This window comes from Neoarius graeffei, chromosome 3, assembly GCF_027579695.1.
Source record: "Neoarius graeffei isolate fNeoGra1 chromosome 3, fNeoGra1.pri, whole genome shotgun sequence".
NCBI lineage: Eukaryota > Metazoa > Chordata > Actinopteri > Siluriformes > Ariidae > Neoarius > Neoarius graeffei.
This window is the reverse complement of record NC_083571.1, coordinates 4,988,056-5,276,413: the sequence shown is the minus strand read 5'-3', so window position 1 is coordinate 5,276,413 and position 288,358 is coordinate 4,988,056. Positions and strand designations below refer to the sequence as shown.

Here is a 288,358-nt window from a genome sequence, read left to right as displayed (position 1 = left end):
AATTATCAACATTGTCTCAACAAGTATTGCTGACACTGACCTCAAAATTTTCAACGGCGACAATTCTCTGGTGCGTGCCAACTAGCATGATCATAGTTTTACCCAAATTGAGTATCAGGAAGTTGGCGTAAAGCCAGCCTGTAACATTATTTATTTAAATCAGCAGTAAGATGAGACTGGGTTTCAAGTGAATACGCTTAACGAGGTGTGTACACTTTTTATATCCACTGTAGGTCACTGTGAAAGAAACTTTACCAGTGTTTAAAGTGTCTTCTCGGAAATGTTCTACGTATCTGCCACGGGCGATTGCTCTAAGACAACGAGGGAGGCTCAGCCTCCTCTAGAAATGACGAACATCGTGTAGGATGAATTGCGCTAGGCTTATGTTATAGCCGACCTTATAACATTGCTATTTCAGATCCAGAATCATAGAAATATATGTGCTCAACCCATTACAGTGCGAAATCATTCCGTTATAACTTTCCCCAGTTCGCCTAATGTGTGCGTGAGTTTTTCCCCCTCGTGACGGCGCGATGCAGCCCAGCCACAGTGGACTTCAATGGCATTTGGGAGCTCTGCGCTTTTCAATCTCAAAATGCAAGACGATTATTGGACAAATACTGTGAAAACGCCCGCCCACGGACTCCCAGCCTCACAGTGGGAGGGACATGGCAAAGCTTTCCGCGAGGAGACTGGTGATTGGTGAAAGCAGCCGGATATTTTCTCTGATTGACAGCTCGTTTCAAATATAGACAGGCAGCGGTGAATTTCAGTTCAGTCCCATGCGGATCCGCAAGTGCTGTGGTGTATTGTAAGAGATCAGCTTACATTTCGATTTCATTCATCACATACAGTTTCTACCAGCTTTTTTAGTTTGTATATATTTTCATTGTAAATAAAGTGTAAATATAGTGTTGTCAAGTTTGCTATCTTAGTTCCAGAAATTTCGTTTATTTGAGTGACTGAACTTGAACTTGAGGGGGCTAGTCAGCTAGCAAGAAAGCTGCGCACGGATGCCAAGCATTGCTGATTTAATTTTGGCGAAGCCATTTGCCAGTCTTCCTTTCGAGGAAAAAATTAAAATTAAAGAGCAGGGTAGAGCAACGCCTCAAACTGACTTGGTGAAAAAGGTAGGGAATAATACTCGTTCCTTTCAGCTCTCCTGGTACGAGAAAGTGAATTGGCTAACAGCAAGTGACCCACATCAACAACAGTAAATAGGCTACTTTAGTAATATGTCATGGATGGACCAAAAATATAGAATCTATTTAAAATGTTTATGCTGAGTATATTATATTGGAATATATATTTCTCTGGATATGAATTAAACACAGCTACAATTTGGAAAACATTTTTAAACAAAAACACAGCCGAGAACATTTCACACTACAGACCTGGATTAAAAGTGAAGGGTTATCAAAATTGTCAATAAAACATTTCTCAGTCAAAATAAGTAAAATATAGGGAAAGTGTCACTGAATGAAATGTGTGGCCCCCAGCTCTATGTTTGGCTCCCCAAGGTCAGTGCTTGTGCCTATTCCAGAACACTCTGCTGTTACTGCTGAGGTTCCTGACAAAGAGCTGCTTTCAGTAATGATCAATTTTTAAACAACATGCCACAATTTTAAAATATAAAATGTTAAAATATACCCCTCCCCCCCAACACCACCATCATGTATATTGGACAGTAGGCTAACGGGCCAAAAGAACCTGTTATTTCACAGTTTGTGACGCTGCCAACAATCAGCCAGATCAGAGGCAAGAGTATGGGCAAAATTGATGTGTTTTTTCTTTTAAAATCTGGAAATATCGTAACCGACCAGCCTCCCCGTTTGAAAGACTACCAGCCGCCACTGGTATCCGCGGGTCACAAATTGTTGAATTCAGCCTGCACATGGGTCTTTATGAGAGACATGAGAAACAATGTCTGTTAGAGACACTGACATCTCTCTCTCTCTCAACGCTGAGTGATACAGATACTCTGAGTTTGAATTGCTCACAGAAACGTTCAAGGAGAAAATTTCCCACTTTCTCTCTCAGCCAGCCTGCTGCTTTTACTTTCCGTCTTGCATTATGTACTTGAGGTGCAGGGGAGATGGAGACGGTGGGAATCTATTTCACCCAGACAGCGGGTGGAGAGGACACGAGGACAGATGATAACATCTTGAGTCTGAAATGATTTATATCCTGAGAACGGAGTCTTATCGAGTCTTATTTTACACCGACTGACGGAGTGCGAGTGTATCCTCGGCTGTGACGACGTTCTGACGTCCGGCCACTTTAATAGGAACCTGGTGTTGATTCTAAGATCCCTGTTCTTGGCTGTAGGACTGGAACCCAATGTGTTCTTCTGTTTTCTGTTGCATACCGAGGTGCTTTTCTGCTCACCACGGTTGTAAAGAGTGATTAGATGAGTTGTTATATCCTTCCTGCCCATTTTCTGATCTCTGATCTCTCTTATCAACAAGGTTTCTTTCCACGTCCCTCACTCACGCGATGTTTTTGGTTTTTGCGCCATTTTTTTTTTCTGTGTAAACTCTTGAGACCGTTGTGTGTGAAAACTCCAGGAGGAGATCAGCAGTTTCTGAAACACTCAAACCAAAAATACTCATCTGGCTCAAACTAACAGCCATGCCACAGTGAAAGAAAGAAAGTCACACTTCACTGTGAGATCACGATTTTTCCCATCCTGATGTCTGAACATTATGAACATTAATTAGCTGAAGCTCTTGATTTGTATCTGCGTGATTTTATTAGAGTTGGAGATCTTCTCCATTCATGAATCACTCTCTTTTTCAGCTTGTCATGTTTTCCTCTATCCTGAAGATGCCAGGACTTCTGACCCTGAAGACTCCTTCAAAAAACATGAAATAAACAGAAAACTTCCAAGCATCCGAGCGTCCGCTGTACATGTCCCTGTGAACGATCTGTTACTATAGAAACCATAACGTATTAGAACAAGTGCCTTAATATACAGCACATAAACCTAGTAAATGAATCGACACCACCTGTGATAGCTGAGTTAGCATTAGCGCAAAACAATACGTTTAATTCAAATGCTTGAATATAAAACGTTATGAAAGCTTCAGCAATGCAGTGATGAAGGAAAAGCACTTCAGCGTTGACCTCCTTCACTGAGACATTGAGTTTTGCTCCTTTTCCATCCCACAGGATCCTGAAACCCAGATTTTCCTCTTTCCGTGTCCATCCAAGCGTGTTTATTTCCAAAGAACCCCTGTGGACTTCGACTTGATCGCCGCTTTATTCTAATGCTAAAGACATTATCTGGATAAATGGACTGGAACAGGATTCATCAACCCTGAACATCATGTGACTGAGAAGGATAAAAAAAATCTGTTTTCTGGTTCAAGAAACGTTCAATGTTTCAGAGAATGATATTATTTATATAACGTTTCTAAATGCACCTCCAGTGTTTTGGTTGGATGAACATAATGTTGGAGGAAAAGAACATGACCATGATGTGAATTTTCTTGTTTGGGAAGGAAGGAAACTCTGTCAGCGATGTTCTAATAAGATTGTAGAACAAAACATCTGGAGAATGTTGTAGGAATGTTGTATTTGGAACACAGCAACCTCCTCCTCCTCCTTTGTCTTTTTCTTCATCTTTGTCTTCTCCTTTATCTTCTTTTGTCTTCTCCATCTTCTTCATCATCTTCTTCAGCTTCTCTTTTCTTCTTCTCCTTCTTCTTCATCTTCTTCTCCTCCTCCTTTGTCTTTTTCTTCATCTTTGTCTTCTCCTTTGTCTTCTCCATCTTCTTCAGCTTCTTTTTCTTCTTCTTCTCCTTCATCTTCTTCTTCTCCTCCTCCTTCTCCTCCTTGTTTGTCTTTTACTTCTTTCATCTCCATCATCATCATCATCTTCTCCTTCTCCTTCTTTGTCTTCTTCTTCTTCTTCTTCTCCTCCTTTGTCTTCATCATCATCATCATCATCATCATCTTCTTCTTCTTCTCCTCCTCCTTCGTCTTCTTCTTCTGCTCCTCCTTTGTCTTCTTCTCTTTCTTCTTCATTTTCTTCTTCTTTGTTTTCTTCTTCTCCATCATCATCATCATCATCATCATCATCATCATCTTCTCCTACTTCTCCTTCATCATCATCATCATCATCATCATCTCCTCCATCATCATCTTCTCCTCCTTCTCCATCATCATCTTCTCCTCCTTCTCCTTCATCATCATCATCTTCTTCTTCTTCTCCTCCTCTTTCTTCATCACCATCATCATCTTTTTCTTCTTCTCCTCCTCCTTTTCCTTCATCATCATCATCATCATCATCATCATCATCTTTTTCTTCTCCTCCTCCTTCATCTTCTTCTTCTGCTCCTCCTTTGTCTTCTTCTTCTCTTTCTTCTTTGTCTTCTTCTTCTTTGTCTTCTTCTTCTCCATCATCATCATCATCTTCTTCTTCTTCTCCTACTTCTCCTTCATCATCATCATCATCATTATCATCATCATCTCCTTCTTTATCATCATCATCTTCTCCTCCTTCTTCATCATCATCTTTTTCTTCTTCTTCTCCTCCTCCTTTTCCTTCATCATCATCTTCTTCTTCTCCTCCTCCTCCTTCATCTTCTTCTTCTGCTCCTCCTTTGTCTTCTTCTTCTCTTTCTTCTTCGTCTTCTTCTTCTCTTTCTTCTTTGTCTTCTTCTTCTCCATTATCATCATCATCATCATCATCATCATCATCTTCTCCTACTTCTCCATCATCATCATCATCATCATCATCATCATCATCATCTTCTTCTCCTTCTCCTTCATCATCATCATCATCATCTTCTTCTACTTCTTCTCCTCCTTCATCATCATCATCATCATCTTCTTCTTCTTCTTCTCCTCTTTCCTCTTCTTCTTCTTTTGCTGTTCTTGTTAGGGTTCACCACATCAAATAATATCCCTCCATCTCCTCCTGTCCTCTGTATCTTCTTCCATCCCACCAACCGTCATCATGTCCTCCTTCACCACATCCATAAATCTCATCTTTGCTCTTCTTCTTCCCCTTCTACCTGGTAACTCCATCTCCAGCATTCTTTTCCCAATATACCCTGGATCTCTCCTCTGTACCTGTCCAAACCATCTCCATTTCGCCTTTTCCACTTTGTCTCCAAGCCGTCCTACCATACATGTCTGTCTGTCCCTCTAATATACCTACTCATTTCTCATCCTGTCCAACTTTGTCAGTCCTAATGAGAATCTCAACATCTCCAGCTCTGCTCCTCCAGTTCAGCCTCCTGGAACACAGCAACCTAACTTTCTTAAAACAGCCTTTTGTTTGGATAATTCAGGGTTCTTAGAGATTAAAAATCCACAAAAAAGTGTGTAGTTAATGGAAGAACAAATGTATGAACTAATTATTAAAAAATGATCAAGTATTGATAGAAAAATTAAAGTAAATCAGATGAGTATATCTCCTGTAGAAGTAGATGAATGAACCAATGATTTTTTTTTTTGCTACAAGGCTGAGCTACAAGCCCCACCCACACCCTAATTAATACCCAACTTTACAGCCAAGCAATCAAAAGGTGTAGCGCTAATTAAACAAAACATAACTGGTTGTTATTTCATGCGAGAAATAGTAAGCCATGGTAGCTCTGTAATTATGGGCCGATTTAATTAAAAGGAAGTTTTCACTCAGTCGCACAAAGTGGGGTCGTAAACACAGCTGCCGGCTTTATGAGCACAACACAGAGCCTCTGTGCTCCACAGATCGTTTTCACCACCTCTTTGTTTTATTTAATCAAACAGGCGCCGTTCCAAACACTTATCTGAACAGGTTTTATGACTCTGATTTACACACACACACACACACACACACACACACACACACACACACACACACACACACATTTCTGTCGGATTAATGATGTGGTCAAGACTCAAGCACCCTCCATACTCACGTTAGCATTAAGGCGTGAAGAAAAGGTTCAGGTTAAGGACCGATTTATCTATTTCCTACCAAAATATTTGATGTATGCCTTATCTCCAGAGCTCTTGAATTCTGCGTTCTGATGTTTAGTCATTGAATTCCAGGTGGATTAAATTTTCTAGAACAGCATGTTTTTGTTTCTATAGAAACAACTCGTTCACAGGAACTTGTTCTAAGTCTGCGTTATGAGAAGCTTTAAAGCGTGTTGAGCAGTGGATGGAGGGAAGTCAGCTGGTATGAAATCAGAGGAAGACAAAAGGTCTACTCTTTGGAAGGAGACAGAAGTTAGAAGACACTGCAGCTTTCATTCTCCAACTCAAAGGAAAGAGTCACAAAATGTAAATATCTGGGCGTTATGCTCGATGAAAATCTTACGTGGAAGGAACATTCTGACTTCGTCTATGATAAAGTGGGTCTTCGTTCATGTCTCACTTTCAAAGCTGGAAAATGTGTTTACCATCGTATAATCGAACCTAACCCTATGCTGACAATGCATGGGGTCGTTTATCGGTTAAAAGTTGCACTGTACAGAGGCTACAAAACCGATAATGCAGCTCACGTTATCACCAGATGAGACTCCTCGAAAGATGCTATAGAAGTTTTAAACTGGATTGATTTAGAGATAAACAGGAAAATTCATAAGCATTTGTTTGCTAGTATTTAAATGCCTTCATCATTTCGTTCCTAAATATTTGAACTTTTAGATATTTAGGTTCATCCATCCATTATCTCTAGCTGCTTATCCTGTGCAGGGTGGCGGGCAAGCTGGATCCTATCCCAGCTGACTACGGGTGAAAGGCGGGGTACACCCTGGACAAGTCGCCAGGTCATCACAGGGCTGACACATAGACACAAACAACCATTCACACACCTTCACATTCACACCTACGCTCAATTTAGAGTCACCAGTTAACCTAACCTGCATGTCTTTGGACTGTGGGGGAAACCGGAGCACCCGGAGGAAACCCACGTGGACACGGGGAGAACATGCAAACTCCACACAGAAAGACCCCTGTTGGCCATGAGGTTTGTACCAGGAACCTTCTTGCTATGAGGTGACAGTGCTAACCACAACACCACCGCGCCACCCAACCAACCAATCAATCAACCAGCACCAATAAGAGAAGTGAAACTGAAAAGATAATTCAAACTTAAGATAAATCATAGGATTTTGTGTTACTGTGTTGAACTTGCTTCTCTTCTTCTTCTTCTTCTTGACCCTTCGTGACTAAGTGTCACATCATGCCTTTATAAGCCTTGACCGTTCCTTTCCATCATTGGGGATCATTTTGTTGTTGGTTGTCCTTCGTGTCTGAAGAAGACTTGTTGTGTTGTGTGATTCATTTGTGGCTTCTCATGTGGCTCTGCAGTCCAAATCTGGAAGCACAGTCTTGAACACATGGATCACTGGAATTTAGATGTTGTGACAGCTGTTGAATGTGCTCTGTGGCATCTCTCTTGTGCCTCAATGAGTCTCTGCCACCGTTTGTCCTCAAAATTTGTAATGCATGGGTCAGTGTGCACCAGTGACTTCTGTCACCGGCTGCGGCCTCCAGTTCTCTGGTCTCGATGTCGCACCACTGGAGATTCCCCTTCAAGGTGTCCTTGTATCACTTACGTGGACAACCTTGCTTCCTTCTGCCACCCACTAGCTCACCATACAGTAACTGGCTGAATGCGATGGTCTTCCATCCTGATGACGTGTCCCACCCAACAGAGTTGAAATTTGACCCGAGTGGCTTCAATGCTAGTGCAGTCTGCCCTTTCCAGGACTTGCAGGTTGGTGACTGCTTCTTCAAATGTCATGGAACATCCTTAAGGCCCCAGTCACACCGCCCGAACTTTGCTGGAGCGTTCCTGGAGCGGTGAAAAAAATTCATCACCGCTCGTAACCGTTCACCACCGTTTAACAAAAGTTGGCCCCCATTAAAGCAACGCCGTATACGCTCGGCCACCGCTGATGTTTCTCAAGGGGCCCTCCTACCGCTCCGAAAGTTTTGAGCTGCACAAAATATTGCAAGCGGTGAGGAGGGGGCAATTTTCCGCCCCGGCAAAGTTCACCCCCGCTCCACCAACGTCCAGTCAAAGTTTGGCACCACTAGACGCAAGTTTGTGGACGCTTGGGTCCGCTAGGCCAAAGCAGAAATCTTGAACGCTGGACCACCGCTGCTTCACCAGCATTGCCCGCGCGGCGATTAAACGTTGCACAAACTTCGGTGGAGCGGTTGTAAGCATTTTACGAGTGGACACGGGGTTGCTGGAACGGTGTCGGGCGTTGAAGCAGCTATCCATGGCGGCGATGAACTTTGGTTTGGCATTGGTATAGAGGTGTCGGAGCGGGACCAGAATTTGGCTATAAATACGGGGAGAAATGGACCAGGAGCTCATTTGGAATCGAGCTGCTGTTGAGTTCAGACCTCATCTATATCGAATTTGCTCAAAGATACAGTAAAACTGTATCACCATGGATGCTGAGAGACTTGCTATGATTGGTGCACTAGTCCAGCAGCAGAATCAGAACCTCCTCAGATTGCAACAAGCTGTTGACAGAAGGAGAAGAGAGAGAAGAAGGAGAGACAGAGTTGTGTGGGTCAGACAGTGGATACTGAGAAGGCCTGAACATGGACTGTATGACAAGCTGATGGTGGAGCTTCTATCAAAAATCTATCAGAACTTGTATCAAAATGATCCGTTCAGCTCTGTAGTCACAAGCGGTATGCCGCTAAACCAACTTTATACCCCCGCCGAGCCAAAGCCCGCATGCGCAGAACGCCACTATACCAACGCTCGCGTCACCGCTAAACCAACGCTCGCTACCGCTAAACCAATGCTAAAGCAACGCCGGCTTCAGCGGTGCACCGCTAAGCCAACACCCGTGTTTTCGATTTTTTTCCCATTTTGTGCGCGGTGACGAGCGTTGTCGAAATTCGGCCCCCCCTCCCTACCGTTCAAGGAACGCTCCAGCAAAGTTCGGGCGGTGTGACCGGGGCCTAACATCCTTCTAGGTCTCTGATAGCACTGTCTCTCCATCTCATTCTTTGTCAGTCAGGCCTTCATGTTCCTAATGGGTTCCAAAAGATGAGTCTACAGGTAATTCAAGAAGGTACCATCCTTACTACGTGGCAGAGGTGAGCACTCTAAGATTACAAGGGAAGACCAGCTTCCTGTTAAATACGTATTTACATGACTTAACTCTTTTATTCCAAATTGATATTTTGTGCTAGAAAGTGCTCAGCTTTACAGCTCATTCATTCAGCAGTTATTTCTCGCTGGTCATCATAATCTGATCACATGATTTTTTTCCCCCATAGAAGCCTGTGGAAGCACGACCCATTGATGCTCAGTGTCCCTGTAGTTGAATGCCACTACCGGATATGCTTTGATCTTAGTGCAGCAAAGATAGACATTTATTGGACAATATGTTTTTAAAACATATGTAATTTCCGGATGCCCAGCTTCACTGGGGGGGTCTATGGAGAGTCATGACAGTAAGGCAGGACCTGACACTGGGCTTCTGTGTGATAATTGGAGAAACTCTCAAATCTCTTTTGAATGTCATGTGACTCACAGCATTTTAGAACTATATGTCGCGTTGATCAAAGGGATTCAAGCTCAGTCCGTGAGATGTGTTGGCAAGTGAAGTGAAGTCATGAGACTAGCTGCTACTAATGTACACTTCCTATTTCCATTTGTATATACCATAAATAAAATTGTAGAGTTTGTTACTTCCTTTTCATTTCGGTTCAGTAAAGGCTGTTTATTTTAAACCAGGCAACAGAGGGGAAATCCAGCCAGCTAGATTGTTAGCTGTTAGCTGTACAAAATGGCAAACATTGCTAATGTTGTTGCCCTGATTTTGATGCTCTTCCTTACAAGGAGAGGTGTAACAAAGTGAGAGAACAGTCACCTTATCCTGCCTTGAACCCAGGTCTACAGGGTGGCAAAACCTGCACCCTGACCATAACAACAAAGAGCCAGGCTCATTGGCATGATGGTCAGAGCACATACTCAACTGTAGTGATGGGCACTCCACCACACTGCCCTCCCCTTTGCAAGGTGCACCCATGCGCTTCATGCACCCAGGCATCCCTCAGCCATACTTCTCAGGGACTATCTCTGGGGTCCCTTGCATAGGGGCCACCTATCCTGGGGGCCCCTCATATACAGGGCACACCTCCGATGGCCTCCTGGCAAGCCTTCCCACTTCTGACACCATCTGTAGCAAAGTGAGAGAACAGTCACCTTATCCTGCCTTGAACCCAGGTCTACAGGGTGCCAAAACTTGCACCCTGACCACAAAACCAAAGAGCCAGGCTCGTTGACATGGCAGTCAGAGCACATACTCAACTGTAGTAATGGGCACTCTGTCACAAGGCTCAGAATTAAGCAACAGCGCCAAGATGCCCAAGATGGATTTAATTCAAAAGTCAGGGAGACACAATTGCTCATTTCAGCTGTCTTGGTATGGCAAAGTAAACTGGTTAACTGGGAGGGCTTTGACCAAGAGAATGCCTTGTTGGCCTTGTTTCTTAATGAGACCATCCCAGGGATGGATTATTTGGTCAAAACTGGGTTTTGGAGATACAAAAGGCATGAGGAAAGCAAAGAACACTTACTGTAAGGTCATGTGCATGCTAAAGTTTACTTGACAGAATTGGAGTAGAACATGGCAGAATTCACATATAAATAATAACAAATAATTGAAAATTTTAATTATGTAGACCAAAAATTGAGCTTCCCTGATTTCAAAGACCACCAGTCACCACTGCTTCATGGCCAAACCATATTAGTTGTTTCTTCCGCAGTATGTTTGGTTAGTGTGTTGGTATAATTCCTGATTTGAGATATTTAACTGATATTGAGGATTCCGCTAAGACAACGGTTATAAAAGGATGAAAGATGTTCTTCTTCCCTGATGGTTGTGTTCCAGGTTTCTGCACCGTATAGAAGAGTGGTGGTAACTGGTGCCTGGAAAAATGTCAACTTTGTGGTTAATCTCATCGACTTGTGCTTCATTATTGGTAATATTTTGGTGAATAAAACCAACAACTACTAGCTGTCTTTCCATTTCTATTATCCATCTCTTGAGCGAGTTCTCCATTTGCTGTGACAGTACAGCCAAGATAAGTAAACTCATTGACAATTTCTGGTCTCTCAGTGCATCTCAGTGTGATGGTAAGCATTATTGGTTCTCTGCTGATGGACATCACCTTACTGTCCTTTGCATTTACAATCAGACCCACTGTGCTTGCTTTTTTCTTCTAATTGTGATGTTGATAACCATTTCATCTTCCTCAAGGAGGGCAATATCATCAGCATAGTCAAGATCGGAGAGTCTGATTTCTCTGAATTTGTTTATTGTTTATTGATGTTAACACCTTCCTCACATTCTGATTTATCTTAATTGGTGTTGTAATTGGTTGATTGGTTCATGGTTATCTTGTCATGTGATGCACAACTCATCATTCCTCGTTAAACTAATAATGAACTAAGGCAGGGCTTTTCAAAGTGTGGGGCACGCCTCCCATGGGGGGCGCCAGAGTTCTTCGGGGGGGGTGCAATGTGAGGAAACATAAGCCAGAATAAGTTAATATTGCGGACATTTAGCGAACTTCAGCTAGCCTTTACCAGAGACAAAATGGATCGATTTTTAGTACCTAAAGCTACAGTGAGTGAGGAGACAGAGTCTGGGCCGACCCTCCAGGATTTTGCGATGTTGCAATTCAACCAATCCCCACGAATTCAGGGCGGTGTTGCAATTATATCCAATCACCGCAACCTTCCCGCAAATTTGACCAATCGTTGGCGTCGTCTTGAGGTGACGTCGACAAACTACCTTCCGCCTTACTTCCGTGTATACGTTCAAGAGAAGCAGCATGCGCGCAGTGTTGCCAGAGTGGGTGGTTTCAAGTGCATTTTGGAGGGTTTTGAACATATTTTGGACTGGAAAACGTCAGCAGTATCTGGCAACACTGCATGTGCGAGTCAGTATTTATATAGGCTTAAATTCTGTTACTGAAAGTGTGTTATGTTTACAGTGAAGGACTGTGTGAACTTTACATTATTTTTTTACTTAATACAAGAAATTAATGGATGCCAACATTTTTGCTAAAATGGTATTTTATTTTCCATTGTTTAGGCAGCTTCAGCATCATACTGTGAGATTCTGTTCAAATTGTTTTTTTTTTCTTCTATGAAGCCTGAGCCATTTATTTTATTAGTTTATAATTATTGTTTAATTTAGTCTTCAGGAGAGACTGCCTGCACACAGTACTAGTATTAAGAGTTTTTTTCTTACATGAAAGCTGAGGCATTTATATTATATTTGAAGGTAACTTCATGTTGTGCTGTGAGGTTCTATGCACTTTAACTTTTGAACCAACAGGTGCATTTGGATAAGTAAAGCCTATTTTTCTGCATTTTTGTAGTCCTGGTAATCTTTTATATTGGTATAGTTGTTTATAAGACCATTTCTCAGTGTCTTTGTTTTTTTAATCAATAGTTTTTCAGTAATAACTTAATATTTAACATATCACTCAATTTTAATCACAAAAAGAGAAAATCGCAACAATTTCTCGCAACTTTCACTTCCTCCCGCAATGTAATCGGAACAAAAACCTAAAAAACACTGCAACTTTCATCGCAATTTTTTGGAAACCCCCACAACATCAGACATTTTAGCCCGCAACAATCACAAAAAAGGCCCGCGGAATCCTGGGGGGACTGAAAAAAGAAGGAAGTATGACCACGATTATTTAAAGTTTGGATTTTCATGGACTGGATCTGAAGATGCTCCACTGCCACAGTGTGTTGTCTGCCAAGAGGTGCTAGCTAACGATGCTATGAGATGTTTAAAATGTGTAAAAAAAAAAAAAAAGATGTTTTAAAAAGCACAGATGTTTAAAATGTGTAAAAGAAAAAAAAATGTGTACAACAACCTTTTTTTTTAAATACGAATGGAACATTAAGTATAGCAACAACAAAAATTGTGAGGGGGGGCGCTGTTGTTTATTTGCTCTCTGAGGGGGGGCTGACTCTCCCACACTTTGAAAACCCCTGGTATAAGATACGCTGAAGCAAAACATGTCAAGTTGTTTTGTGTGTGTGGGTTTTTTTTTTTTAATTTCTCTTCATTTTACTGCCATCACAATCAAATGGAAGCATGAACTGTAACTATAAATGGATAAAACAACAAAAACAACAACAAGAACAATATGTTGTTCCCTAATAAATAAACATTTGCTTGCTGTAGAATGAGATGAACAAAAAAAAAACACTTCAAGATTGGAAACTAATCAACTTCCATCACTCCTCGAACTGCACAACATGAGGTGTTTTATTCCTCACATCTTCATATGAGTGGTTTTATCCAAAGCGAGACAGAATGTACGAGTAGAAGAGAGAGGCGTGAAAGATTCAGACAGTGAAAATCTGACTTCACACCAGCTGACTAGAAAAAGAAGTGCAACACCAAGTCGTGAATAAAGTACATCAAGTCACAAAGTCGCTCAAACTCTGACTGATGCAATAGTACAAGTCTGATGTGCAAACGCCTCGGGCACGTACATCTCCAAAAACATTCATATTCAAGGAAATATTACAGTGAGAGCCATGATCCTGCTGAACTTCATTGGCTTTTATTGCCAAAAGTAATTTGGTTGAACAGTGGAGGAACTCATCACTTTTAGTATGGAACACATGTAATTCATTCAGAAATATTGTTCCTGTTCTTTTCTCTTTTAAAACTCTCTTTTCTTCTCTTCTCTTCTCTTAATGTTTTGCACAATGAGTGCTTATAAAAAAGAGAAAAAAACCACTCAAATAAGTGAAGATACTCCTCAAGTTTCCAAACAAAAATAAAATGAAAAGTTGCTCAGAGAACACAAAAACTGTTGGCATTAATGATGTCATGTTTCCTTTGGTATTTTTTCATGTTTTATTCATAAGTTATTTACTAATGAAACTATTTTCTCATCCATCATCATTTGGAAAAAATAATGAGTTTCCTAAACAAGGGAACAGAAGAAGAACCAGATGGCATTTGATCTGTGGATGAATTGATTAAAAATATATATTTATATATGGCCCATTCTATAATTGTGGGTACATTTCAAATGTTGAAAGAAAACAACCCCCCCCAAAAAATAGTCATCATCAACTCTGTTAACCTTAAAATGGGAAATCCATTAGTACAACTGATGAGAACAGAGTTGACATTTCCTACCATTTTGTGTCTTAACTCCACATGCGAACCTCAAACTAGCGACCAAACGGCATGTATAAAAACAGAATCTTATGGATTTTAATCGTATTATTGTTTAAAAAAAACAAGAAGACAGAGTCATCTATATCCCCCGCCCTGTATACCAAGTATATACCAAGTTTCAAGATATGATTTGTCACAATTTTCAAGCTGTGCTGCAGGAAACCAACCCGACCTCTTTACACTGACCTCAGCAGCCCATGGCATAAACCCAATGGACCTTTGGTCCAGCTGAGCTAAAAATTTTAATTTCTCACATTTCTTAGTGGGCGGCACGGTGGTGTAGTGGTTAGCACTGTCGCCTCACAGCAAGAAGGTCCGGGTTTGAGCCCCGTGGCCGGCGAGGGCCTTTCTGTGTGGAGTTTGCATGTTCTCCCCATGTCTGCGTGGGTTTCCTCTGGGTGCTCCGGTTTCCCCCACAGTCCAAAGACATGCAGGTTAGGTTAACTGGTGACTCTAAAGTGAATGTGAGTGTGAATGGTTGTCTGTGTCTATGTGTCAGCCCTGTGATGACCTGGCGACTTGTCCAGGGTGTACCCCGCCTTTCGCCCGTAGTCAGCTGGGATAGGCTCCAGCTTGCCTGCGACCCTGTAGAACAGGATAAAGCGGCTAGAGATAATGAGATGAGAGATTAGAGACATTTCTTAGTATCCAAAGGCACATATCTTCTTTCTTCTTCTTCTTTTGGCTGCTCCCGATTAGGGGTCGCCACAGCGGATCTTTCGTCTCCATTGCTCCCTGTCTTCCGCATCCTCCTCTACCACACCTGCCACTTTCATGTCCTCTCTCACCACATCCATGTATCTCCTCTTTGGCCTGCCTCATTTTCATTTGCCTGGCAGCTCCGTCCTCAACATTCTCCTTCCAACATGCTCTGCATCTCTTCTCAGGATGTGCCCATACCATCTCAGTCTCATCTCTCTTAGCTTCATTCCCAAGCTCTCCACATGTGCTGTCCCTCTGATGTGCTCGTTCTTTATCCTGTCCAACCTCGTCACTCCCATTGCAAACCTTAACATCCTCAACTCCGCCACCTCCAACTTTGCCTCCTGTCTCTTCGTTAAGGGTACGGTCTCCAATCCATACATCACAGCTGGTCTCACTACTGTCTTATACATCTTACCTTTCACTTTTGCTGGGACTTTCCTATCACAAATGACTCCCGAAATCCTTCTCCACCTGCTCCACCCTGCCTGCACTCTCTTTCTCACCTCACTATTGCAGCCCCCATCTTCCTGCACAGTTGACCCCAGGTACTTGAATTCACCAACTTTCTTTACGTCTACTCCTTGCATCTTCACTACACTCTCATCCCCATTCTCATTGATGCACATGTATTCTGTTTTGCTCCTGCTCACCTTCATTCCTCTTCGTTCCAATGCATCCCTCCATCTCTCCAAACCCAACTCAACCTTCCTTCTACTTTCACCACATATCACAATACCATCCGCAAACATCATGTTCCATGGTGACTCTTGCCTAACTTCGTCTGTCAAGCTCATCTCATCTCATTATCTCTAGCCACTTTATCCTGTTCTACAGGGTCGCAGGCAAGCTGGAGCCTATCCCAGCTGACTATGGGCAAAAGGCGGGGTACGCCCTGGACAAGTCGCCAGGTCATCACAGGGCTGACACATACAGTGGTGCTTGAAAGTTTGTGAACCCTTTAGAATTTTCTATATTTCTGCATAAATATGACCTAAAACATCATCAGATTTTCACACAAGTCCTAAAAGTAGATAAAGAGAACCCAGTTAAACAAATGAGACAAAAATATTATACTTGGTCATTTATTTATTGAGGAAAATGATCCAATATTACATATCTATGAGTGGCAAAAGTATGTGAACCTTTGCTTTCAGTATCTGGTGTGACCCCCTTGTGCAGCAATAACTGCAACTAAATGTTTCCAGTAACTGTTGATCAGTCCTGCACACCGGCTTGGAGGAATTTTAGCCCGTTCCTCCATACAGAACAGCTTCAACTCTGGGATGTTGGTGGGTTTCGTCACATGAACTGCTCGCTTCAGGTCCTTCCACAACATTTCCATTAGATTAAGGTCAGGACTTTGACTTGGCCATTCCAAAACATTAACTTTATTCTTCTTTAACCATTCTTTGGTAGAACGACTTGTGTGCTTAGGGTCGTTGTCTTGCTGCTTGACCCACCTTTTCTTGAGATTCAGTTCATGGACAGATGTCCTGACATTTTCCTTTAGAATTCACTGGTATAATTCAGAATTCATTGTTCCATCAATGATGGCAAGCCGTCCTGGCCCAGATGTAGCAAAACAGGCCCAAACCATGATACTACCACCACCATGTTTCACAGATGGGATAAGGTTCTTATGCTGGAATGCAGTGTTTTCCTTTCTCCAAACATAACGCTTCTCATTTAAACCAAAAAGTTCTATTTTGGTCCCATCTGTCCACAAAACATTTTTTCCAATAGCCTTCTGGCTTTTCCACATGATCTTTAGCAAACTGCAGACGAGCAGCAATGTTCTTTTTGGAGAACAGTGGCTTTCTCCTTGCAACCCTGCCATGCACACCATTGTTGTTCAGTGTTCTCCTGATGATGAACTCATGAACATTAACATTAGCCAATGTGAGAGAGGCCTTCAGTTGCTTAGAAGTTACCCTGGGGTCCTTTGTGACCTCACCAACTATTACACTCCTTGCTCTTGGAGTGATCTTTGTTGGTCGACCACTCCTGGGGAGGGTAACAATGGTCTTGAATTTCCTCCATTTGTACACAATCTGTCTGACTGTGGATTGGTGGAGTCCAAACTCTTTAGAGATGGTTTTGTAACCTTTTCCAGCCTGATGAGCATCAACAACACTTTTTCTGAGGTCCTCAGAAATCTCCTTTGTTCATGCCATGATACACTTCCACAAACATGTGTTGTGTAGATCAGACTTTGATAGATCCCTGTTCTTTAAATAAAACAGGGTGCCCACTCACACCTGATTGTCATCCCATTGACTGAAAACACCTGACTCTAATTTCACCTTCAAATTAACTGCTAATCCTAGAGGTTCACATACTTTTGCCACTCACAGATATGTAATATTGGATCAATTTCCTCAATAAATAAATGACCAAGTATAATATTTTTGTCTCATTTGTTTAACTGGGTTCTCTTTATCTCCTTTTAGGACTTGTGTGAAAATCTGATGATGTTTTAGGTCATATTTATGCAGAAATATAGAAAATTCTAAAGGGTTCACAAACTTTCAAGCACCACTGTAGACACAGACAACCATTCACACTCACATTCACACCTATGGTCAATTTAGAGCCACCAGTTAACCTAACCTGCATGTCTTTGGACTGTTGGGGAAACCGGAGCACCCGGAGGAAACCCACACGGACAAGGGGAGAACATGCAAACTCCGCACAGAAAGGCCCTCGCCGGTCACGGAGCTCGAACCCGGACCTTCTTGCTGTGAGGCGACAGCACTAACCACTACACCACCGTGCCGCCCATCCGTCAAGCTATCCATCACTATGGCAAACAAGAAAGGACTCAAAGCAGATCATTGATGAAGTCCCATCTTCACCTTGAACCATTCAGTTGTTCCAACTGCACACCTCACTGCTGTTTCACTGTTCTCATGCATGTCTTGCACCACTCTAATATACTTCTCATTCACTCCACACTTTCTCATACAATACCATAACTCATCTCTCAGCACTCTATCGTATGTCTTCTCCAGGTCTACAAACACACAATGTAGCTTTCTCTGGCCTTCCCTGTACTTCTCCATTAACATTCTTAAAGCAAAAATTGCATCTGACGTGCTCTTCCTTGGCATAAGAGAGTACTGCCAGTGGCGGTTCTAGACCAAAATTACTAGGGGGGCCGAGGTGGGGCCAGTGTTTTTTCAGGGGGGCACATATGAGCAAAACATGGCAATATTTAAGCGTTCAAAATGTTTTGTTTAGTTTATTTAAAACCAAAACAAAATACATTGAGCATAAATACAATGAGAAACATTCTGTCTCAATAGCCTAAACATAAATTGTGCTCAGTAAATCTTAAAACCATGTTTCTCTTTTTTGTAAAATAAGATTTCTATTTTTGCATACAATGAACCTTTTCTTCAGATGTGGCTGCACTGGAGTGTTGTCCAAGCACTTGCTGATATCTGGAGAAAGATGAATACAGTACATATGAGAGTGTGACTGAGAACAACATTTATTTATCATTATTCATTTATTAATTTATTATTATATCTATTATTTGTATTTTATATTTATTAATTATTATTCAGACTTCACACTTTCAGGGTAGGCTATATGAATTGTAGGTCGACACTGCTCACACACACACACACACACACACACACACACACACACACACACACACACACACATTTGTTCAACATCACAAACCTGATGGTGCTGTACTTGATATGCATGGTGAATCTGGTTGTCCCAATGACTCGTTGGGTTGTCCCTCATTCTGTCCCTCAATCTGATCCTGAATGTCTTCATCCTCACTCTCAGATTGCCTTTCAGATGCCTCACTTTCCACCTCTCCAACCACCACCTCTGGCTCTCTCTCCACCTCTGGCTCTCTCTCCTCTTTCATAATCTTCATCTTCCTTACTCTCTCTATGTTGCTTTTTGCCAACAGGGGCAAAAAAGGACATAATGTCCTTCTTGCTCCTTTCCATGATGATAGCCTACACTCTAAAAAATAATGGGGCCAGTACCGGTTCTTCAGGGCGATGCCATAGAAGAACCTTTTTCAGGGCTTCAAAGAACCGTTCATGCAACAGTTCTTTAAAGAACCATTTAAACCATTTGTTTGAGCAGTGAAGACAGATTTGTGTAAACATAGCCTATGTGCATTGACCAGCAAATGGTAAGAGAATGCCAGGCTCTGAAGAACCATTTCCAATGTGAAGAACCTTTCGCATAATGTAATGGTTCATCACAGAGTTTTGACTCTCCATGGAACCATCCAGAGATTTGAAGAACCACTGATGCACCTTTATTTTTTAGAGTGTACAGTAGGTCTATACTAAAAAGTAAACGGAGAGGAATGTAGCCTCTACATATCACAAGGCCATTCAAGTTTTACAAGCAGGTTAAACACTATCGGTTGTTTTACCCATTTCCCAAAAATATTAAGTTAGGCTACTTATTGCTGTGCAACGCACTTTTAAGAAAGCGCAATAAAACGGATTTATTATTGTAGTGAACAACAACAGTAAAACACGGATATGTGCAAACACTGACGTTACGAAATTGAATAATTTTCCTTACCTTCGCCTCTTTGCAGTAGGTAGCCTAGTCCTTGCAGGGCTGCAGCTGTTCTCTCACGTCCGAAGTTTACAATTTGCGCTGCTGCTGGTCTTTCTGCTGCAGGTAACAGTGTGCGTGTAGCGCTTTAAGGAGTCCATGTAGAACACTCCGTCATGTCAGTTCCGATCTTCGAGCCAGCACACGTCAAAATTAATAAATCTTGTTACCTGTTCAGCACAGGGGCCACAACAGGGGCCAGGAGCAATTTTACAGGGGCACTGGCCCCCCCTGGCCCCCGTTTAAAATCGCCTATGCGTACTGCTGTTCACAGATTGCTACCTCTCTTCTCAATCTCACCTCCAATACCCTTTCCCATAGTTTCATGGTGTGGCTCATCAATTTTATTCCTCTGTAATTACTGCAGCTCTGTACATCTCCCTTATTCTTGTATATTGGGTCTAGCACACTCTTTCTCCATTCATTTGGCATTTTCTCATTCTCTAGGATCTTATTAAACAATCTCGTTAGGAACTCCACAGCCGTCTCACCCAAACATCTCCAAGCCTCAATCAGGATACCATCTGGTCCGACTGCTTTCCCAGTCTTCATTCTTTTCATGGCTGCCCTCACCTCATCCTTACTAACCAACTCTGCTTCCTGATTTGCCGTCTCCAATGAATCTGACCTTTTCTCTCTTGGATTCTCCTCATTTAATAAATCCTCAAAGTACTCTTTCCACCTTCTTAATACACTCTCTTTGTTTGTCAACACATTTCCATTTACATCTTTCATCACTCTTACCTGCTGTACATCCCTCGCTTCCCTGTTTCTCTGCCTAGCTAGTCTGTACAGGTCTTTCTCTCCTTCTTTGGTCTCCAGTCTTTCATACAACTCCTGGTATGCATCTGCTTTCGCCTTCGCTACCGCTCTTTTTGCCTTCTGTCTCGTCTCTTTGTATAACCGCCTGCTTTCCTCGTCTCTCTGATCGTCCCAATTCTTCTTTGCTAGCCTCTTCTCTTTTATAATTTCCTGCACTTCTTTGTTCCACCACCATGTCTCCTTGTCTTCCTTCCTCCTTCCCGATGACCACCCTAGCACCTTCCTTGCTGCCTCTCTTACTAGTATAGCAGTAGTATTCCAATCTTCCGGAAGACTTCCATGACCACTCAATGCTCGTCTCATTTCTTCCCTAAACTCCTTCTGATGTTCAACCTCTTTTAGTTTCCACCACTTAATCTTTGGCTCCACTATTTCACGCCTCCTCTTTTTCGCTTTCAAGTTCATCCTGCACACGACCACTTGATGTTGTCTAGCTACACTCTCCCCTGCCATCACTTTACAGTCTCCAATCTCCTTCAGGTTACCCCTTCTGCAGAGTATGTAGTCCACCTGTGTAGCTCTTCCTCTACTCTTAAACGTCACCCTGTGCTGCTCTTTCTTCTCAAAGTATGTATTGACTATTGCCAAATTCATCCTCTTTGAAAAATCAACCACCATTTGCCCTTCCACATTTCTCTCTCTTACACCATATCAGCCCATCATGTCCTCATCTCCTCTGTTTCCCTCGCCAGCATGTCCATTGAAATCTGCTCCCATCAGCACGCGCTCCTCCCTCGGTATACTTTCTACCACTTCATCCATCTTTTCCCAGAAAGACTCTTTCTCTTCATTCTCACATCCAACCTGTGGGGCGTACGCGCACACCACATTGATTACCACTCCTTGAATCTCCAACTTCATGCCTATCACTCTATCTGACCCCTCTTCACATCAATCACACTGTTGACCAACTCTCCCCTCAAAACAATACCAACACCATTTCTCTTTCCATCCACTCCATAACAAAACAACTTGCATCCACCTCCAATGTTCTTGGCCTTGCTTCCTTTCCACCTCGTCTCCTGCACACACAAAATGTCCAACTTCCTTCTTTCCATCAGACCTGCTCACTCTTTCGCTCTGCCAGTCAATGTTCCCACATTCAGTGTTCCTACCCTCAATTCTAAGCTCCTTCCCTTCCATCTTTCACGCTCTCTCCTAACACGCCTCCCCCCTCTCTTTCTCCTTCTCCATTTTGGTGCAACAGTAGCACACTTTCTATCGGCACCCTGTTGACCAACAGTACCAGAGGCAGTCGTTGTAAACCCGGGCCCAGACCGATCCGGTATGGTATTTCTCTTTTCATTCTGCATGTTAGATTTGGCACAGTTTTATGCCGGATGCCCTTCCTGACGCAACCCTCTCCAATTTATCCAGGCTTGGGACCGGCACCAAGAGTACGCTTATGCACCCCCAGTGGCTGGATTAAAAGGCACATATACATTACTTAATCAACACATATACCAACTTTCAAGACCATACCACTCATAGTTTTCAAGTTCTGCTCCAGAAACAAAACCTACCCCTAAGATTAACCTGAGAGACTAAGTCTGAAACTGTTTCCATGGGAACATTAAAAAATTTAATTTCTCAAATTTCTTAGTATGAAAAGGCACATCTACGGTACATCACCTTGTTAACATGTATCCTGTCCTGTCCTTCCCCACACCAAGTGGCACATCAGGGGCAGCACCAATCTCCATTTCACAGCCCTCGGCTATTACATAGCTAGGGTTACAGAGGGGGGCTAGTCCTCTGGTAACCACGAGAGTTTGACTCCCCACTCACATCTGTATTGCAGCATGCCTTGCCAGATGGTAGTAGGTACTATTTTTATGATGGTCTTTGGTGTGACCCAACCGTGAATAGAACTCATAATCTCCCAATCGAGAGGCAGACACGCTAACCACTAGGCCACTAGCCGGTTGTTAACATGTATACCAAGTTTCAAATCTGTATCATGAATAGTTTTGGATATATGCTCCGGAAATGAACATTGTTCTGAGAAACTAAGTCAAAATCTATTTTTTATGTAAAAATTTGAAAAATACTTTTTTTCTTTCAAAAATCCAAAATAGCAAAAGGCACCAGTTCACATGTTGCTTGATATGTAGACAAAGTTTCATGAAGATATCTTCAGCAGTTTTAAAGATATGGCCCGGAAATGAAAACGTGACCAGATGGACAGCTGGACGGATGGATGGAACCCATTTCTATATCCCCCGCCCAACTTCATTTGGGCGGGGGATAATGAGTGAGAAATTCACTCCAATATCTCAGAAACAGAGTTGACGGATATTTGATCGACTTTTGGAGTAAAATCCTTAACATTTTGTTCAAATTAATGAACAGAACACACCTCACTGCCTTTCTGAAGTTTCCCACCAGAGGAAATGACATCGCTTGGTGCAGGTGTCATGCGTATTATTAAAAGTCTTTGTGGATTTCATGCGACTTTATAACAGAGTTAACAGAGTTGACAAGAACAATGAGACGGACTGAAATTTCACATAATACAGAAAATAGGCTTTCTGTGCAATTAATTTTTTATGACAGTTAATAGAATAAGCCGCAAAAAAACCCCAAAACTGTTAGACTGAATCACTTCCTGTTTATTTGAGTTGAATGGATGAATCAGGAGTCGAAGATGGGCAATAATGTGGGGGGAGGGGTGGGAGTCATTTAGTTAATGCTTTATGGATAAATTGGGTCCAAAATGTACATCAAGCATCGCTATTGGTGAAAGTTTGTCATAATTTGTTCAAAACTGATCCAATAAAGATTTCTTTTGTGGAAAATAACAAAAGGCTTATCTCAGAGGTACGAAATGTACCCCGAATTCTAGAATGACCCATGTATGTACAGTGCATACGCAGTTGAAAACACCATTGCACACAATCTGAGCCAAAATAACGATCATTAAAAAGCAGAATGAAGCAAAGACGACTCCAGAGATTTCAGTCGGAGATTTACATCACGTCGAGTCCAATTTCCAGAATTCCACAACATCGCCGCGTACTTCCATATTGAATTCCGTTTCCCAAACTTTGAATGAACTACAAACTCCACCTCATGACTGGTCACATGATCACAGTCGCTGGATTACTAACCCAACACACCTGTTCATTAATCTCCCTTTAAAGAAGTACTGCACACTTAAATGTTATTTTTTTTAGCTGTCAGTGAAAAATGATATAACTGTGCTGTGATTAAACACATTAATGCTGGTGTTAATGTTAACAAAACTATAAAATTTGTATAAAAATTGCTATTTTGTGGATTGAAAAATGTCTCAAAACGCCATCTACTGGTTAAAATCATCCTGAACCTTTCAAGGCCGATGCTGACGGCGAGTCGACCGTTTGGAGCTTCTATATGACTTGAAAAAAAAATAGAATGTCAACCTTTCTAATTAGAAGTGGGTGGGGCACCTCTCCCAGCCCCGCCCTTGAGTAGGACTCTGTGAAATTGCGCTCATATTCAAATATTCAAATATATGCTAATCGAGATTCATCATTCAGAGGAATTGACAGTATTTCCCCACCCCACACCATCCTCAGCCCCTCCCCTTTCAGGTCAATAATGTCCTCATACATACATACAGATCCAGAATAATCGTAGGACATTTGCCCTGGCCAGGAGGTTACAGTTTTGCCCTCGAAGGAATTTTGAGCTTGATAACGACTTCAAACCTATACACATCAATAGATCAAAACTGTAGTTGGATAGTTTCCTCTGGAGAAGGTTACAATTTGACCGTAGACGGGTCTTCAAGTGAGATAACGACCTCAAATCTCCCCCCAAATAAACCTTCAAATTCAAAAGTAATGGACTCTTCCAGGAGGTTAATATGTGCCTCCAGTTGAAGCATTCATCACGATAATGACCTCAAATGTGCATCCAAATAAAAATATACTGTAATATTTTACATTGAACTCAGTTTCAGTCTGAATTGAAGAAGACAACCACGTACGCAAACCCGAGGGTATGAAGCAGCTTCAAATACTGTACGCATGGAGGAGAACCTTGCAAGATCCTCTCCACCCTTATTAAACAGCACTGTTATTCCCTAATGAAGGGTGCCAAAAATTTCCTCTCCAATTGTCCCAGAGATGAATGTTTAATAGAGTTAGGTGATGAGGTTTAATTAGAGCATGAATTTGGAGTTTAATACCTTAATAGCAGTGAGAATGGAGCAGATTTGCTTCTGGTTAGCTGAAATGGGCCAATTTGCTCTCAAATGAGTCAGTAAAAACATTTTATCTGAGGTCTGAGGGACTGAAGCACAAAATATATCAGTGATTTAATTTTCTTGTCAGCTGTAGATAAAGACAAAGTCTTTAAAGACGTGATGTAAGATAAGTTCACAAATTATTAATTTCTTATCGGTTTGCAGGTTGTTCCTCTTTTACAATAAGTCAAGTTAACTTTATTGTCAAATATGCTATACATGCTCGACATACAGCACAGATGAAATTTCAGTCCTCTCTGACCCACGGTGCAAACAGGCAATGCAATAAATAAAAATAGAATAACTGAAATAAACAATATAAAAACAGTATAAACACTCTAGATAAGAAATAGACATAGAGTAAACACTCACAGGTGTGTATTTTATATATATATATATATATATATATATATATATAGAGAGAGAGAGAGAGGGCGGCACGGTGGTGTAGTGGTTAGCGCTGTCGCCTCACAACAAGAAGGTCCTGGGTTCGAGCCCCGGGGCCGGTGAGGGCCTTTCTGTGTGGAGTTTGCATGTTCTCCCCGTGTCTGCGTGGGTTTCCTCCGGGTGCTTCGGTTTCCCCCACAGTCCAAAGACATGCAGGTTAGGTTAACTGATGACTCTAAATTGAGTGTAGGTGTGAATGTGAGTGTGAATGGTTGTCTGTGTCTATGTGTCAGCCCTGTGATGACCTGGCGACTTGTCCAGGGTGTACCCCGCCTTTCACCCGTAGTCAGCTGGGATAGGCTCCAGCTTGCCTGCGACCCTGTAGAAGGATAAAGCGGCTAGAGATAATGAGATGAGATATATAAATATATATATATATATATATATACACTAGCGCATCTCAAAAAATTAGAATACCATACCAAACTTTCATATATTCTATATTCATTACATGTAAAGTGAAATATTTAAAGCCTTTTTTGTTTTAATTTTGATGACTATGGCATATACCTCATGAAAATCAGAAATCCAGTATCTCAAATTATTAGAATATTCCCTAAGATCAATCAAAAAAAGGATTTACAATACAGAAATGTCCAACTTCTGAAAAGTATATTCATTTATACACTCAATACTTGGTTGGGGATCCTTTAACATGAATTACTGTATCAATGCGGTGTGGCATGGAGGTGATCAGTCTGTGGCACTGCTGAGATGTTATTGAAGCCCAGGTTGCTTTGATAGTGGCCTTCAGCGTATCTGTATTTTTGGGTCGGGTGTTTCTCATCTTCCTCTTGACAATACCCCATAGATTCTCTATGGGGTTCAGGTCAGGCAAGTTGGCTGGCCAATCAAATACAGTAATATCATGGTCAGCAAACCATTTGGTAGTAGTTTTGGCACTGTGGGTAGGTGCCAAGTCCTGCTGGAAAAGGAAATCAGCATCTCCAAAAAGCTCATCAGCAGATGGAAGCATGAAGTGCTCTAAAATCTCCTGGTAGATGGCTGTGTTGACTTTGGACTTGATAAAATACAGTGGACCAACACCAGCAGATGACATGGCACCCCAAATCATCACAGACTGTGGAAACTTCACACTGGGCTTCAAACACCTTGGATTCTGTGCCTCTCCACTCTTCCTCCAGACTCTAGAACCGTGATTTCCAAATTAAATGCAAAATGTACTTTCATCTGAAAAGAGGACTTTGGACCACTGAGCAACAGTCCATTTCTTTCTCTCCTTAGCCCTTCTTAGCACTTCTGACATTGTCTCTGGCTCAGGAGTAGCTTGATATTAGGAATGCGAAAGTTGTATCCCCTTTCTTGAAGATGTCTGTTCGTGATGGGTCTTGATACACTGACACCAGCCTCAGTCCACTCCTTGTGAAGCTCTCCCAAGTTCTTGAATCAACTTTTCTTGACAATCCTCTCAAGACTACAGCCATCCCTGTTGCTTGTGCACCTTTTCCAGCCACCCTTTTCAGCACTGACCTTTTGTGGCTTACCCTCCTTGTGGAGGGCATCAGTGATCATCTTCTGGACAACAGTCAAGTCAGCAGTCTTCCCCATGATTGTGGTTGTGTGTACTGAACTAGACCAAGAGATACACTGTGTTCATACTGTTTTACTCAAACTCGAAATGAAATATTCTAATATTTTGAGATTTTTTTTATGCTTTTGTACTGTATGCCATCCTGATTAAAATTAAGATAGAAAAATGCTTGAAAGATTTTAGTTTATGTGTAATGAGTCTATAATATATAACATTTTCACTTTCTTAAATAACTGATGGAAAATATTGAACTTTTTCACAATATTCTAATTTTTTGAGATGCACTAGTATATATATATATATATATATATATATATATTTTTTTTTTTTTTTTTTTATTTTACATTACACACACACACACACACACACACACACACACACAGTGAGGCAAAAAAGTATTTAGTCAGTCACCAATTGTGCAAGTTCTCCCACTTAAAAAGATGAGAGAGGCCTGTAATTTCCATCATAGGTATACTTCAACTTTGAGAGACAAAATGGGGAGAAAGAATCCAGGAAATCACACTGTAGGATTTTTAAAGAATTTATTTGCAAATTATGGTGGAAAATAAGTATTTGGTCAATAACAAAAGTTCATCTCAATACTTTGTTATATACCCTTTGTTGGCAATGACAGAGGTCAAACGTTTTCTGTAAGTCTTCACAAGGTTTTCACACACTGTTGCTGGTATTTTGGCCCATTCCTCCATGCAGATCTCCTCTAGAGCAGTGATGTTTTGGGGCTGTCGCTGGGCAACACAGACTTTCAACTCCCTCCAAAGATTTTCTATGGGGTTGAGATCTGGAGACTGGCTAGGCCACTCCAGGACCTTGAAATGCTTCTTATGAAGCCACTCCTTCGTTGCCCGGGCGGTGTGTTTGGGATCATTGTCATGCTGAAAGACCCAGCCACGTTTCATCTTCAATGCCCTTGCTGATGGAAGGAGGTTTTCACTCAAAATCTCACGATACATGGCCCCATTCATTCTTTCCTTTACACGGATCAGTCGTCCTGGTCCCTTTGCAGAAAAACAGCCCCAAAGCATGATGTTTCCACCCCCATGCTTCACAGTAGGTATGGTGTTCTTTGGATGCAACTCAGCATTCTTTCTCCTCCAAACACAACAAGTTAAGTTTTTACCAAAAAAGTTCTATTTTGGTTTCATCTGACATTCTCCCAATCCTCTTCTGGATCATCCAGATGCTCTCTAGCAAACTTCAGACGGGCCTGGACACGTCTGGCACTGCAGGATTTGAGTCCCTGGCAGCGTAGTGTGTTACTGATGGTAGCCTTTGCTACTTTGGTCCCAGCTCTCTGCAGGTCATTCACTAGGTCCCCCCGTGTGGCTCTGGGATTTTTGCTCACCGTTCTTGTGATCATTTTGACCCCACGGGGTGAGCTCTTGCGTGGAGCCCCAGATCGAGGGAGATTATCAGTGGTCTTGTATATCTTCCATTTTCTAATAATTGCTCCCACAGTTGATTTCTTCACACCAAGCTGCTTACTTATTGCAGATTCAGTCTTCCCAGCCTGGTGCAGGTCTACAATTTTTCTTCTGGTGTCCTTTGACAGCTCTTTGGTCTTGGCCATAGTGGAATTTGGAGTGTGACTCTTTGAGGTTGTGGACAGGTGCCTTTTATACTGATAATGAGTTCAAACAGGTGCCATTAATACAGGTAACGAGTGGAGGACAGAGGAGCCAGAAGAAGTTACAGGTCTGTGAGAGCCAGAAATCTTGCTTGTTTGTAGGTGACCAAATACTTATTTTACTGAGGAATTTACCAATTAATTCATTAAAAATCCTACAATGTGATTTCCTGGATTCTTTCCCCCCATTCTGTCTCTCATAGTTGAAGTGTACCTATGATGAAAATTACAGGCCTCTCTCATCTTTTTAAGTGGGAGAACTTGCACAATTGGTGGCTGACTAAATACTTTTTTGCCCCACTGTGCATATATATATATATATATATATATATATATATATATATACACACACACACACATCTCATCTCATCTCATCTCATTATCTGTAGCCGCTTTATCCTGTTCTACAGGGTCGCAGGCAAGCTGGAGCCTATCCCAGCTGACTACGGGTGAGAGGCGGGGTACACCCTGGACAAGTCGCCAGGTCATCACAGGGCTGACACAGAGACACAGACAACCATTCACACCTACGGTCAATTTAGAGTCACCAGTTAACCTAACCTGCATGTCTTTGGACTGTGGGGGAAACCGGAGCACCCGGAGGAAACCCACGCAGACACGGGGAGAACATGCAAACTCCGCACAGAAAGGCCCTCGCCGGCCACGGGGCTCGAACCCAGACCTTCTTGCTGTGAGGCGACAGCGCTAACCACTACACCTCCGTGCCGCCTTTTACACACACATACAGTACATACACACACAGTATATATATATATATATATATATATATATATATATATATATATATATATTAGGGTGCATCAGTTGCCCCCTAAAAATGAAAAGTTCCTCCGATCATGATGCATTTTTGTTTTTATGTTCCTTTTGGTAAGAAAATACACTGGGTGAAATATTTTGACAAAATTCAAAAGTTTAATGGTGGCACCAGGAGCTCAAAGTTATGGAAAAAGCTGCTATTTTATGACTTTTATGACAAAATTTCGATCACTTTTCATGAAACATTATGGCACCTTATAGAGTATACCAAATATCTTAGATACTGTAGACAGTATGTCTAGAATGTCTAAAAATATTTGGAGGTTTATTTTAGGGTGTCACTAGCATTATCTATCAATGTTATAACCCTGGTTTTAAGCTTGCCGCATATGCATATGCTAGCCCCTATTAAAGTTATAATGATGCTGGATTACCTGTTTTCAAGACAACTGAAGATACAAGTGAAATGTTAAGAAGCAAATTCTCAATGTCTATTTCCTATGTGGCCATCTCAGATTTGGAATCATTACTCTGTCTTTTGCTACAACTTGCACAATGTTCTGGAATCTTTCTTCTATTGTGGCAGAACCAACTTTCTCATGGGTTAGTTTAACCCCATGCTCTGCCACATCATTTGTCACAATGAAGTTTGTGAGTGTTGCCTTTGTCCTCTGGTAAGATGCCAAGCCATCCCATTGTGACACTGGTGTTGAGAGCAGATGATCATCAAATATATCAAAAGCTGCAAAGAACAGCCATGAGTCTTCACCTATGAAGTTTTCCAGTTTGAGATCCACATTTTTAGTTCATATTCTAAATATATTATCAAGCACAGTTTGAGTTTTAGCTGTTCGTTGAATCATTGTTCAACTACTTTTAAATAATACAAATGTATTATGAATCACATTAATGCTTCTCAATCCCTTGCAAAGGTTCTTAACATGATCTCTGGGTCACGAGAAATCAATAAATGGAGTCCAATGTTGTGATTCAAACCTTACGCGAAAACATAAAATAAGCGTTTTTTGGCAAAAAATGAACCTCATGGTGCCACCATTAGACTTTTGAATATGGTCAAAAAATTTTACAGGATGTCTTTATTGGTGAAAAGAAACACCCAAACAAAAACGCATCAGATTTTATGAAAGTGAGGGCAACCCTAATATATATATCAGCTGGATAGTACAGTGGTAATGCTCACTGACTACGACGCTCACTGACTGGAGATCGGGGTTCGAATCCCGGTCAGGGCAAAACATCATCCAGTAAGGGTCCTTAGGCAAAACCCCTCATGATATATCAGCCTACCTCAGGAATGAGTGAAAACATAACCGATAGAGTCATACCGGCTCAGACGTCGCCCGGGTCAACAAGGTCTGCGTCAGTTGCTAGGGAACCAGGGCAAACTGATGAGAAATGGGCTACTGGAACAAGACATCGATGGACGAGGACAGAAAATACGGATTTGCTGGAATGCTACTATACATGCAGAGAATGTGGGACCATTGGATACTTCGAAACCCACAATCAAGGCTAACAAAGAAACAGCTATTAGCCCAGTGTTCCAACATCCATAATCGAAATCTGCTATCACAACTAGAGATTAATGAAATACAACAACGATGCTACGGCAAGGGGGAGCCAGGAAGACAGGTCAGCGGGGAGATGTCATCATCCCCACAACCAGAGATTGGGTACCAAGCCCCAACAGCTAACAGCCTCAACACAAGAGCTGCTGACCTGAGAAGGAAGATTGTGACCCAACTGGAAACCTGGAGCCCCCGACGAATACCGAAGCTGAGTTGCCAAGTACCTTCAGAAGATCTACTAGTAGATGTGAATGCTGCTCTGAAGACAATCTCCACAAGAACCATCACTGAGACCAACAAGCTGATACACAGTACAGCAACAGTAATCATGGAGATGCTTGGACACAAGGTGGGCTCGGGACATAACAAACAGTATCCACCATGGAAGAGACGATTAGAGGCCAAGATAAAGGCAGCAAGGAGAGAAGTTAGCCAGCTAGCTGAACTACAGAAAGGGAACATGGTGAATAAAGGGGCGCCCAGGAAGTACAACTCACTCTCCATACCAGAGGCACTCGAAACTGCCAAACAGCGACTAACAGCTCTGGCCACCCGGTTGAGGAGATACACTAAGGAAGGAGAGGCCAGGAGAATAAACAAGCTGTTCTCCACTGAACCAGCCAAGGTGTACTCTCAATGGCAGGGGAACAACAACAGGTCAGACCCACCAAGAGCTGAGGTGGAAAAATACTGGAAAGACATATGGGAAAGAAAGGCATCACACAACACCGATGCCCAATGGTTAGTGGACCTAAGAGCTGACCACAGCAACCTCCCAGAACAAGAACCAGTAACCATCTCAATGGCAGACGTCCAAGAAAGAGTGTCAAAGATGAAGAGCTGGACAACACCAGGCCCCGATATGATCCATACGTACTGGCTGAAGAAGCTAACTGCACTCCATGAACACCTAGCAGCACAGATGAACCAGCTGCTGAGGGATGGAACCCACCCAGAATGGCTAACCCAAGGCAGGACAGTCCTAATCATGAAGGACCCCCAGAAGGGACCCATCCCATCCAACTACCAGCCAATTACCTGTCTCTGCACAACATGGAAGGCCCTGTCAGGCATCATTGCGGCAAAAATGAGTAAGCATGTGGCTCAATACATGAGCGAGGCACAGAAAGGAATTGGCAGTAACACCAGAGGAGCCAAGCACCAGCTACTGGCCGATAGAACAGTCGCCCGAGACTGTAAGAAGAGACAGACCAACCTGTGCACTGCCTGGATTGACTACAAGAAATGCCTACACACATGGATACTGGAATGTCTGGAACTGTATAAGATCAACAGGAACCTAAGGACCTTCATCCAGAACTCAATGGAAATGTGGAAGACAACCCTAGAGGCCAACTCAAAACCCATTGCCCAAGTCAACATCAAGTGCGGCATATACCAAGGAGATGCGCTATCACCACTGCTGTTCTGCATAGGCCTGAACCCCCTCAGTCAGATCATCACGAAGAGCGGCTACGGGTACCGATTCCGTAGTGGGGCAACAATCAGCCACCTGCTCTACATGGATGACATCAAGCTGTATGCCAGGAATGAGTGAGAAATAGACTCGCTGATCCACACCACCCGGATCTACAGCGATGACATAGGGATGTCATTCGGATTGGACAAGTGTGGCCGGATGGTCTCAAAGAGAGGCAAGATGATCCGGACTGAAGGGATTGACCTACCAGAGGGCAACATAGGTGATATCCAAGACAGCTACAAGTACCTTGGCATCCCACAGGCTAATGGAAACCATGAAGAGGCCACAAGGAAGTCAACCACAGCCAAATACCTCCAGAGAGTAAGGCAGGTCCTGAAAAGTCAGCTGAATGGTAAAAACAAGGTCCGAGCCATCAACATGTACGCACTACCAGTCATCAGATACCCCGCTGGTATCATAAACTGGCCAAAGGAGGAGATAGAAGCCACAGATATCAAGACTAGAAAGCTCCTCACCATGCATGGAGGGTTCCACCCCAAGTCCAGCACCCTGAGACTATACACTAAGCGGAAAGAGGGAGGCCGAGGGCTAGTGAGCGTCAAGACCACGGTCCAGGATGAAACATCGAAAATCCGAGAATACATCAGAAAGATGGCCCCAAAGGATGAACTGCTAAGTGAATGTCTCAGGCAGCAGAACCCTGATGAGAGTGCAGAGGAGGAGGAGGAGGAACAGACAACCTGGAGAGACAAACCCCTACATGGCATGTACCACCGTCAGATAGAGGAAGTGGCTGATATCAAGAAATCCTACCAGTGGCTGGATAATGCAGGACTGACAGACAGCACAGAGGCACTAATCATGGCAGCACAAGAACAGGCCATAAGCACAAGAGCCATAGAGGCCAGGATCTACCAGAGTAGATCAGACCCAAGATGCAGACTGTGCAAAGAAGCCCCTGAAACAGTCCAGCACATAGTAGCAGGGTGTAAGATGCTAGCTGGATCAGCGTACATGGAGAGGCACAACCAAGTGGCTGGGATAGTATACAGGAACATCTGCAACCAGTATGGAATAGAAATACCCAAGTCCCAATGGGCCATACCACAGAAGGTGGCTGAGAACAACAGGGCCAAGATTCTGTGGGACTTCAGCTTCCAGACTGACAAACAGATCCTGGCTAACCAACCGGACATAGTGGTGGTGGACAAAGAGCAGAAGAGGGTGGTGGTGATAGATGTGGCGATCCCAGCTGACGCCAACATCAGGAAGAAGGAACATGAGAAACTTGAGAAGTATCAAGGGTTGAAAGAGCAGCTGGAACGGATGTGGAAGGTCAAGGGTTACGTGGTCCCCGTGGTAGTGGGGGCACTTGGGGCAGTAACCCCCAAACTGGGAGAGTAGCTCCAGCAAATCCCAGGAACAACATCTGAAGCCTCAGTCCAGAAGAGCGCAGTCCTAGGAACATCGAAGATACTGCGCAGAACCCTCAAACTCCCAGGCCTCTGGTAGAGGACCCGAGCTTGAGGATGACATGGATACCACCCCCCCGCCGGGGGTGAGAAGGAGATTTTTTTTATATATATATATATATAAATTGGAGCAAAGGGACATAAAATAAACAGTCAAGGGCATGAGGTATAGCAGGCAGTATAAACAATAAACTAATAGCTGTTAAGGTGAGGTAGTGCGGAATAGTGCAAATGAGCGAGGAAAAGTGAGATGTGCGGTCCCTGAGTTCGGTGTGTTAATGAATGTTGAGAGTGTGTGTGTGTGTGTGTGTGTGTGTGTGTGTGTGTTGGGGGGGACTGTGAGGGTGACATGATGTCAGATGCTGAAGGGGGGGCAGGGGGGTGTGCGGGCAGAATCTATGGCAGGGGGGCAGAGGGGGGAGGAGGGGCAGAACAGGGAGGGAGTTGAGCCTCCTGACCACCTGGTGAAAGAAACTGACCTTGAGCCTGCTGGTTTTGGCCCGGAGACTCCGCAGTCTCCTCCCCGACGGCAGCAGGCTGAAGAGGCTGTGAGATGGGTGGGTGGGGTCACCTGCAATCCTGATGGCTTTGTGGGTGAGGCGGGAGTTATAGATATCCATAAGAGAAGGGAGAGAGACACCAATGATCCTCTCAGCTGCTCTCACGATGGGCTGCAGAGTCTTGCAGCAGGACACGGTGCAGGCGCCGTACCACACGGTGATGCAGCTGGTCAGGATGTTCTCGATGGTGCCTCTGTAGAAAGTGTGCATGATGGGGGCCGGGGCTCTTGCTCTCCTCAGTTTGCGGAGGAAGTACACACGCTGTTGGGCTTTTTTGGCCAGTGATGCGGTGTTGTTGCTCCAGGACAGGTCTTCAGAGATGTGCACACCCAGAAACTTGGTGCTGCTCACCCTCTCCACTGCAGCACCGTCGATAGTTAGTGGAGCATGCTGGGTGTGCGCTCTCCTGAAGTCCACAATAATCTCCTTCGTCTTCTCCATGTTCAGGTGGAGATTGTTGTCCTTGCACCACATGACCAGGTGGCTCACCTCACTCCTGTAGATTGAGTCATCGCCATTGTTGATGAGACCCACCACAGTCGTGTCGTCCGCAAACTTAATGAAGAGGTTGGAGCTGGAAGTTGGTGTGCAGTCGTGGGTCAGCAGAGTGAAGAGTACTCATATGGTCAGGATTTGGGAGGCACTGGTACTGATATATTGATACTGGAATCAGATGGCAGGTGATGCTATGTTACGCCACACCTGACAAATGTTATTCCTTTAATTAACTGTGAGATTAAACAAAATACAGTGTCTTGCAAAAGTATTCATCCCCCCTGGTGTTTGTCCTGTTTTGGATTTTTGGACGGTTACCACCATTTGATTTTTTACACAACGTGCCTACCACTTTGAAGGTGAAAATTGTTGTTTTATTGTGACACAAACAATAATTAAGATGAAAAAACAGAAATCCAGAGTGTGCATAAGTATTCACCCCCTTTCGTATGAAACCCATAAATAAGAGCTGGTCCAACCAATTCACTTCATAAGTCACATAGTTAGTTGACTAAGATCCACTTGTGTGCAATCAAAGTGTCCCATGATCTGTCACATGATTCTGTTCAACCTTCAACCTGTTCTGGAAGGACCCGGACTCTGCAACACGATTAAGAAAGCAACATGAAAACCAAGGAGCCTCCAAACAGGTCAGAGACAAAGTTGTGGAGAAGTATAGATCAGGGTTGGGTTATAAAAAATATCCCAAACTTTGAATATCCCACAGAGCTCCATTAAATCCATTATAGCAAAATGGAAAGAATATGGCACCACTACAAACCTGACAAGAGAAGGCCCTGCCCACCAAAACTCACAGACCGGGCAAGGAGGGCATTAATCAGAGATACAACAAAGACACCAAAGATAACACTGAAGGAGCTGCAAAGATCCACAGTGAAGATGGGAGTATCTGTCCATAGGACCACTTTAAGCTGTACACTCCACAGAGTGGGCGGGGCTTTATGGAAGAGTGGCCAGAAAAAAGCCATTGCTTAAGAAAACACATTTGGAGTTTGCCCAACAGCATGTGGCAGACTCCCCAAACACATGGAAGAAGATTCTCTGGTCAAATGAGACTAAAATTGATCTTTTTGGCCATCATGGGAAACGCCATGTGTGGCACAAACCCAACACCCTGAGAACACCATTCCTACAGTGAAGCATGGTGGTGGCAGCATCATGCTGTGGGGATGTTTTTCATCTGCAGAGACAGGAAAGCGGGTCAGGACTGAAGGAAAGATGGATGGCACTAAATACAGGGCAATTCTGGAAGAAAACCTGTTTGAGTCGACCAGAGGCTTGAGACTGGGACGAAGGTTCACGTTCCAGCAAGACAACGACCCTAAACATACTGCTAAAGCTACACTGGAGTGGTTTAAAGGGAAACATTTAAATGTCTTGGAATGGCCGAGTCAAAGCCCAGACCTCAATCCAATTGAGAATCTGTGGCATAACTTGAAGATTGCTGTACACCAACACAACCCATCTAACTTGAAGGAGTTGGAGCAGTTTTGCCTTGAGGAACGGGCAAAAATCCCAGTGGCTAGATGTGCTAAGCTAATCGAGACACACCCCAAGAGACTTGCAGCTGTAACTACAGCAATTTTTTTTTAAATAAAATAGACTGAGGGCACTGGCAACCTGAAATAACCTGAGATTGCTGAAAAAAGAAAAGTGTTTGCTATCGAAGGTCCAACATTTATCCACTTTCGACATCAAACACAAAAACGACACATAATATACCGGGGAAAAAAAGAAGAATCTGTGCAATGCAATGGTGATATCTCATCTCATCTCATTATCTCTAGCCGCTTTATCCTTCTACAGGGTCGCAGGCAAGCTGGAGCCTATCCCAGCTGACTACGGGTGAAAGGCGGGGTACACCCTGGACAAGTCGCCAGGTCATCACAGGGCTGACACATAGACACAGACAACCATTCACACTCACATTCACACCTACGCTCAATTTAGAGTCACCAGTTAACCTAACCTGCATGTCTTTGGACTGTGGGGGAAACTGGAGCACCCAGAGGAAACCCACGTGGACAACATGCAAACTCCACACAGAAAGGCTCTCACTGGCCATGGGGCTTGAACCCAGGACCTTCTTGCTGTGAAGCGATAGCGCTAACCACTACACCACCGTGCCGCCCCACAATGGTGTTATCTGAATGTGTATTCATATAAAGAATTAACGCATAGATGTTAAGAAGGTTTTGTTTCAGTTTTTGTTTAAACCAAGAAAATGATTGTCACTTGATCTCAACATCGATACCATTCCAGACTATGGGGCCTCGGAAACGAATAGTGTAAAAATTAAATATTCCCTGATGTCCGTGATTGATAAAACTCCCTTCAAGTCAGTTTTGCATTTCACTGTTAACGGGTACCACAAACATGCACTCCGAGGTGCTCTGAAAAACATATTATTGATGCATCGCTAATCAGGATAATACATTCTCTTCATTTCTGTTTCTGTCTACTGATGTATTGCTTGTGAACACACAAACACAAACCCGCACACCCCTATTAGGCTTAGAAGAAGAAAAAAAACAAAAAAACAACACGCTACATAAAAGTCCGGTCTTTTCAAGAACCCACAACGGTTGCCATGACACAACACTGATGGGATTAATGTGTAAGGCGTGACAGGCGGCACAAAGACACTCCCCCCACCACCACCACTATACACATTACACACACACAAGGCAATGCCAAGCAATTAACCCCATCACTGTCAGACCCTCCACTTCACCATGAGCACAGAAACAACACGGCCTGTCACCTCCATGTGCCAATCATGCCATAATCTTCACCACCCTCACATACAGTCCCAGGAAATCTAAGCCTCCTTTCACAAATAAATGACTTGCCATTGTCCGCTGTCCCACTTCCTGTTCTTAATCAAGAGAACAACACAGTCGATCCCAACTGCACAATAGATGTTGCTGAAGCCATTTTATCTTCCATCTTTTTGCTGCTTAAATGATCCCTGAATGCCTTTTTAAACCGTGAAAATTACTTTAATCGAATAAAAAAAGATTGAAAATACTTTTGATGTTCGACATGTCAAGCTTGGTCAAGTGAAATCATCTTGGCATGGGATAAACGGATCAGTACCGCAAGGCACCAAACTGGGACCAATCTTCTTCTTGATCATGATTAATGATCTTGGATCCCATCTCCCAGTGTACAAGTATGTCGATGACTGCACTGTTTACGAAGTCGTCTCAACGTCGTCTAATTCCTCACTCCAGGCCGCTGTTGATAACATCGCTAAATGGACTGATCACAACAACATGCGTTTGAATGTCAAGAAAACCAAGGAACTTCGAATATCTTTCATTAAGTCTCCTTTGGCACTGGAGAGCCTTTCCTTGGCTGAAACTGAGATTGTTGATCACTTCAAGCTTCTTGGTGTAACTATCTCTTCCAACCTTACCTGGAATTCCCATATCAATGACATATGCACTAAAGCCAGCAAACGGTTGTATCCTTTGCGTATCCTAAAACGCTCTGGCACCCCACCAAAAGATCTGGTAACCATCTACTGTGCATTCATTCATCCTGTTCTTGAGTACGCCTGCCAGGTTTGGCACTTTGCTCTGCCACAGTTCCTTGCTGAAGAACTAGAATCCATTCAACGTCGAGCACTAAAGATCGCTCTACCAAGCTTATCTTACAATGATGCTCTCTACCGTACTAAGTTATCCACCCTCAGCCAACGAAGACTGGCTCAATGCCAGAGACTCTATAAAGAAGTCACTCTTCAAGAATCTAACAAACTGAGGGATCTGTTATCGGATACAAAAAAAACATTCATACCATCTCCGGAATCCACGCAACTATCAGACGTTCAAGTGCAGGACTAAGCGATTTCAAAGTAGCTTTGTACCTAGCTGTGTAAAGATATGGGATAATGATTTATAGGACTTGATTTTTTTATTATTATATTTTTGTAGAGTAACAATGATTTTTAATTGTACATTTGTAAATATCTATTTTTCAAACTTATGGTTTGCAATTGATATTAATAAATTATTATTATTATTATTATTATTATTATTATTATTATTATTATTATTCATAACAGAAATGCTTTGAAAATGGCTATATGGGTCATAAAATGCTCAACATTGTGCTGTTCTGGGAAAATCAATGATGGCGTGATTATCGTCCCAAAGTCAATAATCCGCATCCGGAAGTGTTTTATTCCTCAGATACCACAGCAATTTCACAACAATCACATTATTCTCAGGAATTCACTTGATTAAAAAAAAAAAAAAAAAAAAAAACTTCTTATCCAGTTAAAGTCGCATTTAACATTTAACGTTTGGACACTAAATCCACAGCTTGTCATATTCCTGATATGCGCAAGCCCCTCCGTCCTGATGATTTTACCTCTGTTCCGACTGTTACGGAATTAATCAACACCTCCTGACCAATCAGAATCCAGGATTCTAGTGCAGTCGCGTAACACTTTATATACCACCACAACAAATCTCTTGCTGACGTCATACCAGAGTGGAACCGTCAGGACCTTCTAGGCGTTCAGAGAAGACCCTAACATATCAACATTTCAAATGTGATATTTAATTTCTTTCATTCTTTCATAATTTCATGATAATTATTATCTTCTAATTCTAATTCAGCCTCATTTTTTTTTAATCAAATGTGCTTCAGAAATGAAAGGACAGAAATTACTGTCCTGAAAACATTAAAATCGAGTTATCCAATGAGATTTGTTTGTTTGCTGTGTCTAGGCTGAGAAGAGTTTAGAGCCGCTCACTCATTGGTTCAGACTTCATTGCGGGAACAGAAGGCCATGGCAGTGTATGTTTATGTAGGAAGTGACAGATGACTGATTAACAAATCAGATTTTGATTTATAGTATAGGACCGAAAATTGATCGCCCTAGACCTTCTCAAAGGCCAACACAAGCTTAACACAGCAGTGAAGGCACCTTCCAGCCAGTTTAGCGTTCATCAGTAGTGTTAGCAAATGCTAATAAAGCAGTCAAGCCAGTGTTATCGAGAGCTACAGGCTAACGACCGAGAAACTAAGATTTCTGTCTCCAGACTCTTCTTCTACACACATGTAGCAATGTCATCATTTTATATATATATATATATATATTTTTGTGAACTTCTCCAAATCCCTCTGTTGTAAAATATGTTAATTTGTTGGGTTCTGCTGCTGCTGCTGCTGATGATGATAATGATGCCCTTTATTGTCACTAGTCACATGTACCAGCAAAATTAGCCGTCAACCTGTCCGTACATATACAACATACAATTGGCATAGGGTAGACAGGACAGGAAGACAGGGATGAAGATAAAAAGGAAACACAACATGAGGAGAGATAAGGAAAAATACCCCCCCATCCCAGATAGCAAAAGGGCGTTGATTCGACGGGGAATCATCGGCATGTTCTTCGACCATACGCCGTCGAATCATCGTGGATCACCGGCGTTGATTCAACACCGCTTTGCTCATACGAGTTTGCGTTGAAACGACGTTGAAAAGTGGATGGTGGCCGACAGAGAATAGACCCCCTTTCACCCTTTATTCAACTACGGATTTTGGTCGATTTATAGTTTAATTTTGAGCGATGACTCATCCAACTTTACTTCCTGTTTTATGTACAACAGGAAGGCTACAAATTAAGCAAAACAGGCTAAATTAAACTAGCTAACAATAAAGCATCGGGGCTCTTGCCTAGGATGAACACACACATGCATACTTCAACCATGAAAGTGAAACTTAATTTATATCAATGTGTGTAGGCTCCGTCCTGTTTTATGTACAACAGGATATAAAAATGCATGCAACAATGCACCTCTCCTAATGTTTGTCAAGCTATCTAATGAGGCATAACTTTTAACATTTATAAGGAACAGAACACACTTGAACAAGTTCTTAGAAACATTTTATGATTTATTTATAATTTATAATTGTGGCCTATTCCTCCTGCGGCGCAGACACCTGTACATGGAAACAGAAAAACATAACCAAAATTAATTTGATGCAGCATTGATAAAGAAAGTCAGCAGTAGGCTATGGGTTGATGGGTTTGACCCATATGATAAGACTCGGGGCAAGGGAGAATGGATTTTTTTATTTCATAATTTATTTTTAATTTACTACTTATCTGTTTTTATTTAGATATATTTGAATTATTTGGACATGGGGAAAAAACTATATTTAAAATCCAAAGAGGGATGGAGGGAGGAAAATTAAAACAAAAGAAAGAAATGAAATATAGAGTAGAGTATATTTGATAAAATTAAGGATGTTTTTATTCAGTAAACATTTAAAAAAATGTCGAACGAACCCTCCGATCCCCCCTGGCTACAGGCCAGAATTTATATTCTGAACAATTAGTTGCTCATCCTACCAATGTTGAAAACTGGCCGGCAAAAGTGACGATGGTTCAACATCGTATATTCGACCTTCTCTGACGGTCGACAGATCAACGTTTACCCACGGTGATTCAACAGTGATAAATCGACCTTCTCCGACGGCGGAGAAATCGACGTTTCACGGCGCCGTTTCAGCATTGATTTTCTGACTTACGACGGAAACCGACCATTCTGACCAAGAATCGACACCGTTTCAACGTCCCTCTGCTATCTGGGTATGCTCCTGTCAGGAGTACAGTGTGGGAACATTTAAAAAAACATTTGCACATAAGCACACAACAACACAAGTACACTTTAAACACGGGACTTGAGGGGGGGAATCAGGGGTAAGGGGGGGAGGGGGGGTGGTAATCCAGCGCAAGCAAGCAGCCATCCGCTCCTGCAGCCATGAAGGTGCTGGTCACGCACCCGCTTGTCACACTGGGGGTAAAAATAGCGACCGCGGAAAGTTAGAGAAGGAATGCGAGAGTGTCTCCCAGCAGTGACCTTCAGGGGGAAATGTTTTCTCAGCAACGGCCTGAACCAAGGCCGGCGCTGTCTCAGGGAGTCGAATGTCGTGGCTCCTCAGCCAAGCACACGCACCAAATGTCTGAACCTGCAGTTCCTCTCGTATTAATTCCATGCTTTTTTAGTTTAGAAAGTAATGCAGGGAGAGTCTCTTCAAAAAGTACAGCAGACGAGAGAAGACACAGAAGCACAAGCAGGGAAAAAAAGGAGGGAGAGGGAAAGCAGAAAATGTTACCGCCTTCCGTGGAAGCACGGAGAGAAAAAAAAATGTTCATGGTTCCATTATTGTTTTTGATGGGGTGTTAATTATTGTAACACACCTGTGGACATTATAGTGCTTGGGATGTCTGGAAAGGCATAAGCAAGCTTTGTGAGTCCTGCATGGACAATATTATTTGATGTGATATGTTTAATTTTTGATGTAAAAATGTTTTGACACACATCCGCTGTTTGTATCGGCTCAAACATATAAATTACCGTCGTCAAATTCCATGTGAAAAGTCGAGTGTTTATCTGAGTAGCCGTTTGGCTCAGTGCTAACTGGTGTATTATGTTCAATAGGGATGCTAGAATTTTTTGCCCGTCTCCGTGTGTTGATCACCCTGTCGTGCATTGTTTTCCAGAATAAATGCTGACAGATGAACTCTTCGCCTCCTTGGCATCATCTATTAACCACACAGAGACTTTTAGTTATTATTAGAGTAACTAACTGGTTACTGGTTATAGTCAGTTACACACACTCGCCCCAGTGTTTTTCACTCAGAATTAATTATTCATTTCTCTGTGTAATTTACTTCATTACTTTTAAAATCAACATCGACAGCTACGCACAACAGAGCGACCTGGCACCCTACCGCTAATCCCTTGCAAAATCTTTTCCCCTGTTGCTTTTTTGGTGTCTGGTTAAGTTTTGGCTGAGCTCAAGTCCCAGCTCTAATAGTAACAGGTCGTCGCTGCTTCATGTCACGCTATGTAACATTTGTTTATTTCAAGAGAAAGAAAAAAGTTGTGGTGAAGAAACGAGTGTTTATCATGTAGCTGCTGTAACTTAAACGAGAACTTGGTTCCGTGGATGTTTTACAACGTTAAATGCAACTCTAAATGGATGGAAAAATATATATCACACACACCCAATGTCTCATCTCATCTCATTATCTGTAGCCGCTTTATCCTGTTCTACAGGGTCGCAGGCAAGCTGGAGCCTATCCCAGCTGACTACGGGCGAAAGGCGGGGTACACCCTGGACAAGTCGCCAGGTCATCACAGGGCTGACACATAGACACAGACAACCATTCACACTCACATTCACACCTACGCTCAATTTAGAGTCACCAGTTAACCTAACCTGCATGTCTTTGGACTGTGGGGGAAACCGGAGCACCCGGCGGAAACCCACGAGGACATGGGGAGAACATGCAAACTCCGCACAGAAAGGCCCTCACCGGCCATGGGGCTCAAACCCGGACCTTCTTGCTGTGAGGCGACAGCACTAACCACTACACCACCGTGCCGCCCACACACCCAATAAGCCATTCTTTAATTAATGAATAAAAGAAATAAAACACTTTGGGATAGGAACAGTACCTCAGCACGTTGTTGATTATTTTCCAGTAACAGCACAACGCTGAGTCTTGCTGGACCTCTATCTCAGCTGGTTCTTTACAGAAACTCATTCGGGTCGATACAAGTGGACGGTTTGGCTGCAATCAACAGCTTTCAGAGATGAGAGCAAAAATAACTGAACCAAACGCTCTGAAATGAGCTGGAATTTATTTCTGGATTAACTATGACACCATCCTGGCACTCAGGATTCAGAACACTCGGGTCGGTTCTATAGAATTCTGTCATGAATATCGAGTGGTGCTGGAATAACCGGCACCGTAAACAAACACTGAGTGGCAGAGGAAAGAAAGTGAGCTGTTCCACAAAATTAAAGGAACCAATTGCTCATTCTTCTTCTTCTTTTATTTTCTTTTTACCTGTCTGCATTTACCGGTACTTCCGCAGAAATTCATTTCACATAAATGGACCCACCGATTTCACACTTCTCCTGCGTTTACTGTCAGAGCTACACATTGTGTCAGAGGTCAGAGACGACATGCTACCGAGCGCGAATCCATTTCCTCCATGCTGGCACACATTCAGCGTAAGAGAGGACTCAATTACGACTTCAAGCCTGAAGGGACGACTGCTTTCTTCTGAATGTTCCTCCCTTCTTCCCTCTCCATGCATGAACGAAACTGTGGGGAAAAGGAAGCTGATGAAATCTATATGTCACCATTTTTATTTGGATAAACAACTTTTTTTAATAATAATTAAAATATAAATAAATAAGAAATTTAAAAATGCTCTCAAAGGCTACATTCACTGGGGTGTCATAATGTCCTCATGTTAAAATATTCATTATTAGGGACATACAGTGGTGCTTGAAAGTTTGTGAACCCTTTAGAATTTTCTATATTTCTGCATAAATATGACCTAAAACATCATCAGATTTTCACACAAGTCCTAAAAGTAGATAAAGAGAACCCAGTTAAACAAATGAGACAAAAATATTATACTTGGTCATTTATTTATTGAGGAAAATGATCCAATATTACATATCTGTGAGTGGCAAAAGTATGTGAACCTTTGCTTTCAGTATCTGGTGTGACCCCCTTGTGCAGCAATAACTGCAACTAAACGTTTGCGGTAACTGTTGATCAGTCCTGCACACCGGCTTGGAGGAATTTGAGCCCATTCCTCCATACAGAACAGCTTCAACTCTGGGATGTTGGTGGGTTTCCTCACATGAACTACTTGCTTCAGGTCCTTCCACAACATTTCCATTGGATTAAGGTCAGGACTTTGACTTGGCCATTCCAAAACATTAACTTTATTCTTCTTTAACCATTCTTTGGTAGAATGACTTGTGTGCTTAGGGTCCTTGTCTTGCTGCATGACCCACCTTCTCTTGAGATTCAGTTCATGGACAGATGTCCTGACATTTTCCTTTAGAATTCACTGGTATAATTCAGAATTCATTGTTCCATCAATGATGGCAAGCCGTCCTGGCCCAGATGCAGCAAAACAGGCCCAAACCATGATACTACCACCACCATGTTTCACAGATGGGATAAGGTTCTTATGCTGGAATGCAGTGTTTTCTTTTCTCCAAACATAATGCTTCTCATTTCAACCAAAAAGTTCTATTTTGGTCTCATCCGTCCACAAAACATTTTTCCAATAGCCTTCTGGCTTGTTCATGTGATCTTTAGCAAACTTCAGACGAGCAGCAATGTTCTTTTTGGAGAGCAGTGGCTTTCTCCTTGCAACCCTGCCATGCACACCATTGTTGTTCAGTGTTCTCCTGATGGTGGACTCATGAACATTAATATTAGCCAATGTGAGAGAGGCCTTCAGTTGCTTAGAAGTTATCCTGGGGCCCTTTGTGACCTCGCTGACTATTACACGCCTTGCTCTTGGAGTGATCTTTGTTGGTTGACCACTCCTGGGGAGGGTAACAATGGTCTTGAATTTCCTCCATTTGTACACAATCTGTCTGACTGTGGATTGGTGGAGTCCAAACTCTTTAGAGATGGTTTTGTAACCTTTTCCAGCCTGATGAGCATCAACAACGCTTTTTCTGAGGTCCTCAGAAATCTCCTTTGTTCGTGCCATGATACACTTCCACAAACATGTGTTGTGAAGATCAGACTTTGATAGATCCCTGTTCTTTAAATAAAACAGGGTGCCCACTCACACCTGATTGTTATCCCACTGATTGAAAACACCTGACTCGAATTTCACCTTCAAATTAACACTCTCAGGTCGCCGACCCCCACAGGGGACTTTTAGGACTGTTAGTAAACACACATCTAAAGCTCCATGAGTTTTTGTGCTAGAAACATTCAAGTAACACTACTATAAACCTTGAATATTCTAGTTTTCAAATATCTATCTATCTATCTATCTATCTATCTATCTATATATATATATATATATATATACATATACAACCCGATTCCAAAAAAGTTGGGACAAAGTACAAATTGTAAATAAAAACGGAATGCAATCATTTACAAATCTCAAAAACTGATATTGTATTCACAATAGAACATAGACAACATATCAAATGTTGAAAGTGAGACATTTTGAAATTTCATGCCAAATATTGGCTCATGGGCGGCACGGTGGTGTAGTGGTTAGCGCTGTCGCCTCACAGCAAGAAGGTCTGGGTTCGAGCCCCGTGGCCGGCAAGGGCCTTTCTGTGCGGAGTTTGCATGTTCTCCCCGTGTCCGCGTGGGTTTCCTCCGGGTGCTCCGGTTTCCCCCACAGTCCAAAGACATGCAGGTTAGGTTAACTGGTGACTCTAAATTGAGCGTAGGTGTGAATGTGAGTGTGAATGGTTGTCTGTGTCTATGTGTCAGCCCTGTGATGACCTGGCGACTTGTCCAGGGTGTACCCCGCCTTTCGCCCGTAGTCAGCTGGGATAGGCTCCAGCTTGCCTGCGACCCTGTAGAACAGGATAAAGCGGCTACAGATAATGAGATGAGATAATGAGAGATATTGGCTCATTTGAAATTTCATGACAGCAACACATCTCAAAAAAGTTGGGACAGGGGCAATAAGAGGCTGGAAAAGTTAAAGGTACAAAAAAGGAACAGCTGGAGGACCAAATTGCAACTCATTAGGTCAATTGGCAATAGGTCATTAACATGACTGCGTATAAAAAGAGCATCTTGGAGTGGCAGCGGCTCTCAGAAGTAAAGATGGGAAGAGGATCACCAATCCCCCTAATTCTGCACCGACAAATAGTGGAGCAATATCAGAAAGGAGTTCGACAGTGTAAAATTGCAAAGAATTTGAACATATCATCATCTACAGTGCATAATATCATCAAAAGATTCAGAGAATCTGGAAGAATCTCTGTGCGTAAGGGTCAAGGCTGGAAAACCGTACTGGGTGCCCGTGATCTTCGGGCCCTTAGACGACACTGCATCACATACAGGCATGCTTCTGTATTGGAAATCACAAAATGGGCTCAGGAATATTTCCAGAGAACATTATCTGTGAATACAATTCACCGTGCCATCCGCCGCTGCCAGCTAAAACTCTATAGTTCAAAGAAGAAGCCGTATCTAAACATGATCCAGAAGCGCAGACGTCTTCTCTGGGCCAAGGCTCATTTAAAATGGACTGTGGCAAAGTGGAAAACTGTTCTGTGGTCAGACAAATCAAAATTTGAAGTTCTTTATGGAAATCAGGGACTCCGTGTCATTCGGACTAAAGAGGAGAAGGATGACTCAAGTTGTTATCGGCACTCAGTTCAGAAGCCTGCATCTCTGATGGTATGGGGTTGCATTAGTGCGTGTGGCATGGGCAGCTTACACATCTGGAAAGACACCATCAATGCTGAAAGGTATATCCAGGTTCTAGAGCAACATATGCTCCCATCCAGATGACGTCTCTTTCAGGGAAGACCTTGCATTTTCCAACATGACAATGCCAAACCACATACTGCATCAATTACAGCATCATGGCTGCGTAGAAGAAGGGTCCGGGTACTGAACTGGCCAGCCTGCAGTCCAGATCTTTCACCCATAGAAAACATTTGGCGCATCATAAAACGGAAGATACGACAAAAAAGACCTAAGACAGTTGAGCAACTAGAATCCTACATTAGACAAGAATGGGTTAACATTCCTATCCCTAAACTTGAGCAACTTGTCTCCTCAGTCCCCAGACGTTTACAGACTGTTGTAAAGAGAAAAGAGGATTTTCTCAGTTTAAACATTTGATATGTCATCTATGTTCTATTCTGAATAAAATATGGAATTTTGAAACTTCCACATCATTGCATTCCGTTTTTATTTACAATTTGTACTTTGTCCCAACTTTTTTGGAATCGGGGTTGTGTGTATCTTTAAAACAAACTTTATCTTTCGCACTTTGTAAAGAGAATAAAAACAAATCTTATGAATTTCAGTACATCAGCCAGCTGCAGCCTCTTAATGACACACCCATCAGCTATTCACATGTTAAGCACATGGAACATCAGTGTCGTCATTCGCTCATTGTGTAGCAAGAGAAGGTGAGAACACGCCCCATTTCACCGGTATAAACAAGTGCACATGTTCACTTGTTTCCATACCAACTGAGAAACTTTGAGGCCCCAAAGGCTCCTCTGAAGAAAGTTGGCAAGGCTCACAAGCCAGTTTGTGGGATTGAGCTGAACACAAATGGGAATAGGGCCAGCGATGTTCGCAGACCCCATGTGTACTGAAGATTGCAGGCAAGGAAAACAAAAACCCTGTGGAAGTGCAAAACATGTGATGTTTTCTTTTGCCTTCAACCTGACAGGAACTGTTATGATGCTTGGCATCCAGATGAGGACTGACAGCAGAGATCCACAATCCAGGGCTGATCATTAGCTACTGAACATTTTATTGAGTATCTTACAGTTGAAGAGGGCATATTTATTATAAGATTTAGAAGCCAGAATATTTAATCTGTGACTGTGATAGCTTTGGCTTTTAGGGCTTATTTTCTTTGCAGTAACTTTCCAAGCAGAGAGGTGTGGGGGCAGGGAGGTACAGGGGCCAGGGCCAGGGTCTTTGTCTTTGACAAATGGACTATTGACAGTGACGGGGGGATTACAGGTGAATTACACCGACTTCATCAATATTCATTTGAAAGGCCAACTGACTTTGGAGAAAACAAAGGTAGTCTGAAGTTTCTACAATTAGTACTGAAACTACAGAACATTTCTGAATGCTGTTCTTACTTTTATGTCGCCAACACCTATGTTTGCAAGGTTCAGACTTCAAAAGTCTTGTGCAGATATATTTATAGTGTGTTTTTTTTACAAGGTTTGAAGACTCTGAAAATAGTTTTTTGTAAGGTTGTGTTTGCACTTAATTTAAATAAAAACAAATTTCATTACATTCACTTTACTCTCATATTATTATTGCTGAGGGCGTCCCTGTGTGTCACTTTTGCATGGATGTTTTTAGTTAGATGAAATACTTAAAAATGTCAAGGTTTATCAGACTGCCACAGAGCGTCTGACAGGCCCAGGACCTCAGAGTGTTAACTGCTAATCCTAGAGGTTCACATACTTTTGCCACTCACAGATCTGTAATATTGGATCATTTTCCTGAATAAATAAATGACCAAGTATAATATTCTTGTCTCATGTGTTTAACTGGGTTCTCTTTATCTACTTTTAGGACTTGTGTGAAAATCTGATGATGTTTTAGGTCATATTTATGCAGAAATATAGAAAATTCTAAAGGGTTCACAAACTTTCAAGCACCGTTGTATAACATCTAATACGCTTTATTCTATCCACATTCACTGGATATGAGCAATCACATGCTCTGATTGGTTACTCTACTACTAGGATATCAGCTCATATACTTACCGTGAGGAGAGAAAAACAAAATGGCGGAGCGTGTTGCTGAACCAATCGAGGATGAAATAGAAACTTGACTTGAAAACAAAACCCCACAAAAAACCCAAAAACTAAAAACAAAAAAATATGGAATGAAAGTATTTGATGGTAAGAACGTATCTTTTTAAAATTATTATTATTATTATTATTATTATTATTATTATTATTATGGCATTTTTCACAAATTGCTCCTGTCATTTCTTCAAGCATTAAAATTTGAATTTTTTAGATTGGTTCAAAAAGCGCAAAGAAGTTTAAAAATTACAGAACTGAAATATCCAAGGAAGAATTTTAAAAAAAAAAATTCGAATGCTATTCTATTCCCTGGCAAGACAGCAAGCCGGCAATTTCTACAAAAAAACCACAACACTAAAGTAAATTCGTGCAGACGTCGATAGGTTTTTAAGAAGTCCATTTAAGCGGAAATTATTTTTCTTGGATGTTTTGTGTCAAGTTTTTATTTATCGAATTTGCTAAAAATAAAAATAAAAATGCCCTGTTTCTCAAAACCCAGTGAATATGGATAGAATAAAACAGCTATTCCACTCAATCTCGTCATACATGGTTTAAAGCTGCTATCAGCTCATGTACAACTCGATTTCGTGGAATAACCATCAAATATGCATTATACACTCACCGGCCACTTTAATAGGAACTTCTTGCTGTTGATTCTAAAATCCCTGTTCTCGGCTGCAGGAGTGGAACCCAATGTGTTTTGTGTTTGTTTTTCTGCTGAGATGCTTTTCTGCTCACAATGGTTGTAAAGAGTGATTATATGAGTTACTATATCGTTCCTGCCAAAAAAAAATCTCAAACCACCTCAAATCTGTCCATTTTCTGATCTCTGTCCTCTCTTATCGACAAGGCGTTTGTTTTTTCCACCCACAGAACTGTCGCTCACTCATTCACTCGATGCTTTTTGTTTTTCACACCATTCTGTGCAAGGAGTGTGTGTGAAAACCCCAGGAGGAGATCAACAGTTTCTGAAATACTCAAACCAAAACTATTCATCTGGCTCAAACGGACACCCATGCCACACACAGTGAAAAACGTCACACTTTGCTGTGAGATCACAATTTTTCCTATTCTGATGTTTGAACATTGTGAACATGACCTGAAGCTCTTGATTTGTATCATGCATCGTGCTGCTGTCAAGGGATTGGCTGATTAGAGAACGGCATAAAAGAGCAGGTGGATGTATGCATGTTTCTAATAAAGTGGCCAGTGAGTGTATAAGTGACATAAAATGATAAACACGCACAAACGTTTACAAAGTCTCATTCCATCATTCGTCATCAGTCAAAACCGCATTTGTCAATTTGCATGTCAAATATGTCAAAACACTCGGACGTGAGCTGCAGTCAGTTGTCTTAAGGTTATAACCTCATTCAGGCGATTATAAGAGTGTTATGTTGATATAATGTTAGATTATAAATCTGACTCAGGTCTTGCGTCAGAATCATCTCAAAACTGATCGTCGACAACCGACTGAATAAACGTTTCTGGAGATTGTGATCAGTCATCACACAAGGCCTATGTACCATAGGTGTCATGACGTGACTTAACCAAGTTATGAACACTGTCATAAGATCAGCTTATGACACTTGACTCAGGTCTTAGGCCAAGTTTACATTAGACCGTATCTGTCTCGTTTTCTTCGCGGATGCACTGTCTGTTTACATTAAACCGCCTGGAAACGCCGGGAAACGGGAATCCGCCAGGGTCCACATATTCAATCCAGATCGTGTCGGCTCCGGTGCTGTGTAAACATTGAGAATATGCGGATACGCTGTGCTGAGCTCTAGCTGGCGTCGTCATTGGACAACGTCACTGTGACAGCCACCTTCCTGATTCGCTGGCTTTGGTCGTGACGCGACTGCTGAAAAACGGCGCGGACTTCCGCCTTGTATCACCTTTCATTAAAGAGTATAAAAGTATGAAAATACTGCAAATACTGATGCAAATACTGCCCATTGTGTAGTTATGATTGTCTTTAGGCTTGCCATCCTTCCACTTGCAAGTGGTAAGTGATATGCGCTGGGATCACACACACAGCGGCTCAGTCCCGAATCACTGCTTGTGCACTTCACTCGCGCGCTCTGTGAGCTGCGCAGGGCCGGAGTGCGCACCCTCCAGAGGGCACTTGCTGTTCAGGGCGGAGTGATTTGGAGCGCAGGATGCCTGCGGAGCCGAGCGTATCCGTGTATTGGTGTTGCTGTGTGCACGCGAATCGTGTATTGGTGTTGCTGTGTGCACACTAATCGTTTTAAAAATGGCAATCTGATGATCCGCTGATACGGTTGTAGTGCATATCGAGTGTGGGTGGAGCACAGAGGACGGCAGGACAACGTTTGGAGGCAGACAAGGCGATTTATTTTTACAACTTTTCAGTGTAAGTACTCTCATTCATTCACACACACACACGCACACACACACACACACACACACACACACACACACACTCGTCTGATCCCGGGTTGCGCTCCCTCTCCTCTCTCTCTGCCTCCTTAAATAGGGAGCGGTTACTGGGAAAACACACAAACACAGGTTAATTACAGTCAGGTGAAGCGATTCTGCCACTCATCTTCCCTGGCTCCACCCTCCTGTCACAGACCGGCGCTTGACCACGCCCCTGCTGCCACATACCCCCACCGCCCGACTCAGGCCGGGCGCCCGTCCGGCCCGCAGCCGACTCCCCCCCCCCCTTGACGGGAGAGGAAGTCCGCCACGACCATCTGCGCCCCCGGCCTGTGGACCACCTTGAAGTTGAAGGGTTGGAGTGCCAGATACCAACAGGTGATCCGGCAGTTGGCATCCTTCATGCGGTGGAGCCACTGGAGGGGCGCGTGGTCCGAACAGAGGGTGAAAGAGCGCCCCAGCAGGTAGTAACGGAGGGTGAGGACCGCCCACTTGATCGCCAGGCACTCCTTCTCAATTGTGCTGTATTGCCCCTCACGCACTGACAGCTTCTGGCTGATGTATAAGACTGGGCGGTCCTCCCCCTCCACCTGCTGGGACAAAACGGCCCCCAGCCCTCTGTCCGACGCATCGGTCTGCAACAAAAAAGGGAGAGAGAAGTCAGGGGAGTGTAAAAGTGGCCCCCCACACAGCGCAGCCTTTACCTCAGAGAAAGCCCGCTGGCACTGCTCCGTCCACTGGACCGGATCTGGCGCCCCCTTTTAAGTGAGGTCAGTCAGCGGGCTGGTGACGTCGGAATAATTAGGTATAAACCTACGATAGTAGCCAGCCAGCCAGCCCCAGGAACTGTCTCACCCCCTTTTTGGTCTTGGGCCTCGGGCAGGCCGCAATCGCTGCTGTCTTATTAATTTGGGGATGCACCTGCCCGTTGCCCAAGTGGAAGCCCAGATACCGTACTTCCACCCTCCCAATTGCACACTTCTTCGGGTTGGCAGTGAGTCCCGCCCGCCTCAGCGACCTAAGGACGGCCCTCAGGTGTTGTAGGTGCCGCTGCCAATCATTACTATAAATGATGATATCGTCTAGGTAAGCGGCCGCATAGGTGGCGTGGGGCCGGAGGACCCGGTCCATCAGCCGCTGAAACGTAGTGGGCGCCCCAAACAGCCCAAATGGAAGTGTGATGAACTGGTGTAAGCCAAACGGTGTGAAAAAGGCCGTTTTTTCCCGGGATAATGGAGTCAAGGGGACCTGCCAATATCCCTTCGTCAAATCCAGTGTCGAGTAAAAGCGAGCCGTGCCTCGTCGATCGAGCAGCTCATCAATACGAGGCATTGGGTACGTGTCGAATTTAGACATCGCGTTGACTTTTCTATAGTCCACACAGAACCGGACCGAGCCGTCGGCCTTGGGAACCAAGACCACCGGGCTGCTCCAGTCACTGTGGGACTCCTCGACGATGCCCATTTCGAGCATGGCCTGAAGTTCTTCCCGAACCACCTTTTTTTTGTGTTCGGGTTGTCTATAAGGGCGGCTACGCACTACCACCCCCGGGGGCGTCTCTATGTGGTGTTCTATGAGGTTAGTGCGACTGGGCAGGGGCGAGAACACATCTGAAAACTCGGCCTGCAACTGGGCGACCTCCGTGAGTTGGGTCAGGGAGAGGTGGTCTCCACAGGGGACCGGAGAGGTACGTGATGCCAATGACCCTTTTTGGACCTCCGGCCCCAGCTCCGCCTTCTCCGGAACTACCGACACCAACGCCACGGGGACCTCCTCATTCCAGAGTTTCAGCAGATTGAGGTGGTAGATCTGTAGTGCCCCCTCCCTGTCCATTCGCCTAACCTCATAGTCGACGTCCCCGACTCGCCGTGTGACCGCAAAGGGTCCTTGCCACCTGGCAATTAATTTGGAGCTCAACGTGGGCAACAGGACGAGTACCTTATCTCCCGGAGTTAACTCTCTAAGGCGCGTGCCCTTGTTGTACAGGCGGGCTTGCCATTCCTGGGCCTGCCGCAAATTCTCCTGAGTTAGGTGGGTGAGCATGTGGAGTTTTGCGTGCAGATCCATAACGTACTGAATTTCGTTTTTGCTCGGTGAAGGTCCCTCCTCCCAATTTTCCCACAGTACATCTAAGATGCCGCGCGGCTTACGCCCATATAATAATTCAAACGGGGAGAACCCCGTGGAGGCTTGGGGGACCTCTCGCACTGCAAGCAACAAGGGTTCGAGCCACTTATCCCAGTTATGTGCGTCCTCACTTACGAATTTTTTGATAATATTCTTGAGGGTGCGATTGAACCGTTCAACTAAACCGTCCGTCTGTGGGTGATAAACGCTGGTGCGGATCGGCTTAATACCCAGTAGCCCATACAGTTCGCTCAGTGTTCGTGACATAAACGAGGTGCCTTGGTCAGTCAGAATCTCTTTCGGGATTCCAACCCGGGAGATGACGTGGAAGAGGGCCTCCGCAATACTGCGTGCTGAGATATTGCGAAGAGGCACCGCTTCTGGGTATCGCGTTGCATAGTCCACCAGAACCAATATAAAGTGGTACCCTCGTGTTGACCGATCTAATGGCCCGACCTAGATCCATCCCAATTCTTTCAAACGGGGTCTCGATTAATGGTAGGGGGTGCAAGGGCGCTTTTGGAATGGCCACTGGATTTACTAACTGGCATTCGTGGCATGCCGTACACCACTTACGGATGTCACCGCGAATCCCCGGCCAATAGAATCGGGCCATTATCTGGGCGAGTGTCTTATCCTGCCCGAGGTGTCCAGCCATGGGATTAAAGTGAGCCGCCTGAAATACCAATTCCCGGCGGCTCTTTGGAATTAACAATTGGGTGACTCGATCTTTCGTCTGAGTGTCCTGTGTCACTCGGTATAACCTATCCTTCAAAATGGAAAAATAGGGGAAGGACGGGGTGGCGCCCGGCTCGAGCGTCTGACCATCGATTACTCTCACTTGGTCAAACGCGTGTCGCAGAGTCTCGTCTCGCGATTGTTCCAGTGGGAAATCCGCGAGGGATTCCCCAATAGAAAGAGGAGGGGCTGGTGGCTCCTCACTCTGTCGCGGAGATGACGTAGACGGCTCTGCGACCTTAGCTCCAGCCAAAGCGACACCAGGACCTTCCCCTGTTAACCGGCAGGACCCACTCTTTACTAGGCGTGCCATTAAACCCCGAAATCCCGGCCAATCAGTCCCCAAGATCAAAGAGTGGGTAAGGCGAGGATTAACCGCCGCCTTCACTATCGATTTTTCCCCTCTGAAATGTATGTGGACTGACACCAACGGGTAGCTGTGAATATCCCTGTGCACACACAACACCTTCACCCCTTGTGCTCCCCCCAATGCCTCGTCTTGCACCAGGCTTTGGCGGATCGAGGTCTGATTGCAACCTGAATCCACCAACGCCTGATATGTAGCCCCTTGTACACTTACCGGTATGCGATACACTCCGGCCCGATCGAGGGCAGCCTCTGGCGCGTCGGGGATCCGCACCACCGCCCCCACTTCCATCGCTGCACACTGTTGCTGCAGGTGGCCCGGTTCCCCGCAGCACCAGCAAACCGGCCCGGGCCTTCCCTCTGCAGCTGTGTTCTGGGGCTCACTCACCTGAGGGGGGGGAGAGACAGACACAGAAGGGAGAAACGGGAGGGCACCACTGGTGCGGCGGGCCGGCTGGGGTGGAGCCGGCCCCCGCCTCCGCGGTGGGGGAATGGGGCGAGGACGGGACATGGGAGGAGGGAGGGAGAAAGAGAGAGAGAAGAGGAGAAAGAAGATGATGTCGTCCGCTGTCCTGCCGCCGGAACAGCCGCCAGATGATCCTCCACCAGTCCTACGGCCTGATCCAGCGACGCCGGGCGGTGGCACTGGACCCACTCCGCGGTTCCAGCTGGTAAGCGGGCGATAAACTGTTCCAGCGCCACCTGGTCGATGATTCCTTCGGCGTCGCGATCTTCGGCCCTCAGCCACCGCCAGCAGGCGTCCCGGAGCTGCTGGCCGAACACAAACGGGCTGCCGACTTCCTCCATCCGCAGCGCGCGGAAGCGCTGGCGCTGCTGCTCCGGCGTGCGCCCCACGCGCTGGAGGACAGCCCTGCGAAGGTCGGCGTAGGCCAGCCTGCGGTCGGCGGGGAGCTGTAGTGCGGCCAGCTGCGCCTCTCCCGTCAGGAGTGGGAGGAGGCGCGCCGCGCGCTGCTCCATCGGCCACCCCGAGGCGTCGGCGACCTGCTCAAACAATGTGATGAAAGCCTCGGGGTCGTCCTGCGGGCCCATCTTGGTCAAGGTGAGGGGAGATGGGCCCGCGGCCGGGGCGCTGGTGGACCCCGCCGACGCGAGGAGACGCCGGAACGCCTCTCGATCTTCTTGCTGGGCCAGCACCAGGGCTTCAAAGCGGCGCTCCTGCTCCTTTCGGAGCGTGACAAGTGCCTGGTGCTGGCTCTGCTGAGCCGTGGCGAGGGCATGGACCAAGTCCACGAACGGGGAAGATTCCATGGGGCTGCTGTGTTGGTGCTCCACCTTAATCCTGGGTTTCGGCACCACTGTGGCGCGTATCGAGTGTGGGTGGAGCACAGAGGATGGCAGGACAACGTTTGGAGGCAGACAAGGCAATTTATTTTTACAACTTTTCAGTGTAAGTACTCTCATTCATTCACACACACACACACACACACACACTCGTCTGATCCCGGGTTGCACTCCCTCTCCTCTCTCTCTGCCTCCTTAAATAGGGAGCGGTTACTGGGAAAACACACAAACACAGGTTAATTACAGTCAGGTGAAGCGATTCTGCCACTCACCTTCCCTGGCTCCACCCTCCTGTCACAGACCGGTGCTTGACCACGCCCCCGCTGCCACAACGGTCTAATGTAAACATGGGCTTAGATCAAACTTCAGATCAGTAAAAAAAAAGGTTTTGATTTTTTTATTATTATTATTTATTTGTCTAGTTGTTAAGGGCTTATATAGGTGTCATGAAGCCTTATGAACACTATTATAACTTAACCCTATGCCACTTGACTCAGGTCTTGGGTCAAAATTGATTCCTAAATTGACAGCTGATGACTGAACAAGCATTTATAAATGTTTCTGTAGTTATATAACTCTTATGAAGAGCTAATGTAGTGGGTTTGCATCCTTATGAATCCTGAGTGAAGTAACACCAATATTTTAACTCTTTGAATTCAGCCTTATTATGAGATTAATAACGAGATTGATTTAGTCAACCTTTTTTTTTTCTTCGACATTAAATGAGCCACATAATCAGTAATTGCGCTCCGTTTTTGGGTGTAGGTGTGGGCAGCTGATGTTTGAGGCCAGTTGGTGTTCTAAACTCATCCGTAGGTGATCACAGGAACATGATACACACAACACACAGGTGCATGAATAAGACTCGGGTTCCCTCCTGAATGATCTGGGTTCATTCGGTGAACACAAATCAGACATAAATGAATGGCTGTCTTCTGACTCGCATCTAATTAAAATAGCTCTTTCTATTTAACAAGGCCATCTGCTGAGGAGAAGGAGACCAGGTGGACAAGCATGCTAGCAGATACGCTCATAAACTGAGGTTCCCCTGTAGGTCTATAAACCTCTCCGGGTTCCTATTTGTGCTTAATGATATTTTTACAGCCACAGAGCTCGAGAGTATAATTAAATAACTTAATTCAACGACTGTTTTTTATTGACTCACAAGCCGCTGAGTCCACAGCATAATTTAATTCTCGCCTCGTGTCAGTGCTGGCCGTTTGTGTGGTTGCATCACCTCACCAGTCCTCTGTGTCTGGTATCTCATTAACAACTCTACAGAGGGTGATCGGGCTGATTTTATGCTGTTGTTCGTTTACCCAATCTTATCCCCAGGTAGTGCAAATCATCAGTGAGTGATGGGTCTTAAAGTACACATCTGTTAGAGAGCTGGCAAGCTTTCATTCTCTTTAAAAAAAAATGTTTCTTTTTCTTCAGCAAAAATACCAACTGTCATGTCCAAGACACAGCTAAGACCAGGACTCACCTAGCTCATTAAGACCGAGTCTTAAGGTGGTCAAGGCCAAGTCAAGATCGAGTCACGACCAACTCTTAAGGGGGTTGAGGCCAAGTTAAGATCGAGTCAAGACTGAGTCTTTAGAAAGTCAAAGCCAAGTCAAGATCAAGTCAAAACAGAGTCTTAATAGGGTTAAGGTCAAGTCAAAATAGAGTCAAGACTGACTCTTAAGATGGTAGAGGCCAAGTTAAGATCGAGTGAAGACAGAGTCTTAACAGGGTCAAGGCCAAGTCAAGACAGAGTCAAGACTGATTCTTAAGAAGGTAGAGGCCACATTAAGATAGAGTTAAGACTGATTCTTAAGGAGATCGAGACCATGTTAAGATAGGGTCAAGACCAAACCTCAAGGGGGTTGAGACTAAGTCAAGATTGAGTCAAGACCGAGTCTTAAGGAGGTCAAGGCTAAAGCAAGATTGAGTCAAGACCAAGTCTTAAGGAGGTCAAGGCTAAAGCAAGATTGAGTCAAGACCGAGTCTTAATGGGGTTAAGGTCAAGTCAAAATAGAGTCAAGACTGATTCTTAAGGACGTTGAGGCCAAGTTAAGATCAAGTGAAGACAAAGTCTTAACAAGGTCAAGGCCAAGTCAAGATTGACTCAAGACTGACTCTTAAGGAGGTCGAGGCCAAATTAAGATAGGGTCAAGACCAAACCTCAAGGGGGTCGAGGCTAAGGCAAGATTGAGTCAAGACCGAGTCTTAAGGAGGTCAAGGCCAAGGTAAGATTGAGTCAAGACCAAATGTTAATGGGATCAAGATCAAGTCAAGACCGAGTGTTAAGAGGGTCGAGGCCAAGTCAAAATTGAGTTCAAATGAAAGCAAGACAGAGTCAGGATTGAGACTGAAAACCATCAACTCATATTTCTCAGATCCTTTTCTGCAACTAGCTGGCTTCATTTTTGGATTTCACCAATAATTAGGCTATTTTCTAGGAGAAATTCCATCTTAAACTTTGTGCATGCAAAACTTTTTATTTTTTCGAGTCCGGTTTGAAAATGAGACCAGTGTCTAAGACTGAGACCAGTCCAAAAACAAATGACAATAAGTTGGAAAAGTCCAAGTCAATACAGAAAACAGCTTGAGACTGGATTCAAGGTCTGCAGTCCGATGTTTCACTTTACAGAACTTAATTTTGGTCATTTTCTTCATCTTCCTTAACACACACAATCCCCTGAAGCATCTTGATGACCTTCAGATGAAATGTACACTGGAATGTACATGGTTTTAAATCTAGACATTCCTCAAGGTTCGGTACTATATATGGTTGAGTTTTTAAGAAAAAAACATACACATCACAGTGAGTTGATCCTAAACAAATATGCAGATACCCTGGATGGGATGCTCTGCTTCAACTAGGAAGCCGGTAAATCCACATTCTTGGACGTGGAAGGTAGATATTGGGTGTCAATCAGAAATCTTACAAATGCTAATGCTGTGTCATCTGTATATTTGATGATGATGATGATGATGATGCCCTTTATTGTCACTAGTCACATGTACCAGCGAAATTAGCCATCAACCTGTCCATATATATACAACATACAATTGACATAGGGTAGACAGGACAGGAAGGCAGGGATGAAGATAAAAAGGAAACACAACATGAGGAGAGATAAGGAAAAAAAGAACACCCCCCCCCCCCCCCACACACACACACTATGCTCCTGTCAGGAGTACAGTGTGGGAACATTTAAAAAACCTTTGCACATAAGCACACAACAACACAAGTACACTTTAAACACGGGACTTGAGGGGGGGAATCAGGGGTAGGGGGTAAGGGGGGGGGGGAGGTAATCCAGCGCAAGCAAGCAGCCGTCCGCTCCTGCAGCCATGAAGGTGCTGGTCACGCACCCGCTTGTCACACTGGGGGTAAAAATGGCGACCGCAGAAAGTTAGAGGAGGAATGCGAGAGTGTCTCCCAGCAGTGACCTTCAAGGGGAAATGTTTCCTCAGCAACGGCCTAAACCAAGGTCGGTGCTGTCTCAGGGAGCTGAATGTTGATAAGATATGAATTGTTTGGTCTTTCCAGACGCAGTCTTTGCACGTCCACACCGCTTATCCATATCTGTCCATTCCGTCCATTCTATTCAAATTCAAATTGATCTCCAAAAAACATATTCCTTGCAAAGCTGAAAGCTGCTCCGAGATAACAACCATTTTGTGGTTAAAGTTCTGAATGTCCACAGTCCGAGTGCCAACACCTTTGCCCACCACTCCAATCATATCGGGCAGCTTTGTGGGGCTTTGAACAGCTGTCACCATTGTCTGATTTCCTCGATATACCAGGGCAATGCCTAATCCAATCAGCAAAAGTCCTGTAATCATGGTTCCGAATAGGTAGATATCTTCAATGTCCTCCACAGAAAGAATCGCCAGGCACATGACCTGCCACCGCTCCCACGCGTCCATTGTGTAACCAGCTGCAAACGTTCCGGCAGGACAGATGGGTTCCCCAGAACCCAGGCTTCTCGTCGAGAAAACTGTGTCAATTTCGTTAGGAGACCAGTTTATCAATTTCATGCTTTTTTTTAGTTTAGAAAGTAATGCAGGGAGAGTCTCTTCAAAAAGTACAGCAGACGAGACAAGACACAGAAGCACAAGCAGGGAAAAAGAAGGAGTGAGAGGGAGAGCAGAAAATGCGACCACCTTCCGTGGAAGCACGGAGATTAGCGTGAAGTCATTGCTGTGTCTGTGTTTAATGGGGAAAATGGATTACAAAGTTTCATCCTGAAATGTATTCATGTTTTTTTTTTATTCTTCTTGAACATATGCATCCTCCTAAAGCATCTGGATGACTTACAGTATAAATGATTCATACACTGAGTTTATGTATAAAAAATAGTTTAACACTGGGTGTCCTTCAGTGATCTGCGATATGTCTGGTCAAGTTTTTAATAATAATAATTTTTAAAAAATCCAAATAGCAACGATTTGACTCGAATCAAATATGCAGATGACACAGCATTTTCTGTGCATCATTATGTAGGATGTCTGAAAGACATTCAATCTCTGGTCTCTCGTTTCACCTTTTCATCTGTAGTGTGGTTAGAGTGCAGTGAGAAAGCTGTGAAGCTGAGCCAGAGGACAGAGCTACTGTATAGTGCTTCAGAAACGCAATATGTTCTGGAGATTTGGACTAATAGGTGTGAAAGTGCACCAAAGCTTCTTCTTTTATGAAAAAGGCAAAGTCAGAAACAATGTAAAGCTCTCTCAGCTTATAGGTTTTGTCATAAGCTTTACGTAAATCCTTTAACATTTCTTTATTAAAGCTTTACACCATGTTTCGTTGCCCTTCAAATAAAGTGCTACTCCATTTTTAATCCCTTTATGCATTCAGCTAGTCTCCTGACCTGCTCGACTGCTCAGTACACTGGATTATGCTAAAACAACCACCGTGACATGGACAACAAAAATCTTATAATGGCTTATTATTATTCATTATGGTAGTGCAGAGGTGAGAGCAGGCAGGCTGAAATAACACTCGATATGCAAATTAACAGCGTTCGATATGCAAATCAGGTCTGTCTTTCTCTAAGCAGTGTGTCGCGTAATGGAGACACTTCTCACTGTAAGTGTGCAGGTTTAGCCGTGGCTGGATTCTGGAAAACGTCCAGAAATTTTGGTTTTGTTTTCATTCTGTACATGAACTACAGTTGTGGTCAGAAGTTTACATACAGTGACATGAATGTCATCTTGGATATGAATGTCATGGCAATATTTGAGCTTTCAATAATATCTCTGAACTGTTCTTGTTCTGTGGGAGAATGATTGTGCAGCATACATCTTTAAAAAAATCGAATTTGGTGCACAATTTTCCTTGGGTTTTCTGAAATCAACATAGGGTCTAAAGTATACATACAGGATCAAAAATGTACATACAGCACACCTAATATTTGGGTAAAATGTCTCTTCGCAAGATTCACCTTGACCAAACATTTTTTATTCACCATGAACAAGCTTCTGGCAGAATTCTGGTTGGATATTTCATGACTCTTCATGGTAGAATTAGTAGAGTTCAATTATTATTATTATTATTTTATTTTTCTTGGCATGGACTCGACTTATAAGCACGGTCCATATATTTTCAACAGGGTTGAAGTCAGGACTTGTTTTAAGCTTAATGTTAGCCTGCTTTATCCTCCACAACCAGCTCTGATGCGTGTTTGGGTTCATTGCCCTGTTGTAAATCCCAAATCCCAAGTCGTGTTGAAGTTTCTGATGGTTTATGCTGAAGAATTCTGAGGTCGTCCTCCTTCTTCATTATTCCATCCACTTTGTACAATGAACCAGTTCCACTGGCAGCAAAACAGCCCCAGAGCATGATGATCCTACCACCACCACCAGCTGGTACAGTGTCCCTCTGTACATGGTGGTCATTGTGGCCAAACAACTCAATCTTTGTCTCATCTGACCATACAGCTTTCCTCCAGAAGGGTTTTTCTTTGTCCGTGTGGTCAGCTTCAAACTTTAGTTAAGCTTGAAGTTGTTAATTTTGGAGCAGGGGGTTATTTCTTGGATAGCAGCCTCTTAGTCCATGGTGATATAAAACTCACTGAATTGTAGACAGTGAACCATCAGCTTCCAGTCCATGGCAGGGCTGTGCCATGGTGGTTCCTGGGTTGTTCCTGACCATCTGAACCAATTTCCTTTCAGCTGAGGGTGACAGTTTGGGTTTTCTTGAAGCAAAGTGGCCTGGCAAAGTGACTACACCTCACAATAACTTACATTCGATTGTTTGAACTGATCTTGGGATCTGCAGTTGTTTAGAAATTACTCTAAGAGACATTCCGGAGTTGTGCATATTTGCGATCCTCTTTCTCAGATCTGCACTGAGCTCCTTGGACTTTCCCATTTTACTGTGTGTTGGTCAATCCAGTGAGTGCTGTAAACAACCCTTTTTATGAAGGTACAGAGAAGCTACCAGCTCTAATCAATCATGATCACTAACAGGAAGTTAAGAGACCTCGGCCTTGGCAAGATAAGAGACATTTTGGAAGTTTCAGCACCGCTGAATTAATAATCTAAGTGAGCATATGTAAATTTTTTTGACCCTGCATATATAATTTTGACCCTGTGTTGACTTCAGAAAACCCAAAGAAAATGAAAAATTCTGCACCAAATTCATGGGCTTTTTCTATTAAAGAAATATGCTGTACAATCATTTCGCCACAGAAAACGAACAGTTCCAAGAAATAATTGAAAGCCCACATATTGCCATGACATTCATATCCAAGATGACATTCATGTCACTGTATGTAAACTTCTGACCATAACTGTAATTTATTCATAAACCATGTACAGGAGTATTTATTTAAACAAGAGATGTGGTAGTCACAAATATCCAGTTCGGTCACATCCGAGAAGAGCGAGATGTGTAACTGCACACACATATCGAGACTCACAGATGTGACCCTTGATTGATTGGCTACAAATTACATAATTATTGATAAATTTCTGAATCAGTCTATATTTATTATTCTGTCATGTTTACTGTCAAGCAAATCACTTATTTATTTCAGTTATACACACATGAATAAGATAACCATTCCATTAGCATAAAAGTAATGGCACCCTATAAAATAACTTAATGTGTGTCTACGGTGGCTGATGAGCTGCAGTGGCTGAGCTGCATTACTGGAAGTGTTCATGTTTGCTGCACTGAGGTGGCGCTATTTCACCATTTATTGTCATTTTGTTATTTTTAGCTCTTTTGTAGGCATGGCTAAATATAAATCCGCTGTACCATGAACATGCTTAATAATTTACAGTTGATTAGAGTTTACTGACACATGAGTTTGAAGAATATCAGAAATGTTTGTTAGTCTGGCTGGAACTTTTACAACCCCAATTCCAAAAAAAGTTGGGATGCTGTGTAAACTGCAAATAAAAACAGAATGTGAAGATTTGCAAATCATGGAAGCCCTATATTTCATTGTACTATTTTCAAAGACAACATATCAAATGCTGAAATTGAGCAATTTTATTTTCATCTCATCTCATTATCTCTAGCCGCTTTATCCTGTTCTACAGGGTCGCAGGCAAGCTGGAGCCTATCCCAGCTGAGTACGGGCGAAAGGCGGGGTACACCCTGGACAAGTCGCCAGGTCATCACAGGGCTGACACATAGACACAGACAACCATTCACACTCACATTCACACCTACGCTCAATTTAGAGTCACCAGTTAACCTAACCTGCATGTCTTTGGACTGTGGGGGAAACCGGAGCACCCGGAGGAAACCCACGCGGACACGGGGAGAACATGCAAACTCCGCACAGAAAGGCCCTCGCCGGCCACGGGGCTCGAACCCAGACCTTCTTGCTGTGAGGCAACAGCGCTAACCACTACACCACCGTGCCGCCCGATGTCAGCATCGCATTTAAAAAAAGTTGGGACAGGGGCGTGTTTACCACTGTGCTTCATCACCTCTACTTTTAACAACACTCTGTAAACATTTGGGAACTGAGGAGACCAATTTCTGTAGTTTTCATAATGCGCCAAATGTTTTAAATGGGAGACAGGTCTGAACTGCAGCAGGCCAGTTTAGCACCCGGACTCTTTTATTCTACAGTCATGCAGTTTTAATATGTGCAGAAAGCGGTTTGGCGTTGTCTTGCTGAAAGAAGGAAGGCCTTCCCTGAAAAAGATTTTGTCTGGATGTCAGCATATTGCTCTGAAATGTGTTTATATCATTCATGCCATCCCAGATGTACAAGCTACCCATGTCATGTGCACTAATGCCCCCTCATACCATCACAGATGCTGAATGCTTTTGAGCTGTGCACTGATAACAAGCCGGATAGTCCCTCTCTTCCTTAGCCTGGAGGACGTGGCGTCCATGATTTCTAAAAAGAATTTCTACTTTTGATTCATCAGACCTCGGGACAGTTTTCCACTTCACCTCAGTCCATCGTAAAAGAGCTCGGGCCCAGAGAAGGTGGCGGTGTTTCTGGATATTGTTTATATATCTAATTTTAAGTCGCATTTGTGGATGCAGTAATGAAGTGTTTTCAGAGACGATGGTTTTCTGAAGTGTTCCTGAGCCCATACAGTGATTTCCACTACAGACACGTGTCTGCTTTTAATGCAGTGTCTCCTGAGGGCCTGAAGATCACAGGCATTCAGCCTTGTCTCTTGCATACAGAGATTTCTCCAGATTCTCTGAATCTTTTAATGATATTATGGACCATAGATGACGTGATCCACAAATTCTTTGCAGTTTTACACTGAGAATGTTTCGTTATTTTTAAATTGTTGCACTGTTTGCCCACGCAGTCTTTCACAGAGCGGTGAACCCCGCCCCATCTTTACTTCTGAGAGACTCCGCCTCTCTGGGATGCTCTTTTTATACCCAATCATCTTACTGACCTGTTGCCAATTAACCTAATGAGGGTTGTTGTTTTGTTTTAGCATCATGCAACTTGTTCAGTTTTTTGTTGCCCCGTCCCAACTTTTCTGAAACGTTTTGCTGACATCAAATTCAAAATAAGCATATATTTCTCAGTTTCAACATTTGATATGTTGTCTCTGTACTATTTTCAATGAAATGTAGGGCTTCCAAGACTTGCAAATCTTCACATTATGTTTTTATTTACAGTTTACACAGCGTCCCAACTTTTTTGGAATTGGGGATGTACTTCAGCTGAATAATTCTACATTTTTTAGACTACATTATAACCTTGACTTATGGTATCTGTCTTCCTATAGCCAAGTGTGATTTTTGTTGAAGTCGTTGGATAGTTGCATGTCACAGAATAATGGATTCAGTGTGTCGTCAGATGGCGGTTGTCAAAATGTCCGCTACGCTCCTGCTGAATCACATCGTCAAAACAGAAGGTGATGAGACGTAGCCTGATGTACTGTACATGATGATGTTCTTTATAATTTGTCAGTAACGTTGCTTTTGCATCAGTAGATTAGGTTGTGAATGTAAAGGTAGACGTGGCATCTTTCAGTACTGACTGTTATCTTGTGGGATTTAAAATTCTAGAACTTTACCAGAACCCTGCGAAAACCCATAGGGTTAAGAGCTACAATATATAAACTGTACAAAATACCAAAAACAAAAAGATAATCTCATCTCATCTCATTATCTGTAGCCGCTTTATCCTGTTCTACAGGGTCGCAGGCAAGCTGGAGTCTATCCCAGCTGACTACGGGCGAAAGGCGGGGTACACCCTGGACAAGTCGCCAGGTCATCACAGGGCTGACACATAGACACAGACAACCATTCACACTCACATTCACACCTACGCTCAATTTAGAGTCACCAGTTAACCTAACCTGCATGTCTTTGGACTGTGGGGGAAACCGGAGCACCCGGAGGAAACCCACGCAGACACGGGGAGAACATGCAAACTCCGCACAGAAAGGCCATCGCCGGCCACGGGGCTCGAACCCGGACCTTCTTGCTGTGAGGTGACAGCGCTAACCACTACACCACCGTGCCGCCCAACAAAAAGATAATCTTTAAAATAATTCTTAAAATATCAGTATCATTTTAATATACTTATTTTTTTCCCTATAATCCAAAAAAGTACTCAAAAATTAAACATCAGATGAGAAAATGACTCGAGCTACAAAGTCGAAAAATTGTTTTTATTCATAATCATATACTGATGCATACGGAAGGATCTGTACATGTTCTTACAAAGTGTTAAAAAACTGTACAATATAAACCTGAAACATGGTAAAATAAAAAAAATATATATCATAAAACTCATAAATTAATGTAAATAATTAGCCAAAAAAAATCAAGCATTAAATAAAGATAATTTACGCACAGAGGTTTAAAAGCCTGAGGTTTTTTTTTTTTTAATAAGGATTGGTTTGAATTTATTTAAACATTTTTAATGTGGTTTTTTTTTCATGTGTGTGTGCACTTAATAAATTTAATACATTTGGCAACACATTCCACATGAGATTTTTTATTTTTGTTATTGGACTACATATCGTAAAATATGATCAGAAATCTCAAGGCTGAAGAGGAAATCAGAGTCCGAGTCGATCTGAGCTTTTATTATTAAATGATTATTTTTGCCTCATTAAGCAACGTCTGAGCACTTTGAGTCTTTCGAGACAGGTTCTGCTCCAGCAGCAAGACAAACAAATTAATCAGTCTTTCATAAATTGAGGAATTTGTTAATTAAAATATGTCAAGTATCACAAACCAGGCTGCTCTCACGCTTGGTATTCATTAAATCATGGACATGTTTTTCATTATTGGCAATTTTTACCTGACGACTTTTTTTTTTTTGAAGAATTAAAATGTTTTTTTTCGACTTCTCTTATATGTCTTGTAGATATGATGCAACTTTTCAAAATGGTTTGGGCGTAAATACTGTCTGGGTTTAGTGCTTTAGTGTTAATTTAGTGTATTAAATAATAATAATAATAATAATAATAATAATAATAATAATAAACACCCTTTGGCAGGGTTATAAATAAAATAAAATAAAGAAAATAAATAAGCAATCCAGAACGTTTCATAAAGATGGACGGCTCCACAGGAGATTCTGGGATTGGCAATAAATTACCTTATTGCTTTTTTTCCCTTTTTTTTTTTCAATTTCATTATGTATTTGATTTGCTTTTACACACAACATTACAATGCAAAATAACTTATTTTCCAAAGGAAATCTAACAGCTTTGCTTCGGGACAGTCGTGATCTCAGCACTAGCACCAATCAGAAATTTGATTTGATTTTTTTTTTTCCAAAATCAAGGCACTTCCTGGTATTGTAAATAAATATCTCAGTAAATATCCATCCACTGATGTTTTATCTCCTCGTCACACCTCCAGCTCCTGCCCCGGGGACGTCGGTGCCAGAATGTCGAAGCAGGTCTCCATCATGACGCGAGACTTGCACAGGTTGACGCAGTACTCCAGCTCTCCCGTGGTCTGAACCAGAGCCTCCAGGTAGTCCTGCGACTCCGGGTCCAGATCTGGATCCACGTCGACTGAGGAGACAAAAGGAGGACAAAAATGGTGAAGCCAAAAAAGGATTTCAAGCAAGCCCAGTTGCCTTCTTTAGCACCTACAGATTGTGATGACCTGGATGACTGAGAACCTTCACAGACGTGATCTTGTCATGTACCGTCTTTAATTTACTCTGTCCAAAATAGTAGCTAAACTAAAGCAGAAACCGGTTTTATTGTCTTATCCTACTGTGCCTGACATAAAGTATCTTTCAGACCAAAGAGTTCTAGGGACTTATTGAGAGGAACTACCTCCTGGGGATCTCCCCAGACAACTACAGACCTTCAAGGGCTTCATCACACACTTGCATCACTCATGGTTCCTCTTGTGCTGGGAGAGAACCTACCCTGAACTAGGAGCTAAAAAAAAAAAGTCCCTCAAAACAGCGTTCCAAGAACTACAATCGTCCGCAGTTCCTGTAGTGCGGACACACAAAAAAGAGGAACTTCTTCCAACAGTTCTAAGAAAAGTCCGAAAGTGCCTACTGTATAAAAGCATATAAAAATAATTTCTGTAGCTCATAACGATTAGACTGTAATCATACAGAGTTCAAAAGGACAAAAAATATGATAAAGGAATAAAACAGCATGTGACATGCTGTTAGCGTAAAATAAGAAATGAATGTCGCATCGTTCTGTTTAATAAATAACGAATACACACATTGGCCACTTCATTAGGAACCCCCATCCATCCAATACCAATCCTCTGATTGATCTCACAGTGAAGTGTGACTTTCGTTCACATGGGTGTTGGTTTGAGCCAGATGAGTATTTTTGCATTGGGTATTTCAGAAACTGCTGCTGATCTCCTCCTGGGGTTTTCACACACAACAGTCTTTGCACAGAGTGGTGCGAAAAGCAAAAAACACTGAGTGAGTGAGTGAGTGAGTGAGCGGTGGAGCGACAGTTCTGTGGGTGGAAAAAACAAACACCTTGTTGATGAGAGGTCAGAGATCAGAAAATGGACAGATTCGAGTTGGTTCAAGCTTTTTTTTTTTGCCAGGAAGGATATAGTAGCTCATATAATCAGGGTGCGATTTGTCAAAAAACCAGAAGGGGGGATGTTTTTATTTTTTTAATCATGAAACGTCACAAAATTGGGGCGGCACGGTGGTGTAGTGGTTAGCGCTGTCGCCTCACAGCAAGAAGGTCCTGGGTTCGAGCCCCGGGGCCGGCGAGGGCCTTTCTGTGTGGAGTTTGCATGTTCTCCCCGTGTCCGCGTGGGTTTCCTCCGGGTGCTCCGGTTTCCCCCACAGTCCAAAGACATGCAGGTTAGGTTAACTGGTGACTCTAAATTGAGCGTAGGTGTGAATGTGAGTGTGAATGGTTGTCTGTGTCTATGTGTCAGCCCTGTGATGACCTGGCGACTTGTCCAGGGTGAACCCCGCCTTTCGCCCGTAGTCAGCTGGGATAGGCTCCAGCTTGCCTGCGACCCTGTAGAACAGGATAAAGCGGCTAGAGATAATGAGATGAGATGAGATGAGATGAGATATCAAATGAATAACACTAAATGAAAACGAACACTAAACCAGAGATAGTAAATTCATCTTCCTATCTCTCTGACTAAATACACGAACACTAACACACAACAAAGTTCGCATTGCTTGTCGCGTTGCTGTGATGTTTCTCTCCCTCCGGATTAAATGGACAGTGACTCGAAAATCACTGAAATACATGAATACTAAATGAACAGTTTGCTCTGATGGCGCAGTTCATGTGGCCTTTTCTGCTTCCCCGTCGGCGCGCTATCCGCCGCGTTTCGCCCTTCTTTAATCCACATTTCTGCGAATTTCTCAGCAGGGAAGGAACGCACGTCTGGCCCATTGACAGCGAGGAAAAGAAGGCTGTCAGTGTGGATCCATTCATTCTGTTGCGCTCATCAGTAAGGATGTGATTCATGGCGCTAAATCCATGTTCACACTCTGATTACCTACAATATATCTATTTGCTGGGGATGTTCGTAGGGTTCCCAACTTTCTCATATCCAAATGAGGGACACTTTGTTCTGGGTGCGGACAAGTACCGGTACAGGCCCTGTACACGCACCCCAGCGCCCCAAAATAGTTACAGTACCGAATCGCCTTTAGGTGAGGGTTTCAAATGTAGGCCACTACAAATTCATTTCTAAAATAGAGCTTTTAAAAATTAATAGACCAATTAATGGATATTTTTTAAGTAACTTAATGCAAAATAACAAACAATTTTAATATTATTGTCTCATTTTTCTCTTTTAAACTTTGGCCAAATAATTCATCAGGCCATATTTCTGAAGGCAATGTCATAAACTGAAAAAGTATTTGCTGTAGCTGTAAAACCCTGATATTTGCTTAATTGTCCATTTGAAAACCCTAAGAACCTTCTGCAATGCTTCATAGCAGAAGACGAGAGAAAGACCTCACAAAGGCAGGACTGAGGCAGAAAAGCTCCCCTATAGGCTGAGGTCTATCCTGTTTCGGAAGGTTTTTTTTTTAAGCTATCTGCTATCCTTATCGAACAGTTAGGCTGTATCCACTGGCTGCACCATCTGCTCTAGTTTAATTTGATGCCTATTTTGTCAGTATAGCTTAAAAATTCAGGATATGGCAACAGTGAATGGTTTTAAATCGCAGATGACCGCGACTCGCGGTAATAGCGCTTCTCACGGCAATTACGCGATTTACACCACAGCATTGGAGTGAGAGACAGGATCTGTCCCTGACGGGACAAATTAAAATTACCCAAAAAACAGGATGTCCCGCCCAATACGGGACGGTTGGCAACCCTAGACGTTCGTGAACATCAAAGCTGCCACTTCGGGTCATTTTGAAAGTGAGTGCAATGTAGACCATAGAAAACTGTGTCACAACATGCCTGTCATGTCAACTTTGTTTTTTGGTTTGTTTGTTTTATTGACGGGGTTGTCCCCGAGGATTTTTTTTCAGCAGAGATAAAAACCAGAGGGGGGGATGATCCCCACCATCCCCCCCAGCAAATCGCACCCAGCATATAATCACTCTTTACAACCGTGGTGAGCAGAAAAGCATCTCATCAGAAAAGCAACAGCAGAACAGATTGGGTTCTGCTCCTGCAGCCAAGAACAGGGATCTTAGAACCAACAACAAGTTCCTATTAAAGTGGCCGGTGAGTGTAGTGTGGATGATGTGGAGCAGGGATACACCAGGATCAGCATTAATCCGGTGGCGCTGTGGAAGATCCTCTGGATGAGGATGGCTTTCCAGGAGAACATCGAGCTGATTCGAGCAACAGGTTCACACTTTTACACAAAAATCCTTTTCGAGTGATAAAACACACATCGGAGTCCGAGTTATACAAATTAGTGTTTGAGTTCAGTTGAATTTATACAGCGATAAATTCATGCTTTTGCGTTTAAAGTTGATTTGGGGCGGGGCTTAGATTGAGCTTAATTTGCAGATGAGGTCGTTAACCTCTCAGCTTATTATCCAGTTATTAATTTCAGGGTCAGGATACTGAGTGATTATAGAAAAGTGATTCAGAATTCCCTGTTCCATTATCCGTAATTGCTTATCCTGTGCAGGGTCGCGGGCGAGTTGGATCCTATCCCAGCTGACTACAGTGCCTTGCAAAAGTATTCATACCCCTTGAACTTTTTCACATTTTTCCACCTTACAACCACGCACTTAAAAGTTTTTTATTGAGATTTTATGTGATAGACCAACACAGAGTAGCACATAGTTGTGAAGTGAAACGAAAATGATAAATGGTCTTCAAAATTTTAAACAAATAAAAATCTGAAAAATGTGGTGTGCATTAGTATTCAGCCCCCTGTCCTCTGATACCTCTAAATACAATCCAGTGCAATCAATTGCCTTCAGAAGTCATCTAATTAGTTAATAGAGTCCTACTGTGTGTAATTTACTCTCAGCATGAATACACTTGTTCTGTGAAGGCCTCAGTGGTTTGTTAGAGAACACTGAAGAACAAACAGCATCATGAAGACCAAAGAACTCACCAGACAGGTCAGGGATAAAGTTCTGGAGAAGTTTAAAGCAGGGTTAGGTTATAAAAAAATATCCCAAGCTCTGAACATCTCAAGAAGCACTGTTCAATCCATCATTCAAAAATGGAAAAAGTATGGCACAACTGCAAACCTACCAAGACATGGCCGTCCACCTAAACGGACAGAGCGAGCAAGGAGAGCACTGGTCAGAGAAGCAGCCAAGAGGCCCATGATCACTCTGGAGGAGCTGCAGAAATCCACAGCTCAGGTGGGAGAATCTGTGCACAGGACAACTACAAGTCGTACACTCCACAAATCTGGCCTTTTTGGAAGAGTGGCAAGAAGAAAGCCATTGCTGAAAGACAGGCATAAGAAGCCATGTAGGGGACACAGCAAACATGTGGAAGAAGGTGCTTTGGTCAGATGAGACCAAAGTTGAACTATTTGGCCTAAATGCAAAGCGCTATGTGTGGCGGAAAACTAACACTGCTCATCACCCTGCACACACCATCCCCACTGTGAAACATGGTGGTGGCAGCATCATGCTATGGGGATGCTTTTCTTCAGCAGGGACAAGGAAGCTGGTCAGAGTTGATGGGAAGATGGATGGAGCTAAATACAGGGCAATCCTGGAAGAAAACCTGTTGGAGGCTGCAAAAGACTTGAGACTGGGAAGGAGATTCACCTTCCAGCAAGACAATGACCCTAAACATACAGCCAGAGCTACAATGGAATGGTTTAGATCAAAGAATATTCATGTGTTAGAATGGCCCAGTCAAAGTCCAGACCGAAATCCCATTGAGCATCTGTGGCAAGACTTGAAAATTGCTGTTCACAGACGCTCTCCATCCGATCTGGCTGAGCATGAGCTATTTTGCAAAGAAGAATGGGCAAAAATTTCAGTGTCTAGATGTGCAAAGCTGGTAGAGACATACCACAAAAGAATTGCAGCTGTAATTGCAGCAAAAGGTGGCTCTACAAAGTATTGACGCAGGGGGGCTGAATACTAATGCACACCACATTTTTCAGATTTTTATTTGTTTAAAATTTTGAAGACCATTTACCATTTTCATTTCACTTCACAATTATGTGCTACTCTGTGTTGGTCTATCACATAAAATCTCAATCAAAAACTTTTAAGTTTGTGGTTGGGGCGGCATGGTGGTGTAGTGGTTAGCGCTGTCGCCTCACAGCAAGAAGGTCCGGGTTCGAGCCCCGGGGCCGGCGAGGGCCTTTCTGTGTGGAGTTTGCATGTTCTCCCCGTGTCCGCGTGGGTTTCCTCCGGGTGCTCCGGTTTCCCCCACAGTCCAAAGACATGCAGGTTAGGTTAACTGGTGACTCTAAATTGAGCGTAGGTGTGAATGTGAGTGTGAATGGTTGTCTGTGTCTATGTGTCAGCCCTGTGATGACCTGGCGACTTGTCCAGGGTGTACCCCGCCTTTTGCCCGTAGTCAGCTGGGATAGGCTCCAGCTTGCCTGCGACCCTGTAGAACAGGATAAAGTGGCTAGAGATAATGAGATGAGATGAGATGAGATGAGATGAAGTTTGTGGTTGTAAGGTGGAAAAATGTGAAAAACTTCAAGGGGTATGAATACTTTTGCAAGGCACTGTACGAGCAAAAGGCGGGGTTCACCCTGGACAAGTCGCCAGGTCATCACAGGGCTGACACACAGAGACAAACAACCATTCACACTCACATTCACACCTACGCTCAATTTAGAGTCACCAGTTAACCTAACCTGCATGTCTTTGGACTGTGGGGGAAACTGGAGCACCCGGAGGAAACCCACACGGACACGGGGAGAACATGCAAACTCCACTGGGCTTGACCCCAGAATCTTCTTGCTGTGAGTACTACACCACCGTGCCACCCAGAATCCCCTGATGGATCCTTTCCAATTTAAAGGGTTAAATTGTGATTGGATTAAGACCCATCGAGCCACTCTGGCAAATCTGATCTCCATATCCAACGTCTTTATTCACTTTGTCTTGACATTGGATTTTTATCCAACAAGGAAAGCTTGGAAAAAATTCCAATTGAACGAAAAGCGTCTTCTATTTGAGAAAAGATAACTTGTAAGATGAAATATTCAAGATGTGCTTGTCGATATCTGCATCACTGGACAGAAGTCTCGTTATCTTATGTGTGTGCTTTGTCATCACATCTGCATACACCTCCTTACAAAGATCAACCATCACTTTCATAATGCGATGGGTGCGGATCTCATCAAAGATTTGGTTTATCGCTGTTCTCAAAGATGGCGTGCGATTAATTTTGGCCTTGGTTTGCTCTTCTATGACGTTTTCATTGAACGGTTTGGAGGAATTTGCCCATTTAGTCACCTTTTCTTGGTCGACTCTGGCGAATGTCCAGTAGGTGTAAGGTTGAAATTTTGACAGAGGCCAAGGAATTCAATCCCTCCGTCATATTTAACCAGTTTTTTTACTATGATCTTCAAATGTCATAAAGAAATGTAGTTCTCTGTCACGTTTTAGTATCTTAACTAAGAAACTTTTGTTACACTTTTAATAATAAAAGCTTGGATAGCATAAACTTTCTGAGAATTCTGTCCAGTGATATACATAGATATCGACAAGTGCATCTTGAATAGTTTACGTTACAGGTTATCTTTTTTGCAGAAAGTTGATGATATCGCTAGCTTTTATTATTAAATTCTATTTGAGAGCGAATCGAAATATTGAGATAAAATGAAGCCAAGTAAGTTGTGTTTGCACTACAAAACAGTGTTGTAGTCGAGTCACTAAACCTCGAGTCTGAGTCCAGTTTCGAGTCCCCAGTGTTCAAGTCCGAGTCGTTAGAAAAATTTCGACTCGAGTCCGAGAATAAGACTCCAACTGCACCATGTGACGGTGTCTGTTTCAGCGCCATTAACATTAGTTTATGCCGTATGAACAGGTGAATGTGCTTCTCTTTATCAGGGAGTGTGAAGTATTCTGTCGGAGATGGTTGGGAGACGGATGTAAGTGCGGAAGGTGTGTTTATTAATACAAGTGAAGACAGCAGGTCGAGCGAGGCACAAACAGGCTATCGTAGACTCGGCAGAATCAAAGACAAGAAACAGGAAATCAGGGATCAGGAAACCAAACAAGGAAATAAGGCTCGGTAAAGTATCAGCAACACAACTCAATACTTCGCAAAGTAAGCGTGTTTTCACATCAGTGTGCTGATTGCGCCTTAATCCTGTGCAGGTGTGAGTTGTTCACATAGCGCACCCAAGAGTCTATCTGATGCATGCGCCAAGGCACGCAGGTGTGACACTTCTCATCTCATCTCATCTCATCTCATCTCATCTCATCTCATCTCATCTCATCTCATTATCTGTAGCTGCTTTATCCTGTTCTACAGGGTCGCAGGCAAGCTGGAGCCTATCCCAGCTGACTACGGGCGAAAGGCGGGGTACACCCTGGACAAGTCGCCAGGTCATCACAGGGCTGACACATAGACACAGACAACCATTCACACTCACATTCACACCTACGCTCAATTTAGAGTCACCAGTTAACCTAACCTGCATGTCTTTGGACTGTGGGGGAAACCGGAGCACCCGGAGGAAACCCACGCGGACACGGGGAGAACATGCAAACTCCACACAGAAAGGCCCTCGCCGGCCCCGGGGCTCGAACCTGGACCTTCTTGCTGTGAGGCGACAGCGCTAACCACTACACCACCGTGCCGCCGTGTGTGACACTTTTGCATGAAAATTAATGTCGATAAAAATATAAATATCTTATGCCAAATTATTATGGCATGTTACAAAAAACAAAGAAAAAATCCGAATCTCCAATTTATGAGTCCGAATGCAGTTAATGAATGCACGAGTCCGAGTCCAAGTCCTAGTCATCAGTGCTCAACTCCAAGTCAAGTCACGAGTCCTTAAAATTCGGGCACGAGTCCTGGACTCGAGTACTACAAGCCTGCAAACCCATGCTGACACAAGCACGCGATATTGCGATAGACGCGCGTTCATTTCTCCTGAGACCCGGTTTCACCAACTGACAACTTCTCACTTCTATGCAAATTAGGGAAGATTAACTCAGGCGTCATAAAGAGACCAATCCAAATGATCAGCTCGGATGATTCCTCGGACCAATCCGATGATGTATGGGGTGCGACGTTTCTTCAGTTCCCCGCTCACAACTTTATTGCGTACAGATTAGCGATTAGCTCCCGTTTCCGGTTTACCATGCACATGGAAGAAAATCTTCGAACCGTGCTTTCACAGAGACATTACAAAGGAAAATAAAGCTGAGAAGGAAGTAGCAGAGATGGCTGGTGTTTCTAATGAGTGTACGTAGCAGGGACAGTTAGCTCGCTTTGCTAATTTCATCTGAGAAGAAAATGAAACGCTTGTATGAATCGGAGCATGTCACATGTAAATCAAACGACAGTGTATTTATATACACTACCGTTCAAAAGTTTGGGGTCACTTTGAAATGTCCTTATTTTTGAAAGAAAAGCACTGTTCTTTTCAATGAAGATCACTTTAAACTAATCAGAAATCCACTCTATACATTGCTAATGTGGTAAATGACTATTCTAGCTGCAAATGTGTGGTTTTTGGTGCAATATCTCCATAGGTGTATAGAGGCCCATTTCCAGCAACTCTCACTCCAGTGTTCTAATGGTACAATGTGTTTGCTCATTGCCTCAGAAGGCTAATGGATGATTAGAAAACCCTTGTACAATCATGTTAGCACAGCTGAAAACAGTTGAGCTCTTTAGAGAAGCTATAAAACTGACCTTCCTTTGAGCAGATTGAGTTTCTGGAGCATCACATTTGTGGGGTCGATTAAATGCTCAAAATGGCCAGAAAAATGTCTCGACTATATTTTCTATTCATTTTACAACTTATGGTGGGAAATAAAAGTGTGACTTTTCATGGAAAACACAAAATTGTCTGGGTGACCCCAAACTTTTGAACGGTAGTGTATATATATATATATATATATATATATATATATATATATATATATATATTAGTGCTGTCAAAAATGTCACGTTATTAACGCGTTAACTTGACTCAATTTTAACGGCGATAATTTTTTTATCGCGAGATTAACGCTCTGTGACATGATGTAGGTTTTTCATAAGCTTTTGAAACTGCCAGGAACTTGGAACAGAGACTTTGCTTAAAAAAACGATAGCAGCTAGACTGTAATGCCGCGCCCCGCACAGCCAGAGTCCTCTGCCCTCCTCCCCAAAGAACCAGCGTGGGCAGGGCGCGCTAGTAGAGATGGGATTTATGGCTCTTTGATGGGATCAACATCTTTGTGATCCGTTCTTTGAAAAGAGCCGTTCAAAAGACTGGCTCATTTGGCTCTTTTTAAATATTTATTCAGTTTTAAGAAGACAGCGTCTAAAGAAGCCAGATCCCTCTGAACTGTAAACTCAATGCTATCCCAGAAATCCTTCCTGTAATATGCAAATTTGGCCGCCTCTGATTGGATAGCACGACGCATCAAAAGGCAGAAAAAGTGTAAAAGTACAAAATGTGTTAAGTGAGCTGAAACAGTAAAGATCAGATTCAATGCAATATTTATCAACGAACAACTTAAAGTTAATATAATAGTGTACTTTATATTATAATCAAGCATGTCAAGCCTACCGTCACTGTGTAACCTGACTCTCTGATTAGAGTTGTAGACTAACTCAAGCAGTAGATCACTTCACTCATGGTTCTTTTGCTAGCCCCGGTGCTCGGCTTAGGTTTCACTTTGCAGTGGCTGTGTCAAGACGTGTTATGCTTTGCAATAAAAAAAAACATTGGTACAAAGCAAGCCCATTCACTTTTTTATGCTGATAAGAGAATTACAATGGTTTTTCATGTGACAAAAATGTGTGATTAAATTGCGATTAATCGCGAGTTAACTATGACAGTCGCGACATTAATCGCGATTAAATATTTTAATCGCTTAACAGCACTAATATATATATATATATATATATATATATAGATATATATATATATATAAAATCACACACATCGCTACTACAGTTTGGCATCTGAATTTAAAAAATACTGGATAGGCCACGCCCACAAATGACAACAGCCTGCTAGTGTGAGCACAGCATAATGTTATTTGCATATATTCATTAATTAGTTAATGGGCTATTTTAAAATATCAAAAAGTAATGTTGTTACTGAAATCTGAAATTGCATGAGCGAGTATAAGAATGAAATTAAGAGAGAGAGAGAGAGAGAGTGAGTGTGTGTTCAGTGTGTCCTGGAATCAATAAGCCGTTATTTTCCCTCCTGCAATCAGACCAGAAGGTGTTTTGGCTCTGAAGCTGTGATGGTGTCATGCTTTATAAATCATGGCCTTCTTCAGCAAAGAAACGTGTGTGTGTGTGTGTGTGTGTGTAAGCCTTTCCCATCACCTCCTCACATTTAACTCTGCATCAGGAACTGAGCATTTATCTAAAGCTCATCACTTTTCCGATAAGGGAAAAAAAAAAAAATCCTTTCACGTCGGAATTCCTACTTGGAAACTTTCAGCACGTGATGTGGCTGCTCACGATCGACACTACACTAAATACTGTAAAACAGTAATGTAAGGGTGTGTAAATTTTTGTACCATTTTTTTTTCTTTATAAATCTACTAAAGGAAAGGCACTCACACTCTCCCGTCCACTTGTCGGGGTCGAGCATTAGCCGAGTCTTGGCGTCCTCCAGTTCCCTCCTCAGCCTCTCGTGCTTGGCCCTGAGCTCCCGGATCTGCTGCTGCCTCTTCTCCAGCATCCTGAGGCGAGCGCTGAAGTACTGCAGACCCTGTGACGAGACAGCGAGCGACCGAGCCACGTTTATCCGACTGCAGAAACCGACAATCCCTCTTACATCACAACACAGTTTACAGATTAGGACTCAGGGGTCAGGGGCGAGGGGTAATCTGTGTGCTGCTGCTCTGTGGGCTGGATTAATTACAGACAAGCTAAAAATAAAAGCACACAATCACGCGGTCTAAATCTCCTAGGACGAAAAAAAAAAAAGTTTGCTTGTCCAGCCTGGAGGAGCTTTAAAAAGGAATGAATGAACAGTATAGCTTTAAAATAAAAAATACCCAGGATTAATTTATTATCCAAGTCAGTTTTATTATCGATCTTTGTTGCAGTGGAGGAAATCACAAGCACTTAATTAAAGTTATTAAATTTAGGCGTCCAAGCACCAAAATCAACTCAGACCTCATGTGTTCTACTGGAATTCTAAATTTATTTCCAGTTTAAAAATTCACCATCATCACAATGTTGCGTCTTAGCATCACGTGCAATTAATGTTTATATTCTCAACGTCATGAGCAACATTTCGGTATACACGTGCAATGTTCAACAGTTATTCCACAAAATCGAGTCGTACAGTGCCTTGCAAAAGTATTCATACCCCTTGAACTTTTTCACATTTTTCCAATTTACAACCACGATCTTAAAAGTTTTTGATTGAGATTTTATGTGATAGACCAACACAGAGTAGCACATAATTGTGAAGTGAAATGAAAATGATAAATGGTCTTCAAAATTTTAAACAAATAAAAATCTGAAAAATGTGATGTGCATTAGTATTTAGCCCCCCTGTGTCAATACTTTGTAGAGCCACCTTTTGCTGCAATTACAGCTGCAAGTCTTTTGTGGTATGTCTCTACCAGCTTTGCACATCTAGACACTGAAATTTTTGCCCATTCTTCTTTGCAAAATAGCTCAAGCTCAGCCAGATCGGATGGAGAGCGTCTGTGAACAGCAATTTTCAAGTCTTGCCACAGATGCTCAATGGGATTTAGGTCTGGACTTTGACTGGGCCATTCTAACACATGAATATTCTTTGATCTAAACCATTCCATTGTAGCTCTGGCTGTATGTTTAGGGTCATTGTCTTGCTGGAAGGTGAATCTCCTTCCCAGTCTCAAGTCTTTTGCAGCCTCCAACAGGTTTTCTTCCAGGATTGCCCTGTATTTAGCTCCATCCATCTTCCCATCAACTCTGACCAGCTTCCCTGTCCCTGCTGAAGAAAAACATCCCCATAGCATGATGCTGCCACCACCATGTTTCACAGTGGGGATGGTGTGTGCAGGGTGATGAGCAGTGTTAGTTTTCCACCACACATAGCGCTTTGCATTTAGGCCAAAAAGTTCAACTTTGGTCTCATCTGACCAAAGCACCTTCTTCCACATGTTTGCTGTGTCCCCTACATGGCTTCTTATGCCTGTCTTTCAACAATGGCTTTCTTCTTGCCACTCTTCCAAAAAGGTCAGATTTGTGGAGTGTACGACTTATAGTTGTCCTGTGCACAGATTCTCCCACCTGAGCTGTGGATTTCTGCAGCTCCTCCAGAGTGATCATGGGCCTCTTGGCTGCTTCTCTGACCAGTGCTCTCCTTGCTCGCTCGGTCAGTTTAGGTGGACGGCCATGTCTTGGTAGGTTTGCAGTTGTGCCATTACTTTTTCCATTTTTGAATGATGGATTGAACAGTGCTTCTTGAGATGTTCAGAGCTTGGGATATTTTTTTATAACCTAACCCTGCTTTAAACTTCTCCAGAACTTTATCCCTGACCTGTCTGGTGAGTTCTTTGGTCTTCATGATGCTGTTTGTTCTTCAGTGTTCTCTAACAAACCACTGAGGCCTTCACAGAACAAGTGTATTCATGCTGAGAGTAAATTACACACAGTAGGACTCTATTAACTAATTAGATGACTTCTGAAGGCAGTTGATTGCACTGGATTGTATTTAGAGGTATCAAAGGACAGGGGGCTGAATACTAATGCACACCACATTTTTCAGATTTTTATTTGTTTAAAATTTTGAAGACCATTTGTCATTTTCGTTTCACTTCACAGTTATGTGCTACTCTGTGTTGGTCTATCACATAAAATCTCAATAAAAAACGTTTAAGTTCGTGGTTGTAAGGTGGAAAAATGTGAAAAAGTTCAAGGGGTATGAATACTTTTGCAAGGCACTGTATATGAGCTGATGGCGGCTACAATCCGTGTACAACAAGACTGAGTGGAATAACTGTTTTATTCTATCCACATTCACTGGATTTTGAGATTTTGATTTTTATTCTTTGCAAATTCGATCAATAAAAACTTTACGCAAAACGTCTGACAAAATCATTTCTGCTTAGAATGTAAACAAACCGGCGAAATGACAGGAGCAATTTGTGACAAATATGATAATAATAATAATAATAATAATAATAATAATAATTCTTGAAAAAAAAAAAGATACGTTCTTACCAGGAAATACTTTTATTCCATATTTTGTTGCATTTTTTAAAATATTATTTAGGGTTTTGTTTTTGAGTAGAGATTTTATTTCGTCCTCGGTTGGTTCAGCAACACGCTCCGCCATTTTGTTTTTCTCTACTCATGGAACGTATATCAGCTGATATCCTAGTAGTAGAGTAGCCAATCAGAGCGTGCGATTGCTCATATTCAGTGCATGTAGATGGAATAATAACTGTTATTATTTTGCAATATAACTTTCACGTGCAATATCACAATCCTTTCCTCCCCTTCTATTTTTCTTTCTTTTTAACTAGTTTATTAACATTTTCCCCAATGTATCTTACTTTTACTGTTATCCTACTGTTTCTTATCTCATAAGGTACGACATAAAGTTTAAGATCTAATGAATAAGCCACTCCATGTGAGTGAAGCTGTGAGAATGTTTCCACCCTGAAGTTGATTATTTTCCTAGAACATCATGTCCTGAAGTGTTTTTATTCCCCTTACACTGCAGCAACTCACCAATAACTGTCATACTTTTTTATCCATTTAGAGTTACATCTGAATGCTGTAGAGTGTCCTGTTTTCACGTAGCAGGTATGTGCTGGATAAGCCGTCACTCCTTCACTTTCTTTTTTTTTCCCTCTCTCTCATGGTTAATAAGCTAGCTAGCTAGCTAGCTAGCTAGATAATGCAGCTTGAAACTGCAAAGAAGCGTAAACTCGTGTCCTGAAGATGTCGGAAAGTCAGAAAGCTACAGCTTTTCCTCTGACACTGGAGACTCCTTCCATGAATGCTAAATAAATAAACATTAAACATCTCCTTACAGAAAACTTTACCATGTCAATGACTTTTTAAAATATGTTTATTATTAGTGTAGTGTCCACTGTACGAATCCCAGTGAATGACTTGTTACTATAGAAGCAATCGGAGGAAGCCATGGCCTAATGGTTAGAGAAGCAGCTAGCTTTGGGACCAAAAGGTTGCTGGTTTGATTCCCTGGACCAGCAGGAATGGCTGAAGTGCCCTTGAACAAGGCATCTGACCCCCAACTGATGCCCGGGTGCTGCATCACCCCAGATGGCTTAAATGCAGAAAAATAATTTCACTCTGCTCGAATGTACATGTCACGAATAAAGGCTTAGAATGATGTGCTACTGTCAGGGCTGCTGTTATAGAAAACTAATCAACAGCTGACCAATCAGAATCCAGAATCGTCTCCGACAGAGCTGGGGTATAAAATGTTTTATTTTTTATGATTGTGAAACGTCTCCAGGAGACGGAGAGGATGGTGGATGTTTGCTTACGCTAATGCAAATATAATTGAGGCACACAAATGAAAAATCTCTCTCTTTCTAGCTCCTCCCTCTCAGCCGCAGAGACGAACGCTGTACTTCCAACCCTGATTGGTTGAACTCTTTCAAGATGAACGGAAGCTTATTTGAAAATAAATCATTCCACCTTCCGCTGGCGATGCGGGTCAGACTAGCCGGAAGGGTTAATGATCCGTGGACATGCAGCACAGCGCTGGCTGGAAAGAGCCATTAAACACACCTCATTCATCTCAAGCTAACGGTATACATCATACGCAGATGAGACGTCGCTAGTTGTTCCTGAGATCACCTTTACAAATGCCATAGTCACAGTGATCTTGGAAAGCGAAGTACTGAAGGACCGCTAATAAAATAAAAAAGGTACTTATGATTTTTAATTAACATCATACTCAATTAGGAATGATGAGCTCGCCTGTTTCCCTTCCAGTCATCACCCTGGGATGGTGCCGGAAAGCTTTTATTCTAGCAAAAAAAACGCATGCCATGTTTCATGCCAACCTCAATCCACTCTCTTGTTTTGCTTCTCTAAATCAACTTCCTTTCCTTTTTCCAGATGTGTTTACTGATCTTAAAAAAAAAAAACAACCACAACTGAAAAAATTGTTTACTTATCATCTATCTTATCTTACTCACTAAACCAAGCAGGCAGTGATACACTAAAATAAAAAAGAACAGTTTTTTTTTCTTTGCTCTGACCGTAGTGCAGCTGCAGCATCATTAACACTGATATATACAGTATTAATAAAGAAGGAGTCTCCAGTGTTAGTGCTTTATACAGTCAGAGGTCAAGGTGTCACTTTATTTGTAAGTAAGTTTTCTGACATCTTCAGGACAGAGGAGTGTACACAGAGGAGTTTACCTTTCTGAAAATTTTTCTGATATTTTTTCTCAATTTTCTGATTTTTTTCCTTTCTTTCTGAAGTTGTCCTGATTTTTCTTTCAGATTTTTTCTGAAATTTTGTTTCTGAATTTCTGAACTTTCTGAATGTTTTTTTTCTTTCTGAATGTTCTGAATTTTTCTTTCTGAATTTCTGAATAATTTTTCTTTGATTTTATTTCTTTATTTCATTTTTTTTTCTTTCTGAAATGTTTTCTGAACTTTTTCTTTCTGATTTTTTTCTGTTTTTTCTGAATTTTCTTCTTTCTGATTTTTCCCTTTCTTTCTGAATTTTTTCCATTTCTGATTTTTTTTCTGAATTTTTCTTTCTGAACTTTTTCTTTATTTCTGAATTTTTTTCTGAACTTTTCCTTTCAGATTTTTTTCTAATTTTTCAGAATTTTTCTTCCTGATTTTTTCCTTTCTTTCTGAATTTTTCCTTTCTAATTTTTTTCCCGAATGTTTTTTCTTTCAGATTTTTTTCTGAATTTTTCTCTGATTGTTTTTCTTTATTTCTGATTTTTTTTCTTTCCGAATTTTCTGAAATTTTTTCTTTCTGATTTTTTCCCTTTCTTTCTGAATTTTTCCTGATTTTTTTTCTTTCGGAATTTTTTCAGAATTTTTCTTTCTGAATTCCTGAACTTTCTGAATTTTCCTTTCTGAAAAAAAATTCCGTGAGTAAAACGTTTTACCCTTCCACACGATAACACAAATGGTGAAACCCATGCTCTCAAATCACCACACAATTCTTAGTGACCATGCTCACAGCAAACATTTAAAATCAAGCATGCAGATCGAGTTCTCTCACCTCAGTCACCATTCCTTCCTTGCATCTCTGCAGTCGCTCCACGTCGTCTATCTCGTATACTTTAATTTCAAAGGCATCCTTCAGGGATCCCCCCAGTGGAGGCAGGTCCACCCACTGGCCTGTAGCTCCAGCCTTCCTGCCAGGGGAGGAATTATCCGGCAGGGGAGCAGGGATCAGCCGCCGCCGCTGCAGGCCTGGAGAGGTCAGACAGGGTAATGCTCTACATCTAGGCCGTAGGTGCACACCAGGAATATCCAAGGAGTTTACAGGCATGCGTTTTAAATATGTACGTGGCCTGAATGCTGTTACAGTATTTAAAAGTAGACACAACATCGAAATAGTCCAGCGTGGGGGCTCATATATACTGATATTCAGTATTTGCTTTAAGGGCAAGATGGCATGATTGTCTCTTTGTGCAAGCTATTTAAAGATACACCCTTTAATTCAACAAAGATTTCTTCCAAGAATACAAAGAATGAAAAGTCCATGTGTAAACCACGGTGTGGTCTTGAGTCTTGCAAAGAAATATTTTTGACTTTCAGACATGCATACAGTAAGTAGTAGAATGTGAGTACTTCTGGTGAACATAGTGCCATAGTGTTATATGCATGCAATATAACATTACATTTCAAATGAGCAACTCTAGACAGAAATGCATGAGCTTGAAGAAGTGATGGTATATCAGCATTAGTCAGTGAAACATTAGCTGAAGAAATCTAGTTATGAGAAATGGGTACGTCCTTGGAAAAAAAATGTCAGGCTCCTACTCTCAAGCCTTCTTTTAAAGAACAAGTACATTTTTTGAACAATGACTGGCAATTCTTGGTATCTACGACAGATATCATTTCTTAGGAAAGTTCAGAGAAAAAGGCATTTATTCCTGGGTGACTTGGAAGCGAAACCTACCATTGGCTCTCTTTTTGGGAGACTTTGACACCTTGGTTCGGCTGGAGGTAGACACTCCGCTCTCGCTCATGGAGTCGTGGGTGGAAGATGCACTACCTGTGGTTTCACTGTCCCTGATCATGCTTTCATAGCCACTGCTACCTCCACTGTGGTAGAAGAGAGCAGTGCGGCCCATGGCTGGGGGTAGCTCCCCACTAAGAACGCTGCTGTTGTCACTACCATGGCCACTGCTGTAGCGCTGAGGTCGTCGAGGAGCAGTGATCTTGCTGTACGGTGATGGCAATGAACAAGGCAATAAAAGGCTGCCTTTTGAAGTTGGTCCAAAATCACCAAAAGCGCTTGCCTGGTCATCGGCTCCCTTGATGTGTTTCTTGGGGCTGCTTGATGCTAGCTCACTGACCCGGCTATTAGCAGCTCGAATGGCTTGCTTTGTGCCCATGAGGGTGCCTTTACCTGCTTTTGCACCCATAACTGACCGAGTTGATGTTTTTCCACTTGGAGGTAGATTGGTAGTCCGTACACTTGAGGTGGAAAATGATTTTGTGGCACTCAAAGGTTTGGAACCATTGTTAGACAAGGACTTTATTTTGTTTCCATTGCCAACCATGGTTCTAGGACTTATATTAGCTTTGATCTGCCCAAATTTGCTGAGTGCAAGGGTACTTGTTGATGGAGGAGAAAGGGGTGCGGAAGTGGAGCTGGTAACCCCAAGTCTTGGCACCATCCTATTAGATTTGCTATTATTACCCAGGTTAACACTACTGCTTTCTCTCATCATTCCTTGTTTAGATCCAATTGATGTCAAACTGTCACACCTTTCAAGGGAGAAAAGGCTCCCAGAGTATCTTCCATTGTCTCCTTTTGCACCTCGCATCTGAAGACTGGATCCTGTTTTTAAGCTGAATGATTTAAAGCTAAAAGATTCCCCTCTAAGCCGAACATCAAAATCCTCCTCAGAGACTGTTGCTTTGGATGATGAGGATCTGGCTGCATCATTGCTCAATGACCTTAAGGCACTGGGAGACACCAAAGCACGTGTCTTCTGGTCCAGGCTAGATTTTCTGATGGGTGGGGCAGGAGGTGACATGCTGCCAGACTTTGGGAGAAAGCTGCTTTTCTGCCCATTTGACCGCTTCCCTAAGGATGAGTATTTCAAAGTGGTACTTGTTTGCATGGCATCATGACCCCACTTGGAATCTGAGGTACTTTGAGGCACAGTGATCATGCCAAGTGTTGTGGCACCTCGTCTAAGCTGAGGCATTCTGCTCAGGCTCTCTCCTTTTTTAACACTGGATTTTTCACAACCATCCACCACTCTTTGGGAGGACAAAGATGGGGGCATTTTTGGAGACCGTGGTGCACTGCTGCTGCTCCCGCCTGTGGCCTTCCTGGATGGTATTCCACTCATGCCAGTTTTGGGTGGCTTGCCTGCAGAGATTAATTCTGTACTTCTTAAATCTACCTGGCTACTAATGGGCATCCAGTGTTCGTCTGTCCTGCTTCCTTGCCTCTGCAACTCTCGGTTGAAGCTGCTATTTGGCTCAACAGATGAGGTAGGTTTGTTTTTTCTCAGGAGAGTAGACTGGTTCATACTAGGTGTCTGTACTGACTGCGAGGAACCAGTGGTACTCGATTTAACTGACTTTTGACCTCTGAAAGACGCTTTATTTGTATCAAAAGGCGGTGGGCACTTGGGGATAGGAATTTTTTCAGAGGTCTCTGATTGGTAGTCTAGTTCTGAAAAACATACTGCACTGTCACTGAAGGAGCTGTTTGTGCCTTGCTGGGAGGAAGACTCCATACATAAAGCACCAGGTATATTTGTTGTCAAAATATTATCACGTATGGTAACCCCTTTTGATGAAATACCTCTCGGCAAGTATGTGGAATCAGTATTCACCGTTTTTCTTAAATACGATCCTTTGGAAGATAGCATTGTGCTGTGGTCAGAGGACATTTCTTCTTTTGACCTTGCATGGCTTTCCTGTTCATTGTCGACTTGTGATACATATGCGTCAAACTCATCATTGATGCTGCTGATTATACTGACTGGACGTGATGCAAAGGATGTAGCCTGCAGGGAGCAGTCACTGTTAAAGCTGATTATGCTGGAGGGTCGGCCATTGTCTGGAATTAGTCCAGTGGGTAGCTCTTCGACCACAGTAAATACTATTTCATCTTCCCCATTTAGCTCAACAGGTTGCTGTAGAGTGACAGTCGTCCTTAAAACATCTCTCTCAAGACATCTGCTCTGAAAAGCTGCTCGGAGGTGGCTCACTTCCATTGGACTCCTACTTAGATGATAAGGTACTCCTTGCCTGAGGGCTGGCTGGCTCATACCCACTGGAGGTGTCCTTGTGGCTAAAATACTATCACTGACCAAATTTGAGGTCTTTTGTAATGAGGGTGAAGGTCCTTTGTCAAGGAAGACCTTCTCTCGTACAACTGGCTCAGGGTCTTGACCAGATAGAGGTCCTTCTGAGGGCACTTTGGAGTGTTCCATGTATGAAGGCTTTTGGAGGGAGGATTTAATTATCTTGGTACATGCAAGAACCCCGTCTGTAGTTTTCCCAGCTCCATCTTGTGTCTTAGAGACTGTCTGCGGTCCTTTTCCTTCACTGATAAAAGCAGCTGTGCTCTCACTTCCATCAATGCACTCAAGCCGTTCTTGTAACTCTGCAAATGTGTTGCACTTTAGATGATCCCCATCTGATTTGGGAGCCTCTTTTGCACGCTTTTTGTTCAGTGAAGGGATGATCGGAACGAAGGCTGGAGGGCCCTCATTGTCGCTAAGTTCACGGTCAGAAATATGGGCTCCTCCAGGACCTACATAGATAACTGTATCACATGAGTGCTCACTGCTGGAGGAGTAGTCTGGATCACTGGACAGAAGGGCAGGATGGTCTGGGTCTAGAGCCACCGTCCTGGGGTGAAATGGTCTTAAATGAGATGGTCGTCGGGTTTGTCCTTCTTCACAAGAGCTCTCTCCTCCCGAGGAACTGGAGGCATACTGTAAATATACAAAAAAGATCAACAGTGATCGGACAAAACTCTTTCATAATAAACTAACATTTTTCCGATGATACTTGTCAATAAGGGTAAACGTGCACACCGCATTCAAATCAAGTATTAGTGTCAAGACAATATATTGAGTTGATGAGCTCTACCAAATACTAATAAAAGCCATCAATATGCTTCTGTAAACTGAACACCTGAATTATTTTCTTTCTGGACTAAAACCCTGACGACCACTGAAGCTCTCAGAGAAATCGATCAGTCCATCTTTACTTGACTGCTTTTATAGATTCATCCATGTGGTGGTCTACACAATTTCCCTGCTTGCTCCATTAACCGACAACATATAGTGCAAAAGTAAATACACCTGCATATGCACAGAACAGTGAAACAGACAAAATAATGAATAAGAGCTATCACGAATAAGAGACGAATAAGAGATCATGCCTTAGATTTCTTCTTCCTCATGCGATGAATTCGAGAGGCTAGCTGTACAGTGGAGAGTGACTCGGTAAAACTGGCTGGTGAATCCGAGATGTGGGTGATCATGGTGGTTCTGCAGTTGATGTTGCCCAATGATTCCCTCAGTAGCATGGTGAGCTTGCTGTCCCTGAATAATTAATCAAAAATCCCTTCATTAGACAAAAAGGAACCCAGAAATCCATGCTCTTTTCCCCTTTAAGATCATAGAAAGCTGATCTTATTGCAGTGCATATGCTGGTTAGAGATGTGAACCTGAGTATTCAGAATTTAATATTTATGCTTTCAACTCATCCCGCTACTTCTACTGGTGGTTACACTTGGATTATTTTTTTAAGCGAGGCATAAAAATGTTCCTCGAGATGCTCTTAAGCTATCTCCTGGAGTCAATTTATGACAATAACATTTGTGTCTCACTTAGAAATCTTCCCTTTTCCAAACCAGGCTAATTGGTTTGATGACCCGAGGATGAACATGCAAATCAGTCTGTCTCTGGTTCTCCAGACTTGGAGATATCCTGTACCTTATCACCTTACCTCATTAAAATTGTCATACCTGATAAGCTTGGCACAGAATTGGATATTCGACATGTTTCACATGGACATACCTATAAGGAACATGCTTGGCACCATTGGCTAAAGCCAGGATGACGTTCCCCAGAGCGGCCAGAGACAGACACTGGCCTCCACCTCCATCCCTTGTTCGAGTGACGTCAGATTCACAACTGCCAAGGTCCAGGAGATGTAGACGACTCCGACCCCCAGACACTACACCAGAAAGAGGATACATTTTATGCAGCAGTGGACCAGGACATATCAACGTACGATCTTTATTTAAGCTATATCGATGCTATCTTCATTTCAAACACAAGTAGAGGTTGGATTTCAACCAACAGACAGGATAAGACTCGTCGACAGTATACAGTATAACTCTGAAGTAAAAGAACATCTGTATATAACCAATTCATGTAGGATAATGTAAAGCTATGTCCTGTAGATCCATCCACACACCCAAGAGATTGGTTCTTTTAATACACTGATAAAGAGAAACAAAATTCAGTACAGGTACTTACAGTTTAAACCATTTGGCAAAGGAATTAATGATGAAATCTGTGATCATAATCATAGTTAATTTCCAAACCTGTACTGTACTGCAGTCTCATGGAGTCAAGCTCTAACACGCACACACAAAGTAGTGACACATTTCAAACTGCTGTTCATTTAAATATGGTGCGTTTACTGTAAATGTAGGTCACTAACCTAAAGAGGTCCAGTATCATTATGGCAGATGGATGAGCCACTTGTTTCAGAAAGAGAAGGAGACCATTAACTTTGCGTCAGCAGGAATTAAATCTCCAAGCGAGAATGCAAACTAGTTTCTCACTCGTGCCAAGCTCCATAAACATTCCGCAGGAGGAGACTGCAGCTCATTATGGATTGAAATGTATTCTGGCAGTGGCAGAAGTACGTGGTGTGTCATCAAGGCAAGAGTGAAATATGAATGATCAGTTAAATGGTAATTTGGTATCTCGGCCGTGTCTGGACATAAAAGATGAGCTCGCGTTATTAAGGGTGCTGTCATTTAGTCATTAAGAGCAGAAGGAAATTGGGCAAATTATATGCAAATAGAAGAAAAATGCTCTTCATCAATTGAATACAACATTGAAATCAGGGCTTGATGTTCTCCCTGTTCTGATCTTTAAACCTAGATGTGCCACGCTTTATTAGGTTTGTGTAAAAGTGCTGTATTTTAATATCAGAACACTGCTACAGACTGCGAGCTGGCCTAGTGGTTAGCGTGTCTGCCTCTCAACCGGGAGACCGTGAGTTCTACTCGCGGTCAGGTCATACCAAAGACCACTGTAAAAATGGTACTCAATGCCATCTGGCAAGGCACGCTGCAATACAGATGTGAGTGGGGAAGTCAAACTCTTGCAGTTACCAGAGGACTAGCCCCCCACTGTAACCCAAGCTATATAATAGGTGAGAGGCTGAGGACTACTGACACAGAGATCGGTGCTGCAAGGCGTTGGGTAGTACTGAGACAGGAAACTGTCTGGGAAGACCAGATCCTGGTATGAGAGGGACTTTGACTTGACACTGCTTTAGAGAAACGGAAATCATTGATGTCCAGTGCACCTTCAGGGCCTGGTTAGTCCTGGGACGGGAGACTGCCTGGGAAGACCAGATCCTGGTGCAAGAGGGACTTTGACTTGACACTGCTATAGAAAAACAGAAATCGGCGATGTCCAGTGCACCTTCAGGGCCTGGTTAGTCCTGGGACGGGAGATTGCCTGGGAAGACCAGATCCTGGCACAAGAGGGACTTTGACTTGACACTGCTATAGAAAAACAGAAATCGGCGATGTCCAGTGCACCTTCAGGGCCTGGTTAGTCCTGAGACGGGAGACTGCCTGAGAAAACCAGGTCCTGGCACGAGAGGGACTTTGACTTGACACTGCTATAGAGAAACGGAAATTGGCGACGTCCAGTGAGCCTTAAGGGCCTGGTTAGTCCTGGGATGGGAGACTGCCTGGGAAGACCAGATCCTAGTGTGAGAGGGATTTTGACTTGACACTGCTATAGAAAAACAGAACTCGGCGATGTCCAGGGCCTGGTTAGTCCTGGGACGGGAGACTGCCTGAGAAAACCAGGTCCTGGCGTGAGAGGGACTTTGACTTGACACTGCTATAGAGAAATGGAAATTGGCGACGTCCAGTGAGCCTTAAGGGCCTGGTTAGTCCTGGGATGGGAGACTGCCTGGGAAGACCAGATCCTAGTGCGAGAGGGATTTTGACTTTTTTTGACAGTGCTATATGCTACCATATCATGATGAAGCCATGGCCAAAGGATTAGAGAAGCAGGTTTGGGACAAAAAGGTAGTTGGTTCGATTCTCTAAACCAGCAGGAATGGCTGAAGTGCCCTTGAGCAAGGCACCTAACCCCCAACTGCTCCCCTGGCTGATCTGGGTATGTTGCACATCGGTCTAGATAAAAGCTTCTGCTAAATGCCTGTAATGTAATGTAACATCACTGAAAAAAATATGCAAAACAGCTAAAGTCAGTTCTCAAATCTCAGCCAAAAAGCAGCAATTTTTTGGCTCAAAGAGGTACTTCTGAGAGTTTTTACACCCCACTGATAGATTTGGCAACTCTCTTTGTGCCAAAATCTGCTCCGAAGCTCTTGTGGTCACTGGCGAAATATCCGCAAGGTATTAAAACGCCTGGTGTGAACATCTCTCATGGGATAAATGACACAAATAGAGTATAAGGCCGTACTTCCTCCTTTGGTGCTCTTCTCCATGCGGTACTGGGTGACGTGCAGGGTGAAGAGCATGTGAGAGTTGCACTGCTGCTCTTCAGCATTTTCAGGTCTGTTGGTGCTGCGTGCTGTTAAAGCCAAGTCCAGATAGTAGGCAGCCCGCTCTGCAGTACACGCCCTGAGCTCACTCTGATTCTGGAGCTGGACACAGAGAAGGGGGAAAAAAACAAACAAGATCTGTGAGTATAATGAGGAAAACAAGGAAAGGAGACGGTAAAGTCTGTGGTGAAGCTGGATGTTCAGTATGGAGAGATAGGCTTCTGTTCAACAGCTTGGCAAAGGAAATTTACATAAAAATAACAGACAGTTGAAAAGACAAAGCTGCTAAAAAAAAACAAAAAACAAAAAAACCCACAAGCATGCATATTTTTATGTTAAATTTGTTGAATAAACATTGAATTCTGTATATTATGTCCAGTAGAATATTAGTCCTGAATCATTTAACTAAAAAAAAAAAGCGCTGCATAAACATTTCTTATATAAAATTTGGAATAAGAAATGAACATGATCATCTACCCGATAATAAAATGACAGAATAAAAACTTAAATCTAAAATTATAAAGAAATTTTAAAAAATAATATTTGCTTAGACATGTTTAGATGGGGGCGGCACAGTGGTGTAGCGGTTAGCCCTGTCGCCTCACAGCAAGAAGGTCTGGGTTCGAGCCCCGTGGCCGGCGAGGGCCTTTCTGTGCGGAGTTTGCATGTTCTCCCCGTGTCCGCATGGGTTTCCTCCGGGTGCTCCGGTTTCCCCCACAGTCCAAAGACATGCAGGTTAGGTTAACTGGTGACTCTAAATTGACCGTAGGTGTGAATGTGAGCGTGAATGGTTGTTTGTCTCTATTACCCCTTTTCCACCAAATCAGTTCCAGGGCTGGTTCGGTGCTGGTGCTGGTTCACAACTCATTCAACTTGCGAGCCAGCTGAGAACCAGTTTGCTTTTCCATAGCTTGTGGTGCTAAGCGGAGCCACATCATTACGTCAGTTACGTCGCTGCGTTTGCATAAACCTTGGCGTGAACATCGAAGCAACAACAACATGGAGAAGAAGAAGAAGCAGCAACAACAACAATAATGGATGACTTCGCGTTTGTACAGCTGCTGCTTCTCGTCACTTAAAAATGGCGACCTTTCACGGTCTTGCTATTGTTGTTGGTCTTAACAACTCCGCCCCCCCGCTGACGTAAGCGGTTCTTTTCCTCTGGCCCAGCAGAGAGTTGGTGCTAGCCTGGAACCGGTTTTTCTGGCCCCAGAGCCAGTTCTTTGTCAGTGGAAACAGAAAACCCGGTTCCAAACTAAGCACTGGCCCCGAACCAGCCCTGGAACTGCTTTGGTGGAAAAGGGGCATATATGTCAGCCCTGTGATGACCTGGCAACTTGTCCAGGGTGAACCCTGCCTCTCACCCATGGTCAGCTGGGATAGGCTCTAGCTTGCCTGCAACCCTGTAGGACAGGATAAGCAGCTACAGATAATGGATGGATGGATGGATGGATGGATGGATGGATGGATGTTTAGATGGAGGAGAAAAATGATCCATGGGATCATTATTATCCCCACTTTGATCACTTGTATCCTGGGGTGCTACTGTCTGAAATTCAGATGTCGTGCTAAGTCTGATTTAGACATCATACTTCTCCTGATCTGTTGGGCGTCTACTCCCAACTGATTCTCAAACCCCTTCCACATCACTCTTGACATCAATCTGATGTCAAACAAAGTTTGTTTAAGCAGTTCACTCTTATCCATTCTACAAACGTGTCAAATACATTTAAGTTGTTGTTCGTGCCAGACGTCCTTAACAGGAGGGGTCTTTGTTATCTCACGTAGTCGAGCATTACTTATTTTAAAGCTCCAGTCTAGCTCTTCTTCAGCTTTGGCTTGTGTCCTTTTTTCAGGGACAATCTTACGGACGTATCCTCCTTTCACCATCTTGTGAAGAAATCCATGCCATACCACCTCAATCTTCTTCCTTACCTCACCTGGGATGGAGTCCACCAGGGGGCGAGGTATTGTTTTCTTTGGGGCTTCTTTGTTTGTTTGTTTGTTTGTTTTTGTTAGCAACATTACGGGAAAACAGCTGGACCAATCTTCATGAAGTTTTCAGGATAGATGGTCTCAAATAGAACCGCCAACATTTTGAGGGTCATCCGGTCAAGGTCAAAGTCATCAAAAAATATCAATTTTTTTTTTTTGCAATATCTTCCTTCATATTTATCATATTTACTTCAAACCAATTCCAAAATGTTCATCTTCCAATTCTGCTTCCATTGGGGGTCAAATGTCAGGGGGGTCAAGGTCATTGCTAAACTGTACATATTTTCCATTATAACGCAAAAGCGGTTAGCGATAGAGAGATGTTTATCGTTATCAACATATAGGAAGTCATATATGGGCTTTCATTTGACACCATGACCTTTGACCTTGTTTGTTTGTTTGTCTGTCTGTCTGTTAACCATCTAGTGTCTAGACGGTTGCACTGGTTGACTTCAAATTTTCAGGGTAGGTGGGCAATGGTCTGTAGATTACCTGATTAAATTTTGGGGGTAATCGGGTCAAGGTGAAGGTCAAGGTCACCGGAAAGGTCAACCTTTCGGTCAAAATAACACATTTTCCATTATAATTCAAAAACAGTTGCAGATAGACAAATGTTTACTATTATGAGCATATAGGAACTCCCATATGGCCTTTAATTTGGCACCATGATCTTTGACCTTGAGTGACTTTGAAAGGTCAAACTGAGGGTCATGGATTTTCATACGGCTATAACCTGACAGCTGATGATTGAGAAATATTACCGTTATCACCATATAGGTATAAAATAAGTGCTGCCGGGTGAGGTTTGTTTTGCCTGGCAACACTTGCGTCATTTGCAGACAGCTGCCATGTCTGTATTCTGTACAGTAAACAGGAGCATATACATGCTGTGAGAAACTTCACTCGTTTGTAAATGAACGTGATGATCCGTAAGCACGTGTTTTAATTTGTTCTGTTTTTGAAATGCTGCACCAAGCCCAGCACCAATGGACTGCAAATGTCGTTGGAGTTCACAACAGTGTACCCAAGATATTTAAAACTGCAGACATTCTTGATCTCGTTGCCGGCAAGACATACCAGGCTCTTGCGAGTCTTTATTTCCTCATCAACATGGAAAGCCATTGTCTCGGTTTTAGAATAGAACATTTGTAGTCCAAAACGGCTGTAGCTTTCATCATAGGTTTGAAGGATTTTTTGCAGTTTTTCAGTGGATTCAGCAAAGATGGCCTGGTCATCAGCATATAGTAGTTCTGTTATTCGATTGTTTCCTGCTGCTGGTGCTTTTCTGTGAAGTTCTCTTGTATCCCTTTTCCACCAGATCAGTTCCAGGGCTGGTTCGGGGCCAGAGCTGGTGCTGGTTCACAACTTGTTCAACTTGCGAGCCAGCTGAGAACCAGTTTGCTTTTCCATAGCTCGCGGTGCTAAGGGAAGCCACGTCATTACGTCGTTGTATACATCAGTTACGTCGCTACGTTTGCATAAACTTTGGCGTGAATATCGAAGCAAAAACAACACGGAAGAAGCAGCGGCAGCAGCAACAACAATAATAATAATGGATGACTTTGCGTTTGTACAGCTGCTGCCTCTCGTCGCTTAAAAATGGCGATCTTTCGTGGTCTTGTTATTGTTGTTGGTCTTAACAACTCCGCCCCCCCGCTGACGTAAGCGGTTCTTTCCTCTGGCCCAGCAGAGAGTTGGTGCTAGCCTGGAACCGGTTTTTCTGGCCCCAGAGCCAGTTCTTTGTCAGTGGAAACAGAAAACCCGGTTCCAAACTAAGCACTGGCCCCGAACCAGCCCTGGAACTGATTTGGTGGAAAAGGGGCATTGGTGATACTTCGTTTGGAATCCAATACACAATCTTAAAGTCTGTCTCTGGGTATATCTTTGATATTTCATGACGTGCAACTCGAACAACAAAATCCATATAAATATAAAATATAAACAGAGATTCCAAAGCACCTTGTCGACAGCCTACCAGAGTATCAAAGAAATTAGTACCAGTATACAGTGGATATAAAAAGTTTACACACCCCATTAAAATGATCTTTTTTTTTCTGATGTAAAAAAATGACACCATGATAAATAATTTCAAAACTTTTCCCACCTTTAATGTGACCTATAACCTGTACAGTTCAACTGAAAAACAAACAAATCTGTTAGGCGCGGAACACATCAAAAATAAAATGCGTACAATAAGCTGGTTGCATAAGTGTGCGCACTCTTAAACTAATACTTCGTTGAAGCACCTTTTGATTTAATTACAGCATTCAGTCTTTTTGGGGTCGGAGTCTATCAGCCTGCCACAGCTAGACTTGGCAATATTTGCCCACTCTTCCTTGCAGAAGTGCTCCAAATCTGACAGATTGCGAGGGTGTCTCTTGTGCACAGCCCTCTTCAGGTCACCCCACAGATTTTCAACTGGGTTTAGGTCTGGGCTCTGGCTGGGCTGTTCCAAAACTTTTTGGGGGTCACCGTCGTGCTGAAAGATTAAATTCCTCTTCATCTTCATCTTTCTAGCAGACACCTGAAGGTTTTGGTCCAAAATTGACTGGTATTTAGAACTCTTCGTAATTCCCTCCACCTTGACTAAAGCCCCTGTTCCAGCTGAAGATAAACAACCCCAAAACATGATGCTGCCGCCACCATGCTTCACCGTGGGTATGGGGTTCTTTTGGTGATGCACAGTGTTGTTTTTGCACCAAACATACCTTTTGGAATTGTGGCCAAAAAGTTCAACCTTGGTTTCATCAGACCATAACACATTTTCCCACATGCTTTTGGGAGAGTTGATGTATTTTTTTTTTTTGCAAAATTTATCCAGGCCTGGATGTTTGTCTTTGACCCTACCTCATAGTCCAGACATATGGAGAATACGGGAGATTGTTGTCACATGTAGTACACAACCAGTACTTGCCAGAAATTCCTGCAGCTCCTTCAGTGTTGCTGTAGGACTCTCGGCAGCCTCCCTGACCAGTCTTCGTCTTCTCTTTTCATCAATTTTGGAGGGACGTCCAGTTCTCGGTAATGTCACTGTTGTCCCATATTTTCTCCACTTCTTGATGACGGTCTTCACTGTGCTCCATGGTATATCTAATGGCGCTGAGATGTTTTTGTAACCTTCTCCTGACTGATACCTTTCAACAATGAGATCCCTCTGATGCTTTGTAAGCTCTCTGTGAACGCTGGCTTTTGCTGGAGGAGCAACTGAGGAAATGTCTGAACTTTATTTGGGGTTAATCAGAGTCAGTTTAACTGATGGCAGGTGTGAACCCAAAAAGACTGAATGCTGTAATTAAATCAAAAGGGGCTTCAACAAAGTATTAGTTTAAGGGTGTGTACACTTATGCAACCAGCTTATTGTACGTCTTTTTTTTAATTATGTTTTTCCCCCTAACAGATTTGTTTGTTTTTCAGTTGAATTGTACAGGTTATAGGTCACATTAAAGGTGGGAAAAGTTTTGAAATTATTTATTGTGGTCTCTTTTTTTTTTTTTTTTACATCAGAAAAACCGATCATTTTAACAGAGTATGTTCACTTTTTATATCCATTGTATAAAGCTCATACAGTTGAAACTATATGAAGGCATTTCAGTCGGATTTCAAGGCACTTCACAAGAGCGTCTCGTGGTATCCAATCATATGCAGCTTTTAGGTCGACAAAGGCTATAAACAGCGGAGTTCTTGTTTTCTTTGATGTTTCAATGACTTGATGTAGGATGTATATGGCATCACAAGTTGATCTACTGGATCGAAATCCAAATTGTGAAAAGACTTATCAGGACTTATCGATGCTTAGTAACTTGAGCATAAAGCAAGTTACGTGTCACACCATTTACACGCTTAAATAAATAAATAAATAAATAATGCTTACAACGACCACATCAATCAATTAATCAATGTGCTCATTGTAAACTTTTTCAGTCAAGCATTATTTATTCTATTTTTACATAAATTTAATTTCTTTAATTCAAATTCTGTCAGCTCTCTCAGACAATAATGTTTTTAATCAAACGGACAAAGAGCCATATTTACAACCCCGATTCCAAAAAAGTTGGGACAAAGTACAAATTGTAAATAAAAACAGAATGCAATAATTTACAAATCTCAAAAACTGATATTGTATTCACAATAGAACATAGACAACATATCAAATGTCGAAAGTGAGACATTTTGAAATTTCATGCCAATTATTGGCTCATTTGAAATTTCATGACAGCAACACATCTCAAAAAAGTTGGGACAGGGGCAATAAGAGGCTGGAAAAGTTAAAGGTACAAAAAAGGAACAGCTGGAGGACCAAATTGCAACTCATTAGGTCAATCGGCAATAGGTCATTAACATGACTGGGTATAAAAAGAGCATCTTGGAGTGGCAGCGGCTCTCAGAAGTAAAGATGGGAAGAGGATCACCAATCCCCCTAATTCTGCGCCGACAAATAGTGGAGCAATATCAGAAAGGAGTTCGACAGTGTAAAATTGCAAAGAGTTTGAACATATCATCATCTACAGTGCATAATATCATCAAAAGATTCAGAGAATCTGGAAGAATCTCTGTGCGTAAGGGTCAAGGCCGGAAAACCATACTGGGTGCCCGTGATCTTCGGGCCCTTAGACGGCACTGCATCACATACAGGCATGCTTCTGTATTGGAAATCACAAAATGGGCTCAGGAATATTTCCAGAGAACATTATCTGTGAACACAATTCACCGTGCCATCCGCCGTTGCCAGCTAAAACTCTATAGTTCAAAGAAGAAGCCGTATCTAAACATGATCCAGAAGCGCAGACGTCTTCTCTGGGCCAAGGCTCATTTAAAATGGACTGTGGCAAAGTGGAAAACTGTTCTGTGGTCAGACGAATCAAAATGTGAAGTTCTTTATGGAAATCAGGGACGCCGTGTCATTCGGACTAAAGAGGAGAAGGACGACCCAAGTTGTTATCAGCGCTCAGTTCAGAAGCCTGCATCTCTGATGGTATGGGGTTGCATTAGTGCGTGTGGCATGGGCAGCTTACACATCTGGAAAGACACCATCAATGCTGAAAGGTATATCCAGGTTCTAGAGTACTGGTGCCATGGTGGCGGCCCGCGGGCCGGATCCGGCCCGAATGAACATCTAATCCGGCCCCCTTGCTGATGGCCCTCTAATCGTTCGGCCGGCAGAGAGCCATCAATGTCTGCCGCACCCCATCAAACAATTATTACAGAACAATTACCTGTCTTTCACTGCCGATCGCATTGACGTCAGAGGCGGAGATTTGCCTGATGGCCCTGCCATTTGCATCGGTCCAATTCGCGCCACAGACTGTTTAAAAGCAGCGGCCGAACAGTGAAAGTCAGATCACAACATCGGACGGGGACTCCATACTTCTCCAGCGCAAGATTAATTATTGAATCCATCTCTGCTTTCTCGCTTGCTCTCTCTCTCATTTCTCTGTTCTCAACTCTATCTCCTTGTTGCCTTCTCTTCGTCTCTGTTGCAGCGCGTGCACTGACCAAGGGACGAGCCGCTCGCTCACTATCAGTCAGTCAGGATGTTATCAAAAAAGCGGAAGATTGACGCTGAATGCCGTATCTTTCAGGAGAGATGGAAAGAAAAGTATTTCTTTTGGGAAGTGGCGGGCAAACCAGTATGTTTAATTTGTTCGCAACAAGTGGTTGTGCCAAAGGAGTACAACATCAGACGACATTATGAGACCCACCAGGAGAAGTACAACGAATACACAGGGGAACGTCGGATACAAAAGCTAAACGAGCTCGCCTCATCCCTCCAAAAACAACAAGCAGCTTTCTCAAGATGCCGAGATACACATGAAGGTTCATTTTAATTGTATATCTTATTCAAGTCTAATTTTTATGTTAACTGCAGCTGTTTTTGAATGGGAATTCTATATAACTTTTCATTTTATTTCTTGTTTAGGGGCAGTGAAGGCGAGCTATGCCATCGCATGGGAGATAGCAAAAGCATCCAAGCCTTTCTCTGAGGGGGAATTCGTGAGGAACTGCATGATCAAGGCAGCGGAGCTAGTGTGTCCAGAAAAGCGACAAGCTCTAGCGAACATCAGCTTATCCCGACCTACAGTGACCGAGAGAGTGGAGGAGCTCTCCAGCGACTTGAACAGCCAACTGAAAGAGAAGATTAAGTCTTTCATCGCGTTCTCCATTGCTCTCGATGAGAGCACTGATGTGACTGATACAGCCCAGTTGGCGATATTTAGTCGCAGAGTGGATGCTTCCTTACATGTCACCGAGGAGTTTGTTTCCATCGTGCCTTTGACAGACACCACTACAGCTAACAACGTGTTTGTTAGCCTTGTCGGGGCCCTTGACAATCTGGAGGTGGACTGGAGTCGTGCTGTCAGTGTGGCTACGGATGGTGCACCTTCCATGGTAGGGAGAAAGGCCGGAGTGGTTGTTAAGTTGAGAGAAAAGGTACGAGAGGCCAACCCAGACCAGGTATTCTGGAATTTTCACTGTATATTACACCAAGAGGCTTTGTGCTGCAAGAGTCTGAAAATGGAGCATGTTATGAGTGTTGTTATTGCCACTGTCAATTTTATCAGAGCGAGAGGGCTCAACCACCGGCAATTCGATGCATTTTTATCTGAAAATGACATCCACCAGGGCCTTCCCTATCACACCGATGTGCGTTGGTTGAGCCGAGGCGCAGTGCTCAAATGGTTCTACAAATTGCGCAAAGAGATAGCCGAGTTCATGCAGGCTAAAGGGAAGCCTGTGGAGGAATTGGACGACATCGAATGGACCAGGGACCTTGCCTTTTTAGTGGACATTACCGAACACCTGAACTTATTGAATGTTAATATGCAAGGTCGCAACAAACTCGTTACCGAGTATTACGACGGTGTCCGTGCGTTTCAACGTAAACTTGCGTTATGGAAGGCACAGCTCTGTCAGCGCAATGCAGCCCACTTCCCCTGTTTGAAATCTCTGTCTGTCAGTCATCAGAGCATGGACAAGTATGCAAACTTGCTTTCCGGTCTCATGCACGAGTTTGCCAATCGATTCACGGTTTTCACTGAACTGGAAAAGGACTTTGCGTTTTTTGGCTCTCCATTCACCACGGATGCTTCCGAGGTCCCCGAGGCGATGCAAATGGAACTGATAGACTTGCAATGCTGCACGCGGTTGAAGGACATGTACAAATCTGTTGGTATTGAATCATTCTACCAATCGTTGCCACCTGAGTACCCGACTATCACTGCATTTGCAGGTAAAATACTCTGTATGTTTGGGACAACATATTTATGTGAGCAGGCATTTTCAGTTATGAATATTAATAAATCGAAAATGCGCAATCGTATGACACATGGACATCTCAATGATGTCATGAAAATAGCCACGGCCCAGAGCCTGTCCCCCAATGTGGACAAGCTGGTGAAAAATAAAAGGCTTCTGGCTTCGACATGTAAAATGTAGCTGGCTTGTCTGCCCATGTAACATAGTGCTGTGAAGTAAAGATTGGGAGGGTATGTTTGTGGGAGTGGGAGTTTGTGGGAGTTGTTTAAGTTAATGTACCATCTGTTATTTATGTCTTTTTATTATTAAGTTCTAGTGAATATTTAGTCACTTGGCCTGTTGGTGGAGTACTTAACCTTGGCACATCTCTTGACTTCTTTAGGGCTACTTAGGGCCATCTTTTTTAATTGGCCTAATTAGGCCTGTGTATTGACATGGTTTTATGTGCAAGTTGTCAATAAATCTGATCAAAGAAATTTACAGTTTAGTTGTGTTTTTATGTGTTCTTGTCCATTTTGTTGTTTTTTTATTATTTAAAAAAACAAACATTTATAAATAATATTTATATTCATAAATGATATCAAATAGTATGTCTATTTGTTTAGTGTTTGGTCTTGTCACGCCGGTAATGTGGCCCCCTGAGGTCCCACTTGAAAACAATCTGGCCCCCTGACCAATTTCACCCTGGCACCCCTGTCTAGAGCAACATATGCTCCCATCCAGACGACGTCTCTTTCAGGGAAGACCTTGCATTTTCCAACATGACAATGCCAAACCACATACTGCATCAATTACAGCATCATGGCTGCGTAGAAGAAGGGTCCGGGTACTGAACTGGCCAGCCTGCAGTCCAGATCTTTCACCCATAGAAAACATTTGGCACATCATAAAACGGAAGATACGACAAAAAAGACCTAAGACAGTTGAGCAACTAGAATCCTACATTAGACAAGAATGGGTTAACATTCCTATCCCTAAACTTGAGCAACTTGTCTCCTCAGTCCCCAGACGTTTACAGACTGTTGTAAAGAGAAAAGGGGATGTCTCACAGTGGGAAACATGGCCTTGTCCCAACTTTTTTGAGATGTGTTGTTGTCATGAAATTTAAAATCACCTAATTTTTCTCTTTAAATGATACATTTTCTCAGTTTAAACATTTGATATGTCATCTATGTTCTATTCTGAATAAAATATGGAATTTTGAAACTTCCATATCACTGCATTCTGTTTTTATTTACAATTTGTACTTTGTCCCAACCTTTTTGGAATCGGGGTTGTACACCACAGGCAGGTAAACGGACAAAACACACCAGACAAACCCCGCCCATGTACCTGTGATCCGGAGATGGGGTCCTCTTTCAGGTAGACCCCTGCACCCTGGACTTCCTGAAGAGTTCCTGGAGAGAAGTCGGCCAGAAGGTCCGTCAACACTTCATCCCTCCCGCTGATCTCCACAGCCGAGACGCGAACAGAGAACCGAGCCCCAGCCTTCTCTTTCCTCTCCTCGATGAGCTTGAAGAGCCAGGAGATGGCACACGGGGCGACGCCCAGGTTCTGAGTGGAAAAGTCTTTCCCGATCATGGTGTAGCTTTTCCCTGTAAAGAGCAGGTGATAAAAACAAATCGATACAGGTTCGGAAAGCACGCTGAGGCCTGGGAGGCATTTGAAAACATCGGTAAAGCTGTACATGCCATTGAATAAATAATAAAATAAAATAAAATACAAAAATACATTTGTGTCATGTTGTATCTTATTAGAAGGCAACACAAAGTAAAAGTAAGCGTGTAAGATATGATAATTTATCCGTAATAAAACTGGAGCTGCAGTGTGGATATAATCGGATTTGTGGTCATTAATTAGATAAAATATCATGCTGTGACAGGAAGAGGATCAGCGTGGGGGATTGTTGGAACACAACAGGAGGCACTCACTTTCACACGGTGTGGGGGGAAAACAGCCTGGAGAGAGTTCTAAACCTGAGGGACAAAAGCCTGTGACCAGCAGGATTAATTAAGCCTATAATGAATACGACTTCTGAACAATGTGGTGCCTTTATGTATGATTATATACAGTCGTTTAGATCTCTCAGCTTCCACATCAAGAAAATGTGTCCTGCTAGAGCGGAATAACGGTGTTCTTTAGACACTCACACACCGGCCACTTTAATAGGAACTTGTCTTGGCTGCAGGAGTGGAACCCAATGTGTTCTTCTATTTTCTGTTGCATGCTGAGATGCTTTTCTGCTCACCGCGGTTGTAAAGACTGATTATATGAGTTACTATATCCTTTCTGACCAAAAAAAAAAAGCTCAAACTGCTCAATCTGGCCATTTTCTGATCTCTGACCCCCTCTTATCAACAAGGCAGTTGTTTTTTTCACCCACAGAACTGTCGCTCACTCACTCGCTCACTCACTCACTCACTCACTCACTCACTCAATCGATGATTGTTTTTTGTTTTTCGCACCATTCTGTGTAGAGACTGTTGTGTGAAAACAGCAGTTTCTGAAATACTCAAACCAAAAATACTCATCTGGCTCAAACCAACACCCATACCACACACTGTGAAAGAAAGTCACACGTCACTGTGAGATCACAATTTTTCCCGTTCTGATGTTTGAACATTGTGAACATTAATTAGCTGAAGCTCTTGATTTGTATCTGCGTGATTTTACGCATCAAGGGATTGTTTTTTTGGATCATTTTCACAGGATACAGAAACGACTCTGATAGATTTATTCCCCGGCTGCTGTAGCATAGCTGCCCACTGCTCTGGGTGTGTGTGTGTGTGCGTGTGTGTGTGTGTGTGTGTGTGTGTGTGTGTGTGTGTGTGTGTGTGTGTGCTCAGCACTCACTTGTGTGCATGTGTGTATTCACTGCTTCAGATGGATTAAATGCAGAAGACAAATTTCACTGGGCACAAATGTGTAATCCAAAGAGATGAAAGAGAGAGAGAGAGAGAGATGACGGAGAGAGAGAAAGACATGGGAGAGAGAGAGAGAGAGAGAGAGACATGAGAGAGAGACATGAGAGAGAAGAGAGACTCAAGAGAGACAGTGACACAGAGAGACGAGAGAGAGAGAGAGAGAGAGAGAGAGACAAGAGAGACACACAAGAGAGAGAGATGAAAGAGAAGAAAGAGACACAAGAGAGATACACAAGAGATAGAGACATGAGAGAGAAGAGAGATGAGAGAAAAGAAAGATAGACATGAGAGAGAGAAAGATGAGGGAGAGAGAGACAGAGAGAAGAAAGAGAGACATGAGAGAGAGATACACACAAGAGAGAGATGAGAGAGAGAGACACAGAGAGACATGAAAGTAAAAGAGAGAGACAAGAGAGACACACACACAAGAGATAGAGAGAAGGATGAGAGAGAAGAGAGACATGAGACAGAGACACAAGAGAGAGAGAGACACCCAAGAGAGACACATGAGAGAGAGATGAAAGAGAATAAAGAGATACACAAGAGAGAGAGAGATGAGAGAGAAGAGAGAGACACATGAGAGAGAGACACACACACAACAGAGACAAGATACACATGAGAGACACAAAAGAAAGAGAGAGACACAAACGAGAGAGAAAGAAGAGAGACACAAGAGAGACAGAGACATGAGAGAGACATACACACACAACAGAGACAAGAGACACACAAGAAAGACACAAATAAAGAGAGATGAGAGAGAAGAGAGAGAGACGAGAGAAAAGAAAGATAGACATGAGAGAGAGAAAGATGAGGGAGAGAGAGACAGAGAGAAGAAAGAGACATGAGAGAGAGATAGACACACGAGAGAGAGAGATGAGAGAGACAGAGACACAGAGAGAGAGAGACAAGAGAGAGAGAGACACACACACACAAGAGAGACACACACAAAAGAGATAGAGAGAAGGATGAGAGAGAAGAGAGAGAGACATGAGACAGAGACACGAGAGAGAGCGAGAGACACCCAAGAGAGACACATGAGAGAGAGAGAGAGAGATGAAAGAGAAGAGAGGCACGAGAGAGATACACAAGAGAAAGAGACATGAGAGAGAAGAGAGAGAGAGACACACACACACAACAGAGACAAGAGACACACGAGAGACACAAAAGAAGGAGAGAGGCACAAACGAGAGAGAGAGAGAGAGAGAAGAGAGACACAAGAGAGACATACACACACAACAGAGACAAGAGACACACAAGAAAGACACAAATAGAGAGAGAGAGAGAGAGTCTGTACTTGAGTGTACGTGTGATAAATAAAAGCTTCTTCTTCTTCTTCTATTTAGACCTGGCTGGATTTAAACGTTAAAAGGGAAGTGTATTTGTTGTGCAGGTAGTTAAAGGTGCGTAATGTGAGCGATCAAGTGAAAGAAAATGATTTTTCAGCTCATTGTATCAATAACAACAACAAAAAGAATAAGAGACCAGCGCTGACCCAGGTTGGCGTGTCCGAAAGAGAAGATGCACCCGTCTGCCCCGTTGACAACAGACTGAATGACCTCCGCCACCGTCCCTGAACACACCTCCGCCTGTGAATATTCAACAAATGTGCAGATAAGTTTATGACATCATCTGGTGACATCCAGCAACGTTTTGAGTGTACATGATCTACTTTCTCCAAAAGACAGGGCAGCATGACATGAGAAGGACACAGCACCAACCAAAGAGCTTGTTCATTACATCGGTACCTCATTCGAAGGATTATCTAAAAGGAAAGGACGGACAGATGAATGATAAATGACAGAATATTCAATGAAAGATATTTCACGTGTTGCGTCACATGTCACTGAAGCTCTGGGTTTTTACTAATGATCTCACTGCAGCACATTGCGCCACATGACGCTCAAGTTTGCCTTCAAGGTGAAACATAAAGAGACGGGAAATAGGAGCGTTTTTATTATTATTAAATTACAGATACGCGCACTTCCTACGATGCTGGCTCCATCAAAGCCTTCTCTCTTCTGAACTGGCGCTGGTTATCAGAACTGATGGTATCGAGACAGGAAGCAGTGCAGTATCTACTGCTTCACACAGAAACGACTGACTTCTCCTCAGCAGAGCTATTAATCATTATGGAACCTTTTCCTTGAAGGTGATGTTCATAAAGCTGCATGACACCTCTATAAACCCTCTAACATCTGACATAGAGCTAAACATTTTCAAGTCTTATTCCAATAAGAGTCAGCTATAATAAAGACTCAAGAGTCTACTGACCAATGCCTGTTGACGTAAGTTTATTCAATATTGGGTTACGGTAAACTGAATAATACCATGGACTTGTCAAGGGTGGTGTTCATAAAGCTACATAACCCCTGCATACTGTGACAACTGAAATAAACCTACACAAACCTTTTGAAGGCTTATTCCGACAGGAGTCAGTCCTCGTAAAGACAAACACTGCAACCTCACTATAACAAACTCTTTTACTTTGAACTTTCGCATATAACTCACTAAGTTTGTGTCCCCTGCCTTTAATGACAATGAGTCAGAGTCTTCAAAAAAAAATCACTGTGTGACATCCATCCACACGGCATCACTAGGACTAATTACTGTACTGTACCATGCACCTGTTCCAGATTAGAGTGCAATCACAGTGTGTTCTTATAAACATTCTCTAAACACACAGACTTGGCAAAGTATACACGCTGTACTGAGTGTCTAACATTACCAAGCCTTTGTATCTGTGTATTGCCTTTCTGGTTTTGACTTTGTTTTGTGTATTTGGACTCTGCCTTTCATCTTTGCCTCCACCATTCTGTTTGTGCCTCGCATGACCATTGCCCATTTCACGACCCTGCCTTTCTTTGTCTTACGTTTTTGTCCTGTTTGCCTGACTGTTTGTAAATAAACACTCTTCCTGCAATTACATCCGTCATTCACCTGCTAACACGACCAGGGCCGTTGACAGCTTTGGCTGGGCCCGGGACAAAATAATCTGAGTGCCCCCCCCCCAAATAATCTGAGTGCCCCCCCCCACACACACACATACGCGCGCACGCACATCGCCACACAGCAACCACCCACACCCAACCCCTCTTTTCACAGTCTCCATTCACTCCAACCCTTAAATAACAGCTATTCCAAGCCCATTATAACAGTCAACCATTTTATTTCAACATTTCAACATATTTACAGTTTGAACATTTCCTTAGTCTGCATCTATTCAGGTGCGAAATGCAATGCGCCGGACTTTTGCTGTGGCAAAGTCGTCAATAAGGTCATTGAAGTCCAGCTTCTTTGCAAGTTCGCGCTCTATAGAGAGCATAGCCAGCCCATTGAGCCTCTCCTGTGACATGTTTGAGCGCAGGTAGTTGATAAACCAAAATGATTGTTTACGGGATGGAAATGGGCCTCAATGAGAACGGAGTTATGGCTTTCCCAAAATCTGAACATAGAAGCATCACCACTAGTGATGTGTACAGTGAGTTTTTCAGTGTATTTTTTTGTCTTGTTTTTCATAAACGTCCTTTCCGTACTCGATTTAGAATGTTACAAAAAAAACTGACACCCTCCCAACCACGTAACATTAGCCTATCTGACCTGGGGGCTGACATGTTTATTACGGATAAACCAAAAGGATTACAACGTTCCCTGGATATAGAACTGGACCGAGAAGATTTCAAAATCTTAACGTGTAAGCAACAACAATAAAACAGAGGTTGTTTTATTCATTTAGGGCTTATTAGGCTACTTTCATTAATTGCGCTTTTCATACAGGCCTATCATTTTTCACTTGAGCAAGGGAATTGTTTGAAGAGTATCCAGTCTAAGCGAAAGTTTAATGTTTTGCAACAGATTAACCTCAAAACACCCCATTTATAGCCCATTCGTTACATTAAACTCTATCTAGCTGGCAATTTCACATGCCGTCGTATCTACACGGGATGATTTCCAACAAAATAAGGTTTAATTAACAAGAGGCAGCGTTCCACGGGCTTTCAGCTAACCGGAGTCCAGCTCAGCGCAGCTCAGCAAGCGTGCCTAAAACATTTGGATATGATTGCGGGCCAATGTGCTATTCTTTGCTTCATTGAGATATATGCAACACAGTGTTATTAAACCGATATGTTTATGAAATAATTCAATGCCCTGTGCATTTCAGTGTTCACTCAGTGTACCCTGCTATCCCCTACTTTATAATTATGAATGGCGCGTCGCGCGTGCTGGGGTTACATTACGGGGCTGGAAAAAAGTTATCTGTGTCTTACCTGGCTCAGCTGCCCCACTGCCTTCACCACCTGCTGCATCATCTGAATCTTTTCTAAAATATCTATGCAGTGAGCCCCTGAGGCTCTTGGCTTCTTCATCTCTTTTTCTCTTTTCTTTTCTTTGCTCCTGACTTGTGCATGTTGGCAAACGGGCTCACACGCTTATTGTCGAAGCGTTATGATGGAATAGTGCCGTGTTATTTGGCGCCGTAATCAAAGACCAAACCATTTCTGCATTAGGGGTGGTAGGTGGGTTCTTGAATCTATTTTCGAAGACAATAAAGGCAAAAGAACCAGAAATCATTCATTGAATGCAAATATAGCACATTTTTCTCCCCCAAATCAACACATTTTGAAATGAAACAGAATGATTAATGGCATCTTTATGAGGGACCAGTTCTGGGCCCCCCCATGCCTGGGCCTGGGACAAAATACCCGGTTGTCCCCCCTGTCGACGGCCCTGTACACGACACACTGAGCCATGCGTTCCTCTTCCCCCAGAGACAAACAATAAGTAATCAGGTCTTTAGTCGAGTTATGTGTTAATACGTGTTAACGCCATAAAACAAAAGCTTAACGAACATTCCTCAGGTGTCAATCACTAACAATTATCAAGAAAGGATCGATAAAATGATGAAATGACTGCTGATTCTGCTAAACTTGACACCTCATTAAAGCGCACCGGCGATGTTTGTTTTTATACCCCCTGCCCTGCCTCACCCAGCCCCACAGCATGACATAAATGACATCATAAATGATTCGTAATACAAGAATGAACTGAAGGGTGAAGATTTAGAAAACAGCGAGCCAGTGTTTGGACATTGACAACGAATGATACACCAGTCACCTCTGTCATTTCCATAATAGATGAAGAAATCACTGCCTCCATTCATGATCCTTTAACTCAGTCAGCGAACTGCGATAGTGGCTTGGAAGGAGAAATTCATGATAAGGAGAATGTGCTGAAAATTGTGCATATAACGCACGGCACGGTGGTGGAGTGGTTAGCACGGTCGCCGCACAGCAAGAAGGTTCTGGGTTCGAGCCCAGCGGCTGGCGAGGGCCTTTCTGTGCAGAGTTTGCATGTTCTCCCCGTGTCTGCGTGGGTTTCCTCTGGGTGCTCCGGTTTCCCCCACAATCCAAAGACATGCAGTTAGGTTGATGTGGGGCGGCCTTGGGCTGAGGTGCCCTTGAGCGAGGTCCCGAACCCCTGACTGCTCCCCGGGCGCTCTGGTGTGGCTGCCCACTGCTCTGGGTGTGTGTGTGTGTTTTCACTGCTTCAGATGGGTTAAATGCAGAGGATGAATTTCACTGTGCTTGAAGTGTGCATGTGATGAATAAAGGTTTCTTCTTGTATAAGTTTTTGGTGCAACAAGTGGGTTCGCTTCAGTATTACAAACTTTTTGGTATAACAAACTATTTGGATGTCACCCAAGGACTTCGATATAGTGGGGTCAAGAATGTTAAAACACTTTCCAGACTGACATCTTGGTGTTCATAAGCATGCATGACCCCTGCATAAGCACTTTATGACAAGTGACATAAACCTATATAAACATATTAAAGGTCAATTCCAACAGGAGCTCCGTCTGCTCTGACAAGACTAAGTCAAGTGACAGATTTTTCTCGACATAAGGTTGTTATAACACTTTCCAGACAGACACTATGAGGTTCGTAAGCCTACATGACACCTGTATAAGTTGTGGGTGGTAAAAGAGAGCAACTGGACTTGCTTGAAGATTCTTGAAGACGTTTCACCTCTCATCCGAAAGGCTTCTTCAGTTCTGTCTGACTAATAGGGAGTATCAGGTATTTATCCTCTCATGGATGAAAAGCAATCCTAAGGTGTGGTTGAGTCATCCTGTTGGTGTGGGTCACTGGTGGCTGGGTGTGAACGGCCTAGAGAGTCGTTGGGGTGATCAATGGGTTGTTGGTTCTCTCTGTCCTCCTGTGAGTCACTGAAAACAGCTGGGTTTTGGTGTGCATTCAGTTGTCTGGGAAGTGTGCCAAGGACTGCATTGTAGGTGACTGATAAATGGTGTCTTAGACCCCCACCTCTGTTCAGTGATGGCTGTTCCAGGTTGACAAAAATTTCTTCTTTAACTCCTCGCTCATACCAACGATCCTCTCTGGCTAAAATGCGTACGTTGCAATCCTGAAATGAGTGTCCTTTGTTGTTAAGATGAAGATAGACAGCAGAGTCCTGGCCAAGAACTAACAACCCATTGATCACCCCAACGACTCTCTAGGCCGTTCACACCCAGCCCCCAGTGACCCACACCAACAGGAGGACTCAACGACACCTTAGGATTGCTTTTCACCCATGAGAGGATAAATACCTGATACTCCCTATAGAGATCTTGCAGTCACGTGACCGGAAAGTACACAGACGCCATCTTGTCGGGCAACAACACCGCTGAATACTGCTGCACTCGTGTACAGAATGGATCACTTTCAACCGACGGACTACACGGCTCATTTTTCTAATGAACAGATAACTAGATATATGTCTAAAATAAACGACCTACAGATTTGTGACCTTTATGGCTTACCGGATGGAGTTTTCACGACCGTGTCAGTGGATCTTGAACTGCCGGAGGTGGAATACCCAGACGTGTATAATTACCTAATCAACTTTCCTTCGCTGTTCAGTGGTGAAGCACTGCGTGCTTATAAATCTCTGGAGAGTTATCTCTACAGAAATTCAGGATTTGTCAGCCCCCCTAAGATGTGGCATCTTGTAAAGAAGAAAAAAAACTATCGTCATTGGCCTGGTAAGTCACTTAACTGATGCTATATCAGTAGTATCTAGCATAGCACTGACCAGCCGATTATGGTTGAATATTTTATATTATCAGTTAGATCAAGTATCAGTAGTCTATCACTATTACTGTATATATGGTAAACCTGCTTAATGAAATAAAAACGTATTTGTCCAGTTTAATTTCCTTAGTTTTTACCTTAAGTACCACACCGCTAAAGACCCAATCCCCCCCCCCCCCCCCCCCCCCCCCCCCCCCCCCCCCGGCAACCCTCTTTTCTCAGGCTCCCACTTCCCGGAATTTTTTTAAGTCATAAACTTATGCTGCAAATAACCACATGGATATACTGAAATAAATACATGACGAACCTGAGATGAAATGGTCACTGCACAGGCGCCAGTGATTGCTCCTTCCAGTCGGTACCCATGCCTTGTTGTTTGGATCAGCCCGGCCGATAGCAGCAATCAATTTTGCGCGCCTGTCAGGGTCCCGTGGCAGCCTATGAAACTTTCTTCCTGTTTTCTGACCTCTCCTGTTGTGGCATTTATATGCCATGCAAGTATCCAGCATTGTGGCATGGTAATTTTTGAATATTTCGGCAAAAAAAAAAAGAAAGTCAGCATCGGAAAGGCGGCGGAAATATGGCGCTTGACCGCCAAGATGGCGTTTGTCTACAATCTGGAGCGGATGTGACGTCACATGCAAGTGCTCCATTAGTCAGACAGAACTGAAGAAGCCTTTTGGATGAGAGGTGAAACGTCTTCAAGAATCTTCAAGCAAGTCCAGTTGCTCTCTTTTACCACCCACAGTTTAATATGACCTGGATGACTGAGGCTACATCCACACGACAACGGCAACGAGATGTTATTAAAAAAAATATCGCGTCCACATGGGCAACGGATCAGTAAAATATCAGGTCCATATGGCAACGCAACGCTTGCTGAAAACGATGCAATACACATGCCACACCTCTAGGTGCACTGTAAGACGGTCCCTTCGGAGACACCAGAACAACAGAAGAAGTAAGGACGCATGCGCATAAACTATTATGCGCGAGACTTCATATTAGCCACAGTCAGAAAAATCTGTTCGTAAAATTACGTTATAATGACCAAATACAATGAAAAGTATTTTTCCAGTCTCACCTGTGAAAGGTAATCTCATGTGATCTCGTTTGGACGGGAAACCTGTTGGTACAGTTAAACGCAGCACATGAATGAGGCATCTTTATTCTCCGCTTTGACCCATCCAATATGGCGGCGAAGATGACGTATGATTCTATGCAGAAGGCGGCGTCTTTAATGGTCCGGAATAAATTGAATGCTACACGATGATGGATTAATTTGCTCCTCTACGCCCTTTTTGAGGAATGTATTGTAAGACTTAAACCAACATCTGAAGAGGTGAGATCGCTCCTTTTTTTCCCTATTTTTGCTGGCGGGATTGACTCTGCCCTAAGGGCTATTCTCTCTCTCTCTCTCTCTCTCACTTTGCACCATTACACGATAAATATTCACAGTGAAAATATTTTGTAAGCGCGTTTCATGAACCAAGTTATAGGATTTGTTGACAACTCGCATCGAGTTCGCTACACTTCTACCCGGCGTGAAGCACATGTGGTTGTGACATCATCGTAAACAAATCCGTTCTACTCATCCAGACGACTTCGCAATGGCGCCGTTGCCAGATCTTTCCACTCTGGAACCCGTTCTCAAAAGATTTCATTTTGGGGCACCCAAAACGCTGGTGCCGTGTGGACGCCAGGCCGAAACGATAAGCAATTTTATCGGATTCACCTGAATCCGTTGCCGTGTGGACAGGGCCTGAGAATCTTCACGGACATGACACCTGCATAAGCACTTTGTGACAACTGATATAAACTGACAAACATTTTCAAGGCTTATTCCGACAGGAGTCATAAAGCTATCATAAAGATAATGATACTTAACATGAATTATGAGTTTTCCTCACATTAGGTTGTTATAACACTTTCCACGCTGACTACATAAACAATAGTGTTCATAAGGCTACATGACACCTACAGTACGTAAACAGGTTCTACCAACTGACATGAATGTACTGTACATAGACTTTTTTTTTTACAAAAAGCCTTATTCCAGCAAGACTCAACTACCATGAAACTGAGTTAAGTGACGAATTATTGTTGACATATGGCCGTTATAACACTTTCCAGGCTTTAGAAGATCATAACAGCTGACTTTATAATAGGTTCATTGTTACCAGTGTTACATTACAGTGATGTCAGTTATCAAAAAAATGTTCTAGAAAGTAAACTGTCCATGATGTAATATCATTACCATGTTATAGAATCATCATTGGTGTTCATGAGAATGTTATAAGCATAAATATAAACCTCATGATAACTACATGCCAAAGCATATATACAGTACATAACTCAATACATTACAGTGTCATGGCACTTATAAAGGTATTCATAAAATCTTATAAGCAGAAACATTAAACACACTTTACTTAATGTCCAGAGAAAATATACACTTAAGTCAAGTGACTTGACATAAGGTTGTTATGACACTCTCTGGGTTGATTTACCTTAAAGGATCATGACAAGTCACTTTGACAGACCAAAAATTAAACCGAGTGACAGCGTCTTTATAAAATGATTATAAAGTAGCGTGTCCACTATACACATAACTGTTATTACAGTGTGTCATGTCATTAGCATGAGCATTTATAGAAGCCTTATAAGCAGATATGGGCCAGGGAAAACCAATATCACTTTGGCATTTTGGTGTAATAATTAAATTTGCAATTATTAAAACCTTGAGTCAACAAAACATTTATGTCACTTGATTCACATTTTAAGTCAATAACACTATCCTTAAGTCATGTTGCTGAAAGTTGACATAGAATGACATAATAAACACTTATTATGAAAATAAAAAAGAATACCGCTGAGAAGAACATAAACGTACTTGTGAGGCATCCTGGGTGAAGACTGCGTCAAAGTTGAAGGTCTTTGGGGCCATGGTGGAGGAAAAGCGTCTCTGACCTGCAGCGCTAGTAGGAGGTTCGCAGAAGGTCAGCTGCTTCTTATGAGCGTCCACCTTCAGGAAGGACATGGACTCAGAAGTGTCCTGCTCTCCTTTAGCAGGACAGATACGCACCATCACTTTAACCTGCGAAGTACACAAATGAAGGGGAAAAATTCTATAAGAATATGCAACAGAGATTAAATAAATAGACCTTAATACTGTATCAACTGTGAGTTGGTCTAGTGGTTAGCGCGTCCGCCTCTCGACCGGGAGATCATGAGTTCTAGTTGCAGTCGAGTCATACCAAAGACCATCGTAAAAATGGTACCATTTGGCAGGATGGCACGGTGGTGTAGTGGTTAGCACTGCTACCTCACAGCAAGAAGGTTCTGGGTTCGAGCCCAGTGGTTGACAGGGGCCTTTCTGTGTGGAGTTTGCATGTTCTCCCCGTGTCTACATGGGTTTGCTCCGGTTTTCCCCACAGTCCAAAGACATGCGTTTAGGTTAAGGTGTGAATGGTTCCATAGGTCTGAATGGTTGTTTCCAAGACCAGAAATGGGATAGTTGCAGCAGGAAGGGCATCTGGCATAAAACAATGCCCCAATTAATATGACATGTGGATCAATAGGGTCTACATGGACCCCGACCTGGCAACAGTGCTGGACAAGGGAGATGATGATGACTGCCATCTGGCAAGGAACGGCACAATACAGATGCCAGTAGGAAGTCAAACTCTTGCGGTTACCAGAGGACTCCCTCGAGCATTGAGTACAGAACTAGTTTGTTTGTTTTGTCGGTCCATATCTCCATCATGTCATGGCATGACAATCCTGTTTAATTCCAAATCATTTAAAAGATCCATTATTGTTAGGTTCATACAATCCCCTTTCATCTTCAGTATGGTAATTAAGGTGATGTTTATTTCCACCTCTTTGGGCTGGTAAAATTCTGCCAGTCTGTGTTTACCATTTGGAGTTTATAGATTTTACACCAGGGACGGCTTCAGAGCATAGAGCTATAAAGATTTCCACTGGCTTCACTCGATGATAAAGATGTAAGAATGAATTTATCAGGAAGTAAACATCTCAGCTGGCCGAGTGGAGCACTCTCACATACTGTGGTGTTTGTCCTGCTTTGTCGCATTCCAAGGTGGAACTCAACTGCATTTCCGCAGAGAAAATGCAAAGTGTGCTTGCTGAGCTGTAGCAGAACAGCTATCATACTAGCATGCTAAAAGCTAGCATGCCAACATGCTAATGCCAACATGCTAACAACTAGCATGCTAACAGTTAACATACTAACATGCTAAAAGCTAGCACGTTAACATGTTAATGCTAACATGCTAATAGATTACATGTTAACAGCTAGCATTCTAACATGCTAATGATTAACATGCTATTTGTTAAAATTCTAACACTTTAAGGCTAATATGCTGACAGCTATCATGCTAACAGCTAACAGGCTAACATGCTAATGGCTAGTATGTTAACTTTTAGCATGCTAACAGCTTACATGCTAACAGTTAGCATGCTAACATGCTCAGGCGAACTCGCTAACAGCAAACATGCGAACTCTGCATGCTACCATGCTAATCCTAACATGTTAACAGCTCTCATGATAACATGCTAATGGTGAACATGCTAACAACTCGCGAGCTAACAGCAGGCATGATATAATAATGGGTAACATGCTAACAGCTAGCACGGTAACACGTGAATGCTTATATGCTAATTGCTATCGTGTGTGCGTGTAAGTATTGCTAATAAAGTGGCCATTGAGTTGAAGTTGATTTCTTGTCAAAGTCTCAGATGAGCAGATCCTTGCCAAATGCATCATCACCTATGGGGGAAGGGAGGAACGACTCAGTCAAGCTTCCATTGATTAGTGGCAAAATGGAGAAAAAATGGACGGATGAAAGGCGAGAGAAAGACGAGTGCGGGTCAGAACCGATATCATGCGTGTGATGGTGATTTGGCCTGAGGTGGCGTATGAAGTTTGGTGGATGTGTGGTGGAGTGTTACTGAGCAAAACTCCATTCATTTGAATGGGCCCAAAAATCAATGGAAGCCTATGGAGGCAAAAAGAGATGCGTGAAAACCAAGGAAAAGACGAGTGCAGGTCTCAAATGAGGGGATGGATCTGTGCGGGGACTTGGCCTGAGGCATCAAGTGAAGTTTCTTGAAGTTTGTTCACTTGGTTAAAAAAATTGATGGAGAGTGAAAGTTTTTCTCCTGAAACACCACTCATTTTCAATGGGGCCAAAAATCAATGCAAGCCTATGGAGGAAAAAGGGATGAGCAAAAAAAAAGGAGTGCAGGTCAGAACCGATTGCATGTATGTGTTGGGGGAGTTGGCCTGAAGTATCACATGAGGTTTGGTGCATCTGCGATGGAGCGTGTCCGAGTAGGACGATTCGATTCATGATCCCCATTCATTCTCTATGGGAAAAAAACAGAAGAAAAACTACAAGAACAAGAGAACGGGAGCGTTGATCCAAAAGCTGTATACAAGCACACTACATCACTTCGGGCCAGACGTCTCCGAGTTGGAACGGTGTCTCTATCTCGAATGCCCTAGGAGGAGTAGTGGATCCAAAAAACATGTCGGAATAAGGCAGAATAAGTAAACTTAAGAAGAAAAATTGTGTGTTTGCCTTCGGCAAGCACACTAATTAAAATGGATTTTGGGGGGGTTAGCACCATTTGATTTTTTACACAACATGCCTTTCACTTTAAAGGTGAAAATTGTTGTTTTATTGTGACACAAACAATAATTAAGATGAAAAAACTGAAATCTGGAGTGTGTTTAAGTATTCACCCCCTTTCGTATGAAACCCCTAAATAAGAGCTGGTCCAACCAATTCACTTCTTAAGTCACATAATTAGTTGATTAAGATCCACCTGTGTGCAAAGTGTCACATGATCTGTCACATGATGTCTGTATAAATCAGCCTGTTCTGGAAGGACCCTGACTCTGCAACACGACTAAGCAAGCAACATGAAAACCAAGGAGCCTCCAAACAGGTCAGAGACAAAGTTGTGGAGAAGTATAGATCAGGGTTGGGTTATAAAAAATATCCCAAACTTTGAATATCCCACAGAGCTCCATTAAATCCATTATAGCAAAATGGAAAGCATATGGCACCACTACAAACCTGACAAGAGAAGGCCCCGCCCACCAAAACTCACAGACCAGGCAAGGAGGGCATTAATCAGAGATACAAAAAAGACACCAAAGAGAACACTGAAGGAGCTGCAAAGATCCACAGCGGAGATGGGAGTATCTGTCCATAGGACCACTTTAAACCATACACACCACAGAGTGGGTGGGGCTTTATGGAAGAGTGGCCAGAAAAAGTCATTGCTTAAGAAAACACATTTGGAGTTTGCCCAGCAGCATGTGGCAGACTCCTCAAACACATGGAAGAAGATTCTCTGGTCAAATGAGACAAAAATTGATCTTTTCAGCCATCATGGGAAACGCCATGTGTGACGCAAACCCAACACCCTGAGAACACCATTCCTACAGTGAAGCATGGTGGTGGCAGCATCATGCTGTGGGGATGTTTTTCATCTGCAGGGACAGGAAAGCTGGTTAGGACTGAAGGAAAGATGGATGGCACTAAATACAGGACAATGCTGGAGGAAAACCTGTTTGAGTCGGCCAGAGGTTTCAGACTAGGACAAAGGTTCACGTTCCAGCAGGACAATGACCCTAAACATACTGCTAAAGCTACACTGGAGTGGTTTAAAGGGAAACATTTAAATGTCTTGGAATGGCCGAGTCAAAGCCCAGACCTCAATCCAATTGAGAATCTGTGGTATAACTTGAAGATTGCTGTACACCAACGCAACCCATCTAACTTGAAGGAGCTAGAGCAGTTTTGCCTTGAGGAATGGGCAAAAATCCCAGTGGCTAGATGTGCTAAGCTAATAGAGACACACCCCAAGAGACTTGCAGCTGTAATTGCAGGAAAAGGTGGCTCTATAACGTATTGACTTTGGGGAGTGAATACCTACGGTATGTACACTCCAGATTTCTGTTTGTTTGTTTTTTCATCTTAATTATTGCTTGTGTCACAATAAAACAACAGTTTTCACCTTTAAAGTTGTAGGCATGTTGTGTAAATCAAATGGTGCTAACTCTCCAAAAATCCATTTTGATTCCAGCTTGTAATGCGACAAAACAGAACAAACACCAAGGGGGACGAATACTTTTGCAAGACACTGTACATGAGTGAGTCAAATTTATCTTTACTTGCATTCACTTTGTTATCTTCCCTGAAATTAATTCACCATTAGTTGAGTATCTTGGCTGTCCATCAAACAAGAAGACAGACAGTGAACAACAAATCATGATGTGTGAAATATTAATCTGAGATTCTGGCTGATGGCCCACACTTCATCCTTCTTCCAACATAAACACAATCAGAGGACAGGCAGGAACTCCTCCATGCCAATTTCTCTGGCTGGCTGCCACATCACACACTAAGAGGGAAAGGTGATCTCTGTAAGCCTACGAGAATACAATAACATTAACTCTTAACATTCAGCTGCAGCTTCTCCGAGTGTTATTACAGTGTGCATGGCTGTCCTGATAAATACAGATGAGGAAGTAGCTACAAACAAGTACAACATCAACAATGGAATCCCAGAAATGTAGTAAATATGAGGTGGTTGCTGAAATCTCTGGGAGGACCAAAAATCACTTTTTTTTTAAAGCTTTATTTATCATCTGAATGTTTGTAATCATATACCAGGCTTACATTAACCTGTAAAATGTGAAAATGAATTGATGTAGCAGTGAATGGCTAAATAATTACCGTCCAATGGTCACTGGATGGATGGATGGATGGATGGATGCCCATAAAAAAACCCCTCAAAATCCATTACACCATCCCACTCATCCCAAAGGTTCTTCTGCACTAAGCACAGTACCAAGCTAACCAGGTGCTTGCAGTTTCTAGGTGTTCCATACCGAACTAGTTCCAGCCATCAGAACAGTTTATCTCCATGACTGGAATCATTTTGGAAAAGTGGCAGAACTAAAACTTCAATTTCCAGCTTGAGAACTCATCAACTTAGCAGCTGATGTATTTGATGGACAACCCAGGGTACAAATTAATATCATTCTCATCTCATCTCATTATCTCTAGCCGCTTTATCCTTCTACAGGGTCGCAGGCAAGCTGGAGCCTATCCCAGCTGACTACGGGCGAAAGGCGGGGTACACCCTGGACAAGTCGCCAGGTCATCACAGGGCCGACACATAGACACAGACAACCATTCACACTCACATTCACACCTACGCTCAATTTAGAGTCACCAGTTAACCTAACCTGCATGTCTTTGGACTGTGGGGGAAACCGGAGCACCCGGAGGAAACCCACGCGGACACGGGGAGAACATGCAAACTCCACACAGAAAGGCCCTCGCCGGCCATGGGGCTCGAACCCAGGACCTTCTTGCTGTGAGGCGACAGCGCTAACCACTACACCACCGTGCCGCCTCAAATTAATATCAATATATGTAAAACTCTTTTCTTGTTTCCACCATTTACAGAATAATTACACTGCCAATGTTCTAATATCTTCTCACATCCATTTTGTTTACCAACCACAGAGCCACAGCTCTGAATATTTCAGCGTGGTCTGCGTTTTATTTTCCTCGGGTGGTATTGCAATATAATAACTCAGTGGACCTCATTAGGAGTTACTTCACTCTGCCTTGATGCAAAGCTCATTAGGAATTTGCAGCTACTGGCTGTTAATGCCAGCTGTCCATTTGTAAGACAATGCACAAACCACGTTTCTTCACATAAGTCTATGGAACAGGTAGGTTTCACAAGGTCATCTAACAGCAATCCATTTCCTACATCTATAAATATGTGCTAAACTACCAAACACCCACTCATCTGCATTTTAGCTGGGGCATGACAACCTCAACTCTGACCTCAAATCACAACTCTGAGAAATCTATTACTCATGTGTTTCAATGGATGATAATGAAGCCAGTGTAAAAGGGAATGGAAGTATGCCTCAATGTAAAGAAGAAGCCTTTATTTGTCACACCTACACTCAAGCTTGAACACATGCATGCACACACAAGTGAGAAATGAGCACACATACGGTACATACCCAGAGCGGTGGGCAGCTATGCTACAGCGCCTGAGGAGCAGTTGGGGGTTAGGTGCCTTGCTCAGGGGCACTTCAGCCGAACCTCAGGCCATGGCTGCCCCATGTTAACCTAACCACATGTCTTTGAGCTGTGGGGGAAACTGGAGCACCCAGAGGAAACCCATGCAGACACGGGGAGGACACAACTCCACACGAAAAGGCCCCCATTGGCCACTGGGCTCAACCTCAGAACCTTCTTGCTATGAGGCGACAGTGCTACCCACTACACCACCGTGGCGCCCAATATTTGTCCATCAACCCGAGGAAAAAGTCTAGTAAGCTTAGCTGCAAAGCTTTTTCCTAAATGCTGCTGAATTACCCTGAAATTTGCCCACACAAACTTCATGAAGAGATGAAGCTAAAGTTATTATATCTACACAGAAAAAAGTAAAGAAAATCCAGGTACAGCTATTAGTTAGCTCACTAGCCATCCTCATCATTAATGAAGCAGCTTAATTAAAGTGATGAGATCTTTAAATAGAGTAAGGGAGTAAATCACTTTTATTTATAACAGTGTCTGTCGACCAAAGTTCTGTACTAAGTGTTGTATATAGCCAAATATTAAGATGATCCCCAAGAAGAACAACACCCAGTGCAAGTATGCTTGTAGGGGAACACATACACATGTACAGGGGGGACAACATCAACTGGTACAGGAGGACCACATCCACTGGTATTGGAGGGGGACAATATTTACTGGTATGGGGGGGAGCATTCACTGGTATGGGGGAATGCATCCACTGATATTGGGGGGGATGGGGGACATATCCACTGGTATTGGGGGACAACATCCACTGGCAAAGGGGGAACACATCCACTGTTTTTTGGGGGGAACATCATCTACTGGTACAGGGGGAACACATCCACTAGTATTGAGGGGGACAGCATCAACTGGTACAGGGAGAACACATTCACTAGTATTGGGGGGACAGCATCTACTGGTACAGGGGGGAACACATCCACTAGTATTGGGGGGAGGCAGCATCTACTGGTACAGGGGGAACACATCCATTAGTATTGGGGGGACAGCATACTGGTACAGGGGGAACACATCCACTGGTTTTGGGGGAACAACATCCACTGGTACAGGGCGAACACATCCAGTGGCTTTGGGGGGACAACATCAACTGGGACGGGGGAACACATCCACTGTTACTGAGGGGACAACATCCACTGGTACAGGGGCAACACATATACTGATACAAGGGGAACATAACCACTGGTACTTGGGGGCAGCATCCACTAGTACGGGGGAACACATCTATTGGTATTAGGGGGACAGCGTTCAATAATACAGGAAGAACACATTCACTTGCACTGGGGACACTTCAACCACTGGTATGGGGAAACACACCCATTGGAAAAGAGAAAACACATCTACTGATATTGGGAGGGACAACATTCACTGGTATAGGCATAGCACATCCATTGGAACAGAGAGAACACAACCACTGGTACAGAGGGAAAATATCTATTGGAACAGAGAGAACACATCCAATGGTATTGGGGCTAAAATCAGAATCATCTGATTTAGGGGGAACATACCCGCTGGTACACTGTATGTGTTTAATAAAAGGCTTCCTTTGCATTGGGTGGTGGCACCCCTCGTATCAAGGGGCTGGCCTTTTTTATTGGGGGATTTCCCATGGTACTGGGGAAATGGCTTCAGGGGAAAAGCAGCCACTGATATAGAGGGAACACTTCCCCTGGTATCAGGGGATGGCTTTCTCTTGTATTGGGAGATGACACTTCCTAGTGTCAAGGGGTAGCTTTCTCTTTTTATCAAGGAGATGGCACCCCTAGTCTCGCAAATGGGTTTCCCTTGTATCATGACAGAAGGGATAGAATCATTGTATATCATCATACCGCATCCTCTAATTATAGAGGACACAACCACACTGATGACCGGCTAGTGGCCTAGTGGTAGCGTGTCCGCCTCTCGATCGGGAGATCGGGAGTTCTATTCACGGTCGGGTCATACCAAAGACCATCATAAAAATGGTACCTACTACCATCTGGCAAGGCATGCTGCAATACAGATGCGAGTGGGGAGTTAAACTCTCGTGGTTACCAGAGGGCTAGCCCCCCACTGTAACCCTAGCTATGTAATAGGCGAGAGGCTGCGGAAACGGAGATTAGCGCTGCCCGATGCACCACATGGCGCAGGAAGGACTTTAACTTTACTAACTTAACAACCACACTGATATTCTGAAAATGCTACTGATATTCTGGAAATTCAAATTTGCTCGATATACTGTATACTTACATAGCTGGTGCCACTGCCTAGTGTGCTCTTGCCTCACCTTTTCTACCTAATGCTTTAATGCCAGCCAGAGGTGCCATTTAGGTTCATGTATGGACTTGTCTTTGAAGGTGAGCTGAGGACACATGTTTCACCTAATAGTGGGATTTAGGGGGTCCCTAAGGGTCTCCTTAGTTTAGTCTGAGATGGTGATGTCATTGTCCTTGGTGGAAGAATTGTGGGAAACCAGCTCCCTGGAGAGCTCCCTGCACAGTGAACCTGCACCATGTTTTGGTGTGTATAAGTTAACTGATCTACTGCTCTACATTTTCCAGAAACACAGACCTCTCAAACTGTGTTATGACACAAATCATGCTGTTTATTTGGTGTAAACCTGAAGAGGGTCTGAGGGACTGGTTTTGACTTGGTAATTCGATAAAAAAATGGCTTCATGAAGTAAAGCTTTTAAATAAACCAGGATGATGTAAGGGGTTTGGAGCTTTTAAACAGGACATGAATCATGTGACATGTAACATCATTCAGGATTCATGTTGCTGCTGTAAATGTAGATTAGCAGATGTCTTGTTCACACATCCTGATGCTAGCTGTGAGATGTGTATCAAGATGCCTGGCAGGGGTCTATTAGAATAATGTCTAATCATTTTAAACTAATATGTGGCAGAAAAAAAAAAATCACCAACGTCACCTCATTCTCAGATTCAGCACTAAGTTCTGGCAAACAATGGACTGAAAAACAGCCAAGGCTGGGAGCACATTTCCAATGAAAGTCATTAGATTTCTCTCTCTCACTTCTGGAATTAATAAGAGAAAACATATTCTGTCTTGTCATGTGATCAAGAAGCTGCAAAGCATAAACTCCTCTGTCCTGACGATGTCAAAAAACTTTACCTCAACAAAGCGTTGACGCTGGAGGCTCTTCCCATAAACATCTCCTCATGGAAAGGGTATTAACCTGAAAACCTTATAATTGTTGATAAGTTTGAATATTTTTTAATTTAGTTATAATTAGACTGACACTATGGGAGGGGTAATATTAAAAAAATAGATTAAAATTGTACGTTTATGAGAAAAATTAAGATATTCTCTGAGATTATAAAGTCATACATTTGTGAGAAAAAATTCAGAAACATTTTCTGAGATTAACCCTTTGGTGCCAGACCCTTTAAATATCGTTCCTCCAGAAATGATGACATAACGGTTGCTATGGCAAAATAAAAATACCTTGAAAACAAACAAAGTCTGACAATACTTACAGTGTATTGCAAAAGTATTCATCCCCCTTGGTGTTTGTCCTGTTTTGGAATTTTTGGAGGGTTAACACCATTTGACTTTTTACACAACATGCCTACCACTTTAAAGGTGAAAAATTGTTGTTTTATTGTGACACAAACAATAATTAAGATGAAAAAAAAACCAGACATCTGGAGTGTGCATAAGTATTCACCCCCTTTCATACAAAACCCCTAAATAAGAGCTGGTCCAACCAATTCACTTCAGAAGTCACATAGTTAGTTGATTAAGATCCACCTGTGTGCAATCAAAGTGTCACATGATCTGTCACATGATGTCTGTATAAATCAGCCTGTTCTGGAAGGACCCTGACTCTGCAACACTACTAAGCAAGCAACATGAAAACCAAGGAGCCTCCAAACAGGTCCGAGACAAAGTTGTGGAGAAGTATAGATCAGGGTTGGGTTATAAAAAATATCCCAAACTTTGAATATCCCACAGAGCTCCATTAAATCCATTATAGCAAAATGGAAAGAATATGGCACCACTACAAACCTGACAAGAGAAGGCCCCACCCACCAAAACTCACAGACCGGGCCGGGCAAAGAGGGCATTAATCAGAGATGCAACAAAGACACCAAAGAGAACACTGAAGGAGCTGCAAAGATCCACAGTGGAGATGGGATTATCTGTCCATAGGACCACTTTAAGCCGTACACTCCACAGAGTGGGCGGGGCTTTATGGAAGAGTGGCCAGAAAAAAGTCATTGCTTAAGAAAACATGTTTGGAGTTTGCCCAACAGCATGTTGCAGACTCCCCAAACACATGGAAGAAGATTCTCTGGTCAAATGAGACTAAAATTGATTTTTTTGGCCATCATGAGAAACACCATGTGTGGCACAAACCCAACACCCTGAGAACACCATTCCTACAGTGAAGCATGGTGGTGGCAGCATCATGCTGTGGGGATGTTTTTCATCTGCAGGGACAGGAAAGCTGGTCAGGACTGAAGGAAAGATGGATGGCACTAAATGCAGGGCAATTCTGGAGGAAAACCTGTTTGAGTCGGCCAGAGGTTTGAGACTGGGACAAAGGTTCACTTTCCAGCAGGACAATGACCCTAAACATACTGCTAAAGCTACACTGGAGTGGTTTAAAGGGAAACATTTAAATCTCTTGGATTGGCCTAATCAAAGCCCAGACCTCAATCCAATTGGAAATCTGTGGCATAAATTTGAAGATTGCTGTCTATCAACGCAACCCATCCAACTTGAATAAGTTAGAGCAGTTTTGCCTTGAGGAATGGGCAAAAATCCCAGTGGCTAGATGTGCTAAGCTAATAGAGACATACCCCAAGAAGTGGTAGGCATGTTGTGTAAATCAAATGGTGCTAATGCTCCAAAAAAAATCAATTTTAATTCCAGCTTGTAATACAACAAAACAGGACAAACACTAAGTGGGATGAATACTTTTGCAAGACACAAGATGGACCATAGTCAATCAGATTCTGGTCAGAATGAATCCTTTCTTTTGATTGGTTGCCTTTTACCACCTTGTATTTGTAAGTAATGCAACAACCTCAGTCAGATTCCAAATGGTGTCTTTGAGTAAGCGACCACATACCGTACATGATTTAGAGCAGAACAAGTGGTGGAAATTCTTATGAATGATGGTATTGGTGATGAAAGTAGCATAGATCGTGAAATTGGTGCTCTTTCAAGCGGAGAAGAGTTCGATTTGGACCAAGGTATTTTTAATAAATAAATATCAATATTACCAAACATAGTGCAGTTGTTTAGCTTATACTGTATATTAAGCTTTAAAATGGTATTTAGCATGATGAGTATCCTGAAGTCCAACCTCAAGCTATTTTTGTTTGAACAGGCATTTTTTCTTAGTGCTTTATTCATTTATCAAGCGATCAAAGAGGAAAAGCTGCATTTCCTATAAACTCTCGGCTCATCCGTGGCGTCTGTGGTGTGATGATGTTGATCCAACCCTGAAAAGTGAAGCGAATATGGTTCCTTGATCTAAAAAAAATGCACATTTTTGACTTTTTCAAAAATCTTGGAATTTCTGAATTTTGTTCTCAGAATATTATCCTCTCCTTCAGCATCTTTTTTTTAAATCTACAATGGCCTTAATATGCCTTTGTAAATTCAAAAATGTAACAGTGCTTCAATTTGTTGAATTATTTAAAAAAAAGACAAAAATTAGCATTTTCGATGATCGAGTCTCGTATATTCTTCAGACCATGGTCAAGGATATGATCGACCATGATTAAAAAAGGACCATCATGATTTGACGTATGTTAAAATTTGCGAAACTGTGTTGAAGAGCTCATCTGCATATACCGAGGGCTTCTGTGATGTCGAGACTACAAACAGCAGTAACATAATAATAATAATAATAATAATAATAATAATTTACACGTAATTTCGGGTCATTTCCAGTTCTATAAATACCACGAGCACCGTAATGAACTCGACTGGTTCGACTGCTGAGATGAGCCCGATAATGGATCAGTAATTCACACAAACTGGAGTTTAAATGATTCTAATCTGATTAGTGATGTAATGAATAAGCTGATTAAATTAATTACAATTCAGGTTAAGATGTGGAGTTTATAATTTCCTTATTATCGCCCAAGACTCTTTAATCAAAATGTCCTTCGCCATGGGGATGTGTTACAGAGACACACTGAGGCTTATTCAGAGTGTTCATCTCCTCGTGTCTTATTATGAGTAAGGGGATTTTAACAAGAATGCAATTTTTTTATGAAAGTATACGTTTATTTATTTACTTATTTATTTATTTATTTATGTGTGTATGTTATGATATCACGACTCTAATGCACTCCATTATGTCCATGTTAAACTTTTCATGGCCTCTCCAGAATAAAAACATGCTCTTTTTACCCACCTGCCCCCTGAAGTGACCTCTGACCTGCCCAGTTTTTCCCACTCCCACTGGCTGCCGAACCCTCACATTCTGGAATGCTATCTGGAATTCCCAAATAGCTACTTGGAATTCCATCACCCTGGGAATTGGGACAAGTGCTCTCTCCCGAGCCGTCTCACACACAGCCGTCTTTGATGGTGACTTGGCCTCTGTCCAAGACGACATTCTTACAGATCAATCTTCGACTAGAATGTTTTTTTTTTATCCATTACAAGACAAAGTGGTGCATTGTTATTGTCCAAAACTAATGTTGACGTAAGCAGCATTACATCATCACTATGTGCGAAATATCACAGCAGCCTCAGATGTGTCATTGTACCTACCTTACCCATCCCAGGGCATTCTTTGACCTTTGACCCTGCTCTGAGCAGGCATGGTGGGACAGGTGGGGGTGAAAGCTGCAGGGCGGCGCTGAAGCCATCTGTGTAGAAGAACGGTTCATCGCGGTCAGGCGGGGACGGCGGAGGAGGAGGCTGAGGCTTCTTCCGTTTGGAGAGGTTCAGCTTCTGAGCAGCCCTGAGGACAATAAAAACACGGAGGTCAGAAAGAGGTCACCACTGTGGAATTGGAACGGAGCAAACAATCAGCTGCGCTCTTTAGTTCTCTCAGGATTTTTCTTTAATACTGAATGTTCTGCTTTTAGAGTTTTTACATGTAACTCTAGACTCGTTTTGTTTTTGTTTACAGGAACCCTATGTACACACATCTTATACTTCCATGTAATTAAATACACGTATCTGTCGGTCTGTCTGTCTAATCTGTGTCTCTAACTGTGTATCTCTCCATCTATCAATGCATCTGTCTGTGTTTATCTGTCCATCCATCCTTCAGTCTGAGTCTGTGTCCATCCATCCATTCATCCATTTGTCCAACATCCATCCATCCATCCATCCATCCATCCATCCATCCATCCATCCAACAAGCTATCATCCATTGATCCACTCATCCAACCAGCCATCCATCCATCCATCCATCCATCCATCCATCCAGCCAGCCAGCCAGCCATTGATCCATTAATCTAACCATACATCCATTTGTCCAACCATACATCCACCCATCTACCCATCCATCCATTGATCCATCCATCCAGCCATCCATCCAACCCTCCATGCATCCATCCATCAGTCCATCCAACCAGCTATTCATCCATTCATCCAACCCTCTATCAATCCAACCATCCATCCATTCACCCATCCAACCAGCTACCCATTCATCCCTCCAGCCAGCCATTCATCCAACCCTCCATGCATCCATCCATGCATCCAACCAGCTACTCATCCATTCATCTAACCCTCCCTCCATCCATCCATTCATCCAACCCTCTATCAATCCAACCATCCATCTATTCACCCATCCAACCAGCCAGCCACCATTGAGCCATTCATCCAACCAGCCATCCACCCATCCAATCATCCATCCATCCAACCAACTAATCATTCATCCATTCATCCAACCCTCCATCCATCCAACCCTTTATCAATCCAACCATAAATCCATCTATCCATCCATCCATCCATCCATCCATCTCTTTATCAACCCATCCATCCATCCATCCATCCATCCATTCATCCAACCCTCCAGTCAACCATTCTTCCATTTGTCTCTGTGTCTCTCTGCAATTGGAGATTTATGTGTAACTCTCATCTCATCTCATTATCTCTAGCCGCTTTATCCTGTTCTACAGGGTCGCAGGCAAGCTGGAGCCTATCCCAGCTGACTACGGGCGAAAGGCGGGGTTCACCCTGGACAAGTCGCCAGGTCATCACAGGGCTGACACATAGACACAGACAACCATTCACACTCACATTCACACCTACGCTCAATTTAGAGTCACCAGTTAACCTAACCTGCATGTCTTTGGACTGTGGGGGAAACCGGAGCACCCGGAGGAAACCCACGCGGACACGGGGAGAACATGCAAACTCCGCACAGAAAGGCCCTCGCCGGCCACGGGGCTCAAACCCAGGACCTTCTTGCTGTGAGGCGACAGCGCTAACCACTACACCACCGTGCCACCCCTATGTGTAACTCTGTGTTCATTATATCTATGACACATACAGTGATGATCAGTGTGTCGCTCTGTCACAACACTAAAAGACAAACTAAAGAACAATGTTCTCTTGCATCACAAAACACACAGTGACTCGTTTACACATGTTCAGGAACTGCTTTGATTTCTGAACTTTTATTCTACTGTGACGTCCCGCAGTCATGTTACTCGCGAGCAGCACAGTGACAGCACTCCAACACAACACCAGAAATATCACCATGTTCATGTATCGGGGTTTAATATTATTACTTTCTTACTTATTATATTAATCATCTGTCCATTTCCAACTGTATCATGGGCTCCATCTGGACAGTTAAATATCGGTGTCTGATCAGGGCTTCTGATTGGTCAGAAGGAGTTGATTTATTTTCTATAATGGCAGCTCTGACAATAGTGCAGCTGGACATCACAGTGGAGGCACCACGAATAATAAAATCGATTAAAAACAAAACCGGTGAAATGATCTACAATAGATGGTGAAGCTTATTTAACATTTAGAGAAGGAGTCTCCAGTGTCAGAGTTTTGTAAGAGTCAGAGGTAAAGCTGATTAAAAACTTTGGTGTGCGTCTTCCTTTTCCTCTTTTCTTCCTGCCTTTCTGTCTTTTCTTTTCCTTTCTCATGGTCGCTCACTTGTCTTCATTTTTCACTCCATCTTCTACAGTGCAGCATTTTCACGAATGCAGAAGCCTTGTGTAATTACAGCCTCCATGAAGGACGCAGAGCGAGACAGTCAGGGGATTCGTCTGTGTGTGTGTGTGTGTGTGTATGATGATGACCCAAGAGCAGATCATATAGGGTTTTAGAAAAAATAAAAATAATAATAAAAACACACAGTGAGAATCATGGTATTATACATTTGCATTAAAAATTTACAGACGCATTGGATGGAGGGTAAACACGCCCTGGCAGTCATGTGCCAGTTTGCATTCTCCATAGCAGGAATATTGAATTTCCATCAGTGGCGTAAAGGAGCGTGGGGAGGCCGAGGAGGAGGAGGAGGAGGAGAGAGACCAATCAGATGAGAACAAGGGTAGAGAAAAAAGACAAAGAGAAAGGAGGAGGCTTTTTTTTTTTTTTTTGGCACGTAGAACCAGGTCTGGGGAAAAGCCTTGTTCTCATTCTCACCTCTCATGCATGCACATGCTTCTCTGAGCCTGGAAAAAAAGGCTGTAATTTTATGACGGATTGAGATATCTTTCAGGAGCGTATCATGTTCACCCACCACACGCTTGACTAAGCTCCGACATGCTAGACTGAACTTTGACAAGATGCAGCCACCTGTTAAATCTCTTCTCCATCTAAGAACGCACACTCGACAAGTCCTGAACTGGACACGCTGAACTTCAGCAAAGAAGAAAAAAAAAAAATACAGATCGATTGATTAATAAACTTAGAGATGCTCCAGAGTTAATCCTGAACACTTTCCTCAGTGTAGAGCTTCACATGACAGAGGTTAACTTCAGCACACCACATTATGCCTTTTTTTTTTGTACAGAAGCTCAATTTGAGGTGAAAACCACAGATCTGGCAACCATAACACACACCTTTATACATTCCACAAACATTTCCGTTTCTCTCACTGCTCCAGTTTTCTCCAGGAGCTGAAAAGCATATTCATCTCATATCCAGGTCTTGTGAATTAACTCCGAATGCTACGTGCATATTTCCATCGGGGAAAGTTTCTCGTATGTAGTCGGATTCCGCAGCTCCGTAACTCAATTGTTCTCGAGTCCTCATCCAAATTATCTGAATCAACTACACTGATTTCACACCTCCAAGGTTTATTACATTAATCACTGCCAATTTGATTGAATTTAACTCAACAAAATGGCTTCCATGCTCACTATTCAGCAGCACGTAAAATAGCACCTGATCCAGCACATCTTATTATTTAGCACATATATATTTACTATATAGAAGGTCCGGGTTCGAGGCCAACGGCCAACAGAGGCCTTTCTGTGTGGAGTTTGCATGTTCTCCCCGTGTCCGCGTGGGTTTCCTCCGGGTGCTCCGGTTTCCCCCACAGTCCAAAGACATGCAGGTTAGGTTAACTGGTGACTCTAAATTGAGCGTAGGTGTGAATGAGTGTGTGAATGGTTGTCTGTGTCTATGTGTCAGCCCTGTGATGACCTGGTGACTTGTCCAGGGTGAACCCCGCCTTTCGCCCGTAGTCAGCTGGGATAGGCTCCAGCTTGCCTGCGACCCTGTAGAAGGATAAAGCGGCTACAGATAATGAGATGAGAATGAGATGAGGTCATAAAAATAATTTTCCCAACACCCAATTATTTACTTTCGTTTACTGACCGAAAGCTACTGAATTCGAATCACAGACTTCCAATTTTATTAGTTTTTTTTTTAAATCGAACAATCAATGAGTTTATCTCCACGTGGCTCTAAATTCTCGGCTATTTTTTCCTGCTTCACCATGACCCGATACAAGATACTACGTCATGCATGATATCACGTGGTGGGCTTTCCCCGTTCATGCAAGGCGTTGTGGGATACAAATTTGAAACAGGAGAGAAAAATGGAGGACGTGAGTGTGCGAATGAAATGTGAAAGAGCGACTACAGTAATGGAAAGAAAGCAAGACGTTATGTTATATACGAAGGAAAGGAAATGCAGGAAATATCAAACTAATAAATATGGGCGCTCAGCGAGCACCTCGGTGTGATCAGCTGTTCGTTTAGCGACAGAATAATGGAACTGTCAGTGCACGCTCAAAGGGAAACCTGTAGATGGCAGTGATGCAACACTGTGGATGCCAGCTGCCGTAAAACCCAAAAGAAGAAGGTAAACCTGCGCATGCGCACACACACGGACTTCCTCTGTCTGCTTGACTGCGCCAAGTGAGTGATTTCATGCACATTATTTGCTTTAATCCCCTCACATTAAATAACTTCCCAGCCACAGAACAGAATGGCCTGATATTTTGTGAGATATTACAGAAATAAACATATCTCACAACGACCACATTTCAAAGCGAACTAAATTTCGCTGATTTTATGAAATCGAAAAGACGTCTAGCTTTAACGAAGCCGAATCATTGTCAGAGATGATTTTGTCACATTACGAAAACAATATCAGCGCTTCAAATTGAATATGTTTGTACTGGCGTATAAAATTGTAAATAATAACACGCTAGTTCCTGAAACATTTAGAAATCTGCTCAGGATGGCTAACGAACAACATTCTTATTTTTACAACACCAGATTTTCGGCTAAGGGGAATATTGTCCGTCCATCTGCCAAGACAAGATGAAAGCATCAAAAATTTAGGATCACTTCACTTCTATTATTTAAATCAGCCTTAAAATCATGAACCAAAAATAAGCGTTCCTTTCTTTATACCCTAAAACTCTATGTATTATGATAAGTTATAGGCTCAGGGTTTGTGTTAGCGTAAGTATGCATGGAGTTGTGTGTAAATAACTAATGTATTTAGCTGCAATGTATATTTGTATAGTTCTCTTGTTCTCACAAAAAAAAAACATGTAATATGACATGGGTGACTGTTGACACTAAAGTTTATACCATTTCAACAGCCACGCTCACCTTACATCGATAATTGCAGTAACTATTGTTTGCAAATTCCTTTTCTATTATATATTACATACAGTATGTATTAAGCTTTTTAGTACATTTTCGTTCTCATATTATATATTATATGGGCGGCACGGTGGTGTAGTGGTTAGCGCTGTCGCCTCACAGCAAGAAGGTCCGGGTTCGAGCCCCGGGGCCGGCGAGGGCCTTTCTGTGTGGAGTTTGCATGTTCTCCCCGTGTCCGCGTGGGTTTCCTCCGGGTGCTCCGGTTTCCCCCACAGTCCAAAGACATGCAGGTTAGGTTAACTGGTGACTCTAAATTGAGCGTAGGTGTGAATGTGAGTGTGAATGGTTGTCTGTGTCTATGTGTCAGCCCTGTGATGACCTGGCGACTTGTCCAGGGTGTACCCCGCCTTTCACCCGTAGTCAGCTGGGATAGGATCCAGCTCGCCTGCGACCCTGTAGAACAGGATAAAGCGTCGAGAGATAATGAGATGAGATGAGATGATTATCCCCTCATGTAAAGAAATTGTGCCGGAGGACCATTAAAGGAAAAGTTGACCCAGCAATCAACACCTGAGTTTGTTCTTAACACGTCCTGTAAAGATTGCAGACTGGTGGAGAGGTTTAGAACTTGCAGCCACGTGATCAAAATGTGCTACGTCATGAGCGTCCTCCATGGTGGTGGATATACAAAGCAACTCGGACGACAGCCGCTGAAAGCGTGTCTGTAAGAGATGCTGAATTTTCTCACGATTACGATTTGAACGCTCGAGCGAAGATTCAATACAAAGAGAAGATGTGGTTTTGACCCGTGTTATTTAAAAAAGTCAGACTTTTCTGAAGATAAGATGCTTCTACTGACCATCGAGTACCCAGATATCACGTTCTACTGTATCTGGTTTGGTTGCCGAAGAATCAAGTCCGACCTTGGATGAAACATAGCCCATGTTCTGATTGGGTGCCCAGTCTGGATTGTTTATATAATTTTGCTGGCGCTCCTAGAAGCGAAATGCTAATACACGTGTTAAAATTATAACAACGACCGAGTGAACCACGACAATAGAACGCTCATTTTATAGCAAAATTCTCGCAACACAAAATAAAATTCTTCCATGATATTATCGAGAAGGCTTTTGAATCTCACCTGAGATAAAATGATCACCGCAAACACGAGCTGTTTTGGTTTTAGCCTCTGTTAGATCAGCCCTGCCGATGTTGTTCAGCCGCGCTCGTCTCCTCTCCGTACTGAGCCTCAGAGTTTCCTCGCCCTCTTTCCCAATCACGGACGGAATTCTAAAAAATCGGATCACGAGTCCTGTTGTGACCACAAAGATATGGTGTTGCTAAAAGAACGCTTAAAGCAGTGGAAAAACAAAGAATTGCACACGCATGACTGTGTTTTGTACGGAATGCCGCTTGACCCTGCATTTGTATCTCCACCAACATGGCCGACATCCGGGTTTCTATTTTGCTTTGACGTCACTTGCAACTCAAGGATAGTGTTCAGGTTCAGGGTGTAGCCACGCCCATCTCACCTCTCTGACCTGGTCTAGGTTCTGCACTGGGAATAGCAAGAGTTTCACAACACTAATCTATGGGTTAATGTGTGTCTGCAGGTGGAGATGCTGTGATCCAGAGCGATTTACTGAAGTGCTTTGGAGCCGACGTCAAAAAATCACGTTCTCATGCTAGCTCAGAAAAATCTGTTGGAGAGTAGAATAAGCTCAAAACAAGGATTTTAAAGTATATATTTACTTTAGAAACAGAAGCAAAGCGCTCATGCTAGTGCTTGGTGAAGAGGTTGGTTTTGGGATGAAGGATTGGAGTATTGGAGCGCCAAGAATGAACCTCGGGCCTGGTGTTGAAAAAACTCATAAGTAGCGTGTAACAACTGACACAATTCACTGAGTTCACAATTCGATTTTCCCACATGTTTGAATAAATATTAAATGAAGAAAATTTTATTACCAAAAAATACATCAATTCCAACTCTTTATCAACTTAAAGGAGAACTGAAGGCAATTTTTTTATTATTAAAATTCTATTTATCTCATTTTATTAAATATCGGAATGCATTTTTGATCGCTATTTTGTCGCTGCTATAGCAAGTTATGAGTGTTTGAAATATGCTCTGTAATATATCAGTCCATATGTCAAAGCAACGGCCGTAAATGAGATTCATTGAGACCTGTGCTAGACGTCGTAGGACGGAAGTAAAACGTACAGCGGAAATCAAAGTGACCGACATCTGCCAACGTTGTCGAAAGACGCGCGCGCCCTCTTTCGAATGCTGACGTAATCAAGCCGGAAGTTGTGTTTGTTTTGATAGCGATCAGCAAAGTTTGAAAAAAGTAGGCAGTAATCGTCATTTAAACTCGTTTTTGTGCAATAATTCGTTTGGGAAACAGTTTTCAAAATGGCGGCACTGACACCTGGCTGACACTTCACGTTTCAAAGTCTCGCACAAGTCTCGTGAAGATCGCGCGGATAAGCGACGCCTGCTGTGGACCAAACGCACTAAATTCAACACGGCTAAAAACCGAATAGGCCGATAAGTGTAATATTTAATTGCAATTAGTTGCCAATACGAGTCACGATATAAGGTTACTAAAACCGAAAACGTCACTGAATAACACTGTGGGTGCATTTGGGTAATTGAGTGATCAATCTCATTAAATCTGAAGGTTAATAATTAAAATTGAATCAGTCTCATTTGAATCGTTTTCAGTGAATCATTTTCACTGAATCAGTCTCATATCATTAAATGACTCATGGAATCAGTCTCATTAATCAGTCTCATTAATTAATACCATTAATTTTGGTGCTTAATAATAAATTACCAAACAGCTAAATTATGGTATATTCCAAATTATTATGATCACTTACCATATGACATAAATCATATGCACCTTTTAAAATTCTTTGGAGATTGGGGACTTCAGAGATATTGGAACACAAATAAACACACAGTTTCAATAATAAATGAATTTATTATAACAAAGATAAAAATGGATAATGGCAGTTGAAATATATACAAACAGTGAGATGTGTGTGTGAGAGATGCGTGTGTGTGTGAAAGGTGAAGACAAAAGATTAGCTTTGTGTGCTAATTAAGACAAAGGAATGCTAGCGAAGACAAAGGAATGTTATCTAAGTAGAACAAAGGATTAGCTCTGTTGCTAACTAAGGTGTGTTTGTGGGTGTGAGGCCTTGTGTCCACGTGGTGGAGTTGACCACGTGTCGCTAAGTAAAACAAAGAATTAGCACGTGTTGCTAATGTGTGCTTGTGTGTGTGTGGCCTGTGTGTGAGAAAGGCCCTATGGCCTGAGCAGAAGGCTAGCGTGGGATGCTAGCTAGGTATGTTCGTGTGTGTCCACGTGGGAGAGAGAGAGACCTTGTGTGTGGCCTACAAAAAGGATTAGCTCTGGTAGCTAACTCCACGTGTGTTTGTGGGGGGAGGATTTGACCACGTGGTAAGGCCTATGGCCTAGCAAAAGAAAGAAGCTAGCGTGGGATGCTAACTGAGGTGTATTTGTGAGGCCAGGTGAGGCCTGTGACCACGTGTTTGTGTGTGTGTCAGGCCTAGATTAACCTCGTGTGGCTAAGCTAAGACAAAGGGATGCTAGCTAAGGTATGTTTGTGAGTGGGGGAGGACCGCCATGTGTTGGAGACAAAAGATTAGCTCTGTGTAGCTAACTCCACGTGGTGGAGGCCTTGTGATCCCTTGAGACAATACAATTAGCCCTGGAGGCTAATGGAACAAAAGAATTAGCCGTGTGTTTAGCTAAGGTGTTTGTGAGGCCTGTTGAGGCCTGTGACCACGTGTTTCTAGGTAACAAAGGACTAACCGGTAGTTAACCCACTAGCTCATGACAACACTGAATCCACTGAAATCTTGATGCGGTCAAGATGTATAAGGAAATTAAGTATGTTAGTACGGAATAAAGAGAAGCATACACAGCCTATCTATTAAACAATTGAGAGATTAAAACAAAACAGAACAATCAACAATTCAACATGCTGCGTGTCGAACAGTGTAAACAATTAAACCGTTCGAGTTTAAATTCACACTACTTCAATAAAAGCTAATTCCTAAGACTAGTCTTTATGTCCAAAATTTGCCAGTCTTACTTAGTATCTTGCCTCTAGCAAGATTATGAAGAGATGTTCCGAGACTTTGGAGTTTCGCCATTGTGGAGCACGTGAGTAGCTTCCGTGAGGCGCAGAGAACTTCCTGGTCCGGCTCGTGATGAAAAGAAAGTCTCTGATTAAACAATGTGCACAGCTTTTGAGTTAAAAAGGATTCAGTCGCTTCTTACCTTTTAATTAACTGCTTTGAGCTGCAGTCGTACGTACTAATAAATAAACCGGTTGTAAACTCAAGCTGAGTTTAAAATCGCGCGATTCTGGATTTTTACCGTGGCCAAAGGTAAACAAAGAAAAGCGCGAAACTCTGATTCTTGCAAGAAAGAAAAGAAAAGACGTCTTATTTTGGGTTTGCTCGGGTGGAGCGAACGATTCCTCCTTGTGTCCGTGTCGAATCACGGCGCCAAAAGAGGAGGAGCTAGGAGTTCCTGGGTTTCTTATGCTTTCATGGAGGATGTGACGTTGATGATCCCGCCCATGCGTGACATAGGTCAACGCGGAAGTTGGCTGATGGGAAATGTAGTTTCTTAAAGAGACGGACTGAATGTACCTACAACACGTTAATTTAGAAATAAAGCAAGTTTAAAAATGACTTCAGTTTCCTTTAAATAATCATTTTCTTAAATTAAAAAAAGAAACTTTTGTTTCATATTCTTCATAACCAAAAATAATTATGTACGCTCATTCATTTATAAAGGTTGGAGTAAAATATATTTTTCTATCCACATTCACTAGCAACTGCGCGCTCTGATTGGTTGCTCTACTACTAGACTATCAGCTCATACAGTATATATACCATGAGTAGAGAAAAACAAAATGGCGGCGCGTGTTGCTGAACCAACCGAGAACGAAATAAAAACTCTACTTGAAAAAAAAAAAACCCTAAAAAAAGAGCAACAAAATATGGAATAAAAGTATTTGCTGGTAAGAACGTATCTTTTTTAATTTTCAAGAATTATTATTTGTTGACATTCTAAGCGGAAATGATTTTGTCGGATGTTTTGTGTGAAGTTTTTATTGATCGGATTTGCAAAAAAATAAAAATAAAAATGCTCCGTTTGTCAAAATCCAGTGAATGTGGATAGAATAAAACAGTTATTCCACTCAAGCTTGGTGCTACGCGCTTCGTCGGCTATCAGCTCATGTACGACTCAATTTCGTAGAATAACTGTTAAACAGCCTGAGCAGATTAACTAAAATATTCCTTTTCTTAATTAACTTTTATGAAAATTTGTACTTCCTCCATTTGTTTCTCTTTTCTTTATCTTTCAGCACTCGGTATAAAGTTTTCACAGAATTAGAGCCGTGTTACTTCCGCCTCCTGTGAAGTCACATGCATTCCCCACTATCGTATGTTACTGCGCCCTCTGCTGTCTAAGCATTGCAATTACAGCTAGGAAAAACTAACGCAGTCTGATGATAATCTTTTTTTTTTATTTCAGTGATTTGAATAATTATAAATTTGTATCACAATTTATTGTCAGAAGCTATAATGTTACATGTCTAATAGTAAGTCATATTTTCGACTTATTTTGGGACTTGCTAGGTTTTGCCCCTTCATTAGCCACACACACACAATGCAAAAAAAAAAATCCCACAATATTCCAAAATACGGATGTGGAAGTACCTGGTGAGTACTTAGATGCATCTGGTCAGGACAGACCTCAGAACTCTTATAAGCCAATCAGGTTCATGTATTTTGGTCATGTGACCAGCATACCGTCTACGGAGGGTATTTTTGAAGTTAGTAGAAAAGCCTGTCCAGATGTAGGACCACACATGGCTAGCATTCTACAGATATAAGCTTACGTCTCAAAAGTATGAATTATTTCATAAAGACTTGCTGTACAGATGGAATGTTAGTGTAAGAACATATGAGGAAGACAAAACAACAACAAAAAAAAAAACAAAGAACGCACTGCCCCCAATTCAGAGCAGAGTAAAACTGCACAGGATTCTAATAAAAGTGCAAAAACGTCAATCGAAATGTAACCCAAGTTAGAAAACGTGCCCCGACTTCTGTACCGTTAACTCCATTCCTTATATGTTACTGTACCATGGAAACAAACTATTCATTCAGGCCAAATGTTTGTACGCAGGTCGCACACAAAGTCACAACACGTGACCGAAGCAAAACAAACAGAAACAAGCAGCGATCTACTCTTCAGTCACGTTAGCACGTTCCAGCGAACTAGCCTTCTACAATAACCGGATGTCAGTTAACGAGCTGCTTTAGCCGTTAAGCTTTATGAAGCTCACATTCCTCAGATGGAAAGAAGAGAAAAGGTGAAGCGATTTGCGTCAATTTCTTTCGTTTGGTTTAAACACTGTGTCGTGGAAAAATAATCAACGATTGGGTGTGTGATGAAGCAACGTTATTGACTGCTATTGTCTCAGAAATGCACTACGGTCAGAGCTGCTGTTCAAGGAAATCAATCAACCGGTAAGGCGGTGTAGCAGGTGGAGGTTAGACAGATCAGGTGTTGGGGAACCCAAGTCACTCGGTCGGGGTAAAAAATGCTGTTGCAGCGTCTGGCACCTGATAATCTCAAAGGAAACGCGTGAAAAAAAAGCCTTCCCATTAACACTTCCAAGAAATCAGACAGTCTACGAGCGAGGATGAGGATGAGGATGAAGGAAGGTTGCTTAATGGGACTAAGATCTATAAACGAGTGCACTTACAGTTCTCTCCAGTCCATGGTCTCGTCTCAGAGTTCATAACAGCAAACAGATGACTGAGGTTTATTTTTCCAGACGCTTATCTGTTCCACATGCTCACACTTTTGGTCCATGTTTTCCTGCAGGTGGGAGGCAGTGGACGGATGAAGAGCGTCGGAAGCACCAGAGATCTGGAGGATGATGATTTCATCCGAAATTTGGGTTTTCAAGCAAATTGGAAGGATGATGTCAGAAAAGCTCACAAAAGTGAGCTGGGAAAAGTTTCCTGGCACGGAGAGTGAATCCGACAGACTCCGGATCAGAGAGATACACCATTCCTGGGAAACTCCAAGATAAAGATGTCTGTATACTTGTCGAACTCACTTCCTGTCATCAAAAATCTCTAAAAAAAAAAATCCATCTACGATCCGTGCAAAGTCTGGAAAGAATTCCAAAGATTTTCTTTCTTTTATCTGTAAGTGTTCCCCTTTTGCACTTGTTCCTAATTGGGGCGCGTCTTCTCCTCTTTACTCAACTCTACACCATCCTTCTGGACTGCACTCGTTCTCTCTCTTCCTTAGAGTAAAGGATGACATGAGTCCGAGATCAGGCAAGAGGGGCGGAATACCGCCGGGAATTCATTGGGAGATTGAATCGGAGGCGAGTCTTGCTCCCCCTGTTGCTGGGAAACCCTGGCAGGAGTCCAATGGTCCCTCCTTTCCACGTCTCTCTCAATCTGTGTGCCACTCTCACCTCTCTCTCTCTCTTTCGTTCTCCTCCCAGCCCAGCCCCCTTTCACACACTTCTTCAGCCGCAGCGCTGGTGCATGAGTGCTGCGCCAAGCGGCTCTCGAAAAACACCTCTGACACGCAAAAAAAACCCACCCACCTAAACACACACACACACACTTCCCTCTCGATCGCTCGCACACACACTTCAGCCACACATCGCACGATATGAATACTGTATGAGCGCAGACGAGCCCCCTCCACTCACTCATGCTGGACTTCAAAGAGATTAGGATAGTGTGTGTGTGTGTGTGTGTGTGTGTGTGTGTGTGTGTGTGTGTGTGTGTGCTTACGCCACTATGTAAATCTACTTCCAATTACATACTTGAAATAAAAACGATGTGAAATCCGCTAAACTGGATGAGAAGGTCAGTAAAGGTGCTGATGGACAAACCCATACACAGAGACAGTGAACGAGTGTGTCGAGTGTGTCCAAATAACAGTGTGAGGACAGGAGTTATGACGTGTTCGTGAAGAAAGAGGCCTGTAATAAACTCTGTCATGCTCGAAACAGTCGATTTAACTGAATTAGGTTCAGTGGAGGAAAAAAAACGCAAGCAATTTTAGTCGACTAAAATAAAAATTCTTTCAAATTTTCCTTTTTTTCGCACAGTTCTGAGATCTGGATGCTGATTGGTCAGAAGCTAGCGGTTGATTAGTTTTCTCGAACAGCAGCTCGAAATAGTCGTGCAGGTTTATCTTATCTTATCTTATAACACTCGTTCTGATATGTTATCGTTTCTATAGCAACAGCTCGCTCACAGGGACGTGGACGGTGGACTGATGTTGAGGACAAGAACAGAGGAGTTTACGCTCCTTTGCGGTTTCTTAGTCACGTAACAAACTGTTCTTTTTTGTTTTGTTTTGTGTTAAGTAAACTTCAGATGAGGAGAGGAAAATAACCAATACTGGGGTGGAAACAGGCGGTGCCTCACAGCAAGGAGGTTCTAGGTTCAAAGCTCGTGGCCGACTGGGGGCTTTCTGTATGAAGTTCTCTGTGGGTTTCTTCAGGGTTCTCCAGTTTCCTCCTCCAGTCCAAAGACATGTGGATGATGTCAACTGGCTAATCTAAACCCCCTACAGGTGTGAACGTGAGTGTGAGTGTGATGGTTCTTCGCCTCTGTGTAGCCCTGTGATCTGTCCCGAGCAAGCCCCGCCTCTCACCTGAGCTCAGCTGTGATTGGCTCCAGCTCACCTGTGACCCTGATGGAAATGTGGTCTGGATGGGTGGAAGCTGTAATAATAGTAATAACAGCTCACATTAATTATAGGACTCTAAGGACGCAAAATAAAATTAAATTAAAATTAAAATAAAATATTACCATTTAATGATTTTTAATTGTTTTTGTAATAAAATATTTTATCTTCTAATCATTTGTTCCATTTTTAAATAATGATCATTATTTTGCAAATGGACTCCATCTCTGTCTTATTGATCATTTCGATATAATATCATTTCATTTAGCTGAGAACATTTAAATGTCATTGAATTGTGAAATAGTTTTTCAATTACTATTATTATTATTATTATTACATTTAAGGGGAAACGATGATTGATGGATATTTTTGTCTTTGGTTTGCATCAAAAACAAAATGAATCTTGAAAAACAATCATTAAATAATAATAATAATAATAATAATAATAATAATAATAATAATAATTCTGCTTGCAAATTCTCTGAAATAATAATGAGCTAAATCTGATATTAAAAAATCATAATTCATCTTCAGACATGATGATATCATTCTAATTAAAAAAAAAAGAAAAAAGTTGGCACAACACACACACACACACACACACACACACACACAAACAAACAAACAAACAAACAGATGTTCTGCCTGAGTTAAACCGTGTATTTATGGAAGCTGAGTGAATGAGACAGTCGTCACAGACAGAAGATGTGACTCGGGGTTTATAAACACACTCAGGGCTCCGGTATATTCTGCTCCATAATAAAGCTATTGGTTAAACTGTCAGAGCCTCAGGGCGCGACCTGCGAGTGCTTAGTCATCTCTCTCTCTCTCTCTCTCTCTCTCTCTCACACACACACCACACACACTCTCTCTCTCTCTCTAAAAGAAATGTGCTGTACTCTGCAGTCAGGGCTCGGCTCATCGTGATGTCAGTGTTCTGCATCATCCAGCATCTTATTCAAAACATAAAGCCATGACTCACTGTTCCCTCATTCACTCACTCACTGTTCACTCTCTCACTCACTCACTCACTGTTCCCTCTCTCACACTCACTCACTGTTCCCTCATTCACTCACTCACTGTTACCTCTCTCACACTCACTCACTGTTCCCTCTCTCACACTCACTCACTGTTCCCTCATTCACTCACTCACTGTTACCTCTCTCACACTCACTCACTGTTCCCTCGTTCACTCACTCACTGTTCACTCTCTCACACTCACTCACTGTTCCCTCTCTCACACTCACTCACTCACTGTTCCCTCGTTCACTCACTTACTGTTCCCTCTCTCACACTCACTCACTCACTGTTCCCTCGTTCACTCACTTACTGTTCACTCTCTCACACTCACTGTTCCCTCGTTCGTTCACTCACTGTTCACTCTCTCACACTCACTCACTCATCCTTCTCTCTCACACTCACTCACTGTTCCCTCATTCACTCACTTACTGTTCACTCTCTCACACTCACTCACTCACTCATCCTTCCCTCACTCACTCACTGTTCACTCTCTCACACTCACTCACTGTTCCCTCGTTCACTCACTCACTGTTCACTCTCTCACACTCACTGTTCCCTCGTTCACTCACTCACTGTTCACTCTCTCACACTCATTCACTGTTCCCTTGTTCACTCACTCACTGTTCACTCTCTCACACTCACTCACTGTTCCCTCACTCATTCACTGTTCACTCTCTCACACTCACTCACTCACTGTTCCCTCACTCACCCTTTCCTCACTCACTGTTCACTCTCTCTCTCACTCACTCACTCACTCACTCACTCACTCACTCACTCACTCTTCACTCTCTCACTCACTCTTCACTCTCTCACTCACTCACTCACTCACTCACTCTTCACTCTCTCACTCACTCACTGTTCACTCTCTCACTCACTCACTGTTCACTCTCTCACTCACTCTTCACTCTCTCACTCACTCATTCTTCACTCACTCACTCACTCACTCACTCTTCACTCTCTCACTCACTCTTCACTCTCTTACTCACTCACTCACTCACTCTTCACTCACTCACTCACTCACTCACTCAACTCACTCACTCACTCAACTCACTCTTCACTCTCTCACACTCACTCACTGTTCACTCTCTCACACTCACTCACTCATCCTTCCCTCACTCACTCACTCACTGTTCCCTCTCTCACACTCACTCACTCACTGTTCCCTCATTCACTCACTCACTGTTCCCTCACTCACTCACCTCACCCTTCCCTCACTCACTCACTCTTCACTCTCTCACTCACTCTTCACACTCTCACTCGCTGTTCACTCTCTCACTCACTGTTCACTCTCTCACTCACTGACTCACTATTCACTCTCTGACTCACTCACTCACTGTTCACTCTCACTCTCTCACTCGCTGACTCACTCACTGACTCACTATTCACTCTCTCACTCACTCACTCACTCACTCACTGTTCACTCTCTCACTCTCACTCACTCTCTGACTCACTCACTCACTCACTAGTCACTCTCTCACTCTTCACTCTCTCTCACTCACTCACTCTTCACTCTCTCACACTCACTCACTCACTCTTCACTCTCTCACACTCACTCACTCATCCTTCCCTCACTCACTCACTGTTCCCTCACTCACTCACTGTTCACTCTCTCACACTCACTCACTCACTGTTCCCTCACTCACTCACTCACTCACTCACTCACTCACCTCACCCTTCCCTCACTCACTCACTCACTCACTCACTCACTCTTCACTCACTCTTCACTCACTCACTCACTCACTCACTCACTCACTCACTCACTCACTCTTCACACTCTCACTCACTGTTCACTCTCTCACTCACTGACTCACTATTCACTCACTGTTCACTCTCACTCTCTCACTCTCTGACTCACTCACTGACTCACTATTCACTCTCTCACTCACTCACTCACTGTTCACTCTCTCACTCTCACTCACTCTCTGACTCACTCACTCACTCACTGTTCCCTCACTCACTCACTGTTCACTCTCTCACACTCACTCACTCACTGTTCCCTCACTCACTCACTCACTCACCTCACCCTTCCCTCACTCACTCACTCTTCACTCTCTCACTCACTCACTCTTCACACTCTCACTCGCTGTTCACTCTCTCACTCACTGTTCACTCTCTCACTCACTGACTCACTATTCACTCTCTGACTCACTCACTGTTCACTCTCACTCTCTCACTCTCTGACTCACTCACTGACTCACTGTTCACTCTCTCACTCTCACTCACTCTCTGACTCTCTGACTCACTCACTCACTCACTCACTATTCACTCTCTCACTCACTCTTCATTCACTCTCTCACTCACTCACTGACTCACTGTTCACTCACTCACTCACTCACTCACTCACTCACTCACTCACTCACTCACTCATTATCTCACTTTCAGATCAGACCAGATCAGACAAAACTTTATTTATCCCCGAAGGGCAATTAGAAGGGCGAAGAGCGGTACATAAAAAAAAAAAACTCTCTCACTCATTTGCTCAAAAGAATTGATTCACTCTAACTAATTCAGACTAATTCTAATTGATTCAAGCTAAACAGCAAACAAATCAAAATAATTGATTCACTCTAATTGATTCAGACTACATTTGGACATTTTGTCTTTTCATTCTCTAATTATTAGGAATCATTAGGAATTTTGCACGGAATATTTCCTCAGTTAATGACTTGAGAGAGCTAACGGTGACAAAGACAGGGATTAAACAGAACAATGGAGCTCAAACAAAAGGCCTTTTCAGTGTTCGTTAAATAGCCTGGAATCATTTTTCCATCATGGTGGACATTAAGCGATCACAGTCTTTAGCCTAATGACTTATTGACTGGTACCATCTCTGAGTAACACCTCTTCTGATTTAGACTGATTTAGATCGAACCAGCATTCAGAAAGACAAATGCTAATCCATAATGTCATGCTAGGAAGCCCATGGAGCATAAACTATTCCAGTCCAGGTTGGGATTTATCTGAACGCTACATGCATCTCTCCTGACTCGATCGTTTTCCCTCCTGTCTCGACCGCCGCCTTAATTCAGCCGTAAGTCCTTAACTAGATGGATGAATGGATGGAGGTGTTTTGAAGAACAGAACTTATTCAGACAGCTTAACAAAGGTGCACAGAGCACAGCGATGATCAGCCGTCCGATAACAGCTCATACGTCAGCTTTCCAAAAAGGAGGCTTAAACAGAGACAAAAATCCAATCCAACTCTGTGAATGACGCAGTGATGAAGTTTATGAGCGATAATATCAATCATGGAGAAAGACGGGAGAACAAACACACGGATAAATCCATCCTTTTTAGGATTTACGGCTTCGTTTATTTTCTTTCTTGTTTGGTTTAAAAACCGGCCGTCGTCTGTAATGTCGTGTGTCGAGGATATCTACGTCCATTTTACATCTTTTCTTTCTGAAGTCACAAAAAGGTCACTTGAAGAGAATTGAAGAAGGAAAGAAATAAGGAAGGAAGGAAGGAAGGAAGGAAGGAAGGAAGGAGCTGCAGCTGTAAAGCTGTAATGAACGAAGATTCCAAGTGATTACTCCAGTCCATTTTTTTTCACTAAGAGACTCTGGGAATATCGATATTCCCTGACATTTCCTGGCTGAAAGGTTAAATCATTTCCTTATTAATTGCGTATTAAGGTCATTAACTGAGCTACACACAAAACCCTGTCTCATTTACGCTTACATTGTGTCATGATGTCAACCAGGCACTTTTACGTTTTGTGAACATCCATGCTAAGACAAGTCTTAAATCAGTGCTAGGTTGAAAAATCCATGATCTCTTTTCATGCTGAGTGGCTCTGCGCAAAAAACGAAGTCGCTAATGTGTGTAAGAATTAGCCGTGGGAGCTGATGGAGACTCGGAAGGTACCTGTAGTTAAATTCAAAGTGTTATTGATCAGTGGCTTTCTGTCTCAGCTGTTTGAACATGTGCCAGCGGGTTTTTGTCATGAGCTAATAGATGAGACGATGCTTCATCTCGAGCTGGTGTACTTTCCTTGGGTAAGGTTAAAGGCGTTAGCCCCCTTCCTGGGCCCCGCGTCTCACAGCACGCTAGCATGTCTGGGATGCTTAGCGACAAACAAGATTCATTCAATCCATCAGACCCTGCTGATTTATAAAGAAACACTCCCCGCGGTGCCACAGATCAGCTCCAGCTCCAGGCCAAGTCAGGATCTGGCTTCTAATCAGACATTAGCACTAATGTGGTGGTGTGATGTGAGAACTCGGCTGCTATTCAGCGAACCGCCATCTTCACAACTATTTTACACCATTTCTGTTTTGTGTTAGTGTTTTATGTTTACAAATGTGCTGTCGTTTATGCTTTTGCTGCCGTGTTTCCAAATTTGGTGTTGCATTTCTAAATTTCCTGTTGTGTTTACAAAGTTTCTGTCACGTTCTTCAGTTTGCTGTTATGTTTCTGAATTTTGCTCAGGCTTTTCCAAATTTGCCCTCATGTTTCTCATTTTTCTGCCCTGTTTTTAGTATTTTCTGTCTTTCTGATTTTCCTGTTGTGTTGTTGTTTTTTTTTTTTATGTTTCCAAATTCGCTGTCATATTCCCAATTTTCCTGTTGTGTTTCCAAATTTGCTGTCATGTTACTGCATTTGCTGCTGTGCTTCCAAATGTTCAGTCATATTTAGGAATTATTTTCTGTCATGGTGCCAAATTTGCTGTCATGTTTCAGAATTTTCTGTCGTGTTTCAGAATTTGCTGTCTCATCTCATCTCATCTCATCTCATCTCATCTCATCTCATCTCATCTCATCTCATCTCATTATCTCTAGCCGCTTTATCCTTCTACAGGGTCGCAGGCGAGCTGGAGCCTATCCCAGCTGACTACGGGCGAAAGGCGGGGTTCACCCTGGACAAGTCGCCAGGTCATCACAGGGCTGACACATAGACACAGACAACCATTCACACTCACATTCACACCTACGCTCAATTTAGAGTCACCAGTTAACCTAACCTGCATGTCTTTGGACTGTGGGGGAAACCGGAGCACCCGGAGGAAACCCACGTGGACACGGGGAGAACATGCAAACTCCACACAGAAAGGCCCTCGCCGGCCACGGGGCTCGAACCCGGACCTTCTTGCTGTGAGGCGACAGTGCTAACCACTACACCACCGTGCCAGAATTTGCTGTCATGTTTCCAAATTTTTTGTGTTTCCGAATTTTCTGTCATGTTTTCACATCTGTTGTCGTGTTTCCACATTTTCTGTCATGTTTCTACATTTGCTATCATGTTTCCAAATTTTCTGTCATGTTTCCAAATTTGCCGTCATGTTTCCGAATTTGCCGTCGTGTTTCCGAATTTGCCGTCGTGTTTCCGAATTTGCCGTTGTGCTTCCGAATTTGCCGTTGTGCTTCCGAATTTGCTGTCATGTTTCCACATTTGCTATCATGTTTGCAAATGTGCTGTCATGTTTCCAAATTTGCTGTCGTGTTTCCGAATTTGCCCTCGTGTTTCCAAATTTTCTGTCATGTTTCAGAATTTGCTGTCGTGTTTCAGAATTTTCTGTCATGTTTCCACATCTGTTGTCGTGTTTCCAAATTTTCTGTCGTTTCTACATTTGCTATCATGTTTCCAAATTTGCTGTCGTGTTTCTGAATTTGCCGTTGTGTTTCCAAATTTGCCCTCATGTTTCCAAATTTGCCCTCGTGTTTCCGAATTTGCTGTCGTGCTTCCGAATTTGCTGTCATGTTTCCAAATTTTTTGTCGTGTTTCCGAATTTGCTGTCGTGTTTCTGAATTTGCTGTCATGTTTCCACATCTGTTGTCGTGTTTCCAAATTTTCTTCCATGTTTCTACATTTGCTATCATGTTTCCAAATTTTTTGTCGTGTTTCCGAATTTGCTGTCGTGTTTCCTAATTTGTTGTCATGTTTCCACATCTGTTGTCGTGTTTCCGAATTTTCTGTCATGTTTCCAAATTCGCTGTCGTGTTTCCGAATTTTCTGTCACATTTCTGAATTTGCTGTCATGTTTCCGGATTTGCTGTCATGGCGCCCAATTTGCTGTTGCATTTTTTAATTTGCTATCATGGTGCCCAATTTGCTGTTGTGTTGCCCAATTTGCTGTCATGTTTCCAAATTCGCTGTCATGTTTTTGCTTTTGCTGTTATGCTGCCAAATTTGCTCTTTGTTTTTGTTTTGAGAATATGCTTTGCACTTACACCATACTTTCCCAAAATCTGACCTGGGAGTGACATTTCACCCCGTCACTTCAAAGAACGAGTCTCAGCTCTTCCGCCACCAGCTATCATTTCTGTCACTATCCGGATGAGTCGTGTGCTTTATTGTTCCCCCTCCCCCACCCTCTGGAATGAAACAGAGCGCCAACCTCCAATAAGAGTTTACAGCAGCTATGTGTTCTCATTACGCCAACCTCCAATAACAGGGTAAAATGTTCAGAGGGTTGTAGCTGGGTGGGCGGGGCTGAGACTGTTAGCTGGGGGTGTGATTTAAAATTGAAAAGTGGGTAATCTCCAGTGATCACATTCGCATTCGTTCTTGGATAGTGACACAGGGTATGAAATGAGAGGCAGGATTCGGCAAATACCCCAGGAGAGGAGGTGCTGGGGGAGGAATGAGGGGGCGCAGGACATTAGCAGGGGGTTTAGTGGAATATTTCTGGAAGATTATTATCCCACAGCACTGTTGAATTCTGGTCTCTGATTGGTCGAAAGATGTTGATTAATTCTCTGACAGCAGTGCAGCCGCAAATCACAGTATTATATACTAACGCACTTCTTCTAATACATTATCGTTTCTATAGTAACCATAGGATGAATGCGCCACATAAATGGATTTACATTTACATGGGTAAATATTGATATTAATCGTGAAATTTTCTCTAAAGATGTGTTTATTTAACATTTACTGAAGGAGTGTCCAGTGCCAGAACTTTTATACTGTGTGATTATATCACATTGATCACATTATCACTATTATAACATAACCTAAAATTATGACTTTGCGGAATAAATTAAATTTTCAAGGTACATGATGAAAATGAGGAGCTTTATTTAGCGATGTTAAGCAGGCTTATAATGATGATATGCAAGAACAGAAAAATAAAACATCATAATTTATGTAGGAGTGAGCGCAACGAGTTTAAAGTGATGATCGATTTACAGTGGTGCTTGAAAGTTTGTGAACCCTTTAGAATTTTCTATATTTCTGCATAAATATGACCTAAAACATCATCAGATTTTCACACAAGTCCTAAAAGTAGATAAAGAGAACCCAGTTAAACAAATGAGACAAAAATATTATACTTGGTCATTTATTTATTGAGGAAAATGATCCAATATTACATATCTGTGAGTGGCAAAAGTATGTGAACCTTTGCTTTCAGTGTCTGGTGTGACCCCCTTGTGCAGCAATAACTGCAACTAAATGTTTGTGGTAACTGTTGATCAGTCCTGCACACCGGCTTGGAGGAATTTTAGCCCGTTCCTCCGTACAGAACAGCTTCAACTCTGGGATGTTGGTGGGTTTCCTCACATGAACTGCTCACTTCAGGTCCTTCCACAACATTTCCATTGGATTAAGGTCATGACTTTGACTTGGCCATTCCAAAACATTCACTTTATTCTTCTTTAACCATTCTTTGGTAGAACGACTTGTGTGCTTAGGGTCATTGTCTTGCTGCATGACCCACCTTCTCTTGAGATTCAGTTCATGGACAGATGTCCTGACATTTTCCTTTAGAATTCACTGGTATAATTCAGAATTCATTGTTCCATCAATGATGGCAAGCCGTCCTGGCCCAGATGCAGCAAAACAGGCCCAAACCATGATACTACCACCACCATGTTTCACAGATGGGATAAGGTTCTTATGCTGGAATCCAGTGTTTTCCTTTTTCCATTTTCATTTAAACCAAAAAGTTCTATTTTGGTCTCATCCGTCCACAAAACATTTTTCCAGTAGCCTTCTGGCTTGCCCACGTGATCTTTAGCAAACTGCAGATGAGCAGCAATGTTCTTTTTGGAGAGCAGTGGCTTTCTCCTTGCAACCCTGCCATGAACACCACTGTTGTTCAGTGTTCTCCTGATGGTGGACTCATGAACATTAACATTAGCCAATGTGAGAGAGGCCTTCAGTTGCTTAGAAGTTACCCTGGGGTCCTTTGTGACCTCGCCAACTATTACACGCCTTGCTCTTGGAGTGATCTTTGTTGGTCGACCACTCCTGGGGAGGGTAACAATGGTCTTGAATTTCCTCCATTTGTACACAATCTGTCTGACTGTGGATTGGTGGAGTCCAAACTCCTTAGAGATGTTTTTGTAACCTTTTCCAGCCTGATGAGCATCAACAACGCTTTTTCTGAGGTCCTCAGAAATCTACTTTGTTCATGCCATGGTACACTTCCACAAACGTGTTGTGAAGATCAGACTTTGATAGATCCCTGTTCTTTAAATAAAACAGGGTGCCCACTCACACCTGATTGTCATCCCATTGATTGAAAACACCTGACTCTCATTTCACCTTCAAACTAACTGCTAATCCTACAGGTTCACATACTTTTGCCACTCGCAGATATGTAATATTGGATCATTTTCCTCAATAAATAAATGACCAAGTATAATATTTTTGTGTCATTTGTTTAACTGGGTTCTCTTTATCTACTTTTAGGACTTGTGTGAAAATCTGATGATGTTTTAGGTCATATTTATGCAGAAATATAGAAAATTCTAAAGGGTTCACAAACTTTCAAGCACCACTGTATTTTTGCTGTTTTTCGTTCTCGTGACAGAAAAGCAAAAAAAAAAAAAACAAATGCAGGAGTAGAATAATGAAACACAGTCATGCGCAGGTCTTTCTGAAGGTTCAGAGTCGCTTCTCCTGGAAGTTGTGTTTCATCATCAGTGTGTGGAGATAAGGAGGTAACACAAACAGGATAAAAATAATCGTCTCCTCTCACACGTCCTGCCAGTGTTCTCTGAAGGCTGACTGTGAGGAAAATGTGTACCCGAGTTACTTTCTTCATCCTGATGTGACTTGTATCTCAGCGTCGCTGTATGCGTCACCTCTGTGTGATTCCTCAGAGCATTCACAGCTCTAATACAAACACAATTAAGGCTTAAATTCCATCAAATCTCATGCTTATGTACTGTAAACACACACACGCACAGTAATACTGAGGCGTGATTGCTCCAAGAGACTAATCTCTCAAATCTCTCTCTCACACACACACAGAACACTGAACAGTGTTTTTCAACACACTTCTCATCATGACGTGCTTACAAGGATGGAGAAAAAGCAATGAGGAGAAGGCAGGCAAAGAGAGAGACAGAAAATGAGACAGAGATTGAGAGTGAAAAGCTGTTCCAGGCTGACAGAATAAAAAAGAGGACAAAACACCGAGGACAAACAGTGAGTGAGATTGATGATTTGTCCATGGGAGAGCTAGTCGAGAAGAGAGCAAAGAAAATAAATAGAAATGAAATGAAGAAAAGAAAAAGATACAGAATAAAGTGCTGTTACGTTAGCCTAAAATTATATAAAATATAGTCATATGTACAGTACATCCTGGACTGCTTTATTCCTCTTATCGCACAGGAAGTCGTCATGGTTACATTTTTTTTTTATTCATGAAAGGACAACAAAAATGAAAGTGCAATTTTTATCCATTTACTTTCTCAAGTTAATTGCATTACAGCATTCACCAGCTTGTCTTTACTCAAAAACACATCAGCTAGTCATGATAGCGAGAAATCACAAAGCGAACTCTGAGAAGAAATGAATTTGACCTTTTGTAACTTGCACGTGATACAATTTAGCTTGTCTATTCAATTTAAATATGCATTTTGGTTCAGAGAAATAATAAGGCTGCTACGCAGCCTGAGCAGCATCACGTTACATAGGAACAGCAACAAGCTCAGGCTCCCGTTCAGCTCAGTCAGGGAGAAATTCATCATGGTACGTGCATGGGAACACCTGCAGTATGCAGAGTCCAGAAACATCAAAGTGTCTGGTGCAGGGATTGTAGTGAGGATGGGGAGGAAGTGAAGGGCGGCAGAGGCAGTCCAGCGGGCAGAAAATTGCCTGCAGCACAAGGCCATCCTTGGGAGTGTGGTGCAGGTTAGAACCAGACTCGGGAGCCTACCAAAGCCCTTGTACAACTCTGCTAGCAGGAAGGAGAGGTGGAAGCAGGTGCAGAAGGAGGTGTGAGCTTCAGTGGAGGAAGAGCGAATCAGCAGAGCAGTGGCCATGCGGAAGCAAGGTGCCTGGATGAAGTGGGAACAGGCAATGAAGTAGAGTGTCGCCTGGAAGGGCAACTGGAAGTGGAACCCCCAGAGAATCAAGTTAGTGATTCGGGGTGTCTACAGCATCATTCCGAGCCCATCCGACCTGTTTACATGGGGCAAAGTAGAAACACCTACATGTTCTCTGTGTTCTAAGACAGGAACCCTTGAGCACATCCTGAGCAGCTGCTCCAAGGCACTGAGTGATGGCCGGTATCACTGGAGACATGGCCGGGTCCTAAAGTCCATCTCTGAGGCAATCAGCAAGGGGATCAAGGATAGCAGATACACCCGTTCTGCAGCCAAGGGCATCCACTTTGTTAAGGAAGGACAGGTGCCAAACAGAACACCAAAAGGCTGCTCTGCAGGTTTGCTCTCCACAGCCACAGACTGGAGGACGAAGGTTGACCTGGAAAGGCAGCTGAAAATTCCACCACACATCACCCAGTCCACATTGAGACCTGACGTCATTTTGGTCTCAGGGGCTACAAAGCAGCTGATACTGCTAGAGCTGATGGTACCCTGGGAAGAGAGGATGGAGGAGGCTCAAGGAAGGAAGAGGGCAAGATACCAGGAGCTGGTGGAGGAGTGCTGGAGGAATGGGTGGTGGACCAGATGTATGCCAGTGGAGGTGGGCTGTAGGGGGATTTTGCTGGTCATTCCCTGTACAAGGCTTACAGAACCCTGGGCATAACTGGTGCCAGCAGAAGAACAGCCATTGGTAACAACATGGAGGGGGTAGAGAGAGCATCCAGATGGCTCTGGTTGAAGAGGGGGGAGTAGTGGGGGCATAACTATGCCACTAGGACATAGGCCAAGGTCTGATCAGCCTTGGTTGGGTCACCTGGAAGATGGTGTCTGTTGTAAGACCTGAAAAACCCAATGACTCCAGGAAACAACACTGATGATGTGTCCTAATGTGTGCATCAGAGGATACTATGAAGGACAGGCATTTTAAAATGCTTTAAAAACAAGCACATGTTGATTAACTAGAAGGCACTCGATAGAGTAGAGCCCATACATCCACCAAGCTACATATTATTAACATCTAAATCAAATCCTTTGAACCTGGGATAATACTAAAGCTGTCCACCAAATTTCACCCAAATCCATCCATTACTTTTTAAGTTACATTGGGAAAAGACAAAAGAATCCTGGATCCACAGACATATCCAGATTTACATTAAAGTCTAAGCAATTGTTCCTTGGCCCATTGACCACCTTTCCATCAAATTTCATCAAAATCTCTTCACTACTTTTTGAGTTATGTTGAGAACAGGCAAATGAAAAGTCGTGCAGAGCACAATAATTGCGAAAATCACAAAGAAACGGAAGTTATGGCCAATTCGGTGTTTTTACAAGATTTGACTTTGATGACCTTGACCTTTGCCCACCAAAAACTAATGATGTATTTGTGTGACCCTAGTTAGTTGTCCTGTGCATTTTGGTGAAGATTGGTCAAGAAATGACGATGCTAGAGCACCAACAAACAAACGGACAAATGGACAGATCAACATACTTGCAAAAATCTACGATTTTCACAAGTAACAAACAAACAAACAAACAGAAGTGAGAACATAACTTCCTCCAGCAAAGTTGGCAGAGGTAATTAAACCTAGAGTCGGCCACTTTTTTTTAATGTTTATTGAAATGCTATTTACATCCCAACAGCGATGAAGAAAAAAAATAAAAAAGGAAAAAAAAAATCCATCATCGAATACAAATCGCAGGGTTGTCCAAAGCTCATCCAATCATTTCATTCAGAGCAGTAGAAACGATGATCCGGCCTACCCACCTGTCTACCTGCACTCTCTGCCCATGGAGTTATTGGAGCCTTCATTTGATGCTCTGCCAACTTGCTGAATCTTTATCCACATCCAAAAACAAAGGTGAATTAAATACCACAGGACCACGCGTAAAAGTTAACCAGTTTACTTTCACTCAAAAAAGGGAGCTACAAAACAAATCTTTATTTCCAAAATTAAGTTCGATAATCTGCTTCACAGTTATTTCACGAAATCGAGTCGTACCGGTACATGAGCTGATACCTGACGAGGCACGTAGCACCAAGATTGAGTGGAATAACTGTTTTATTCTATGCACATTCACTGGATTTTGAGAATCAGAGCATTTTTATTTTTTGCAAATTCAATCAATAAAAACTTTATACAAAACGTCAGACAAAATAATTTCCGCTAAGAATGTAAACAAACCGGCGGAATGACAGGAGCAATTTGTGAAAAATTCAATAATAATAATAATAATAATAATAATAATAATTCTTGAACATTAAAAAAACATACACTCTTACCATCAAATACTTTCATTCCATATTTTGTTGCTTTTTTTTATTTCTTGGGGTTTTGTTTTCGAGTAGAGTTTTTATTTTGTTCTCGGCTGGTTCAGCAATACGCTCCGCCATTTTGTTTTTCTTCTTTAGGCTTTTACTGGCAGTTGGCAAACCAACTTAAAGTTGCCTTACTGCCACCAACTGGGCTGGAGTGTGGAACAGGAGATATTGGGGGAAAAAAAAAATATATATATATATATACCGTATATATATCATCTCATCTCATTATCTGTAGCCGCTTTATCCTTCTACAGGGTCGCAGGCAAGCTGGAGCCTATCCCAGCTGACTACGGGCGAAAGGCGGGGTACACCCTGGACAAGTCGCCAGGTCATCACAGGGCTGACACATAGACACAGACAACCATTCACACCTACGGTCAATTTAGAGTCACCAGTTAACCTAACCTGCATGTCTTTGGACTGTGGGGGAAACCGGAGCACCCGGAGGAAACCCACGCGGACACGGGGAGAACATGCAAACTCCGCACAGAAAGGCCCTTGCCGGCCACGGGGCTCGAACCCGGACCTTCTTGCTGTGAGGCGACAGCGCTAACCACTACACCACCGTGCCGCCCATATATATATATATATATATATATATATATATATATATAGATAGATAGATAGATAGATAGATAGATAGATAGATAGATTCGTTTACCTATTTCTGTTTCTTTTAAATACTTGATAGCAAAGTGATATATCTGACTTGATGCGCTCTGCCATTTTGTTTTTTCTCTACTCACAGTATATGAGCTGATGGCCTAGTAGTACAGTAGAGTAGCCAATCAGAGTGTACGATTGCTCATATCCAGTGAATGTGGATAGAATAATGACAGATATCCCAAGAGAGGTCAAAAAACAGTGTAGCTCCACTCTCTCCTTGCTTAGCCTTTTCTACCACAACAACAAAAATCCCGACAGTCTCATGTGAAGACCAAAATAAAGTTCTGCTCTAACTTGAAAGCAGTACCATAGTTATCTAATCCCAAAGTACTACAAATACTATATAAATTAAATATTCAACTAAATTGTCAACACATTTTAAGTACAAAATTACTAAAGCTAGTGAGCTCATCGACAGCCGTGAGTCCTAACAATAACCATGTTTATTGTTTACAGTCATTATGATAATGTTAGGTGTTTCATTTTTCTTACATGTGAATGAGACAAGAGGTGGTCATCTGTGACATCATCATGCTACATACACTCCTCCCCCAACACTCTCTCTCATGTACTCATCTTCCAGAAGTAGTCAGGCGGTGCGTGTTCATGTTCATGAGCTTTGCAGGAGTGGTTTTGGAGGGAGGGCTGAAGGGAAGGGGAAGGATTTTTTCAATTGGATACTTTCAAAATCCATTTTCTCCACCTTGCCATATTGCTAATGGAGAGGGGGTGTGGCTTATGTACTTGATTTGCATATGATCTGAGGATTTGGATTTGAATTTTAGGAAAGCTTTCTGCTCAATATTTCTTATTTTGTGTTGGTTTTAAGGTCTAGGGATATTACGGAAGAGAGAGAGGGATGCGTGTTCTCATACAGATACACACTTATTTTGGGTGTTATATGTTATATGAGCTTTTTTGCAGTTAAATCACCTCCAAAATCAGATATTTCAAAGTTTAGATTTTGCATACATGATGTTCAGATTTAAATATTCTATGTAACCTTCATTGTCTTGTCTCTTCTTCATCCGCTTATCCGGGGCCGGGTCGCGGAGGCAGCAGTCTGAGCATGGAAGCCCAAACTTCCCTCTCCCCAGACACCTCGGCCAGCTCCTCGGGAAGAACACCGAGGTGTTCCCAGGCCAGCCAAGAGACATAGTCCCTCCAGCATGTCCTGGGTCTTCCCCGGGGCCTCCTCCTGGGGGGACATGCCTGGAACACCTCCCCAGGGAGGCGTCCAGGAGGCATCCGAAAGAGATGCCCGAGCCACCTCAGCTGATTCCTCTCGATGTGGAGGAGCAGCGGCTCTACTCCGAGCTCCTCCTGAGTGACTGTGCTTCTCACCCTATCTCTAAGGGAGCACCCAGCCACCTTGCAAAGGAAACTCATTTCGGCTGCTTGCATCCGCAATCTTGTTCTTTCGGTTATTACCCAAAGCTCATGACCATAGGTGAGAGTCGGAACATAGATCAACTGGTAAATCGAGAGCTTCGCCTTTTGGCTCAGCTCCTTCTTCACCACGACGGACCGGTAAAGCAACCGCATCACTGCAGAGGCTGCACCGATCTGCTTGTCTCTCTCATGCTCTATCCTTTCCTCACTCGTGAACAAGATCCCGAGATACTTAAACTCCTCCACTTGAGGCAGGACTTCTCCACCAACCTGGAGAGGGCAAGCTACCCTTTTCCGGTCGAGAACCATGGCCTCGGACTTGGAGGTGCTGATTCTCATCCCAGCCTCTTCACACTCGACTGCAAACTGCCCCAGTGCATGCTGAAGGTCCTGGTTTGAAGAAGCCAACAGGACAACATCATCCGCAAAAAGCAGAGATGAAATCCTGTGGTTCCCAAACAGGATTCCTTCCGGACCCTGGCTGCGCCCAGAAATTCTGTCCATAAAAATTATGAACAGAACTGATGACAAAGGGCAGCCCTGCCAGAGTCCAACATGCACTGGGAACAGGTCTGACTTACTGCCGGCAATGCGAACCAGACTCCTGCTCCGTTCGTACAGGGACTGGACAGCCCTTAGCAAAGAGCCCTGAACCCCATACTCCCAAAGCATCCCCCACAGAATACCACGAGGGACATGGTCGAATGCCTTCTCCAGATCCACAAAGCACATGTGGACTGGTTGGGCAAACTCCCATGAACCCTCGAGCACCCTATGAAGGGTATAGAGCTGGTCCAGTGTTCCACGACCAGGACGAAAACCGCATTGTTCCTCCTGGATCCGAGGTTCAACTATTGGCTGAATTCTGCTCTCCAGTATCCTGGAGTAAACCTTCCCGGGAAGGCTGAGAAGTGTGATTCCCCTATAATTGGAGCACACTCTCCGGTCCCCTTTCTTAAAAAGAGGGACCACCACCCTGGTCTGCCACTCCAGAGGCACTGTCCCCGACTGCCACGCGATGTTGCAGAGGCATGTCAGCCAAGACAGCCCCACAACATCCAGAGAGTTGAGATACTCAGAGCAGATCTCATCCACCCCCGGTGCCTTGCCACTGAGGAGCTTGCAAACCACCTCAGTGACATCAGCTTGGGTAATGGAGGAGTCCACCTGAGTTATCAGCCTCCACTTCCTCAATGGAAGACGTGATGGTGGGATTGAGGAGATCCTCAAAGTATTCCTTCCACTGCCTGACAATGTCCCCAGTCGAGGTCAACAGCTCCCCACCCACACTGTAAACAGTGTTGGCAGAGTACTGCTTCCCCCTCCTGAGGTGCTGGATGGTTTGCCAGAATTTCTTCGAGGCCGACCGATAGTCCTCCTCCATGGCCTCACCGAACTCCTTCCAGTTCCAAGTTTTTACCTCCACAACTGCCTGAGCTGTGGCATACCTGGCCTGTTGATACCCGTCAGCTGCCTCAGGAGTCCCAGAGGCCAACATGGCCTGATAGGACTCCTTCTTCAGCTTGACGGCCTCCTTTACTTCCGGTGTCCACCACCGGGTTCTGGGATTGCCGCCACGACAGGCACCAGAGACCTTGCGGCCACAGCTCCAAACAGCCGCATCTACAATCAAGGTAGAGAACATGGTCCACTCAAACTCAATTTCCCCCGCCTCCCTCGGAAGCTGGGAGAAGCTCTCCCAGAGGTGGGAGTTAAAGACCTCCCCGACAGAATGCTCGGCCAGACATTCCCAGCAGACCCTCACCATACGTTTGAGCCTGCCAGGTCAGTCCGGCTTCCTCCTCTGCCAGCGGATCCAACTCACCACCAGGTGGTGATCAGTTGACAGCTCAGCCCCTCTCTTCACCCGAGTGTCCAAGACATAGGGCCGGAGATCAGATGAAATGACAACAAAGTTGATCATCGACCTCCTACCTAAGGTGTCCTGGTGCCACGTGCACTTATGGACACCCCTATGCTTGAACATGGTGTTTGTTATGGACAAACTATGACTAGCACAGAAGTCCAATAACAAAACACCACTCGGGTTCAGATCAGGGAGGCCATTCCTCCCAATCACGCCCCTCCAGGTGTCACTGTCATTGCCCATGTGAGTGTTGAAGTCCCCCAGTCGAACAATGGAGTCCCCAGTCTGAGCACCTCTCAGTACCTCTCCCAGGGACTCCAAGAAGGCCGGATACTCTATACTGCTATTCGGCCCGTAGGCACAAACAACAGCAAGAGCCCTCTCCCCGATCCCAAGGCGCAGAGAGGCGACCCTCTCGTTGACTGGGGTAAACTCCAACACATGGCGGCTGAGCTGGGGAGCTATAAGCAAGCCCACACCAGCCCACCGCCACTCACCGTGGGCAAATCCAGAGAAGTGGAGAGTCCAGTCCCTCTCGAGGAGCTGGGTTCCAGAGCCCAAGCTGTGCATGGAGGTGAGCCTGACTATCTCTAGCCGGTACCTCTCAACCTCCCGCACAAGCTCAGGCTCTTTCCCCCCAGCGAAGTAACATTCCATGTCCCAACAGCTAGCCGCTGTGTTTGGAGATCAGGTCGTCAAGGCCCCTGCCTTCAACTGCCGCCCAATCCACACTGCACCAGCCCCCTATGGCTACCTCTGTGGGTGGTGAACCCACAGGAGGTCGGGCCCACGTCACCGCTTCAGGCTGAGCCCGGCCGGGCCCCATGGGCAAAGGCCCAGCCACCAGGCACTCGCATACGAGCCCCAACCCTGGGCCTGGCTCCAGGGTGGGGCCCCGGCTGTGCCATACTGGGCGATGTCACGGTCCTTGTTCTTTTAATATCCATAAGGGGTTTGGTGAACTGTTCTTGGTCTGGCCTGTCACCTAGGACCTGTCTGCCTTGGGAGACCCTAACAGGGGCGAAATGCCCCCGACAACATAGCTCTTAGGATCATTCAAGCACACAAACGCCTCCACCACAATAAGGTGGCAGTTCTTGGAGGGGTAACCTTCATTGTATTAAATGAAATAAAATGCATACAAATGCATGAAAGAAGAGAGAAACAGTTTAATTGACTTGTTTAATTTGTATCATACATATATATAAAACTTTATTTCAAACATGTTTTACTTTATTTAATTTATTTAAGATTTATTTAAATGTGTCACTTCATCTACATCATTTATTCGAGTACGTCCTGTTACTGGAACCTGATTAGATGCAGTGAATTTAAAAAAAAAAAAAAAAACTCACTTGAAATAAGCTCCACTTGATATAATTAAGCTAATGAATAAAATTCGATGTTTTTTTTTTTTTTCCAGGGTAGTCACTCAAGCCATGCAAACTCCAGGACACACCCCTGAGAGTCCTTCAGATTTGCTTGGTTCTAGTCGAACATTTCAGTCTGATCTCCACTTTCAAACACAGACCTGCACTTCAGTCTTTATTTATTACAGCACAATGTCACATCACTGTAAAGAATATGAACTCTGGAAATATTAATTACATCAGCAACATGGACCTCAGCTGCAGCTCGCTCTGGTACTATACCTTTACAGGATGAATATTCATAGCTTAATTTGCATAAATCCTTTTTGTTGGTGGTGTTGAGTGCTGTGTGAATAAGGGCTTTGCATTAAATATTATTTACACTCTGTCATGGTTCCATTAAAAATTCTTACATATGAGGAACGGTGTTTTAGAACACTGAATAATTGTTAGAGGTATGTGTGTGTGTGTGTGTGTGTGTGTGTGTGTGTGTGTGTGTTTAATTGCTGTTTGATCCCCAAGGCCATTGCTCAGACAGTTCAAAGCTGCCGAACAAGCTGTTCTCCCCTGAGAGAGAGAGAGAGAGAGAGAGAGAGAGAGAGAGAGAGAGAGCTACAAGTGCTGCACAACAACAACCATGTGATAAATATAACACAAACCATCATCACACAAGGAGGACATTTTAATTTAACCTATAGAACTGCACTTAGAGCTCCACAGTCACAGCCCACACAATTATAGCTCAATCACAGCTCATACAATCACAGCTCAATCACAGCTCACACAATCACAGCTCACACAATCACAACTCACACAATCACAGCTCACACAATCACAGCTTAATCACAACTTACACAATCACAGCTCATACAATCACAGCGCAATCACAGCTCACACAATCACAGCTCAATCACAGCTCATACAATCACAGCTCAATCACAGCTCACACAATCACAGCTCAATCACAGCTCACACAATCACAGCTCAATAACAGCTCAATCACAGCTCACACAATCACAGCTCAATCACAGCTCATACAATCACAGCTCAATCACAGCTCACACAATCACACAATCACAGCTCAATAACAGCTCAATCACAGCTCACACAATCACAGCTTAATCACAGCTCATACAATCACAGCTCAATCACAGCTCACACAATCACAGCTCAATCACAGCTCACACAATCACAGCTTAATCACAACTTACACAATCACAGCTCACACAATCACAGCTCAATCACAGCTCACATAATCAGCTCAATCACAGCTCATACAATCACAGCTCAATCACAGCTCACACAATCACAGCTCAATCACAGCTCACACAGTCACAACTCACACAATCACAGGTCATACAATCACAGCTCAATCATAGCTCATACAATCACAGCTCACACAATCACAGCTCACACAATCACAGATCATACAATCACAGCTCAATCACAGCTCACACAATCACAGCTCACACAATCACAGCTCAATCATAGCTCATACAATCACAGCTCACACAATCACAGCTCACACAATCACAGCTCAATCACAGCTCAATCACAGCTCACACAATCACAGCTCACACAATCACAGCTCAATCACAGGTCACACAATCACAGCTCACTCAATCACAGCTCACACAACCACAGCTCACACAATCACAGTTCAATCACAGCTCATACAATCACAGCTTCCACAACCACAGCTCAATCACAGCTCACACAATCACAGCTCATACAATCACAGCTTCCACAACCACAGCTCAATCACAGCTCACACACAATCCAATCCCAGCTCACATAATTACAGCTCACACAATCACAGCTCAATCACAGCTCACTCAATCACAGCTCAATCACAGCTCACACAATCACAGCTCACACAATCACACCTCAATCACAGCTCACACATAATCACAGCTCAATCATAGCTCACATAACTACAGCTCACACACAATCCAATCACAGCTCACACAATCACAGCTCACACAATCACAGCTCAATCACAGCTCACACAATCACAGCTCAATAACAGCTCAATCACAGCTCACACAATCACAACTCACACAATCACAGCTCACATAATCACAGCTTAATCACAACTCACACAATCACAGCTCACACAATCACAACTCACACAATCACAGCTCACACAATCACATCTTAATCACAACTCACACAATCACAGCTCAATCACAGCTCACACAATCACAACTCACACAATCACAGCTTAATCACAACTCACACAATCACAGCTCAATCACAGCTCGCACAATCAAAGGTCACACAATCACAGCTCAATCTCAGCTCACACAATCAAAACTCACACAATCACAGCTCACACAATCACAGCTCAATCACAGCTCACACATAATCACAGCTCAATCATAGCTCAAATAATCACAGCTCACACATTCCAATCACAGCTCACACAATCACAGCTCAATCACAGCTCACACAATCACAGGTCACACAATCACAGCTCAATCACACCTCACACAATCACAACTCACACAATCACAGCTTAATCACAACTCACACAATCACAGGTCATACAATCACAGCTCATACAATCACAGCTCACACATTCACAGCTTAATCACAGGTTACACAATCCCAACTCACACAATCACAGCTCACACAATCACAGCTCACACAATCACAGCTCAATCACAGCTCACACAATCACAGCTCAATCATAGCTCACAAAATCACAGCTCAATCCCAACTCACACAATCACAGCTCATACAATCACAGTTCACACAATCACAGCTCAATCACAGCTCACACAATCACAGCTCAATCACAACTCACACAATGACAGGTCATACAATCACAGGTCATACAATCACAGCTCACACATTCACAGCTCAATCACAACTCACACAATCACAGCTCACACAATCACAGCTGAATCACAACTCACTCAATCACAGCTCATACAATCACAGTTCACACAATCACAGCTCAATCACAGCTCACACAATCACAGCTCACACAATCACAGCTCAATCAGAGCTCACATAATCACAGCTCACACAATCAGCTCAATCACAGCTCAATCAAAGCTTACAGAATCACAGCTCAATCACAGCTCACACAATCACAGCTCAATCAGAGCTCACATAATCACAGCTCACACAATCACAGCTCAATCACAGCTCAATCAAAGCTTACAGAATCACAGCTCAATCACAGCTCACACAATCACAGCTCAATCACAGCTCACACAATCACAGCTCAATCACAGCTCAATCAACACTTACAGAATCACAGCTCAATCACAGCTCACACAATCACAGCTCATAGAATCACAGCTCAAACACAGCTTATACAATCAGAGCTCACATAATCACAGCTCACACCCAATCCACTCACAGCTCACACAATCACAGATTCACAATCACATCTCACAAAATTACAGATCACATAACCACAGCTTCATAACCACAACTCATACAATCACAGCTCACACAATGACAGCTCAAACAACAATAGCTCACACAATCACAGCTCACACATTATCACAGCTCACAATCACAGCTCACAATCACAGCTCACACATAATCACATGATCACACAACCACAGCTCACACATAATCACAGCTTCACAATCACAGCTCACAAAATTACAGATCACATAACCACAGCTTCATAACCAAAACTCATACAATCACAGCTCACACAATAACAGCTCAAACAATAGTAGCTCACACAATCACAGCTCACAATCACAGCTCACACAATAACAGCTCAAACAACAGTACCTCACACAATCACAGCTCACAATCACAGCTCACACATAATCACATGTTCACACAACCACAGCTCACACATAATCACAGCTTCACAATCACAGCACACACAACAGTCCACACAACTACAGCTCTCACAATCACATCACACACAATCACAGCTCAAAGAACAACAGCTCACACAATCACAGCCCATATAACCACAGCTCACACAACCACATCACGCACAATCACAGCTCACACAATCACAGCTTCATAACCACAGCTCACACAATCACAGCTTCATAACCACAGCTCACACAATCACATTTATGTTTACTTAGGATTAAAATATCATGGTTAGTCCCACTTCAGGAAACAAGAGCATTTCTCTTCATTATTGTTTCATTTTTGCTTCTTTTATTTTATTTTGGGTGCCAATAGTTCTGGAGCTGACTTGACCATCACACAACTAGTTGGTTTCTCTCTCTCTCTCTCTCTCTCTCTCACTCTCTCAACCTTTCTGAAGTGGATAAATATATGGAGCGCTCAAGAATCTTGGAATCACATGAAAGCAGCAGCAGAATAAAAATATACAGTATATTACATTAGATTTTCTCCAGACTCACAGAAGACTCGCTGCTTTTATCTGTAAATCTGTGAAGGCACGATTTCAGGCAACGGGAAAATCCTGCTCACTCCCCGAACCTGGGTTTTGGAAAGGTCCACCGCGTGTCTTTCCTCCAAAGCCACGCCCGCAAAACCTGCACTGAGACACATTCAGTCTGAAACCAGTGTGCACACTTTTGCTATTGAGGTATTTCACCTGACGTCACAGGGTCACGTGACGCCCCGGTGTCCGCCATTTTGGACGGCAAGCTACATACTAACGCTGCAGACAGAGAGGGAGAACCAGCTTGAAAAAAACCGTACAAGTACAATTTCTTGTTAAGAATGTAAATAATATACTGCAGATGAATTCAGTAATGCACCAGAAATCACCAGTAAATTGAGAAACAAAATATTGTATATTTTTTATGACGAATAAGCCCCCTAAAATAAATCATTTAATTTTTCCTGTTTTCTCTGTTTACCCTGTTCGAACTATGCTGATATTTTCGGGGGGTCCATTTTTTTCCCTTGGGGGGGTGCTTGCGCTTGTCTCAGAGCGCGGATCTTTTTTTTTTATATTGAAAGTATCAAGTCATTACAAAACAAGTAGATAAAGTGACATCAGACATAAAACGCAATAACAGAGGCTAGAAAGAAACGGGACAGAAATAAACAGGGAAATTACGTAAAAAGAAAGAAAGAAAGAAAGAAAGAAAGAAAGAAAATAAAAAGAGCGCGGATCTTCAAACACATGAGAAGCCTATCTTACGCACATATCACGTGGACTCCACACCTCCACACACGCATCACGTCTGAAGTCATAACTCATCAGGGGAAATCGTGTCCGCATTGGCATGTTCAAAAAACAACCTCGCGTCAACAATGATACCACACGCAAGAAAAAAAAAAAACAGTCAGGCTACTCAACAACCAACCTGGCAGCAGCAGTCGTTGTCAAGTAAACACAACGCTTCGGATATGCAAATGCTTCCCGTTACACACGATTGCTATGTCAATAAACATCATTTTGCCAATATTTTAGAGACCCCCCAACATTTCCCAAATCATGTTTTCAAGGGATCTCATGTCTGTTTCAGGGGATCTCGGATCCCCCGAGTAACAAGACAGTGTTGTGAACATAGCCTACCTTGTACCGTTTCAAACTGCTGGGGTCATCCTTCATCAAACTGTTGACTTCTGTCGACAACCTTGGCTCCATACCAAGGCTGGGTACAGTGTTTGTGATAAAAGACAGATCCAATTTAACACGAATCACAGCTTATTTTCTTGTTAAAACGCGCAAAGGTCTCCACCATCTCATACCGCCTTGCACTGAAGGACTTAAGCGTGCCGTCCAAAATGGCGGCATCACGTGACTTGGTCACGTGAGTGAAATACCTCAATATGGTTTATGGGTTGAACCACGTGGTGTGAATTCCTCGATGCGATGTGAAACGCTGTGCAGTGGCTGTGGAGGCACGTTTTCGCTTGTTTGATGGGCGTGTCAGAGGTGTTATCCAATCAGCAGCGACGTGTATATATGTCTACAACGTCTAAAAATACTTCAACCTGAAAAAGTTATAAACAATCCTAAATTCTAATTTTAATAAATGTTTTAACAGTAGATGTTATGGAAAATGTGATATCTCAGTGAAGTGTATGTGTATACTGTGTGCGTGTGTGTTCTCACTCTCACTGACTTGTTTACCACAGTGTCAAACAGTGAAAGAGAGAAAGTCACAAGAGCCAAGTGTCGCTGGTCAGCCACCGGGGTCAAAGGTCTCCGAAAGTGGAGGCGGCATGTATGATGATGTCATTCGAACTCAGCTTGACTTTGTCAGCTCAGTGTGTGAGTGTCAGAGCTGAGAGACATCAAGTTATACGCCGCTGATATCATGAAAATGATGTGTTTTTATTTATAATTAAACCAAAAGAGAAAAATGGGGTCTTTCTGAGTCTCTGTTGTTTCTAACAGTCTTACAACTGTGCATCCATTGCAACTTGTGTGTGTGTGTGTGTGTGTGTGTGTGTGTGTGTGTGTGTGTGTGTGTGTGTGTGCGCTTGCGCATGTCTGCTGGACATCAAGGCCAAGCCAAGGACATGGGCTTTACAGAACAAAAAAGCAACACCTGCTTAGAAATTAATACACACACACACAAACGAGATGCCCACCTTTGATCACATTCCAGTGTAGAAGTCGGAAAACTCACACCAGGAATTTGTCGCCAGGTTCGCCGTTGTTAGCAGTACCAGTCAATAACATGGTATTTTGCGCTGGAACAACATGTCCACTGGTAGAAAATGGACAGTACCGAGTGTACGACTGATTTAACGAGATGCAAATAAGACAGAAGCGATAATAAACACGATATTTATATTAGTACAGCTTTCAATGCACTATCAATGCACAGAGCAGCCATCTTGGATTTTGACGTTCGTGTGAGTCGGGAATCCGATGTCAAGGTGCGTTCCAGTTGATATTTCCACCTGGGGACTCGGAAATCCCGACTTCCCAGTACAAATGGAACGCACCTGTTTAGAAAGAGGTAAAATTTCTTCCTAACTTTTTCTTCAAAAAGTTCCACCATTTTTAAAACTCCCAAATCATCATGTTACATTACAGGCATTTAGCAGATGCTCTTATCCACAGCGATGCACAACACACCCGGAGCAGCCTGGAGAGCAACTGGGGCCTTGCTTAAGGGCACTTCAGCCATTCCTGCTGGTCCTGGGACTCGAGCCAGCAACCTTTTTGGTCCCAAAGCTGTTTCTCTAATCATTATCAGCTACACCGCAACCAGGATTTCCGGTGGTACTGTTCTGTTATTTTTTCTGTATCTGTTAGCTTTCAGAAAACATGCACTAACACGGACAAAAGGCTCGATCTGTTTCCACATTTAACGTTGAGCATCAGTGAGCCTTTACTGTGACGTTATGAAGTTCCTGAAGTTGATTAAAGGAGAACTGTAGGCAAATTTTTTATTATCAAAATTCTATTTCTCTCATTTTATTAAATATCGGCATGCATGTTTGATCGCTATTTTGTCACTGCTATAGGAAGTTCTGAGTGTTTGAAATATGCTCTGTAATATATCAGTCCATATGTCAAAGCAATGGCCGTAAACGAGATTCGTTGAGACCTGTGCGAGACATCGTAGGACGGAAGTAAAACGTACAGCGGGAATCAAACCCTGTGTCTGAAATCGCTCACTCGTTCACTATGCCCTACTCCCTATAGAGGGAATTACTATATAGAGGACTATATAGTGAGCTCATTGGTAAAATTAAAAAAAAAATACGTTTTCAGACACTAGTCCGTCACGCTGGTATTTACGTCATTACTGTCGCACGATTAAAACGTGCCAGATCAGTCGGCTGGTGGGTTTCAAAATAATAAACCCACGCATGTGTTTTTGTGATAAATCCATATTATACTGAGCGCATTTCCCACATTAATCAATACAAAGTCCCTGCAGCTTTCAGTTCTTTTAAATCAAGGCTGAATCCTTTCTTTCTTCTTCGCCGCTGCCTTTTATTAAATCACATTTGAGGCTTTTAATTTGATTTCTTTCAGCGCGACCGCAATGCATGATGGGATATATTGCTTTGGTTAGTGACCATCGTTGTACATGATGCATTATGGGATACTTTGAGTGCGCTATACCGTATAGGGTGTAAATAATCCTCACTAAGGTTTCGGACAGCACTACAAAATGGCGTCTTCGCTATATATATAGCGCCCTGTATAGTGAGTAGGGAGCGATTTCGGACACAGGGAAAGTGACCAACATCCAGTGTTGCCAGATACTACTGACGTTTTCCAGCCCAAAATATGTTCAAAACCCGCCAAAATGCACTTAAAACAGCCCAAAATGTAAAATGTACTTGATGCCGATCTTGTAAAGTAAAAATATGCAGCTAAAGTCCAGTATATTATTTGTAAATCGAACAACAATGCAAACAACTTCTAAATGGCAGCATGAGCCCGTCAGTGCTGGAGGTGAAAAATCTGCTGTCTGGTACTCGGCTCCGTGTGCTTCAATCAGATTATAACTCTGCAATCATCTGCTGTGTTCTGAATCCTACATGCACCAGTAGGTGACGCATATGCATAATATTATGTAGGCTATGTTAGGCTACGATGCATATCTAACATCTGCATTGCTGAGGTTATTTATTTTTCATCTCATCTCATTATCTGTAGCCGCTTTATCCTGTTCTACAGGGTCGCAGGCGAGCTGGAGCCTATCCCAGCTGACTACGGGCGAAAGGCGGGGTTCACCCTGGACAAGTCGCCAGGTCATCACAGGGCTGACACATAGACACAGACAACCATTCACACTCACATTCACACCTACGCTCAATTTAGAGTCACCAGTTAACCTAACCTGCATGTCTTTGGACTGTGGGGGAAACCGGAGCACCCGGAGGAAACCCACGCGGACACGGGGAGAACATGCAAACTCCGCACAGAAAGGCCCTCGCCGGCCACGGGGCTCAAACCCGGACCTTCTTGCTGTGAGGCGACAGCGCTAACCACTACACCACCGTGCCGCCCCCATTTTTTGCCCACAAAGTAGAATTCAAAACCGCCCAATTGGGCAGGAAACCGCCCAATCTGGCAACACTGCCAACATCTGCCAACGTTGTCAAAAGACGCGCGTGTCCTCTTTCGAATTCTGATGTAATCAAGCCGGAAGTTGTGTTTGTTTTGATAGCAATCAGGAAAGTTTGAAAAAAAGTAGGCAGTAATCGTCATTTAAACTCGTTTTTGTGCAATATTTTGTTTGGAAAACAGTTTTCAGAATGGCGGCACCGACACCTGGCTGACACTTCACGTTTCGAAGTCTCGCACAAGTCTCGTGAAGATCGCGCAGATAAGCGACGCCTGCCGTGGACCAAAGGAATTAAATTCAGCACGGCTAAAAACCGAATAGGCCGATAAGTATAATATTTCATTGCAGTTAGTTGCCAATACGAGTCACAATATAAGGTTACTAAAACCAAAAACATAAATGAATAACACGTTAATTAAGAAATAAATCAAGTTTAAAAATTACTTCATTAATTTCCTAGAATCTGATGTTCCAAAGTGTGTTATTCCCCTTATACCACAGCCAACAGTGTTTTATCTGATAGGGTGTCAGGAACTGACTGGTCGCGCTGAAAGTACAAAAAGACAAACAAAACCTTGAAAACAAACAAGAACCACGAATATGAAGTATGGATACGAGACAGGAGATGTACAGACCGCACAGCGAGACCGTGGAACAAATGTAAAGTATAACGAGACACAAGTGAGAGTGATTAAGAATCATGTGACGTGTAGGGGTTCATGATATCAAGATCGATATATTTATACACACTTTTTATCCACTTATCAAAAAAAGTCAAAGTCATTTCCGTGCCAGAATCTGGTCTTCCCAGGCAGTCTCCTGTCCCAGTACTAACCAGCTCTTTGAGGCGTATGGGTGCCCTCAGCCTCTCACCTATAAAGCTAGCGTTACAGTGGGGGACGTGTCCTCTGGTAACCGCGAGGGTTTGACTTCCCTACTCACATCTGTATTGCAGCGTGCCTTACCAGAAGGCAGTAGGTACCATTTTTATGATGGTCTTTGGTATGACCCGACCACGTCAAGAGGCAGACATGCTAACCACTAGGCCAACTCGTGGTCTTTACCCACAGAGTTACATCTAAACTTCCTGTTCTTACTCACATTAGAGCAGCTACTAGTGCATCTCAAAAAATTAGAATATTGTGAAAAAGTTCAATATTTTCCATCAGTTATTTAAGAAAGTGAAAATGTCATATATTATAGACTCATTACAAATAAACTAAAATGTTTCAAGCATTTTTCTATTTTAATTTTAATCAGTATGGCATACAGTACAAAAACAAAAAAAAATCTCAAAATATTAGAATATTTCATTTCGATTTTGAGTAAAACAGTATGAACACAGTGTATCTCTCGGTCTAGTTCAATACACACAACCACAATCATGGGGAAGACTGCTGACTTGACTGTTGTCCAGAAGATGATCACTGATGCCCTCCACAAGGAGGGTAAGCCACAAAAGGTCATTGCTGAAAAGGGTGGCTGGAAAAGGTGCACAAGCAACAGGGATGGCTGCAGTCTTGAGAGGATTGTCAAGAAAAGTTGATTCAAGAAGTTGGGAGAGCTTCACAAGCAGTGGACTGAGGCTGGTGTCAGTGTATCAAGACCCATCACGAACAGACATCTTCAAGAAAGGGGATACAACTTTCGCATTCCTAATATCAAGCTACTCCTGAGCCAGAGACAATGTCAGAAGTGTCTTATCTGGACTAAGGAGAGAAAGAAATGGACTGTTGCTCAGTGGTCCAAAGTCCTCTTTTCAGATGAAAGTACATTTTGCATTTAATTTGGAATCACGGTTCTAGAGTCTGGAGGAAGAGTGGAGAGGCACAGAATCTAAGGTGTTTGAAGCCCAGTGTGAAGTTTCCACAGTCTGTGATGATTTGGGGTGCCATGTCATCTGCTGGTGTTGGTCCACTGTATTTTATCAAGTCCAAAGTCAACACAGCCATCTACCAGGAGATTTTAGAGCACTTCATGCTTCCATCTGCTGATGAGCTTTTTGGAGATGCTGATTTCCTTTTCCAGCAGGACTTAGCACCTACCCACAGTGCCAAAACTACTACCAAATGGTTTGCTGACCATGATATTACTGTGTTTGATTGGCCAGCCAACTTGCCTGACCTGAACCCCATAGAGAATCTATGGGGTATTGTCAAGAGGAAGATGAGAAACACCCGACCCAAAAATACAGATACGCTGAAGGCCACTATCAAAGCAACCTGGGCTTCAATAACACCTCAGCAGTGCCACAGACTGATCACCTCCATGCCACACCACATTGATACAGTAATTCATGTTAAAGGATCCCCAACCAAGTATTGAGTGTATAAATGAATATACTTTTCAGAAGTTGGACATTTCTGTATTGTAAATCCTTTTTTTGATTGATCTTAGGGAATATTCTAATAATTTGAGATACTGGATTTCTGATTTTCATGAGCTATAAGCCATAAATCATCAAAATTAAAACAAAAAAGGCTTTAAATATTTCACTTCACATGTCATGAATATAGAATATATGAAAGTTTACCTTTTTGAATTAAATTATGAAAAAAAAGGAATTTTTTCATGGTATTCTAATTTTCTGAGATGCGCTAGTATAAACAGTCTTTCCCTCACCACACTCCTTCCATCAATCAAATATAAACATCACCTTATAGGAAATGTCACCAGATCAACAATTACACAAGTATTTATGTCGAGCGTCTGCTGTACACGCCCTGTGAATGATCTGTTACTATAGAAACGATAACGTGCATTAATATAAGCCTGCACTAGTGTCAGAGCTGCTGTTAATCAACCAATCAGGATTGAGAATTCAACAGCAGTGATGTAAAGTGTGTACGGCTGAGCCGAACTCTAAATGGTCGGTCATCAATACGCAACTCGTATGCTAATCGTGAAGCTAAGGTAGTAATTCTATTCACTTTATCAACTATACCACAGCACAGATTCTGGACTGTGATTGGTTTGAAAGTGTTGATTCATTTCCCATAACAGCAGCTCTTTTTATTTCTGTAAGCTTTACAAAAGGAGTCTCCAGTGTCGGCGCTTTGTAACAGTCAGAATTAAAGCTTTGGAATGGAGAAGTTCATACTTTGTGGTTTCTCTGTCATGTGACAAGCTGTCTTTTTATTATTACTGACTTCAAGAAAGAGAAATAAGCGACTCAGTAATTGATCAGTTCGCTTTTCGGCCGTTTCTGTGCAGTTTTAAAGGATATGGGACATGAAACATAAATGCACGCTATATCAGTTTCTTTCCATTAAAAATATGAAATAATTGCATCAACAAATACAAAATCATCTATTAAATTCAGCAAAATCGTTATATTCGTGATGATTATATGGCATTTCTGCTCGAGCTCCGATATGCATATTTTACAACCGGAAGAGCCGCTGTCACGTGATCATACGTCACAAAAACTTTCGGGTACAGCACAAGCGGGTAGATGAATATGGAGAAGTGTGAATCGTGATGATGACGAATGCGACAAAATAGTTTTTGTGTCTTGGATGACAAGAAAATTGTTTCGTTTTTAGAGTGTTTAACGTACATTGAACATCATGGTGTATTGCGACCTCCCAGTCAGTCAGACACGCTGTCACTCCTGTTAGCAATGTAGCTAGGCTCAGTATGGCCAATGGTATTTTTTGGGGCTGTAGTTAGATGCGACCAAACTCTTCCGCGTTTTTCCTGTTTACATAGGTTTATATGACCAGTGACATGAAGCAAATTCAGTTACACAAATTGAAACGTGGCGATTTTCTATGCTATGGAAAGTCCGCACTATAATGACAGGCGTACTAACACTTTCTGCGCGCTTCGGCAGCGCATTGATACCTTCACTCGGAGTTGTACCATTATTTTTTAGACAGGGCGGACGGACCAGGGCATTCGCCCGCCTGGCCGTGCCCGACGAGGAGCGCTCTCGGCCGGCTTGGGAGGCAGACGGCAGCCCCTCCTGGAAGTGTGGTTTTACCATGGGCCTCATGCGGTAAGGATTAGTATTAAAATTTTGGGTGTATCAATTATTGATTATCATAATTCTGACTCGTTTCGCCATTTTGAATGTTTTCATCTCGGACTCTGGAAGCATTGTATCTCAATCAATCTCGAAAAATATCAGCAAAAAAAAAACTAGCTTGCAACGGACTTTAGCTAGATCTATGATGAACTTTCAATGTATGATACAAAAATAATACTTCTTTCAACAGATCATTAGCCTTTGAGCAGAATTGTTTTTAACTTACCAGGAAGTGTTATCGAGCCGACCGCTTTCAGTTTCATGGGGACTGAATGAACTCTCACTCTCAGAATCATCTGACCCGTCAGAGTAAAGACAAGATCCATGTTCATGTGAATTTCCAGCTATCGGTTCGAATTGATAGGGTCTAACTTCACATCTCTGTGAAACATCGGGAATGTCACTGTCGATGGTGTCCATTTCGGTAACCTGTTTAAATTAGATTCCCAAGCGCTGGCTCCTTGGAAAGTTTTTGTGATGTCACGGGTCACGTGACCACCTAGCTAATTAACGAATCATTGTTTTACGCTGATGTATAAAAAAGTTGAATAATGTGATGATTTTCACATTTTTGACGCCCTGCAGTGATTTAGATGGCATTTCTTATGTCCTTTATACATAATTATACCCAGAAAAAAAATCCATGTCCCATATCCTTTAAAGGAATAGCTTGGACTTGATGGATATTTTGGTTGAATAATATCACTACGTGATGAACTTCTGGGAAATATTCTCCGACGCTCACTCAGCAGAACACCGTCCTCTCGCCTGTTTGGTTTGTTTTTTGGTGTTGTCTGTAAGACATTTAAGATTGATGATGTTCACTGCTGCTGCTGTGTTGGAATCTACAGATTCACTGAGACTATGCAGTGCTGACACCTTCGCCAGAGGCGAGAGAGAGAGAGAGAGAGATGGAACAGAGGAACAGAGGTAGCAGAGGAAGGTCATGAAGAATTCACTGTATAGTAACCATAAAGCATGCAAGCTTTCAGTGTACAGTAGTATCAGCTTACCGTATATCAAACATCCCTCCTTTTTCCTAACGCTCTGTAATGGACAGTTCATAAAATGTGATGTTCCTAATGGTGGTCTTGTAGGACTTCAGATCGGGGTGGGTTTCCCAAAAGCCTCTTAAGGCTAAGAGTGTCTTTACAGTGTCTTGCAAAAGTATTCATCTTCCTTGTTGTTTGTCCTGTTTTGGATTTTTGGAAGGTTAGCACCATTTTATTTTGCTACACAACATGCCTACCATTTTAAAAGGTGCAAATTGTTGTTTTATTGTGACACAAACAATCTGGAGTGTGCATATGTATTCACCCCTTTTCATATGAAACCCCTAAATAAGAGCTGCTCCAACCAATTCACTTCATAAGTCACAGAATTAGTTGATTAAGATCCACCTGTGTGCAATGTATCACATGATCTGTCACATGATGTCTGTATAAATCAGCCTGTTCTGGAAGGACCCTGACTCTGCAACACGACTAAGAAAGCAACATGAAAACCAAGGAGCCTCCAAACAGGTCAGAGACAAAGTTGAGGAGAAGTATAGATCAGGGTTGGGTGATAAAAAATATCCCAAACTTTGAATATCCCACAGAGCTCCATTAAATCCATTATAGCAAAATGGAAAGAATATGGCACCACTACAAACCTGACAAGAGAAGGCCCCGCCCACCAAAACTCACAGACCGGGCAAGGAGGGCATTAATCAGAGATGCAACAAAGACACCAAAGAGAACACTGAAGGAGCTGCAAAGATCCACAGCGGAGATGGGAGTATCTGTCCATAGGACCACTTCAAGCCGTACACTCCACAGAGTAGGCGGGGCTTTATGGAAGAGTGGCCAGAAAAAAGTCATTGCTTAAGAAAACATGTTTGGAGTTTGCCCAACAGCATGTGGCAGACTCCCCAAACACATGGAAGAAGATTCTCTGGTCAAATGAGACTAAAATGTAACTTTTCAGCCATCATGGGAAACGCCATGTGTGACGCAAATCCAACACCCTGAGAACACCATTCCTACAGTGAAGCATGGTGGTGGCAGCATCGTGCTGTGGGGATGTTTTTCATCTGCAGGGACGGGAAAGCTGGTCAGGACTGAAGGAAAGATGGATGGCACTAAATACAGGGCAATTCTGGAGGAAAACCTGTTTGAGTCGGCCAGAGGTTTCAGACTGGGACGAAGGTTCACGTTCCAGCAGGACAACGACCCTAAACATACTGCTAAAGCTACACTGGACTGGTTTAAAGGGAAACATTTAAACGTCTTGGAATGGCCGAGTCAAAGCCCAGACCTCAATCCAATTGAGAATCTGTGGCATCACTTGAAGATTGCTGCACACCAACACAACCCATCTAACTTGAAGGAGTTGGAGCAGTTTTGCCTTGAGGAATGGGCAAAAATCCCAGTGGCTAGATGTGCTAAGCTAATAGAGACACACCCCAAGAAGTGGTAGGCATGTTGTGTAAATCAGATGGTGCTAATGCTCCAAAAAAAATCCATTTTAATTCCAGATTGTAATGCGACAAAACAGGACAAACACCAAGGGGGGTGAATACTTTTGCAAGACACTGTATATAATATAAAGGAGGAACATTGCCAGCTTGGCACTGTGGATAACAGTTGAAATAATCCTGACTGCATGTTTGGGTAACAGTGAAGTGAGCAGGCACGAGGAACACATTTACTTCATTATTTAGCTGATTAATTGCTCATTCTTTCGTGTGAACATTTGTTCATTTAATTAAAAAAAACACACTTGGAATACAAAATTTTATTTTCCAAAAATGTCAAATAGTTTTAATTATTAATTACCACATTATGCATGTAATGCTTAATGATGATGCAATATATTAACATATTTTAACGCTTTATATTTCATTGTTTTTTGGTTAAACATGAATGCCATGTGACCTCATCGACTGGATTCAGCAACTACTAATGCCTACAGTATATCAGGGATGTGTGCTGCAAAGACGCTGTTTGCAAAAGTTGCAAACAGTTAAGACTCCTTCTTATGAGTGAGTTCAGGAAAACCACGGACAGACACAACGTTTGTTGCTGAAGAGAGTCTCTCAACTCGCTCTTTAGTCCTAAAGGGCAACATTATCGGGAAACTACCCCTGATCTTTCTGAAGGTCTCGTCTCAGACTCAGACACAGATGACTCTAGATTTTATTTCAAGACTAATAAATCAAGACCAAAAATTAAAAACAAAAACAAAAAATTACATAGAGGGCAGTAAAACATGGAAACAGAGTGTTGAATAAAGATGGTGAAGTTGATTTTAGCTCTTAGTGTTTGTTTGTTTTGGGTGTTTTTATGCGAATGTGGATCTTTTAGATCAATGTGAGAAGGTCTGTGGTTTGCACGTTCCCCAATTTATCATAAGTGTCTGCAGTGTGGGACTCACACTGGTCTGGTCTGGTCCGGTCCAGGTCTTCACTCAGTCTCAACTCCTGAAATTCTTGGTCTCGTCTCGGTCTCCATACACTCTGGGCTTGGTCCTGACTTCCATGGACTTCTATGATCATGGTTTTGGTTTCAGTGGTCTGGACTACACTACAGCCCAATGGTTCCTGATGCATTATTTAATTTTGTTTTTATGGTAATCATCTGCACATAAAAGAAGGCTCTCTTAGGTTCTGGTATTATTTTATGACAACCGGAAAATCTCTAATGGCCCTTTTCCACTACCCTTTTTCAGCTCACTTCAGCCCGACACGGCTCGCGTTTCGACTCAGAGCAGCACGACTCAGCTCACTTCAGCCCTGCTCAGCCCCCAAAACTCACACCGTTTTGGAGTGGGGCTGAAGCGAGCCAAACCGAGCCGAGTGGGGCTAGGGGCGTGAGCAGACACTCCCCTGTGCACTGATTGGTGAGGAGGAGTGTCCTCACACGCCCACACACGCCCCGGGAGCACGCTGGGATCTGTAAACCCGGAAGAAGGAGAATTACGAGAATTATGAAGCCTTATGCGCCTCGCCTCATCTATACGCTTTTGCCAGTATCTGTTGGCGTTGTCGGCGACAACAAGCCACAGCACCAAGACCAGCAACACTAACGACTCCATGTCCTCCATGTTTATTGTTTACTCTCCGGGTTGTGAGACTACCGCTTAAAAGCTCACTGATGTCGCTGTTTGCGCCGCCTAACGACATCACCTGACGTCCACCCACTTTCACTAACTCCACCCAATGTGTCCACCCACTTCCAGCCAGCACGGTTCAGCGCGGTTGTAGCCAAAATGCAACTCCAACAGCCCCGCTCAGCTCGACTCAGCCCAACTCAGCACCGCACGGCTCAGCCCGACTCAGCCGCGTTGGTAGTGGAAAAGCGGCATAATTGAGCTCTGATGGAAACCAATCCTGATGAAGGTTCATTACACACGAGACACCATTAGAGATTGTGATCGATCAATTAATCGATAGATATATCTCTCTCTCGCTCACTCACGCTCTTGCTTGCTCTCTCTGGTACAATACATTCAGAATAAATCTTACAACAGGCACAGCCTTTGTTGTATCATACTGAGGTGGTGAGTTCAAATCCCGACTAGGCCAAGATTCCAAGAAGGCAAAATGATCTGTGCTCTCTGAGTGGGAGTGGTGTTACTCTCTAGCTCTCTCTCTCCTGTCAATCACACTGGCATTAGCCAATCGCACATGAGCACCTGTAAGCTCATGTATGTGGAAGAGGGTAGATAGTACTTTCCTCCACGTGTTGTGACACAGCATGAGCAGTTTTTTGTTTGTTTTGTTTTGTCTGGTTTTCTCACTTAATCAGATATTTCTCAACTAGTATTTTCCCCCATGACTCCATGATGGTAGTGATAACAAACCAAGCCCTATTAAGCACTTGCATGTGACGTCACAGCCGATCCAGATTGTGACAGACGCCATCTTGTCGGTCAAACACCATATTTCCGCCTTCTACTTCTACCTTTTCTTCTGGAAAACCCTACTATATACAATCCTACTACAACGGCTGCGGCTACAAGCTCTCCCTACCTGTGCACGTTTTTTATGTTTTTTGTGTGTATTTTTGCGTGTTGTTCATCTGTATCGGACTTCAATATCCACTACAACCGTATGGACTTACTGGACATTAGTTTCCAGCAGAAAATGACAGTTTGTAGCGATTTCCACCGCATGCACAACATTCCGGACGAGATAGCGAGACCAGCGGGGTCTCCGTGGATTGTTATCGGAAGCAAAGCGAAGGAGGCGGCGCCGGGAGCGGAAGCAAAAGCGAGGCTGCAGAGTCAGCCTGTTGACTAAGCTCAGAAAACAGCTACTCAAACCTCCACTGCTAAGCCTCTACCTCTCCAACGCCAGATCCATGGTAAACAAGACGGACGATTTGGAATTACAGCTGGAATTAGCTTATTCTATTCTATAATCGGCTGGTCAGTGCTATACTCAATACTTAAGTGACTTACCCGTCCAATGAGGATTCTTATTTTCTTGTTTACAAGATGCCACATCTGAGTCGCTGACAAATCCTGAATTTCTGTAAAGATAACTGTCCAGAGATTTATAAGCACGCAGTGCTTCACCACTGAACAGCGAGGGAAAGTTAATGAGGTAATTATACATGTCTGGGTATTCCGCTGGCAGTTCAAAATCCACTGACACGGTCGTGAAAACTCCGTCCGGTAAGCCATAAGGGTCGCTAATCTGTAGATCGTTTATTTTAGACATATATCTAGTTATCTGTTCATTAGAAAAATGAGCCGTGTAGTCCGTCGGTTGAAATTGATCCATTTTGTACACGAGTGCAGCAGTATTCAGCGGTGTTTTTTTACCGACAAGATGGCAGCTGTGTACTTTCCGGTCACGTGACTGCAAGATCTCTATAGTTCCTCAACGTGTTTTTTTTTTTTTTTTTGGACATCATCTAGTACACTACACATCTCCCAAACCCCTGGACTTTTCCAAATGGAAAGGTAACATGATTGCTTGACAGGTGACGAGAAACAGCATGTCCTGATTGGTTGGCTTGGCAAGCCAGGTCACTGTATTCTATTATTGTTCATGAAATGACTAGAATATCTCAAGTGAATAAAAACGCCATTTATGAATATACATGAGTATGCAAACCGAGTATTTGTTCTTAGCTTCCTGACTAGCTTGTTAGCCTTTGTTATTGGCTGCCAGGAGCAGGAATTTAGCATCTCGATGTGCATTTATTTAAGATCAGCAACCAAAAGTGTCAAGATACAGCAGAACGTTATTAAGACAATCACCATCTAGAGCCTAGTGAGCCAGCTCAGTGCACATGTTCTGGAGAGATGTATGCTGTCTTGCTCTAATCAGATGGGATTGGTACACAGACGGTGTTATGAAATAAGCTCATATCTACAGTAGCCCCACCCCCAAATCAGTTTTAGAAATCATGACTAAGTCATTACATTTTATCAGGGTTCAGGGGTAAATTATCTCACATCATTTTATCGATCAAAACCTCGAAGTGTGACTGAAATGAAGTTCAGCCAAGGTTTAATCTGAGAACTACATTGATGAGTCCTAAAAGGTAGATGGCTGCAGGAGATGAGATTTTTTTTTTCTTAAAAAAAAATGTTTCTGGGCTTACCTGAGGAAGAAGGAAGCTGCGGAGGTGCTTTGAGCTGGAGGTGGAGATGTTATCTGGCTGGTGCATCTGTTTCCTTTCCGAGCGATGGAGGGAACAGCAGTGACTTGGCTAGAATGTGAAGTTTCAGAAGTCCTGCTGTCCTTCTCTGGATCCAGACTCTGGATATTAGAGAAATGTTACCATAGAAAATAGAACAGAAGATAAACTGATTTTATAATATGGACCATTTACAGTATATAATGGTGAAACTTGTCACATTCAGTCAGCAACATAAGCTCAAAAAGTGCCATCAGTATACTGTATCCAGGTACGTGTGGAAAGTTCCTCATGTTCAGGATCAGGTTACACAGGTGCTTAATGCTAAGGTCTCACAGAGCCGGAATCACTTCATGGTAGACACCGGGAGATGGTTCTGAGCCTTCAGAGGGTCAACGAGCATGCATTTCTGGCCCTTCTATGGGAATATGTGAGAGTTACAGAGCTATCTTGAAAACCAGGAGGGTGTGGCTTCCATCAGTGGAAAGCTTGGTCGTGTTGAAAATCATTGTGGGTCAAGCACTGGATGAATTCATGTGTTGCAAAAAGATGAAGGCATCCATGAACATCCTTGAGGCATCTGTGAGGATTACGTGGGCTACCAGAGGTTACGGTAGTATTCCGTCAACCATCGACCTCAAAATGTTCAGAGAACAACATTCAGAAGAAAGTGAAAAGCTTGCTTAGGGGGTGTGGCTTATTTCATCTTGCCATGGCTTGTAATACTCGAGTCCAGGACTTGGATTCAAGTCCGACTCGTGCCCTAATTTTAAGGACTCGTGACTTGACCTGGACTTGAGCACTGATGACTCTGACTAATACATTAACTGCATTCAGACTTGTAAATTGGAGACTCAGATTTTTCTTTATTTCTTGTAACATCTCATCTCATTATCTGTAGCTGCTTTACCCTGTTCTACAGGGTCTCAGGCGAGCTGGAGCCTATCCCAGCTGACTACGGGTGAAAGGCGGGGTACACCCTGGACAAGTCGCCAGGTCATCACAGGGCTGACACATAGACACAGACAACCATTCACACTCACATTCACACCTACGCTCAATTTAGAGTCACCAGTTAACCTAACCTGCATGTCTTTGCAAAATTTTCTTCAATGACTTGAACTTGAACACTAGGGACTTGAGACTGGACTCGGACTCGAGGTTTAGTGACTCGACTACAACACTGCTGTGCTATGCCGTGCTGCAGTCGTGAAAACCGTACACACTGCTGTCATTGCTGTAAGGCCATACATCACTATATATCGCTGCCCTCATTGGTTTTACCGGCGTCTTCCGTCACTACTGTCATGCCTTCATTTTCATATTTATTTCACCCAAATTTATGCAACGGGTCACCTCCAAAATCTGCCGGAATGGCCATGGTAGCCCCAGCCACGGTTGTCATGGATCAACCGGCTTTGTATGACCTTAGCACAAGCTGAATTATGCATGAAACACATCATTGAGGGATGAATCCTGATACTGTAACACAACACTGCATATTACATCATTAACCTAAATATTTTCATGAAAGACTGTGAAAGTGGTTATGGTGAGCAATTCAGCCTAAAAGCCTGGTCAGCTGGGAGCCGTGCAGAGAAATCATCAAAGGTATTAGGGAAGAGTTTCTCCCAGTACAACCACGAAGTAGATCAGGAACAGGGCCATGAGGAAGGGGCATAAACCTGAAGGCAGACCTCAGAGAAATCAATGTGGTGTGAGAAAACCCTTCTTGGTCGGGCACTGGGAAATATCAGCTAAATTAGCAGAGAGAAACAGCTGTTCAGTAATGTGTTTCGCATTAATGGAAGATTTTGGAGTTTTAGCACTCAGCGTATTTGAAAGATAAAACGACAACAGGGTAATGCAAGTAAACTCAAAAGAAACAGTGGCGAGCATTGCACTCCTCACTAAGACATGAAGTCTCTTATATACTGCTGTGACTCACACTTCCCACGCGCTGTGATCCATAAACATTTTCCCAAAGTAGCTTCACAGAAATCCAGATGTAGGTTTAGATCCTGAGTAAACAAACCAGAGGCAACAAGAGTGAAGGAAGCTCCCTGACCCTACAGTATGGTGACACTACAAGGTGGCATGTCTCGTGTCAATTGTAGTTTGTCTGTTGTAAATCTGTTGTGTCTTGACTACTTTTGTAGGTGTGGTCTGTCCAATTATAATAAGAAATGGGAGTAACTGTAGAATATATTGCAGTTTTAAAGCTAACCCAGATAGCACACCTATGTTGGCTCAACATTGGCCCACTGTCAGTTGGGCTGATGGTCCATCAGAGGTATGACCAGTGAGCCTTTGTTAGGCTGACATCAGCAAGCCAATAAAGGGGAAAAAACAAGATCTTGTTACTCTCGCCTGTCCTGCCACCCACGAGCTGCTGGTGGTCCGATAATGGATAATCATCTTACCTTAAAGCAGAATCGACCACTAAGGAAGTGTGTTGGCACTGTTGGCACACTTCCTTTCTACTAGTTTGTGTCCCCAACCTGGCAGCAGCAGTCGTCATATCGGTTTATTTTATCTTTGATGTAAACACAACACTTCGGATATGCAAATGCTTCCCGTTACACACGAATGCTATGTCAATAAACATCATTTTGCCAATATTTTAGAGACCATCCGTCTTCTCCGTCGGTCAGCATCTGTCGGGATCCGATAAAATGATAAATCTTGCCTTGTGTGTTGATGGTTACTACATCCAGGTGCACAACAATATAATGGCATGATGGAAGTCTTGCTGAAAGTAAAAACTTTCTTTGATGGCTATATTCCTTTCGATGCTTCGCCGTCGTTCCTCGTTGTTGGCTATGGTAGACTACTGGTAGTACATGTCCAAAATGGCGGCCGCGTTTGTCGTGACGTCACATGAAAAGGGTCCATACAAGAGAGCCAGTTCCTCAGGCCAGGACTCTGCAGTCTATTTTCATCTCAATAACAAAGGACACTCGTTTCAGGAGTGCAATGCACACATTCTAGCCAGAGAAGACCAGTGGTTTGAAAGAGGAGTAAAACGAGCCATCTTCGCCAACCTGGAATGACCATCACTGAACAGAGTAGGGGATCTGAAACACCACTTATCAGCTACATACAATGAAGTCCTTGGCACACTTAACAGAAAACTGAATACACATTCACACCAATGCTACATCCACACGACAACGGCAATGAGATGTTATTAAAAAAAATATCGCGTCCACATGGGCAACGATCAGTAAAATATCAGGTCCATATGGCAACGCAACGCTTGCTGAAAACGATGCAATACACATGCCACACCTCTAGGGGCGCTGTAAGACGGTCCCTTCGGAGACACCAGAACAATAGAAGAAGTAAGGACGCATGTGCATAAACTATTATGCGCGAGACTTCATATTAGCCACAAAGTCAGAAAAATCTGTTCGTAAAATTACATTATAATGACCAAATACAATGAAAAGTATTTTTCCAGTCTCACCTGTGAAAGGTAATCCCATGTGATCTCATTTGGATGGTAAACCTGTCGGTACAGTTAAACGCAGCACATGAATGAGGCATCTTTATTCTCCGCTTTGACCCATCCAATATGGCGGCGAGGATGACGTATGATTCTACGCGGAAGGCGGCGTCTTTAATGGTCCGGAGTAAATTGAATGCTACACGTTGATGGATTAATTTGTTCTTCTACGCCCTTTTTGAGGAATGTATTGTAGGACTTAAACCAACATCTGAAGAGGTGAGATCGCTCCTTTTTTTTCCTATTTTTGCTGGTGGGATTGACTCTGCCCTAAGGGCTATTCTCTCTCTCTCTCTCTCTCTCTCTCTCTCTCTCTTTGCACCATTACACAATAAATATTCACAGTGAAAATATTTTGTAAGCGTGTTTCATGAACCAAGTTATAGGATTTGTTGACAACTCGCATCGAGTTCGTTACACTTCTACCCGGCGTGAAGCACTCACAGTCATGTGGTTGTGATGTCATCATAAACAAATCCGTTCTACTCATCCAGACGACTTCGCAATGGCAACGTTGCCAGATCTTTCCACTCTGGAACCCGTTTTCAAAAGATTGCGTTTTGGGGCACCCAAAACGCCGGTGCCGTGTGGACGCCAGGCCTAAACGATAAACAATTGTATCGGATTCACCTGAATCCCTTGCCGTGTGGACAGGGCCCAAGATTCAGCTGACTTCAATGACTCGCATGATGGCAGAGAGCGCCAACAACCCACAGATCACCCTAACGACCGTTCATACCCGGCCCCCAGTGACCTACACCTATAGGATGACTTAGCCCATGTTTACATTAGACCGTATCAGCGGATCATCAGATTAACGTTTTTAAAACGATTAGTGTGCACACAGCAACACCAATACACGATTAGTGTGCACACAGCAACACCAATACACGGATACGCTCGGCTCCGCAGGCATCCTGCGCTCCAAATCACTCCGCCCTGAACAGCGAGTGCCCTCTGGAGGGTGCGCACTCCGGCCCTGCGCAGCTCACAGAGCGCGCGAGTGAAGTGCACAAGCAGTGATTCGGGACTGAGCCGCTGTGTGTGTGATCCCAGCGCATATCACTTACCACTTGCAAGTGGAAGGATGGCAAGCCTAAAGACAATCATAACTACACAATGGGCAGTATTTGCATCAGTATTTGCAGTATTTTCATACTTTTATACTCTTTAATGAAAGGTGATACAAGGCGGAAGTCCGCGCCGTTTTTCAGCAGTCGCGTCACATGACCAACGCCAGCGAATCAGGAAGGTGGATGTCACAGTGACGTTGTCCAATGACGACGCCAGCTAGAGCTCAGCACAGCGTATCCGCGTATTCTCAATGTTTACACAGCACCGGAGCTGACACGATCTGGATTGAATACGTGGACCCTGGCGGATTCCCGTTTCCCGGCGTTTCCAGGCGTTTTAATGTAAACGGACAGTGCATCTGCGAAGAAAATGAGACAGATACAGTACGGTCTAATGTAAACTTGGCCTTAGCAACCCAGGTGACCTCAATGTTACAAAGATACAATACTACCCTGCTGGGTACGGTTGTTTTTGGTCCACTAGAGGATAAATACCTGGAAATCCCCACTAGTCAGACAGAACTGAAGAAGCCTTTCGGGTGAGAAGCGAAACGTTTTCAAAAAATTTCAAGCAAGTCCTGTTGCCTTTTTTAGCACCTACAATGTGGCGCGAAAGCAAAAGCCTGTCACTTTGCTGATGTGAATGTAGGGGAAGTGAAATTCATTCTGCAGAGTCTCAGTGAAATCCCATCCATCTCTTGAAAAAAAAAAATATATATATATATATATATATATATATATATATATATAAAATCCCAGCTCAAATCCCACCTTTTCTACCCAGCGCTATCGCTTTCACTCAGGTGTCACCTGACCAAATCTTTAAGCAACTGCAGGGGACTGATAACATCTTCATCAAAGCACCTTCAGAGCTGACCTCGCTCATGACATCGTGCTGTTCTACAGACAGATATACAGATATAATTCACACGATTTACTCTTTCTATCTCTCTCTCTGAGGACCCTGCCCTACATATAACCAGCATACGTTATATAACATAGAACAACCCCCCCCCACACACACACATACACACAAAGCATGACATGAAACGTCTTCGCATTTCTCTGAAACAGGAAGCCACGTCAGGGACGTAGGAAGCTGCAACCTGGCAGAGCCGTGATCTTCTTCTGACAGGCTGACAGAGAGATAACGAGGGCAGAAGAATCTGACTCGCTCACGTGGTGATGGAAATAAGACCCCTTGTACCACAGAGCAGCTGAGCACACTAATTCACAATTCGTTTCTCTCACAGTAATTACATCCTCATGTCTGGGTCCGCCATTAGTGCCCAGCAGGGATGGGCATGTCTAGTTCACAATGGATGGCTCCTTTTTTCTGCTAATTAATTTGAACGTGTGTTAAAACATCTCAGGGTCTCAGAAAGCCCTTGAGAGAGAGAGAGAGAGAGAGAGAGAGAGAGAGAGAGAAAGTGCTCACCAGCATGGATTGATAAAGGCTCTGCTAGATGAATATTCATTTCAATTAATGTCAGATATCACAGTACATCCATTACAGATAATTATGCAAGAAATTAACAAATATTATACCAACGCTAGACTCTTTAATAACCAGAACACACTCTCCATCTTCTACACAAACATGGACAAGTGATGGACCAACCTCACTGTCTTCTTCTTTATCTTCAGCTTTAAGCTAGAACGTTACCTATCATTACCGAACAGCGCTGGATAATTTCTTAAATTCTCATTTCTGATTGGTCAGAAGATGTTGATTAGTTTTCTAGACGAGCAGCTCTGACAATAGCACAGGTTTATATTAATGCGCTCGCTCTAATACGGTATTGTTTCCATAGTAACGGCTCATTCACAGGGACAGTGTCAGCACTTCGTAACAGTCAGAGCTAAAGCCATAACTTTACGTTTTATGACATTTTCAGGTTTTTTTGGTCTTATTAGCTTCAAGAAAGAGAGAAGAAAGGCTGCTGAGGTAATGCCTGCTTGTAGCTGGTTATTGGACCCATGGTACGGTACGTTCATGTTGCTGGTCTTTCCACTTTCATTTCTTCTGCTTTGGTTTGAGAAAATCTGGCTGATCGCCTCATCAAGTGCCTCATTCATCTTCATTAAACTCTTTATCCTGGTCAGGGTCTTGGGAAAGCTGGAGTCTGTCCCGGGAATGCTGAGCAGGAAGTGGGAACAGACCCGGGATGTTACAGCAGTCCATCACAGAGCACAACACACACTCACACGTTTTCAGGAAGTTTAAAAAAAAGCCCACACAGACACGTGGAGAACATGGACAGACAAACCAGGAACCCTGAAGCTCTGAGACAGTGACACTACCTACTACGCCACCATGATGCCCTAGATAAAGATTACGATAAAATTAATATTGAAAAAATAAAATGTTCCTTTAGAAGTTCTTAATTCTTTGTTGCTGTGTCACATTGAGTCTAAGCTTCTTCATTATCATGTTTATCACTGCTACGAGAAACACAAAAGAACAAATATTCTGATCATGTCCTTTTGAGCATCAGAGCAGTGGCAGGTTAAAACAGACCCAGATGGACGTCAGGTGCCATTTTTTACCCCGCGGTGAGGCCGCTGTGCCATCTGTTGACAATTTGCCATCCTGGCTCCCTCCCAACCTTCACACCAGCCTGAACTCGGGCACGTCAGTGCTCTAAATTAGCCAACCTGGGACACCAGGAGTTATTTGACTGCAGAACTGACAATTAAGACATGAGGCTTATTCCAAAGCACAGACAAACCTGAACGCGTGTCGCACTTTCAATTCCACCAGCAGGTCTGCTCTCAGAAGCTGCCTTGGTTCAAACACACTTCATCATCCAAAATAACAAACTACTACTCTTACCCACAGCTGAAGAAAAATCTCAAGGTCTAATTGTTCTTGCGTCTCTGTGAAAACCTGACTGGTTCGCCTGCACCTCATCATCACCTCTGTAACCCCAAATGCACAAAAACTACTTCCATCCTTGCGGCAAGATGAGAAGCGACCGCTCTATGTACAGTATTACTCCTGCACAAGATACATCTCATATGGCATTTTGTTATATTGTGAGTAAAAACTCCTTTTTTTGTTGTTTTTTTTGCTCAGGTGTTGGACTTTATACACATGATCAAGCCAAAGAACATCATGACAACCAAGTTGCCAAAAAAACCCCAATATGGCCATATAGAGAAATATATAAAAGTATACGTGATAAAGCTTGAACTTTATGTTTCCATGGAAACCCTGATCATCCATAACAGTCTTCAGAAAAAGGGAAGATGTGAAAAAAATTGTAATTTCTTCAGCGTGCACCTGCCGCCCTGCTCACTTCTACAGCTGTAAATATTTGGCCTGATGAACTATTGAGTTCATACGGAGCTTGAACATACTTTCTTAACGGGCTTCTTTGGGTGGTTCTTAAAGAGCTGTTTTTGGACTAGAAATTATTCCGTGGAGAACTTTTTTTGGAAACTAATAATCCTAAATGAACCAATGAACCCTTGAAGAACCCTTAAAGAGCCCTTGAAGAACGCTTGAAGAACCCCTTTTGTCTATGAGTGATGTATTAAATAGGTTGGGGACTGAGGTTCTCCCTTCTTTTTTCTGTCTGATTATTTCATTGGTTGGTTGGTTGGTTTGTTGAACCTACCTACCTACCCATTCATTCATTCATTCATTCATTCATTCATGGACTATATATTAGGGACTGAGAGCCTCCCCTCCTTTTTTTGTTTGTTTGTTTGTTTGTTTGTTTGGTTGGTTGGTTTATTGAACCTACCCACCCATTCATTCATTCATTCATTCATTCATTATCTGTAACTACTAATCCTGTGCAGGGTCGCAGGTAAGCTGGAGCCTAACCCAGCTGACTATGGGTGAGAGGCAGGGTACACCCTGGACAAGTTGCCAGATTTTCACGGGGCTTCATTCATTCATGGACTAAAGATTGGGGACTGAGGTCCTCCCCTACTTTTTTGTCTGTTTGTTTAGTTGGTTTCTTGAACCTACCCACCCATGCAACTCATTCATTCATTCATTCAAGGGCTATAGTTTGGGAACTGAGGTTCTCCCTTCTTTTGTCTGTCTGTCTGTCTGTTTGTTTGTTTGTTTGTTTGTTTGGTTGGTTGGTTGGTTGGTTGGTTGGTTGGTTGCGTGAACTCACCCACCCAACTCATTCATTCATTCATGGACTAAAGATTGGGGACTGAGGTCCTTCCCTCCTTTTTTGTCTGTTTGTTTAGTTGGTTTCTTGAACCTACCCACCCACCCATGCAAATCATTCATTCATTAATTCATTCAAGGGCTACAGTTTGGGAACTGAGGTTCTCCCTTCTTTTGTCTGTCTGTCTGTCTGTTTGTTTGTTTGTTTGTTTGTTTGTTTGGTTAGTTGCTTGGTTTCGTGAACTCACCCACCCAACTCATTCATTCATTCATTCATTCATTCATGGACTAAAGATTGGGGACTGAGGTCCTTCCCTCCTTTTTTGTCTGTCTGGTTGGTTGGTTGGTTGGTTTGTTGAACCTATGCACCCATGCACCCAACTCATTCATTCATTCATTCATTCAAGGGCTATAGATTGTGGACTGAGGTCCTCCCTTATTTTGTCTTTCTGCTTGTTTGTTTGTTTGTTTGTTTGTTTGTTTGTTTGTTTGTTTGTTTGGCTGGTTGGTTGGTTGGTTGGTTGGTTGGTTGGTTGGTTGGTTGAACCTACCCACCCTCCCACTCATTCATTCATTCATTCATTCAAAGGCTATAAATTTGGGGACTGAGGTCACCCTCCTGTTTGTGTTTGTTTGGTTGGTTTGTTGAACTTATCCACTCATTCATTCATTCATGGGCTATAGATTGTAGACTGAGGTTCTCCTTTCTTTTGTCTGTCTATTATTTGGTTGGTTTGTTGAACCTACATTCATTCATTCATTCATTCATTCATTCATTCAAGATCTGTAGATTGGGGACTGAGGTTCTCCCTTCCTGTTTTGTCAATTTATTTGTTCAGTTGGTTTGTTGAACCTACACACCCACCCACCCACTCAATCAAATCAATCAAATGCCTTTATTTAATTGCATAAAAGTGCATAGCATATGTTATAATATAAAATAGATTTAAAAAAAATCATTCATTCACTCATTCAGGAGCTATAGTGACTGAGGTTCTCCCTTCCTTTTTTCCTGTTTGAGTCTTTCTTTCTTTCTTTCTTTCTTTCTTTCTTTCTTTCTTTCTTTCTTTCTTTCTTTCTTTCTTTTTAGTTTATTTGCTTGAAGGTTATAGATTGAGATCTTGAGGTTTTCCCCTTCTTTGCATCCATTGTCTGATCTTTATTAATTTATTTATTGGTTGGTTGTTTTAGGGTTATAGATGGATTACTGAGGTTCTCCCATCCTTCACTTCCTTTTTTTTCAACATTATAAATGGTATACTATCTTCTTGACATCATTTCCTTCCTTGCATTCATAGCCACCAGTTTAAGTGAAAATGGTGTTTTATTGTTACTCATATTGATATTTTCTTGCTGCTACTGTGAAATAACATCCTCCTGTGTACATCATCCTTAGACACGCAAATATCACAAACCCAAATGACAAAACAAGGCCATCACTTCAAACAGTGTCCCTTGGCTCAGAAGGGACTTCCCTGCCGATCCGTCACTGCTCCCAAACCCTGAACACCGCAATAGGAGCTGCATTAACATATCACTTAGCATCAGCGTTATAATTTATCACCTTCTCCTGTAAGGAAAAGAGGTCAGAGACGTCCATTGTGTCGATGGAGCAGAAATTACTTAACGCTATATATATCCTGAAGGCAAGGTCATTTTGTGTCCCCAAGGTCAGTGTTAGAGGCTCATCCACTGAATAATGATCCTGCACTAATGCTAAGTCATTCAGTCAGCAGACTACGGGAAATGTTTTTCATTAAATATTAATATTAATTGTTAAAGGTTTTTATCTTCCAATTAGCTAAGAAGCATCAAAGAATTCACAAGCACAGTTGATTAATGGATTATTGGACAGTCAGGAAAAAAAGCAAATCTTTTTTTTTTAATTAGAGCCTTAATTCATTAAGGGATTTGATTTCTAGTGCAACTTCATAAATCTTATTAAAGAAACTTTGCATGACCAAATCTGATGCACAGTGGGGCAAAAAAGTATTTAGTCAGTCACCAATTGTGCAAGTTCTCCCACTTAAAAAGATGAGAGAGGCCTGTAATTTTCATCATAGGTATACCTCAACTATGAGAGACAGAATGAGAAAAAAAATCCAGAAAATCACATTCTGATTTTTAAAGAATTTATTTGCAAATTATGGTGGAAAATAAGTATTTGGTCAATAACAAAAGTTCATCTCAATACTTTGTTATATACCCTTTGTTGGCAATGACAGAGGTCAAACGTTTTCTGTAAGTCTTCACAAGGTTTTCACACACTGTTGCTGGTATTTTGGCCCATTCCTCCATGCAGATCTCCTCTAGAGCAGTGATGTTTTGGGGCTGTTGCTGGGCAACACGGACTTTCAACTCCCTCCAAAGATTTTCTATGGGGTTGAGATCTGGAGACTGGCTCGGCCACTCCAGGACCTTGAAATGCTTCTTACGAAGCCACTCCTTCGTTGCCCGGGCGGTGTGTTTGGGATCATTGTCATGCTGAAAGACCCAGCCACGTTTCATCTTCAATGCCCTTGCTGATGGAAGGAGGTTTTCACTCAAAATCTCATGATACATGGCCCCATTCATTCTTTCCTTTACACGGATCAGTCGTCCTGGTCCCTTTGCAGAAAAACAGCCCCAAAACATGATGTTTCCACCCCCATGCTTCACAGTAGGTATGGTGTTCTTTGGTTACAGCTCAGCATTCTTTCTCCTCCAAACACGACAAGTTGAGATTTTACCAAAAAGTTCTATTTTGGTTTCATCTGACCATATAACATTCTCCCAATCCTCTTCTGGATCATCCAAATGCTCTCTAGCAAACTTCAGACGGGCCTGGACATGTACTGGCTTAAGCAGGGGGACACGTCTGGCACTGCAGGATTTGAGTCCCTGGCGGCGTAGTGTGTTACTGATGGTAGCCTTTGTTACTTTGGTCCCAGCTCTCTGCAGGTCATTCACTAGGTCCCCCCGTGTGGTTCTGGGATTTTTGCTCACCGTTCTTGTGATCATTTTGACCCCACGGGGTGAGATCTTGCGTGGAGCCCCAGATCGAGGGAGATTATCAGTGGTCTTGTATGTCTTCCATTTTCTAATAATTGCTCCCACAGTTGATTTTCTTCACACCAAGCTGCTTACCTATTGCAGATTCAGTCTTCCCAGCCTGGTGCAGGTCTACAATCTTGTTTCTGGTGTCCTTTGACAGCTCTTTGGTCTTGGCCATAGTGGAGTTTGGAGTGTGACTGTTTGAGGTTGTGGACAGGTGTCTTTTATACTGATAACGAGTTCAAACAGGTGCCATTAATACAGGTAACGAGTGGAGGACAGAGGAGCCTCTTAAAGAAGAAGTTACAGGTCTGTGAGAGCCAGAAATCTTGCTTGTTTGTAGGTGACCAAATACTTATTTTACCGAGGAATTTACCAATTAATTCATTAAAAATCCTACAATGTGATTTCCTGGATTCTTTCCCCCCATTCTGTCTCTCATAGTTGAAGTGTACCTATGATGAAAATTACAGGCCTCTCTCATCTTTTTAAGTGGGAGAACTTGCACAATTGGTGGCTGACTAAATACTTTTTGCCCCACTGTATCATGTGTTTTATTTTACTTTACAATATTTTACCATTTATGAAAATAAATTGTCTGAGACATTTTCCTCCTGAATAGATGGTATGTCACACAACTTGTACCATGACAGTTATTTGACCTCAGTCATATTTTTGCTGAAGTGTTGATGTTTTAATCCCATCACTCTTTGCTGAAGGACTCTATTATGTAAAACTACACTTGAACTCGACTCCTGATAAAACAGAATGTTGACCCTATGAGGTGTATAAAACAAGGCCATGTGGAGCGAGTGGAACTTGGCGTTTCCTCTTCGGGAGGATATGAAGCTTTATAATGGCTCTATTACATTTGGTCACAAAAACAAGACTTGAAGTTGGAATGTAAATGCATTTTTCTCTTTATGTACCAGCATGTCTATATTTTGCTCTCTTGAACAGCAGAAAGTGTGTGACCCTGCGTTACAGCCACGTCCCCAAGTACAGCTTAGAGCTGTGATTGATCAGTGTGGCACCACTGTATCACAATGATGGAAGTGAAATGCACAACAATCCCTTCCATGCCAAAGCACATGCCTTGTGATAGAATACCTAAATATTAGTGCAAGAAGAAGAGGAGGTGATTAATAGGACACCTCCTTGTCCTGACTGGATAGATGTTCCTACTTGCAGTTCTCATCCTTACCTGCGATTGTGGTTGCTGATGGCCTCTGCTTACAGTCGTCACACTCCACACCCCTTCCAGATACTGCTGAGCGTAGATGGGTAATGGAGTGACAGTAGCATGGCAGCTCGGCTTTATGTCCATGCCAGCAGCTCCAGATGTGGTCCAGCCCATTTCCTTATGCTTGATACCAGTCACTGGTTTGACGTGGGACCTTGAGGGGTGTTGTACAGCAGCAGATGAAGAACCCTGGTTCATCCAGCAGGGTCTCGGTGATGATGCGATGGGGTGAGGTCCTAGCAGGCCAGAGAAAGGTCCACACTGCAGGTTAGGGGTACCATCAAGAGCCAGTCCTAGGGCTGAGTGAAGAGCCAGGCGTCGTAGCTGGTGCAGAGGAGTTCCACACACTTCACAACAGCTATCAGCATCCTGACCCCTTGGAGGCCATTCTAGAGCCTGAAGTTTATCAAGAAGGAGGCCTGCAAAACTTGGGTCCTGCAAAAGATAAAGAAAAGGTGTGTTTAGATTTAAAGGTTCTATCCAAAACCCCAAAAGATATTTGGTTTGTCTTTTTTTTTTGAAAGAACCCAAATGTGTCGATGTAAAACCCAACACATACAGTGGTGCTTGAAAGTTTGTGAACCCTTTAGAATTTTCTATATTTCTGCATAAATATGACCTAAAACATCATCAGATTTTCACACAAGTCCTAAAAGTAGATAAAGAGAACCCAGTTAAACAAATGAGACAAAAATATTATACTTGGTCATTTATTTATTGAGGAAAATGATCCAATATTACATATCTGTGAGTGGCAAAAGTATGTGAACCTTTGCTTTCAGTATCTGGTGTGACCCCCTTGTGCAGCAATAACTGCAATTAAACGTTTGCGGTAACTGTTGATCAGTCCTGCACACCGGCTTGGAGGAATTTTAGCCCATTCCTCCATACAGAACAGCTTCAACTCTGGGATGTTGGTGGGTTTCCTCACATGAACTGTTCGCTTCAGGTCCTTCCACAACATTTCCATTGGATTAAGGTCAGGACTTTGACTTGGCCATTCCAAAACATTAACTTTATTCTTCTTTAACCATTCTTTGGTAGAACGACTTGTGTGCTTAGGGTCATTGTCTTGCTGCATGACCCACCTTCTCTTGAGATTCAGTTCATGGACAGATGTCCTGACATTTTCCTTTAGAATTCACTGGTATAATTCAGAATTCATTGTTCCATCAATGATGACAAGCTGTCCTGGCCCAGATGCAGCAAAACAGGCCCAAACCATGATACTACCACCACCATGTTTCACAGATGGGATAAGGTTCTTATGCTGGAATGGCGTGCTTTCCTTTCTCCAAACTTAACGCTTCTCATTAAACCAAAATGTTCTATTTTGGTCTCATCCATCCACAAAACATTTTTCCAATAGCCTTCTGGCTTGTCTACGTGATCTTTAACAAACTGCAGTTTGTTCTTTTTGGAGAGCAGTGGCTTTCTCCTTGCAACCCTGCCATGCACACCATTGTTGTTCAGTGTTCTCCTGATGGTGGACTCATGAACATTAACATTAGCCAATGTGAGAGAGGCCTTCAGTTGCTTAGAAGTTACCCTGGGGTCCTTTGTGACCTCACCTGCGGAAACTTCACACTGGACTTGGATTCTGCGCCTCTCCATTCTTCCTCCAGACACTAGCACCTTGATTTCCAAATGAAACACAAAATTTACTGAAAAGAGGACTTTCGACCACTGAGCAACAGTCCAGTTCTTTCTCTCCTTAGCCCAGGTAAGACGCTTCTGACATTGTCTCTGGTTCAGGAGTGGCTTGATATTAGGAATGCGACAGTTGTAGCTCCTTTCCTGAAGATGTCTGTTCGTGATGGCTCTTGATGCACTGACACCAGCCTCAGTCCACTCCTTGTGAAGCTCTCCCAAGTTCTTGAATCAACTTTTCTTGACAATCCTCTCAAGGCTACGCTCATCCCTGTTGCTTGTGCACCTTTTCCAGCCAGCCTTTTCAGCAATGGCCTTCTGTGGCTTACTCTCTTTGTGGACGGTGTCGATGCTCATCTTCTGGACAACGCTCAAGTCAGCAGTCTTCCCCATGATTGTGGTTGCGTGTGCTGAACTAAACCGAGAGAGACACGGTATTTATACTATTTTACTCAAACTCAAAATGAAATATTCTAATAATTTGAGATACTGGATTTCTGATTTTCATGAGCTATAAGCCATGATCATCAAAATGAAAACAAAAAAGGCTTGAAATATTTCACTTTACGTGTAATGAATATAGAATATGTGAAAGTTTACCTTTTTGAATTAAATTATGAAAAAAAGAGCTTTTTCATGACATTCTCATTTTTTGAGATGCACTAGTACACTGGTTAGATGTTGATGCTCGACACACTCTTGTCCTAATTTGTCAAATATCGGTGTTCCAGACGCTCTAATGACTCCATATTTGTGGTCTACAACCTCTTATCCTTATTAATTAGGACCAAATCATTCATCACAGAGGTTTCTATATGCTGCTTGCCTTCAACAACCAAAACAAATAATGCTAATAAAATAAAAGCAAAGAAAGACCGGAAATTCTACTTATAAATTACTAGATAATTATCTTTATTGGATGGCTAAGTAAGATGTGAATAAAACTATCAGACAAGCAAAGATATCAGATAAATTAAGCCTATGGAATCTGTTTAACCGTAATAACCCCAGAAACATCACATTAGCAGAAAATGTCAGGCACAGAAAGGTTACTATCGAAGGAAAATAAATCGCTTCTGTACACGTTTTGGTTCAGAAAATAAGATACTCTCAGTATTTCACCCTGACAGTGTTGTTGTGCAGATTTCCACAGGGATGTCAAGTTGATCTTCAGGCTGCAGAAAAGCTGAGCAAGAGGAAAATAAATAAATAATAAAATCAATCACCTAGAGCTGTCTTTCGTTTATGAGAAAAATCACATACAAAAAAAAAGTAAGAATATGTACGAAGGCAGTGAGAAGAGATAACCCAGTTACCCTCTCAAACTCGCCACATTCAAAAGAGAAGAGAAAAAAAATAAAAGAGAATCCAAAAATCAAAACACAGTGTAGCTCTGATTGAAATGCAGAATTAATGCTAATGTTTAATTAATGGAACAAATGTCAAATCAACAGTAAATCTTCATAAAATCGCTTAATGTTGGACTTACAGAAATTGGTCTTAATTTCTCAATTCATTACATTTTTACCAAATGTTATTGTGGAGTACTGGGAATATGGATTAATGTATTAATGTATTTTTAACAAGACTGTCAATGACAGCATCGCTCACTCCGGCCCCGGCTAGTCCAGAAGGAACGATCTAAAGTGGGCCATCTTGGGCAATAAATGATGCAAGCTATATACTGTACACCCTAGGTCAAAAGTCAAAGTCCCTCTCACGCCAGAATCTGGTCTTCCCAGGCAGTCTCCTGTCCCAGTCCTAACCAACTCTTTAAGGCGTATGGGTGCAGCTCCAATCTCCGTTTCGATAGCCTTCGGCCTCTCGCCTATACAGCTAGGGTTACAGTGGGGGGGCAGGTCCTCTAGTAACCGCTAGAGTTTGACTTCCCCACTTGCATCTGTATCGCAGCGTGCCTTGCCAGATGGTAGTAGGTACCATTTTTATGATGGTCTTTGGTATGACCTGACTGCAAGTAGAACTCGCAATCTCCTGGTCGAGAGGTGGACACGCTAACCACTAGGCCTGCATGCAGTCATCTGCCCTAGGAATACCGACCTATGGTATTTGCCAGAAAGAATCCAAAATGGCGAGGAATTGACTGAGAAGAACTGCTCATTAAGGCTTAATTAGTCCATAACTTCATTAATAATTGTAATGAAGCAAATTTGGGTAGAAGTTATATGCACCCGAGGTCCCCCTACCTTCATGTCAAAAAGAATCAAAACTGGTGAAGAATTGAGGGAGAAGAAGCGATTTGCATGGAAACTGCTCGTTAGGGATTGATTAATTACTCCATATCTTCATTATTAATTACAATTATGCAAATTTGGGTAGAAGCCATAAGCATCCAAAGCAGACCTACCTTCCTGCCAAAAAGAATAAAAATCGGTGGAGAATTAAGACACAAGAAGCGATTTTCGTGAAATGTGGACGGACAGATGGACAACGTGGATGGACACATGATGGGATAAACTCATCACCTGTTGGCTGGATGAGCTAATAATGATTAAAAAGGTTTTGAACCTTGCATTTTAGCTGAAGTTACTAATTCATGTTCACCTTTTAAATGGGGTAACAGGCCAAAATCAGCTGAGAAACACTGGGGTAATTGTGTAGTGACTTGGGAAAGCCTTTCATATGGTTACATTTTTGACCTTCTGTAGTTCTGAGAATGAACGGTTTTGTTAACTGAAGTACAGGATGTTTCTTTTGACATTACAGACATTTAGCAGATGCAATTATCTGATCCAGAGTGATGAATAACAGCCAGTTGGAGGTGAGTCGCCTTGCTCAAGGTCACTTCAGCTATTCCTGCTTGTCCAGGGAATCAAAGCAGTGACCTTGTGGTCGCAAACCACATTAACATTAATGTTGCTCCATGACATGGCTATCCTATCCTATTTTATTTTATTATTATTATTATTTAACCTTTATTTCACCAGGAAAGACTCATTGAGATTAAAAATCTCTTTTCCAAGCATGTCCTGGCCAAGACAGGCAGCAACACAGTTAACAAAATATAATGCCAAAACATGCATAACGTGCATCCATACACACAACATTAAATAATTTACAAAATAAGTTACACATTAGGGCGGCACGGTGGTGTAGTGGTTAGCGCTGTCGCCTCACAGCAAGAAGGTCCGGGTTCGAGCCCCGTGGCCGGCGAGGGCCTTTCTGTGCGGAGTTTGCATGTTCTCCCCGTGTCCGCGTGGGTTTCCTCCGGATGCTCCGGTTTCCCCCACAGTCCAAAGACATGCAGGTTAGGTTAACTGGTGACTCTAAATTGAGCGTAGGTGTGAATGTGAGTGTGAATGGTTGTCTGTGTCTATGTGTCAGCCCTGTGATGACCTGGCAACTTGTCCAGGGTGAACCCCGCCTTTCGCCCGTAGTCAGCTGGGATAGGCTCCAGCTTGCCTGCGACCCTGTAGAACAGGATAAAGCGGCTACAGATAATGAGATGAGATGAGAAGTTACACATTAAAGAGATAATTTGAAAAAGTTAATCAACAAAAGTAAAAATCAGTATACCAAAAAAATCAGGCAAAACATCTACAGCTGGATGTTTCTGTCTGCAAATCATTTAATATCGCTTTAAATACATGTCATGACACCAATTCGTTAAGTTTCAGGTCAGTTTATAATTGGTTCCAAGCAGAGGGTGCAAAAAACTTAAATGCCCTTTTTCCCAAATCAATACGGACCTTTGGAACAGGAAGTAAGAACAGTTCCTGCGAATGAAGACTGTAACTGCCCACACTTTTTGGACAAATTGTGAAGCAGACCCAAAATACACCTATGAACGAGAACAGGCTGATGTTTAAATCTGCGTGTGGACCAACCAACATGAGCACACAACAAGCAATGATCCTAAATACCAAGAGTTAACTATGAAGCCCAAGCATTCCTGGTTTACTCTGGACTTTACGGATATATGGCCCATTCTATTTCACGTGTTGACTCTGTTAGTCATTGTCAGCTCTGTTATTGTTAAACTGGGCAATCCGTTAACAGAATCTATTGCTGTGTTCACATATACACCGGTACGAAAGTGGTATAACTGTATCGATACAAAGTACACCAGTACAGTTTAATGCATATCTGTCCACACTAGCGAGAAATGTTTGTGGTTTTCTTTCACGGTAGTTGAAATGCGCGTGCGCGAAATGTTTCCGTGGTTACCGAGTAACTTCCTTCCGAGAATATGGCGGATGAAACAACGCGTGTGTCAGTGGCGGCTGGTAGTCTTTCAAACAGGGGAGGCTGGTCGGTTACGATATTTCCAGATTTTAAAAGAAAACACATCAATTTTGCCCATACTCTTGCCTCTGATCTGGCTGATTGTTGGGAGCGTCACAAACTGTGAAATAACAGGTTCTTTTGGCCCATTAGCCTACTGTCCAATATACATGATGGTGGTGTTGGGGGGGAGGGGTATATTTTAACATTTTATATTTTAAAATTGTGGCATGTTGTTTAAAAATTGATCATTATTGAAAGCAGCTCTTTGTCAGGAACCTCAGCAGTAACAGCAGAGTGTTCTGGAATAGGCACAAGCACTGACCTTGGGGAGCCAAACATAGAGCTGGGTGCCACACATTTCATTCAATGACACTTTCCCTATATTTTACTTATTTTGACTGAGAAATGTTTTATTGACAATTTTGATAACCCTTCACTTTTAATCCAGGTCTGTAGTGTGAAATGTTCTCGGCTGTGTTTTTGTTTAAAAATGTTTTCCAAATTGTAGCTGTGTTTAATTCATATCCAGAGAAATATATATTCCAATATAATATACTCAGCATAAACATTTTAAATAGATTCTATATTTTTGGTCCATCCATGACATATTACTAAAGTAGCCTATTTACTGTTGTTGATGTGGGTCACTTGCTGTTAGCCAATTCACTTTCTCGTACCAGGAGCGCTGAAAGGAACGAGTATTATTCCCTACCTTTTTCACCAAGTCAGTTTGAGGCGTTGGTCTACCCTGCTCTTTAATTTTAATGTTTTCCTCAAAAGGAAGACTGGCAAATGGCTTCGCCAAAATTAAATCAGCAATGCTTGGCATCTGTGCGCAGCTTTCTTGCTAGCTGACTAGCCCCCTCAAGTTCAAGTTCAGTCACTCAAATAAACAAAATTTCTGGAACTAAGATAGCAAACTTGACAACACTGTATTTACACTTTATTTACAATGAAAATATATACAAACTAAAAAAGCTGGTAGAAACCGTATGTAATGAATGAAATCGAAATGTAAGCTGATCTCTTACAATACACCACAGCACTTGCGAATCCGCATGGGACTGAACTGATGTTGCCAGATACTGCTGACATTATCCAGCCCAAAATATGTTCAAAACCCGCCAAAATGCACTTAAAACCGCCCAATACCGCTGCCTGTCTATAGTTGAAACGAGCTGTCAATCAATGAAAATATCCGTCCGCTTTCACCAATCACCAGTCTCCTCACGGAAACTGCCATGTCCCTCCCATGTGAGGCTGGGAGTCCGTGGGCGGGCATTTTCGCAGTATTTGTCCAATAACCGTCTTGCATTTTGAGATTGAAAAGCGCATCGCTCCCAAATGCCGCTGAAGTCCATTGAGGCTGGGAGTCCGTGAGACTCCGTGGGTGGGCGTTTTCGCAGTATTTGTCCAATAATCGTCTTGCATTTTGAGATTGACAAGCACATAGCTCCCAATCCACTGAGGCTGGGCTGCATCGCGCTGTCACGAGGGGGAAAAACTCACGCACACATTAGGCGAACTGGGGAAAGTTATAACGGAATGATTTCGCACTGTAGTTGGGTTGAGCACATATATTTCTATGATTCTGGGTCTGAAATAGCAATGTTATAAGGTTGGCTATAACATAAGCCTAGCGCAATTCATCCTACACGATGTTCGTCATTTTTAGAGGAGGCTGAGCCTCCCTTGTTGTCTTAGAGCAATCGCCCATGGCATGTGTGCTTTTTGTTGTCACTGTACAGTCTGTATTTCTGGTGGTCATTTATTCAGTCGAATCGTATAAAACGCGCGAGGCAGTTGAGAAAGAAACAAAGAAAACGAATCTCCGTTCTTCACTATTTTATTCAGCGAAGACATCGATTGAGGTGTGTGACTTTGCGCATGCGCATTATATTTGTATCGATACAGAGCCGCTTCATCTGTCCACACTACAGCGAAGCGCTACAGTACCGATACTGTACCGGTACGAAACCCATACATTTGTGGGTTTCGTACCGATACAGTTATACCGCTACAGTACCGGTATAGTTGCTAGTGTGGACAGGTGTTGCGGTACAAAAGTAGTATCGTATCGGTACAAAATCCCTAGTGTGGACAGGGTATAAGTTAACAGAGTTGACATTTTCCACCATGTTGTGTCTTAACTCCACATGTGAACCACAAACTAGGTGCCACATGGCATATACTGTATAACAAGAGTGCTCTGAGAGCACAATATCCCCCGCTGGCAACTATATCTATGCTATAAGTGCTTAATACACCCTCATGAAATTGTCAAAGTACAAGTTTGGTAATCAAGGGCCATAACGCGGGTAAAATGCAACTGAACTGAACGACATTGCAATATGCATATTACCGACATACCGTATAACAAAGAATCCTGTCAAGTTTTGTGAAATTCCTCCAAAAATTGTGAGAGGAGTTGATTTCAGAAGGTGAGTACCCTTCCTGGGACGGACAGACGGACAGACAGACATCACCATGACATAATCCCCCTTCGGGCCTTTCGGCTCGAACAGAAACCTATGGATTTTAAAACATATTATTGTTTTTTTTTTTTTTTTTTTAAATGAGTGAGAGATTCACTCCAATGTCACAATCACAGAGTTGACGAATAATCAATCAGTCTACTGTTGGTGTACAATCCTCAACATTTTGTTCAAACTAATGACAGAAGAAACATAACACTCTCTCCCTCACTGCCTTTCAGAAGTTTCCCACCAGAGGAAGTGACATCACTCGGTGCAGGTGTCATGCATATTATTAAAAGTCCTTGTGGATTTTATGCGGCTTTATAACAGAGTTAACAGAGTTGACAAGAACACTGGGATGAATAATAAAAAATATTTTTTTATGACTGAAATTTCACATAATACAGAAAATAGACTTTCTACACAATTGATTTTATAACAGTTAATAGAATAAGCCGCAAAAAAAAAAAACAGATAGTTAGACTGAATCACTTCCTGTTTATTGGAGTTGAATCAGGAGTCGAAGACAGCCAATAATGTGGGGGGAGGGGTGGGAGTCATTTAGTTAATGTTTTATGGATAAATTGGGTCTAAAATGTACATCAAGCGGTGGCACGGTGGTGTAGTGGTTAGCGCTGTCGCCTCACAGCAAGAAGGTCCTGGGTTCGTGGCCGGCGAGGGCCTTTCTGTGCGGAGTTTGCATGTTCTCCCCGTGTCCGCGTGGGTTTCCTCCGGGTGCTCCGGTTTCCCCCACAGTCCAAAGACATGCAGGTTAGGTTAACTGGTGACTCTAAATTGAGCGTAGGTGTGAATGTGAGTGTGAATGGTTGTCTGTGTCTATGTGTCAGCCCTGTGATGACCTGGCGACTTGTCCAGGGTGTACCCCGCCTTTCGCCCGTAGTCAGCTGGGATAGGCTCCAGCTCGCCTGTGACCCTGTAGAAGGATAAAGCGGCTACAGATAATGACATGAGATGAGATGAGATGATCTGCTCGCCCTCTTGCTAATTGGCTGATCTTCAGTCAAACAAATAAAATCAACAGGATGAAATATCTGATGATGTTCAGCTCCCTCACATCTGTCCCATAACAATCCACTCTAAATTACTCCACACTGTCAACAGATTCATGATTGAGTCTTTGTCCTAAAGCCTTCTTTCCCCTGTCCACAGACTCAGCGAGACACCATATTGCACTGTATTGTTATTCCCCTGCTGTTCAGGAGTAATGGGCCAGTCCGAGGACCTGCGGTTATTGAGTGCTTTTGTCTGGAGTCAGAATAAAGCCAGCATGCCAGATGTGTGCAATCTGCTTCAACTATAATGGCATGCATCACAACCTGTTCGAGCTAAACTTCAAGCATGGCCCGTACCCGAGACACGTTACCTACTGTTCGTGTTTGGATGGAATCGATATATGTCTTTATAACATGCTTTCAAAAACGAGACAAAAGAATGGGCTTTAAAAGGTCAGTCAATAACGGAGCTGTAAAATGATTTCATTATTATTCCAGGATGGAACAATATGGATATGGACAAAAGCCATACATTATGGTTATTCAAGATTCAAGAGAGCTTTCTTGTCAATACATCCATCTACAACCCCGATTCCAAAAAAGTTGGGACAAAGTACAAATTGTAAATAAAAACGGAATGCAATGATGTGGAAGTTTCAAAATTCCATATTTTATTCAGAATAGAACATAGATGACATATCAAATGTTTAAACTGAGAAAATGTATCATTTAAAGAGAAAAATTAGGTGATTTTAAATTTCATGACAACAACACATCTCAAAAAAGTTGGGACAAGGCCATGTTTGCCACTGTGAGACATCCCCTTTTCTCTTTACAACAGTCTGTAAACGTCTGGGGACTGAGGAGACAAGTTGCTCAAGTTTAGGGATAGGAATGTTAACCCATTCTTGTCTAATGTAGGATTCTAGTTGCTCAACTGTCTTAGGTCTTTTTTGTCGTATCTTCCGTTTTATGATGCGCCAAATGTTTTCTATGGGTGAAAGATCTGGACTGCAGGCTGGCCAGTTCAGTACCCGGACCCTTCTTCTACGCAGCCATGATGCTGTAATTGATGCAGTATGTGGTTTGGCATTGTCATGTTGGAAAATGCAAGGTCTTCCCTGAAAGAGACGTCGTCTGGATGGGAGCATATGTTGCTCTAGAACCGGGATATACCTTTCAGCATTGATGGTGTCTTTCCAGATGTGTAAGCTGCCCATGCCACACGCACTAATGCAACCCCATACCATCAGAGATGCAGGCTTCTGAACTGAGCGCCGATAACAACTTGGGTCGTCCTTCTCCTCTTTAGTCCGAATGACACGGCGTCCCTGATTTCCATAAAAAACTTCAAATTTTGATTCGTCTGACCACAGAACAGTTTTCCACTTTGCCACAGTCCATTTTAAATGAGCCTTGGCCCAGAGAAGACGTCTGCGCTTCTGGATCGTGTTTAGATACGGCTTCTTCTTTGAACTATAGAGTTTTAGCTGGCAACGGCGGATGGCACGGTGAATTGTGTTCACAGATAATGTTCTCTGGAAATATTCCTGAGCCCATTTTGTGATTTCCAATACAGAAGCATGCCTGTATGTGATGCAGTGCCGTCTAAGGGCCCGAAGATCACGGGCACCCAGTATGGTTTTCCGGCCTTGACCCTTACGCACAGAGATTCTTCCAGATTCTCTGAATCTTTTGATGATATTATGCACTGTAGATGTTGATATGTTCAAACTCTTTGCAATTTTACACTGTCGAACTCCTTTCTGATATTGCTCCACTATTTGTCGGCGCAGAATTAGGGGGATTGGTGATCCTCTTCCCATCTTTACTTCTGAGAGCCGCTGCCACTCCAAGATGCTCTTTTTATACCCAGTCATGTTAATGACCTATTGCCAATTGACCTAATGAGTTGCAATTTGGTCCTCCAGCTGTTCCTTTTTTGTACCTTTAACTTTTCCAGCCTCTTATTGCCCCTGTCCCAACTTTTTTGAGATGTGTTGCTGTCATGAAATTTCAAATGAGCCAATATTTGGCATGAAATTTCAAAATGTCTCACTTTCGACATTTGATATGTTGTCTATGTTCTATTGTGAATACAATATCAGTTTTTGAGATTTGTAAATTATTGCAATCCGTTTTTATGTACAATTTGTACTTTGTCCCAAGTTTTTTGGAATCGGGGTTGTACAAGGATACAGTGCATTGAAAATGAAATAGCGTTTCTCTCAGGCTCCCCATGGTGCATTATAGAGAAAAGAGAAGATTACAAAATAAGGGATATAAATAACTATCTATAGCTATCTACTGTATATAGACATGTATCTATTGAACATCTAGCTCTCTAAGTACAATAAACAACATAAACGACAAGACAAAGACAGGCGCAATGTGGCATTGTGCATTCTGGTGATGTAAATATATCTTACAGGTCAGGGGTGGGTTTCCCAAAAGCATCGCAGCACAAAGATCATCGTTAAATGTTAGCGCGAGCAGCACAATGAACACTCTCTCTCTCCTAGTTAAGACGTTCTTAGCATTAAAAGGCTTTCAGGAAACCCACCCCAGAACTGTAGGTCAGGTGGAAATTTTCAACCGAGGTTAGAATTTTTAACCCAGTTCACAATTTGCTACTTGTATTACGGAGACTTACCGTATCTCGGGTTAAGTTTAGGGTTCAGATTTGAGAACACACTGTATTTTAAATGACTTGATGACGTAAGGCTGGACTCATTAATACATTCAAAATATATAACTTAGCACTCCTCGCATTGTAATCATTGCTGGTCTAGTGGTTAAGGTGTTGGGTTAAGAATCAGAAGGGTCTGAGTTTGAATCCTGGTTAAGTATGTAAAAAAAAATGCATGCTAGGTACACTGTCTTGCAAAAGTATTCATCCACCTTGGTGTTTTTTTGCATTAAAATGGATTTCTGGAGGGTTAGCACCATTTGATTGGGATTGACACAACATGCCTACCACTTTAAAGGTGAAAACTGTTGTTTTATTGTGACACAAGCAATAATTAACACAAAAAAAACCCCAGAAATCTCGAGTGCGCATAGGTATTATATTGGGGTGTGTCTCTATTAGCGTAGCACATCTAGCCACTGGGATTTTTGCCCATTCCTCAAGGCAAAACTGCTCCAACTCCTTCAAGTTAGATGGGTTGCATTGGTGTACAGCAATCTTCAAGTTATGCCACAGATTCTCAATTGGATTGAGGTCTGGGCTTTGACGAGGCCATTCCAAGACTTTTAAATGTTTCTCTTTAAACCACTCCAGTGTAGCTTTAGCAGTATGTTTAGGCTCATTGTCCTGCTGGAAAGTGAACCTTCATCCAAGTCTCAAACCTCTGGCCGACTCAAACAGGTTTTCCTGACCAGCTTTCCCGTCCCTGCAGATGAAAAACATCCCCACAGCATGATGCTGCCACCACCATGCTTCACTGTAGGAATGGTGTTCTCAGGGTGGTGGGTTTGTGCCACACATGGCGTTTCCCATGATGGCTGAAAAGATCAATTTTAGTCTCATTTGACCAGAGAATCTTCTTCCATGTGTTTGGGGAGTCTGCCACATGCTGTTGGGCAAACTCCAAACGTGATTTTTTTAAGCAATGACTTTTTTTCTGTCCACTCTTCCTTAAAGCCCCGCCCACTCTGTGGAGTGTCCGGCTTAAAGTGGTCCTATGGACAGATACTCCCATCTCCGCTGTGGATCTTTGCAGCTCCTTCAGTGTTATCTTTGGTGTCTTTGTTGCATCTCTGATTAATGCCCTCCTTGCCCGGTCTGTGAGTTTTGGTGGGCGGGGCCTTCTCTTGTCAGGTTTGTAGTGGTGCCATATTCTTTCCATTTTGCTATAATGGATTTAATGGTGCTCTGTGGGATATTCAAAGTTTGGGATATTTTTTACAACCCAACCCTGATCTATACTTCTCCACAACTTTGTCTCTGACCTGTTTGGAGGCTCCTTGGTTTTCATGTTGCTTGCTTAGTCGTGTTGCAGAGTCAGGGTCCTTCCAGAACAGGCTGATTTATACAGACATCATGTGACAGATCATGTGACACTTTGATTGCACACAGGTGGATCTTAATCAACTAATTCTGTGACTTATGAAGTGAATTGGTTGGACCAGCTCTTATTTACGGGTTTCATATGAAATACTTATACACACTCCAGATTTCTGGGGGGGGGGGTTCATCTTAATTATTGTTTGTGTCACAGTAAAACAACAATTTTCACCTTTAAAGTGGTCAGCATGTTGTGTAAATCAAATGGTTCTAACCATCCAAAAATCCAGAACAGGACAAACACCAAGGGGGATGAATACTTTTGCAATACACTGTAATTGCAGTAATAATGCTACTCATGACAAAGAGAAACGGTTCTTCGGTTATTATTCCCAAAATAATTAAAAACCGTGACAAAACAGATGAAGAACTGTCCAGAGAACATTGTGTGCTGTGGTTCATACATCAAACATCCATCGTAAGGGCTTAAAGGAACAGTCCACCGTACTTCCATAATGAAATATGCTCTTATCTGAATTGAGACGAGCTGCTCCGTACCTCTCCGAGCTTTGCGCGACCTCCCAGTCAGTCAGATGCAGTCAGACGCGCTGTCACTCCTGTTAGCAATGTAGCTAGGCTCAGCATGGCCAATGGTATTTTTTGGGGCTGTAGTTAGATGCGACCAAACTCTTCCGCGTTTTTCCTGTTTACATAGGTTTATATGAGCAGTGATATGAAACAAGTTCAGTTACACAAATTGAAACGTGACGATTTTCTATGCTATGGAAAGTGCGCACTATAATGACAGGCGTACTAACACCTTCTGCGCGCTTCGGCAGCACATTGATATCTGAGCTCCGTATCAATGCGCTGTCGAAGCGCGCAGAAGGTGTTAGTACGCCTGTCATTATAGTGCGCACTTTCCATAGCATAGAAAATCGTCACGTTTCAATTTGTGTAACTGAACTTGTTTCATATCACTGCTCATATAAACCTATGTAAACAGGAAAAACGCGGAAGAGTTTGGTCGCATCTAACTACAGCCCCAAAAAATACCATTGGCCATGCTGAGCCTAGCTACATTGCTAACAGGAGTGACAGCGCGTCTGACTGCGTCTGACTGACTGGGAGGTCGCGCAAAGCTCGGAGAGGTACAGAGCAGCTCGTCTCAATTCAGATAAGAGCATATTTCATTATGGAAGTACGGTGGACTGTTCCTTTAACTGAAGAATAAGCTAATTACACCCACGCGTGTGTGTGTGTGGTGACCACTTTATATCTGGTAAGAGTTAATTGCTAATTAAAGCTGTTTTCTGCTGATTAAATTGAACTTTTGAGCTTTAGTGTGAACACTAAAACCTACGCAATAAAACAAATCCAAATTAGGCACCGATTTCACATTTTGATCAAAGAATACAAGAAGGAAATACAGTTGTAAAATTCCAGCATGTGACGTTTCCATCATGAACACAACATGGAAATGTTCCCATTTCTGATTCGGAGCTTTAGTAATTTGTGGATATGCGCGTATCAGAGTTATGGACAGACACCAGCATGTGCACTTTAACAGCCAGAGTGTCATCTGTTCGGAGCGAGTGTTGAACGCTCAGAGGTCAGAAGCTCATTACTCACGAGTCAGTGGTGCTCAATGAGCCGCGGCCTTCAGGGCACCGTCCCACGTGTGTCTGCTCTGGCCGAAACCATAGACGACGAGGCAGGCTTTGGGAATGTTTTCAGTAAAAACCCCTGACTGAGCGGTGCGTCCACCACCTGTGCGGCTCTTTTCGGTGCCGGTGAACCACAATAAACCCAACAGAGAGGCTGGAGTGTGTGAGACGGCTGATATATGAGACTGTGCCAGCTGTTAACATTGTAAACTTCCTGTTCCTGTATCATCATCATCCAAAGACTTCATACCAGTAATATCCACAGAGCTCTGAAAGAGAATCTCTGCAGGATCATGGAAACAGCATGCTGGTGGACAGACTGAAATGAAGCACTGCATGCTCGTGTGTTTCCATCACCAGAGATTTGTTGTGATAAACCCTGCAGAACCCGAATGATACACGAACTTAAAGTGGAGCTGAATTTCTCCCTCGATTGCCTGATCCACATCCTCGCTGCAGCCAGAAGAAAATTACAGGGAAATGACAATTAATTTTCTGTTCTGTAAGACTAAATTAAATTCCTAAAATAGGTTTTAAGTAGAACAAAGCAGGCAGAAACATCAGCCTGGAAAAATAAAGACAAGGAAAATACAAAAGAAAGCAGACAGATGAAAAGGAAAGTGTGAGCTTTCAAATAAAAAAATCGAAATAAAAACAAAGGAAAGCAAAAATATGATGAAGCGTGAGCTCCCAACCACCACCATCACCCTCACCACCACCACATCATCATCACCACCATCATCACCACCCCCATCCTTACCACTGCATCACCCCCACTACCCTCATCACCACCACCCCTACCATCACCACCATCACCACTATACCACCACCATCACCCTCACCACCCCCATCCTCACCACTACATCACCACTACATCACCCCCACTACCCTCATCACCACCACCCCTACCATCACCACTACATCACCCCCACTACCCTCATCACCACCATCACCATCCTCATCATCACCACTACACCACCATCATCACCCTCACCATCACCACCACCCCTACCATCACCACCCCTACCATCATCACCACCTCACCATCACCACCCCTACCATCACCACCACCCCTACCATCACCACCCTCACCATCACCACCACCCCTACCATCACCACCCTCACCATCACCACCACCCCTACCATCACCACCCTCACCATCACCACCACCCCTACCATCACCACCCTCATCATCACCACCACCACCATCACTTCACCCCAAAACAAGAAAATACAAAATAACAACAGTCAGAGGAAGAAGTATAAACTTTCAAAAAAAGTCTGATAAACAAATAAAAAATTAAGCAGAAAGAACCATAAATGTCAAACAAACAAACAAATAAATATAACACGCAGTCAGATGAAGAAATGTAAACCAAATCCCACAAAAAGAAAATGCAAAATAAAAAAATTAAGAAAAAAAAACAAATATAAAAAAGAAAGCATTCAGACAAAAGTGTAAGCCTTCAAAAAATAAAAAATGATGAAAAAGTAAAAAGATGAAGTTCAAGCTTTTAACAAAAGGAAAAAGCAAATAGCAGACAAAGAAAAGTGTACCTCATAAATAAATAAATACATAAATAAATAAAAAAAAACAGACAGATGAAGTGCAACCCTTCAAAACAAAATTTGGGAAAACAAACAAAAAATATTAAAGCTGAAAGAAGAACCATAAATGTCTAAAAATAAATAATTAAATAAATAAATAAATACAAGTAGTCAGATGAAGGAGTGTAAAAATTTCCCACAAGAAGAAAATGCAAAATAAAAAATCAAAGCAAAAAACCCCAACAAATATAAAATATAGCCGCTAGTGGAGATAAAGGGCCGTCACGCTCGAGGCCAAGCCTCTTTCCCTGAGTAGCGGTGGCCAGGACTGATGTGTGTGCCAAATTTCATGAGTCAGGGTTTTTCAGCAATGGAATCATTCCTGTCCAGGTCCAAATGGTGGCGCTACACGAGAGGCTCACTTTGGGCATGGGGATCTCATCAGAACCCTGATGTCTTATAACCTGTGAAGTTTTAGCCACAGGCAATGCATGGCGAATTTATGACACACTTCCTGTTTGCATGGTGAAACATACAAATTTATTGGTTTGCCATTTCACCGTCATGCAGGATATCGCAAATCCTGTCGCAAGTCAACTGGCTAAAACAATGTGCATTTCAATTTTGTTTGTCTAGGGGCACCCCACACACCTACCAATTTTGACACGGATAGGTGAAACTATACACCAAGTAGAAGTCTCAGTGACATATGGGGGTGCTGTGGAGTCTCCCGGATACACCTGGGGTCAAGACCTATCGCTGAGTAGCGGTGACCAGGACTGACGTGTCTACCAATTTTCATGAGTTTTCGATTATTGACAAGGTGTCAAATCTGTATTATTGAACTAGGTGCCACTATTGAGTTAATGAAGCCCACCTAGGCTGATTTACCACATCACCTCAAATTATATCAGAGGACAAATGTATGTGCAAAGTTTCGTGAGTTTTTAGCCATCGTAAGCCCCTCAAAACAGCGCGGGAAAATTTCAAAATCCCACATTCCATTCCATCCAACATGGCTGACTTCCTGTTGGGCGGAGTCAAATACAGCGAAGTAAACTTTGTCCTGTGTCACAAAAGTATCAGTCCCACCAAATCTTGTGCCCGTCTGAGCAACTTCATCTCAACCATAGCATGTTATCAGGGGCGCTATAGAGCTCCGGGACCACGCCCAGTCCCTTGCTCAGTGTGCCAAAATTTGTGTTTTCGAGCATCGCAAGTGCCTCAAAAACGAGTTTTCACACAGAGAAAATTTATTTTAAATAAATAAATTAATAATAATAATAATAATAATAATAATAAAGATGCCAAAAACAATAGGGCTTTGCACCTCGGTGCTTGGGCCCTAAAAAAGAAAGCAGTCAGATGAAGGAGTGTAAGGCTTCAAAAAAATTTAAAAAGATGAAAAAGTAGGAATATGAAGTGCAAGCTTTTCAAAAAAAAGGGAAAAAGCAGAAAGCAGTCAAATAAAAGTGTACCTCATAAATAAATAAATAGACAGATGAAGAAGTGCAACCCTTCAACACAAAACTTGCGAAAAAGAAACAAAAAAAATTTAAAGCAGAAAGAAAAAACATAAATGTCTAAAAGGACAGCACGGTGGTGTAGTGGTTAGCGCTGTTGCCTCACAGCAAGAAGGTCCGGGTTCGAGCCCCGTGGCCGGCGAGGGCCTTTCTGTGTGGAGTTTGCATGTTCTCCCCGTGTCCGCGTGGGTTTCCTCCGGGTGCTCCGGTTTCCCCCACAGTCCAAAGACATGCAGGTTAGGTTAACTGGTGACTCTAAATTGAGCGTAGGTGTGAATGTGAGTGTGAATGGTTGTCTGTGTCTATGTGTCAGCCCTGTGATGACCTGGCGACTTGTCCAGGGTGAACCCCGCCTTTCACCCGTAGTCAGCTGGGATAGGCTCCAGCTCGCCTGCAACCCTGTAGAACAGGATAAAGCGGCTAGAGATAATGAGATGAGATGAGATAAATGTCAAAAAAGCATAAATAAATAGAAAAATAGACAATTAAATAAACAAATAAATAAGCACAAAACGCAGTCGGATGAAGAAGTGTAAAAATTTCCCACAGAAATAAAATGCAAAATAAATTAATATTTTAAAAAAAAACCACAAAAAAAAGAAAGCGGTGAGATGAAGAAATGTAAGCCTTGAAAAAAAAATTAAAAATGATGAAAAAGTAGAAAGATGAAGGGCAAGCTTTTCACAAAAAGGAAAAAGCAGAAAGCAGTCAAATGAAAGTGTAGCTCAGGAATAAATAAAAGAAAGAAAATGCAAAATAAGAATAATACATCAGATGAAAAAGGGGTAAGCTTTCTCACAAAAAGAAAGAAAGGACTTAAGAAAAAAAGAAAGCATGTGCATTTAGAAGTGTAAGCTTTGACTAAGCTGAATCGCGTGCACACACACCAAGAAGAGAAAAAGAAAAATCAGCTTCTTTTTACTGAAAAATAAATAAATAAATAGCGTTTCCTTTATACTTTACCTTTCTAATGAGTCTAATGATCAGATTTACTGCACATAGATAGATAGATAGATAGATAGATAGATAGATAGATAGATAGATAGATAGATAGATAGATAGATAGATAGATAGATAGCAGTGGCGGCTGGTAGTCTTTCAAACAGGGGAGGCTGGTCGGTTACGATATTTCCAGATTTTAAAAGAAAAAACACATCAATTTTGCCCGTACTCTTGCCTCTGATCTGGCTGATTGTTGGCAGCGTCACAAACTGTGAAATAACAGGTTCTTTTGGCCCATTAGCCTACTGTCCAATATACATGATGGTGGTGTTGGGGGGGAGGGGTATATTTTAACATTTTATATTTTAAAATTGTGGCATGTTGTTTAAAAATTGATCATTACTGAAAGCAGCTCTTTGTCAGGAACCTCAGCAGTAGAGCTGGGGGCCACACATTTCATTCAATGACACTTTCCCTATATTTTACTTATTTTGACTGAGAAATGTTTTATTGACAATTTTGATAACCCTTCACTTTTAATCCAGGTCTGTAGTGTGAAATGTTCTCGGCTGTGTTTTTGTTTAAAAATGTTTTCCAAATTGTAGCTGTGTTTAATTCATATCCAGAAAAATATATATTCCAATATAATATACTCAGCATAAACATTTTAAATAGATTCTATATTTTTGGTCCATCCATGACATATTACTAAAGTAGCCTATTTACTGTTGTTGATGTGGGTCACTTGCTGTTAGCCAATTCACTTTCTCGTACCAGGAGCGCTGAAAGGAACGAGTATTATTCCCTACCTTTTTCACCAAGCCAGTTTGAGCCGTTGGTCTACCCTGCTCTTTAATTTTAATTTTTTCCTCGAAAGGAAGACTGGCAAATGGCTTCGCCAAAATTAAATCAGCAATGCTTGGCATCCGTGCGCAGCTTTCTTGCTAGCTGACTAGCCCCCTCAAGTTCAAGTTCAGTCACTCAAATAAACGAAATTTCTGGAACTAAGATAGCAAACTTGACAACACTATATTTACACTTTATTTACAATGAAAATATATACAAACTAAAAAAGCTGGTAGAAACCGTATGTAATGAATAAAATCGAAATGTAAGCTGATCTCTTACAATACACCACAGCACTTGCGGATCCGCATGGGACTGAACTGAGATTCACCGCTGCCTGTCTATATTTGAAACGAGCTGTCAATCAAAGAAAATATCTGGCCGCTTTCACCAATCACCAGTCTCCTCGCGGAAAGCTTTGCCATGTCCCTCCCACTGTGAGGCTGGGAGTCCGTGGGCGGGCGTTTTCGCAGTATTTGTCCAATAACCGTCTTGCATTTTGATATTGAAAAGCGCAGAGCTCCCAAATGCCATTGAAGTCCACTGAGGCTGGGCTGCATCGCGCTGTCACGAGGGGGAAAAACTCACGCACACATTAGGCGAACTGGGGAAAGTTATAACGGAATGATTTCGCACTGTAATGGGTTGAGCACATATATTTCTATGATTCTGGATCTGAAATAGCAATGTTATAAGGTCGGCTATAACATAAGCCTAGCGCAATTCATCCTACACGATGTTCGTCATTTTTAGAGGAGGCTGAGCCTCCCTCGCTGTCTTAGAGCAATCGCCCATGATAGATAGATAGATAGATAGATAGATAGATAGATAGATAGATAGATAGATAGATAGATAGATAGATAGATTTCTGTGCTTTACCTGAGTCACTCGATTTCTTTTTTTTTTGCCAGTTCATTGTGCACTTTAACATCCCCATCCAGCATCCCTGCAGCTGAGTGAGAGTCCGTACTCTCCACAGCACATAACGTAAGAACATACACACTATTAATGAGAAGCTCATCTCTGCCGTTCTCACACACTTTGTTCTCTTCTGTGCAAATTTGCACTGCGGTGTGAAATATCACAAGCTACAGTACACTTTACACCACTGTGACTATTTACAACCTTCTGCGATCTCGAACGGTCCTGGAACTGATGATTTCACACAAAACACTGGACAAATCTGTTTACCTTTGGCGATGTTGACCCGTCTGACCGACCCGAACCCTCTGCTCTCCTGGACGTGTTGTGTGTTACTCTGATACACTTCTGCTCCTGTTTCACTACAAAACCAAAAGTGTCTGGGAAGTGAAAGACAACACTGCGGCTTCTTACTCACTAAAAACGTAAATCACGTCACACGATAAACCGAGTTTGTCCTTTATAAGCGCAGTGGCAGATGGAATATTGTGGGCGGGGTCAGGGTCATAATTAACGACTGAATTTGCAAACGACTTGAACTGTATGTGCAAAGCGCTCATGCTTTGCACATACAGCTGATGATTGGAAAAACAACCTCGAGGGCACAAAGGCATTTCCAGTGCTCAACTGATTTTACACACATGACAGATATTCGCTGTCACAAGGTTGTGAGGTTGCGTGATAACACTCCCTGGGCTATTTGTGTTTAAAATGGCATCTGTAGCAACGACTTTGTAGCTCAGCACACTGCTGGTATGTCAGAAGTAGTATATAAATAAAGTGGCATAGCGTGCCAAGTAAGGAAAACTATAAAATTAATAATAAATCACTGTATGAGGACTTCCAAAACAGCCAGAATCTCTGTTTGGGGTCTTGGGTATATTTGTCGAGAATTAGGATTGAGCAAGGGTCAAGGTGGGGTAAGGGTCAGGGTTCGACCTGGTTTACTGTCGAGATAGATAATTAGATAGATAGATTCATATAACGGCGGCACGTTGGTGTAGTGGTTAGCACTATCGCCGCATAGCAAGCAGGTCCTGGGTTTGAGCCCAGCAGCCGGAGAGTTCTCATGTTCTCCCCGTGGCTGCGGGGGTTTCCACAGTCCAAAGACATACAGGTTAGGCTAATTGGTGGCTCTAAATTGACCGTAGGTGTGAATGTGAGTGTGAATGATTGTTTGTCTCAATCAGTGCGTTTACATGCACATAGAGAAAATCGAATTTCTGCCGTAGCTCGACTGAAATCGAAGTTCTAAATGCCATGGAAACACCTTAGCTCGGCTGAAATCGAACCGAACTGGATTTCTCGTAATCGAGCTACGCGACCTAGATTATGCGATTGTAGCCGAGCTACTTAGTGCATGTAAACCCTATCGAGCTACGTAGTCGAGCCACTTACTTCAGCACTGCCCCTTCCGGAAGTGACGAGTGACGAGACCACAAGCGGGAAACACAACAGCCTCGGTCGGCATGACAACAGTAGTAGTAGCGAGCAGCAGAAGAGGTCAGGAGGAACAACATCTCTCAATGTTGCTGTCCTCGTCGTCGTTCTTCTTGTGAACACGGAACTGATAACTTTGTTTATACTCTTGAATAGCTCTTCTTCATGACGACAACCGGAAGTGTACCAACACGATGGGGCGTGTAGCGCCATCTGTGGCTCGGGTGCACAATGTACCTCACACAATAGCTCGATTTCCTTGTGTGCATGTAGGATTGGATTTCTCTGGCACCCCTGCTGGGACCCTTAGCTCGATTACCGACAGTAGCTCGATTTGGATGTGCATGTAAACGCACTGTATGTCAGCCCTGCGATGATCTGGCGACTTGTCCAGGGTGTACCCTACCTCTCGCCCATAGTCAGCTGGAATAGGCTCCAGCTTGCCTGCGACCCTGTAGAACAGGATAAAGCGGCTACAGATAATGGATGGATTCATATAACATTCAACTTATATTAGCAATTAAGACAGTGCAAAATGTGTTCATCCATTCTGAGAAGGCATGTCTTGCTGGGCAGAGAATGTTATGGTTGACCTAAGGATATAATTAGACCAGGGTTAGGTTTGACCTAGCATTAGGTTAGGGTTAAGTTTGGTCTTCAGTTTGCCCATAGTTACACTTTTCCAAAGGTTAAGGGGTGGGTCTATGTTAAGCATGGATTAGTGTTACATTTGGACGAGGGTTGCGCAAGGATCAGGGGTTGGGAAGAATTAAGTTTTGCCCCATGTTTGGTTTAGGCTAGGATTTAGGTTGAAATAGTATAACATCAGGCTAGGGTTAGGGTTATGATAGGCTGAGGGTTGAGCAAGGATTGAGCTGGGGTCTGGAAGCTTGGGGTTAGGATCTATTTTTGTGTTTGGTGAGGGTTATGGTTCAGGGTTCGGCTGCATTCTGGTTTGAGCCAGGGTGAAACTTTAACTCAGGTTCGTATTGAGCGAGGGTTAGAGTTTACTTAAGTTTATTTAAGTTTAGTACTGGCCGAAAGTAAGGATTTAGCAAAAGTTATGTAGGTGTTTGGGATTAGGTGAAGGTTAGGCCTGGCCAGTGTTTGCCGAGATTTAAGGTTGTGCTTGGTAATAATTAGATTAAGTTATGGTTGGGTGAGTATAGATGACTTGCAACCACTTGATCAAAATGTGCTACGTCATGAGCATCCACCATGATGGTGGATATACAAAGCACTTAGGATGGCAGCCGCTGAAAGCGTGTCTGTAAACAATGCTGAAGTTTCTCAGTATTACGATGATTTGAATGCTTGAGCGAAGATTCGATACAAAGAGAAGGTAGATATGTGTGATTTTGACCCGTATTATTTCAAAAAGTTAGACTTTTCTGAAGATAAGATGCTTCTGCCAACCATCGAGTACCCAGATATCACGTTCTATCTGGTTCGGCTGCTGAAGAATGAAGTCCAACCTTGGACGAAACATAGCCCATGTTCTGATTGGGTGCCCAGTCTGGATTGTTTCTATCGTATAATTTTGCTGGCGCTCCTAGAAGCGAAATGCTAATACACGTGTTAAAATTATAACAACGACCAAGTGAACCACGACAAGAGAACGCTCATTTTATAGCAAAATTCTAGCAACACGAAATAAAATTCTTCCATGATATTATCGAGAAAGCTTTTGAATCTCACCTGAGATAAAATGATCACTGCAAACACAAGCTGTTTTGGTTTTAGCCTCTGTTAGATCAGCCCTGCCGATGTTGTTCAGCTGTGCTCGTCTCCTCTCTGTACTGAGCCTCAGAGTTTCCTCGCCCTCTTTCCCAATCACGGACGCAATTCTAAAAAATCGGAATGTGCCAAGGTCATGAGTCCTGTTTTGACCACAACCATATACAGCACAAAGATACGGAGTAGCTAAAAGAACATTTAAAGCAGTGGAAAAACAAAGAGAGTCGCGCACGCATGACTATGTTTTGTACGGAATTTTGCTTCGACGTCACTTGCAAGTCAAGGATTAGGGCTGGTCAAAAAAGTCAAAGTCCCTTCCACACCAGGATCTGGTCTTCCCAGGCAGTCTCCTGTCCCAGTACTGACCAGCTCTTTGAGGCACGTGGGTGTGGCACCCATCTCCATAGCCCTCAGCCTCTCGGCTATAGACCCCTTTCACTGACGTCATCCGAAACCGGAAGTAAACAGACCCTGCGCCATTTTGGAAGACCAACAAACTCGTGATAAGGGGATAATAACAGCAGCGGTATGTGAACCCACGAGAATAAAGTGGAGTGGCAAACGACTTAAACAAACAAATCTGAGCTGTTTTATTTATGATTTATTGGCCCAACAGTAGACTTGAAAGAAACCTGTGTGAGACTTGGCAAAAAACTGTGGATATAATGGATAAGTCTGTGCATGATCTGCGGACACTTTGAGGTAAGCAAACGCAAGAAATTCAGATTTAAAACATGCTAAATTGGCCCCAAGTTGATAACTGTATGAGGAGCAAGCCTCCCAGACTTCTACAATTTAATAATAATAATAATTTAGGATGGTTTGGGGCTTGCTCGCTGCTGCCAGGTTGGTTGTTGAGTAGCCTGACTGTTTTTTTTTTCTTGCATGTGGTATCATTGTTGACGCGAGGTTGTTTTTTGAACATGCCAATGCGGACACAATTTCCCCTGATGAGTTATGACTTCAGACGCGATGCGTGTGTGGAGGTGTGGAGTCCGCGTGATATGTGCGTAAGATAGGCTTCTCATGTGTTTGGAGATCCGCGCTCCGAGACAAGCACAAGCACACACACCCCCAAGGGAAAAAAAGGGGCCCCCCGAAAATATCGGCATAGTTCGAACACTGAGTGTAGGCACTGGGTGTAAACAACAAATAGTTTACAATGTCTGGGTAGCAAACAGATGGCAGAATTGGTGTCAGGTCCTCCTTATGTTTCCATATGGGTCACACCCATCAATCACAGCCAGTTTCTCCACATACCGTGCCCTTTCTGCAGCTGGTAATGTACTCACATAACCAGAATTATCATCCATCGTGTCACTTTACTCTCGCTCGTACTTTGTTTTATATTGTGAGTGCATGTACTTGGTCTTCCAATATGGCGCCTAACAAAACCTCACGGCGCGGTGACGTCATGTGAAAGGGGTCTATACAGCTAGGGTTACAGTGGGGGGCGGGTCCTCTGGTAACTGCAAGAGTTTGACTTCCCTACTTGCATCTGTATTGCAATGTGCCTTGCCAGATGGCAGTAGGTACCATTTTTATGATGGTCTTTGGTATGACCCAACTGTGAGTAGAACTCACAATCTCCTGGTTGAGAGGTGGACACATGAACCACTAGGCCAGTTCATGGTTATTAGGACTGGACTCGAGTAAATTTTGGGCTAAGGTTTAGGGCCCCGTCCCAAAATACTGATAACTATAACTCCAAATATAACGATGACTATAAATAAATGAGTCCCCTGCAGTTTATGTGGTTGGTGCTCACACCAGACCAATAATGATACCTATAGCCCAGGCCTGGGTTTATCCGTATCAGTGAGATTGCTTCTGGAGTGATTTTTCCAGCCCTGGACCTGATCCGATAAAACATCTGACCAATCAGGTAGTTGTTTACATGTGACGTTGTCTGAGCACGTGCTATTTTTTGCTGGGCATCTTTGTACATCCTTGTTGCATCATGGAGGAGAAGCTGATTATAGAAGTGCTGAAGAATCCCATGCTTTATGACAAAAAGCACAAGCTGTACAAAGTTACAGCCAAAACGGAAGATGTATGGAAGATCATCAGCAGTAGAATGGGTACAAATGGTAAGTATTAAATGTCTGAATCATTCTCTGTATGGCATGTTTTAGATTCCTAATATCACCCACCCCAGTGTGGATAGGTCTACTACATGATGTAGCACAAGCTGTGGTATGCAGGTCACACCATTAAAATATACCATGTGTGCAGGCTACGCAAGGATACATTTGATAATACATGTACGGACTAGTGGCTGCCTGAGCCAGTGGGGGGATGAGGTATAGGACGGGGTGGGGGAGAGGGGCAGATCAGGAATGCGGCTAAACATGATAAGTTTTACCTGAATGTCAGGACCAACCGATATTATAGTGGGGATTATAGTTGTGGTGTGACTGGTCCAGACTGGAACTAAATTCAGGCAGAGGTCATATTCATCAGCAGTCATTGGACAAAGTCCACGACGACCGCATGGGTCGCAACATTCAGGTCCGGTTCAAGCATTTCCTTCGATGGCTTAGTAGCCCAATCCTCAAGTAGCAGACGCGATGGCAAGTTGGACAGACATGGGCTGTTGCCGATAGAGCTCCTGCAGTGACCTTTCTCCTGGCTCTTTTTGCGTCAGCCTCATCGTTGAGCCTTTTCTCTCCTACTTCAAGTGCTTCACTGCAAGTGGCCTTCCAGATACTATGTTCTGCCACAAGATGTTCCCAGTCGTCCACTGGAAGACCGATCGCAAGCATGTCTCATGTCTCAAAAGGCAGACATATAGTCAGAGTTACAGTTATAGTTATAGTTATAGTTGTCAATGTTGTGGGACCGGGCCCTTACGGTTGGGGCAAATTTAGGTTTGTTTTTGGGTTAAACTCGGGCAAGGATTATAACTGAACTATGGTCATGATTAGAGTTTGGTTAGGTTTATGATTTCGCGCTGAGTAAAGATGGATTAGAATTTGTTTGAGGCTATGAGAAAAAAAATTCTATTTTGAGTCTGATTTAACATCTATTTGACATCTTTACTGAAAAATGCAGCTGATGTCTTTATGATGGACATCTGTTCATTAATGTCTGTCACTTTATAAGAGTTTTAATGAAGGGCATAAAAAGGTGCAGGTAATTGAACGGGGCTCTGAACTGTTCTAAAGTGCTAAAGCTCTAAAGTGTTGCATGCTGTAATGTTCTCCTGCTGTTCCACACCTGCTTCATCTCACCAAGTGCTGGGAGCCGGGAGGGGAGAGGAGTCAGGTGATCGAGAGCAGAAAAACACTGAGGGGTATGACAGGAACATGACAAAACTCTAGAGTTACACTCCACACTCCACAAGTTACACTCCACACTGCACGAGTTACACTCCACACTGCACGAGTTACACTCCACACTCCACAAGTTACACTCCACACTGCACGAGTTACACTCCACACTGCAAGAGTTACACTCCACACTGCAAGAGTTACACTCCACACTCCACAAGTTACACTCCACACTGCACGAGTTACACTCCTTATTGCACGAGTTACACTCCACACTCCACAAGTTACACTCCACACTCCACAAGTTACACTCCACACTGCACAAGTTACACTTCACACTCCACAAGTTACACTCCACACTGCACGAGTTACAATCCACACTCCACAAGTTACACTCCACACTGCACAAGTTACTCCACGAGTTACACTCCACACTGCACGAGTTACACTCCACACTGCACGAGTTACACTCCACACTGCACGAGTTACACTCCTTACTGCACGAGTTACACTCCACACTGCATGAGTTACACTCCACACTCCATGAGTTACACTCATTACTGCACGAGTTACACTCCACACTGCACGAGTTACACTCCACACTGCACGAGTTACACTCCACACTGCACGAGTTACACTCCTTACTGCACGAGTTACACTCCACACTGCATGAGTTACACTCCACACTCCATGAGTTACACTCATTACTGCACGAGTTACACTCCACACTGTATGAGTTACAGTCCACACTCCATGAGTTACACTCCTTACTGCACGAGTTACACTCCACACTGTATGAGTTACTTTCCACACTCCATGAGTTACACTCATTACTGCATGAGTTACACTCCACACTGCACGAGTTACACTCCTTACTGAACGAGTTACACTCCACACTCCACAAGTTACACTCCACACTGCACGAGTTACACTCCACACTGCACGAGTTACACTCCACACTGTATGAGTTACTTTCCACACTCCATGAGTTACACTCATTACTGCACGAGTTACACTCCACACTGCACGAGTTACACTCCTTACTGAACGAGTTACACTCCACACTGCACAAGTGTAGCGGTTCAGTGTTGGTGAGTGGAGCACAGAGGACGGCAGGACAGAGATCAGGTTCACAATAGTTTTTATTTTACACACTTTTCAGTGGTCTCTCAGAAACATATAGCCAGACACTCACACACATCAGGTGTCTGATTCGGGAGACCCCGCTGCTCTCGCTCTCCCTCCCTAAATAGGGCGCGGTCACTGGGAAGACACACACAAACAGGTTAATTGCAGTCAGGTGTAGTGATTCTGCCACTTACCTTCCCTGACTCCGCCCTCCTGTCACAGACCGGTGCTTGACCACGCCCCCGCTGCCACAACAAGTTACACTCACTACTAAACGAGTAACGCTCCACACTGCACAAGTTACACTCATTACTATATGAGTTGCACTCCACACTGCTCAAGTTACACTCATTACTATATGAGTTGCACTCCACACTGCTCAAGTTACACTCATTACTATATGAGTTGCACTCCACACTGCATAAGTCACATTCCACACTGCACGAGTTACAGTCCTCACTGCACTGGTTACACTCATTACTACACAAGTTACACTCATTACTACACAAGTTACACTCATTATTACACGAGTTACACTCATTACTCCACGAGTTACACTCCACACTGCACAAGTTACACTCCTTACTACATGAGTTACACTCCACACTGCATGAGTTACACTCATTACTACACGAGTTACACTCCTTACTGCACAAGTTACACTCATTACTAAACGAGTAACACTCCATGCTGCACAAGTTACACTCCTTTCTACATGAATTACACTGCACAAGTTACACTCATTACTACACGAGTTACACTCCTTACTGCACAAGTTACACTCCTTACTACATGAGTTACACTCCATGCTGCACAAGTTACACTCATTACTACACGAGTTACACTCCACACTGCATGAGTTACACTCATTACTACACGAGTTACACTCCACACCGCACGAGTTACACTCCACACTACACGAGTTACACTCCACACCGCACGAGTTACACTCCACACTACACGAGTTACACTCCACACTGCACGAGTTACACTCCTTACTGCACAAATGCACTCCTTACTGCATGAGTTACACTCCACACTTTACAAGTTTTCCTCCTTAATGCACGAGTTAGCAATCACAAGTTGGTTTACAGGAGTGGCATTGCTCACTCTCATGCCAGGTTCATGTATGCAGCTCCCCGGCTTGTTTGCCGTCTCTATGGTCTCAGCCCTGTTCTCCAAATGAGCTTTACTCAGGTTTAAAATATTCCTGGTGCATATTCATGTCTCCAGCAGCCTCTTAATCAAACCTCTCATACATGTGTGTGTGTTTCACTGGTCCTCGGCACACTTTCAGAATGAACGAGCTGAAAGCTAACACAGTCAATAATACAGTAATATAAAGCAGCAGCAGCAGGTTGCTAATATCACATGGTACAACTGGCTTCGTCCCAGAGTGTGATTGAATTCTGGGCTCTGATTGGTCAGGATTAATAAATTAATTAATATTGTATATAATCCTTTCAGAAAGAGCGAAAAAGACCAAAAATATAAATCTGATTTGATATCTTTAAAGTTGTGTCTTCTGAGGATGTAAAACCGAGGATTGTTTTGTGGTCGAGTATGAGATCGAAAATTTAAAGTGGATTAAAGAGAATTCAATTTGGAGAACAGAATGAAAATAATCACAAAACTCAAAACTAAAAATAATAACAATTTCGATGGGCTAATTTCAGTTCATGGATGTTTTTAGTCACGTTAAATCCTATCGAGTTCATTCTGAGGAACTGAATTTCAGGGTTTTTTTCCTTTCAGGATCATAAAAGAGTGTTGATTATCGTCCAACTGTGTCCGTTGTCAGTTGCTCAGGAGACGCGTCTCGGCCGTACAGCCCCACACATCATGATACTAATGAGACAGCTGTAATTGACTGCGAGATATGAGCAAATATTATATATGGAGGCACTTAATACAGCCATTACGCTCGATTACGATCGCTTCCCGGCTGACGAGCTCCCATTATCGCCAGCCAGCGTGCTCTCTGCGATGACACGTGGCTCCATTTCACGTTCAAGAGTCCGTGTTCAAAATGACACTTTTTAATGATTTACATAACCAGCAACAAAAACTCTGGCAGAGCAATTGGTATTCCCAGTGCTAATTTTGTGCAGATTTGCAAACTAATAAATGATGGCACTGAGTTAGATTAGAGGAGATTGCTGTGATTATCAGCGCTGGGACTCAATCTGTCTGTTTACACATTAAACATAGTTTAGAAAAAATGAATCTCTTTGCAATGTGCCACTGAATTTTTATTGAAAATTTGGACAAAGGCTCCGTCATGAAGCGCAGCCTCTGAGTGCTTCAATCAAACACTGGATACAATATAAAGTCTGACATGTTGTTCTTTAATAAACATCAAATTATATTTGGTGGAAAATTACTGCTGTACAAGATGAAGGAAAGACTTCGTGACATGCAGTTCAAGGAAAATAATCATCTTCCGGGTGGTAACAGGAACTCCGCTTCATCACACCACCCTGCCGGTGATTAATTTCCTCTAACAGCACAACACAATGACATCATTTCCTCCACATCAATACAATCTGCGTACACACAAATTTAATTGATCACAGGAATACAGAAGGTGTGTCATTCAGTCCATATAAGGAAATAAGAGCAGATCTGAGATCTGAGTGGGCGTGGCTTTCAGAGTGTAGATGTGAAATGTGGGTGTGTTTTGTAGCTATATTTGCATCTGTATGTGATGTGAAAATGATCACTTTGTGCCTTAAGAGCAAAGATACGAACTGTGGTTGTGTCACTGATTAATTTTCTTGTAAATATGTTTCATTATGATTAATTTTTTTTCTTTTTCTGTCACAGCAGACAGACGTCCCAACTACTTTTATTTATTTTTTTTAATTTATTTTTGTTCATTATGAACTGACAGAGCAGATGGATTTTTTTCTTTTTTTTTTCCAGTAATGAGCAAAGAATTTTGTAAATGAGGCCACAGGAAACCTGCACTCTGCTTGTCCTCTCACACACACACACACACGCACACACACACGCGCACACACGCACACGGTATGATGGCTGACATTTTACTGAAAAATGACACTATAAACACGTTCACCTTTTACATGCTGGGTTTGTAAATTTCTTACTCCATTTAAAAATATATATTTTGGTGAATGTGTTTGAATGAAAAAGAAGGAAAGAAAAAAGAGGCAATAAAAGAAGGTTAAAAGGAAAAAGGGACAAAGAAAAGAAAAGTGGTGGAGATAAAATGCAAATGGAGAAAATTTCATAAAAGAAAAGAAATACCAACTGACTAAAGAAAGAAAGAAAGAAAGAAAGAAAGAAAGAAAGAAAGAAAGAAAGAAAGAAAGAACATGAAAGTATAACACCAGAAACAATCCAAATGGAAAGAAAGAAAGAAAGAAAGAAAGAAAGAAAGAAAGAAAGAAAGAAAGAAAGAAAGTATAACACCAGAAACAATCAAAATGGAAAGAAAGAAAGAAAGAAAGAAAGAAAGAAAGAAAGAAAGAAAGAAAGAAAGTATAACCCCAGAAACAATCAAAATGGAAAGAAAGAAAGAAAGAAAGAAAGAAAGAAAGAAAGAAAGAAAGAAAGAATAACACCAGAAACAATCCAAATGGAAAGAAAGAAAGAAAGAAAGAAAGAAAGAAAGAAAGAAAGAAAGAAAGAAAGAAAGAAAGAAAGATTAGTAAAAAAATAGTTTAGTGTTAGGAAAAAATCCACCTTTTGGTGAAGTCGCTTCATCTCACACTGAAAAAAATTAGAAAAATCCAACTTTTAATTGAAATAAATTTATTCAAAGAAAAACAAATCCCTCATCAAGAAATATATTTTCACCCAAAATAAATGTGCCACTATTATTGGCACCCCTACATTTAATCCTTTGTACAGTAGAACCTCCTTTAGCAGTAAAGCTGGGCAGACACTGTGCGATTCTTTCAATCGCGGTATTCAGCTGCTGCCAGTGTTGCCAGATACTGCTGATGTTTTCCAGCCCAAAATATGTTCAAAACCCGCCAAAATGCACTTGAAACCGCCCGATCTGGCAACACTGGCTGCTGCTCACACTGTACGAGTGAATCACGGGGTAAACAGCACACAGCTTACGATTCCTGTTCTCACACTATACGATCCGATGCTCGGATGCGATCTGACTGCTCACACTGTACTTCCATACACGACTTGTCGGATTCTTGTATCCGGAACTGCAACGTGAAAAAGAAGAAGAAGAAGAAGAAGAAGAGACCGGAAGTGCTGCTCAGTGTTTGTTTTCTCTTCCGTATCTGTGTTCGCGCATGTGCAGTGTGACAGGTTGAGGTAAATCGGCTCGTGACACTGCTTCAACAGTGCGATAGCCTCACAATGGGCGACCAGGATTTCAAACAGGTTTGATTTTCATCCGATCGATCGGGAGGAGGTCGTGAGGTGTTAATCGCTTGTTGTTACCCCATGTATACTACACGATCCGAGACACACGATTGAGCCAAAACTCGGCCTGATCTCCAAAATAGTCGCAAGAGTGAAAATCGTGTAAAAATCGGGCCAAAAATCGCACAGTGTCTGCCCAGCTTAACAAGTTATAACCTTATAAAATGTTAGAGGAGAGACTCAGGGCTGTTTTACTGCTAAAGGAGGTTCTACTGCACAAAGGATTAAATGTAGGGGTGCCAATAATAGTGGCACATTTATTTTGGGTGAAAATATATTTCTTGATGAGGGATTGGTTTTCCTCTGAATAAATTTTGGACTTTTTTTCAGTGTAAGAGGAACTCTCTCTCTCTCACACACACACACACACACACACACACACTGTGTGTGTGTGTATATATATATATATATATATATATATATATATATATATATATATATATATATAGTGTGAGAGAGAGAGAATTGGGTGTATTTAATGATCTGTGTGTAAAACCTCACACACTCTGTGAAGAATCGTTATTGCCGCGGTGCTCTACATCACAGGATAATTAGGCAAATGATGAATAAAATAAGTGAGCAGAATGAGCCAAGTGAAAAATCTAATTAAAACAAATCAGCACTAAAATAATTTCCTTCTCCACACAGCTCTCTCTCTCTCTCTCTCTCTCTCTCTCACACACACACACACACACACACACACACACACACACACACACACACAGCTCTTCCATGTTTCATACACTGCACATTCGGATTCAGATAGATTTTTGTTCTTTTCAGAAAGTTCAAACATCAGCGGCTCAAGATCTGAACATGAGTTAATTTAATGAACAGTGTTCTACTGCCACCACTAGGACTGATAACTAACATTTCTCCAACTAACCTCTATATAACTAACCTACACATAGCTAACCTCTATATAACTAACCTCTATATAACTAACCCCCACATAACTAACCTCTATATAACTAACCTCCACATAACTAACCTCTATATAACTAACCTCCACATAACTAACCTCCACATAACTAACCTACACATAACTAACCTCCACATAACTAACCTCTATATAACTAACCTCCACATAACTAACCTCCACATAACTAACCTCTATATAACTAACCTCCACATAACTAACCTCTATATAACTAACCTCCACATAACTAACCTCCACATAACTAACCTCCACATAACTAACCTCTATATAACTAACCTCCACATAACTAACCTACACATAACTAACCTCTATATAACTAACCTACACATAACTAACCTCTATATAACTAACCTCCACATAACTAACCTCTATATAACTAACCTCCACATAACTAACCTCTATATAACTAACCTCCACATAACTAACCTCTATATAACTAACCTCCACATTAATAACCTCTATATAACTAACCTACACATAACTAACCTCTATATAACTAACCTACACATAACTAACCTACACATAACTAACCTCTATATAACCTCCACATAACTAACCTACACATAACTAACCTCTATATAACTAACCTACACATAACTAACCTCTATATAACTAACCTCCACATAACTAACCTCTATATAACTAACCTACACATAACTAACCTCTATATAACTAACCTCCACATAACTAACCTCCACATAACTAACCTCTATATAACTAACCTCCACATAACTAACCTCTATATAACTAACCTCTATATAACTAACCTCCACATAACTAACCTCTATATAACTAACCTGCACATAAATAACCTCTATATAACTAACCTCTATATAACTAACCTCCACATAACTAACCTCTATATAACTAACCTCCACATAACTAACCTCTATATAACTAACCTCCACATAACTAACCTCCACATAATTAACCTCTATATAACTAACCTCCACATAACTAACCTCTATATAACTAACCTCTATATAACTAACCTCCACATAATTAACCTCTATATAACTAACCTCCACATAACTAACCTCCACATAACTAACCTCTATATAACTAACCTCTATATAACTAACCTACACATAACTAACCTCTATATAACTATCCTCTATATAACTAACCTCCACATAATTAACCTCTATATAACTAACCTCCACATAACTAACCTCCACATAATTAACCTCTATATAACTAACCTCTATATAACTAACCTACACATAAATAACCTCTATATAACTAACCTCTATATAACTAACCTCCACATAATTAACCTCTATATAACTAACCTCCACATAACTAACCTCCACATAAATAACCTCTATATAACTAACCTCTATATAACTAACCTACATATAACTAACCTCTATATAACTAACCTACACATAACTAACCTACACATAACTAACCTCTATATAACTAACCTCCACATAACTAACCTCTATATAACTAACCTCCACATAAATAACCTCTATATAACTAACCTCCACATAACTAACCTCTATATAACTAACCTCCACATAACTAACCTCTATATAACTAACCTCTACATAACTAACCTCCACATAACTAACCTCCACATAACTAACCTCTATATAACTAACCTCCACATAACTAACCTCTATATAACTAACCTCCACATAACTAACCTCCACATAAATAACCTCTATATAACTAACCTCCACATAATTAACCTCTATATAACTAACCTCCACATAACTAACCTCTATATAACTAACCTCCACATAACTAACCTCTATATAACTAACCTCCACATAATTAACCTCTATATAACTAACCTCCACATAAATAACCTCTATATAACTAACCTCTATATAACTAACCTCCACATAATTAACCTCTATATAACTAACCTCCACATAAATAACCTCTATATAACTAACCTCTATATAACTAACCTCCACATAATTAACCTCTATATAACTAACCTCCACATAATTAACCTCTATATAACTAACCTCCACATAACTAACCTCCACATAATTAACCTCTATATAACTAACCTCCACATAACTAACCTCCACATAATTAACCTCTATATAACTAACCTCCACATAACTAACCTCCACATAACTAACCTCTATATAACTAACCTCCACATAACTAACCTCTATATAACTATCCTCCACATAACTAACCTCTATATAACTAACCTCCACATAACTAACCTCTATATAACTAACCTCTATATAACTAACCTCCACATAAATTACCTCCACATAACTAACCTCTATATAACTAACCTCCACATAAATTACCTCCACATAACTAACCTCTATATAACTAACCTACACATAACTAACCTCTACATAACTAACCTCCACATAACTAACCTCTATATAACTAACCTCCACATAACTAACCTCCACATAACTAACGTCTACATAACTAACCTCCACATAAATAACCTCCACATAAATAACCTCTATATAACTAACCTCTATATAACTAACCTCCACATAACTAACCTCTATATAACTAACCTCCACATAACTAACCTCCACATAACTAACCTCTATATAACTAACCTCCACATAACTAACCTCTATATAACTAACCTCTATATAACTAACCTCCACATAGCTAACCTCTATATAACTAACCTCTATATAACTAACCTCTATATAACTAACCTCCACATAACTAACCTCTATATAACTAACCTCTATATAACTAACCTCCACATAGCTAACCTCTATATAACTAACCTGCACATAAATAACCTCTATATAACTAACCTCTATATAACTAACCTCCACACAACTAACCTCTATATAACTAACCTCCACATAACTAACCTCTATATAACTAACCTCCACACAACTAACCTCCACATAACTAACCCCTATCTTACTCACCTCTATATAACTATCCTCCAGATAACTAACCTCTGTTTAACTAATCTCCCCATAACTAACCTCCAGATAACTAACCTCTGTTTAACTAATCTCCCCATAACTAATCTCCAGATAACTAACCTTTATCTTATTCACCTCCACAAAACTAACCTCCACAAAACTAACCTCCCCATAACTAACCTCCTTCTAACTGACCTCTGTATAACTAACCTCCACATACCTATCCTCTACCTAACTAACCTCCACATACCTATCCTCTACCTAACTAACCTCCACATCACTAACCTCTGTATAACTGACCTCTGTACAACTAACCTCCACATAACTAACCTCTAACTAACTAACCTCTACATGACTAACCTCCACATACCGTAACTAACCTCTATCTAACTAACCTCTACATGACTAACCTCCACATAACTGACCTCTGTACAACTAACCTCTACATAACTAACCTCAATCTAACTATCCTCTACATAACTAAACTCTGTATAACTAACCTATAGCTAACTAACCTCTATATAACTAGCCCCTGAGCAATTAATGTATATCTCAGAGTCTGTAATGTTTTAATTTTAACGAAATGGAAACAGATTTTTTTCACACTGTTTTTTAAACAGATTTCCCTCAGTAAATATTAACCTCTGGGTTTCTGTCTATGTAAAGAATAAAACACATGCTGTTACCGGAAAAGATCAAAGATAAATATTTTAATTTGACAGCATTTAAATAATAAACAATAACAGTCACTGCAGACTAATTACTGTAGAGAAAAGTATTTGGATTTTATTAACATGAAACTCCTTCAAAGTGACCGCTGGTCCAAACCGAGCTGCCGGCGCTGCATTAATATTCATGTGAGAGTCAGTACGCTCATTGTTTCCTGCTGTCGTTTGTACCTGTTTGTGTTTTTGCTGACGATTAGTGGAAGATGTAATTAGCTTGCTTTGTTATTACTCTCCTCCTGCCATTTATATTTCTCTGTTCACTTGCATCGGAGCAAAATCGCATTAACACACACAGCTCACACAGGCGTGTCTTCATCTGAGGAAGCACCAGTTCCCCTGATGTAAAGGATGAATTAAAACATAAACCTGCGAGAAAAGTAGAACTTATCATACACGAGTATTGTAGCAGTTATGGAGGTCGGAAGAGGTCAAATTTCTCCCAAAATCCAAAAACAAGCAGCGTGGGTGACATTTCAATGCCCCGTTCCATAAACAAGACAAAAAAAAAAGGTGTGTTTATTTTTACACACCTCACAGCAAGTTCTACGCTTTTTACAGCTCTGTTTTTTAAAAACTCAAACATTCCTGACGTCCAGCCGGCTCACATCAAACCCACGTTTCCACTCCGCCCTGTCTGTCCTGCTGTCATTTTCCTGTTTTGACAGGAAATAGTACCTCCTATAAAAAAGAATAGAACAGCCCAGATTTAATGAGGTTTCACATCTCCGTTCTATCTATATCACTTATGGGAATGAGTGCAAAAGTTTGCACACCCTCTATGGGTTTTAATGGCACAAAACTACTATTTCTCTATTATATCTAAGAAGAACAACAACAACAATATATGACAGGATTTCAAAACAGAAGGCAAAAATAAACAGAAAAATAATGTAAAAAGATGTTTAAATAAAAAGAAACAATACAAACAGCCTATAATTGGCATCCAGAAGCTGCTTCGAGGCTATTAAAGAGTTTTTAAAATTGATTCATAGATACAAAAGGTGGACGTTATTATCAAAGAGGATGAAAACATTTGCAATGATATCACTCATACAGATGGCCTCATAGATTTAAAAAAAAAAAAGAAATGCATGACAATTTTTTGTGGTTTAATTTTAGCAAAAATATTTTTTAAAAACGGCACTTGAGCCAGCATGAATAATTTTGCATTTTCTTTATTTTTTATACTGACTGTTAATTGGGTGACACTTTGACGTGATCTCTTGTAAAGAAAACGAGAGTGAAGGATAAGCTGACCGAGCACTCTTCTGCTCTGCTTACAGCTCACTCAAACCGATATCACACAAGAAACATGCATTCAGTGGAAGTGATGTTCCTCTCTTTTACTCAAACTTCAGAACAGGGCTTGAGTTGTTGCTTAAATCGTCACTCAGAGCACTTAAAGGGGAACTGAAGGCAATTTTTTATTATCAAAATTCGATTTATCTCATTTTATTAAATATCGGAACGCATTTCTGATCGTTATTTTGTCGCTGCTATAGCAAGTTATGAGTGTTTGAAGTATGCTCTGTAATATATCAGTTCATATGTCAAAGCAATGGGCGTAAACGAGATTCGTTGAGACCTGTGAGAGACATCGTAGGACGGAAGTAAAACGTACAGCGCAAATCAAAGAAGTGACCGACATCTGCTGACATTGTCAAAAGATGCGCGCGCTCTCTTTCGAACGCTGATGGAATCAAGCCGGAAGTTTTGTTTGTTTTGATAGTAATCAGCAAAGTTTGAAAAAAAACTCATCAGTAATCGTCATTTAAACTCATTTTTGTGCAATACTTCGTTTGGAAAACAGTTTTCAAAATGGCGGCACGGACACCTGGCTGACGAGTCACGTTTCAAAGTTTCGCACAAGTCTCATGAAGATCGCGCGGATAAGCGACGCCTGCCGTGGACCAAACGCACTAATATTCAACATGGCTAAACACCGAATAGGCCGATAAGTATATGTAAAGGTTCCCCCAGCCGGAACGGTCAACCTCTCCTTAGGCGACCTGGTGGTCCCGGGCTCCCTCAGGAGCACCATATCGATACCGAACTTAGTGTGGACACCCGATCGGCATAGGCCACTGCAGCCCAGAACCCCTGAGCTCAAACGATCCGCCAGCCTCAGCCTCCCGGTAGCATTACATGTCAACCTTTGGTCAATCAAACCTGTATAACCAACTTCCAAAATCCTTATTTCCCTCATAAAACCCTAACAGTGTAATATTTAACTGCAATTAGTTGCCAATACGAGTCACGATATAAGGTTACTAAAAACGAAAACGTCATTTTATAACACATTAATTAAGAAATAAATCAAGTTTAAAAATGACTTCAGTTCCCCTTGAACTAAATTTATTTTAAAAATCTGTAAAATGGCCGACATTACCAGTGTTGTCGTCTCAGCGAGACTGACAAGAGAAGATTGTTAAATGTTAGAGCTAGCATCACATCACATTGAACTCTCTGTCTCTCTGTCTCACACACACACACACACACACACACACACACTTTGACATCTTTGGAGAAACTCAGCCATGGATACACACACACAAAAAAAAAAAAGGTCAGTGGATGGACATGTACAATACCATTACCAAACATGAGAATGTGGCAGTGAACTTGATCTCACCCTTGGTAATGAACCCATAACGCCATTAGAGTTCTTTGTTGGTGGCGTCTGGATTTAAAGCGCCGGAATGAAGCAGTGCATTTGGTCACAAGCCATAACCCAGTGGTAAAGACTTCAGGAATGCGTGTACAGCCGAGCGCCGACTCGTTTGTACTTCACCACATAAATTGTACTGACGTGCCTTTGTGGGTTCATTACCTCATGGACAGAATGTGAGTTTATAGTGGAGCGGAGCTCATTTCCTCTGCCTGACGGGGAGGTGAGTGTGTGCTGCTGATATGTACAGTATTTCCTGTGCACAGTGTGTGAGAGCCACATGTTTGGGGTCATTTAGAGAATCGTTGTAGAGATCTGTTAAAAAGCATGTGACTCTTTGTCTCATCTCATCTCATCTCATTATCTGTAGCCGCTTTATCCTGTTCTACAGGGTCGCAGGCGAGCTGGAGCCTATCCCAGCTGACTACGGGCGAAAGGCGGGGTACACCCTGGACAAGTCGCCAGGTCATCACAGGGCTGACACATAGACACAGACAACCATTCACACTCACATTCACACCTACGCTCAATTTAGAGTCACCAGTTAACCTAACCTGCATGTCTTTGGACTGTGGGGGAAACCGGAGCACCCGGAGGAAACCCACGCGGACACGGGGAGAACATGCAAACTCCGCACAGAAAGGCCCTCGCCGGCCACGGGGCTCGAACCCAGGACCTTCTTGCTGTGAGGCGACAGCGCTAACCACTACACCACCGTGCCGCCCTGATTAAACTTTCACCAAATAAAATAAGAAAATATAATTATGGTGCGGGTCACACAACAGAGCTGGGCCCCAATTAAAGTGTGCCCTGTACACAGACATAATATAAAATAACTAAATTCATCTAACTTTATTTATACTGTACACTGTCTTGCAAAAGTATTCATCCCCCTTGGTGTTTGTCCTGTTTTGGATTTTTGGAGGGTTAGCACCATTTTATTTTTCACACAACATGCCTACAACTTTAAAGATGAAAATTATTGTTTTATTGTGACACAAACAATAAATAAGATGAAAAAAAAACCCACCATAAATCTAGTGTGTGCATAAGTATTCACCCTCTTTCATATGAAACCCCTAAATAAGAGCTGCTCCAACCAATTCACTTCATAAGTCACAGAATTAGTTGATTAAGATCCACCTGTGTGCAATCAAAGTGTCACATGATCTGTCACATGATGTCTGTATAAATCAGCCTGTTCTGGAAGGACCCTGACTCTGTAACACTACTAAGCAAGCAACATGAAAACCAAGGAGCCTCCAAACAGGTCAGAGACAAAGTTGTGGAGAAGTATAGATCAGGGTTGGGTTATAAAAAATATCCCAAACTTTGAATATCCCACAGAGCTCCATTAAATCCATTATAGCAAAATGGAAAGAACATGGCACCACTACAAACCTGACAAGAGAAGGCCCCGCCCACCAAAACTCACAGACCGGGCAAGGAGGGCATTAATCAGAGATGCAACAAAGACACCAAAGATAACACTGAAGGAGCTGCAAAGATCCACAGCGGAGATGGGAGAACACTTTAAGCCGTACAGTCCACAGAGTGGGCGGGGCTTTTGGGATTACAATAAAATATTAAGCTATAACGCTTCTCATTTAAACCAAAAAGTTCTATTTTGGTCTCATCCGTACGCAAAACATTTTTCCAATAGCCTTCTGGATTGTCCACATGATCTAATAGAGGAAATCACAAAATGTATAGACAATAAAAAAATAGCAATTGGAGTATTTGTGGACCTAAAAAAAGCATTTGATACCATTGATCATATTATATTATTAAGTAAACTAGAAAAGTGTGGTGTTATGGCCCTTTTCCACTACCCTTTTTCAGCTCACTTCAGCTCGCTTCAGCCCTACTCAGCACCCAAAACTCGCACGGTTTTGGAGTAGGGCTGAAGCGAGCCAAACCGAGCCGAGTGGGGCTAAGGGCGTGAGGAGACACTCCCCTGTGCACTGATTGGTGAGGAGGAGTGTCCTCACATGCCCACACACGCCCCGCGAGCACGCTGGGATCTGTAAACACCGTAAACCCGGAAGAAGAAGAATTACGAATTACGAGAATTTCTGAAGCCTTATGCGCCTCGCCTCATCTATACGCTCTAGCCAGTATCTGTTGGCGTTGTCGGTGACAACAAGCCACAGCACCAAGACCAGCAACACTAACGACTCCATGTTTATTGTTTACTATCCGGGTCGTGAGACTACCGCTTAAAAGGTCACTGATGTCACTGTTTGCGCCGCCTAACGACATCACGTGACGTCCACCCACTTTCGCTAACTCCACCCAATGTGTCCACCCACTTCCAGCCAGCACGGTTCAGCGCGGGTGTAGTCGAAATGTAACTCCAACAGCCCCGCTCAGCCCGACTCAGCACGGCACGGCTCAGCCTGACTCAGCCGCGTTGGTAGTGGAAAAACGGCATTAGGGGAGTTGGGTGGAGCTGGCTGTCGAGCTATCTAAGAAACAGGCAACAGTTTGTGCAGATAGGTGACTATAAATCTGATTTCATGAACATTACATGCGGGGTACCACAGGGGTCAATATTAGGTCCGAAATTATTCATATTATATATCAATGACATATGTAGAATTTCGCAAATACTGAAATTTGTTTTGTTTGCAGATGACACCAATATTTTTTGTTCCGGTGAGAATTTGCAGCAGACTTTGGAGACAATCACAACTGAAATAAATAAACTACAACTATGGTTTGACAAAAATAAATTATCATTAAATCTAAGCAAAACAAAGATCATGTTGTTTGGGAGACACAAAATAGATTGTAATGTAGAATTGATAATAGACAATACTAAGATAGAAATGGTACAGGAAATTAAATTTCTTGGTGTGATTTTGGATCCTAAAGTCTGCTGGAAACCTCATGTAGGATACGTACGAGCAAAACTGGCAAAGTGCTCGGCAATTCTGTGGAAAACAAAACATATTCTTGATTGTAAATCTTTGCATACTCTATATTACTCATTATTTTTGCCATATCTGACTTATTGTGTCGAAGTCTGGGGAAACACCTACAAAACCACTCTGCAGCCGATATGTACAATACAGAAAAGAGCAATAAGGACAATAAACAAAACAGGATACAGAGATCACACAAACCCACTATTCATAAATCACACATGTTGAAATTTATGGATCTGGTCAAATTCAGAACAGCACAAATAATGTACAAAGCGAGAAATAATCTATTGCCGAAAATTATACAAGGAATGTTTAGTGAGAGAGAGGGGGGATATAATCTAAGGGGAGACCTAAATTTTAAAAAACCAAAGGTTTGAACAAATACGAAAAGCATGAGCGTATTGAGCTGTGGGGTGACTTTATGGAACAGACTGGAGACAGAAATAAAACAAAGTGCAAATATAAATCTGTTTAAAAAAAGGTACAAAAAAATATTTTTAAACAAGTATATAGAAGAGGAAGTATGTTAACAGAGGATGATGAGGGATAAATAGAATAGGGTTGATTGTTATATTAGAACTAACTTTGTATATGGTATATATTTATTTATGGGGATAGTTTACATCTTCCTATTTACAGGGATAGGTATGTAGTAGATATTTATTTTTGTAATTAAATATTTATATAGATATTTACGGCGGCACGGTGGTGTAGTGGTTAGCACTGTCGCCTCACAGCAAGAAGGCCTGGGTTCGTGGCCGGCGAGGGCCTTTCTGTGTGGAGTTTGCATGTTCTCCCCGTGTCCGCGTGGGTTTCCTCCGGGTGCTCCGGTTTCCCCCACAGTCCAAAGACATGCAGGTTAGGTTAACTGGTGACTCTAAATTGACCGTAGGTGTGAATGTGAGTGTGAATGGTTGTCTGTGTCTATGTGTCAGCCCTGTGATGACCTGGCGACTTGTCCAGGGTGAACCCCGCCTTTCGCCCGTAGTCAGCTGGGATAGGCTCCAGCTCGCCTGCGACCCTGTAGGACAGGATAAAGCGGCTAGAGATAATGAGATGAGATAGATATTTATGAAGTGTATATATGGTATATATTTTTATAGGAGTATTAATGTAGTTTGGATTTCGGGGTAGTTAAAATGGGGTGGGAAATTAAAAAAGTATTGTACTTCTTCCCACTCCTTTTTCGAACAATGTGCGGTGTATTGTAATGTCTTAGCTCTTTATGTTATTTCATTTATTCTTTTTTTTTCACTTTCTTGTTTTCTTTCTTTTGTATGTACAAATAGTTACATACATTTTTTTATACATGTTCGAAAATAAAATAAATTCATTCATTCATTCGATTTTTAGCAAACTGCAGACGAGCAGCAATGTTCTTTTTGGAGAGCAGTGGCTTTCTCCTTGCAACCCTGCCATGAACACCATTGTTGTTCAGTGTTCTCCTGATGGTGGATTCATGAACATTAACATTAGCCAATGTGAGAGAGGCCTTCAGTTGCTTAGAAGTTACCCTGGGGTCATTTGTGACCTCGCCGACTATTACACGCCTTGCTCTTGGAGTGATCTTTGTTGGTCGACCACTCCTGGGGAGGGTAACAATGGTCTTGAATTTCCTCCATTTGTACACAATCTGTCTGACTGTGGGTTGGTGGAGTCCAAACTCTTTAGAGATGGTTTTGCAACCTTTTCCAGCCTGATGAGCATCAACAACGCTTTTTCTGAGGTCCTCAGAAATCTCCTTTGTTCGTGCCATGATACACTTCCACAAACATGTGTTGTGAAGATCAGACTTTGATAGATCCCTGTTCTTGAAATAAAACAGGGTGCCCACTCACACCTGATTGTTGTCCCATTGATTGAAAACACCTGACTCTAATTTCACCTTCAAATTAACTGCTAATCCTAGAGGTTCACATACTTTTGCCACTCACAGATATGTAATATTGGGTCATTCTCCTCAATAAATAAATGACCAAGTATAATATTTTTGTCTCATTTGTTTAACTGGGTTCTCTTTATCTACTTTTAGGACTCGTGTGAAAATCTGATGAGGTTTTAGGTCATATTTATGCAGAAATATAGAAAATTCAAAAGCGTTCACAAACTTTCAAGCCACCACTGTAAACAGCTTTTTGTTTACAGTAAAATTTGGAGTGGATGGAGAATCTACCGTACGACTGAATTTATCCTGATGTTTGTGGATAGCAGCCTTCAGCTGTTCGGCTTTACAGCTCCGGGAGCTGGAATGAAGTGAGTCTGATGGGGGCTATAAAGCCAGGCTGGGTTTAAGTGCTTCTGCTTTGACCAGGCATGTGGGGCCTCTTTGGATTTAAACTAGCATGTTAAAGCATCATGGCAGCGTAATAAAACACACTATTGAGCATCGTTCCTAGTCCGGTAAGTACAGCAGTGTGAACTTTATTATTTAAGACAGCACAGGCACAGTGGAGTGGAGTCGGGGGTAAATACAGCAGCCCAAGGACAAGAAAGTTGTGAGGACTTAAGGCCTCTGCATGCTCTTGCGACAAGGCTTTCGCAGATAGCTTTTCACAGACAGTTGTAATTTATCGTTGAGCGGGGAGTAATAGGCGTGCGCGATGTTATTCACCGGCACAACGCAAGGGGGCGCGAAGTCGTTAGGAGTAGTTGGTGGGTGTGGTTAGTGGAGTGTTTATCATCCGGTTACTTATAATGACTAGAACTTTTTTTTTTTATAATGACTAGAACTGGAGTCGTATAGATGTACATACTTCCTCAATCAACCGCTCTTCGTGCTGCTCCATCTTCGCTCGTGTTTTTAAAAATGGCGGTCGTGAAAACAAACCAAACCGGGAAAGTAGGGAAGCGGAAGTGCGTGTACAGCGGATGTAGAGTGGACCAATCAGAGCCCTCTTGTCTGCGACGCTGTCTGCGAGGCTTCTGCGGTGGTCACAATTTTTGGGAGGTGCGTGCAGAGCGTCTGCGAAGGTGGGGGGGGCTACGCAGACACTGTCTGCGACGCTATCTGCGAGGACTGGGTTGTCAGCATAAATTGGCCTTTAAAGGAGTAGCAGCGTTTGTTTGTTAAACTACATTTCTAGCCACTGTATCTGGGGAAGCCATGGCTTAAAGGTTAAAGAAGCAGCTTTGGGGTCAAAAGGTTGCCGGTTTCATTCCCTGGACCAGCAGGAATGGCTGAAGTGCCCTTAAGCAAGGCACGTAACCCCCAACTGTTTTTGTGCATCAGTCTGGATAAGAGCGTCTGCTAAATGCCATGAATGTAACGTATCTGGAGCTGATGTCTGATTAGCCATTCACTTCAAACTCATTTAAAAGTCTAAATGCACCTCAGTAATCAATCAATCATGTCGAGCAAGCTCGGACCCCCACGACCCCACCTCTCCAACCGACTTTATCCTGCATTGCTGCAGGCAGTTCTTCTACTAGGCAGCCCGTGTCATCCCGAAGTTGATCGATGTAGGTACATGCGGGACGACCCGCAGAGGTGGTACCGTCTTTGGGCTGCCATAGAAGGAGATTGCTAGCCAGCTCTTCCTTGTTGCTCCAGCAGTGGCCAGCAAATTGTAATCTTCTCTCCCGGATGGTTGCTGATACGGGGGGAATAAATCCGTATAGTTCTTTATTTGTTAGATGGTCTTTCCAGGAGATCTTTAAAGCTGCTCTTAACATTGTTGTAAAGGCACCGTCGAGTGAGGATTGGAGTTTGGAGGTGAGTGACCTCAGTAAGTTTCTTCCAAATATGGAAGAAAATATCATGAACAACATTTCAGTATACATGTGCAATATTTAACAGTTATTCCACGAAATCAAGCTGTACATGAGCCAATAGCCGATGAGGCGCGTAGCACCGAGATTGAACGGAATAACTGTTTTATTCTATCCATATTCACTGGATTTTGAGAAACAGAGCATTTTTATTTATTTTGTTGCAAATCCGATAAATAAAAGCTTTGTACCAAATGTCCGACAAAATCATTTCCGCTTAGAATATAAACAAACCGGCGAAATGACAGGAACAATTTGTGATAATAATAAATGTGATAATAATAATGATAATTCTTGAAAAATAAAAAAAGATACGTTCTTACCATCAAATACGTTTATTCTTTTATTATATTTTGGGGTTTTGTTTTCAAGGCGAGTTTTTATTTCGTCCTCGGTTGGTTCAGCAAAACGCTCCGCCATTTTGTTTTTCTCTACTTACGGTCGGTATATGAGCTGATATCCTTGTAGTACAGTAGCCAATCAGAGTGCATGATTGCTCATATCCAGTGAATGTGGAGAGAATAATTAGGCAGAGAGAGATGACCAAGACTGCACTGGTTATTTATTATCAATTAATCAATTATCCCCTAATTATTCAAAATGTATCGACTGGAATATGAAGTGACTCTGATGAGTAGATTTCAGTTCACGTGTAGAACAGCAGTGTGATTTTTATTTTATTTTGAGACGCTGTTTGATGGAGGTGTGGACTCAATGACAGAGCTGAATTAAAGCGAGTGAAACCCCGGCATCGATCTGCTTCACGGCTCACTTATCCCATCAGTCAGTGTTTTCCAGCGCAGCTCCATCACCTTATCTCTCCCATACCTCCACTGATTCAATCCCGCGTCCATCCCCTCCGTCGCTCCTCATCCCCCACCCCAGGGCCCCGCCAGCCTCACTCACACTCCCATTCCCTCAACTTAATGACAGGCTGTGATGGTAGCAATTACAGACCACTCTATCTCCTATATCACTCCTCTTTTTATTCTCCACAACCATCTCTCGCTTCTTTTTGTTAGTTTTGTCACTTCTTCAGCAAAATTTCAAGGAAAAAGCTCACTGGTGTTTTTTTTTTGCAGAAGTTCTCCATTTCTTCCCTTCAGGTTCGTTCATTCTCATGTCCCTCAGTGTTTTCTTTGTGCCTCCCTCCTCCATCTCCCAGAGTCTTATTGAACAGAGTGAAAAGAGATACATCTTCCAGCGGCAGTGTGATGACTCTGAAATGATGAATCATCCTCAAATCCACTGCTGGCAGATATTAAAAGAAATCTGACGCCGTCTCACTACCGCTGTCACTTTTTCGATGCCTGATGTAACGTCACCATGCTTCATTTTTAACCCACAGTTCCTGAATCCTATCTCCTACGTATATCGAGCACACATTATAGAACAAACAATAACTAATAATGTCTGACATAGTCTGTATACAGTGGTGCATAAAAGTTTGTGAACCCTTTACAATTTTCTATATTTCTGCATAAATATGACCTAAAACATCATCAGATTTTCACACAAGTCCGAAAAGTAGATAAAGAGAACCCAGTTAAACAAATGAGACAAAATATCATACTTGGTCATTTATTTATTGAGGAAAATGATCCAATATTACATATCTGTGAGTGGCAAAAGTATGTGAACCTGTAGGATTAGCAGTTAATTTGAAGGTGAAATTAGAGTCAGGTGTTTTCAATCAATGGGATGACAATCAGGTGTGAGTGGGCACCCTGTTTTATTTAAAGAACAGGGATCTATCAAAGTCTGATCTTCACAACACATGTTTGTGGAAGTGTATCATGGCACGAACAAAGGAGATTTCTGAGGACCTCAGAAAAAGCGTTGTTGATGCTCATCAGGCTGGAAAAGGTTGCAAAACCATCTCTAAAGAGTTTGGACTCCACCAATCCACAGTCAGACAGATTGTGTACAAATGGAGGAAATTCAAGACCATTGTTACCCTCCCCAGGAGTGGTCGACCAACAAAGATCACTCAAAGAGCAAGGCGTGTAATAGTCGGCGAGGTCACAAATGACCCCAGGGTAACTTCTAAGCAACTGAAGGCCTCTCTCACATTGGCTAATGTTAATGTCCATGAATCCACCATCAGGAGAACACTGAACAACAATGGTGTGCATGGCAGGGTTGCAAGGAGGAAGCCACTGCTCTCCAAAAAGAACATTGCTGCTCATCTGCAGTTTGCTAAAGATCATGTGGACAAGCCAGAAGGCTATTGGAAAAATGTTTTGTGGATGGATGAGACCAAAATAGAACTTTTTGGTTTAAATGAGAAGCATTATGTTTGGAGAAAGGAAAACACTGCATTCCAGCATAAGAACCTTATCCCATCTGTGAAACATGGTGGTGGTAGTATCATGGTTTGGGCCTGTTTTGCTGCATCTGGGCCAGGATGGCTTGCCATCATTGATGGAACAATGAATTCTGAATTATACCAGTGAATTCTAAAGGAAAATGTCAGGACATCTGTCCATGAACTGAATCTCAAGAGAAGGTGGGTCATGCAGCAAGACAACGACCCTAAGCACACAAGTCGTTCTACCAAAGAATGGTTAAAGAAGAATAAAGTTAATGTTTTGGAATGGCCAAGTCAAAGTCCTGACCTTAATCCAATGGAAATGTTGTGGAAGGACCTGAAGCGAGCAGTTCATGTGAGGAAACCCACCAACATCCCAGAGTTGAAGCTGTTCTGTACCGATTTAGTTGCAGTTATTGCTGCACAAGGGGGTCACACCAGATACTGAAAACAGAGGTTCACATACTTTTGCCACTCACAGATATGTAATATTGGATCATTTTCCTCAATAAATAAATGACCAAGTATAATATTTTTGCCTCATTTGTTTAACTGGGTTCTCTTTATCTACTTTTAGGACTTGTGTGAAAATCTGATGATGTTTTACAGTAGGTCATATTTATGCAGAAATATTCACAAACTTTCAAGCACCACTGTAAACTGTAATAGTGACATTTATCTCATCTCCAAAGTGATATAATGCGTTATAGAGTATTATATTATCCATACAGGACACTTTTTCAATGGAATAAAAACCTGTGTTCTATTCCTTTCTATTCATTTGGTTTGATAGCATCCAATATTGTTAGCATATTGCTTATCCTATGTGTCTTATGTCACTCTAACCAATGGGGAATGAATGTTGAATATGGTTTACGATATTACACATTGTCAAGACAAAATGACATCACATGTCAGAGCTGATACGAATATCCAATGAGAGTTTTTTTTCCTTCGCATTTGCACAACCATTTATTTGTTGCCCGGGAAATAGAAAGATGAGGCTAATCCAGTGCTACTGCTATGATTAGCTGTGATATATTTATGCATGAAATAAATAAACTGAAAAACGAAACTAAATACACGCTGAACACCCGAAAGACTACCAAAACTTCATTAGATATTCTTCATGCGTATTTACAAGAGAAAAACATACCAACGAACATCGAAAAACTGGAAAAGTGAGTGTGTATGTCAGTGTCAGTGTTGGCCTGTTACTATTCAAGCTGGGACTTTAGCTTAGCCAAAACTTAGCAACAAGGCAAAGGATTTTGCGTGGAAGAAGAGTCTGGAGACAGAAACCTTTGTTTCTCAGTTGTTAGCCTGTGCTACTTGCTCTCAATAGATAGCACTGGCTTGACCGCTTTATTAGCATTCGCTAACACTACTAATGAACACTACACCGGCTGGAAGGTGACTTCACTGCCGCCCTGACGGCGCTAACTTGCAGGTAAGCTAGCATTGGCCTTCAAGAATACTGACATGAAGAGAGTGTGTATGCATAATAATAATAAGAAGAATATTGGCTGGCTTTTTTTCATGGTATATCAGATATATTGGGTCTCCAACTCATTCAGTATCATGCTAACTGAATGGAATATACAGTGCTTAACAAATGTATTAGACCACCTGTCATAAAAGCAAGAAAACACAAATATTTTAGAAATCTCTCAAAAGTTTGTTTAAAACTAAAAAGTTAATGGTTATTTATTAGGAAAATAACAAAATGAAACAACTAAATAGTTTTTGTTTATATATAATAACCAAAAAACTTCATATTTTGTATGGCCTCCTTTGGCCTTGATAACGGCTTGCGTTCTTGCTGGCATTGTTTTTACGTACTTTTCAACAGTCTCTTTTGCTATCGTGTTCCAAATAGTTTGTAACTGTTCCCAGAGACTTGCTTTGGATGAAACTTTTGTTCGATCTATTTTTGAATCCACTAAATCCCAAATATGTTCAATAGGATTCAAGTCGGGACTTTGACTTGGCCAATCCATCAGTTCCAGTACTCCAGATTCCCTTTTCTTGGCCAAATAGTCTCTGCACAGCTTTGCAGTGTGCTTAGGGTCATTATCTTCTTGGTATATGAACCCACGACCAATCAGTTTCAGTCCAGAAGGGATTCCATGATGCACCAAGATGTTGTGGTAGACCTTCTTGTTCATGATACCATCGATTTTCACTAATTTGCCCATGCCATTTCCAGAAATTGAACCCCATACCATAACGGAACCTCCACCGTGTTTCACTGTGGGTGCAATACATCTAGCATCAAAACGTTCTCCAGCTTTTCTACAGACATAAACACGACGATGCTGACCAAAGAGTTCAAACTTGGACTCATCCGTCCAGAGTACCTTCTTCCAGTCATTTGCAGTCCAGTGTTTATGCTCCCTGGCAAATCTGAGATGTTTCTGGATGTTTGCAGTCCTCAATAACGGCTTCTTAGCAGCTATTCTTCCCTGTAAGCCTTGTTCCCACAGCCGTCTGCTTATGGTCATTCTGGAGACTTTTTCGGACTCTGATCTAGACCTATTCATCTCCACCTGAAGATCAGCAGAGGTCTTCCTTCTGTCTCTAGTACTTAAAATCATTTCAGAAGCATAAAAAACTATTTTGGTGATCACCATTACTGCATATTTATGGTTGCTGTGGCATAAACCTTAAATCAGGTGGTGGTCTAATACATTTGTTAAGCACTGTATCTGATATACCACTCAACACCAGCCAATATTATTTAAATAACTGATCCTAAGAACACTGTATTCACAAACATTATAACACTCTATAACACAGTGTAGTGTAGTATCTGTTCTGCATGTTTTAAATTTCAATGAATCTTGCATCTTTAAGATGCTACATGGCTTTCATAATGCTTGATAGTATCTGAGATTAGCCTGTATAATGTTCTGTAACACACACTCTTGAAGTTCAAGGTTGTCCTCGTCGTCTCCTCGATAGTTCTTCTGCATATGGATCATATCGCAGTGCATTTTTTTTCCCACTGCACGAGAAGTCTGTATAAGCAAAGCGGACAATCCTAGCGGCGTTCTCTCCAGGCATTTTAGCAACATTAACGTTTGTTCCTGAACATGGCGTACGGTATGAACAGGTGAATGTGCATTCTCTTGCGCAAAATTAGTATAAAAATTTATGTAGATATAAATATCGTATGCCAAATTATTATGGCACATTACAAAAAATAAAGAAAAATCCAAGTCTTCAATTTACGAGTCTGAATGCATTTAATACCCGAGTCCAAGTCATCAGTGCTCAAGTCCAAGTCAAGTCATGAGTCCTTAAAATTAGGGCACGAGTCAGACTCGTGACTGGTGAAGAGACTAAACACCGAAAATCCAAAGACCAAACATGAATAAAACCTTTTTTAAGTGAAGCTTTTTGTTGCATCATAGGGTGAAAGTGAAATATAATTTTTACTTCTGCGAACTGTGTTGGCAGAGGTTATGATTTGCCTCCAGTTGCTTGTTTGTTTGTGAATGGATTTGGATTAAATTTGGCGGAAACATGAGCCATGGTCCAAGGAACAATTGATTAGATTTTGATGCAATTGTGGATCCAGGATTCTTTCATTTTCCCAACGTAACTCAAAAAGTCATGAACGGATTTGGGTGAAATTTGGTGGACAGCTTTAGCATTATCCCAGGTTCAATTGATGCGATTTTGCTGTTGATAATACAGCATGTGGCTTGGTGGAGATATGGACTCTACCGAGTGTAAGAAACTCTAGTTTCTTCCATTTAAGACTCCTATCAAAGGTCAAACCTTTTTTATCTCCTAGTAATCTGGAGACTGCTATACATGCTTTTATTACGTCCCGCCTTGATTACTGTAATGCTTTGTATGCTGGTCTTAGCTGCTCTTCCTTGTCAAGGCTCCAACTTGTTCAGAACGCTGCGGCATGGTTCCTGACCAGAACATGCAAGCGTGAGCACATCACACCTGTTCTGAAGGCTCTCCATTGGCTCCCTGTGCGTTTTAGGATACATTTTAAAATTCTGTTGTTTGTTTTTAAGTCTCTGAAACATTTAGCCCCATCCTACATAGCAGACCTCCTTCATCATCATACACCCCTGAGATCACTGAGGTCCTCTGACCAACTACTGCTAACTGTCCCACCCTCTAGACTAAAGAGTAGGGGGGATTGTGCTTTTGCAGTTATAGGCCCCAAACTATGGAATGAACTCCCACTGCATGTAAGGCTTGCCTCCTCAGTGCCCATCTTCAAGTCCCGCCTGAAAACACACTTTTTCTCCCTGGCGTTTGACTCTCTATGAGTGGTGTGATGTTATGTGACTTGGTATAGTGAAGATCCATGTCTGTTGTCCATGATTTGTTTTTAGGGTCTATGTGTGATTTTATGTCTCTGTCCTTTATCTGCTTTTATGTTTTATATATGATTTTTATGTATATTCACTTCATTCTTAGTTATTTTTATTTATTTATTTATTTACTCTCATCTTAGATGGACTGTACAGCACTTTGGTCAACTGTTGTTGTTTTTAAAGGGCTTTATAATAAACCTGAACTTGAACTTGAACTTGAGTGCCTTCTAGTTTAAAAAATGTGTTACAAACGTTACTTCAGCTACCTAATACCTGATTTAGCCGAATACAGGAAGTAGTTAATGTGAAGGATTTAATGTTTTTAATTTACACACCCCCTGCGTATGTGTTCTACTGCACATAATGAAAATCCTGTATACCGTGTAGAATATCTGTATCCATATCCACAGCCCTGAACCGGAGCTTCTGTGATGACGGTACAGCCGGCTGATCAGTCGTCTCCATTACACAGCCCACTTCCTCCACGTGTCTCCACTCCACAGCCTCATCAGTCATCCTGGATTAGAGAGCCACTGCTACTCAGGAGTGATGAATGCAAATCCGGGCGCTGATCTCAGCCCCAGCTGCAGCAGAGCTTCTGCTCTCTCCACTTCGGTTCTCCATACAATCAAAGGTTATTCTCATTAGCTTGGGTTGGTGAGAAATATCGCTAGTATGGTGGCCTTTCGCTCAAAAGCCGGGAGTTTTAAAGAACAGAACGATCCGAGGTGGATCAGAAGTGAGGTTTAGTTCGTGAATCCATTTTGTTTGTTTTTCTAGACTGTATTATATGCAGGTTTTACTCAGAGAGTGCATGAGTTTCATTTTCACAAGTACATTTCATGCTTCGGCGTGCACTCAGATGAGCTGATTTGCATCCGTCCCGACTGCAGCTTGATTGTTCACCAGTGTACTCCAGCTTGCAGGTGGAAATCATTTACTCATAATTCATTAATTCAGTCCCGATACCTGAAAAAAGTGCTGCTTGTCTGCCACCTTGATAAATGAATCAGTGAGCAATAAGCTGAGGAAAAAATCTGTTCAAGTTTTTGAATGTGTAAAGCCTTCCTTATTCAAAACGCTATCGTACAACATAAACTTCTCTACGTTTACACCACAGCGCTGTTGAGATCTGGAATCTGATTGGTCAGAAGGTGTTGATTAATTTTCCAGGACAGCAGAGATGTTCTCGAAAGAGATGTTTATTTATTTCACATTTAGGGAAGAAATGTCCAGTTTCAAAGCTAGCACCAAATGGAAGTCATGGCCTAATGGTTAGAAAAGCAGCTTTGGGACCAAAAGGTTGCTAGTTTGAGTCCCTGGACAAGCAGGAATGGATGAAGTGTCTTTGAGCAACTGCTTTGGGTTCGTTGTATGTCACTCTGGATAAGAGCATCTGCTAAATGCCATTAATGTAACTTTGAATGTAAGCTGCATTTTTTTTTTGTCTTAAAGAGAAAAAAGACAGACTGGTGAAGGAAGAACTGTCTGTAGCCACTTAAACCTAAGTGAGAACAATAACCAACTTGCTTCATGGATGTTCCAAAACATTAAATGGTTATATAAATCTCATCTCATCTCATTATCTCTAGCCGCTTTATCCTTCTACAGGGTCGCAGGCAAGCTGGAGCCTATCCCAGCTGACTACGGGCGAAAGGCGGGGTACACCCTGGACAAGTCGCCAGGTCATCACAGGGCTGACACATAGACACAGACAACCATTCACACTCACATTCACACCTACGCTCAATTTAGAGTCACCAGTTAACCTAACCTGCATGTCTTTGGACTGTGGGGGAAACCGGAGCACCCGGAGGAAACCCACGCGGACACGGGGAGAACATGCAAACTCCACACAGAAAGGCCCTCGCCGGCCCCGGGGCTCGAACCCAGGACCTTCTTGCTGTGAGGCGACAGCGCTAACCACTACACCACCGTGCCGCCCGGTTATATAAATCATTTATTTAATTAATAAAAAAATAACCATTGAAAAATTACAGCTGAATAAAACACTCAGTAACGTGCTGTTAGAAGAAAACGAGACCGTCAATGACGGCGTAGCTCACTCCGGCCCCGCCTAGTCCAGAAGAAACGATCTCAAGTGGGCCACCTTCCTTGCGCAATAAATGTTGCAAGCTATATACACACAAGCTATATATAGAAGCAATATCCACCCTGGCAGCACGGTGGTGTAGTGGTTAGCGCTGCCGCCTCACAGCAAGAAGGTCCTGGGTTCGAGCCCCGTGGCCGGCGAGGGCCTTTCTGTGTGGAGTTTGCATGTTCTCCCCGTGTCCGCGTGGGTTTCCTCCGGGTGCTCCGGTTTCCCCCACAGTCCAAAGACATGCAGGTTAGGTTAACTGGTGACTCTAAACTGAGCGTAGGTGTGAATGTGAGTGTGAATGGTTGTCTGTGTCTATGTGTCAGCCCTGTGATGACCTGGCGACTTGTCCAGGGTGAACCCCGCCTTTCGCCCGTAGTCAGCTGGGATAGGCTCCAGCTCGCCTGCGACCCTGTAGAACAGAATAAAGCGGCTAGAGATAATGAGAGAGATGAGATATCCACCCTAGGAATACTGACCTATTTGCCAGAAAGAATCCAAAATGGTGAGGAATTGACCTTTTTGTTGAACTGCTCATTAAGGCTTAATTAGTCCATAACTTCATTAATAATTGTAATTAAGTAAATCTGGGTAGAATTTACATATATGCGCCCTAGGTACCCCTACCTTCATGGCAGAGAGAATCAAAATCGGTGAAGAATTGAGGCAGAAGAAGCAATTTGTGTGGAAACTGCTTGTTAGGGATTGATTATGTAGGGATGGATTGCCATGCCCGTAGCCATAGTAACCATTTATGAACCATCTTCTCCCTTTCACTGGACAGCATTGAACACACCAATCCCTGTACTCGATGCCATGTTCTATCTCCGCCCATTCTTCTGACTCCCTGTAATGGTATTGGATACAGAGATGATACCAGATACCAAATACAGTGACGTCACGACTGTGCTTTAAACCCGCGGCAAAATCAAAATTCTTTCTCTCTGGCGGTGGATTCCACGCGTGAAAGAGAAGCCGATGCATCGGTGCTAGAGAAGGACAGAGAACAAAGAACGAGCTATTGATACCGGACCTTTAGCCAAAGTTCAATGTATTTGACCTTCGCATAGTTGTAATAATAACTGAACCAGTTAGTTACTGTAGCCCACGCAGTATTTTAAAGAGAAAAGGCGACCGGATCCCTTTTCCCTTTCTCAACGTCGACGAACTATAAACAGGATTCCTTCCAGATCATCGGACGACCGGCGGAACGCCGACGATCTCCAGCTGACGAGCTGTAAAAGTGAAAGGAACAGAACTGTTTTTTCCCTGGACCTGCGCTCCGCGCTGTCTTCGGATAACAGACGGCGCACTTTCAGTCGCCAAGCAAGCGCGATCTCAGGTAAGGCTGGCATCTGGGCAATTGTTAGTCTTAGCTGTGGCTAGTTAATGCGAAGAGTCTTGTTTATTTGAATTCATTCATGGTTTCAATGTATGCATTTTGATTCACATGAAAGTTGGTCTTAGACCGTGTGTTGTTTGATTTGCTTTGTTTACTATCTGTATTTAGTTAGATAGTGCATGCGTTTTCTCTCTCTCTCTCTTTAACTCCCTCCGTCATACTACACTTCTCAACACTGGTATTTCAGGAGTAGCTAAAGTAGAAGTTGGGTTTAAGGCCTAGCTGGACTAGTTTAAACTACAGATTCCTTTGTCTCTCTTTCACGTGCTCTCCCTGTGTTGACCATCCCCCTCTGGGCGCGGCTCCATACACATTCTCTCTCACACACACACACACACACACACACACACACACACACACACACACACACACACACTTACTCATATACACACACACACACAAACACGTGATTTCCCTCTCACATTTTAGCATCCACTTACCCCTACACTGTAAACTTGCATATAGCCCATTACTTCTGATCACCATTAGTGCCTTAATTATCATCATATACACTACTGATTCTTATTTGTTTACATTGTATCACCATGTATATTGAATTATTCCTTGGCTGCTATTGTTGCTATATCTAATCAGTATTAGTTTGCTAATTCATGTCAACTATTTCAATAAATGGTACCTTTGGAGTAAACTGTGTCCTGTCTATTGCTACAACATTCACTGAGTGCCAACCTCTGCCAAACAAGTATTCTAATTACTTTCGTCCATTGGGTTGTTATATGAATGTTATAGATCTAGAGTAAACGTATTACATTAGAGCTACAATACTCACTAAAACTATAGCAACATCACCACTAAGTTATTCCATTGATTTTAACAGTTTAGCTATAAACTATTAGACACTTGAATTAATGATTAATGAATTTATGAGACTGATCCCTTTTTACATAAGACTGATTTGATAAGCCTATTGCACCTACAATTAATTAGTCCATATTTTCATTATTAATTGCAATTATGCAAATGTGGGTAGAAGCTATCTATATGCACCCCAGGCACACCGACCTTCCTGCCAACAAGAATAAAAATCAGTGAAGAATTAAAAGAGAGGAAGTGATTTTTGTGAAATGTGAACAACACGAGACGGACAACAGACAACACATGATGGCATAAACTCATCACCTGTCGGCTGGATGAGCTAATAATCAACTTTTAAGTGGTAAGAGTAATCACTGCTGTTTATAAGTTCATGATAAACACACAACATCAACATGGAGTGTTTTATTCCTTACATTATTTATGTCTGAATGTTCAATGAATACTGCGGAATTACGCAGAAAGTAAATTAAAGTAAATTAAATCATGTAACTACAAACATAAACTCAGGTCAGTGGGTGAAATATATTGGCACCCACCATTTAGTCACACTTCTTTTTTTACCACCATTTTGATCCATCCATCCATTACCCATAACTGCTTATCCTGTGCAAGCTGGAGCCCAGGCTTTCGTCTAAATGGGGGAACAGGGGCGCTGCGCCCTCTTACTCTCGGCGTGCGCCCCCTTACCGACTCCGTGAAAACATCCCAGCAACACTACGTGACAATGTGTCTGATCATCAAATACGTTATAATTGCTCCAAAAATATTCCAATCATAGTAGATACACCGCCAGACGGTGCAAAAACAATCCGAATTGGCGTTTTCCAGAATGAGGCGCCATGTTGTTTAGTTGTTTACTTGTCGCGGCTGCTCTCGCGAGATTTGACATGGGTTACATACAAGGTCAGCTGACTTGTAGAGTGAGATTTCTCGAGACTGAATGACCTTTCACCCACTGGCACGGGAGCTTTTGACAGAAGTAGTTTGCAAGTTGTTTTTGTTGACACTTGGGCATTTAAAGATGTCATCCCGTGGCACGAAGCAGAAGAAAGCCAAAGACTGTCCGGGGCAGAAGAAGATTACTTCTTTCTTTTTCAATGTTGACAGACAATTTGTTACAATTTCCCTCTCAGATAGCCTCAGAATGTCCCATTGGAGCATTTTTCAAAGGCTTTGCACGGCGGGGGGGGGGGACAACCGGCACCATCCCCCCCCCCCCGCTTCGCTCCCTCGCCATGGTGAGCGCCCTCATACTAAATTTTTTCTAGAAAAAACCCTAGGAGCCTATCCCAGCTGACTACGGGCGAGAGGCGGGGTACACCCTGAACCAGTCACCAGGTCATCGCAGGGCTGACACATAGAGATAAACAACCATTCACACTCACATTCACACCTACGGTCAATTTAGAGTCACCAGTTAACCTAACCTGCATGTCTTTGGACTGTGGGGGAAACCGGAGCACCCGGAGGAAACCCACGCGGACACGGGGAGAACATGCAAACTCCGCACAGAAAGGCCCTCACCAGCCCCAGGGCTCGAACCCAGACCTTCTTGCTGTGAGGCAATAGTGCTAACCACTACACCACCGTGCTGCCCCAAACCCAATCACCAAATAAATAAATAAATAAAATATCTTTTGCAACAATATTTTGGAAGTATCTTTAATTTTATTTATTTGTGGATTTAATTATTTCCAGCCATGCAGTCAGAGTTTAATGGAGACCAGCGTGGAAACTCATTCCAGTGATGGATGACAGATAGATAGTTGGACCCTCAGATGGCTGGATGGATGTTTCACAGACGGCTTTGCCAGATGTGCATTGTCAAGATGCTTTCAACCTCCATTCTTCATTCAGGTTGCCATGGCAACTGGCCTCCCCTCACTTTGATGGGCTGATCTGTGATGGACAGGATGTGATCCCTCAGGTCATGACATCATCAGTCCAGCAAGGAGCCAGTGAGAATTAGTCACTCGACACTCAGGAGACTTCCTGAGCTGCCTTTTTTTTTTGTCATGTATATTTTAAATTCATTTAAAAAACTGCGTCCCATGCTGTCAGAGTAAAATAATCAACAGTGGCATGGTGTGATGAAGTGGAGTTACGGTTACCACCCTGAAAATGATTATATTCCAAGAATTTGCCAATAATTATATATAATATCCATTATAGCCACAAGCGCCAATGATTTACTGAGCTGAGACTTGTGAAAAAGCTACTCTTCCTGTTGCCAGATGGTGGCGTTATACCAGAGAGTACACTATACTCTGGGCATATGGAATTCATCATGACCATGATAACCAATAAGCTGTAAACAACCAATGAGCTGTGTCGCGCAATGCATGGAGAATCTATAACGCATTTCCTGTTTGCGTGGTGAGAAATGTATATAAATTAATCGTGTCGCCATTTCAACACCTTGCATGATATCAAAAATCCCTTTGCAATTTAACATCAGCAACATCTTGACATTGTATCTACCAAATCTGACATGAATCCGATGAATTATTGGTCGGAGGAGGAGCATTTCAAAATGTAATGTGTCAAAATGCACAAAATCCAAAATGTCTCACTTCCTGTTGGGCGTGGCTAATGCAATACAAATGTGGCTAATACAGATGTGTTCATCTTCAACAGAGCTAAATGTCTACCAAATATGGTGCGTGTAGGTCGAATTATACGCTGGGCACAAGACTCAATGACATATGAGGGTACTTCAAAAAGTTCTCAGCCTCACCCAGAAAACATCACAAGAGAAAGATTGTTCTTGCATTTTTCAACATAGTCTCCTTTAACTTTATGCACTTGGTCCACCGATGTTCAAGCTTCACTATGCTTTTGCAGCAGAAGGTCACATCTTGAGCCTCTGGATACTCCTCAACAGCATGGATGACTTCATCATCACTCTGAAAATGGAGATCACGTGATTGGGATTTCAGTTTGGGGAACAGACAGAGGTCAGACGGTGCCAGGTTGTGTCAGTAAGGTACATGGGGGCAACAGTTCAAAGCCACATTTGGCTGCTTCTGCCCCTGCCACCTGTGCTGTGTGGATGGGCGCATTGTCCTGGAGCAACAGGATGCCAGCTCGAAGCTTTCTTTCCTCTCCTTTATACTTTGATTGTTCTTTCAGTTGAGTTTTTGTGGACAGTGATATAAGACTTTATAGTATACAGTTACACCCCTTGTTTACGGGTAAGGCTGAGAATTTTTCGAAGTACCCTCATATGGTGGCACTGGGTTGCACCTGGGGCCAAGCCTTGGTCCCTGAGTAACCATCACAAGCCAAACGTCATGAGTTTTTGCCCATGGGACCCACCTCAAAAATGGGCAAGACATGATTCCATCCATTATCCATAACCGATTATCCTGTACAGGGTCGTGGGCAAGCTAGAGCCTATCCCAGCTGACTATGGGTGAGAGGCGGGGTACACCCTGGACAAGTCGCCAGGTCATCGCAGGGCTGACACATAGAGACAAACAACCATTCACATCTATGGTCAATTTAGAGTCACCAGTTAACCTAACCTGCATGTCTTTGGACTGTGGGGGAAACCGGAGCACCCAGAGAAAACCCATACAGACACGGGGAGAACATGCAAACTCCACACAGAAAGGACTCCATTGGCCACTGGGCTCGAACCCAGAACCTTCTTGCTGTGAGGCAACAGAGCTAACCACTACCTTGCTCCTATGGTGCTCAGGCCCAAAATACCACTTGTCATGTTACAAAGAACCCAAAAAGTGTTAACTCCTTTTTCCGACTTCATTAATTAGCTGAAAAACTGTGATTGGCAGCTACACCACTCTCAGAGCTGCTGTTAATTAAAAATCAGTTAAGACCTTCTGACCAATCAGAATCCAGAATTCAACAGCACTGTGTGTAGCATCATGCTTTAGCCATAGAAATGCCTACAGATGGGTTCGAAACATCTTTATACCTTTAGCCTCGTTAAACATGACAGGAGCTATGAGTCTGCAAACGAGTATGGAAACGCCCCATGTCTTCTCTATGTCCTTAATAGCTTATGAGTGATCGCTAACTTAGCTAGCTTACTGATAGCAGCTAGTTAACTGCTAGTACATTAGCTTTCATTAGTCTCAGTTTACATCGTCGCTTATTTAACAGCAATCAAGACTTCTGTGTTCAAAATGTAAGGTTGCCATAACAACCACAATTTACCAGAATACTCAATCAGATCCACTCTCTATCTTCCAGAAATGGCTATTGTATTTGAGCACATCCTCATTTCAGCTTCCTTTTTCTTTTTTTTTTTTTCCGGTACAGACAAATCCAAGCCTGCACTCAAGTCAGAAGGTCAAAACTTGGTGAAGGACAACCTGAGACAGAGTCCTTGCTGAAGGTGTTTGGAGTTTGCTCGAGTTCCCTCATGTGCACCTCCTCATAAACCCTGATCACGTCGTGTGATCATGTAGCTGAGACAGCAGAGACACGGACATGTTTAAATTCTCATCACACGGATGAGTACATCATCAGGACCTTCCCAGATTATTAAAAAAACAACCTCCAACACTAGCATGCTCATGAACAATCACTACTATCAGCATTTCTGTTTAAATTCTACAAACATAAATTCTCAAATCTCATATTTCACATGATGCGGGTCAGACAAGACCAAAGAGTCTAAATTAACTTCGTTCTTAATTGTTCAAATGTTTAAAATTATTTATTCACTTTAGAATTACAGTAAGTCATGTCAGGTAGAAGCAGTGATGTCGCATACCACAAGAGGGCGCTTTGTGTACACCAACACCATAATAACAATCACGTTCTCATTCATCCTGACTTGCCAAAATATATGATTCCTATCTATATATAGTTTAAAATTACATCCTGCATTCTTACATCGCCCCTTGGTGGATGGACGGATGAATAATTTATCATGAATTTATGACTTCATTTTCAAAAGGTTGTTGACGAACACTTATATTTTTTTATTGTAGTTTTGTCTATCTGATTTTATGAAACACACTTCCTCCATGCTCCAAGGCATCCTTATCTACAAATCAGCTTCCAGTGTTTTCCGGCTCAGAGCGTTCCACAGTGCCATGGTAATGAGTGCCTCTGAATGTGCCAGTTTGCCTTAGGATCACTTAAAATAAATCGAGAGAGAGAGAGTGAGAGAGAGAGAACAATGACTGAGCATCAAGGGCACTTGAAAAAAAATAAAGGCCACTCAGATGGCGATGCAGGTCTTCAGGCATTTTAGCACAGTGTCTGAGGCTGGCATTGGGATTCAGGAGAAAAGCTGAGTGTTTCTTCTGACCCCCTTCTGTATACGCACCACTGACGCTCTCGTTTCTGCAATTTTTACACTTGCTGTAGAGACAAGCCCATAATTATTGGCACCCTTTGAGAAAATAAGCAAATATTAATATAAAATAGTCATCATCATTGTCATCATCAATGTTCCCCATCTGCTGCTACAGCAGGTTGGGTGCCCAGGATCTTACCTAATAAGGGCAGGAACCTCTGTTTGTTCTGCATCTCCCTCTGTTTGACCTGTTCCCGGAAATGCAGGACAGATGAGGTTCTTTGCCTTTTTTGAAACGATTCTCAAGCCAGCCAGAAGAGGCGACTTCACTATAATGCTGCTCGCCAGTCACAGGTTGACGACCTGACAATAAACCCCATCTCTGCCAGACGAGGCTCCCTTTCCTGTGGTCTGGGACCCCTTTACGTCATTGTCTTGTTCTAAATTCTGCATACTCATTGTTTCAAAGCATACCACCAACATGGTGGGATTTATTTTTGGGGTTAACTCCCCTAGATCCGTCATGTTCTGCAAAACTAGGGGTGGAGCGTAGAGCCACTGCGACCGGTCTTCGTTATGCGAGAGGCTAGATGGAGTGTCCACTTGCTGATAACAATTTGGCCATATATTACGCATCACATAATGCTGGATATGGGGAGGCCAGACTTGGACGCCAAGGTGTTATTAGGCCAACCAGTAAAGATACTACTAACCCCTAAATAGGACATAAACAATCTTTGAATTGAAAAGCATGGCTATGCTGTACAGTTTGAAGTTACCACTATCTTATAGGCACCATAGCTTGAAATGTATTGGCAACCCATAACTGTTAGTCCACAACTGTTTTGTTTGTTTGTTTGCTTTTAAAAGCAATAATCAAGTTTCTGGAGAGCAAATTAATTAGTTGCTTGTTTGTGTGTTTGTTTGTTTGTTTGTTTTGTTTGTTTAATTACCAACTTGCTTACTTACTTACATCACTGTGACATTAGCCATGCCTCCTGGTTGCAAAAAAATGTTCAAGATCCAGAATCAGAAACACCTTTGTTCTTAACTCATGCCATAGAATAAGACACCTTTCCAAGCCAACAGAAGACGGTTGCTGTGGTTACAGGTAGTTACGAAGGATAAGGTCTGGTGAGGTCCGTCTTTGCAGCTCTCATTTTATCTCAGCGAAGCAGCTGACTATCATCAGTGCAGTCAGCTCACTAGCTATGAATTTAACAAGCTTAGCATGCAGCTAGCATGCCTAATTTACATTCCTTTCACAATCCTACGTACCTCAGGACAACTGCACTTTAGCGACATGACTCCGCTATATTTGTTGATGAGATCTCGCGAGGGTATCGTTCTTATCTAAGGAGAGCACTGATTGGGTAACAGTGCAACGCAAATGGTGTAGATCTAAATCATGAGTATGAACGATGGTAATCTTTACGAATTGTGTAGAGATGAGGTGAAACTGACGAAATGGTTGATCAAGGAAGGTTTGCCGGGAGATTTCAGTGATATTTGTTTGAAAGGTAAAGTGTCTTTGAAGGAAGAGAAACCAGTCAAGACGCTGAATGAATTTCAGCAGTAGGTTCTAATGAGTATTTTTTCACAAGTATTATTAGGGGCTCCTGCCCCCAAACCCCTACTTATCAGTTTCATTCTTGTTTGGTCATCGAATCAGCTGATGGACTCAAACACCATCGTGTCACACTGTTACTGTCGCTATAAATAAACTCCGCCCCCTAGCAACATTACTGTTGCTAAAGTGCAAACTAGCCCATCGCTCAACTCAAATCAATGTTAAGAAACTAGCTAGCTAACAAGTGCATTCTCTATAATGGACACATTTATCCAACAGATGAGATTTTGGTGTCTGTTTGGGCAGCACCTCGGCTTTCAGTGCCACGACATACTCGATAGTATAATCATAAAACATTAGGTCAGGAACTTGCTCACAAGCAACAAAATTATAAGAGACATTTAGGCCTTCAGTTTGTCTCCAAGATAAACACTCAGAGTTTCAGTGAGATATGGTCATGATGGGCGTGTACTGTACGTGTCCAGTCACCACAGGTTAGACTCCATAAGAATCTTCTAGAATTACACCAGCTGAAAGGCACGCGCTGTCTTTCAGTGGATTAGCATAATAATAACTGGAGATCGGGCGGCACGGTGGTGTAGTGGTTAGCGCTGTTGCCTCACAGCAAGAAGGTTCGGGTTCGAGCCCCGTGGCCAGCGAGGGCCTTTCTGTGTGGAGTTTGCATGTTCTCCCCGTGTCCACGTGGGTTTCCTCTGGGTGCTCCGGTTTCCCCCACAGTCCAAAGACATGCAGGTTAGGTTAACTGGTGACTCTAAATTGACCGTAGGTGTGAATGTGAGTGTGAATGGTTGTCTGTGTCTATGTGTCAGCCCTGTGATGACCTGGCGACTTGTCCAGGGTGTACCCCGCCTTTCGCCCGTAGTCAGCTGGGATAGGCTCCAGCTTGCCTGTGACCCTGTAGAACAGGATAAAGCGGCTAGAGATAATGAGAATGAGATAACCGGAGATCATTTTAGTGAACGTCACTCTGATTCCGAAATAAAAATTCTCCATGTCTTTTTGTTTACACCAAAGGGGTCTGTAGCACGTTTCTCATCCTCTAAACTACTAAAAAAGATTTTAAAAAAGCAATATCTCCACGTAGAGAAAAAACAAAGTGTTCAAATTTTAATCATTACACGTAATAATGATTACCTCAATATTACCTCACCTGCGATGGAGTCAGTGGGGTGAAGGATTGTAATCAGTGCGGTTTGTTTGTTTGTTTGTTTGTTTGTTTGTTTGTTTGTTTGTTTGTTTGTTTGTCTGTCTTTTAATAATCTAGCGTCTAGAAGGTTGTACTGATTGACTTCAAATTTTCAGGGTAGGTGGGCACTGGTCCATAGATTACCTTATTATATTTTGGGGGTAATCAGGTCAAGATGAAGGTCAAGAACACTGGAAAGGTCGACCTTTCAGTCAACATATTTTCCATTATAACTCAAAAACGGTTGCCGATAGACAGATGTTTACTTTTATGAGCATATAGGAACTCCTATATGGCCTTTCATTTGGCACCATGATCTTTGACCTTGAGTGACACTGAAAGGTCAAACTCAAGATCACGGATTTTCAGAGGGCTGTAACTTGAAAATGGTTGATGGTAGACAGATATTTACTACTATCAACTTATAGGAAGTGCCATATGGCTTTCATTTGGCACCATGATCAGTGACCTTGACAGGTCAAACTGAAGGTCATGGATTTTCAGAGGGCTGTAACTTGGAAATGGTTGATGGTAGACAGATACAGTGCCTTGCAAAAGTATTCATACCCCTTGAACTTTTTCACATTTTTCCACCTTACAACCACAAACTTAAAAGTTTTTTATTGAGATTTTATGTGATAGACCAACACAGAGTAGCACATAATTGAACGAAAATGATAAATGGTCTTCAAAATTTTAAACAAATAAAAATCTGAAAAATGTGGTGTGCATTAGTATTCAGGCCCCTGTCCTCTGATACCTCTAAATACAATCCAGTGCAATCAACTGCCTTCAGAAGTCATCTAATTAGTTAATAGAGTCCTACTGTGTGTAATTTACTCTCAGCATAAATACACTTGTTCTGTGAAGGCCTCAGTGGTTTGTTAGAGAACACTGAAGAACAAACAGCATCATGAAGACCAAAGAACTCACCAGACAGGTCAGGGATAAAGTTCTGGAGAAGTTTAAAGCAGGGTTAGGTTATAAAAAAATATCCCAAGCTCTGAACATCTCAAGAAGCACTGTTCAATCCATCATTCAAAAATGGAAAAAGTGTGGCACAACTGCAAACCTACCAAGACATGGCCGTCCACCTAAACTGACAGAGCGAGCAAGGAGAGCACTGGTCAGAGAAGCAGCCAAGAGGCCCATGATCACTCTGGAGGAGCTGCAGAAATCCACAGCTCAGGTGGGAGAATCTGTGCACAGGACAACTATAAGTCGTACACTCCACAAATCTGGCCTTTTTGGAAGAGTGGCAAGAAGAAAGCCATTGTTGAAAGACAGGCATAAGAAGTCCCGTTTGCAGTTTGCCAGAAGCCATGTAGGGGACACAGCAAACATGTGGAAGAAGGTGCTTTGGTCAGATGAGACCAAAGTTGAACTTTTGGGCCTAAATGCAAAGCGCTATGTGTGGCGGAAAACTAACACTGCTCATCACCCTGCACACACCATCCCCACTGTGAAACATGGTGGTGGCAGCATCATGCTATGGGGATGCTTTTCTTCAGCGGGGACAGGGAAGCTGGTCAGAGTTGATGGGAAGATGGATGGAGCTAAATACAGGGCAATCCTGGAAGAAAACTTGTTGGAGGCTGCAAAAGACTTGAGACTGGGAAGGAGATTCACCTTCCAGCAAGACAATGACCCTAAACATACAGCCAGAGCTACAATGGAATGGTTTAGATCAAAGAATATTCATGTGTTAGAATGGCCCAGTCAAAGTCCAGACCTAAATCCCATTGAGCATCTGTGGCAAGACTTGAAAATTGCTGTTCACAGACGCTCTCCATCCGATCTGGCTGAGCTTGAGCTATTTTGCAAAGAAGAATGGGCAAAAATTTCAGTGTCTAGATGTGCAAAGCTGGTAGAGACATACCACAAAAGACTTGCAGCTGTAATTGCAGCAAAAGGTGGCTCTACAAAGTATTGACGCAGGGGGGCTGAATACTAATACACACCACATTTTTCAGATTTTTATTTGTTTAAAATTTTGAAGACCATTTATCATTTTCGTTTCACTTCACAATTACGCGCTACTCTGTGTTGGTCTATCACATAAAATCTCAATAAAAAACTTTTAAGTTCATGGTTGTAAGGTGGAAAAATGTGAAAAAGTTCAAGGGGTATGAATACTTTTGCAAGGCACTGTATTTACCATTATCAACATATAGGAAGTGCCATATGGGCTTTCATTTGGCACCATGACCTTTGGCCTTTAACGACTTTGAAGTGTCAAACTCAAGGTCATGGATTTTCATAGGACTATAACCTGACAGCTGATGATTGAGAAATATTACCATTATCGACATACAGGTATAAAATAAGTGCTGGCGGGCGAGGTTTGTTTCGCCTGGCAACATTTGTTTCATGCTGTTTTTTTTTTTTCCTTTAGAAAGGTGTCCGTAATTATGGAGTGAACCAAATATAACAGAACTGGCTATCAAATTCTGTACACCGAACCAAATAACGAGGCAATAAATTAATTCGACACGAGTTTGATTATGTTCCTTTAGATATCCATAACTGATTGTTTTATTAACAAAAGCTGTTATTGCTTTTGAGAGATCATTTCCTTCATATGGCTTTTAAATTATTAAAACACAAGTGGCACCATTGGTGATGGTTTAATTCCATGAGCGACAGCTGACAGCTTTAACAGTGAGTCCGATCTATTCAAAAATAAAACCCCAAGTCTTTCCTCTATGAGTGCACTTAAAGTTTGTTCAGGATGAAAATCGTCTGCGGAGAGGAGTGATGGTGTCTGGGGATGACAGCATGTTTGTGTTCTAAAGTAGCTGAAGAAGCTTTATCTTGGTTTGGGTAAAGATTCAGTGCTTTCACTGTGACATTTTAAAGTGCTCTGTGTGACGGCCCGGGTTTCAATCTGATCGTCTAAACTGTCCAATCCATCTTACTGCACAGAAAGGAGCACATTGAGAGAAATGTTTGGCTTCTGCCCCATATTTTAGGTGTTTACGGGAAAGGAAATGAGTTGTATTTATGTCGAAACGTAACTAAAATCGTGCATCGTAAACATCCATCTGTTTGGAATGTATTCAAAGGTTGGCACTGCGTTCATCTCAGCAGGGTCTGCAACCTAAAGGTATGATTTTACTCACTAGTTTCTTCTACACAACACACAGTTTCTTCAAAGAAATTCCCCTGGAGTCGTGTTTGAATCCTGTCACAGCAAAGCAAAGCTCTGAAACATTCTCCGAATACAGTACATCTGTGTGCTTCCCAGGCTTTGGGCAGGACATGAAAGCGTTATAGATTTTTCCCTGAAAAACATTACAGCAAACCAACACTGCCCAATCAGAGTGTTGAGGAATGATTGGATTAGCCATTTGTCTGCTCCGACAGATCTGACTCAGCTTATAAAGGACTGAATAATTTCCTGATGGGTTCAAAACATGAGCACAGAAAGCTGGATGCCCAAGAAACATGGAACATGGCCATTGAATATATCGTAGATAAACACTGTATTACACCATCACAGATACATGACGTGCCATTACGGATTAGACAGAAGGTAATGTCATAGAAGGTAAGTGATATTTAATCGCAAATTAAAAATCTACGTCATTCCGTACGCATCATACGGCATGAAAATACTCTGTGGTGCATCATCAGAGGTATGTCCTGTCATCACAAACATGACGTACGTCAACACAGATGTGCAATACTTCATACCTCAGTGAAGATATGTGTCATGCAGTATTACAGATTTGAAATGCATTGCCATAGATATGTTGTCTGTCATCACTGTTCTATCATGTCATTGCAAATACTGTATGCCATATGTCATGTGAAAAAGATTTGTCATACGTCGTTGCAGATTTGCCATGCTTCATGACGGGCATATCAGATGTCATCTCGGACATGTAATATATCATCGCAGATGCGCCATATGTCATCTCATATGTGCCATACATCATTTCAGACATGGCACATGGCATCTCAAACATGGTATACAACTCAGACATGTTATACATCATTACAGATGTCAGACGTCATCTCAGACATGGTATACATCATCGCAGATGTGCCATATGTCATCTCATATGTGCCATACATACAGACGGCTGCCTCGGTCTGTGCTGCAAACCACCCAATCACTTTTTTCTTTCTCAAACATTAAACTTATAAACAGACCATTCTTGTAAATCAAAAGCAGAATGTCATCTACACAGCCGACATGCGAGACCATGCAGTTCACACAGATTTAAGGAAAAGCCAACAGGAAAACACTTTCGTTCAGCTAGAGAAGGTTAAGTAGCTTCATTTCCTACTTGGATGCCATTACATATATTGTTCGGCAAACACAATGAGCGCAGGTGCTGATTTACTGTATATCCACAGAGCAGGAGGAATGAGCTGAAAAGCTCCCTCCTGATCAATCACAGCGATGTACACAGCTAAGGTCTGCTGGGGTCAAATCTCAATGAAGTGGACCTCAGCTGAAAGCTAAGATTCTTTTCAGACATTAGGAATGCTTGTTTAGAGTCCTGTTTAGAGGAATATCTCAGCATTAACTAGAGCCAAATACTACATTTCATAGACATAGTATGTCATCACCGATACGGCACTTGTCATTACAGATATGTGGTACGTCATTACTGACACATCATATGTCATCACCGATACGGCACGTGTCATTACAGATATGTGGTACGTCATTACCGACACATCATATGTCATCACCAATACGGCACGTGTCATTACAGATATGTGGTATGTCATTACTGACACATCACATGTCATCACCGATACGGCACGTGTCATTACAGAACATATCAGATGCCATCACAGACGTGTTATATACTATTACAGATATATCGTTTGTCATTACAGATATGTGATATGTCATTACTGACACCTCATCACCGATACAGCATGTGTCATTACAGATATGTGGGACGTCATTACTGACACATCATATGTCATCACCGATATGGCACATGTCATTACAGATATGTGGTACGTCATTACTGACACATCATATGTCATCACCGATATGGCACGTCTCATTACAGATATGTGGTACGTCATTACTGACACATCATATGTAATCACCGATATGGCACGTGTCATTACAGATATGTGGTACGTCATTACTGACACATCATATGTCATCACCGATATGGCACGTGTCATTACAGATATGTGGTATGTCATTACTGACACATCATATGTCATCACCGATACGGCATGTGTCATTACAGAATATATCAGATGCCATCACAGATGTGTTATATACTATTACAGATATATCGTTTGTCATTACAGATATGTGATATGTCATTACTGACACCTCATCACCGATACAGCATGTGTCATTACAGATATGTGGTACGTCATTACTGACACATCATATGTCATCACCGATACGGCATGTGTCATTACAGAATATATCAGATGCTATCACAGATGTGTTATATACTATTACAGATATATCGTTTGTCATTACAGATATGTGATATGTCATTACTGACACCTCATCACCGGTACAGCATGTGTCATTACAGATATGTGGTACGTCATTACTGACACATAATATGTCATCACCGATGATGTACCTTATATGTATATCATTTGTCATTACAGATATGTGATGTGCCATCACTTACACATCATAACCACTATGACATGTGTCATTACAGAATATGTGAGCTGTCATCACAGACGTGTTATACACCATTACAGATAGATCTCTGTCATTACAGGTATGTGATACATCATCACAGATACGGCATGTGTCATTCCAGAATACGTCAGATGTCATCACAGATGTGTCATACACCATTACAGATCGATAAATAGATTACTTTATTAATTGCAGAAAGATATGTCATTTGTCATAACAGATATGTCATATATCATTAGTGACATCAAATGCCATAATAAATAGGGCGTGTGTCATTACAGGTATGTCAGATGTCATAACAGACATGTTATATGCCATTACAGTAACATGCTTGTCATTACAAATACGTCATACGTCATTAGTGATGTATCGTATGTCATGACCAATACGGCATGTGTCATTACAGAATATGTCAGATGTCATCAGAGACATTATACACCATTAGCGATAGATAGATTTCTTTATTCATCCCCAAAGGGAAATTGCAGAAAGATATGTCATTTGTCATTAGTGGCATTGTATGTCATGACAGATATGACATGGGTCATTACAGAATGTCGGATGTCATCACAGACATGTGATATGCCATTACAAATGCATCACTTGTCATTGCAGATACGTCATACATCATTAGTGACACATTACATGTCATGACCGATACAGCATGTGTCATTACAGAATACATCAGACGTCATTACAAACATGTTATATGCCATTAAATAGATAGATAGATAGATAGATAGATAGATAGATAGATAGATAGATAGATAGATAGATAGATAGATAGATAGATAGATTACTTTATTAATCCCCAAATTGCAAAAATATGTCATTTGTCATTACAGATACATCATACATCATTAGTGACACATCATATGTCATGACCAATATGGCATGTGTCATTACAGATACATCAGATGCCATCACAGACATGTTACATGCCATTCTAGACAGACAGACAGACGGATCATTTGTCATTACAGAGACATCATATGTCATTAGTGACATCATGTCATAATAGATATGGCATCTGTCATTACACAATGTCAGATGTCATCACAGACATGTTACATGCCAATACAGAGGCATCCTTTGTCATTACAGGTACGTCATACATCATTAGTGACACATCATATGTCATCACCAATACGGCACGTGTCATTACAGACACGTCAGATGTCATCACAGACATGTTATCTGCCATTACAGTAACATGTTTGTCATTACTGATATGTTGTACATCATTAATGACACATCTTATGTCATCACAGATATGGCATGTGTCATTACATAGATGTCAAATGTCATTACAGACATGTTATTACACCATTACAGATACATCATCTGTCATTACAGATATGTAAGACGTCATTACTGACACATCTTGTGTCATCCCAGATACAGCACTTGTCATTAGAGATATCATTACAGACACATGATACATCACTCCAGATGTCATATGTCATTCCAGATACAATATATCATGTCCCATGTCATTACAAATATGTCCTGTCATTACTGACACATTACGCATTAACAAAGATATGTCATGTCATCACAGGCAAACACATCATTCCTCATTAGTGGCATCAACATGGAAATGCCAGCCATCATCCTAGCCATAATGCACGTCATCACCGACATGTCACACATCCACACAGATATACGTCATTACAGATACAGTATATAGTATATGGGTCAGGATTTAATAGGATCCTATAGACTTTATAACAGTGTGAGAGTGTCAGTGATGTTTGTTAATCTGTTAACTGTGATTTAGTCAAATGGATATTCCAACAACAAAGCCGTTGATGTAACGGTGCAATGGTTATCATCACTGTCACCTCACAGCAAGAAGGTTGCAGGTTCAAACCTCATAACCGACAGGGGCCTTTCTGTGTGGAGTTTGCACGTTCTCACCATGTCTATATTGGTTTCCCCCAGAGGTTACTCTAAATTGTCCATGCTCTACGTCCTTGATGTCCACCCTGGGTAGCTCTCGTGAGTGAGCTAACAAATCCGCCATCAACTACGGCTGAGATACGAGAAGAAGAACAACAAAGCACTCGATTTTCCTCAAAACTGCTCAGAAAGTTGGAGCTTATATGCCTTTTCTACTCCACGTCAGCACGTACCGTGGCTCCATGTTGTATAATCCTTTAATCAGACCGGCGATCGTAGATGACACGCACAGCTGCTCATGTTTCTGGATCTCAGCACTTTTCCTGAACGTGGCCATTCAGCGTCAGTCGTAACTCCCAATTCATAGGATCATAAAATGGTGCTGAGTAGGTCACCTCTGTCGCCTCGCCATCACTCACACACACACACACACACACACACACACACACACACACACACACACACACGTGTCCGATATGTAATACAAACTAATGGCCTTACAAAGTGTTTCCCATAAACAGTGTTCAGAGTCTGGAGCGGCAGTAAGTCAGAGAGGACGGACTTTAAGTCTGATTCATTCTCCATTCTACGGAGGCAAAATGCAGGGAATCAAATAAAAATCTGACCGTGCAGGATTTAAACACATTACCTTTGCACTCAGATACAATTCTGTTACACCACAGAGCTGCTAAATTCTGGATTCTGTTTGGCCAAATGATAATATAATACTTTCAAGACGTTTGCCGACTTTTCTTTCATACTTCTGCGTTCTCAGCAGTTAGACTTTATATTTGTATGCGCTTAGGATTCGTAGGATTCTGATAAATCCCGAAGCAGTTAAGGTGAGGAGCTTTGAACAATGAGGGAGTTTTTGACATTGAGGTGTTTGGACATGTTAACACCACTGTCTCGAACGCTTAAGGAACCCTCTGAATCTCAATGTGTGCTCGCCCTGACAGCCCTCTACTCACCTCATCTCCTCACCACACACCATCCCATAAACATCCCATTATTCCTTTTTATACTTTACAATTCTCTTTACTGTTGGAGAATGCATGCATTTTACATAGTATGTGCTCTCTGAAAGAAAAAAAAAATAAAAGATGTTGCTTTATTGGGGAAAAAGTTTCACTTCTGATTGTTAAATATTGGAGATTCTGTCCATAAATGTTAAATGAATATCTTTAAAAAAAGAAGAAAGAAAAGAAAAGAATATAGCTGCAAGTAATGATGAAGGGCCCGAGCATTTCTGGTTCCAGAGGGTCACTTTGGGCATGTGGATATCATCAGAAGTACTGTATCATATCCTATAACCTGTGACGTTTGAGCCGTATCAGGCAATGCATGGCAAATTTATGACACATTTCCTGTTTGCTTGGCTTAAATTAATAAATTTATTGTTTCTCCATTTCAACACCTTGCATAATATCACAAATCCCTTCGCGATTCAAAATCAGCAACATTTTGACATCACGTTTGCTAAATCTGGCATGAATCAAACAAACCACCTAGGAGGAGAACGTCAAAATGTAGCACGTGTCAGAATGCACGAAACCAAAAATAACTCACTTCCTGTTGAGTATGGCTAATACAACGTACCTTACAATTTTATTCGGCTTGGGGCACCGCACACACCTACCAAGTTTGACATGGACTGGTGAAATTATATACCGGGTAAAAGTCTCAATGACATGTGGGGGCACTCTGGAGGTCCCCGGACACACCCGGGGCCAAGCCGCTATCTGTAGGTAGAGGTAGCCAGGACTGATGTGTGTACCAAATTTCATGAGTTTTCGACCATGGGAACCACCTCAAAAATGGTCGTCTTGAAGAAAAAGAATAATAATAATAAGGGGAAGAGGAATCCTTAGGAAAACAATACGGCCTTGTACCTCTGGTGCTCGAGCCCTAAAAATTCAACCATTTAAGGGATTGTACATTTTTTTATCTGTTTATATCCCTGTGAATGATCTGTTACTATTCCATAGAAATGATAACACATTAATACAATATAAAGGAGAAAATATAATCAAACGTGTGCATGAGAAATCGTTTAAATTTTTGACTTGGACAAACCTTGAGTGCACTGGACTCAGCCAGAGCCAGCGCCTGTCTGTTGAGTTGGTTGGTGATAATGTAACATCTCTGACATGCCCTCCCAGTGCCAAGCTCCCTCACCGACACCGAGCCGGCACCCTCTGGATTCGGACGATGGCCGTGTTGCTGAATCTCATCAGCTGAGTGGAGCTTTTTCCTGGGATTGAGTCCTCCATAGTGCAGTGACTCTTTACACGCCGAGCCTTCGATGACCTGATTCAGAGACAGAAATAAACAGTGGTTTAGAACAGGGGTTCTCAACCTTTACAGATGTACAAATGTACAGGAGGAATGTGACAAAAGTAAAGGCTTGTTCTTCTTAATTTACCCACAAATGTATTGATTCCACTTGAAAAGTGTTCGGCAAACCAGGTACCAGATTTGGGACATCCGGAACTACAACCCCGATTCCAAAAAAAGTTGGGACAAAGTCCAAATTGTAAATAAAAACGGACTGCAATAATTTACAAATCTCAAAACCTGATATTGTATTCACAATAGAACATAGACAACATATCAAATGTCGAAAGTGAGACATTTTGAAATTTCATGCCAAATATTGACCCATTTGAAATTTCATGACAGCAACACATCTCAAAAAAGTTGGGACAGGGGCAATAAGAGGCTGGAAAAGTTAAAGGTACAAAAAAGGAACAGCTGGAGGACCAAATTGCAACTCATTAGGTCAATTGGCAATAGGTCATTAACATGACTGGGTATAAAAAGAGCATCTTGGAGTGGCAGCGGCTCTCAGAAGTAAAGATGGGAAGAGGATCACCAATCCCCCTAATTCTGCGCCGACAAATAGTGGAGCAATATCAGAAAGGAGTTCGACAGTGTAAAATTGCAAAGAGTTTGAACATATCATCATCTACAGTGCATAATATCATCAAAAGATTCAGAGAATCTGGAAGAATCTCTGTGCGTAAGGGTCAAGGCTGGAAAACCATACTGGGTGCCCGTGATCTTCGGGCCCTTAGACGGCACTGCATCACATACAGGCATGCTTCTGTATTGGAAATCACAAAATGGGCTCAGGAATATTTCCAGAGAACATTATCTGTGAACACAATTCACCGTGCCATCCGCCGTTGCCAGCTAAAACTCTATAGTTCAAAGAAGAAGCCGTATCTAAACATGATCCAGAAGCGCAGACGTCTTCTCTGGGCCAAGGCTCATTTAAAATGGACTGTGGCAAAGTGGAAAACTGTTCTGTGGTCAGACGAATCAAAATTTGAAGTTCTTTATGGAAATCAGGGACGCCGTGTCATTCGGACTAAAGAGGAGAAGGACGACCCGAGTTGTTATCAGTGCTCAGTTCAGAAGCCTGCATCTCTGATGGTATGGGGTTGCATTAGTGCGTGTGGCATGGGCAGCTTACACATCTGGAAAGACACCATCAATGCTGAAAGGTATATCCAGGTTCTAGAGCAACATATGCTCCCATCCAGACGACGTCTCTTTCAGGGAAGACCTTGCATTTTCCAACATGACAATGCCAAACCACATACTGCATCAATTACAGCATCATGGCTGCGTAGAAGAAGGGTCCAGGTACTGAACTGGCCAGCCTGCAGTCCAGATCTTTCACCCATAGAAAACATTTGGCGCATCATAAAATGGAAGATGCGACAAAAAAGACCTAAGACAGTTGAGCAACTAGAATCCTACATTAGACAAGAATGGGTTAACATTCCTATCCCTAAACTTGAGCAACTTGTCTCCTCAGTCCCCAGACGTTTACAGACTGTTGTAAAGAGAAAAGGGGATGTCTCACAGTGGGAAACATGGCCTTGTCCCAACTTTTTTGAGATGTGTTGTTGTCATGAAATTTAAAATCACCTAATTTTTCTCTTTAAATGATACATTTTCTCAGTTTAAACATTTGATATGTCATCTATGTTCTATTCTGAATAAAATATGGAATTTTGAAACTTCCACATCATTGCATTCCGTTTTTATTTACAATTTATACTTTGTCCCAACTTTTTTGGAATCGGGGTTGTATTTAGTATTTGGCTTCAAACTTGAAAAACATTTTGTGGCCCACCAGATGGCGCTTCTTGAGAAACACTTGTTTAGAAGATGCATCTAGAATCTGTGAAGATGGTTGTGGACTACAAGTGCGATGATAACTTTCCATCAAGATGGAGTCTTTGAGTCTTGGAGTCTCCATCAGTCAACAATTAATAACAATAACGTCATCAAATAGACTTCATTTTAAAACGACTGGATCATAAATTGGTTTGTAGACGTCAGACATGTTGGTTTCAGGATTTCAGAAATTCCTGATCTCCTGGGAGTTTAATAATAATAATAATAATAATAATAATAATAATAATAATGACTTGTATAGCACATTTTACATGCATATATGATCAAATGCACTTAAAATATTTTAAAAAATTAAAATATATAAATGAAATACTTTGCACATGCTGTTTGGCAGATAGTCGTGAAAGACAGACGTCATGTTAGTGGAATAAAGGTGACACATTTATATGTCTAATAATCTGTAATTCACTGAGATGTCTTCGGGTACATTACATCAAACTCAAATGCTCTAAATGAGTGCAAGTTCAAATAATATGTTTAAATAATGAGATAATAACCAGCTTAACAACTTATCGTCAATTACTGAGTTTATTAGGAACACCCATCCATCCATATGCTGTTCTGTTTGATGCAGTTCTCTAATCAGCCAATCGCTTGAGAGCAGCACGATGCATGATACAAATCAAGAGCTTCGGTTAACGTTCACAATGTTCAAACACCAGAATGGGAAAAACTGTGATCGCTCAGTGAAGTGTGGCTTTCTTTCACTGTGGCATGGGTGTTGGTTTCCCTGGTGAAAACCTTTCAAGGATCTTCAAGGAGCCGTAAAGTTCTTTGTGATGGTCTTTGAGGATCCTGTTGAGGATCTCAACAAAGATCGTCAAAAGATCTTCAAGGATCTTTAAAATTCTTGGCAAGATCTTCAAGGATCTTTGAAAGATCTTTGTCAAATCCTTGAGGATCTTTACAAATGATTTTGCATATGAAGATCTTTGAAGATCTTTCTAAGATCTTTTAAGGATCCTATAAAGAACCGTAAGTTTAAGGATCTTTGGCAGGTCTTTGACAATCCTCGTGGATCCTTAAAAATCCTGTGAGGTTTTTCACCAGGGTTGAACCAGATGAGTATGAGGTTTAAGTATTTCAGGAACTGCTGATCTCCTGGGGTTTTCACACACAGGAGTCTCTAGAGTTTATACAGAATGGTGCCAAAAACAAAAAAACACTGAGTTGAGTGACAGTTCTGTGGATGGAAAGTAAACAAATGCCTTGTTGATACGAGAGGGTCAGAGATCAAAAAATGGACAGATTTGAGGTGGTTTGAGCTTTTTTCCAGGAAGGATATAATAACTCATATAATCACTCTTTACAACCATGGTGAACAGAAAAGCATCTCAGCAGAAAAGCAACAGCAGAACAGAAGAACACATTGGGTTCCACTCCTGCAGCCAAGAACAGGGATCTGTCTCAGAAACTGGTCTCTCATTTGGGACATTATGGTCAAAAAATAAATTTTCTAATTTTGCTTTTTTTTTTTTTTTGCATTTACCCAACACTCAATGTTTCTTTTGTCATGTTTAATAAGAATAAAGATAGTATCTTGCTTTATCTGGCCTCCACTGTGGGAATTCTTTTGATTACAATTCGAATGCTTTTGTAAGATTGATTTCCATATAAACATACATGTCAACCTATACGGATTGTCTGGAAATTATACGGATTTTAGCTCATTTCAAGGGTGTACGGGCGTATAAACAAAGTCTTACGGATTTTCAGTATTTTCTGACCTAAATTTATTTCACGTATCTTACTTGAACATCGTCAGCTGATCGTCGCAAAAACATACAAAAGCTCGATTTATAGACAAAGAACAGCGTGTATGCAGGGGCAGATAACCCAGACTATGTGAAACCGGATGTTTATTCCTCAAGCCTCGTGCAGTATCGCGACTGCGAGACTTCGCTCGTTCCGGTCATGCGCACGATCTGCAATTATACGCGCCAAAAGGTCATTGTTCGAACGATTTTCTCATTGTGCAGAGCGACACCTGAGAGATTTTGAATAGCGTCTGCTGAGTGAAAGAATGGGAACACCGAGAAAGAAAATGGGATACGGCGGGCGGTATCTTCCTGAATGGAAGGAGACATTTAATGGTGTCATTGTTCAGGCGAAAAATGAGGAGTACGCGCACTGCACAGTTTGTGTGCGAGATATAAAAGTTGCGGCGTCTGGAGTTTACGACGTGAGGTCCAAACTACATCAGCGAAATTTGCACCAGAAACAGAATCAGCCGCAAATGACGATGTTTGCAAAGCCTAAGACCGATGATCAACCAACAAGTGAAATAAGAGCAGAAGTTACGATCTGTAATTTTATTGCTCAGCACAATTTGCCGCTAGCCGTTGCGGACCACCTGACAGAACTGTTGCCACGAATTTGCACAGACAGTACGATTGCGAAATCTATCAGCTGTAGGCGCACCAAAACAACGCAAATAATCAAAAAGAGCTTGGCCCCCGAAGCTACACTACCGAACATCCAGCACTGCCGGACGTCGCCATTTTCCTTGATGATCGACGAATCCAGTGACAAAAAGACGGACAAGCGACTGGCCGTTTTGGTGCGGATCTTCAACATAAACAGAGGGGCGAAGTCAAGAATCATAGACATGCCCGTGTGCAATATCGGCACGGGCGAGGCGATTTTCGACATGCTGGACGAAGTTCTCAGGCAAGTTATATTTACTTATTTATTTATTAAGTTTGGTGCGATTCGAAGGCTATAAGGATTTTATGTTGATTTTATGGATTTCTTCCTCTGATACTACAGGTGGACGCCCAAAGGGGTTGACATGTAGGTATAAAATAACTCCATCATGAAGAATTAAAGCTCCTCCTTCACAGATGAGTGAAAATATTGAATAAATTTCCTCTTTTTGATTGCTTGGGTTAAAAATGCCAAGTTATGATGACTGAACTGATTATTCACTTAAATATGAATAATATGATACATTTTGGGTGTTTGATATGGCGAAATAGGACAATAGGACACAAAAAATGACTGGCCGTAGATTCTATCAAAAGTTCGATCTAAATTGACCATGGTTGCAAAATATTGGCCAAAAATACGCAAACACTACGAAATATGAAAGTAAAGATGAAAAAGAAACATTCTATTGCCTTATACTGCAAGACTAAAACAAAATAAAACTGTCAAAACTCACCTTTTCAGCGATAACGTCCAAACAGATCACCCGCGTAACAGAAAGGCCGCAAATGGAAGCACGATCAACTTCTAACTGTTGGAGTGGAAAATTCCATTCTACACATGCAAATTGTTAATGTGTGTCCTTCCCCGCACACAAATAACACGCTACGGTAAAAAATAGACCACGACTCATTTTATAGCTCAGAAATTCATACAAGACCAGCTACCATCGTAACATATTCTGTAAGAAACATATTCTATACCTAGCTTTCAGCTTTCGTTTTAAAAAACAAAATCGCAGATTTATAACTAAATTTTTATACGGCGTAGTGATTTTAAGTTACTACTTTTGGTGAGGTCGTGACCTTGACCCTGAGGCTTTCCGTTTAGATCAAAACACACAATCGTATTGGTTTTGGGTTTGCGGAAAATGGCGTTACGACAGTGATGAAATATTTTGCGTGATGTTTTATTACGGTTATGATTATTCTGTGAGCGCACCAATCCTTAGGTGGATAAAGTTACAACTTAAAATACAATTAGTGATAACTGTAGACTTTTCAGTGGACTGCAACCTTTTTAAGGGAATGCGATGTAGTCGACCATTTATCATGTCCCAGATCAAGCCACCATTTTTCCATAAATTTGCAGAATTGTTGCCAAATTCTGAATAGAGTATTCACATCAAAGATTTAGTTTTATCTGTATTATTTCTTTCATCATTTTATTTCAAATTAAAACCAACATCACCATTCAAAACTATATAGTTTATTGACTGTGGGTATATTTAGTGGGGGACCCCCACAGTACCCAGTTTCTGAGACAGACCCATATATATATATATAGTGTTTGTGTGTTGTGTATATTACAGGTACATTAACACTCCTCACACACCTCTCTCTCTCTCTCTCTCTCTCTCTCTCGCTCAGATCTTACCGTAAATCTTCTATAATCCAGTTTTCGTCCTGCAGCAGAAAACCCATCTCTGGTGTCCATCATTCTGACTCAGGGGTGCCAAAACATTTGCACAGGAGAGAACTTAAGAATAAAAGTGGGAGTGATGTAGGAGAGAAGCTCTGCTCATCTCACCAGCAGGTTTTCTCATAACACTGCAAACTCTCTTCTTTAGATTTATAATAATAATAATAATAATAATAATAATAATAAAAAGTAGTTTAACTCCAGACTAGATCATGAAACTTTTTAAACACCCTGATTAAAGTAAAAGATGGTGAAATGATGTCCTCAGCTTGGATCCTGGGAGTCTGGAGTTTCAACTCAAACTTGCACAGGGCTTTAAATCGAGTCTCAACGGGTTGCCAGATTGGACTTAATTGATCCTGGTCACATTCCTTCATTATGATGAAATAAACTCTAAACTCTTAATCACACTCTTATACTCTATAATATGATCATAACAGATTGTGTAGGTTATTAAATCCACATTGAATACAAGACTCAATGCTAAAAACAGTCCATGACACCAATGGATTTTGTACACTTGATAGACAAGGTTACCAGGTCTCTGTGTAATCCTCTTTTGCATCCAGTGGATTGATTTTAAAGAAACGCTCCAGGATATGTCCCCACGCCCTATTTTCACCTGTATGTGTGTCCCAGTATTGTAATCGAGTCACTAAACCACAAGTCGAGTCCAAGACTCTAACCGCACCATGTGACGGTGTCTGTTTCAGCGCCATTAACGTTAGTTCGTTCCTGAACAGGTGAATGTGCTTCTCTTTATCAGGGAGTGTAAAGTATTCTGTCAGAGATGGTTGGGAGACAGATGGACGTGCAGAAGGTGTGTTTATTAATACAAGTGAAGACGGTAAATAATCCACAGGAAACCAAACAAGGAAATAAGACTCGGTAATGTATCAGCAACGCAACTCAATACTTCGCAAAGTAAGTGTGTTTTCACAGTTTCTAGATCGGTGCACTGATTGCTTCTTAATCCCAAGAGTCTATCTGATGCACGCGCCAAGGCGCGCAGGTTTAACACTCTTGCATGAAATTAGTACAAAAATTAATGTAGATAGAAATATAAATATCTTATGCCAAATTATTATGGCATGTTACAAAAAAAATTAAGAAAAAATCCGAGACCTCGTTTCCAATTTACGAGTCCGAATGAATGCACGAGTCCGAGTCATCAGTGCTCAAGTTGAAGTCGAGTCATGAGTCCTTAAAATTAGGGCATGAGTCAGACTCAAGTACTACAGACCTGGTGTGTTGACATATTTACAAGACGTATAATAATTTAAAAATTGTTTCTTGCGTTAGAACTCTATAACTGGCAACAACAAACCGGCTATACAATGTAATCCTATGGAGAAATCATCCAGGTCAAAATAGAGTGGATACTTTCTCAACTCATAATGTTATTATAAATGTCTCCAACATGGAAAGGACCCCTACAGAGACACACGTGTGTGTTCAACGCTATTTCAGTGTGAATTCTCCGTATTTTGTTGACATAATGTAGAATTTTTTGTATGTTGCGACATTTACGTACACGCTCACACTTTTTACGTCCCAGGTGTGCAACCGGAATAGAATTTCCAAAATGCACACAATTCCAGATATCTGGCTTACTCTGCTCCATGATGTCATAACTCCGCCCACGAAGTCATACCAAACATCTGCAGAAGGTTACAGGTGCAGAAGGTAATCGGTTCCAGCGGTTACTTGGCTAATATTTTCCTATCAAATGGATTATCTGATTGTGAACAGATTACTCAGGTCCATGTCCATGTAGCTACTGTCCATTTGTATATACATAATAAATAATCCCTGTATTTAATAGTAGTTTATTAAAAACTAATAATATGATGATGCTTTGAATAAAAAAACACACTTTGTAATGATACTCATGATACTGAACTTTAAACCATTTAGAAGGGTGGGCATGTTTTGTTTTGACATTTTTGAGGACCTGGCAACCTGAATGCTCCACCTGTTCACTTTTTTATTCTCCATTTTATGACAAATACATCATGATGGTTTTGAAACCTCGGTATATTTAACAGCTATTCCACGAAATCGAGTCATACATGAGCTGATTGCGGCTATAATCCGTGTACGACCAGATTGAGTGGAATAACTGTTTTACTCGATCCACGTTCACTGGATTTTGAGAAATAGAGCATTTTTATTTTTCACATATTCGATAAACAAAAACTTTATACAAAATGTCCGACAAAATAATTTCTGCTTAGAATGTGAACAAAGCAGCGAAATGACAAGAATAATTTGTGAAAAAATGCAATGATAATAATAATAATTATAATGATTATTATTATTATTGAAAAATAAAATAAAAAAGATACGCTCTTACCATCAAATAATTTCATTCCTTATTTTGTTGCTTTTTGTTTTTTGTAGGGTTTTGTTTTCAAGTAGAGTTTTTATATTTCGTCCTTGGTTGCTTCAGCAACACGCTCCACCATTTTGTTTTTCTCTACTAAAGGTATAAGAGCTGATATCCTAGTAGTAGAGTAGCCAATCAGAGTGCATGATTGCTCATATCCAGTGCATGTGGAGAGAAAAATTAACCATATTACACAGGTACGAGTGTTTTACTGGTTAATACACCACTCGTTTTTGTTTTGTTTTTTCATCTGAGCTCCATCTGGGACGTGGAGAACCAAAACCTTTGCATAAATCTCTATCTGTCGCTCGTGAGGAAATCGATGAGTGAGTTGTTTTGATAAATTTGGGGACTTTTTGTTTGTGAATGTGTCGATATAATAAAAAGAAAATCACACGTTGGCTTGAAGATATGAAGTTTATCTTCTTGTGTTGAAAATCTCGCATTTTTCAAACAAAATACATCACGGATCTGCGTGACATGTTTAAATAATATTGGCTGGTGTTGAGTGGTCTATCAGATATATTCCATTCAGCTAGCGTGATACTGAACGAGTCAAAGACGAGTAGCTGAATGGAATATATCTGATAGACCATGAAAAAAAGCCAGCCAATATTATTATTATTATTATTATTATTATTATTGTACGTACACACTCTCTTCATATCAGCATTCTCGAAGGCCAACACTAGCTTACCTGCGACTCTGTGCTGTTAGCACGGCAGTGAAGTGACCTGGCAGCCAAAATTTTCTCAAAATCTTCCATATTTAACAAAGCAAACCTGGTGGCCATGTTTGCTTACAAATTCTCACAGTCACTCGCTAGCACGGAAGTTTTACATCTCCGACGTGCCTCTTTTCCAGTTTTTCAATATCCGTTGGTATGTTTTTCTCTTTTAAATATGCATGAAGACTATCTAATGAAGTTTTGGGAGCCTTTCGGGTGTTCAATGCAGCTTTAGTTTCAGTTGTCAGTTTATTTATTTAGTGCTTAAACCTAGCACTGGATTAGCTTCGTCTTCTCTCTTTCCCGGCAGCAGAAAAGTTTTGTCATTGGATCTTCGTATGTGCGCCGACATGTGACGTTGTGTTGTCTTGACAACGTGCAATATTATAACAATATTGCACGCTCATTCTCCATTGGGTAGAGCGGTGTAATACACGGAGGATAAGCGATATGCTAACAATATTGCATGCCGTCAAACCAAATAAATGAGACGCACTAGAGGGGAATAGAACACGTGCTTTTATTCCATGGAAAAAGTGTCCTGTATGTATAATATTTCCTGATATTTCACTCCGACAATGTCACTCCCAGTGTTTTCTCGCTGACTAGATGCGTGTTGGCGAACCGATGGTGAACCGGTTCAAAATTAAAATTCTTTTCAGTAACTTGCATTTTTTTGTTTATGGATGTCTCATCTCATCTCATTATCTCTAGCCGCTTTATCCTTCTACAGGGTCGCAGGCAAGCTGGAGCCTATCCCAGCTGACTACGGGCGAAAGGCGGGGTACACCCTGGACAAGTCGCCAGGTCATCACAGGGCTGACACATAGACACAGACAACCATTCACACTCACATTCACACCTACGGTCAATTTAGAGTCACCAGTTAACCTAACCTGCATGTCTTTGGACTGTGGGAGAAACCGGAGCACCCGGAGGAAACCCACACGGACATAGTGCTAACCTCTACACCACCGTGCCGCCCCTTTATGGATGTGTCTATATAATATAAAGAACATTGCACGGTGGGGTGAAGATATGAAGTTTATCTTCTCATGTTGACGTCACGTCACCGTGTAATATCCTCTGTGTATAAGTAACGCGTGTGTGTGTGTGTATATATACAGGAGTTTGACACTGTTGGATTACTCAGGTATCAGGGTTGCCAGGTATGCATCAGAAGAACACTTTCCATGAAGAGGCTTTTGTTTAGATTTTCTCCCTAAAGCTTTCACAATGATTTCATTTTATTAGAGGACAGAAGAAGAAGAAGAAGTTATACTATTGCATCCAGCCACACTTCACTGACCAGAACCATTTCTTTACTCTCAGTGTCCCACTCCGTCATCCCTCCTGATTTCACCTGTGACTGAAATCACTACACTTTAATCATAAGCACAGAAATAATCAATATAGCTCATATAACACAGTCTATAGTCTCAAATAAACCTCAGACATCATGTCACTGAGCAGGAGGGTGTGTCAGTGCTGGTTTCTGTTACAGTGGCGCCACCTAATGGCCAGAGTGTAAAAATGTGTTTATTCACTTCCTGGTTAGGGGGCGGGGAATCCCAGGCTGGGAACACTGGAAGGGGAGAGAGATGGGAATCCAGTACACACTGGATGGGAATCCAGTTCATCACAGGTCACCGCACACACACACACACCATCCCAAAGTTCTTCGCAGTAACTACAGTAGCTCGCAGGCTACGACTTTAACATTCTATTGATTTCCTACGGTTGAATTGGGACGCAGTCTCTTTCGAAACACTCTTACACCATGAACATCCTGTCTGTGGTCTTTAAAGACGTCTCTGTGGTTCACAGTAAACGTGTGCAGTAGATTTTGGTCTTCGAAACGTGCTGAAGAGCAACAACACCGTCAAGAAGAATGAAATGAAGTGTTTCTACATTTAAAAACCCTATAAAGAGACGACGTGACGATGCTTTGCTTTAAAAATAAACAGCAGTCTCATGTACAATGTGTTCAGATTTATAAGGAAATGAGCTGAAGTTTTACTCAACATCTTCCAGAACCAGACCCGGTTCTAATGGACACTTTGACTGTTGCACTCGTGTCAGCCTTTAGTGTGTGTGATTTATCTCATCTCATTATCTGTAGCCGCTTTATCCTGTTCTACAGGGTCGCAGGCAAGCTGGAGCCTATCCCAGCTGACTACGGGCGAAAGGCGGGGTACACCCTGGACAAGTCGCCAGGTCATCACAGGGCTGACACATAGACACAGACAACCATTCACACTCACATTCACACCTACGCTCAATTTAGAGTCACCAGTTAACCTAACCTGCATGTCTTTGGACTGTGGGGGAAACCGGAGCACCCGGAGGAAACCCACGCGGACACGGGGAGAACATGCAAACTCTGCACAGAAAGGCCCTCGCCGGTCACGGGGCTCGAACCCGGACCTTCTTGCTGTGAGGCAACAGCGCTAACCACTACACCACCGTGCCGCCCCCTTTTCAGATTTACCAATAAAAAACAATTTTACAAAGCTCAGTTTCAGTTCCAACAGTTATTATTGGTTAATTAATCAACCGGAAGACCCGCCTCAACCTTTGATCTTGTCGTCTGATGACGCAGCTCGTTACCTGAGATGGAATATTTTTAGGACAATCAGCAATTTTTCGGAAAACCCGGACGTTATCATCGCAGGTAAGCATGGTGGAAAGATCACGGACGTGTTTTTACTCATCAAATTCACCGATATTTCATGAGCGCCTCGTCAAAACCTACTTTGTTTCTCACTCTTTCATTCGACAGCCGCCATTTTGTATCTAAACGCGCGTTTGAGAAGTCGCCCACGTGAGGTGTCGATAATAGTGATCGCTTTCCACTAACAGTGTCCACCATTATCGACACCCTGTGGGATTAAGCGACATTTACAACTGTTATGGATCGATCTTTGTGTAACATTGCTGAAGTAGAACAATGAAGTACTTTAAAAACATAAAAGTGCTGTGATTTATAATAATTTTTTTCTGATTCATAACAGAATGGAATGTTTATAGAGTATTTGGAATCCGATTGCAATAAATAGAATTAGAGCAGAATTAAATTCCTAACATATAAAAAATTACATGCTTGAACTATTCAGATTTTTCTATTCTGTTCAGAAAGTATATATATTTTTTGCAGTTTGTTGTAAATCTCTACCACATATTACAATATCAGGAGACATTTTATATTTGGGTTTGAGGAATGACGTGCGACCTTTGACCTGGATTTTCATGTGGTTACAATCTCAATTTCCTGTTGACATTTATCGGTAAACGACAAAACTAGAAATTAATACAAACAACAACGGATGATGAACAAAATGTGATCTACGAAAATACGTAGAAAGTGGAACAAAAAGATTTTCTGACGCAGGTTAAACATTATCAGTTCATTTGTTTACGAACATTAGAATTACTTCCTCATTTACGTAAACACCGACATCCATATATTTATATAAAAGATATTTTGGACTAAATATAAGTCTATGGAAAACACATTTTAAATAAAAACTATGTTTTGTTAACTTAATACCACATACCCTTTTTTTTTATAAATAATCATCTGGATGTCGATAATTGTGGAACGGTGTCGATAACTGTGGACAAAGGTGTCGATAATTGTGGAACAGTGTTATGTGATCTGAGACACTAAGTAATCGGGAATCAACTCATTTTTTTCCAGTGGAAGTTTGAGTAATTATTCATGCACAATTTACGTACTGAAAGTCTTTTCTACTTTTGCAACGGCCAAAAGATCGTTAAGGTGTCGATAATTATAGCCGCCGCTCTAATTACCACGACATATGTAATGCTTAACAATGATACAATATTTTAACATATTTTAAACATTTTATAAGATGCCTTTTTACGAGTAAGTTCAGGAAAACCACGTCCAGAGACAATGTTTGTTGCTTCAGAGCATCTTTCAACTCGCTCTTTAGCCCTAAAGGACAATGTTATCTGGAAACCTAACCCAGATTGGTTCCTTGGCAGGCAGTATTTTCCTGTAATGCCCGTGGGTGATTACGGACTTTCTTTCCAAGGCGTCGGCTTACAACGTTGCAAAAAACAAACATGAACAAAAACAAAACGACAAAGAAAATTAATTGGAAATCAAAATGGAATCAAAAACAGCCAAAAGACAAACAAGGGTCAGCGAGTTTTTCAAGAAATGAGTAACGAAGGGCATTCAGAAACCGCTAACCGCTAACAGAAATTCAGTTTTGAAACCGCTAGCTGTTTATTCTGCATGTGTGACTCGACTACGTTACAAATATGACGTAACTGAAAGCAGGCTTGTAGTACTCGAGTCCGACTCGTGCCCTAATTTTAAGGACTCGTGACTCGACTTGGACTTGAGCACTGATGACTCGGACTCGGACTCGTGCATTCATTAACCGCATTCGGACTCGTAAATTGGAGACGAGGACTCTGATTTTTTCTTTAGTTTTTTTTTTGTAACATGCCACAATAAATTGGCATAAGATATTAATATTTCTATCTACATTAATTTTTGTACTAATTTTGTGCAAGAGTGTTACACCTTGGCGCGTGCATCAGATAGAGTCTCGGGATTAAGATGCAATCAGAGCACCGATCTAAAAACTGTGAAAACACACTTACTTTGCGAAGTATTGAGTTGCATTGCTGATACATTACCGAGCCTTATTTCCTTGTTTGGTTTCCTGATCCCTGATTTCCTGTTTCTCGTCTTTGATTCTGCCGAGTCTTCGATAGCCTGTTTGTGACGGTTTTGCCTGCCGTTCTGGATTGTTTACCGTCTTCACTTGTATTAATAAACACACCTTCTGCACTTACATCCGTCTCCCAACCGTCTCTGACAGAATACTTCACACTCCCTGATAAAGAGAAGCACATTCACCTGTTCAGGAACAAACTAATGTTAATGGCGCTGAAACAGACACAGTCACATGGTGCGGGTGGAGTCTTGGACTCAGACTCGACTCGAAATTTTCTTTAATGGCTCGGACTTGAACACTGGGGACCCGAGACTGGACTCAGACTCGAGGTTTAGTGACTTGACCAAATCTCTGCTATCAAGACCTGGGTCTGATATTTTCCCGTAAACACCGAGCAAGCGAGGTTAATAAGGAGTTATTAAACTGATATATTAATTATGGACGTTGATCTGGACAGAACCGCACTTTTAAACGCCGTTCTTTACAGAACGTAGTGTGCTATTTAGGGCGTGTAATAAGCGCGTAGTGTGAATTCAGCTCAGTTCCCATGCAGAGGGGTGTGAAGTTAAAATATTTCTGTTATTAAAAACTGAACATGATGAATCGCTCCTCACAGGTTCCAAACAAGGTTCTTCAGGGTTCTACAAAATCCAACAATCACCTTATCTCTGCAGCTCGCGTTGAATGAAGTCACTCTGTTAGAAGGTTCCACACAGACCCTTTAAAAAGGAACATACTGAACACCGCTTTCAGAGTTAACCTTTTATTTTTAAGTAACAATAAAAAAACGGTTCTACGGTAGTTGGCACTTTTACAGGCTCCTACTGATATCCGGGTTCCTTTTTACTTCTTTTCTATCATCTTATTTGTTTGTTTGTTTTTATTTATTTAATATTATCCAATATTTAATATGGCATTTTTATTTATCAGATCATTTTATTCTTTTATGCTGAAGTTCTTTCAGTATTTAAAAGCAGGATACAAAAAAATGAAATCAAATTCAAATTAAATGAAATTAAAATGTCCTGCCTTTGGGAGCTGTTCATGTTTCAACAACCCAAGAAGTTCTTCGGTTCTGGTTGCTGAAAGAACATGAAGATCCTCCAGAAACTTTTTGTTTTTCGGAAAAAAAATAACATGAAACCATTTCATCGACATTTGAAAATGTTCTTCGGTTTGTTCCTCTGAGAAACCTCTTAAAGCTTCAGAGCAGAAGTGCGACAGAAAGAGCTTCCATTCCATCAAAGGTCTGAACAGAACCCGTTCAGAAAGCTACCGTAGAACCATGAGCTATCTAAAGAACCCTGGAGGATGAATGTGTGTTTAAAGTCGTTTACCTTTTGCTTCTTTTTCAGAAGATGACTCGTGAATCCAAAAATCCCATCAGTGTGCAGAACTGTCAGTTCCACAGGGGTTGGGTTCTCCTCCTGAGGAACTTGAGAGGAACCAAGTGAATCCATGAGTGAATCTATGTCCTGTTACAGTCTCTCTCTCTCTCTGTCTTGTCTTTGGCTCTTGGGTTCTGATTAAGGCACTGGATATCTGAGGACCCATGGATATGAACACACACACACACCGCTGACCCTCATCAGCCCCTCCCCTTTAGCCATTAGCAAGGCCCACAGCACTAACCAGAGCTACAAATGAAAGAAAAAAATGTCTTCTGAATTAGCTGTGATGATGAAAAGCTCCAGTTTACAACCTCAAATCAGAAAAAGTTGGGACAGTTTGGAAAATATAAATTTAAAAAGATCAAGAAAGCGGTGATTTCTGAAAGGACTTTTACTTGTGTTTCATTGCAGACGGGAGGAACCCAAGACATTTCATGTTTTTTTTCTGGTCAACTTCATTTCATTTGTTAATATACATCCATTCCTGCGTTTCAGTCCTGCAACACATTCCAAAAAAGTCGCAACAGGGGAAATTTATGGCTAGTAACGAGGTAAAACAATGAAATGATGTGATGTGAAACAGGTGACTGTAATCATGATTTGGGACAAAATCAGTATCCAAGAAAGGCCAAGTGTTTGAGGAGTAAAGATGGGTTGAGGAGCTAAAGTTTGCCAACAAATGCATGAGAAAATTCTTAAAATGTTGAAAAACAATGTTCCTCAAAGAAAGATAGGAAGCAATTTGGATATTTCACCCTCTACGGTGCATCATATCATTCAGCGATTCAAGGAATCTGGAGGAATTTCAGTGTGTAAAGGGCAAAGGGCTCAAGCCTAATCTGAACCCCGTGATCTCAGATCCCTCACTGCATCAAGAACCGTCATTCATCTACAGCTGATAGAACCACATGGGCTCTGGATTACTTTGGCAAACCTTTATCAAGCTACAATACAGAATTACATCCACAAACACCAGTTACAACATTACTGTGCAAAAAGGAAGCCTTATGTTAACTAACTGTGTCCAGAAGTAGCGGCGTCGACTTCTCTGGGCTCGGAGGCATCTGGGATGGACCATCACACAGTGTGGTCAGATGAATCAGTATTTCAGGTCTTTTTTGGAAGAAATGGACACCGTGTGCTCTTCAGGCAAAAAGGACCATCCAGACTGTTACCAGGAACAAGTCCAAAAGCCAGGGTGTGTCATGGCATGGGGTCGTGTCAGTGCCCTTGGTGAAGGTAACTTACACTTCTGTGATGGAGCATTAATGCAGAAAAGTACAGTGAGATTTTGGAGCAATGTCTGCTGCCTTCAAGACGACATCTTTTCCAGGGAGATTTCAACAAGATAATGCAAAACAAAACAGTGCATTCTGCTCACATAACAAAGGCATGGCTGTGGAAGAAGAGGGCGTGTCCCCTTGGTCCCCAATAGAGAATGTGTAGAGAATTTAGAAACAGACAAACCTTAAGACCTGTTTGCAGGAAGAATGGGACAAAAATAACACCTGAAACGCTTCATCACTTGGTGTCTTCAGTCCATAAACATCTTGGAAGTGTTGTGAGAAGGAACGGGAACGTTATAAAGTGGGAAATGCAGTAAGTGGTAAATGGTAAATTTGTGGTTGTAGAATTTATTTATTATAATAATTGTGTATATTACAAGTGTAACAACATAATCATTGCAGATTTAAATTACTGTATTATTATTATTATTATTATTATCTCATCTCATTATCTGTAGCCGCTTTATCCTGTTCTACAGGGTCGCAGGCAAGCTGGAGCCTATCCCAGCTGACTACGGGCGAAAGGCGGGGTTCACCCTGGACAAGTCGCCAGGTCATCACAGGGCTGACACATAGACACAGACAACCATTCACACTCACATTCACACCTACGCTCAATTTAGAGTCACCAGTTAACCTAACCTGCATGTCTTTGGACTGTGGGGGAAACCGGAGCACCCGGAGGAAACCCACGCGGACACGGGGAGAACATGCAAACTCCACACAGAAAGGCCCTCGCCGGCCACGGGGCTCGAACCCGGACCTTCTTGCTGTGAGGCAACAGCACTAACCACTACACCACCGTGCCGCCTATTATTATTATTATTATTACTTCACCCGGGACAGAGTCTACCAGGGGGCAAGGTATTGTTTTTGGTGGGGTTTGTTTGTTTGTTTGTTAATGATGTTATGGGAAAACGACTGTATCAATCTTCATAAAACTTTCATAATAGATGGGCATTGGTCTCAAATAGAACCTCCAACATTTTGGGGGTCATCCGGTCAAGGTCAAGGTTTTTGTGGCCACTGCTTCATATCAGAGTGGTAGCCAATATCCCTGTGTCTGAAATCGCTCACTCGTTCACTACTCCCTACTCCCTATATAGGGAATTACTATATAGAGGACTATACAGTGAGCTCATTGGTAAAATGAAAAAACGCTTTCGGACACTAGTCCGTCACGCTGGTATTTACGTCATTACTGTTGCACGATTCAAACGTGCCAGATCAGTCGGCTGCTGGGTTTCAAAATAATAAACCCACGCGTGTGTTTTTGTGATAAATCCATATTATACTGAGCGCATTTCACACATTAATCAATACAAAGTCCCTGCAGCTTTCAGTTCTTTTAAATCAAGGCTGAATCCTTTCTTTCTTCTTCGCCGCTGCCTTTTATTAAATCACATTTGAGGCTTTTAATTTGATTTCTTTCAGCGCGACCGCAATGCATGATGGGATATATTGCTTTGGTTAGTGACCATCGTTGTACACTACTTTTCATGATGCATTGTGTGATACTTTGAGTGCACGATATAGGGTGTAAATAATCCTCACTAAGTTTTCGGACAGCACTACAAAATGGTGTGCTCGCTATATATATATAGTGCACTGTATAGTGAGTAGGGAGTGATTTCAGACACAGGGTATGTCATCGTGGTGTAAGAATGTAAGAGTGTAACAATCATGCAGTACGGTGTGTTCTGATTGGCTGAGAGCAGTACGGTGTGTTCTGATTGGCTGAGAGGAGCAGAGAATCAGAATCAGAACCATGTTTATTGGCCAAGTACATTGGCGCCGCCAGGGGGGGAAAGGTTAGAACAATTCTAGGGGCCCAGCACTGCCATGGGGCCCTTTAAGGGGCTGATAATATGCTTTTAATGATTTTAATAAGACTTTTGAAATAACAACAATGCAATATTCCATCTGGTAAAATGAGCTAATTGAACAAGGTTGTCCATTTCTTGAGTTCTTCAACATATTGTCATTTAACCCTCCCCCTTTTGCGAAATGGTACGGTCCAGTTCTGGTAGAAGCGTGATGCGTTAAATCTGTGTGCTGATCAGTGCAACGCTACTTGCTGCTGTGTCGCGGTGCAGCAGCCAGCCAGCCAGCAGTGGAGTGCGGACAGTCTATGATCGCTAAATATGAAGAGTGGCTGTCAAAAACGTAAAGAAAGGCAGCTGAAAGCTGAGAGGGACCGGAGAGGCAGGCAACTGGTCACTCAGTTTTTCCCAAAGAAAGGTAGCTATTGCTCACATGTGTGTTCAAAATATTAGCGAATGGTAAATGAACAGTATGAACGTGGTTGGATTAGCCTATCAAGAGAACACTTTTACAGTTTGTACAGTGACATTTTTTCCATTTTAATAACTGAACTGACTTGTGTGATAAACAAGATGAAATATTACGTTATGCTGGTGCTAATAACTAGTGCTAATAACCAGTTTCATAACTAATGGGGTGCCCTAAATATGCACAGATTCAGCCTCAGGGGGACCTCCGCCCTACCAAACCACTGAACCCCCCTTTGGAGAAGGAGGTGAGCAGCAATACAACCCATAAATGCTTTAGGATTGAAGTTTTTAATGAGCGAGCGCCATATACAGTTTGCTAGATTAAAGTGTTGCTAATAACGGACACCAGTCAAGTGTTTGACATGGTTACGCGTGTGGAATGTTCACACGTTCTAAACCATTGGTTTCAAATTGAGGAGCTGGAGAAAGCGCAGCACACATAAAAGAGGGATAGAGGTTACAACATATGAAGAAATACGTACGTAATTGATCAAATTGAAATGTCACTCCGTGTCACTTTGAAATAAACGTATAATAAGATGTTTCCTGTCTTTTATGGGTAACATTTGTAAGGCTACTGAGTATGGAGTTCATTTAAATGCATCAAACTTGAATGCACAAACTTGACCAGTTTTCATCTAGTCCCTGGTAGGTTAATACATAAAATGTAACTCAAGGTCCATGGGCTATCAAAAGTCAAATAATGACAATAGTGCAATTGTGACGAGGGTGGGCAAAGTTGGAGGGCCCAAAATTCTAATCTTTCATGGGGCCCAAAATTTCTGGCGGCACCCCTGGCCAAGTATGTTCACACACAAGGCCAAAATTGTTTTTTCGTGATATCTTCCTTCATATTCATCATAAGTGCTACCGGGCGAGGTTTGTTTTGCCTGGCAACACTTGTTGTTGTTGTTGTTGTTGTTGTTGTTGTTGTTGTAGGTATCACAAGTAAATCCTAACATTTTGTGAATTTATATTTCTATCTATACAAGTCTGTCATTTTTTTATTTCATAATTGATTTTTGTGTGAATTCCATGAGAAATCTAATTGTGTGATAATAAATATTTGTGTTTGTTTGTTGTAGCTTGTAAGACATTTAGTCCGTGAGATTCCACCTGTTCTGTTGTGGATCACATGAATATAAACGTACAGAGAAATTATAAACATGGTAACGACATCATAGTGTTAAAATCAGCTCAAACCCACACAGTGTTTAATGTGGTGTGTGTGTGTGTGTGTGTGTGTGTGTGTGTGAGAGAGAGAGAGAGAGACCTGAACTCAGAAATCCTCATGAGGACCTCAGAGACGTCTCATCAGCTCCGGGTTCAGGGCGTGGCATCAGAATGACACGACAGTTCACCGCAGTAAACACCATGGTGATGTTCTCTCTCTCTCTCTCTCTCTCTCTCTCTCCATGGACTCGCTTCAGATCAACCAGTAAACACACACACACACACACACACACACACACACTGACCTGTTAAACCCTGAGCCAGACTCACGCTGCAGTGTGTAACTGAGGTTCATTCAGGGCTCCAGGTTTCTTCACACTGTAGCGTCATGATGTCATTCTGAGCTCCGACTTCAGATGATCTTCAGGAAAACTTTCTCTCTTTATTTTTGTTCACTTCAGTGTTCCAAATGTGCAAAAACTCAGACATCAGGCGTTTAAATCGGACCGCGTTCTGACCGAACAGTGACTGAGGTCAGAAACAGAAGCCAGATGTGTCTGTGGACGAATCTCATCTTTTCCTCCTGCTGTGTTTCTCATGCTGTGAAAC

At 42.3% G+C, this 288,358-nt stretch overlaps 1 protein-coding gene across 1 annotated transcript; it reads right to left on the bottom strand.

Annotated features, from left to right (window-relative positions):
* Nucleotides 1-67,168: 67,168 nt before the first annotated feature.
* kif26aa (kinesin family member 26Aa) lies at nt 67,169-273,789 on the bottom strand. The gene is made up of 15 exons (XM_060915603.1): nt 273,727-273,789; nt 267,508-267,741; nt 192,048-192,521; nt 179,059-179,201; nt 126,496-126,688; nt 113,484-113,687; nt 104,995-105,088; nt 101,911-102,173; nt 91,248-91,431; nt 88,578-88,737; nt 87,938-88,100; nt 84,476-87,485; nt 83,570-83,763; nt 77,956-78,106; nt 67,169-67,338 (listed from the first exon to the last, which is right to left on the bottom strand). The coding sequence occupies exons 1-15, from the start codon at nt 273,787-273,789 to the stop codon at nt 67,169-67,171; spliced, it is 5,700 nt and encodes a 1,899-aa protein (XP_060771586.1).
* Nucleotides 273,790-288,358: the final 14,569 nt, after the last annotated feature.

What these genes read in the sequence shown, in the direction of transcription:
- kif26aa (XM_060915603.1), bottom strand. Translation starts at nt 273,789, where the DNA reads ATGATGGACACCAGAGATGGGTTTTCTGCTGCAGGACGAAAACTGGAT. An exon ending in ATCAGCAACCACAATCGCAG is followed by an intron (nt 179,202 to 192,047) that starts GTAAGGATGAGA and finishes CTGGATCCAGAG; the next exon opens with AAGGACAGCAGGACTTCTGA. An exon ending in TGAGGAAGAAGAAATCTAAG is followed by an intron (nt 87,486 to 87,937) that starts GCATGATCTCTT and finishes GTATATTTACAG; the next exon opens with TATGCCTCCAGTTCCTCGGG.